The 256,223-nt window shown below is 46.9% G+C and overlaps 1 protein-coding gene across 1 annotated transcript; it reads right to left on the bottom strand.

Moving 5' to 3' along the window:
* Positions 1 to 86,841: 86,841 nt before the first annotated feature.
* LRIT3 (leucine rich repeat, Ig-like and transmembrane domains 3) lies at positions 86,842 to 222,962 on the bottom strand. The gene is made up of 4 exons (XM_063918822.1): positions 222,847 to 222,962; positions 220,849 to 221,321; positions 91,324 to 91,629; positions 86,842 to 88,014 (listed from the first exon to the last, which is right to left on the bottom strand). The coding sequence occupies exons 1-4, from the start codon at positions 222,960 to 222,962 to the stop codon at positions 86,924 to 86,926; spliced, it is 1,986 nt and encodes a 661-aa protein (XP_063774892.1). The 3' UTR covers positions 86,842 to 86,923.
* Positions 222,963 to 256,223: the final 33,261 nt, after the last annotated feature.

The following is a 256,223-nucleotide window of genomic DNA, read 5'->3' as shown; positions in this document are numbered from 1 at the left end:
AGTGACCCCAGTAAGGCAGAATCCTTACCCGCATGAGGCGGAGGTGGACGACTGGGAGGTGAAGAGACCACGCTGCGAAGAAAAGCGTGAAGACCCAGTGACTGAGACGTCCGGAATCTCCCCGCGATGGAACCGTCCACGACCAGGACGTGCGGAACAGGAGTGTCCTGGGTACCAAGAGATGCCAGCGGAAGCGCAGGAGTACGCTGAGGAAGTAACGATGCCAGCGGAAGCGAAGGAGTACGCTGAGGAAGTAGCGATGCCAGCGGAAACGAAGGAGTACGCTGAGGAAGCAGAGGTGCCAGCGGAAGCGAAGAAGTACGCTGAGGAGGAAAGTAATACCCCAGTCCAGATATCGGAGGAGGACTCTGACTACGGTGAGCTGTCCGCCGACGAATCCCTCCCAGAACAGATGGAGGACGACTCTGGCATCGGAAGCGCCGACGAGAGTGACTGGCAGGGTCGGGTGGAGTCATGCTCCCAGTTGAATGCCCTCCGTGAAGAGGAGGAGATAGTCCTGGAGCAAGAATACCTGCCAGGAGTGCCGAAAGGGACTGACGTACGGGGACAGGACTGCGATGCCGTGGGAGGACCCGTTCCAGAGGAAGAGATAGGACCTTTGGAGATGCCCCACGAGGAAATGCGACATGTGGTGGCTGTTGCCCGGGAGGAAACGGATGCCCCGGAGGATTCCGCTGTTGGGTGGTGGTCGATACCACACCCGGACGACAGGGACGAAGCCACAGACGGTATCGGAGGCCAAGAGTGGGTGACTGTTGTCCCCGTGGAGGAAGATTCCCCTTGGTGGCCAACGTCGAGTGGCCGTGAAGAGATGGCACTCCCCCAGAGGATCCGCCGATGGAGGTCAGGACGCAAGAGGAACCCGGAGCTGGAGGAGGAAGGATGTGGGGTCACAGCTGGTCCAGGCTGGGCCCCCGAATGCACCCTCGCCGGAAGGACCTTGGAATTCCCAGACCCGCGGACGATGGACGTCGTGAGGAACTTTGTAGGGCCTACAAAGGAAAAAGGGGGGGGAAATGTAAGGATGTGCCCTGTGGGCACATCCATGCTTGGTGCGTGGCGGCGGGTGTCCGGTGCAGGGATTACCTTTTTCCCTGCACCGGACCAGAGACTGCGGAGAGCGGCGCGGCGGCGCTTTGAACTTGGCGCCGCTCGGGCCGCCAATCAGAAGCGCCGCCCGCGGCATTTGAATCTTGGCGCCCTCCGGGAGCCAATCGCGGCTCCCGGAGCGGCAGCCAATCGTGGAGAGACGCGGCGAGCCAATCGGCGCTCGCCGCGTCATAGGCCCCGCCTCCGGCGTCTGACGTCAGACGCCGGGCGGGACGCAGAGCAGGAGGCCGCGCCGAAGAGCGGCGAGGAGAGAAGTCACGGCGGGAAGCAGCGGAGGAGGTCGTCGGCGCGCCGGAGCGCAGAAGAGGATCCGGCGCCGAGGAGAAGACGACGACCGCGGGGAGAGGAGGTCCTGAGGCCGCGGAAGAGGCCAGAAGACGTCGGCCTGCAGAAAGAAGATGTCCAGCGGCGGCTGGACGCAGGGAAAAGACGGAGGCGCCGCTGGCCAGGACGGGTCAGCGGCAGAAGACGGTGGAGGCCCCCGGGTTAGGTAAGGCCTCAGTGAGGCATCCTTCCCCCCCCTCCCCTTTTCCTCCCTCGACCACCAGGGACGGGCATTAGGCCCGAGGACACAATTCAGGCGCTAGGCCTGGGCACAGTTAGGAGTTTGGGCCCCCAATATTGATGAGGTGGTTTGGGCATTAGGCCCAAGCCACCCCACCCATGCGGCACCAGTTAGGCGGGCACTAGGCCCGGGGGAACAATCTAGGCACTAGGCCTGTGGCTAATAGAGGGCGTTAGGCCCTAGGGTATTTGTGGCCAAATCAGGGATACGATAAGGTGATCCTGGGCACAAGGCCCAGGTCACCCAACGGGCGGCAAGTAGGCGGGCGCTAGGCCCGTGGGCAAAGTCAGGCCTCCGGCCTGTGGGCAGTTAGGGGGCGCTAGGCCCAGCGAAGCAGTGTTTCCCTGAGGTGAGTAAAGGTGGTACTGGGCGCTAGGCTCAGGCCACCCTGAGAGTACGGTAGGTGGGTGAGCTGTGCGGTCCCCACTACTGGGTGTTCCGGGTCGGGTAGATAAAGGGACAGCACCGTTTTATGTTGTAACTCCGATAGTGTGTTATATGTTGTTACCGTGCAGGGCAAAGTGTATGTGTTGTGTAAGTTGTGCATAGTTGTGTTGCACCACACCCACAGAGCTAGTTTGAGGGCTCCGCTGTTGTAGATAGTATAGGGTGTGACACTAGGTCAGAGTTAGGCCCTGCACGGCTGTTTCTCTTTGCCTCCTTACAGGGACCTGTAAGTGGAGAAGATCGGAGTGCAAGACTCGTGACGGTGAGTAGCATCCGTGTACGTCTGTCCCTTGTTTGTCCCCGAGCGCCGGAGTTAGGATTGCTCACGGACGTGAGAATCCCTTTCATCACACTACGTGCGAAAGCGCGAGTGTGTGAAAGCTGGGTAGCTGAGGCTTTGTGCCGGTGATGACCATTCACCTAGCCGGTGAAGGTCGCAGCCACCCCTGGGGTATCCCCTGTTCCACCGGAAGCAGGGTCGATACCCCCTTTAATGTAAACCCTTCTCTCCTCAGCTAGGTCGTCGGTCAGCTCCGAGGGGGAATCGCTGTGTCCGGATCCGACTGAAGAATTCCAGGTCCGTTGAAGGTTCCGGTACCTGAAGGTGAGAGAGAGCGGCGCCTGGTGAGTACAGAGTCTACACCTGCACGACAGCAGGCACCACCACACGCACCGCACCTCTCACAATTATACTCCTGCCAGACAGACAGTCAACCGAGATAGAAGAACAGATATGGAGAGAAGAGTAAATTAGTTCCAAAAGAGTACACAGGGCCTTGCAGGTACTCCAAGCAGCAGCGTGATTGCCATGCTGCGACCGTTTGGGGGCGGCAACATGTACTGTTCTACAAAATTATAATTAGATGCTGCAGAGTAATTTTACTCTGTAATTGGGCGCTGCAGATCCCATGTGGTGCCATATAAATAAAGGATAATAATAACAGAATGGAGGTGTGTCGTCCCCATTTTATAGGCAAGTCTTGGTCAGGGTCTGCATCTTCCGATGTAGATTTCCTGACCCTGGCCAAGTGAAAACACCAGCCAGTCTGCATAACCTGAGGGTTACTCAAAAGGCCAATGTTTTTGTGGGTGATACGATGCTGCATCCTTGAACGCAGCAGCGGATCACAGAAGCTTACATGAGGCGTCTATTTTCGCAGCATCAACATATTTACATAGAACAGCTGTGTTCATAGACGTAGCTTCTGTGTGTACTGTGTCCAGAGGCGTAACTAAGGGGGGTCAAGCATGGCATGGGCCCTGGGCGCCTTGGCAGGCCCAGCAGAGGGGGGCACCGCTGGCAGCCAGGGCATCATGCCCACCCGCCCCGCTATTGCTCTGCCCCCATCCCGCTGCAATGTGAGGGGAGGAGAGAGCATCATCTCTCCTGCTCCTCAATGTGCTCACTGCTCAGTGTGAGTGTCTGTCTGGTCTCTGGCAGCGTTAGCCAATCATAGCTTGCGGACCGGCTCCTGATTGGCTGCCAGTCCGCGAGCTCTGATTGGCTAACGAACCGGCGCCACATTTAAGATAGCCGCCGCCGGAGACCGGACTTCATGGAGCATTGAGGGACAGGAGAGGTGCTGCGCTGCGCTGCACTGCACTGCACTCTCCTCTCCTCCCCTCATATAGCAGAGGCCAGCGGCAGCAGGGACAGTAAGCGGGGATCCAGGTTGATGTAAGCAGCAGCAGCCAGCGGGGGGGGGGGGGGTGTATCTGGTACTTTGAGTCAATGTGTATCTGGCACTGTGGGGCACTGTGTATCTGGCACTGTGGGGCACTGTGCATCTGCCACTGTGGGGCAATATGTATCCGGCATTGTGTATCTGGCACTATGGGGCAATATGTATCTGGCCCTGTGGGGCACTGTGTATCTGGCACTGTGGGGCAATATGTATCTGGCCCTGTGGGGCACTGTGTATCTGGCACTGTGGGGCACTGTGTATCTGGCACTGTGGGGCACTGTGTATCTGGCACTGTGGGGAAATATGATTCTGGCACTATGGGGCACTGTGTATCTGGCACTGTGGGGCAATATGTATCTGGCACTGTGGGGCAATATGTATCTGGCACAGTGGGGCAATATGTATCTGGCACTGTGGGGCACTGTGTATCTGGCCCTGTGGGGCAATTGTGTATCTGGCACTGTGTACTGTGCAAAAAGGGGACTCTGCATGTGTACTGTGTAAAAAGGGGACTCTGCGTGCGTACTGTGCAAAAATTGAATGAAGGTATGCTGAGAGACAACACAAGGGGCAGGTGATAGTGTGCTGAGAGGCGACACAGGGGGTAGGTGATAGACATGTTGGCACGCCCCATTTTCAGTCGCCATGCCCCTTCTGGTATGTGGCCACACCCTTTCTGGTGCGTGGCTACGCCCATCTTGGCGCGCGCACACATGCTTTATTTTCTGGTTTGTTTTTTTAGGGGGGGCAGCGCCACTCTTCATCTTGTCCTGTGCTCAGAAAACCCTAGTTAGGCCTCTGACTGTGTCCATCTCTGAATCAGGTACACAGTCAGAAAAGCAAGGGACTGAGAACAGAGCCTTGTGGGACCTCAAAAAAATGAAGTCTTGATTTAGCTTTAGTAGCGTGTACTTTGTAGTGAGTGCTAAGAGAGGGAAAAAAGTATTCTTTATACATATCCTGTCTCTACATACACCACTAACCCGCTAACAATGCTAGTTACCATGGCCCAATAAACTGATTGTGGAGTGACTTGCTGCAGAGTGAGGCTAGTGACAGTAGCATCAGCAGAGAGAGAAAACTTGGGCTGGGGGCCAGAAGGTGAGAAACTCAGCCCTGACATGTACAGAGTGATGCTGTCCGACATGATCTCTGTGCACTATGAGGGTCATTCCGACCCGTTTGCATGCTGCTGTTTGTTGCAGCGGTGCGAACGGGTCGGTTCTGAGCATTGCGCAGACGCGTCGTTGCCCAGGGACGCCCGTCGCCGGACATCGGTGCCACTAATGACAAAAGCGGTCGCAGCGGCGACCGCAAGAAGATTGACAGGAAGAAGGCGTTGCGAGGCGTCAACTGACCATTTTCCGGGAGTGGTTCGCCAAACGCAGGCTTGTCCAGGCGTTTGGAGGGCAGATGTCTGATGTCAATTCCAGGACCTGCATCGCTGGAACGATCGCACAGGGTAATTAACTCATACCCTGGTCTTCTTTTACAGGAAACTTTTTCTGCATAGCAGGGCTGCACAAGCGTTCGCAGCCCTGCTATGCAGATATACAGTACACTCCCCCATAGGCGACGTCTAGTTGATCGCACGGGCAGCAAAAGTTGCTACGTGCGATCAACTCGGAATGACCACCTAAATGACTGCCAGTTGGCTGATTTCACTATGTAATTGTAGCTGGCAATGGTGGTGCCTCTGTGACATATTCCGAGCTGTATTCTGTCACTTATGCAGTTGCATCAGTGACTATTTCAACTGCAAGCAGAAAATCTTCCCATCATCTCTGCAGACGATATCAGTGGTCTTTCTGCACTTGGACATTGGTTTATTAATGGGCGATATAGCTTTTTTGTTTTGTCCCATGGTAATATACTATGCAGGCTATTGCATTTCAGGATTACGGGTTTGAGAGAACGCTATGCTGATGTTTGCACAGTTAAGCATTATTTTTTCAACTGCGCGTGTGTCTGAGTCACACAGCGCATGTTTCGCGATTAATTACAGACAGCGGTCGCAGTGAGGATTTGGTCGCAGAGTGTTTGACAGTGAGCAATCGATGTTGCCTTTGTATACAGGCGGTGGATTATAGATGTAGACGGTGAGCATCTCTGTACCAGTGGTGTATCTATAATAAGAGCAGGGTGTGCGGTGCACACGGGTCCATGGGGCCCACACAGCACACCAGGGCCGGATTAAGCCATGGGGGGGCCGGGGCACTAAAGACAAGAGGGCCCCGGTGGAACACTGGGAAGCGTATTTTAGATTGTGCATACCCTCAACATGACCCATTCCAGGAGGGACAAAATGCTTTCTATCTGGACTTCCCTCTCCCTCTTAATATATGATTGGTGTCACCTGTGTTGAACTATTTAATAGATAAGAAAGGAATTTCAACACAGGTGATTGCAGTCATAACTTAAGACAGCATGTTATCCCTCCAGGACTGGATCATGTTAGGATATATGGATTGTGTATAATAAATGTAACCCAATGGGGTATATTAAATTTAAACTAATAGTTTAATAATGCCTGGATACTGTTTATAGTTCCACCTAATTGAATGACAACTATTTTATAAACTTTTCTTGTAGTGAAACAAAGATAACTTAAACAACCATAGAATACACATCGAAAACAAATCTATAATTTATCCTGTCACATGCAAGAATAGCAGCAGCCTCTGTACTACTTACACACTGGTACAGGACTCAGGAGGACTCTGTATGTATGTGTCTCTCTCTAGACCCTCATTAGATAACAGTTTACACAGGACTCAGACACCCAGTCAGGGAAGAGGAGAAGCTGGGATCCCTGTGTCACTTACAGCTCTCTCCACCCTCCTATCTATCCTCTGGTCGGTAAACTCAATTGGTAGCTCATAAAACCTGATACTCTGCCTGCAATGCATGCTGCCCAGCTCGCATTCTGGCTGTCTGGTTCTGCTACAGCATAAGAAGGAAAGCTAGTGATGCTGCTGGGGGGCCCCCTAACAAAGGGGGGCCCGGGGTACAGTATGCCCTGCGAACCCCCCTTAATCTGGCTATGCAGCACACCCTGCATAAATTTCTTCAATACTTACCCCTCCGGTGTCCCGCGTCAGCAGTGCTGCACAAATCACCAGTAAAATGGTGTGGCAGCCATTTTCCTAGAATTTTGCTCATATGCAGTAGGAAAATCACAGGGAAAATAGACGCTGTGCAATCTACACAGAAACCTGTGCATGCACACTAGACTCGGATGCAGCGCTAGGGTCTACTAGTAACTCTAGTGCTAACAGTCAGCTGCCCTCCTGGTTAGAGAGGAAAGGGCCCGGATGGAGACCGCATACAGGCCCCCTCATCTATTAATATTATTATTATCATTACCAGATATTTATATAGCGCACACATATTCCGCAGCGCTTTACAGAGAATATTTGTCCATTCACATCAGTCCCTGCCCCAGTGGAGCTTACAATCTATATTCCCTATCACATGTACACAGACACATTCATGTAGGGTTAATTTTGTTGGGATCCAATTAACCTACCAGTATATTTTTGGATTGTGGGAGGAAACCGGAGTACCTGGAGGAAACCCACGCAAGTACAGGGAGAATATACAAACTCCACACAGTTAGGGCCATGGTGGGAATCGAACCAATGACCTCAGTGCTGTGAGGCAATAATGCTAACCATTACACCATCCGTTCTGCCCGATAATATGCCCATGCTCTGTACACATTCCAGCAGATGCGGCCCTAGCATATATTTGTGTCATCCTCGTATTCAGACCCTAGGATGTTAATATATTCATTTAAAAAATGTGAATTTTTTTGTTTTTTTGTTTTTTACATTTTTCCCTTCACATAATTGGAACCGAAATTCCAAATCTGCCAAGACTGGCCCGCTGAAATTAAACCTTACCACTTTGGACCAATTTTCCAACACTCCCTGATTGTCAGGTAGACTTGCTGAAATAGCAGCAATTTCCCTGACTCCCAGAATAGTCTACACATCTCCCTGATTGTGCCACACCCATCAGGGCTTAAAGTGGCCCTGGAAAGGTAGTGGAACTTATTTACCCTATCACATACTCCCCCCTCCCTGTTCCGCCATTAGGGCCTGCTCCTCTTCGTGGCTCTTCTTCAGATGACTAATACGCTGCGCCAAAAAAGGAACCTGGGACCTGAGGAGTTCATAAACACCAGTCAACAGACACAACATGTGTGAATACCTGGAGAGGTGGGCCACAGACAGAGGACCATGGAGTCTCCATTACCTGGGGAAGGAGGAGGCAGATGCAGCTTATCAGTGACACTAGCGCCGCCCACATCATCTATTGAGTTGAGTGGCAGGGCAGGCTTCTCTGTTGGAATTACTGTGCAGGGCAATTGTGGAGGTGGTACCATTGCAGGTGACGGAACACTGTTCCGCCTTATTCCGGCCCACATTAACTCCTGACACCCACTTTAAGACAGGAGCCTTACCATGAGGTGGAAGAATGTGTGCTTATAAAGTGCAGTGCTGGTTCTGTTATGTTTGTATATTTATTCTGGTATGTTTAACCTTTTCCTGACCATCTATAGTGTTAAATATTAATACTGTCTTCCATACAGTATCCAGTGTATAAGAAGACCAATGTTTGCATTAATGTCCAGGGTCTGTACTATGATCTTCTGCCGCTCCCCCAGACTCCCACACTTGCTTAAACGTTCCACAGAGTGCAAGATTGTGGAGTTAGGGGTCTATTCATTAACATTATTTTTACTAAAATAATGTGAAAAGGGGTGACGTTATTTTAGTATCACCTGAATGTATTAAAGGGCTTTTGGAGCAGTTTTCATGAAAAACTGCTCCAAACCCTTTAATTCACTTTTTCTTTAGTAAGTCACATCGCATTCCCCATACAGTACTTATAATGGGAAATGCGATCTGACCAGATTTACTAAAAAAAAAATGTGAAAAAATACACAGATGAACATACAAGCTGATCAAAGTGTTAAAAAAATAAAAAAAATAACATACTTACCTCCAGCGAGCGCTGCCAGGCACCGGGTCCCCCATATGCTGCAATGTGACCCCGGCACAGTAAAGTGATGCTGCAAAGCGGCAGCGCACTTTATAGCACCGGGGGTACCGCAGCACACAGGATTCGGCAGCCCAGCAGAAGCAGTGCAGACCGGCTCCCTTGATATTATATATTAGTATATTATCCTGCTGCTGGGGGAGAAGGGGTCAGCGGCGCGCCGGGGTAGTCATGACGGGTGGGTCCACCGGTCGGCATCGGTAATGTCGGCAGGGGGCAGTGCATGCGCAGCAGGTCATCGGGTACTTTTTACAAAAAATACCCCGATGATGCTGTGGAGTGTCATCACAGGGACAGAGCTTGACCGCGAGCTCTGTCCCTGCATGCGATAATTGATACATCCCTGTGATGTAATCAATTATCGCAGTGCGAGTTTGGGCAATTTTATCACATGACATCCGCATCCAAAATGTGGATGGTGATAAATAGGCACCTTAATATGGAACCCCCCCCCCCCCCCCCACAAACATACTGTCTCGAAATTCTGCTCTTGCCACTGATGAGAATTTTTAGTTTTCAATTCTCATTGTATTCTCTAACAATTTTATCATGATTCATCATACCCCCATGAGAAAATTATCTCTTTAGAAAAACTGGTCTTTTTGAGACAGTTTTCCAAAAAAGTGATAATTTTCACCTCTGGTTGCATCTTATTGTCACCATGCAGCCGTGGCACCCAACCTCCAACTACTCTTAATTGCCGGGCAGGATCTCCCGACAGAACCCCCCCACCCACCCACCCACCGCAGCATGCCCCCACGCCCCCCTCTCGCTCTGCTACACACGCTAAGGGCATGCTGCTGCAACCTCCCCCCACCCGCACCTGTGTCTCCTGCCCTCGGCAGACCCCTTGCCGGGACCTTATTGCTGCACCCCAACACCGGCAGGAGAGCACAGCTGCAGCAGCGGCCCCCTCCCGGGACTTTCAAGTCTGTGTCTGCCCAGCTGTGCTGCGAGGTGAACGAACAGTTTCACGTTAACACTCTGGAAAAAATGCTAAGTTTGATGAATGTCACAATTTCTACATCCCCTGCGGAGTGCAGAAATTGTGACATTTAAAGGATAATGAATATGCTCCATAATCCCTGATGAAACCTCACAAGAAGAATTAACACGGGTGAGATCTGGGGAACATGGTGGCCAATGCAGCAGTTCTTGATCTGCCACAGCTGCACGGCCAACTCATCATTGTGGCAACCCGTCACTGATGAAAGATGAAGTCAGAACTGTCTTCTTTCATGTGCGGGTGGAGCCATAGTTTCAACATGTCAGGGTCGGTAGCTCCTGTCACTGTAGCATCAGCTTAAACAAAGGGCCAATAAATCTTTCAAACAGAAACACAGAAGACATTGATTTTGGGGCAATCTGTGGGGATTTTTATGAACCCATATTCTCACAATACGTTTTTTCACCTTCCCTGAAAAGTGGAATGCTGCTTCATCGCTAAAAAAAAGGACTTTTCAGGTAACCACCTTCTTCCATTAGCGTGAGCAGATTGTCACAGAAAGACGCTCACAGACTTAAGTCACTGTTCTTCACAGCTTGCAACATCTACACACGTAGGGTCCTGAAAATGGCGTTGAATGCTTACTACAAACTTGTACTGTATGTAATATGTATGACAATCAGCAGGGAATTTGAACTTTGAGAGATTCCCTCTGGGCTGGCACATAAGGGTGAACTTTGGACTGATACATAAGGAGGAGCTCTGGGCTAGAACATAAGGGGGAGCTCTGGATTGACACATAAGGGGGAGCTCTGGATTGACACATAAGGGGGAGCTCTGGATTGACACATAAGGGGGAGCTCTGGATTGACACATAAGGGGGAGCTTTGGGCTAGAACATAAGGGTGAGCTCTGGGCACATACTCACATGGGGTATTATGCATGCACATACCTAATTAAGGAGGTAATTCAGACTTGATCGCTAGGGTGCGTTTTTTTTGCGTCCCTGTGATCAGGTAGTCGCCGCCTACAAGGGGAGGGGGTAATCGCTGTGCAGTAATGCAATCGCATGTGCATGAGAGCTGCACAGACAGCAGTTTGTGCAGTCTCTGCACAGCCCATGATTTACTCAGTTGCTGCGATGATCGAGGCCAGATTTGACGTCCCAAATCCTCCCACAAAACTCCGGGTCCCTCCTGCGTTTTTCCGGACACTCCTTAGAAACGATCAGTTGTCACCCACAAACGCCCTCTTCCTGTCAATCTTCTTGCGATCGCCGGTGCGATCGGATTTGTCGCACCATCCCGTCGTTGCCCAGCACTGCGGACCATCGTGCCTGCGCATTGAGGTGTATAGGCATGCGCAGTTCAGACCTGATCACCTGCTGTGCAAAAACGCACTGCAGCAATCAGGTCTGAATTAGCGGAAAATATATATATCAAGTATATATACAGGCGCTGTGATAAGTGGCTTGTCCTAGCAGCTGTATGAATAAGTGGTAGTCAAACCCTTTTGAAACCAAGGAAAAAAGAGAAGATTATACAGCGCTGATTGACACAGAGTAATGTTCACAATAAATACAGTATATTTAATGTTTGTGTAAACAAAACTTATACATATAAAAACATGTAAATAATTGGAATAAAAAATGTGGGCATGAAAACTATGTCTCACAATTATATCCTTGGTGGACTTTGAGACCCTTTAGGTACTGGCACCAATTACCATAGGCATGCAAGGCATATGAACAGTCATTAATAAGGACCAAATGAAGAATGATTCATCCAAATGGATGTGATTACCAAGTCTGTGTTCCGATCCACTGTCGGCATTGCCATTGCCCACCAATCTCTCTTGGAGATCCATTACATCGGAACACGGAACATTTACCTACTGTGAACCAGGACTCCATCATTTGTTGCCGTTGCCACACGAACTTGCACCGATGGGAGCCTCTTAAATCGGAACACAGACTTGGTAATCACATCCATTTGGATGAATCATTCTTCATTTGGTCCTTATTAATGACTGTTCATATGCCTTGCATGCCTATGCTAATTGGTGCCAGTACCTAAAGGGTCTCAAAGTCCACCAAGGATATAATTGTGAGACATAGTTTTCATGCCCACATTTTCTCTAACGTCCTCGTGGATGCTGGGGACTCCGTAAGCAGGGGCGGATCCAGAAGAAAATGATAGGGGGGGCACGATGGAAGGGGCAAGTACATTTGGGTGCGGCTTCGGTGCATGTGAGGTGGCGCTTCTTATACAATGCCAACAGTTGTAGCGCTCATTATGCAATGTCCACTGTACTGGTAGTGCCCCTTATATAGACCCCATAGTAGTGGTGCCCCTTATGCAATGCCCGTATTGCCCCCAGTAGTAATGTTGCCTGTAGTAATGCCCCCAGTCATTATGCCCCCAGTGGTAATGCCCCTGCAGTTATGACCCCAGTAGTTTACCCCCCCTTTAGTTTAGCCTCCCAGTGGTAATGCCCCCTCTAGTTTAGCCACCAGTAGTAATGCCCCCCTGTAGTTTGCCCCATTGTAGTTTAGCCCCTGTAGTTATGCCCCCTTATAGTTTAGCCTCCAGTAGTAATGCCCCCAGTAGTTTGGCCCCTGTAGTTATCCCCAAGTAGTTTGGCCCCTGTAGTTATGCCCCCAGTAGTTTGGCCCCCCTGTAGTTTATCCCCCAAGTAGTAATGCCCCTGTAGTTAAGCCGCCAGTAGTAATGCCCTCCTGTAGTATGCCCCCAGTAGTTAGCACCTTTGTAGTTGGCCCCCAGTAATGATGTCCTCCAGTAGTTTGCCCCCAGTAGTAATGCCCCCTAGGACTTTGCCCCAATAGATGACCCCCCAGTAGTAATGCCCCCAGTAGCTGCCCCCCAGTAATAATGCCCCCAGTAGCTGCCCCCAATAGATGACCCCCCAGTAGATGCCCTCCAGTAATAATGCCCCCAGTAAAAATGTCCCCCAGTAGCTGCCCCCAATAGATGACCCCCCAGTAGTAATGCCCCCAGTAGATGCCCCCCAGTAATAATGCCCCCAGTAAAAATGTCCCTCATTAGGTGCCCCCAATAATAATGCCCCCAGTAGGTGCCTCCCAGTAATAATGCCCCCAGTAGATGGCTCCCAGTAAAAATGTCCCCCAGTAGCTGCCCCCAATAGATGACCCCCCCAGTAGTGATGCCCCCAGATATAATGTCCCCAGTAGATGTCCCCCAGTAATAATGCCCCCAGTAGATGGCCCCCAGTAAAAATGTACCTCATTAGGTGCCCCCAATAGATGACCCCCCAGTAGTAATGCCCCCAGTAGGTGCCCCCCAGTAATAATGCCCCCAGTAGATGGCCCCCAGTAAAAATGTCCCCAGTAGCTGCCCCCAATAGATGACCCCCCCAGTACTGATGCCCCCAGTAGATGCCCCCAGATATAATGCCCCCAGTAGTAATGCCCCCCCCAGTAGTAATGCCCCTTGTTGATGCCCCCCAGTAGTAAAGTCCCCCCGTAGTTTGCCCCCAGTAGATGCCCCCGCTGCATTAAGGAAGAAAAAAACATACTTACCGAGCCCCGTTCCCGCGCCGCTGCAGTCCTCCTCCTCCCTGGGCGTCCGCTCCTCAGTAAGCACTATGAGAGAGACGTCATGACTGACGTCTCTCCCATAGCGCACAGTGACAGTGCCGGAAGCCGGAGCTCAGTACTGAGCTCCTGCCTCCGGCTGCCGCTGTGCAGGGAGACGGGCGCCCGCTGGTAACACAATCTCAGCGGGCGCCCGTCATCTCCCTGTGCGGCGCCGGGGGAGAACGGGGGGGTCGCAGGGGGAGAACGGGGGACGGAGGCCGCAAATGACAGGGGGGGCACGGGCCCGAGTGCCCCCCCCCTGGATCCGCCACTGTCCGTAAGGACCATGGGGAATAGACGGGCTCCGCAGGAGACAGGGCACTTTAAGAAAGAATTAGGAATACTGGTGTGCACTGGCTCCTCCCTCTATGTCCCTCCTCCAGACCTCAGTTAGAATCTGTGCCCGGACAGAGCTGGGTGCACTTTAGTGAGCTCTCCTGAGCTTGCTAATAAGAAAGTATTTTGTTAGGATTTTTTATTTTCAGAGAGATCTGCTGGCAACAGACTCTCTGCTACGTGGGACTGAGGGGAGAGAAGCAGACCTACTAACTGCGGATAGGTCATGCTTCTTAGGCTACTGGACACCATTAGCTCCAGAGGGATCGAACACAGGAACGCACCCTTGGTCGTCCGATCCCAGAGCCGCGCCACCGTCCCCCTCGCAGAGCCAGAAGCCAGAAGCTGGCGTGAGACGCAAGAAGACGTCAAAAGCGGCGGCAGAAGACTCCAGTCTTCATATGAGGTAGCGCACAGCACTGCAGCTGTGCGCCATTGCTCCCACATTAAACCCACACACTCCGGTCACTGTAGGGTGCAGGGTGCAGGGGGGGGCGCCCTGGGCAGCAATTAGGTACCTCTTGGCAAAAGCAGCATATATACAGTTGGGCACTGTATATATGCATGAGCCCCCGCCATTATTTTACACAAAATCGCGGGACAGAAGCCCGTCGCTGAGGGGGCGGGGCTTCTTCCTCAGCACTCACCAGCGCCATTTTCTCTCCACAGCTCCGCTGAGAGGAAGCTCCCCAGGCTCTACCCTGCAGAAGCACGATAGAAGAGGGTGAAAAGAGAGGTGGGGGGGCACATAAATTTGGCGTAAAAACAATATATACAGCAGCTACTGGTTAACACTACGTTACTGTGTGATTTCTGGGTCATGTAGCGCTGGGGTGTGTGCTGGCATACTCTCTCTCTGTCTCTCCAAGGGGCCTTGTGGGGGAACTGTCTTCAAATAGAGCATCCCCTGTGTGTGTGGTGTGTCGGTACGTGTGTGTCGACATGTCTGAGGTAAAAGGCTCCCGTAAGGAGGAGATAGAGCAAATATGTGTGTGTGAGGGTGTCTCCGTCGACAACGCCGACACCTGTTGGATATGTGTAATTAAGTGTTAAGGTGAATTTATTGCACAAAAGATTAGAGAACAGACAGGAAATCTACCCATGTCTGTCCCTCTGTCGCAGAGACCTTCAGTGTCTCTCAATGCTCACTATCCAAAATAATAAACACTGATGTCGACACGGAGATTGACTCCAGTGTCGACTACGATAATGCAAAGTTACAGCCAAAATGGCAGAAAAGTATTCAATATATGATTATTGTAATAAAAGATGATTTGCATATCACTGATGACTCATCTGTCCCTGACACAAGGGTACACATGTTTAAGGGGAAGAAAGCTGAGGTAAATTTCCCTCCTCTCATGAGGAAAAAGAGCGGGAATCTCCAGACAAGAGACTGCAGTTTCCCACAAAGAATTCTCAGGCAGTATCCTTTCCCCACTAGGGCCAGGATACGATGGGAATCTTCCCCTAGGGTGTCATGTTTGCCCAAAAGGTAACCTGTCGTAACAGCTGTTCTCAGGGATCCTGCACAGACCGGCGATTGTGTCGGCATGGGTCTATAGCGCTGGGGCAGCGTGGACAGGTACCTTATCAGCAGAGATTGAGACCCTAGTATGTAGATATATATAGAGATATATGTATATATAGAGATATATATATATTAAAGATGCTGTCTTAAGAGATATATATATATATATATATATATATATATATAAAACATGCCCAAAGAGACATGAGTATACTGGGTCCTAGAGACAAAGCTATGTCGATTTCTGCTTGACGTGTCCTGTAGAATATGCAATGGACAGATGATGCTCACTTAAGAGGCATATGGAAGGCTGAGGATTGTGTGGAGAAGGGTTCTCGGACCTGGTCTCCACAGCTATAGCTGGTAATTCTGATATTTTGCCTTATATTCCTGCACAGCCTAGGAAAGCACGACATTATCAAGTGCAGCCTTTGGAACAAAGAAACAAGAAAGTCCGAGGTGCGTCCTTTCTTGCCAGAGGCGGGGGCAGAGGAAAGAAGCTGCACAACACAGCTAGGTCCCAGGAACAGAAGTCCTCCCCGGCCTCTACAAAAATCCACCGCATGTCGCTGGGGCTCCACAGGCGGAGCTAGGCCCGGTGGGGGCACGCCTGCGCAAGTTCAGCAACAAGTGGGTTCACTCCCTGTTAGATCCCTGGGCAATAGATATTGTGTCTCAGGGATGCAAGCTAGACTTTGAGAAGATGCCCCCTCACCGACGGCCCTGCCGGCTTCCCCCCACGAGAGGGAAACAGTGTTAACTGCAATTCACAAATTGTATCTTCAGCAGGTGGTGGTCAAGGTTCCCCTCCTTCAACAAGGAAAGGGTTATTATTCGACCATGTTTGTAGTACCAAAACCGGACGGTTCGGTCAGACCCATATTGAATTTAAAATCCCTGAACATATACCTGAAAAGGTTCAAGTTCAAGATGGAATCGCTCAGAGCGGTCATCGCAAGCCTGGAAGTGGGGGATTTTATGGTGTCTCTGGACATAAAGGATGCATACCTTCATGTCCCCATTTATCCACCTCATCAGGCGCACCTCAGATTTGTGGTACAGGATTGTCATTACCCATTCCAGACGTTGCCGTTTGGTCTGTCCACGGCACCGAGAATATTTACCAAGGTAATGGCAGAAATGATGGTGCTTCTGCGAAAGCAAGGAGTCACAATTATCCCATACTTGGACGATCTCCTCATAAAGGCGAGGTCCAGAGAGCAGTTGCTGATCAGCGTAGCACACTCTCGGGAAGTGTTGCAACAGCACGGCTGGATTCTGAATATTCCAAAGTCGCAGCTGATTCCTATGACGCGTCTGCCCTTCCTGGGCATGATTCTGGACACAGACCAGAAGAAGGTTTTTCTCCCGGCGGAGAAGGCTCAGGAGCTCGTGACTCTGGTCAGAGGCCTCTTAAAACCAAAACAGGTGTCGGTGCATCAATGCACGCGAGTCCTGGGAAAGATGGTGGCGTCATACGAAGCCATTCCCTTCGGCAGGTTCCATGCGAGGACCTTTCAGTGGGATCTGTTGGACAGGTGGTCCGGATCGCATCTTCAGATGCAGCGGCTGATCACCCTATCCCCCAGGGCCAGGGTGTCTCTTCTGTGGTGGCTGCAGAGTGCTCACCTTATCGAGGGTCGCAGGTTCGGCATTCAGGACTGGGTCCTGGTGACCACGGATGCAAGCCTCCGAGGGTGGGGGGCAGTCACACAGGGAAGAAATTTCCAGGGTATGTGGTCAAGTCAGGAGACTTGTCTGCACATCAATATCCTGGAACTAAGGGCCATATACAACGCCCTAAGTCAAGCGGAGCCTCTGCTTCGCAACCAACCGGTGCTGATTCAGGCAGACAACATCACCGCAGTGGCTCATGTAAACCGCCAAGGCGGCACAAGGAGCAGGGTGGCGATGGCGGAAGCCACCAGAATTCTTCGCGGGGCGGAGAATCACGTAAAAGCACTGTCAGCAGTGTTCATTCCGGGAGTGGACAACTGGGAAGCAGACTTCCTCAGCAGGCACAACCTCCACCCGGGAGAGTGGGGACTACATCAAGAAGTCTTCACACAGATTACAAGTCGTTGGGAACTGCCACAGGTGGACATGATGGCATCCCGCCTCAAAAAAAAGCTACAAATGTATTGCGCCAGGTCAAGAGACCCTCAGGCGATAGCTGTGGACGCACTTGTGACACCGTGGGTGTTCCAGTCAGTTTATGTGTTTCCTCCTCTTCCTCTCATACCCAAGGTGCTGAGAATCGTAAGAAAAAGAGGAGTGAGAACAATATTCATTGTTCCGGATTGGCCAAGAAGGACTTGGTATCCGGAACTGCAAGAAATGCTCACATGGCCTCTGCCTCTCAGACAGGATCTGTTGCAACAGGGGCCCTGTCTGTTCCAAGACTTACAGCGGCTGCGTTTGACGGCATGGCGGTTGAACGCCGGATCCTAGCAGAAAAAGGCATTCCGGATGAGGTTATTCCTACGCTAATAAAGGCTAGGAAGGACGTGACGGCTAAGCATTATCACCGTATATGGCGAAAATATGTTGCTTGGTGTGAGGCCAGGAATGCCCCTACAGAGGAATTCCAGCTGGGCCGTTTCCTTCACTTCCTACAGTCGGGAGTGACTTTGGGCTTAAAATTGGGGTCCATTAAGGTCCAGATTTCAGCCCTATCCATTTTCTTTCAAAAGGAACTGGCTTCTCTTCCTGAAGTTCAGACGTTTGTAAAGGGAGTGCTGCATATTAAGCCCCTTTTGTGCCACCAGTGGCACCTTGGGATCTTAACGTGGTGTTGAGTTTCCTGAAATCACACTGGTTTGAGCCACTTAAAACCGTGGAGTTAAAATATCTCACGTGGAAGGTGGTCATTCTGTTGGCCTTAGCTTTGGCTAGGCATGTGTCAGAATTGGCGGCTTTGTCACATAAAAGCCCCTATCTGGTTTTCCATATGGACAGGGCAGAATTACGGATTCGTCCGCAATTTCTGCCAAAAGTGGTGTCATCTTTTCATTTGAACCAACCTATTGTGGTGCCTGCGGCTACTCGTGACTTGGAGGATGCCAAGTTACTAGAGGTAGTCAGGGCTTTGAAGGTTTATGTAGCCAGAACGGCTGGAGTCAGGAAAACTGAGTCGCTGTTTATCCTGTATGCATCCAACAAGCTGGGTGCTCCTGCTTCAAAGCAAACTATTGCTCGCTGGATCTGTAACACGATTCAGCAGGCTCATTCTGCGGCTGGATTGCCGCCTCCAAAATCAGTAAAAGCCCATTCCACAAGGAAGGTGGGCTCTTCTTGGGCGGCTGCCCGAGGGGTCTCGGCATTACAGCTTTGCCGAGCAGCTACTTGGTCGGGTTCAAACACTTTTGCAAAATTCTACAAGTTTGATACCCTGGCTGAGGAGGACCTTGTGTTTGCTCATTCGGTGCTGCAGAGTCATCCGCACTCTCCCGCCCGTTTGGGAGCTTTGGTATAATCCCCATGGTCCTTACGGAGTCCCCAGCATCCACTAGGACGTTAGAGAAAATAAGATTTTACTTTCCGGTAAATCTATTTCTCGTAGTCCGTAGTGGATGCTGGGCGCCCGTCCCAAGTGCGGACTTCTTCTGCAATACTTGTATATAGTTATTGCTTACATAAGGGTTATGATATGGTTGCATCAGGTTGGTCTGATGCTCTGTTGTTGTTCATACTGTTAACTGGGTAAGTTTATCACGAGTTATACTGTGTGATTGGTGAGTCTTACCCTGGATTCCAAAATCCTTTCCTTGTACTGTCAGCTCTTCCGGGCACAGTTTCCTTAACTGAGGTCTGGAGGAGGGACATAGAGGGAGGAGCCAGTGCACACCAGTATTCCTAATTCTTTCTTAAAGTGCCCTGTCTCCTACGGAGCCCGTCTATTCCCCATGGTCCTTACGGAGTCCCCAGCATCCACTACGGACTACGAGAAATAGATTTACCGGTAAGTAAAATCTTATTTTTTATTCCAATTATTGACATGTTTTTATATGTATAAGTTTTGTTTACACAAACATTAAATATATTTATTGTGAACATTACTCTGTGTCAATCAGCGCTGTATAATCTTCTCTTTTTTCCTAGGTCTGAATTAGCGACTAAGTGAGGGCTCTGGGCTGGCATAGAAAGACATAAGTGGGGCAGGATATTTGTATTAGTTTTAGTGTTTCTCCGACAAGATTTTATCAGCAAAGAACCCTTATCTAATTGTTGTGAGGCACACTATGAGAATACATTTTGTGGCCCTCCATCCAAAGTCATTTTATTAATACAGCACTACAAGAAAAAAGTTTGGACATCCCTGCTTTAGAGTAATACAACATGAAAACCTGCTACCAAGGAGGTCTCTAAATAACTAATACAGGTTGAGTCTCCCATATCCAAAAATTCTGAAATACGTAATATTCCGTATTTGTTTGAGCGCGACTGAGCACACAATTATTAAAAATCTATAATACAAGTAACTTCAGGCTGTGTGTATATGGCGTAGATGAAACATAAATGCATTCTGTGTTTAGACTTGGTTCCCATCCCCAAGTTATATCATTATGGTATACATATATTCCAAAATGCAGCCACATGTAACTGCTTATGGCTATTCGGGAATACTGATTAAGAGAACTGAAGACAGTTCATTGGGCTCTCTGTCACTACCCAGGATATTATTGCCATATCTGGGTACATCATCCCAGAAGATTTGTATATTTTGGCAATCCCAAAAGCAATTAAATAGATCAGCATCATTGACAATGCACTATGGGCATATGCCAATTATGTGTCTTCTCTTTGGGGAAATGTATAGGCATACATTATAATTTTATAAGACCTGTTGATAGCTTCTAGCTGGCGTGATTTTCAGAGTCATTTGGAGTATGGTGACTATCTTCTGGGTGGGGATTAGTGTTTCCCATTTCTGGATTCTGAATCTGGGTCAATTTAAGATTCTATTCTTACAAATATGATTGAAAGGGAAAATGAGCCCAGCAGTACCAGGGAATCTAGATGATTAGTTGGTCAAGTTGGGTTGAAAGTGACGTTTAACAGTATGTGTCCTGAAGAAATGCAAACCTGTGTTGAGAAAGGTAAGTGCAGTTTTCCATTGCCGATATACATGTAGGGATCTGTGGAATGGCCCTAGTGAAACTCTTAAGGGCCCCATACACTAGAACGATAATGCCCGGTTTCATCCAATTTCGGGCATTCGGGACAATATATCGGGTGAAATCGGGCATTTTGGATGTGTTTCCGATCCGATGCATGTTCCCGTGAGGGTCGGGTCAGCTCCCCTACATCGTTAGTGCTGCACTCATGATATGTCGGTTCCCGCAGGTATGGCTGGGCTCGCATACGATATATCGCATGCAAAATGTACCAAATCGTATGGAACCACTCCTGGGCAGCTCCCGGGAGAGTTCAAGGGAAATCACCTCCGACTTCAGCCTCAGACATATCGCTGTAGTGTATGGGATCCTTTAGTTTGTTCAGTCTTTTCTCCACCCAACCAGTAAATGGATGTTTAGTTTTTCCATTGTGGAAATCATGGCTTCCCAGAAATGGGAGAAATAATAAACTTGTATGAGGTAGTTTCTTCATTTTCCTTGTGATCTCTCAGGCTCTGCATGTATTAGTTTAAAGGACATTTCCAATTTCCTATGTTTCTATAGGGGGGTTACCCATGCACATAGCATCACTGGGATTCCGAGTGAGAAGTGATGTGATCGCAGTAACATTAGCAATGACTTCTCACACTGCAGGCACGGGCTACAATTGAAGCCACTGTCGCTGCATGTGTCATTTAATACATTCTCACAATCTTACACTTCTCATTGCCACGAGAAGTGGTGATAAGAAATTATAGGTATCAGGTCTAGAATCCAATAATTAATAAGTATGCCCTATTAAAATATTTATATTCCATACTTGTCTACTGTTGAAATCTCCCTTCTGGAGTGTATCAAGTTCCAAGAGGCTTTGGGGGGAAGGGGGGGGGGAAGGGATGGGTGTTGACATGCTATGCATCTTCATGCTCCCATGACCAGCTGTTCAGTGCCACAATTTATCATCAAAGCCCCACCCATTTCACCAGGAGATTGGGAGTGATTTGAGAGGATGGCTTTATCTCCTGCTGCACCCATAGTTGCTGCTTAATGCCAAATTGTCCGCACAGGCCTGCGTTCCGCTGCTACTCGGAAGCCACACAGCTTTCCTCCAGCACAGTCACATACTGTGATTGTAGGAGACCGCTAGTCCTTTATTGGCTACAGGAGGAATGTTTCAAGCCTATATGGACCAGCAGATATCTCCAAGCAATGTCTGCTAACTAGCAGTGCAGCCCAAACTGTCCCACAAGGACACCTGCCTAAGGCTAGTCTGACCCTGTACAGGTGTCAGCCAAATGTTGTCATCGCTGTAATAAGTCCTTATTTTATTAAACAACAGTAGATTATCATTTAGAGGTATGCATGACCAAGTATTGATTTATATGTTTACAGCTCTGTTGTACCAATAATATATGATATCATTGCAAGGTTATAAACATTATTCGTTATATTGACATACGTCCAACTATTAGTAAAAACTTTAGAGAATATATCATTTTTTTAGACAAAGAGAAATGTTCCCACTGATTATTATGTGTTTGCCACTGTTAGGTAGAACAGATGGGATAGCAGTTTGGGTAATTCTTACCAAGGATATTTGATTAGCAAATATTAGAGTGCTATCTCCAGATATACAGAGCCAACCGCAAACGAAGACGGAAGAAAGAGAATCGCTACTGCACGGCTGATGACATCGTGACCTCGTACCCTGATCACGTGATCGGAACAACCCGGAAGGTAGAGGAGAACGCCGCTGGAGAGGAACGGAGAAGGCCGCCGGCAAGAGGGAACAAGACGGGGCTACGTGAACGAGGTAAGGGACTCTGTAGGAGAGGAAAGGACACGGCAGATAGCCCAGCAGGGCTAGAAGCAGTCGTCCTTCTCCCTCTCCAAGACGGTGACCGCTTCCCCTTCTGACACAGCCAGTCACAGTGTTCTCAAAGGAGCGACACTGTGCACTGACGGAGTCTAGGGGCGGACGGTATGTCCGGAGCCCTCATTACCTAATCCTAGCATACACCAGAACCGCTTGCCGCACCGACCCTCCGGGGGGACCCCCATCTTTTATCTTTTTTCCACAAATCCTTTTTCTGCAAAGAACTTTTTTCATTTTTTCCCTGACTCAACCAAAGTTACCATATACAGGCTCTGGACAGCATCATAAGACTTTAGGCACTACTGAAGGTGGGACGCCACTGACCAGAGTGCCTTCATACACTAGACTAATCCACCAACCTTGTCCCATTACGGATTTTTGAGACATTACTTTAACCCATCGAGACATTCACTCCCCCCCCCCCCCCCTTTTTTTCATCTATACCCATATCATCCCCTCCCCATATCCCCCCTTTTTCTCTGATTTAATAAAAGAATCTTTTTGTGATATTTACAAGTCTTTTGACCATCATTTCACACATCATCCCCTTTTCAAATACATACCAACTTGTCCCCTTGGCGCACCTAACCCCTTACTGTATTTAAATATTAGAGTGCACATATATCCTCCTGGAGAAAGAAACAAGACATGGGCATTTTGCTTACGAAGCATGCCATTGAACAGGGTGTGCAGCTGTAATTGTAGACTTATTAAAGTTCCGTATTGAATTACTACCAACATTCAACAGAGAGATAATGTTTAGCTTACCTATGCGGTATGAAGCCATAAAGCGGTAGTGCTGCATGAAAGGCGGCCAGCTGGGAAAGGGATCACACTTGAGGGCGTGTTTGCAGTTCTAAGCTAACTGACATGCTTACATTATGACACTAGTAAGGGAATGTGTTGCAATCTGCAACAATGTTCCTCCAATGTATACATTCTAGCGCATGCTACAGTATGTAGAATTCTAGTTTAATATGCACTGATCTACTTGGAAAAGGTGTTAAGCGTGACTCTTTCAAGACTGATCACATTGTCTAACTGTAAGCAGTGCAGCACACAAATCACCAGCTGCCTGTAGAGTAAGCCAAATGACTGGCCAGTGACCCAAATGTCACTGTGGGAAGTAACAGACATCCAAGAGCTTGGCATTCGGGCTTAGCTACCAAACACACCCTTGTGAGTGGGCACAGCTGCAGATTCTGCTGCTTAAAAAAGGAAGGAAGGACAAGGAAAGGTTATGTACAATGTGAACTTCTCTTCTCTGCCCTACAACTGTGCTCTACGAGGAACTGTGAAGTATCAAGAATGCATTTGATCATATGAACACAGTGACACAGATTCTTGAAAGCACATAAAAGGGAACTATGATGCTCCTTACTTTCTGAGACATTGTACAGAAGGACAATGCCAGCGTGTATGTGCTTCACAGGCTGTGTGTTTGAAATTACATGCAATAAAATATATATATATATATATATATATATATATATACAGGTTGAGTATCCCATATCCAAATATTCCGAAATACGGAATATTCCGAAATACGGACTTTTTTGAGTGAGATAGTGAAACCTTTGTTTTTTGATGGTTCAATGTACACAAACTTTGTTTAATACACGAAGTTATTAAAAATATTGTATTAAATGACCTTCAGGCTGCGTGTATAAGGTGTATATGAAACATAAATGAATTGTGTGACTGTAGACACACTTTGTTTATTGCACAAAGTTATAAAAAATATTGGCTAAAATGACCTTCAGGCTGTGTGTATAAGGTGTATATGTAACATAAATGCATTCTGTGCTTAGACTTAGGTCCCATCACCATGATATCTCATTATAGTATGCAATTATTCCAAAATACGGAAAAATCCAATATCCAAAATACCTCTGGTCCCAAGCATTTTGGATAAGGGATACTCAACCTGTATATATATTTTATGATTGAAAGAAATGCATAGTATGACGAAGATGACAAGTGAAATAATGACAAACAATTTGCAATACACAGCAGGACATTTCAATAAAGGGGGAAAAAAAATCATAATTTGCCATTAACTGACATGCTTACATTATGACAAAAAAAAATCATAATTTGCCATGGACTCACAATGTAAGAAGCCCAACACAGGGGTGGATCCAGAAAAAAGTGTCAGGGCACCATGTGCAGAAGACAGTAAAGACATTGGCACAGTGCCCAACAAGGTCTCTGTCTGTTTCCAGTTAAATGGGGCAACTCAACTACTAAAAGAAAAAAGAAGAATGTTATATATATATTTATAATATGTATAGATAGATAGATAGATAGATAGATAGATAGATAGATAGATAGATAGATAGATAGATAGTACAACAAAAAACGACCTTTATCAAGCACTTTTTTTGGAAGCAGCACCTCACGGTAGAACCCCCGTTAGCGGTAACAATGGAATTGTAGACAAAGAATGGACCCAGAGGGCGCTAGAGATAAACACACAATTGTCCAGAGTAAAAGTCCATAAACAACTCGTATGATGCGTTCTTATCGGACTTGATTCAAACCCCAACCTGGGGTAAAGATGTAGTTCTAATTTGGGTTCAGCCAAAAGAGATCCTCCTGTAACGATACCCTCTCACCAAGGATCTAGACACCCAAACAATTGGCCAAAGGCCTTAGATGAATAAAATTTTTTATTGATGTTAAAACATCTGACATTTAAAAATACATTGCCAGATTGATTTCACATTATCACTCAGGTGTTTCAAGGAACCAAATATACATCAGGGCAGATGTAATAAGTGCCACCAACCACCCTAGGATGTGACCTCAGTGGTAGGGGCTCTCAAATTTAATCAAGGTATCCTAGTCACCATCAATCCTACGCGTTTCGTCCCTCAATCGGACTTCCTCAGGGGTAAAATCTTTCTAAAAATATATATAAATAAATAAATGGGTGTCATAAAACATATTCTTAGTCTGTTATTGTATAATGGAGGGATTATAAATTACTAGAATACATACCACAATATATATTGGAGTGGATGTATATAATTCCCTCCCCAATAAGTTCAAATGAGGCAAAGTAAATGTTTACCTATACAGGGTAAAAAAAACATATATATGGCCTTTATTAAGTGAAGTATTCACATATCCTCTTAAAGGAAGAAGGGATTGAGGGACGAAACGCGTATTCACAGTACTTAACTTTTTCCACATTTTGTTATGTTACAGCCTTATTCCAAAATGGAATAAATTCATGTTTTACGAAATCACATGTACATAAGTATTCACAGCCTTTGCCATGAAGCTCAAAATTGAGCTCAGGTGCATCCTGTTTCCACTGATCATCCTTGAGATGTTCCTACAGCTTAATTGGAATCCACCTGTGGTAAATTCAGTTGATTGGACATAATTTGGAAAGGCACACACCTGTCTATATAAGGTCCCACACTTGACAGGGCATGTCTGAGCACAAACCAAGCATGAAATCAAAGGAATTGTCTGTAAACCTCAGAGACAGGATTGTCTCAAGACACAAATCTGGGGAAGGGTACAGAAAAATATCTGCTGCTTTGAAGGTCCCAATGAGCACAGTGGCCTCCATCATCCGTAAATGGAAGAAGTTCGGAACCACCAAGACTCTTCCTAGAGCTGGCCGGCCATTTAAACTGAGCAATCGTGAGAGGAGGACCCTAGTCAGAGATGTGAGCAAGAACCCTAAGGTCACTCTGTCAGAGCTACAGCATTCCTCTGTGGAGAGAGGAGAACCTTCCAGAAGGACAACCATCTCTGCAGCAATCCACCAATCAGGTCTGTATGGTCGAGTGGCCAGACGGAAGCCACTCCTCATTAAAAGCACATGGCAGCCCACCTGGAGTTGCCAAAATGCACCTGAAGGACTCTCAGACCATGAGAAACAAAATTCTCTGGTCTGATGAGACATAGGGCCTAATTCAGACCTGATCGCTGGGCAGCGATTTTTGCAGCCCTGCGATCAGATAGTCACCGCCTACTGGGGGAGGATATTTTAGCTGTGTAAGTGTGCGAACGCATGTGTAGCAGGGCTGCACAAACTGATTTTGTGCAGTCTCTGCGCAGCCCAAGACTTAGGCGCTGCGATCACTTAAGCCTGTCCGGGACCGGAATTGACGTCAGACACCCTCCCTTCCAATGCTTGGACATGCCTGCGTTTTTCCAGACACTATCTGAAAATGGTCAGTTGCCACCTACAAACGCCCTCTTCCTGTCAGTCACCTTGCGATCACCCGTGCGATCGTTTTTTTTGCACCATCCCGTCGCTGTGCACGATCCCTGTTGCTGCGGTCCATCGCACATGCGAATTGCGGTGCATACGCATGCGCAGTTTGGACCTGATCGCAGGCCGTGAGAAAACACAGCCTAGCGATCATGTCTGAATTACCCCCAGAGATTGAGCTCTTTGGCGTGAGTGCCAGGCGTCATGTTTGGAGGAAACCAGGCACTACTCATCACCAGGCCAATACCATATTTACAGTGAAGCATGGTGGTGGCAGCATCATGCTGTGGGGATGTTTTTCAGCGGCAGGAACTGGGAGACTAGTCAGGATAGGGGGAAAGATGAATGCAACAATGTACAGAGACATCCTGGATGAAAACCTGCCCCAGAGCGCTCTTGACCTCAGACTGGGGCGATGGTTCATCTTTCTGCAGGACAACGACCCTAAGCACACAACCAAGATATGAAAGTAGTGTCTTCAGGACAACTCTGTCAATGTCCTTGAGTGGCCCAGCCAGAGCCCAGACTTGAATCCAATTGAACATCTCTGGAGAGATCTGAAAATGGCTGTGCACTGACGCTTCCCATCCAACCTGATGGAGCTTGAGAGGTGCTGCAAAGAGGAATGGGAAAAACTGCCCAAAGATAGGTGTGCCAAGCTTGTGGCATCATATTCAAAAATACTTTTGACTGTAATTGCTGCCAAAGGTGCATCAACAAAGTATTGAGCAAAGGCTGTGAACTTTTTTCTCATGTTGCCATTGTATTGTGTGTAAAATTTTGAGGGGAAAAAAATAATTTATTCCATTTTGGAGTAAGGCTGTAACATAACAAAATGTGGGGAAAAAGTGAAGCACTGTGAATACTTTTCGGATGCACTGTATATATGTGTTGCAGATTCTAAAGCCGATCAAAGTTGGCCAATGATTAATAAATAAAAGACTCTGGGACAGTGCCCCAAACGGTCTCTGTCTGTTTCCTTCGTCAGGACCACAGACAATAACAATTGAATCTAACACAAACACACATTTAAGTACCATTATTGTTACTCACCTGTCCACGTCCGTTCATCAGGACTCCCAGCGCCGGCTTGCTGCAGTGACGCGCTTCCTGTGAAGATAGGAACCGTTTCCATGGTGCCCGCTGGCTTGCGTTCAGCATGACCGGACTTCCTGCTTCAACCTCCAGCGCGTCCTGCGCATGCTCTGTCACCCGGAGCCTGAGAGGGAAAGAGCAGGGGGAAACACTACGTATACAAAATCGGGAGGTGATAATGGAAACCAAGGTCGCAGAAATGCGTATAAGAGACGCCGTTGGCAAAAACGTAATCCTGGTTCTCGGAAAGAATACCAGACATCAAATAGTGATAGCGACTTCATTGTTTCTGAGTCTGATGATACCTCCCGTACAGCAAGTATCCCTTTAGGCAGAGGTTTCAGGAACGGCATGGATCCGCAAGCCATCCTCGCATCCACAGGGGGGGCCAAAACCAGAGGGGGAAGAAAAAATCAAGAGACCAAGAAGACCTAATTTTTAGTTTGTCTCAAAGATCGTTGAAACCCCTGGAAATTCAAGTGTTAAATAAAGGTTTGAGTTTTGTGCCTACCAACAAATACAATGAATTCAACTGGAAGAGAGATGCCCATAAGTTCTCAAGGAATCTACGGCTTAAAGAACATTATCAACATCAACAAGAAACATCGGTGACCACCATTCTGGACCCTTTCCTGAAATTAACCTCTAGCTCTAAATATGATCCAGTCTCCAATAATGCGTCATTAAAGACTTTTGGACGATTACTTGATGGTGCCGTTTCCAGATATACAACAGCACCAGGCGCAATTCGGCACAATTTATGTAGAGATGAGACTCAGGCATTACAAGATCTTGCTAAATATGATGATATTGTAATCAGGCCCGCCGATAAGGGCGGGGCAATCGTCATTCAAGATATTGGTGACTATAGAGCAGAAATTTTGTCACAATTATCAGACAAACAGGTTTATTCAAAATTACCAAAAGATCCCACCGAGCAATATCAATTAGAATTAAAAAGCATCCTTAAAAAAGCATGTGATGACCAGTTGATTTCTTCTAAGGTTTATAATAAATTGGTGGTACAACATCCGAAGATCCCCATTCTGTATACCCTCCCTAAGGTGCATAAGGATAGGGCAAGACCACCTGGTCGTCCTATCCTTTCAGCACGTGAGTCTCTGTATCAACCGGTTGCTCAACTGTTAGATTGTATTTTACAACCTTTATTGTCCAAAAAACAGTCGTTTCTTAAAGATATGACATTGTTTCTGTTAGAGCTCTCTAAATTTGATGGGGTTGCTCCAGAAACTCTTATGGTATGCATGGACGTCTCAAGTCTGTATACCTCTATACCCCATGATGGGGGATTGTGTGCAATGCGCCAGTTCCTTAATTCTTTTCTTGATGCTAAAGAGTTTGATCATGATCTATTTTTGACCCTATTGGAATTGACATTACGACGAAACTATTTTTTGTTTGACGGTAATTATTATCTTCAATTACGTGGGTGTGCCATGGGGTCCCCTCGTATGCTAATGTTTTTATGCTTAGTTTTGAAGATGTCACATTCCTTGAGGATCACAACATTTGTCACAATGTATTATGGTATACCAGATACATTGATGACATGTTTATGTTGTGGAAAGGGGGTGTAGATAATTTAGAAAAAATGTTGTCTGTGATTAATGGTGCACAATCTCCAATTAGGTTGACATATACTTACAGCTTCACTGAAGCTGTTTTTTTAGATGTTAAAGTTTTGTTAAATAACTGTAAATTTGAGACAGAGGTGCACCATAAAGCCACAGACAGAAATACCTTTTTGCAAGCTTCCAGCCATCACCCTGAACCTTTAAAACAGGGCCTCCCATTATCTCAGATGATGAGGATTGCAAGAATAACAAGTGATTCTGACAAAACAGTAGGACATATTGACAACCTCAAAGTTAAATTTATCGAAAGAGGCTATGATGAGAAAATCCTTCTAGAACAGAAATCCAAAGTATTGGGTATGTCACGTATTGATTTATTACACCCACGGAAGAAAGATAAGCAGGATGTACTTCCAATGGTATCTGACTACACAGTGGCCAGTCCCATTATAAGAAGAGCCACTCAAGCACTATGGCCTATGGTGAGATCTGACCCTGATCTACCTATCTTTAGGAAAGTTAGACCTATGGCTGCATTCAGGAGGGGTAGTAACTAGAGATGAGCGGGTTCGGTTCCTCGGAATCCGAACCCGCCCGAACTTCAGTTTTTTTTACACGGGGCCGAGCGACTCGGATCTTCCCGCCTTGCTCGGTTAACCCGAGCGCGCCCGAACGTCATCATCCCGCTGTCGGATTCTCGCGAGGCTCGTATTCTATCGCGAGACTCGGATTCTATATAAGGAGCCGTGCGTCGCCGCCATTTTCACACGTGCATTGAGATTGATAGGGAGAGGACGTGGCTGGCGTCCTCTCCGTTTAGACTAGAGTACTAGAGAGAGACACTAATTTTGGGGAGCATATTATTAGGAGGAGTACTACTTGCTGCTGATAGTGTGACCAGTGACCACCACCAGTTTAATTAATCCGTTCTCTGCCTGAAAAAAAACGATACACAGTGTGACACAGTCACATACCATATCTGTGCTCAGCCCAGTGTGCTGCATCATATGTAATACTGTATATCATTATCTGACTGTGCTGAGTGCTCACTGCTCACACAGCTTAATTGTGGGGGAGACTGGGGAGCAGTTATAGCAGGAGTACATATAAGTACAGTGCACACTTTTGCTGCCAGAGTGCCACTGCCAGTGTGACTGACCAGTGACCACCAGTATTGTGATTGTCTGCTGACCACCAGTATATTGTGATTGTCTGCCTGAAAAAGTTAAACACTCGTCGTGTGGTGTTTTTTTTTATAAACGCATTCTGCAGACAGTGTCCAGCAGGTCCGTCATTACATAATATATACCTGTCTGGCTGCAGTACTAGTGTGATATATATATATATATTTTAATTTTATCTCATTATCATCCAGTCTATATTAGCAGCAGACACAGTACGGTAGTCCACGGCTGTAGCTACCTCTGTGTCGGCAGTCGCTCGTCCATCCATAATTGTATACCACCTACCCGTGGTTTTTTTTTTTCTATCTTCTTGATACTAGTAGCTTACTTTAGGAGTCTGCAGTGCTGAGTCTGACAGACAGTGTCCAGCAGGTCCGTCATTACATAATATATACCTGTCCGGCTGCAGTACTAGTGTGATATATATATATATATATTTTAATTTTATCTCATTATCATCCAGTCTATATTAGCAGCAGACACAGTACGGTAGTCCACGGCTGTAGCTACCTCTGTGTCGGCAGTTGCTCGTCCATCCATAATTGTATACCACCTACCCGTGGTTTTTTTTTTTTTTCTATCTTCTTGATACTAGTAGCTTACTTTAGGAGTCTGCAGTGCTGAGTCTGACAGACAGTGTCCAGCAGGTCCGTCATTACATAATATATACCTGTCCGGCTGCAGTACTAGTGTGATATATATATATATTTTAATTTTATCTCATTATCATCCAGTCTATATTAGCAGCAGACACAGTATGGTAGTCCACGGCTGTAGCTACCTCTGTGTCGGCAGTCGCTCGTCCATCCATAATTGTATACCACCTACCCGTGGTTTTTTTTTCTTTCTATCTTCTTGATACTAGTAGCTTACTTTAGGAGTCTGCAGTGCTGACAGACAGTGTCCAGCAGGTCCGTCATTACATAATATATACCTGTCCGGCTGCAGTACTAGTCTGATATATATATATATTTTAATTTTATCTCATTATCATCCAGTCTATATTAGCAGCAGACACAGTACGGTAGTCCACGGCTGTAGCTACCTCTGTGTCGGCAGTCGCTCGTCCATCCATAATTGTATACCACCTACCCGTGGTTTTTTTTTTTTATCTATCTTCTTGATACTAGTAGCTTACTTTAGGAGTCTGCAGTGCTGAGTCTGACAGACAGTGTCCAGCAGGACCGTCATTACATAATATATACCTGTCCGGCTGCAGTACTAGTGTGATATATATATATATATATTAATTTTATCTCATTATCATCCAGTCTATATTAGCAGCAGACACAGTACGGTAGTCCACGGCTGTAGCTACCTCTGTGTCGGCAGTCGCTCGTCATCCATAAGTATACTAGTATCCATCCATCTCCATTGTTTACCTGAGGTGCCTTTTAGTTGTGCCTATTAAAATATGGAGAACAAAAATGTTGAGGTTCCAAAAATAGGGAAAGATCAAGATCGACTTCCACCTCGTGCTGAAGCTGCTGCCACTAGTCATGGCCGAGACGATGAAATGCCAGCAACGTCGTCTGCCAAGGCCGATGCCGAATGTCATAGTACAGAGCATGTAAAATCCAAAACACCAAATATCAGTAAAAAAAGGACTCAAAAATCTAAAATAAAATTGTCGGAGGAGAAGTGTAAACTTGCCAATATGCCATTTACCACATGGAGTGGCAAGGAACGGCTGAGGCCCTGGCCTATGTTCATGGCTAGTGGTTCAGCTTCACATGAGGATGGAAGCACTCAGCCTCTCGCTAGAAAAATGAAAAGACTCAAGCTGGCAAAAGCACAGCAAAGAACTGTGCGTTCTTCGAAATCCCAAATCCACAAGGAGAGTCCAATTGTGTCGGTTGCGATGCCTGACCTTCCCAACACTGGACGTGAAGAGCATGCGCCTTCCACCATTTGCACGCCCCCTGCAAGTGCTGGAAGGAGCACCCGCAGTCCAGTTCCTGATAGTCAGATTGAAGATGTCAGTGTTGAAGTACACCAGGATGAGGAGGATATGGGTGTTGCTGGCGCTGGGGAGGAAATTGACAAGGAGGATTCTGATGGTGAGGTGGTTTGTTTAAGTCAGGCACCCGGGGAGACACCTGTTGTCCGTGGGAGGAATATGGCCATTGACATGCCTGGTGAAAATACCAAAAAAATCAGCTCTTCGGTGTGGAAGTATTTCACCAGAAATGCGGACAACATTTGTCAAGCCGTGTGTTGCCTTTGTCAAGCTGTAATAAGTAGGGGTAAGGACGTTAACCACCTCGGAACATCCTCCCTTATACGTCACCTGCAGCGCATTCATAATAAGTCAGTGACAAGTTCAAAAACTTTGGGCGACAGCGGAAGCAGTCCACTGACCAGTAAATCCCTTCCTCTTGTAACCAAGCTCACGCAAACCACCCCACCAACTCCCTCAGTGTCAACTTCCTCCTTCCCCAGGAATGCCAATAGTCCTGCAGGCCATGTCACTGGCAATTCTGACGAGTCCTCTCCTGCCTGGGATTCCTCCGATGCATCCTTGCGTGTAACGCCTACTGCTGCTGGCGCTGCTGTTGTTGCTGCTGGGAGTCGATGGTCATCCCAGAGGGGAAGTCGTAAGCCCACTTTTACTACTTCCACCAAGCAATTGACTGTCCAACAGTCCTTTGCGAGGAAGATGAAATATCACAGCAGTCATCCTGTTGCAAAGCGGATAACTGAGGCCTTGACAACTATGTTGGTGTTAGACGTGCGTCCGGTATCCGCCGTTAGTTCACAGGGAACTAGACAATTTCTTGAGGTACTGTGCCCCCGTTACCAAATACCATCTAGGTTCCACTTCTCTAGGCAGGCGATACCGAGAATGTACACGGACGTCAGAAAAAGACTCACCAGTGTCCTAAAAAATGCAGTTGTACCCAATGTCCACTTAACCACGGACATGTGGACAAGTGGAGCAGGGCAGGGTCAGGACTATATGACTGTGACAGCCCACTGGGTAGATGTATGGACTCCCGCCGCAAGCAGCGGCGGCACCAGTAGCAGCATCTCGCAAACGCCAACTCTTTCCTAGGCAGGCTACGCTTTGTATCACCGGTTTCCAGAATACGCACACAGCTGAAAACCTCTTACGGCAACTGAGGAAGATCATCGCGGAATGGCTTACCCCAATTGGACTCTCCTGTGGATTTGTGGCATCGGACAACGCCAGCAATATTGTGTGTGCATTAAATATGGGCAAATTCCAGCACGTCCCATGTTTTGCACATACCTTGAATTTGGTGGTGCAGAATTTTTTAAAAAACGAGAGGGGCGTGCAAGAGATGCTGTCGGTGGCCAGAAGAATTGCGGGACACTTTCGGCGTACAGGCACCACGTACAGAAGACTGGAGCACCACCAAAAACGCCTGAACCTGCCCTGCCATCATCTGAAGCAAGAAGTGGTAACGAGGTGGAATTCAACCCTATATATGCTTCAGAGGTTGGAGGAGCAGCAAAAGGCCATTCAAGCCTATACAATTGAGCACGATATAGGAGGTGGAATGCACCTGTCTCAAGCGCAGTGGAGAATGATTTCAACGTTGTGCAAGGTTCTGCAACCTTTTGAACTTGCCACACGTGAAGTCAGTTCAGACACTGCCAGCCTGAGTCAGGTCATTCCCCTCATCAGGCTTTTGCAGAAGAAGCTGGAGACATTGAAGGAGGAGCTAACACAGAGCGATTCCGCTAGGCATGTGGGACTTGTGGATGGAGCCCTTAATTCGCTTAACAAGGATTCACGGGTGGTCAATCTGTTGAAATCAGAGCACTACATTTTGGCCACCGTGCTCGACCCTAGATTTAAAACCTACCATGGATCTCTCTTTCCGGCACACAGAAGTCTGCTGGGGTTCAAAGACCTTCTGGTGACAAAATTGTCAAGTCAAGCGGAACGCGACCTGTCAACATCTCCTCCTTCACATTCTCCCGCAACTGGGGGTGCGAGGAAAAGGCTCAGAATTCCGAGCCCACCCGCTGGCGGTGATGCAGGGCAGTCTGGAGCGACTGCTGATGCTGACATCTGGTCCGGACTGAAGGACCTGACAACGATTTCGGACATGTCGTCTACTGTCACTCCATATGATTCTCTCCCCATTGAAAGAATGGTGGAGGATTATATGAGTGACCGCATCCAAGTAGGCACGTCAGACAGTCCGTACTTATACTGGCAGGAAAAAGAGGCAATTTGGAGGCCCTTGCACAAACTGGCTTTATTCTACCTAAGTTGCCCTCCCACAAGTGTGTACTCCGAAAGAGTGTTTAGTGCCGCCGCTCACCTTGTCAGCAATCGGTGTACGAGGTTACTTCCAGAAAATGTGGAGAAGATGATGTTCATTAAAATGAATTATAATCAATTCCTCCGTGGAGACATTGACCAGCAGCAATTGCCTCCACAAAGTACACAGGGAGCTGATATGGTAGATTCCAGTGGGGACGAATTGATAATCTGTGAGGAGGGGGATGTACACGGTGATATATCGGAGGATGATGATGAGGTGGACATCTTGCCTCTGTAGAGCCAGTTTGTGCAAGGAGAGATTAATTGCTTCTTTTTTGGTGGGGGTCCAAACCAACCCGTCATTTCAGTCACAGTCGTGTGGCAGACCCTGTCACTGAAATGATAGGTTGGTTAAAGTGTGCATGTCCTGTTTATACAACATAAGGGTGGGTGGGAGGGCCCAAGGACAATTCCATCTTGCACCTCTTTTTTCTTTCATTTTTCTTTGCGTCATGTGCTGTTTGGGGAGTGTTTTTTGGAAGGGCCATCCTGCGTGACACTGCAGTGCCACTCCTAGATGGGCCAGGTGTTTGTGTCGGCCACTAGGGTCGCTTATCTTACTCACACAGCTACCTCATTGCGCCTCTTTTTTTCTTTGCGTCATGTGCTGTTTGGGGAGTGTTTTTTGGAAGGGCCATCCTGCGTGACACTGCAGTGCCACTCCTAGATGGGCCAGGTGTTTGTGTCGGCCACTAGGGTCGCTTAGCTTACTCACACAGCTACCTCATTGCGCCTCTTTTTTTCTTTGCGTCATGTGCTGTTTGGGGAGTGTTTTTTGGAAGGGCCATCCTGCGTGACACTGCAGTGCCACTCCTAGATGGGCCAGGTGTTTGTGTCGGCCACTAGGGTCGCTTATCTTACTCACACAGCTACCTCATTGCGCCTCTTTTTTTCTTTGCGTCATGTGCTGTTTGGGGAGTGTTTTTTGGAAGGGCCATCCTGCGTGACACTGCAGTGCCACTCCTAGATGGGCCAGGTGTTTGTGTCGGCCACTAGGGTCGCTTATCTTACTCACACAGCTACCTCATTGCGCCTCTTTTTTTCTTTGCGTCATGTGCTGTTTGGGGAGTGTTTTTTGGAAGGGCCATCCTGCGTGACACTGCAGTGCCACTCCTAGATGGGCCAGGAGTTTGTGTCGGCCACTAGGGTCGCTTAGCTTACTCACACAGCTACCTCATTGCGCCTCTTTTTTTCTTTGCGTCATGTGCTGTTTGGGGATTGTTTTTGGAAGGGCCATCCTGCGTGACACTGCAGTGCCACTCCTAGATGGGCCAGGTGTTTGTGTCGGCCACTAGGGTCGCTTAGCTTAGTCATCCAGCGACCTCGGTGCAAATTTTAGGACTAAAAATAATATTGTGAGGTGTGAGGTGCTCAGAATAGACTGAAAATGAGTGGAAATTATGGTTTTTGAGGTTAATAATACTTTGGGATCAAAATGACCCCCAAATTCTATGATTTAAGCTGTTTTTTAGTGTTTTTTGAAAAAAACACCCGAATCCAAAACACAACCGAATCCGACAAAAAAAATTCGGTGAGGTTTTGCCAAAACGCGGTCGAACCCAAAACACGGCCGCGGAACCGAACCCAAAACCAAAACACAAAACCCGAAAAATTTCAAGTGCACATCTCTAGTAGTAACCTCCGGGATCGCCTTGTACATACAGACATCACAGGTTTGGGGGTACCCAGGCCCCCAATGTGTACAGTAAGGCGCCAGGGTGCTACAAGTGTGCTAACTGTGCAACGTGTAGTCATTTAATTGCATGTAAATCTTTTAAACATCCTCATAACAATAAAACATACGAGATTCGACATGTCCTCACTTGCAGTACCTCATTCGTCGTTTACATGATAGTCTGCCCGTGTGGGTTGTACTACATTGGCCAGACTATCCGTAAATTTAGTGAACAAATGTCGGCACATCGTTCCGCCATTCGTCTCACTCTTGAAGGTAGGTTTATTGATCAACCTGTGGCAAAGCATTTCAGGGAGAAGGGCCACTCTCTTTCTTCTTTAAAATATTTCATTATAGACCATGTTCCAGCTTCTTTACGGGGTGGGAATAGATCTAAAAATCTTTTAATTAAAGAATCCCAGTGGATTATGCGACTAGGCACCATTTACCCCGTGGGTCTTAATGAGAAAATGAATTGGAATACTCTATGATTTATGAGAATTGATATAGGCGCTTTATTCCATCTGCATTAATGTTTGCATTTTGGGTAACTATTTACACTATTGTATTTATGTTTTGTTATGTTTTTCACATTTTTCTGTATGTGATAGTATGTTTTGTTAAAAGTGTTTTCCCCTGCTCTTTCCCTCTCAGGCTCCGGGTGACAGAGCATGCGCAGGACGCGCTGGAGGTTGAAGCAGGAAGTCCGGTCATGCTGAACGCAAGCCAGCGGGCACCATGGAAACGGTTCCTGTCTTCACAGGAAGCGCGTCACTGCAGCAAGCCGGCGCTGGGAGTCCTGATGAACGGACGTGGACAGGTGAGTAACAATAATGGTACTTAAATGTGTGTTTGTGTTAGATTCAATTGTCTGTGGTCCTGACGAAGGGGCTGAGTCCCCGAAAATGTTTACGTTTGATCTGACTTTAATACAACTTTTTGCTATGATGACAGTCCCTGAGTGCCGTTCTTTTTGGACAAGTATATATATATATATATATATAATTAATATCAAAAGCAGAAAGTCCACTTATACCAGCTGTCATGCTCGGCGTAAGTTGGGGTTCCGACAACCGAGTTTTGGCTGAAGGGACAGCTACCTGTGAGGAGAGTAAACAAGGTGGCTGAATGTAATTCCTCCTCATGGGGTGGAAGCCTAACTAAGTGTTAACGTTGGCCGGAGGGCGTAAAGAAAAGGAGGACTTCGTAGGAAGGACACTGTAGTTTTAATGAATAATCAGGCTGTACACGAATATTGGAGCAATTGAAGGAACTGGAAGAATTAGAGTCTATGGTTAAATGACTTGAAGAGTGAAGCTGAAGAACTCCGGTAAAGAAGAACTGAAGGCTGTGTTTTATGATTAAAAGATGAGGCTGAAGAACTTGGACTTTGAAGAAATGAAGACTGTGGTTTGTAATTGAAAGACGAGGCTGAAAAACTTAGACTTTGAAGAAATGAGGACTGTGGTTTGTGATTGAAAGACGAGACTGAAGAACTTGGACTTTGAAGAAATGAGGACTGTGGTTTGTGATTGAAAGACGAGGCTGAAGAACTTGGGACTTTGAAGAAATTAAGACGTCTGCGGGAACCGCCGTTAGCACCTGGAGCTCCTCTATGACCTGGGACCCCGTGAGCGCTTCCACGAGTGGCAACGGAATTAGACAGCAGGACTGCAGCAGCATTTAGGTAACCGATGGATGAGAGCAACCAGGACCATGGAACCAGAAGTAACCTGGGAGCACAGAGCTTGAGAACCTTTCACAATGAGGTAATATGAAGCACTGGCACTCCCCCTCTGAGCCAGCCCCCTTTTGTAAGGGGAGAACACGCAGGATTGGCTGGACACAGACTGGGAACTTCATTGGTAATAATCTGGTCTCCAACATGGCTGCCCCCAGCACAGGAGACATACTTAGCTGTTAGCACACATCTTTAGCCAGCTTCTGTCTCTGACACACTATACTGTAGCACCACTAGAGGACCTTACCGCAGCGATCCCCGCCGCAGCGCCTGGTTCTCCAGACCCTCGGCCCTTGGCAGCCGCACATCCGTCCAGAAGGACCCGCCGCCAGCAGCTCCCTGCCGCCGCACCCGCCAGAGGTAAGGCTCTGGAGCCTGACACCAACACACCTAAAGTAGCAAAAAAAAATATTTTTATTACTCCATCATTTTCTTGAAATAAAGTGCATAGTGCAAAAATGTGCAGTTCAATGGATAGCAATCAATATGCAGGTTACTTATGGTTTCAATGCATGTTACCAGTAGGCAGCTCCACCAACAGCTGTTTCGGTGCCACAGCACCTTCATCAGGGACAAGGAGCAAGAAGCCATCCATGCATACTCACAGAGCAATCCACTACATCTTATATACCAATACACACACATAAACATTACCAACACCTGTGTTAACTGCTCCAATCTGCGCCTCATTAACCTACCATCCAATCAGGTCATGGCATCATCTAAGTATCCATGGTAACAAGTCCTCCCCACATGTGTCTCTGCCCGGCGCATGCGGCGGGTCTCCTCTTACTTTCCGGGTGCCACGACCATCATGCCCCACGGCTGCTGTGCTGTGACGCGATCCCGGCCGCATCACAGGAAGTGACGCATAACCGGACATGCTTTGTATGTATATATATATATATATATGTGTGTGTGTGTGTGTGTTTAGATATATTTATGCAGATGTTAAAGTCGATCAAAGTTGGTCAATGATTAATAAACAGGATAGGAAGAATTCAGGCTTAATGGTAAATAGTGATGAGCGGGTTCGGTTTCTCGGAAACCGAACCCCCCCCGAACTTCACGCTTTTTACACGGGTCCGAGGCAGACTCGGATCTTCCCGCCTTGCTCGGTTAACCCGAGCGCGCCCGAACGTCATCATCCCGCTGTCAGATTCTCGCGAGGCTCGGATTCTATCGCGAGACTCGGATTCTATATAAGGAGCCGCGCGTCGCCGCCATTTTCACACGTGCATTGAGATTGATAGGGAGAGGACGTGGCTGGCGTCCTCTCCGTTTAGAATAGAAATAGATAGTGAGAGTGAGACACTTGATTTACTGGAGCTTAGGAGTACTCAGAGAGTGCAGAGTTTACTAGTGACTGACCAGTGACCACCAGTGCAGTTTTATTATTATTTAATATAATCCGTTCTCTGCCTGAAAAAAAACGATACACAGTGACACAGTATACCATATCTGTGCTCAGCCTCAGTGTGCTGCATCATCTATGTATATCTGACTGTGCTGAGTGCTCACTGCTCACACAGCTTAATTGTGGGGGAGACTGGGGAGCAGTTATAGCAGGAGTACATATATTTAACAGTGCACACTTTTGCTACCAGAGTGCCACTGCCAGTGTGACTGACCAGTGACCAGTGACCACCAGTATATTGTGATTGTCTGCCTGAAAAAGTTAAACACTCGTCGTGTGGTGTTTTTATTCTATAAACGCATTCTGCTGACAGTGTCCAGCAGGTCCGTCATTATATAATATATACCTGTCCTGCAGTAGTGATATATATATATTTTTTATATCATTATCATCCAGTCTATACTAGCAGCAGACGCAGTACGGTAGTCCACGGCTGTAGCTACCTCTGTGTCGGCAGTCGCTCGTCCATAATTGTATACCTACCTGTGGTGGTTTTTTTTTCTTTCTATCTTCTTCATACTAGTAGTTAACTTTAGGAGTCTGCAGTGCTGACAGTGTCCAGCAGGTCCGTCATTATATAATATATACCTGTCCGGCTGCAGTAGTGATATATATATATTTTTTATATCATTATCATCCAGTCTATATTAGCAGCAGACGCAGTACGGTAGTCCACGGCTGTAGCTACCTCTGTGTCGGCAGTCGCTCGTCCATCCATAATTGTATACCACCTACCTGTTGTGTTTTTTTTCTTTCTATCTTCTTGATACTAGTAGCTTACTTTAGGAGTCTGCAGTGCTGACAGTGTCCAGCAGGTCCGTCATTATATAATATATACCTGTCCGGCTGCAGTAGTGATATATATATATTTTTTATATCATTATCATACAGTCTATATTAGCAGCAGACACAGTACGGTAGTCCACGGCTGTAGCTACCTCTGTGTCGGCAGTCGCTCGTCCATCCATAATTGTATACCACCTACCTGTGGTGTTTTTTTTTTCTATCTTCTTGATACTAGTAGCTTACTTTAGGAGTCTGCAGTGCTGACAGTGTCCAGCAGGTCCGTCATTATATAATATATACCTGTCCGGCTGCAGTAGTGATATATATATATTTTTTATATCATTATCATCCAGTCTATATTAGCAGCAGACGCAGTACGGTAGTCCACGGCTGTAGCTACCTCTGTGTCGGCAGTCGCTCGTCCATCCATAATTGTATACCACCTACCTGTTGTGTTTTTTTTTTCTATCTTCTTGATACTAGTAGCTTACTTTAGGAGTCTGCAGTGCTGACAGTGTCCAGCAGGTCCGTCATTATATAATATATACCTGTCCGGCTGCAGTAGTGATATATATATATATTTTATATCATTATCATCCAGTCTATATTAGCAGCAGACGCAGTGCGGTAGTCCACGGCTGTAGCTACCTCTGTGTCGGCAGTCGCTCGTCCATCCATAATTGTATACCACCTACCTGTGGTGTTTTTTTTTTCTATCTTCTTGATACTAGTAGCTTACTTTAGGAGTCTGCAGTGCTGACAGTGTCCAGCAGGTCCGTCATTATATAATATATACCTGTCCGGCTGCAGTAGTGATATATATATATTTTTTATATCATTATCATCCAGTCTATATTAGCAGCAGACGCAGTACGGTAGTCCACGGCTGTAGCTACCTCTGTGTCGGCAGTCGCTCGTCCATCCATAATTGTATACCACCTACCTGTTGTGTTTTTTTTTTCTATCTTCTTGATACTAGTAGCTTACTTTAGGAGTCTGCAGTGCTGACAGTGTCCAGCAGGTCCGTCATTATATAATATATACCTGTCCGGCTGCAGTAGTGATATATATATATATTTTATATCATTATCATCCAGTCTATATTAGCAGCAGACGCAGTGCGGTAGTCCACGGCTGTAGCTACCTCTGTGTCGGCAGTCGCTCGTCCATCCATAATTGTATACCACCTACCTATTGTGGTTTTTTTTTTTCTATCTTCTTGATACTAGTAGCTTGCTTTAGGAGTCTGCAGTGCTGACAGTGTCCAGCAGGTCCGTCATTATATAATATATACCTGTCCGGCTGCAGTAGTGATATATATATATTTTTTATATCATTATCATCCAGTCTATATTAGCAGCAGACGCAGTACGGTAGTCCACGGCTGTAGCTACCTCTGTGTCGGCAGTCGCTCGTCCATCCATAAGTATACTAGTATCCATCCATCTCCATTGTTTACCTGAGGTGCCTTTTAGTTGTGCCTATTAAAATATGGAGAACAAAAATGTTGAGGTTCCAAAAATAGGGAAAGATCAAGATCGACTTCCACCTCGTGCTGAAGCTGCTGCCACTAGTCATGGCCGAGACGATGAAATGCCAGCAACGTCGTCTGCCAAGGCTGATGCCCAATGTCATAGTACAGAGCATGTAAAATCCAAAACACCAAATATCAGTAAAAAAAGGACTCAAAAATCTAAAATAAAATTGTCGGAGGAGAAGTGTAAACTTGCCAATATGCCATTTACCACACGGAGTGGCAAGGAACGGCTGAGGCCCTGGCCTATGTTCATGGCTAGTGGTTCAGCTTCACATGAGGATGGAAGCACTCAGCCTCTCGCTAGAAAAATGAAAAGACTCAAGCTGGCAAAAGCACCGCAAAGAACTGTGCGTTCTTCGAAATCCCAAATCCACAAGGAGAGTCCAATTGTGTCGGTTGCGATGCCTGACCTTCCCAACACTGGACGTGAAGAGCATGCGCCTTCCACCATTTGCACGCCCCCTGCAAGTGCTGGAAGGAGCACCCGCAGTCCAGTTCCTGATAGTCAGATTGAAGATGTCAGTGTTGAAGAACACCAGGATGAGGAGGATATGGGTGTTGCTGGCGCTGGGGAGGAAATTGACAAGGAGGATTCTGATGGTGAGGTGGTTTGTTTAAGTCAGGCACCCGGGGAGACACCTGTTGTCCGTGGGAGGAATAGGGCCGTTGACATGCCTGGTGAAAATACCAAAAAAATCAGCTCTTCGGTGTGGAAGTATTTCACCAGAAATGCGGACAACATTTGTCAAGCCGTGTGTTGCCTTTGTCAAGCTGTAATAAGTAGAGGTAAGGACGTTAACCACCTCGGAACATCCTCCCTTATACGTCACCTGCAGCGCATTCATAATAAGTCAGTGACAAGTTCAAAAACTTTGGGCGACAGCGGAAGCAGTCCACTGACCAGTAAATCCCTTCCTCTTGTAACCAAGCTCACGCAAACCACCCCACCAACTCCCTCAGTGTCAATTTCCTCCTTCCCCAGGAATGCCAATAGTCCTGCAGGCCATGTCACTGGCAATTCTGACGAGTCCTCTCCTGCCTGGGATTCCTCCGATGCATCCTTGCGTGTAACACCTACTGCTGCTGGCGCTGCTGTTGTTGCTGCTGGGAGTCGATGGTCATCCCAGAGGGGAAGTCGTACTCGTAAGACCACTTTTACTACTTCCACCAAGCAATTGACTGTCCAACAGTCCTTTGCGAGGAAGATTAAATATCACAGCAGTCATCCTGCTGCAAAGCGGATAACTGAGGCCTTGGCATCCTGGGCGGTGAGAAACGTGGTTCCGGTATCCATCATTACTGCAGAGCCAACTAGAGACTTGTTGGAGGTACTGTGTCCCCGGTACCAAATACCATCTAGGTTCCATTTCTCTAGGCAGGCGATACCGAAAATGTACACAGACCTCAGAAAAAGACTCACCAGTGTCCTAAAAAATGCAGTTGTACCCAATGTCCACTTAACCACGGACATGTGGACAAGTGGAGCAGGGCAGGCTCAGGACTATATGACTGTGACAGCCCACTGGGTAGATGTATGGACTCCCGCCGCAAGAACAGCAGCGGCGGCACCAGTAGCAGCATCTCGCAAACGCCAACTCTTTCCTAGGCAGGCTACGCTTTGTATCACCGCTTTCCAGAATACGCACACAGCTAAAAACCTCTTACGGCAACTGAGGAAGATCATCGCAGAATGGCTTACCCCAATTGGACTCTCCTGTGGATTTGTGGCATCGGACAACGCCAGCAATATTGTGTGTGCATTAAATCTGGGCAAATTCCAGCACGTCCCATGTTTTGCACATACCTTGAATTTGGTGGTGCAGAAATATTTAAAAAACGAGAGGGGCGTGCAAGAGATGCTGTCGGTGGCCAGAAGAATTGCGGGACACTTTCGGCGTACAGGCACCACGTACAGAAGACTGGAGCACCACCAAAAACGCCTGAACCTGCCCTGCCATCATCTGAAGCAAGAAGTGGTAACGAGGTGGAATTCAACCCTCTATATGCTTCAGAAGTTGGAGGAGCAGCAAAAGGCCATTCAAGCCTATACAACTGAGCACGATATAGGAGGTGGAATGCACCTGTCTCAAGCGCAGTGGAGAATGATTTCAACGTTGTGCAAGGTTCTGCAACCTTTTGAACTTGCCACACGTGAAGTCAGTTCAGACACTGCCAGCCTGAGTCAGGTCATTCCCCTCATCAGGCTTTTGCAGAAGAAGCTGGAGGCATTGAAGGAGGAGCTAAAAGGGAGCGATTCCGCTAGGCATGTGGGACTTGTGGATGGAGCCCTTAATTCGCTTAACAAGGATTCACGGGTGGTCAATCTGTTGAAATCAGAGCACTACATTTTGGCCACCGTGCTCAATCCTAGATTTAAAACCTACCTTGGATCTCTCTTTCCGGCAGACACAAGTCTGCTGGGGTTCAAAGAACTGCTGGTGACAAAATTGTCAAGTCAAGCGGAACGCGACCTGTCAACATCTCCTCCTTCACATTCTCCCGCAACTGGGGGTGCGAGGAAAAGGCTCAGAATTCCGAGCCCACCCGCTGGCGGTGATGCAGGGCAGTATGGAGCGACTGCTGATGCTGACATCTGGTCCGGACTGAAGGACCTGACAACAATTACGGACATGTCGTCTACTGTCACTGCATATGATTCTCTCCCCATTGAAAGAATGGTGGAGGATTATATGAGTGACCGCATCCAAGTAGGCACGTCAGACAGTCCGTACTTATACTGGCAGGAAAAAGAGGCAATTTGGAGGCCCTTGCACAAACTGGCTTTATTCTACCTAAGTTGCCCTCCCACAAGTGTGTACTCCGAAAGAGTGTTTAGTGCCGCCGCTCACCTTGTCAGCAATCGGCGTACGAGGTTACTTCCAGAAAATGTGGAGAAGATGATGTTCATTAAAATGAATTATAATCAATTCCTCCGTGGAGACATTGACCAGCAGCAATTGCCTCCACAAAGTACACAGGGAGCTGAGATGGTGGATTCCAGTGGGGACGAATTGATAATCTGTGAGGAGGGGGATGTACACGGTGATATATCGGAGGATGATGATGAGGTGGACATCTTGCCTCTGTAGAGTCAGTTTGTGCAAGGAGAGATTAATTGCTTCTTTTTTGGTGGGGGTCCAAACCAACCCGTCATTTCAGTCACAGTCGTGTGGCAGACCCTGTCACTGAAATGATGGGTTGGTTAAAGTGTGCATGTCCTGTTTATACAACATAAGGGTGGGTGGGAGGGCCCAAGGACAATTCCATCTTGCACCTCTTTTTTCTTTCATTTTTCTTTGCGTCATGTGCTGTTTGGGGAGTAGTTTTTGGAAGGGCCATCCTGCGTGACACTGCAGTGCCACTCCTAGATGGGCCAGGTGTTTGTGTCGGCCACTTGGGTCGCTTATCTTAGTCACACAGCTACCTCATTGCGCCTCTTTTTTTCTTTGCGTCATGTGCTGTTTGGGGGGTGTTTTTTGGAAGGGCCATCCTGCGTGACACTGCAGTGCCACTCCTAGACGGGCCAGGTGTTTGTGTCGGCCACTTGGGTCGCTGAGCTTAGTCATCCAGCGACCTCGGTGCAAATTTTAGGACTAAAAATAATATTGTGAGGTGTGAGGTGTTCAGAATAGACTGAAAATGAGTGGAAATTATGCTTATTGAGGTTAATAATACTTTGGGATCAAAATGACCCCCAAATTCTATGATTTAAGCTGTTTTTTAGGGTTTTTTTGAAAAAAACACCCAAATCCAAAACACACCCGAATCCGACAAAAAAAATTTGGTGAGGTGTTGCCAAAACGCGTTCGAACCCAAAACACGGCCGCGGAACCGAACCCAAAACCAAAACACAAAACCCGAAAAATTTCCGGTGCTCATCACTAAGTCGGTAAATTGACTAAGCATCAGGCTTGCTGGGGTATTGTACTTTGCAGGGAAACTGAAGCACCAAATACTGTATTTATTAAGTGGTTTTGATGAGGTTTTGAAAACCACTATCAATGCTTATTTAATTTTATTAGAGAGCAATATTATTTATTACATTAGAGGAGCAATTTTAATTAATTGTCCATTGTTTAAAAAAAATATATGACATGGCATGCATTTATTAAAGAGGTGAGTGAATGAAGGTATGTTACGTTTAGAAGAAACTGAAATATTTAAGTTGGGAACACACTTAACGATAAAGTAAACAATGATGCTCATTTTGACCATTTTTGAGGGACGTTGTTTACTTTATCACTAAGTGTGTATGCCGCAGCCGAGCGATGCGCGAGCCCTCTGTGTCAGGCGTGCATGCAGCTCAATTTTGACTTATCTTCCAAAACTGCATGCTCCGGCCAGCCGTAGCATGACTTCACTGTGCGATATCATTAGTGATATCGCACAGTGTGTATGCACACTGTCGGGTAGCCTTGCCCGGGAGGGGAAACACTAGGCGACGCCGCTCATCGAGTACATCGCCTAGTGTGTACCCACCTTTAGAGTTATAGATAAAATAATATTTGTTTAAAAACTCAAACTGGTAGGGTGTACTGAATCCAAACCAAAGGTCACAGGTGTGGTGGAACTACGGCAGAGGCAACTGACCACTGTGACTGCAGCCACTGCCAAGAAGAATACAGCAGTCATGCGGCTTCCAGAAAGAAACAGTCAGAGGAGGCGGGCAGAATCAGAGAGGTCCAATTGCAATTTTGTGAGTCACTAAAGGGGTGTGGCCTTTTGGCAAGTGACCTGTCCTTGCATTGCTCTCACATTTACAGCACTCTGGGGACTGCCCAGAGTTCCCCAGCTGTTAGGCTGTCCTCAGTATCACCACACTCGGCCTAGATGCCTTGCACACTGCAGTCAACAGAAGGGACAGCGGGACTATCCTAACAAAAGCAGAATGGTTGGTGGGTAAGTTTTGGTGATGTGGGAAAAATTTCTTAGATTTCTGGACTTGGCCCATCCAGGATTTCTATCACTGTAGATTTGGGATTGACTACCTGATTTCCATACTATCCAGAGTAATCCCAAATAGGGATTTATAAGTGTTGGGGATGGAATCCCGGTGGCCCGGAATCCCGAAGGTCAGTATACCGACCAGGGCCGGTTCCGGGGCTTCTTGCGCCCCGGGCGGCATTAGGAGGCATGGCTTCATACAGGGGGCGTGGTCAGTTACGCCCCCTGTCCTGGAGAGGACCTTAACTGTAATGATGTGCGGTGCACGATGACGTCATCGTGCACTGCACAGCAAAGGTCCTCTCCACGAAGGGAACTAGACGCTTAGCGTCTAGTTTCCCTTCCTGGAGAGGACCTTAACTGTAATGATGTGCGGTGCACGATGACGTCATCGCGCACCGCACAGCAAAGGTCCTCTCCACGAAGGAAAACTAGACGCTAAGCATCTAGTCCCCTTCGTGGAGAGGACCTTTGCTGTGCGGTGCGCGATGACGTCATCGTGCACCGCACATCATTACAGTTAAGGTCCTCTCCAGGAAGGGAAACTAGACTCGTAGCGTCCAGTTTCCCTTCACAGCAGACAGCGGGCAGCGGCAGCGGGGGGCACCACAGCAGCAGCGGATCTTGCCATGGTGCGGCGCCCTCCGGATGGCGCCGGCTCCCTCCGGAAGGCGGCGCCCCGGGCAAAAGTCCTGCTTGCCCATGGCAAGATCCGCTACTGATACCGACACCGGAATCCTGGCTGTCAGAATGCCAGCAGCTGAGCGATCGCTAGAAAGCCCCTTGTGGGTTTGGTGGCTCACCACAGGTTCTATTCCCACTCTATGGGTGTCGTGGAGTGGGAATAGCTGGCGCAGCCTGACCGCCATTTTCGGCGGTCAGGATCCCGGCGTCAGTATTCTGACCGCCGGGATCCCGACTGCTGGGATATTAGCTACATCCCATTTATAATACCCTTGCACCATATATCTTTATATATACTATCACTTCCTATGTATGTTTATAAATATTACCCCACAATGTGAATTAAAAAACTCATGTCGACCTTTTTGCATGTTGACCTTGTTCATGTCGGCCTAATGGCCGTGTCAACCTATTACTAGTGTCGACCTATCCACTGTCGACCAATGGGTGTCGACCTATTGGTTGTCAACCTAATTGGTGTCAACCAAGAGTCCGGATACCTTACGGAGTACCATTATGAAATATGGTGGTGGTACGCTGGGGCATAATTTATAAGGGGCATTTTTGTTTGTGAGACATAAAATGGTGTCAGTGGCTTAACTGTGTGTGGCATAATATGTAATAGGCATTACGGTGTGTGGTATAATATGTAACGCATTATGGTGTGTGGCATAATGTGTAATGGGTGTTACGTGTCTGGCGTAATGTGTAATAAGCATTATGGGGTGTAGCATAATGTGTAATGGGCATTACAGTGTTTGGCATAATGTGTAAGGGGCATTACGGTGTGTGGCACAATGTGGCCATGCCCCTAATGTCATATAGCCACTCTAGTTTCATGTGACCACCCCCCTCATGACACGTGAACACGCCCATTTCTACTATCAGTACCACTATGAAAATTTTTTGACTTGCACCACTGAACACCAGGGAAAGCGTTAACTGTGCCCTGAGTATTGCTCCTGGCACTAGGACATTGGCCAATCAACAAGAGGCATATGGATCCCAAGGAGAGAGCCGGCTTGTGCTGTGGCAGTTACAGCAGCATCTCTGTCCCAGCCAGGGAGGCAGGAAAGAGACGCGGGTCTCTCGAGTAGGGTAGAGCCAGAGACCCTGGGAGACAGCTCCATAGTGACAGAGTCCACCATACTTCCAGCAGCAGTGTGAGTGACAGCACCAAGAGGCCCTCTGAGAGAAGAAGCTGGCTGGAGGAAGGAGCAGCCTATTTGACAGTGTCTACAGTGTAAGTGTCTAGAGAGGTATTATTGCCATATACTAGAGATGTGCACTTGAAATTTTTCGGGTTTTGTGTTTTGGTTTTGGGTTCGGTTCCGCGGCCGTGTTTTGGGTTCGACCGTGTTTTGGCAAAACCTCACCGAATTTTTTTTGTCGGATTCGGGTGTGTTTTGGATTCGGGTGTTTTTTTCAAAAAACACTAAAAAACAGCTTAAATCATAGAATTTGGGGGTCATTTTGATCCCAAAGTATTATTAACCTCAAAAACCATAATTTCCACTCATTTTCAGTCTATTCTGAATACCTCACACCTCACAATATTATTTTTAGTCCTAAAATTTGCACCGAGGTCGCTGGATGACTAAGCTAAGCGACCCTAGTGGCCGACACAAACACTTGGCCCATCTAGGAGTGGCACTGCAGTGTCACGCAGGATGGCCCTTCCAAAAAACACTCCCCAAACAGCACATGACGCAAAGAAAAAAAGAGGCGCAATGAGGTAGCTGTGTGAGTAAGATAAGCGACCCTAGTGGCCGACACAAACACCTGGCCCATCTAGGAGTGGCACTGCAGTGTCACGCAGGATGGCCCTTCCAAAAAACACTCCCCAAACAGCACATGACGCAAAGAAAAAAAGAGGCGCAATGAGGTAGCTGTGTGAGTAAGATAAGCGACCCTAGTGGCCGACACAAACACCTGGCCCATCTAAGAGTGGCACTGCAGTGTCACGCAGGATGGCCCTTCCAAAAAACACTCCCCAAACAGCACATGACGCAAAGAAAAAAAGAGGCGCAATGAGGTAGCTGTGTGAGTAAGATAAGCGACCCTAGTGGCCGACACAAACACCTGGCCCATCTAGGAGTGGCACTGCAGTGTCACGCAGGATGGCCCATCCAAAAAACACTCCCCAAACAGCACATGACGCAAAGAAAAAAAGAGGCGCAATGAGGTAGCTGTGTGAGTAAGATAAGCGACCCTAGTGGCCGACACAAACACCTGGCCCATCTAGGAGTGGCACTGCAGTGTCACGCAGGATGGCCCTTCCAAAAAACACTCCCCAAACAGCACATGACGCAAAGAAAAAAAGAGACGCAATGAGGTAGCTGTGTGAGTAAGATAAGCGACCCTAGTGGCCGACACAAACACCTGGCCCATCTAGGAGTGGCACTGCAGTGTCACGCAGGATGGCCCTTCCAAAAAACACTCCCCAAACAGCACATGACGCAAAGAAAAAAAGAGGCGCAATGAGGTAGCTGTGTGAGTAAGATAAGCGACCCTAGTGGCCGACACAAACACCTGGCCCATCTAGGAGTGGCACTGCAGTGTCACGCAGGATGGCCCTTCCAAAAAACACTCCCCAAACAGCACATGACGCAAAGAAAAAAAGAGGCGCAATGAGGTAGCTGTGTGAGTAAGATAAGCGACCCTAGTGGCCGACACAAACACCTGGCCCATCTAGGAGTGGCACTGCAGTGTCACGCAGGATGGCCCTTCCAAAAAACACTCCCCAAACAGCACATGACGCAAAGAAAAAAAGAGGCGCAATGAGGTAGCTGTGTGAGTAAGATAAGCGACCCTAGTGGCCGACACAAACACCTGGCCCATCTAGGAGTGGCACTGCAGTGTCACGCAGGATGGCCCTTCCAAAAAACACTCCCCAAACAGCACATGACGCAAAGAAAAAAAGAGGCGCAATGAGGTAGCTGTGTGAGTAAGATAAGCGACCCTAGTGGCCGACACAAACACCTGGCCCATCTAGGAGTGGCACTGCAGTGTCACGCAGGATGGCCCTTCCAAAAAACACTCCCCAAACAGCACATGACGCAAAGAAAAAAAGAGGCGCAATGAGGTAGCTGTGTGAGTAAGATAAGCGACCCTAGTGGCCGACACAAACACCTGGCCCATCTAGGAGTGGCACTGCAGTGTCACGCAGGATGGCCCTTCCAAAAACACTCCCCAAACAGCACATGACGCAAAGAAAAAAAGAGGCGCAATGAGGTAGCTGTGTGAGTAAGCTAAGCGACCCTAGTGGCCGACACAAACACCTGGCCCATCTAGGAGTGGCACTGCAGTGTCACGCAGGATGGCCCTTCCAAAAAACACTCCCCAAACAGCACATGACGCAAAGAAAAAAAGAGGCGCAATGAGGTAGCTGTGTGAGTAAGCTAAGCGACCCTAGTGGCCGACACAAACACCTGGCCCATCTAGGAGTGGCACTGCAGTGTCACGCAGGATGGCCCTTCCAAAAAACACTCCCCAAACAGCACATGACGCAAATAAAAATGAAAGAAAAAAGAGGTGCAAGATGGAATTGTCCTTGGGCCCTCCCACCCACCCTTATGTTGTATAAACAGGACATGCACACTTTAACCAACCCATCATTTCAGTGACAGGGTCTGCCACACGACTGTGACTGAAATGACGGCTTGGTTTGGACCCCCACCGAAAAAGAAGCAATTAATCTCTCCTTGCACAAACTGGCTCTACAGAGGCAAGATGTCCACCTCATCATCATCCTCCGATATATCACCGTGTACATCCCGCTCCTCACAGATTATCAATTCGTCCCCACTGGAATCCACCATCTCAGCTCCCTGTGTACTTTGTGGAGGCAATTGCTGCTGGTCAATGTCTCCACTGAGGAATTGATTATAATTCATTTTAATGAACATCATCTTCTCCACATTTTCTGGAAGTAACCTCGTACGCCGATTGCTGACAAGGTGAGCGGCGGCACTAAACACTCTTTCGGAGTACACACTTGTGGGAGGGCAACTTAGGTAGAATAAAGCCAGTTTGTGCAAGGGCCTCCAAATTGCCTCTTTTTCCTGCCAGTATAAGTACGGACTGTCTGACGTGCCTACTTGGATGCGGTCACTAATATAATCCTCCACCATTCTTTCAATGGGGAGAGAATCATATGCAGTGACAGTAGACGACATGTCCGTAATCGTTGTCAGGTCCTTCAGTCCGGACCAGATGTCAGCATCAGCAGTCGCTCCAGACTGCCCTGCATCACCGCCAGCGGGTGGGCTCGGAATTCTGAGCCTTTTCCTCGCACCCCCAGTTGCGGGAGAATGTGAAGGAGGAGATGTTGACAGGTCGCGTTCCGCTTGACTTGACAATTTTGTCACCAGCAGGTCTTTGAACCCCAGCAGACTTGTGTCTGCCGGAAAGAGATCCAAGGTAGGTTTTAAATCTAGGATCGAGCACGGTGGCCAAAATGTAGTGCTCTGATTTCAACAGATTGACCACCCGTGAATCCTTGTTAAGCGAATTAAGGGCTCCATCCACAATTCCCACATGCCTAGCGGAATCGCTCCCTTTTAGCTCCTCCTTCAATGCCTCCAGCTTCTTCTGCAAAAGCCTGATGAGGGGAATGACCTGACTCAGGCTGGCAGTGTCTGAACTGACTTCACGTGTGGCAAGTTCAAAAGGTTGCAGAACCTTGCACAACGTTGAAATCATTCTCCACTGCGCTTGAGACAGGTACATTTCCACCTCCTATATCGTGCTCAATTGTATAGGCTTGAATGGCCTTTTGCTGCTCCTCCAACCTCTGAAGCATATATAGGGTTGAATTCCACCTCGTTACCACTTCTTGCTTCAGATGATGGCAGGGCAGGTTCAGGCGTTTTTGGTGGTGCTCCAGTCTTCTGTACGTGGTGCCTGTACGCCGAAAGTGTCCCGCAATTCTTCTGGCCACCGACAGCATCTCTTGCACGCCCCTGTCGTTTTTAAAAAAATTCTGCACCACCAAATTCAAGGTATGTGCAAAACATGGGACGTGCTGGAATTTGCCCATATTTAATGCACACACAATATTGCTGGCGTTGTCCGATGCCACAAATCCACAGGAGAGTCCAATTGGGGTAAGCCATTCCGCGATGATCTTCCTCAGTTGCCGTAAGAGGTTTTCAGCTGTGTGCGTATTCTGGAAACCGGTTATACAAAGCGTAGCCTGCCTAGGAAAGAGTTGGCGTTTGTGAGATGCTGCTACTGGTGCCGCCGCTGCTGTTCTTGCGGCGGGAGTCCATTCATCTACCCAGTGGGCTGTCACAGTCATATAGTCCTGACCCTGCCCTGCTCCACTTGTCCACATGTCCGTGGTTAAGTGGACATTGGGTACAACTGCATTTTTTAGGACACTGGTGAGTCTTTTTCTGACGTCCGTGTACATTCTCGGTATCGCCTGCCTAGAGAAGTGGAACCTAGATGGTATTTGGTAACGGGGGCACACTACCTCAAGAAATTGTCTAGTTCCCTGTGAACTAACGGCGGATACCGGACGCACGTCTAACACCAACATAGTTGTCAAGGCCTCAGTTATCCGCTTTGCAACAGGATGACTGCTGTGATATTTCTTCTTCCTCGCAAAGGACTGTTGGACAGTCAATTGCTTGGTGGAAGTAGTAAAAGTGGGCTTACGACTTCCCCTCTGGGATGACCATCGACTCCCAGCAGCAACAACAGCAGCGCCAGCAGCAGTAGGCGTTACACGCAAGGATGCATCGGAGGAATCCCAGGCAGGAGAGGACTCGTCAGAATTGCCAGTGACATGGCCTGCAGGACTATTGGCATTCCTGGGGAAGGAGGAAATTGACACTGAGGGAGTTGGTGGGGTGGTTTGCGTGAGCTTGGTTACAAGAGGAAGGGATTTACTGGTCAGTGGACTGCTTCCGCTGTCGCCCAAAGTTTTTGAACTTGTCACTGACTTATTATGAATGCGCTGCAGGTGACGTATAAGGGAGGATGTTCCGAGGTGGTTAACGTCCTTACCCCTACTTATTACAGCTTGACAAAGGCAACACACGGCTTGAAAAATGTTGTCCGCATTTCTGGTGAAATACTTCCACACCGAAGAGCTGATTTTTTTGGTATTTTCACCAGGCATGTCAACGGCCCTATTCCTCCCACGGACAACAGGTGTCTCCCCGGGTGCCTGACTTAAACAAACCACCTCACCATCAGAATCCTCCTTGTCAATTTCCTCCCCAGCGCCAGCAACACCCATATCCTCCTCATCCTGGTGTACTTCAACACTGACACCTTCAATCTGACTATCAGGAACTGGACTGCGGGTGCTCCTTCCAGCACTTGCAGGGGGCGTGCAAATGGTGGAAGGCGCATGCTCTTCACGTCCAGTGTTGGGAAGGTCAGGCATCGCAACCGACACAATTGGACTCTCCTTGTGGATTTGGGATTTCGAAGAACGCAGTTCTTTGCTGTGCTTTTGCCAGCTTGAGTCTTTTCATTTTTCTAGCGAGAGGCTGAGTGCTTCCATCCTCATGTGAAGCTGAACGACTAGCCATGAACATAGGCCAGGGCCTCAGCCGTTCCTTGCCACTCCGTGTGGTAAATGGCATATTGGCAAGTTTACGCTTCTCCTCCGACGATTTTATTTTAGATTTTTGAGTCCTTTTTTTACTGATATTTGGTGTTTTGGATTTTACATGCTCTGTACTATGACATTGGGCATCGGCCTTGGCAGACGACGTTGCTGGCATTTCATCATCTCGGCCATGACTAGTGGCAGCAGCTTCAGCACGAGGTGGAAGTAGATCTTGATCTTTCCCTAATTTTGGAACCTCAACATTTTTGTTCTCCATATTTTAATAGGCACAACTAAAAGGCACCTCAGGTAAACAATGGAGATGGATGGATACTAGTATACTTATGGATGGACCAGCGACTGCCGACACAGAGGTAGCTACAGCCGTGGACTACCGTACTGTGTCTGCTGCTAATATAGACTGGATGATAATGAGATGAAATTAATATATATATATATAATATCACTAGTACTGCAGCCGGACAGGTATATATATTTATTATGTAATGACTGATGACGGACCTGCTGGACACTGTCAGCTCAGCAGCACCGCAGACTGCTACAGTAAGCTACTATAGTAGTATGTATCAAGAAGAAAGAAAAAAAAAACCACAGGTAGGTGGTATACAATTATGGATGGACCAGCGACTGCCGACACAGAGGTAGCTACAGCCGTGGACTACCGTACTGTGTCTGCTGCTAATATAGACTGGATGATAATGAGATGAAATTAATATATATATATATATATAATATCACTAGTACTGCAGCCGGACAGGTATATATATTTATTATGTAATTACTGATGACGGACCTGGTGGACACTGTCAGCTCAGCAGCACCGCAGACTGCTACAGTAAGCTACTATAGTAGTATGTATCAAGAAGAAAAAGAAAAAAAAAACCACGGGTAGGTGGTATACAATTATGGATGGACCAGCGACTGCCGACACAGAGGTAGCTACAGCCGTGGACTACCGTACTGTGTCTGCTGCTAATATAGACTGGATGATAATGAGATGAAATTAATATATATATATATAATATCACTAGTACTGCAGCCGGACAGGTATATATATTTATTATGTAATGACTGATGACGGACCTGCTGGACACTGTCAGCTCAGCAGCACCGCAGACTGCTACAGTAAGCTACTATAGTAGTATGTATCAAGAAGAAAGGAAAAAAAAAACCACGGGTAGGTGGTATACAATTATGGATGGACCAGCGACTGCCGACACAGAGGTAGCTACAGCCGTGGACTACCGTACTGTGTCTGCTGCTAATATAGACTGGATGATAATGAGATGAAATTAATATATATATATATAATATCACTAGTACTGCAGCCGGACAGGTATATATATTTATTATGTAATGACTGATGACGGACCTGCTGGACACTGTCAGCTCAGCAGCACCGCAGACTGCTACAGTAAGCTACTATAGTAGTATGTATCAAGAAGACAGAAAAAAAAAACCACGGGTAGGTGGTATACAATTATGGATGGACCAGCGACTGCCGACACAGAGGTAGCTACAGCCGTGGACTACCGTACTGTGTCTGCTGCTAATATAGACTGGATGATAATGAGATGAAATTAATATATATATATATAATATCACTAGTACTGCAGCCGGACAGGTATATATATTTATTATGTAATGACTGATGACGGACCTGCTGGACACTGTCAGCTCAGCAGCACCGCAGACTGCTACAGTAAGCTACTATAGTAGTATGTATCAAGAAGAAAGAAAAAAAGAACCACGGGTAGGTGGTATACAATTATGGATGGACCAGCGACTGCCGACACAGAGGTAGCTACAGCCGTGGACTACCATACTGTGTCTGCTGCTAATATAGACTGGATGATAATGAGATGAAATTAATATATATATATATATAATATCACTAGTACTGCAGCCGGACAGGTATATATATTTATTATGTAATGACTGATGACGGACCTGCTGGACACTGTCAGCTCAGCAGCACCGCAGACTGCTACAGTAAGCTACTATAGTAGTATGTTCAAGAAGAAAGAAAAAAAAAACCACGGGTAGGTGGTATACAATTATGGATGGACCAGCGACTGCCGACACAGAGGTAGCTACAGCCGTGGACTACCGTACTGTGTCTGCTGCTAATATAGACTGGATGATAATGAGATGAAATTAATATATATATATATATATAATATCACTAGTACTGCAGCCGGACAGGTTTATATATTTATTATGTAATGACTGATGACGGACCTGCTGGACACTGTCAGCTCAGCAGAACCGCAGACTGCTACAGTAAGCTACTATAGTAGTATGTATCAAGAAGAAAGAAAAAAAAAAACACGGGTAGGTGGTATACAATTACAGATGGACCAGCGACTGCCGAAAAAAAACACGGGTAGGTGGTATACAATTACAGATGGACCAGCGACTGCCGACACAGAGGTAGCTACAGCCGTGGACTACCGTACTGTGTCTGCTGCTAATATAGACTGGATGATAATGAGATGAAATTAATATATATATATATAATATCACTAGTACTGCAGCCGGACAGGTATATATATTTATTATGTAATGACTGATGACGGACCTGCTGGACACTGTCAGCTCAGCAGCACCGCAGACTGCTACAGTAAGCTACTATAGTAGTATGTATCAAGAAGAAAGAAAAAAAAAACACGGGTAGGTGGTATACAATTATATATATATTATATACAATTATATATATATATATATATATATATATATTAAACTGGTGGTGATTAATTAAACTGGTGGTCAGGTCACTGGTCACACTATCAGCAACTTGCAAGTAGTACTCCTAAGCAGACAATCACAATATATACTGGTGGTCAGTGTGGTCACAATGGCAGTGTGGCACTCTGGCAGCAAAAGTGTGCACTGTACGTTAAAATATGTACTCCTGCTCTCAGACTCTAACTGCTCCCCACTGTCTCCCCCACAAGTCAGATATACAGTCACACTATCACTTCAGCAAGTAGTAGTACTCCTCCTAATGCTCCCCAAAATTACTAAAGTAAATACTGTGTCTCTCTCTACTCTAGTCTCACTCTCTTCTCTATAAACGGAGAGGACGCCAGCCACGTCCTCTCCCTATCAATCTCAATGCACGTGTGAAAAATGGCGGCGACGCGCGGCTCCTTATATAGAATCCGAGTCTCGCGATAGAATCCGAGCCTCGCGAGAATCCGACAGCGGGATGATGACGTTCGGGCGCGCTCGGGTTAACCGAGCAAGGCGGGAAGATCCGAGTCGCTTGGACCCGTGTAAAAAAACCTGAAGTTCGGGCGGGTTCGGATTCCGAGGAACCGAACCCGCTCATCTCTACCATATACCTGATCACTTCACACCAGTGGAACTCAACATTGTTTATAGAGAGAGAAGAAAACTTGTACTATAGAGTGCAGACTAGATACAAAAGCACATTCAGTCTGTCATACATTCAGCAGCAATAAGTTACTTCAGCCCTAACAAAGACAGCTCCCCAAAGTTACTTTGAACACTAAGCCTCGTTAAATGTACATACATATGTGCAGGGACGGATTTGGATACAAAACCAGCCCGGGAAATTTCTGGAAGCAGCCCTAAATAGGGGGTGGGGTCAGGGCAGCGTAGAGCGGATATGGATCAAAGTACTGGTGGGGAGTGGCCAAATATGGAGAGACATTTGACCCCCTCTGCAACTAGCATGGGCCACCACTGTATGTGCAGGGGGACGTACTGTATGCTGATATATATCCATGTGGGGTGTAGTTAATATTACAGCGGTCGGGATCCCGATGCTGAAATCCCGACCGAGAATGCTGACAGCGCTCGCCACGGCTATTCCCACTTGTGGGTTTCCACGACACCATAGAGAGGGAATAAAACCTGTATCGAGCGCAGCGAGCCACCGCGACTGCAGCGTTGCGAGCACAACGAGCCCGTAAGGGGACTCTTTACGATCGCCCCACTGCTGGTACTCTGGTGGCCAGGATGCCACTGTTGGTATATTGACAGTTGGCATCCCGTCCGCCGAGATATCATTACTATCCCATCCATGGGGTAAATTTACTAAGGTGTGAGATTTTTAGAACTGGTGATGTTGCCCATGGCAACCAATCAGATTCTACTTACCATTTATCTAGCGGCTTCTAGGAGATAATAGATAAAATCTGATTGGTTGCTATGGGCAACATCACAAGTTCTAAAAATCTCCCACCTTAGTAAATTTACCCCCATGTGTGTAAGACCCTCTCATCCCTTCCTGTAAATATATTTAGAAATGAGTTACGTGAGTGAAGGAGAGCTGTTTGGGGGGATCTGATAGCAGGGGTGAGGCAGAGCAGTGTGCGTGGGGGGGTCTGTGAGAGAAGGGGAGACCTGCATAAGAGGGAGAGAGGTGTGTTGGGGGGATCTGAGTGTGAAGACGCAGAGCTGTGGGAGGGGGGATAGCTGTGAGTGGGGATCTGAGTGAGGGGGGGTCTGTGTTAGGAGGGGAGAGCTGTGTGTAGCCTCTAAGTGGGGGAGGGGTTCTGTGTGAGGAGGGTAGGGCTGTGTGTGGTGATCTAACTGGAGGAGAGCTGTGGGGAGGGCTGTGTGAGGAGGGTAGGGCTGTGTGTTGGGGTCTGAATGAGGGGGAGGGGTAGAGCTGTGAGGAGGGGAGAGCTGTGTATTTACCTTTAGTTGAATGGCTGTGGCTTGGGGCGGTTCCTCCATGGTGGCTGGTTTCTTTTGAAAGTGGCTGCAGGAGACGGAGATGGCAATTCGGCGGCAGTGGTGGGTGGGCCGAGGCATGCACCAGCCGCGCTTCTCTTCCTGGGGCTGTCCTCTACTTTTCTACATGCAGCGCAAGCAGACACTGAGCCTGCGCTGCAGTGAGGTTGTCTTTCCGTGGATGCTGCAGCCCGGTCACAAGACACAGGGAGAGCTGTGACAGTGGGGACCTCCTGGCCCGTGAATGCAGAGGGACGGGAGGTAGTGAGGCAGATCTGAGCCTGCTTAAGCTTCTGCGCATACGCAGAAGCTGTCTACCAATGCTACCGATCAAGGCAGCCGGCCCAACACAGAGGTGAGTAAAGGCCACTGAGGGGACGTCGGGACCGGCTAAGCGGAAACTGATCCGGCGTCCCAGCGTCACAATCCGCCCCTGCATATGTGCATAGACTAAAAACTGATTACTAGTCAAATGTGTGTGACATAGACCAGTGGTTCCCAAACTGTGTGCCGTGGCACCCTGGTGTGCCTCAGAACACTTGCAGGGGTGCCTTGGATTGGTGGTCCAGGACAAATTATAATTATTTATGGTCTATGTAATAGGCAAAACCAGTGCTGGTGGCTGCTAATCATAACATATGTGGACAAACAGAAGCAAATCTTGTCCCTCACCACACAATTTAACTTATGGATGACACATAAACACAATTTACGTTATTTAATATTTCTTTCTAAATGTCTCATTAAGAAGCTTTTGTCCTGGAGGTGCCGTGAAAAAAATTCTGATGCTCTAGGGCTCCGTGATTCCAAAAAGACATAGGCCCTCATTCCGAGTTGATCGCTTGCTAGCTGCTTTTAGCAGCCGCGCAAACGCTAAGCCGCCACCCTCTGGGAGTGTATCTTAGCTTAGCAGAATTGCGAACGAAAGGTTAGCAGAACAGTGCTGAAGTTTTTTCAAGCAGTTTCTGAGTAGCTGCAGACCTACTCCTTCCTTGCGATCACTTCAGACTATTTAGTTCCTGTTTTGACGTCACAAACACACCCTGCGTCCGGCCAGCCACTTCCCCGTTTCCCCAGGCACGCCTGCATTTTTATCAGACACGCCTGAGTTTTTATCACCCTCCCGGAAAACGGTCAGTTACCTCCCAGAAACGCCCCATTCATGTCAATCACTCACCGATCAACAGAGCGACTGAAAAGAGTCGCTCTGCCTTGTGTGAAACTGCATAGTTTTTTGTGAAAGTACGTTGCGCGTGCGCACTGCTCCCCATACGCATGCGCAGAAATGCCGATTTTTTAGCCTGAACGCTGCGCTGCGAACAACGGCAGCTAGCGATCAACTCGGAATGACCCCCATAGACAGATCTCTAGAAAAATTGGTCAGGGACAATAAATAGGAGCAAAGAATAGCAAAATTCTCCTTACTCTTCTGACGAACTGAGTATTTGAGGTTGCATTACAATTCATTACATTGATCCTACTCAGGACAGGACGAATAATAAACTGAGCAGGAATAAAGCCCCACAGTACTTGCGGAAATTACTAACTAGTTACGCTGCAGGATCTAAGGAGACACAAATTGTTAGTAACTCAGATTATTCTACAAAGTAACAACTGATGTACTTCAGGGAGCTGCATTGATTTCATTAGAAAGGAGTTTAAAGAATTCTGTGACACAACCTTGGAAGTCAGCAACTGCTCATTATTATAGAGATGAGCGCCGGAAATTTTTCGGGTTTTGTGTTTTGGTTTTGGGTTCGGTTCCGCGGCCGTGTTTTGGGTTCGACCGCGTTTTGGCAAAACCTCACCGAATTTTTTTTGTCGGATTCGGGTGTGTTTTGGATTCGGGTGTTTTTTTAAAAAAACCCTAAAAAACAGCTTAAATCATAGAATTTGGGGGTAATTTTGATCCCAAAGTATTATTAACCTCAAAAAACATAATTTACACTCATTTTCAGCCTATTCTGAACACATCACACCTCACAATATTATTTTTAGTCCTAAAATTTGCACCGAGGTCGCTGTGTGAGTAAGATAAGCGACCCTAGTGGCCGACACAAACACCGGGCCCATCTAGGAGTGGCACTGCAGTGTCACGCAGGATGGCCCTTCCAAAAAACCCTCCCCAAACAGCACATGACGCAAAGAAAAAAAGAGGCGCAATGAGGTAGCTGACTGTGTGAGTAAGATTAGCGACCCTAGTGGCCGACACAAACACCGGGCACATCTAGGAGTGGCACTGCAGTGTCACGCAGGATGTCCCTTCCAAAAAACCCTCCCCAAACAGCACATGATGCAAAGAAAAAAAGAGGCGCAATGAGGTAGCTGTGTGAGTAAGATTAGCGACCCTAGTGGCCGACACAAACACCGGGCCCATCTAGGAGTGGCACTGCAGTGTCACGCAGGATGTCCCTTCCAAAAAACCCTCCCCAATCAGCACATGATGCAAAGAAAAAGAAAAGAAAAAAGAGGTGCAAGATGGAATTATCCTTGGGCCCTCCCACCCACCCTTATGTTGTATAAACAAAACAGGACATGCACACTTTAACCAACCCATCATTTCAGTGACAGGGTCTGCCACACGACTGTGACTGATATGACGGGTTGGTTTGGACCCCCCCCAAAAAAGAAGCAATTAATCTCTCCTTGCACAAACTGGCTCTACAGAGGCAAGATGTCCACCTCATCTTCACCCTCCGATATATCACCGTGTACATCCCCCTCCTCACAGATTATCAATTCGTCCCCACTGGAATCCACCATCTCAGCTCCCTGTGTACTTTGTGGAGGCAATTGCTGCTGGTCAATGTCTCCGCGGAGGAATTGATTATAATTCATTTTAATGAACATCATCTTCTCCACATTTTCTGGATGTAACCTCGTACGCCGATTGCTGACAAGGTGAGCGGCGGCACTAAACACTCTTTCGGAGTACACACTTGTGGGAGGGCAACTTAGGTAGAATAAAGCCAGTTTGTGCAAGGGCCTCCAAATTGCCTCTTTTTCCTGCCAGTATAAGTACGGACTGTGTGACGTGCCTACTTGGATGCGGTCACTCATATAATCCTCCACCATTCTATCAATGTTGAGAGAATCATATGCAGTGACAGTAGACGACATGTCCGTAATCGTTGTCAGGTCCTTCAGTCCGGACCAGATGTCAGCATCAGCAGTCGCTCCAGACTGCCCTGCATCACCGCCAGCGGGTGGGCTCGGAATTCTGAGCCTTTTCCTCGCACCCCCAGTTGCGGGAGAATGTGAAGGAGGAGATGTTGACAGGTCGCGTTCCGCTTGACTTGACAATTTTGTCACCAGCAGGTCTTTCAACCCCAGCAGACCTGTGTCTGCCGGAAAGAGAGATCCAAGGTAGGCTTTAAATCTAGGATCGAGCACGGTGGCCAAAATGTAGTGCTCTGATTTCAACAGATTGACCACCCGTGAATCCTTGTTAAGCGAATTAAGGGCTGCATCCACAAGTCCCACATGCCTAGCGGAATCGCTCCGTGTTAGCTCCTTCTTCAATGCCTCCAGCTTCTTCTGCAAAAGCCTGATGAGGGGAATGACCTGACTCAGGCTGGCAGTGTCTGAACTGACTTCACGTGTGGCAAGTTCAAAGGGCATCAGAACCTTGCACAACGTTGAAATCATTCTCCACTGCACTTGAGACAGGTGCATTCCATCTCCTATATCGTGCTCAATTGTATAGGCTTGAATGGCCTTTTGCTGCTCCTCCAACCTCTGAAGCATATAGAGGGTTGAATTCCACCTCGTTACCACTTCTTGCTTCAGATGATGGCAGGGCAGGTTCAGTAGTTTTTGGTGGTGCTCCAGTCTTCTGTACGTGGTGCCTGTACGCCGAAAGTGTCCCGCAATTTTTCTGGCCACCGACAGCATCTCTTGCACGCCCCTGTCGTTTTTTAAAAAATTCTGCACCACCAAATTCAAGGTATGTGCAAAACATGGGACGTGCTGGAATTTGCCCATATTTAATGCACACACAATATTGCTGGCGTTGTCCGATGCCACAAATCCACAGGAGAGTCCAATTGGGGTAAGCCATTCCGCGATGATCTTCCTCAGTTGCCGTAAGAGGTTTTCAGCTGTGTGCGTATTCTGGAAAGCGGTGATACAAAGCGTAGCCTGCCTAGGAAAGAGTTGGCGTTTGCGAGATGCTGCTACTGGTGCCGCCGCTGCTGTTCTTGCGGCGGGAGTCCATACATCTACCCAGTGGGCTGTCACAGTCATATAGTCCTGACCCTGCCCTGCTCCACTTGTCCACATGTCCGTGGTTAAGTGGACATTGGGTACAACTGCATTTTTTAGGACACTGGTGAGTCTTTTTCTGACGTCCGTGTACATTCTCGGTATCGCCTGCCTAGAGAAGTGGAACCTAGATGGTATTTGGTAACGGGGGCACACTGCCTCAATAAATTGTCTAGTTCCCTGTGAACTAACGGCGGATACCGGACGCACGTCTAACACCAACATAGTTGTCAAGGACTCAGTTATCCGCTTTGCAGTAGGATGACTGCTGTGATATTTCATCTTCCTCGCAAAGGACTGTTGAACAGTCAATTGCTTACTGGAAGTAGTACAAGTGGGCTTACGACTTCCCCTCTGGGATGACCATCGACTCCCAGCGGCAACAACAGCAGCGCCAGCAGCAGTAGGCGTTACACGCAAGGATGCATCGGAGGAATCCCAGGCAGGAGAGGACTCGTCAGACTTGCCAGTGACATGGCCTGCAGGACTATTGGCATTCCTGGGGAAGGAGGAAATTGACACTGAGGGAGTTGGTGGGGTGGTTTGCGTGAGCTTGGTTACAAGAGGAAGGGATTTACTGGTCAGTGGACTGCTTCCGCTGTCACCCAAAGTTTTTGAACTTGTCACTGACTTATTATGAATGCGCTGCAGGTGACGTATAAGGGAGGATGTTCCGAGGTGGTTAACGTCCTTACCCCTACTTATTACAGCTTGACAAAGGGAACACACGGCTTGACACCTGTTGTCCGCATTTCTGGTGAAATACCTCCACACCGAAGAGCTGATTTTTTTGGTATTTTCACCTGGCATGTCAACGGCCATATTCCTCCCACGGACAACAGGTGTCTCCCCGGGTGCCTGACTTAAACAAACCACCTCACCATCAGAATCCTCCTGGTCAATTTCCTCCCCAGCGCCAGCAACACCCATATCCTCCTCATCCTGGTGTACTTCAACACTGACATCTTCAATCTGACTATCAGGAACTGGACTGCGGGTGCTCCTTCCAGCACTTGCAGGGGGCATGCAAATAGTGGAAGGCGCATGCTCTTCACGTCCAGTGTTGGGAAGGTCAGGCATCGCAAACGACACAATTGGACTCTCCTTGTGGATTTGGGATTTCAAAGAACGCACAGTTCTTTGCGGTGCTTTTGCCAGCTTGAGTCTTTTCAGTTTTCTAGCGAGAGGCTGAGTGCTTCCATCCTCATGTGAAGCTGAACCACTAGCCATGAACATAGGCCAGGGCCTCAGCCGTTCCTTGCCACTCCGTGTGGTAAATGGCATATTGGCAAGTTTACGCTTCTCCTCCGACAATTTTATTTTAGGTTTTGGAGTCCTTTTTTTTCTGATATTTGGTGTTTTGGATTTGACATGCTCTGTACTATGACATTGGGCATCGGCCTTGGCAGACGACGTTGCTGGCATTTCATCGTCTCGGCCATGACTAGTGGCAGCAGCTTCAGCACGAGGTGGAAGTGGATCTTGATCTTTCCCTAATTTTGGAACCTCAACTTTTTTGTTCTCCATATTTTATAGGCAGAACTAAAAGGCACCTCAGGTAAACAATGGAGATGGATGGATTGGATACTAGTATACAATTATGGACGGACTGCCACGGTTAGGTGGTATAAAAAAACCACGGTTAGGTGGTATATATTATAATAATAATACAATTATGGATGGACGGACTGCCTGCCGACTGCCGACACAGAGGTAGCCACAGCCGTGAACTACCGCACTGTACACTGGTTGATAAAGAGATAGTAGTATACTCGTAACAACTAGTATGACACTATGACGACGGTATAAAGAATGAAAAAAAAACCACGGTTAGGTGGTATATATTATAATAATAATACAATTATGGATGGACGGACTGCCTGCCGACTGCCGACACAGAGGTAGCCACAGCCGTGAACTACCGCACTGTACACTGGTTGATAAAGAGATAGTAGTATACTCGTAACAACTAGTATGACACTATGACGACGGTATAAAGAATGAAAAAAAAAACACGGTTAGGTGGTATATATTATAATAATAATACAATTATGGATGGACGGACTGCCTGCCGACTGCCGACACAGAGGTAGCCACAGCCGTGAACTACCGCACTGTACACTGGTTGATAAAGAGATAGTAGTATACTCGTAACAACTAGTATGACACTATGACGACGGTATAAAGAATGAAAAAAAAACCACGGTTAGGTGGTATATATTATAATAATAATACAATTATGGATGGACGGACTGCCTGCCGACTGCCGACACAGAGGTAGCCACAGCCGTGAACTACCGCACTGTACACTGGTTGATAAAGAGATAGTAGTATACTCGTAACAACTAGTATGACACTATGACGACGGTATAAAGAATGCAAAAAAAACCACAGTTAGGTGGTATATATTATAATAATAATACAATTATGGATGGACGGACTGCCTGCCGACTGCCGACACAGAGGTAGCCACAGCCGTGAACTACCGCACTGTACACTGGTTGATAAAGAGATAGTAGTATACTCGTAACAACTAGTATGACACTATGACGGTATAAAGAATGAAAAAAAAACCACGGTTAGGTGGTATATATTATAATAATAATACAATTATGGATGGACGGACTGCCTGCCGACTGCCGACACAGAGGTAGCCACAGCCGTGAACTACCGCACTGTACACTGGTTGATAAAGAGATAGTAGTATACTCGTAACAATTAGGATGACACTATGACGGTATAAAGAATGAAAAAAAAACCACGGTTAGGTGGTAGGTATATAATAATAAATAATACAATTCTGGTCGGACGGACTGCCTGCCGTGTGCCGACACAGAGGTAGCCACAGCCGTGAACTACCGCACTGTACACTGGTTGATAAAGAGATAGTAGTATACTCGTAACAATTAGGATGACACTATGACGGTATAAAGAATGAAAAAAAAACCACGGTTAGGTGGTAGGTATATAATAATAAATAATACAATTCTGGTCGGACGGACTGCCTGCCGTGTGCCGACACAGAGGTAGCCACAGCCGTGAACTACCGCACTGTACACTGGTTGATAAAGAGATAGTAGTATACTCGTAACAATTAGGATGACACTATGACGGTATAAAGAATGAAAAAAAACCCACGGTTAGGTGGTAGGTATATAATAATAAATAATACAATTCTGGTCGGACGGACTGCCTGCCGTGTGCCGACACAGAGGTAGCCACAGCCGTGAACTACCGCACTGTACACTGGTTGATAAAGAGATAGTAGTATACTCGTAACAATTAGGATGACACTATGACGGTATAAAGAATGAAAAAAAAACCACGGTTAGGTGGTAGGTATATAATAATAAATAATACAATTCTGGTCGGACGGACTGCCTGCCGTGTGCCGACACAGAGGTAGCCACAGCCGTGAACTACCGCACTGTACACTGGTTGATAAAGAGATAGTAGTATACTCGTAACAATTAGGATGACACTATGACGGTATAAAGAATGAAAAAAAAACCACGGTTAGGTGGTAGGTATATAATAATAAATAATACAATTCTGGTCGGACGGACTGCCTGCCGTGTGCCGACACAGAGGTAGCCACAGCCGTGAACTACCGCACTGTACTGTGTCTGCTGCTAATATAGACTGGTTGATATTTAAAGAGATATTAGTAGTATACAACAATACTATACTGGTGGTCAGGCACTGGTCACCACTCCTGCAGCAAAAGTGTGCACTGTTAATTAATATAATTGTACTCCTGGCTCCTGCTAACAACCTGCAGTGCTCCCCAGTCTCCCCCACAATTAATTATAAGCTTTTAATTTATACATTGATGACTGTGCAGCACACTGGGCTGAGCTGAGTGCACACAGACTGAGTCACACTGTGTGACTGACTGTGCTGTGTATCGTTTTTTTTTTCAGGCAGAGAACGGATATAGCAGAGAGAAGTGAACGGATATATTATATTAAATAAAAGTTAACTAGCAACTGCACTGGTCACTGACTGTGGTAAACTAACTCTGTCTGCGACTCTGCACAATCTCTCTCTATCTAATCTATCTATCTCTATTCTAATGGAGAGGACGCCAGACACGTCCTCTCCCTATCAATCTCAATGCACGAGTGAAAATGGCGGCGACGCGCGGCTCCTTATATAGAATCCGAGTCTCGCGATAGAATCCGAGCCTCGCGAGAATCCGACAGCGTCATGATGACGTTCGGGCGCGCTCGGGTTAACCGAGCAAGGCGGGAAGATCCGAGTCGCTCGGACCCGTGGAAAAAAAAGTGAAGTTCGTGCGGGTTCGGATTCAAAGAAACCGAACCCGCTCATCTCTACATTATTAGTCACCTGAGAAATTCATAATGAACAAAGGTGTGACTCCCCAAATAAGGGCCCATCTTACAGACATACTTACCGACTTTTTGGCTGCTCTCTCCGGGAGAGAGCAGCCAGGTCGGTGCTGCAGGGGGTCGGGCTGCGATGTAAGTGCAGAGGGGGGCGGGCTGGAGGCGTAGCGTAGGCGGGGTGGGGGCATGTCGGAGATGGACCGGGGGCGTGGCTACGGAATCGTCCCGTGTAAGCCCCCCCCCGCTGTGTAATGCCGCTATTGCAGGCATTATACAGCAGGGGGCGTGGCTATGATGACGCGATTCAACAAGAATCGCGTCATCGCCTGCCCGGACCGCCCACTTTGCTCGCTAAGTGGGCGGCCGGGCAGGGGGGGGACCCCTGTAACCGAGAGACTTACCTGCTCTTCCGGGGGACCGGGAGGGTCACCCGATTTTCGGGAGCCTCCCGGCCATTCCGGGAGAGTAGGCAAGTCTGCTTACAGATATCTATTACTTTAATGCCTGCGAGCATTTTTGAAAGCATTTTATGTTTCATTACTTGTAATACCAGTACAGGTTGAGTATCCCTTATCCAAATATTCCGAAATACAGAATTTTTTGAGTGTGAGTGAAATAGTGAAATCTTTGTTTTCTGATGGCTCAATGTACACAAACTTTGTCTAATACAAAGTTATTAAATATATTGTATTAAATGACCTTCAGGCTGTGTGTATAAGGTGTATATGAAACATAAATGAATTGTGTGAATGTACACACTCTTTGTTTAATGCACAAAGTTATTAAAAATATTGGCTAAAATTATCTTCAGGCTGTGTGTATAAGGTGTATATGAATCATGAATGCATTCTGTGCTTAGACCTGGGTCCCATTGCCATGATATCTCATTATGGTATGTAATTATTCCAAAATACGGAAATATCCCATATCCAAAATACTTCTGGTCCCAAGCATTTTGGATAAGGGATACTCAACCTGTATTTGCATGTATTGATAGAAACAAGTGTTGCAGTTGGTCTAAATAAGTTTTAATTAATACTGAATACAGGGGGTAATTCAGACCTGATTGCTAGGGTGCGTTTTTTTGCATGGTGTGCGATCGCATGTGTTGCAGAACTACACAAACTTAAGTTTGTGCAGTTTCTGCTCAGCCCAGGACTTACTGAGCCGATGTGATGATCGGGGCCAGAGCTGACGTCAGAATCCCTCCCTCCAAACGCCTGGTCCCTCCTGCATTTTTCCGGATACTCCTTCAAAATGGTCAGTTGTCACCCACAAACGCCCTCTTCCTGTCAATCTCCTTGTAATCGCCAGTGCATTCAGATTTTTCGCACCATCCCGTCGCTGACCGGCGCTCCCCGTTGCTGCAGTCCGTCCGTGGCGCCTGCGCCCTGTGGTGTATACGCATTCACAGTTCAGACCTGATCGCAGCCTGTTAGAAAACACACAGCAGCAATCAGGTCTGAATTACCCACACAGTTTGATTTGCAGAAATAGTAAGATTGGCCCTCATTCCGAGTTGTTCGCTCGGAGATTTTCATCGCATCGCAGTGAGAATTCTCTTAGTGCGCATGCGCAATGTTCGCACTGCGACTGCGCCAAGTAACTTTACTATGATGAAAGTAAGTTTACTCACGGCATTTTCATCGCTCCGACGTTCGCATTGTGATTGACAGGAAATGGGTGTTACTGGGCGGATGCACGGCGTTTTAGGGGCGTGTGGCTGGAAACGCTACCGTTTCCGGAAAAAACGCAGGAGTGGCCGGAGAAACGGTGGGAGTGCCTGGGCGAACGCTGGGTGTGTTTATGACGTCAGCCAGGAACGAAAAGCACTGAACTGATCGCACAGGCAGAGTAAGTCTGAAGCTACTCAGAAACTGCTAACTCGTTTGTAATCGCAATATTGCGCGTACGTCGGTCGCAATTTTAAGAAGCTAAGATTCACTCCCAGTAGGCGGCGGCTTAGCGTGTGTAACTCTGCTACATTCGCCTTGCGAGCGAACAACTCGGAATGAGGGCCATTGTATCTTGAACTGCTTGCATGTCTATCAGTCATCAGTATCACTGATCCAGGTAATCTTCAGTCGTTCCTGTTAAGAAATACTACCAGACACAGAGTTCCAGTGAAATAAAACTGTTTTTTTTGTTTGTTTCCTGTGCAATTTATTGTAAAAGTATTGACTTATCCTCCTTACCTTTCTTAAGAAGACATAAGGAAGGTGCCCTCTATACTGATGTATAAACTAAGAACGGTGTAGAACTTGGTGCTGCCAAGTGTGAACCATAAGACGTGCACTAAAACGAGTAACCAATGTAGATATACTTTGGGGGAAATATAATAGGGTCCGAGTTTGCTGAGGTCCGGGATTTCGTCCGAGATTGGCTGTATTTTTATAGCGCCAATTATTTACAAGGCATAATTGGATTTTAATACCTACCGGTAAATCCTTTTCTCCTAGTCCGTAGAGGATGCTGGGGATGCTTTAAGAACCATGAGGTTTAGACGGGATCCGCAGGAGACATGGGCACTTTAAGACTTTGAATGGGTGTGAACTGGCTCCTCCCTCTATGCCCCTCCTCCAGACTCCAGTTATAGGAACTGTGCCCAGGGAGACGAACATTTAGAGGAAAAGGATTTATTGTTAAACTAAGGGTGAGATACGTACCAGCTCACACCACCAAACATGCCGTACAACCTGGCATTAAACAGAATTCCAGTCAACAGCATGAACAAAATCAGCAACAGGCTGACCATAACCAAAACACAACCTTTGTGTAACACAAGTAATAACTATTAACAAGCACTGCAGATAGAGTCCGCACTGGGACAGGCGCCCAGCATCCTCTACGGACTAGAAGAAAAGGATTTACCGGTAGGTATTAAAATCCTATTTTCTCTAACGTCCTAGTGGATGCTGGGGACTCCGTCAGGACCATGGGGATTAGCGGCTCCGCAGGAGACAGGGCACAAAAATAAAGCTTTAGGATCAGGTGGTGTGCACTGGCTCCTCCCCCTATGACCCTCCTCCAAGCCTCAGTTAGGTTTTTGTGCCCGTCCGAGCAGGGTGCAATCTAGGTGGCTCTCCTAAAGAGCTGCTTAGAAAAAGTTTTTAGGTTTTTTATTTTCAGTGAGTCCTGCTGGCAACAGGCTCACTGCATCGAGGGACTTAGGGGAGAGAAGTGAACTCACCTGCGTGCAGGATGGATTGGCTTCTTAGGCTACTGGACACCAATAGCTCCAGAGGGATCGAACACAGGCCCAGCCATGGAGTCCGGTCCCGGAGCCGCGCCGCCGACCCCCCTTGCAGATGCCGAAGATTGAAGAGGTCCAGAAACAGGCGGCAGAAGACTTTTCAGTCTTCATGAGGTAGCGCACAGCACTGCAGCTGTGCGCCATTGTTGTCAGCACACTTCACACAGCGGTCACTGAGGGTGCAGGGCGCTGGGGGGGGGGGGGGGGGGGCGCCCTGGGCAGCAATGTATAATACCTTTTTTATGGCTAAAAATACATCACATATAGCCCTTGAGGCTATATGGATGTATTTAACCCCTGCCAGATCTCACAAACTCCGGGAGAAAAGCCCGCCGAAATAGGGGGCGGGGCTTATTCTCCTCAGCACACAGAGCCATTTTCCTGCTCAGCTCCGCTGTGAGGAAGGCTCCCAGGACTCTCCCCTGCACTGCACTACAGAAACAGGGTAAAACAGAGAGGGGGGGCACTTTTTTGGCGATATTACTATATTTAAGCTGCTATAAGGATACAACACTTATATAGGGTTGTTCCCATATATATTATAGCGCTTGGGTGTGTGCTGGCAAACTCTCCCTCTGTCTCCCCAAAGGGCTAGTGGGGTCCTGTCTTCAATAGAGCATTCCCTGTGTGTCTGCTGTGTGTCAGTACGCGTGTGTCGACATGTATGAGGACGATGTTGGTGTGGAGGCAGAGCAATTGCCGATAATGGTGATGTCACCCCCCAGGGAGTCGACACCGGAATGGATGGCTTTGTTTATGGAATTACGTGATAATGTCAGCACATTACAAAAATCAGTTGACGACATGAGACGGCCGGCAAACCAGTTAGTACCTGCCCAGGCGTCTCAGACACCGTCAGGGGCTGTAAAACGCCCTTTACCTCAGTCGGTCGACACAGACCCAGACACGGACACTGAATCTAGTGTCGACGGTGAAGAAACAAACGTATTTTCCAGTAGGGCCACACGTTATATGATCACGGCAATGAAGGAGACTTTACATATCTCTGATACTGCAAGTACCACAAAAAGGGGTATTATGTGGGGTGTGAAAAAACTACCTGTAGTTTTTCCTGAATCAGAGGAATTAAATGATGTATGTGATGAAGCGTGGGTTAACCCAGATAGAAAAGTGCTAATTTCAAAAAAGTTATTGGCATTATACCCTTTCCCGCCAGAGGTTAGGGCGCGCTGGGAAACACCCCCTAGGGTGGATAAGGCGCTCACACGCTTATCAAAACAAGTGGCGTTACCGTCTCCTGATACGGCCGCCCTCAAGGATCCAGCTGATAGGAGGCTGGAAACTACCTTAAAAAGTATATACACACATACTGGTGTTATACTGCGACCAGCCATCGCCTCAGCCTGGATGTGCAGTGCTGGGGTGGTCTGGTCGGATTCCCTGACTGAAAATATTGATACCCTGGATAGGGACAGTATTTTATTGACTTTAGAGCAATTAAAGGATGCTTTTCTTTATATGCGAGATGCTCAGAGGGATATTTGCACTCTGGCATCGAGAGTAAGTGCGATGCCCATATCTGCCAGAAGAAGTTTATGGACGCGACAGTGGTCAGGTGATGCGGATTCCAAACGGCATATGGAAGTATTGCCGTATAAAGGGGAGGAATTATTTGGCGTCGGTCTATCGGATCTGGTGGCCACGGCAACTGCCGGAAAATCCACCTTTTTACCTCAGACCCCCTCCCAACAGAAAAAGACACCGTCTTTTCAGCCGCAGTCCTTTCGGTCCTATAAGAACAAGCGGGCAAAAGGACAGTCATATCTGCCCCGAGGCAGAGGAAAGGGTAAGAGAGGGCAGCAAGCAGCTCCTTCCCAGGAACAGAAGCCCGCCCCGGGTTCTGCAAAGCCCTCACCATGACGCTGGGGCTTTACAAGCGGACTCAGGAGCGGTGGGGGGTCGACTCAAGAATTTCAGCGCGCAGTGGGCTTGCTCACAGGTGGACCCCTGGATCCTACAGGTAGTATCTCAGGGTTACAGGTTGGAATTCGAGAAGTCTCCCCCTCGCCGGTTCCTAAAGTCTGCTTTGCCAACGTCTCCCTCAGACAGGGCGACGGTATTGGAAGCCATTCACAAGCTGTTTTCTCAGCAGGTGATAGTCATGATACCCCTCCTACAACAGGAAAAGGGGTATTACTCCACACTATATTGTGGTACCGAAGCCGGACGGCTCGGTAAGACCTATTCTAAATCTGAAATCTTTGAACCTGTACATACAAAAATTCAAGTTCAAGATGGAGTCACTCAGAGCAGTGATAGCGAATCTGGAAGAAGGGGACTTTATGGTGTCCCTGGACATAAAAGATGCTTATCTGCATGTCCCAATTTGCCCTTCACATCAAGGGTACCTCAGGTTCGTGGTGCAAAACTGTCATTATCAGTTTCAGACGCTGCCGTTTGGATTGTCCACGGGACCTCGGGTCTTTACCAAAGTAATGGCCGAAATGATGATTCTTCTGCGAAGAAGAGGCGTATTAATTATCCCTTACTTGGACGATCTCCTGATAAGGGCAAGGTCCAGAGAACAGCTGGAGGATGGAGTAGCACTAACCCAAGTAGTGCTGCAACAACACGGGTGGATTCTGAATTTTCCAAAATCTCAGTTGACCCCGACAACACGTCTGCTGTTCCTGGGAATGATTCTGGACACGGTTCAGAAAAAGGTGTTTCTTCCGGAGGAGAAAGCCAAGGAGTTATCTGAACTTGTCAGGAACCTCCTAAAACCAGGAAAAGTGTCTGTGCATCAATGCACAAGAGTCCTGGGAAAGATGGTGGCTTCTTACGAAGCGATTCCATTCGGCAGATTCCACGCACGAACTTTTCAGTGGGATCTGCTGGACAAATGGTCCGGATCGCATCTGCAGATGCATCAGCGGATAACCTTATCGCCACGGACAAGGGTGTCTCTTCTGTGGTGGTTGCAGAGTGCTCATCTGTTAGAGGGCCGCAGATTCGGCATACAGGACTGGGTCCTGGTGACCACGGATGCCAGTCTGAGAGGCTGGGGAGCGGTCACACAGGGAAGAAACTTCCAGGGAGTATGGTCAAACCTGGAGATATCTCTTCACATAAATATACTTGAGCTAAAAGCGATTTACAATGCTCTAAGCCTGGCAAAACCCCTGCTTCAGGGTCAGCCGGTGTTGATCCAGTCGGACAACATCACGGCAGTCGCCCACGTAAACAGACAGGGCGGCACAAGAAGCAGGAGAGCAATGGCAGAAGCTGCAAGGATTCTTCGCTGGGCGGAAGATCATGTGATAGCACTGTCAGCAGTGTTCATTCCGGGAGTGGACAACTGGGAAGCAGACTTCCTCAGCAGACACGATCTACACCCGGGAGAGTGGGGACTTCATCCAGAAGTCTTCCACATGATTGTGAACCGTTGGGAAAAACCAAAGGTGGACATGATGGCGTCTCGCCTCAACAAAAAACTGGACAGGTATTGCGCCAGGTCAAGAGACCCTCAGGCAATAGCTGTGGACGCTCTGGTAACGCCGTGGGTGTTCCAGTCAGTGTATGTGTTTCCTCCTCTGCCTCTCATACCAAAAGTACTGAGAATCATACGGCAAAGGGGAGTAAGAACGATACTCGTGGCTCCGGATTGGCCAAGAAGAACTTGGTACCCGGAACTTCAGGAGATGCTCACGGAAGATCCGTGGCCTCTACCTCTAAGACGGGACCTGCTTCAGCAGGGACCGTGTCTATTCCAAGACTTACCGCTGCTGCGTTTGACGGCATGGCGGTTGAACGCCAAATTCTAAGGGAAAAAGGCATTCCGGAAGAGGTCATTCCTACACTGGTAAAAGCCAGGAAGGAGGTGACTGCACAACATTATCACCGCATTTGGAGAAAATATGTTGCGTGGTGTGAGGCCAGGAAGGCCCCCACGGAGGAATTTCAATTGGGTCGATTCCTACATTTCCTGCAAACAGGATTGTCTATGGGCCTCAAGTTGGGGTCCATTAAGGTTCAAATTTCGGCCCTGTCGATTTTCTTCCAAAAAGAATTGGCTTCAGTTCCTGAAGTCCAGACTTTTGTAAAAGGAGTACTACATATACAGCCCCCGGTTGTGCCCCCAGTGGCTCCGTGGGACCTTAATGTAGTTTTGGAATTTCTCAAATCCCATTGGTTTGAGCCACTCAAATCGGCGGATTTGAAATATCTTACATGGAAGGTAACCATGCTACTGGCCCTGGCTTCAGCCAGGAGAGTGTCAGAATTGGCGGCTTTATCGTATAAAAGCCCATATCTGATTTTCCATTCAGACAGGGCAGAATTGCGGACGCGTCCTCATTTTCTGCCTAAGGTGGTGTCAGCGTTTCACCTGAACCAGCCTATTGTAGTGCCTGCGGCTACTAGCGATTTGGAGGATTCCAAGTTGCTGGACGTTGTCAGGGCATTGAAAATATATATTTCAAGGACGGCTGGAGTCAGAAAATCTGACTCGCTGTTTATACTGTATGCACCCAACAAGCTGGGTGCTCCTGCTTCTAAGCAGACGATTGCTCGTTGGATTTGTAGCACAATTCAACTTGCACATTCTGTGGCAGGCCTGCCACAGCCTAAATCTGTCAAGGCCCATTCCACAAGGAAGGTGGGCTCATCCTGGGCGGCTGCCCGAGGGGTCTCGGCATTACAACTCTGCCGAGCAGCTACGTGGTCGGGGGAGAACACGTTTGTAAAATTCTACAAATTTGATACCCTGGCTAAAGAGGACCTGGAGTTCTCTCATTCGGTGCTGCAGAGTCATCCGCACTCTCCCGCCCGTTTGGGAGCTTTGGTATAATCCCCATGGTCCTGACGGAGTCCCCAGCATCCACTAGGACGTTAGAGAAAATAAGATTTTACTTACCGATAAATCTATTTCTCGTAGTCCGTAGTGGATGCTGGGCGCCCATCCCAAGTGCGGATTGTCTGCAATACTTGTACATAGTTATTGTTACAAAAAAATCGGGTTGTTCTTGTTGTGAGCCGTCTGTTCAGAGGCTCCTACGTTGTCATACTGTTAACTGGGTTCAGATCACAAGTTGTATGGTGTGATTGGTGTGGCTGGTATGAGTCTTACCCGGGATTCAATATCCTTCCTTATTGTGTACGCTCGTCCGGGCACAGTATCCTAACTGAGGCTTGGAGGAGGGTCATAGGGGGAGGAGCCAGTGCACACCACCTGATCCTAAAGCTTTATTTTTGTGCCCTGTCTCCTGCGGAGCCGCTAATCCCCATGGTCCTGACGGAGTCCCCAGCATCCACTACGGACTACGAGAAATAGATTTATCGGTAAGTAAAATCTTATTTTCTCATACGTCCTAGAGGATGCCGGGGATGCTTCAAGAACCATGGGGTTTATACCAAAGCTCCAGAACGGGCGGGAGAGTGCGGATGACTCTGCAGCACCGATTGACCAAACATGAGGTCCTCCTAGGCCAGGGCATCAAACTTGTAGAACTTAGCAAAAGTGTTTGAACCCGAGCAAGTAGCCGCTCGGCAAAGCTGTAACGCCGAGACCCCTCGGGCAGCCGCCCAAGATGAGCCCACCTTTCTCGTAGAATGGGCCTTCACCGATTTCGGTAACGGCAATCCCGCCGTAGAATGAGCATGCTGAATCGTATTACAGATCCAGCGTGCAATAGTCTGCTTGGAAGCAGGAGCCCCAATCTTGTTGGGAGCATACAAGACAAACAGAGCCTCCGTTTTCCTAATCTGAGCCGTTCTGTCGACATAGATTTTCAAAGCTCTGACCGCATCGAGAGACTTCGATTCCGCCAAGGCTTCAGTAGCCACTGGCACCACAATAGGTTGGTTCATGTGAAATGATGAAACCACCTTCGGTAGAAATTGCTGACGAGTTCTCAACTCCGCTCTATCTACATGGAAGATCAAGCAGGGGCTCTTGTGAGACAAAGCCGCTAATTCAGACACCCGCCTTGCGGACGTCAAGGCCAACAGCATGACCACTTTCCAAGTGAGGAATTTGAGCTCAACCTTATGCAAAGGTTCAAACCAATGAGATTGCAGGAACTGCAACACCACGTTAAGATCCCACGGTGCCACTGGGGGCACAAAGGGAGGTTGAATGTGCAGCACTCCTTTCACGACGGTCTGAACTTCTGGAAGGGAGGCCAATTCTTTCTGAAAGAAAATTGATAAGGCCGAAATTTGTACTTTAATGGAGCCTAACTTTAGGCCCGCATTCACACCTGCTTGCAAAAAATGGAGAAAACGCCCCAGCTGAAATTCTTCCGTAGGAGCCTTCTTGGATTCACACGAAGACACATATTTTCTCCAAATACGGTGGTAATGTCTCGCCGTTACTTCTTTTCTAGCCTGAAGTAGTGTGGGAATGACTTCACTGGAAATACCCTTTCGGGCTAGGATTTGGCGTTCAACCGCCATGCCGTCAAACGCAGCCGTGGTAAGTCTTGATACACACATGGTCCTTGCTGTAATAGGTCCTCTCGTAGAGGAAGAGGCCAGGGATCTCCTATGAGTAACTCCTGAAGATCTGGATACCAGGCCCTTCTTGGCCAGTCTGGAACAATGAGAATCGCCTGAACACTTGTTCTTCTTATGATCTTTATCACCTTTGGAATGAGTGGAAGTGGATGGAACACATAGACCGACTGAAACACCCATGGTGTCAGTAGGGCGTCCACCGCTATTGCTTGAGGGTCCCTCGACCTGGAACAATATCTCTGAAGTTTCTTGTTGAGGCGAGACGCCATCATGTCTATTTGAGGAATTCCCCAATGACTTGTCACTTCTGCAAAGACCTCTTGATGAAGACCCCACTCTCCTGGATGGAGATTGGGTCTGCTGAGGAAGTCTGCTTTCCAGTTGTCCACGTCTAGAATGAAGACTGCTGACAGAGCGCTTGCATGTCTTTCCGCCCAGCGAAGAACTTTTGTGGCCTCCGCCACTGCTGCTCTGCTCTTTGTTCCGCCCTGGCGGTTTATGTACGCCACTGCTGTTCTGTTGTCCGACTGAATCAAGATGGGCAGACCTCGAAGAAGATGTTCCGCATGCAGAAGGCCGCTGTAAATGGCCCTTAATTCCAGAATGTTTATGTGCAGACAAGCTTCTTGGCTTGACCATTTTCCCTGGAAATTTTTCCCCAGTGTGACTGCTCTCCAGCCTCGGAGACTTGCATCCGCGGTCACCAGGATCCAATCCTGGATTCCAAACCTGCGTCCCTCTAGGAGGTGAGAACTGTGCAGCCACCACAGGCGAGAGATTCTGGTCCTGGAAGATAGGATTATTTTCCGGTGCATGTGCAGGTGAGATCCTGACCACTTGTCCAACAGGTCCCACTGAAACACCCTGGCATGGAATCTCCCAAACTGAATGGCCTACCCAGCAACCGAGTGCATTGATGAATCGACACTCTTGCCGGTTTTAGAATCTGTTTGACAATGTTCTGGAGTTCCAGAGCCTTTTCCACTGGAAGAAACACTCTCTGTAATTGTGTCCAGAATCATACCCAAGAATGACAGCCGTGTTGTCGGAACCAACTGTGATTTTGGCAAGTTTAGGAGCCAACCATGTTGTTGCAGGATCGCCAGGGAGAGCGTAACGTTCTTCAGTAATTGCTCTTTGGATCTCGCCTTTATCAGGAGATCGTCCAAGTACGGGATAATTGTGATTCCTTGCTTGCGCAGGAGAACCATCATTTCCGCCATTACTTTGGTGAAAATCCTCGGAGCCGTGGACAGACCAAACGGCAACGTCTGAAATTGATAATGACAATCCTGAACAACAAACCTCAGGTAAGCCTGATGCGGAGGATATAAGGGGACGTGTAAGTAAGCATTATTTATTATTTATTTATTAACAGTTTCTTATATAGCGCAGCATATTCCGTTGCGCTTTACAATTAGAACAACAGTAATAGAACAAAACTGGGTAAAAACAAACAGACAGAGGTAGGAAGGCCCTGCTCGCAAGCTTACAATCTATAGGATCCTTTATGTCGACCGACACCATAAAATCTCCCTCCTCCAGACTGGAGATCACTGCTCGGAGAGATTCCATCTTGAATTTTAATTTTTTTAGATAGAAATTGAGGGATTTTAGGTTCAGAATTGGTCTGACCGAGCCGTCTGGCATCGGAACCACGAACAGGCTTGAATAAAAGCCTTCTCCCTGCTGTGACGGGTGTACCGTGACAATGACTTGATTTTGACACAGCTTTTGTATTGCAACACATACTACCTCCCTTTCCGGAAGAGAAGCTGGCAAGGCCGATTTGAAAAATCGGTGAGGGGGCACGTCTTGAAACTCCAATTTGTACCCTTGGGCTACTATTTCTAATACCCAAGGATCCAGGGCCCGAGCGAACCCAGACCTGACTGAAGAGTTGGAGACGTGCCCCCACCGGTGAGGACTCCCGCAGAAGAGCCCCAGCGTCATGAGGTAGATTTGGCAGAAGCCGGGGAGGATTTCTGTTCTTGGGAACCTGCCACAGCCGGTGACTTTTTTCCCCTTCCTCTTCCTCTAGTAGCAAGGAAGGAAGATCCTCGTCCTTTTTTGAATTTATTGGGCCGAAAGGACTGCATCTAATAGTGGGGCGTTTTCTTTTGTGGTGCAGGGACATAAGGTAGAAATTATGACTTACCCGCGGTAGCCGTAGATACCAGGTCAGCGAGGCCTTCACCAAACAATACACCACCTTTATACGGCAGAGAGTCCATAGCCTTCTTAGAGTCAGCATCAGCATTCCATTGATGAATCCACAATGCCCTCCTAGCCGAGACTGCCATGGCATTGGCTCTTGATCCCAAAAGTCCAAAATCCCTCGCAGCTTCCTTTAGGTAGGCTGCAGCGTCCCTGATATAACCTAGTGTCAAAATAATGCTATCCCTATCCAGGGAATCCATATCAGATGACAAGTTATCTGCCCACTTTTCAATAGTGCTACTCACCCAAGCCGATGCAACGGCAGGTCTGAGTAGCGTACCCGTAGTGACATAAATGGATTTCAATGTATTTTCCTGCTTACGATCCGCAGGATCCTTCAGGGCTGCCGTGTCAGGAGACGGAAGCGCCACCTTTTTGGACAGATGCGATAGAGCTTTGTCCACAGTGGGGGTTGACTCCCACCTTTCCCTGTCCCCAGAGGGGAACGGATATGCCACTGCAATTCTCTTGGGAATCTGTAACTTTTTGTCAGGATTTTCCCAAGCCTTTTCAAAAAGAGTGTTCAGTTCATGAGAGGGAGGGAACATTACCTCAGGTTTCTTTCCTTTAACATACAGACCCTTGTGTCAGGAACAGCAGGGTCTTCCTTGATATGTAAAACGTCCTTTATCGCCACAATCATGTGCTGAATGCTCTTAGCCAGTTTAGGATTCAATCTGGCATCACTATAATCGACAATGGAGTCAGAGTCCGTGTCGGTATCTGTATCCGCTATCTGGGTAAATGAACGCTTCTGTGACCCCGAGGGGGTCTGTACTTGTGATAATGCATCCTCCATGGATTTTTTCCATGCCTGGTTCTGAGACTCTGATTTATCTAGTCTCTTATTCAATCGAGCCACATATGCATTCAAACCACTCAACACATTTACCCAATCAGCAGTCGGCGGTGCCGACAGGGTCACTCCCACAGTCTTTTCTGTCCCCATGCCAGCCTCATCCTGGGAAGAGCACTCAGCCTCAGACATGTCGACACACGTGTACCGACACCCACAACCACACTGGGGCTATAGGGGACAGACCCACAGCAAAGCCTGTTAGAGAAACACAGAGGGAGTTTTGCCAGCTCACAACCCAGCGCCTATCCCAGTACTGAAACGTTTAGAATAATGCCTCAGACCTGTTAGCGCTGTTAATATTAAGAAAACAGCACCAAATTACTGTGCCCCCTCCCATTTTTGCACCCTGTTACTTGTACAGCAGTGTAGGAGGCCAGGACTAGCGTCTCTGCAGCTCTGTGAAGAGAAAATGGCGCTGATTAGAGCTGTGAGGGCTAAGCCACGCCCCCTTAATGGCGCGCTTCAGCCCCGCTATTTTTACACATACTGTATTTATACTGGCGGGGGTCTGGTTTTAGTGACCAGGCACTGTATACCTCTTTTGCCAGTCTATTTAGTGAGGTTTTATACTGCCCAGGGCGCCCCCCCCCTGCGCCCTGCGCCCTGTAGTGCCGCTGTGTGTGTGTGGGAGCATGGCGCGCAGCACGGCCGCTACGCGGTACCTCAAAGCTGTCACAGAAGTCTTCTGATCTTCTTCTACTCACCCGTCTTCTGACTTCTGGCTCTGCAAGGGAGTTGACGGCGCGGCTCCGGGAACGAGCATCTAGGCGTACCTAGTGATCAGACCCTCTGGAGCTAATGGTGTCCAGTAGCCTAAGAAGCAGAGCCTTGAAACTCACAGAAGTAGGTCTGCTTCTCTCCCCTCAGTCCCACGAAGCAGGGAGCCTGTTTCCAGCAGGTCTCCCTGAAAATAAAAAACCGAACATAAAGTCTTTTTCTGAGAAACTCTGGAGAGCTCCTCAGTGTGCATCCAGTCTCACTGGGCACATAATCTAACTGGAGTCTGGAGGAGGGGCATAGAGGGAGATGGGGTTCAAACTAGTGATGAGCGGGTTCGGTCCCTCGAGATCCGAACCCCCCCGAACTTCACCCATTTTACACGGTTCCGAGGCAGACTCGGATCTTCCCGCCTTGCTCGGTTAACCCGAGTGCGCCCGAACGTCATCATCCCGCTGTTGGATTCTCGTGAGATTCGTATTCTATATAAGGAGCCGCGCGTCGCCGCCATTTTCACTTGTGCATTGGAGATGATAGCGAGAGGACGTGCAGCGTTCTCTCAGTTTCTGTGTTCAGTGTGCTGCAAATATCTGTGCTCAGTGTGCTGCAAATATCTGTGCTCAGTGTGCTTGCAAATATCTGTGCTCAGTGTGCTGAAAATATCTACGTTCTCTGCCTGAAAAATGCTCCATATCTGTGCTGCATTGTAGTATATAGTAGGAGGACAGTGCAGAATTTTGCTGACCACCAGTATAATATAGCAGTATGGTACAGTAGTCCACTGCTCTACCTACCTCTGTGTCGTCAAGTATACTATCCATCCATACCTGTGCTGCATTTTAGTTGTGCACAGTATATATAGTAGGAGGACAGTGCAGAATTTTGCTGACCACCAGTATATATATAGCAGTACGGTACAGTAGTCCACTGCTCTACCTACCTCTGTGTCGTCAAGTATACTATCCATCCATACCTGTGCTGCATTTTAGTTGTGCGCAGTATATATAGTAGGAGGACAGTGCAGAATTTTGCTGACCACCAGTATATATATAGCAGTACGGTACAGTAGTCCACTGCTCTACCTACCTCTGTGTCGTCAAGTATACTATCCATCCATACCTGTGCTGCATTTTAGTTGTGCGCAGTATATATAGTAGGAGGACAGTGCAGAATTTTGCTGACCACCAGTATATATATAGCAGTACGGTACAGTAGTCCACTGCTCTACCTCTGTGTCGTCAAGTATACTATCCATCCATACCTGTGCTGCATTTTAGTTGTGCGCAGTATATATAGAAGGAGGACAGTGCCGAATTTTGCTGACCACCAGTATATATATAGCAGTACAGTACAGTAGTCCACTGCTCTACCTACCTCTGTGTCGTCAAGTATACTATCCATCCATACCTGTGCTGCATTTTTGTTGAGCGCAGTATATATAGTAGGAGGACAGTGCAGAATTTTGCTGACCACCAGTATATATATAGCAGTACGGTACAGTAGTCCACTTCTCTACCTACCTCTGTGTCATCAAGTATACTATCCATCCATACCTGTGCTGCATTTTAGTTGTGCGCAGTATATATAGTAGGAGGACAGTGCAGAATTTTGCTGACCACCAGTGTATATATAGCAGTACGGTACAGTAGTCCACTGCTCTACCTACCTCTGTGTCGTCAAGTATACTATCCATCCATACCTGTGCTGCATTTTAGTTGTGCGCAGTATATATAGTAGGAGGACAGTGCAGAATTTTGCTGACCACCAGTATATATATAGCAGTACGGTACAGTAGGCCATTACTATTGATATATTACTGGCATATAATTCCACACATTAAAAAATGGAGAACAAAAATGTGGAGGGTAAAATAGGGAAAGATCAAGATCCACTTCCACCTCATGCTGAAGCTGCTGCCACTAGTCATGGCCGAGACGATGAAATGCCATCAACGTCGTCTGCCAAGGCTGATGCCCAATGTCATAGTAGAGAGCATGTAAAATCCAAAAAACAAAAGTTCAGTAAAATGACCCAAAAATCAAAATTAAAAGCGTCTGATGAGAAGCGTAAACTTGCCAATGTGCCATTTACGACACAGAGTGGCAAGGAACGGCTGAGGCCCTGGCCTATGTTCATGGCTAGTGGATCAGATTCACATGAGGATGGAAGCACTCATCCTCTCGCTAGAAAAATGTAAATACTTAAGCTGGCAAAAGCACAGCAAAGAACTGTGCGTTCTTCTAAATCACAAATCCCCAAGGAGAGTCCAATTGTGTCGGTTGCGATGCCTGACCTTCCCAACACTGGACGGGAAGAGGTGACGCCTTCCACCACTTGCACGCCCCCTGCAAGTGCTGGAAGGAGCACCCGCAGTCCAGTTCCTGATAGTCAAATTGAAGATGTCACTGTTGAAGAACGCCAGGATGAGGATATGGGTGTTGCTAGCGCTGAGGAGGAAATTGACAAGGAGGATTCTGATGGTGAGGTGGTTTGTTTAAATCAGGCACCCGGGGAGACACCTGTTGTCCATGGGACGAATATGGCCATCAGAGCCGGCCCTAACCAAGATGATGCCCTAGGCAAGATTTTGGCTGGTGCCCCCTAGCACCACCGCTGGGTCCGCCTCTGACCTTGCACCTCTTTCCCAGCACCATCACCCCTCACCCATAGCAGTCCCTATTTTGGTGTTTGTACCCCCTATATTTTAAATAGGAACAGTTCGCACATTTGGCGCACAGCCCAAAAAGGGGTGTGTTTTTGCTGGCAAGGGGCATGGCCACACAATAGTAACCCCAATTCCAATTACGCCACACAGTACTGCAACTTTATTCACATTTGATCATGCGATAGTGTCCATAATTCATATTACATCCCACAGTAGTATCACTTTACCTTATAAACGTTACTCCTCACAGTAGAGCCCCTTATTCACATTACATCACACTGAATTGCTCCTTATTCACATTACACCACACCCTATTGCTCTTTATTCACATTAGATGACATAGTAGTGCCCTTTCTATACGCAACGCCACATAGTAGAGCACCTTATACACATAATGTCACACATTAGTAATGCATTTATACACAATTCCACACAGTAATGCCCCTTACACATATGAGACACATTAATGTCCTTATAAACATAATGCGCCTTACACATTATGACAACCTTTATTAATGCCCTTTTAGACATATGCCGCACATTATTAATGCCCTTATACACATAATGACACACATAGTGCCCCCTACACATTTGCTGCACATTATTAGTGCCCCTATACACATAATGACACACATACAGTAGTACCCTGTTACACATATGCTGCACATTATTAATGCCCTTATACACATAATGACACACATAGTGCCCCTTTACAGATATGTTGCACATTATTAATGCATTTTGACATGACACACATAATGCTCCTTACACATATTCCGAACACTACTGCACAACCAACCCACTCACATGCACACAGCACTCACACTGCCACTAACACTGTGACCTCTGCCTCTGCTTGGATACAGATGTGTCCTCATAAATCTTGCCTCAATGCTAATGTCGGTCACCTTTTTTTATGAAAATGCATCTTATTTGCATTGCTATGTAGCTAGGATGCACAAGCAGCTTCTGCTGATTAAAATGATATGCAGCATGCCTATATACTGTGTGAGACTGTGGCTGTATCTGCATATGAAATGTTACATACAGAATATAGGCATGCCGCATATCATTTTAATTAGCAGAAGCTGCTGATGCCCCTAGGCATATCAAATGCCCTAGGCAATTGCCTAGTTTGCCTATGCCTATGGACGGCTCTGATGGCCATTGACATGCCTGGTCAAATTACAAAAAAAATCACCTCGTCGGTGTGGAATTATTTTAACAGAAATGCGGATAACATTTGTCAAGCCGCGTGTTGCCATTGTCAAGCTGTAATAAGTAGGGGTAAGGACGTTAACCACCTAGGAACATCCTCCCTTATACGTCACCTGGAGCGCATTCATCAGAAGTCATTGACAAGTTCAAAAACTTTGGGTGACAGTGGAAGCAGTCCACTGCCAACTAAATCCCTTCCTCTTGTAACCAAGCTCCTGCAAACCACACCACCAACTCCCTCAGTGTCAATTTCCTCCTTAGACAGGAAAGCCAATAGTCCTGCAGGCCATGTCACTGTCAAGTCTGACGAGTCCTCTCCTGCCTGGGATTCCTCCGATGCATCCTTGCGTGTAACGCCTACTGCTGCTGGCGCTGCTGTTGTTGCTGCTGGGAGTCGATCGTCATCCCAGAGGGGAAATCGGAAGACCACTTGTACTACTTCCAGTAAGCAATTGACTGTCCAACAGTCCTTTGCGAGGAAGATGAAATATCACAGCAGTCATCCTGCTGCAAAGCAGATAACTCAGGCCTTGGCAGCCTGGGTGGTGTGAAACGTGTGTCCGGTATCCACCGTTAATTCACAGGGAATTAGAGAATTTATTGAGTTAGTGTGTCCCCGGTACCAAATACCATCTAGGTTCCACTTCTCTAGGCAGGCGATACCGAGAATGTACATAAACCTCAGAAAAAGAGTCACCAGTGTCCTAAAAAATTGGACTCTCCTGGGGATTTGTGACATCGGACAATCGGACAACGCCACCAATATTGTGCGTGAATTACATGTGGGCAAATTCCAGCACGTCCTATGTTTTGCACATACATTGAATTTGGTGGTGCAGAATTATTTTAAAAACGACAGGGGCGTGCAAGAGATGCTGTCGGTGGCCCGAAGAATTGCGGGCCAATTTCGGCATTCAGCCACCGCGTGCCGAAGACTGGAGCACCAGCAAACACTCCTGAACCTGCCCGGCCATCATCTGAAGCAAGAGGTGGTAACGAGGTGGAATTCAACCCTCTATATGCTTCAGAGGATGGAGGAGCAGAAAAAGGCCATTCAAGCCTATACAGCTACCTACGATATAGTCAAAGGAGGGGGAATGCACCTGACTCAAGCGCAGTGGAGAATGATTTCAACGTTGTGCAAGATTCTGCAACCCTTTGAACTTGCCACACGTGAAGTCAGTTCAGACTATTGAACCTGGCATAATATCAGTCATCACGTCTATGGACTATAGACTGTTTTAATAAGGTCATTTATTGATGCATGCAGTTTACATCCATTAATTGGTCTATGAGCAATTATTATTATTTGATTTTATATGTAATTTTAGATTACCAGTTTATTTAAATTAATAAATTTGCATATTCAGTATCGGTTGTGTTAGCGCTGTAATCTTATCCTTTTGTACACTTTTTACGGAGACCGACCATCTCCAACTCACAGCAGCTAGGAGGAACCACCCATTTCTGCGCCTGTCTATTATATACTTGTTATATATTTCTCCCCTCACACGATATCTTAAACACATCTGGCTACAACTTTGATTAAGATGTGAAGGCAGTCTGACTTATAGATATAAAAAATAAAGGTTTATTCTAGCACAATGTAAACATAGAGTTAAAATAAAATTCCATAAATTCATAAAAGTTCATGTAAAACAAGTCCATTTAAACAATATGCTGTGTATAAGGTGCCAGTTGCATACAAGGTGCCACAATTTATAAATATACAGCTCATATAAATGGATTTAGAATATATGACAGCGGCATGGTGTGGATGAAAGTGTAGCAAATGACTGCAATGCCAGTGGATCATGCCGACTGAATATGTAGGAGCCGCAGGTAGTATGTAGCAGAGTATAGCTCCCAGGCAGTTTCAGAAACAGGTAAGTGGATTCCACTGGTAAATTACAGCATGCACAGGATCAGGTTCAAGAGAAGCCAATGATCATACGTTTACTGTCAGTCAACAGAGAATTAGTGCAATGCCTTCTTCAATAAATCTAAACATATTTAAAATGTAATTTATTGAAAACCAGAATAAAAATAAATAAAACAATATAGAACAAAGCTATATAGAATGCAATACAAATATTAGCAGTAGTATTCGGGCCTGGATCCTTCACTTTTACAAGTTCCCTGTGAGTCCATACTTGACCTTGAGCACAAAAGAAGTCTTTCTGATTCTGTTGTGTCTCTGCGTGTCCATAGTTCACCTCCGGCATTTATGGGTCGTGCTCTAAGGGACAGCGTCTCAAATTTTATGTAAGTCTCTTTTAAAAGGTCTTCTTCACCAGGAGACTGGGGCTTACGTTGCAGCTTCATAACTTTATAAATCAAGAAAAAGATGATGGGCAAAATGACCACACAAGCAACACTGCTGGCGACTACTAAGAGAGTCACCTGGGAGCTGCTCTGCTCATTTTTTAGCAGAGCGTCTGTGGAAAACACAATACATTGATCTTTCTTTGGCCGAGCTGACTTGGGGCAAACGCAAGCCATGTATTTTGTGCTGGGCTGTAAGCCATCAATTGTAACTTTATTTTTACTTGGATCTGTGCTCAACCTCAGCATCTCTTCCTCGCCATATTTTGAATAAAGTACAGTCAAAGATGAGCTATTTGTGATATTTAATGTTTTCCATGTTAGCGTGACCCGATCCTCTGTTTCACTGATGACTTTTAGATTACGTACGACAGAGTTTGTTTCTGTATCAGCTGCCACATTTTTAAGTGCATCTCCTTCCTTATTGTTACCTACTGAAGAAAGCTGTGTTTTCTTGCCTGCTGCCTGTGATTGCACCTTGGTGGTTTTCTGTGGTTTCTTCTCTTGGACCCTCACTGTGGTAGATGTAGCACTAGTTGGAACTATGGTGGGTTCTGCTGTTGTTTCTGTGGATGGTGATGTTACTGTTGGAAGTGGATATGAGACTGTGCTTGATTGGATCACTTCTTCCTTTGTTTCTATTTGCATATTGGTTATCTGGTCTGTTCCTGGTCTCCTCCCAAAACGTTGCGTGGATCCTGTTGTAGTGACAACACCAACTACTATGACAGTTATTGATGCTTCTGATATGCCTGCCAAATTTTTGGCCTTGCATCGGTATTCTCCTGCATCTTTGTAGGAAATACCATTCATACTTAGAATTGACCATCTCACGCCATCTGTTGGAGACTCCTGAATAACTGTGAAATAAAGAAATGCAATCAAGTCACATCAAGAAGTAAAATTATTTAACTAACATATTGGTTTCTTAATCTGTACTGTACCTTGGGCGGCCACACTGTGGATCACAAGCATGAAAGTTGCATATGAGGATGTCTGGCGGCATGTGGGGGATGTCTAATGGACATGTAAGGGGCATGTGTGAGTGTCTGATGAACATGTGAAGAGGTATGGGAAGCATGCCCTTTGCAGCATCTACAGATATTTTTTATTTCTTGGTCTCCTGGTACTGTCCTCCTCCTATGGACATGTGGCTTTTTGGTATATGCAGTGCTATTTTTCAACAGGATCCAGCAGGAACTCAGTTCCTGAACCTCTCATTAAATATTACATAATCAGGTACCTGAACTGTCCTGGGCCAAAATGCATTTTCCATAAGATAAGTTTTACTTGGTAAAGTATGACATTGTTGTTATTTTCCCTTTCCAGGAGCTATAAAGACCAGCAAGGGAAGTGGGTAGGTTTCGGGGTGTAGATTTCTAGCCTGTTGAGGGGACAGAGAGGCATCTGTGGAGGGGGCTATGTGGACTGAATGTTTACATATTTATAAATACATAACTTCAGAGGTACGATTTGAGAACCCCTGGCATACGCAATTGTCCCAGCCAATTAAATATTGGACACCACTGATTTTTTTACAAATACTCTTAATGGTGGCAAGTCATCCAAATTATTTGGTCTTTGAAAGATTGCCATTCCTAAAATGTTTTAGGTGTGTACGTGCACACACAAAGCGCATGTCAAATAGTTTTTTTCCAACAGCTGTCCAGTTGTTAAACGAATATAAGAATTAGTGCTAATTTCTTTTCAATTAAATATGTTTATTGTTTGTCCCACTGCACAGATTGTTCATATCGAAATTTCATTGACATCTCATTGCTGTTTTGTTAATGACAAATAAAGTATATTATTATTATTATTATTATTATTATTATTAAAATGCTAAAACCCTATATACTAATGTTTATCCCTGTGTTTTTTATTTTATTTCTTCTTTATGTTTATATACTGTAAATATTAATAAAAACATAGCAGGATATTGAAATCTAAACTCTTGGCAAATGTATTTTATTAAGTGGGCTGAGGCTGTCGTATTAATTGGGCAAGAGAGAAAATGTATGAGCAATAAAGTCTCATGCAACAGTGGTGCTCGATGCCAAAATGGTAGAATATTTGCTTCCCTTATTAAGTAGTAGGTATATCTGAGATGTGATTGTCTCCTCAAGAAGACCTCAATAAATCAAATTACAATGAAGCTTCCATTATATATATGTATACTAGGGTTTATGAACCCAGATAGCATGTAACGTAGACCACAGTGGTTGGTTTGATGTTTCAGGACTCTTTTAGAGGCCCATTTATTAACATTATTTCTACTAAAATAATGTGAAAAAGGGTGGTTTTCACACCTTTTTCACATTATTTTACTATCACTTGAATGTATTAAAGGGCACTTGGAGCAGTTTTCATGAAAAACTGCTCCAGTCCCTTTAATTGTCATTTTTTTTTTTTATAAGTGACATCGCATTCCCCATACTTATAATGGGAAATGTGATGTGGCCAAATTTAGTTTTAAAAAAAAGTGAAAAAATATAGCAGTGTGCCCTGTGATAATCTTGCCAGCTCAGGCTGGTGAGATCACAGGACAGCACTGCGATCTGCACCCTTTGCCCAGCTTTCTCTGCCCCTGGTAGAGAAAGCTGAGCGGGACCCGGCTCCAGTGATCAGCTGATCAAAGTATTTTGGGGGAAAAAAGTAAAAAAAAAAAAAAAACCATACTCACCTGTCCAGGGAGCCGGTGTACGCTGCTCCTGTGAACGCTGCCGGGCGCCAGGTCCCCCATGTGCTGCGCTGTGACCCCGGTGCAGTAAAGTGACGCTGCAAAGCGGCAGCACACTTTACAACACCGGGGGTCACCGCAGCACACGGGATGCGGCAGCCCAGCAGGAGCAGCGCGGACCGGCTTCATGGACTGGTAAGTATATTGACCTGCTGGGTGGGGGGTTCCGACCGGGCGGCAACGGTAGCGACGGGGGCGGCGCATGCGCAGCAGGACATCGGGTAATTTTTACGAAAAATACCCTGATGATGTTGTGGCGTGTCATCGCAGGGACAGAGCTTGCTCGGTGCATGCGCAGCAGGACATTGGGTAATTTTTACGAAAAATACCCTGAAGATGTTGTGGCGTGTCATCGCTGGGACAGAGCTTGCTCGGTGCATGCGCAGCAGGACATTGGGTAATTTTTACGAAAAATACCCTGAAGATGTTGTGGCGTGTCATCGCAGGGACAGAGCTTGCTCGCAAAATAATTGATACATCACTGCTCGCAGCGTGAGTTTGGGTGATTTTATCACATGACATCTGCATCCAAGGATGCGGATGGTGATAAATAGGCCCCTCAGTCCTTTCATTGTATCCCTGAGGAAAGGACTATAAAAAGTCTTTAAACGTTGGATCAACCATTGGGGTCTGCGTGTATTTATTCAGTGCTCTGAGTGATGCCTGTTTACCAGATATAGGGCCTGATTCTGATTTGTGCAGTACTGCACAGCCGCAGTCCTGCAGCTGTGCAATACCATACAAATAAAATGCAAATGCATCAGGAGGCGCCTGTAGGAAATAGGCAATCTGAGTGCTGCATCCAAAGACGCACCATCGGATCACCATTGCGATGGTCAAAGCACTCGACCAGTCTTCGCAATTTGAAGCTTACTCGGATTGACAGCCAGAACCGGTCAGCCTGGGCCAGGAAGTCTATGTCCGATGCTAATATCCTGGGCTCATCATGCCTAGAAAATGTGGGTGACATATTCCCGTGCTGTAAAACAGACCCGGTTGCAGCTCCACCCCAAACTCCACAGCATATTAATGGGACTGTGAGCAATCATGCAGGATCGATTCTGCGCAGAATAGTTTCTGCAAACATGTAGACCCCTAAACAACTGATTTGTACGTAAGATTTCGGGTTTATGTACAAATCCAAATTTAGGCCCATAGATAGAAACTGATTAATCTCCTAGTGTCTTTGAATTGATGGAGGAAACCAGAAGACACAGATAATACCCTTGTTTGAACTGAATCCATGGCCAGTGCTATCCAGTGTGCCACCATGCTAGGAAGAGTTGTTATAATAGAATTGTGTACAGTTAGTCAACATCATCCTGGATAAACCAGGATCCTCTTTATGCTTTATTTGACTTTATATATTAAGCAAGTTTATTTTGTTTCCTTAGTGACTATGTAAAATACTGTATATATAGAATTTTACCTGTATAATTAGCAGCTGTGTTGTTAATCCTGCTCCATAATAACTGTGGAGTGGGATAGCCGGTAGCATCACATCGCAGTAGGACATTGCTACCCAATGGCGATGTAATTTTGGTGGCTGATGTCATCACAGAGGGTTTGAGACATTGCTCTAGTTCAGCTTTTAGGAATAAAATGCCAGCCAGATACTCTGGGCCACTGCAATCCACCAGAGAATCCAGGAATATCACATGAGGATCCACTATCTTTGAAAGTTCAATCAACTTTGATATGCGGCAATCACAAAACCAAGGGTTATCTTGAAGACCTTGCATGAGAAAAAATGTTGTAAACATACAAATTATTAGATTTAGTTTCGAATTAGAAATCCATCACATCCAAATGTTTAAATTGCATATCTATTTTATTACATTTAGTATGATAGTAAACTGCTATTACTTTATTTAATATAGTAAAGATGTGTCTCCATACACTGTTGTGCAAGTAACGCCAAACATCCCCTCTTGAGGTCCTGGGCAACTTGGCTGCACAAAGCAGCATTTCGCTCAAAAAGTGCTTCCTATAGCTAAACGCAGAAATAAAACTACTAGAAGCAGTAAACGGCATTGCTACCTTACAATGATCAATTCATACCTCCAAACTTTGCTGACGCTTCAAGTGGGACTCCTGCGCGGTGATGCCATGCCCACTGGGTAAGGGGGTGTGGCCTTAGAGAAAGGGCGTGGCTTTTGAGAAAAGGGGTGTGGTTTCACGATAATGCTGCAATCCATTTTCCGTAACTATGTGGGCATGGCAAGTGCTCAGATAGCTGCTGGCATGCCCCCAGTCCCTCTGTCTCCGTGAATAGATGCTGTGTATGCATGCGCACAGCAGTCCTGGATTAACAATGGGGTGGATGGAGCTGCAGCTCCAAGCCCCCCATTGAAAATAGACCCACAGAGATCCCTACAGTGCAGGCAGCCAGTGATGACAGGAAAAAAAGATATTTCCTGTCATTATACACAGCAGCTCACTCACCTCCGGCTGCCCATTCACTCCCACCCCAAACTGGTTAGCATGTGTCCTGACCACCCCACCATGGAATTAAATTGCCTTTCCTGTATCGGAGGCTCCGCCCCATGCAGCCTGAGGGCCCGTCCCCATGTAGCCCGAGGCCCCTCCCTCTTGCCCATCCAAAATAAATGCTTATGCCTACCATTTCCGCTGCAGCTTCCCAACAATCAAATGCCTCATGAAAGAAGGGAAGGGTCTGGGCAGGATGCTGTCTTTTAGGAGAGCTAAGTCCACTGATGTCAGAGCTGAGGGAGCATGCAAAACCATGTGAGTTGCAGTAACTACTGTCTGTTAGTAAGTGGTGTCTGTGTCAGCAAGTGTTGTGTGTGTGTCAGTAAGTAGTGTATGTATCAGTAAGTTTTGTGTTGTGTGTCAGCAAGTAGTGTCTGTGTCAGTGTATTTTGCGTGGTGCCTGTGTCAGTATGTTTTGCGTTGTGTGTGTGTCAGTAAGTAATGTCTGTCAGTAAGTGGTATCTGTCAGTAAGTTTTGCATTGTGTGTGTGTGTCTGTCAGTAAGTGATTTTTGTATCAGTACGTTTTGTGTTGTGTGTGTGGCAGTAAGAAGTGTCTGTCAGTAAGTGGTGTCTGTGTCAGTATATTTTGCGTAGTATCTGTGTCAGTAAATTTTGTTTTGTGTTGTGTGTCAGTAATTAGTGTCTGTCACTAAGTGGTGTCTGTGTCAGTAAGTTTTGTTTTGTGCATGTGTGTGTCAGTAAGTAGAGTCTGTCACTAAATGGTGTCTTTGTCAGTATGTTTTGCGTTGTGTGTGTATGTGTCAGTAAATATACTAGTGTCTGACAGTAAGTGGTGTCTTTGTTGTATGTGTGTGTGTCAATAAGTGGTGTCTGTGTCAGTAAGTGATGTCTATTAGTAAGTGGTGACTGTCAGTAAGTTTGTCTGTGTTGTGTGTGTCGGTAGTGTCTGTCAGTAAGTGGTGTATGAGGCAGTGTTCGTAAGCGGTATCAGTCATTAAGTATCTATGGGGGACATTTACTAAGCAGTGATAAGAGTGGAGAAGTGAGCCAGTGGAGCAGTTGCCCCATCAACCAATCAGCAGTCCTGTATCATTTCATAGTATGCAAATTATAGATGTTACTCCAGTGCTGATTGGTTGCCATGGGCAATTTCTCCACTATCCCACTTCTCTGCTCCTAAATTTCAACTCCAGGCCCATGTGGACCTTATTCTGGCACTGGCGCACAACGTCTATTAACCGCTGCTCTACAGCAGAGCATTGAGTGACAGCAGCCTCCCAATCCCCCCCCTCCCCAACTCAGTCCAGCTGTCCCACTGCGGCCTGCAGGTCCCCAAAAAATGGGTCTGTCCCGCAAAAATCGGGACAGTTGGGAGGTATGATCAATTTGATGTGCCATACTTGTACATCTGCGTGAAAGTGTGTCTGCATCTGTGCAAACAGCTCACTGATGCAAATAGCCAAATTCTGTTGTGCTTAATTTGTGACTCTGGTGGATATTCAGAGTTGCTAGCAAACCAAAAAAGTTAACAATTGGGCAAAACCATGTTGCACTGCAGGTGGGGCAGATGTAACATGTGCAGAGAGTGTTAGATTTGGGTGGGTTATATTGTTTATGTGCAGGGTAAATACTGGTTGCTTTATGTTTACACTGCAATTAAGATTTCAGTTTGAACACTCCCCATCCAAATCTAACTCTCTCTGCACATGTTACATCTGCCCCACCTGCAGTGCAACATGGTTTTGCTACCAACTCTGAATAACCCCCTCTGTCTGTGTGTAAAACCAATTCCTGTTAAGGACGCAGCCTGATGTCTCTGGTATACTTTGCATGGCTTTTCGCTGTTATGCATATATATTAATATGCAAAATTTTAAGAAATATACGATACACTACTCCTTTTTGAGCATCTCAGTCGGCACGCTATATGGCACATAGACACTAGGAGGTAAATTTACTAAAGTGTGGGTTTACTAAAGGGGAGCTGTCGCCCATAGCAACCAGATTCATAGAAACATACATAGAAACATCAAATTTGATGGCACCACAATTAAGATGCTCTCAGCCGGCGGTATTATATAATGCTGTGTTGCAGGACCAGCCCTTAGAAATGTATTTGTGACCTGCGATCACCGGCGGCATTGTCCTTGGCGCCTGTGGAGTGGATCATTCACTACAGTCACACAGTGAGATTTAGGGAGAAATGGTGCTCCTCCCCTTTCCTCCACCCACTCCTTTCCCAGTGCCCTGTGCGGTTCTCCCTCATGTGACAGACGGCCGCAGCAATATAGGCTGCGGTATAATTGATGCAGGCAACGCTGACATCCCAGTCCAGGGATCTCACCTTGTGGGTCCTATGCAGTCTGGGATATTGGGGTTAATTCTGAGTTGATCGCAGCAGGAATTTTGTTAGCAGTTGGGCAAAACCATGGCCCTCATTCCGAGTTGTTCGCTCGCAAGCTGCTTTTTGCAGCTTTGCACACGCTAAGCCGCCGCCTACTGGGAGTGAATCTTAACTTATCAAAATTGCGAACGAAAGATTTGCAATATTGCGAAAAGACTTCTCTGTGCAGTTTCTGAGTAGCTCGAGACTTACTCTGCCAGTGCGATCAGTTCAGTGCTTGTCGTTCCTGGTTTGACGTCACAAACACACCCAGCGTTCGCCCAGACACTCCTCCGTTTCTCCAGCCACTCCCGAGTTTTTCCCAGAAACGGTAGCGTTTTTTCACACACTCCCATAAAACGGCCAGTTTCCGCCCAGAAACACCCACTTCCTGTCAATCGCATTACGATCACCAGAACGAAGAAAAAACCTTGTAATGCCGTGAGTAAAATTCCTAACTGCATAGCAAATTCACTTGGCGCAGTCGCAGTGCGAACATTGCGCATGCGCAATAAGCGGAAAATCGCTGCGATGCGAAGAAATTTACCGAGCGAACAACTCGGAATGACCACCCATGTGCACTGCAGTGGAGGCAGATATAACATGTGCAGAAAGAGTTAGATTTGGGTGGGTTATTTTATTTCTGTGCAGGGTAAATACTGGCTGCTTTATTTTTACACTGCAAATTAGATTGCAGATTGAACACACCCCACCCAAATCTAACTCTCTCTGCACATGTTAAATCTGCCTCCCCTGCAGTGCACATGGTTTTGCCCAACTGCTAACAAAATTCCTGCTGCGATCAACTTGGAATTACCCCCATGGTGCTATGGACCAGTAGCTCTGCAAGGAGAGGCAAGCATTCAGGGGGACCTAAGGGAAAATAGAATTCTGACTGTCCCTGTCCAGATGTGGTGGGACAACAAGTCCCCGTACATCTTGTCAACTGGATGTGCTGGGACTTGTAATGCCATCACAGCTGGAGAGGCCTGCAAGCAGAAGGCCTACATTTGCATTGCAAAGGATTGCAAGCAGCTTTGCAATTGCAATCCTTACTGAAGTAGTAATTCCCCTCACATGCTTAGCTAAACAGTAGTAGTGCCCCTTACACCTTAGCCACACAATAGTAGTAGTGCCCTTCACAAATTTAGCCACTTAGTAGTAGCAGTGTCCCTCACACGTTTAACCACACAATAGTAGCATCGTCCCTCACACATTTAGCCACACAATAGTAGCAGTGTCCTTCACTTGTTTAGCCACACAGTAGTAGTAGTAGTGCCCCTCACACGTTTAACCACACAGTAGTTGTAGTGTCCCTCACACATTTAGCCACAGAGTTGTAGTAATTAGAGATGAGCGCCTGAAATTTTTCGGGTTTTGTGTTTTGGTTTTGGGTTCGGTTCCGCGGCCGTGTTTTGGGTTCGAACGCGTTTTGGCAAAACCTCACCGAATTTTTTTTGTCGGATTCGGGTGTGTTTTGGATTCGGGTGTTTTTTTCAAAAAACACTAAAAAACAGCTTAAATCATAGAATTTGGGGGTCATTTTGATCCCAAAGTATTATTAACCTCAAAAACCATAATTTACACTCATTTTCAGTCTATTCTGAATACCTCACACCTCACAATATTATTTTTAGTCCTAAAATTTGCACCGAGGTCGCTGTGTGAGTAAGATAAGCGACCCTAGTGGCCGACACAAACACCGGGCCCATCTAGGAGTGGCACTGCAGTGTCACGCAGGATGTCCCTTCCAAAAAACCCTCCCCAAACAGCACATCACGCAAAGAAAAAAAGAGGCGCAATGAGGTAGCTGTGTGAGTAAGATTAGCGACCCTAGTGGCCGACACAAACACCGGGCCCATCTAGGAGTGGCACTGCAGTGTCACGCAGGATGGCCCTTCCAAAAAACCCTCCCCAAACAGCACATGACGCAAAGAAAAAAAGAGGCGCAATGAGGTAGCTGTGTGAGTAAGATTAGCGACCCTAGTGGCCGACACAAACACCGGGCCCATCTAGGAGTGGCACTGCAGTGTCACGCAGGATGTCCCTTCCAAAAAACCCTCCCCAAACAGCACATGACGCAAAGAAAAAAAGAGGCGCAATGAGGTAGCTGACTGTGTGAGTAAGATTAGCGACCCTAGTGGCCGACACAAACACCGGGCCCATCTAGGAGTGGCACTGCAGTGTCACGCAGGATGTCCCTTCCAAAAAACCCTCCCCAATCAGCACATGATGCAAAGAAAAAGAAAAGAAAAAAGAGGTGCAAGATGGAATTGTCCTTGGGCCCTCCCACCCACCCTTATGTTGTATAAACAAAACAGGACATGCACACTTTAACCAACCCATCATTTCAGTGACAGGGTCTGCCACACGACTGTGACTGATATGACGGGTTGGTTTGGACCCCCCCCCAAAAAAAAGCAATTAATCTCTCCTTGCACAAACTGGCTCTACAGAGGCAAGATGTCCACCTCATCTTCACCCTCCGATATATCACCGTGTACATCCCCCTCCTCACAGATTATCAATTCGTCCCCACTGGAATCCACCATCTCAGCTCCCTGTGTACTTTGTGGAGGCAATTGCTGCTGGTCAATGTCTCCGCGGAGGAATTGATTATAATTCATTTTAATGAACATCATCTTCTCCACATTTTCTGGATGTAACCTCGTACGCCGATTGCTGACAAGGTGAGCGGCGGCACTAAACACTCTTTCGGAGTACACACTTGTGGGAGGGCAACTTAGGTAGAATAAAGCCAGTTTGTGCAAGGGCCTCCAAATTGCCTCTTTTTCCTGCCAGTATAAGTACGGACTGTGTGACGTGCCTACTTGGATGCGGTCACTCATATAATCCTCCACCATTCTATCAATGTTGAGAGAATCATATGCAGTGACAGTAGACGACATGTCCGTAATCGTTGTCAGGTCCTTCAGTCCGGACCAGATGTCAGCATCAGCAGTCGCTCCAGACTGCCCTGCATCACCGCCAGCGGGTGGGCTCGGAATTCTGAGCCTTTTCCTCGCACCCCCAGTTGCGGGAGAATGTGAAGGAGGAGATGTTGACAGGTCGCGTTCCGCTTGACTTGACAATTTTGTCACCAGCAGGTCTTTCAACCCCAGCAGACTTGTGTCTGCCGGAAAGAGAGATCCAAGGTAGGCTTTAAATCTAGGATCGAGCACGGTGGCCAAAATGTAGTGCTCTGATTTCAACAGATTGACCACCCGTGAATCCTTGTTAAGCGAATTAAGGGCTGCATCCACAAGTCCCACATGCCTAGCGGAATCGCTCCGTGTTAGCTCCTCCTTCAATGTCTCCAGCTTCTTCTGCAAAAGCCTGATGAGGGGAATGACCTGACTCAGGCTGGCAGTGTCTGAACTGACTTCACGTGTGGCAAGTTCAAAGGGCATCAGAACCTTGCACAACGTTGAAATCATTCTCCACTGCACTTGAGACAGGTGCATTCCACCTCCTATATCGTGCTCAATTGTATAGGCTTGAATGGCCTTTTGCTGCTCCTCCAACCTCTGAAGCATATAGAGGGTTGAATTCCACCTCGTTACCACTTCTTGCTTCAGATGATGGCAGGGCAGGTTCAGTAGTTTTTGGTGGTGCTCCAGTCTTCTGTACGTGGTGCCTGTACGCCGAAAGTGTCCCGCAATTTTTCTGGCCACCGACAGCATCTCTTGCACGCCCCTGTCGTTTTTTAAAAAATTCTGCACCACCAAATTCAAGGTATGTGCAAAACATGGGACGTGCTGGAATTTGCCCATATTTAATGCACACACAATATTGCTGGCGTTGTCCGATGCCACAAATCCACAGGAGAGTCCAATTGGGGTAAGCCATTCCGCGATGATCTTCCTCAGTTGCCGTAAGAGGTTTTCAGCTGTGTGCGTATTCTGGAAACCGGTGATACAAAGCGTAGCCTGCCTAGGAAAGAGTTGGCGTTTGCGAGATGCTGCTACTGGTGCCGCCGCTGCTGTTCTTGCGGCGGGAGTCCATACATCTACCCAGTGGGCTGTCACAGTCATATAGTCCTGACCCTGCCCTGCTCCACTTGTCCACATGTCCGTGGTTAAGTGGACATTGGGTACAGCTGCATTTTTTAGGACACTGGTGAGTCTTTTTCTGAGGTCTGTGTACATTTTCGGTATCGCCTGCCTAGAGAAATGGAACCTAGATGGTATTTGGTACCGGGGACACAGTACCTCCAACAAGTCTCTAGTTGGCTCTGCAGTAATGATGGATACCGGAACCACGTTTCTCACCACCCAGGATGCCAAGGCCTCAGTTATCCGCTTTGCAGTAGGATGACTGCTGTGATATTTCATCTTCCTCGCAAAGGACTGTTGAACAGTCAATTGCTTACTGGAAGTAGTACAAGTGGGCTTACGACTTCCCCTCTGGGATGACCATCGACTCCCAGCGGCAACAACAGCAGCGCCAGCAGCAGTAGGCGTTACACGCAAGGATGCATCGGAGGAATCCCAGGCAGGAGAGGACTCGTCAGAATTGCCAGTGACATGGCCTGCAGGACTATTGGCATTCCTGGGGAAGGAGGAAATTGACACTGAGGGAGTTGGTGGGGTGGTTTGCGTGAGCTTGGTTACAAGAGGAAGGGATTTACTGGTCAGTGGACTGCTTCCGCTGTCACCCAAAGTTTTTGAACTTGTCACTGACTTATTATGAATGCGCTGCAGGTGACGTATAAGGGAGGATGTTCCGAGGTGGTTAACGTCCTTACCCCTACTTATTACAGCTTGACAAAGGGAACACACGGCTTGACACCTGTTGTCCGCATTTCTGGTGAAATACCTCCACACCGAAGAGCTGATTTTTTTGGTATTTTCACCTGGCATGTCAACGGCCATATTCCTCCCACGGACAACAGGTGTCTCCCCGGGTGCCTGACTTAAACAAACCACCTCACCATCAGAATCCTCCTGGTCAATTTCCTCCCCAGCGCCAGCAACACCCATATCCTCCTCATCCTGGTGTACTTCAACACTGACATCTTCAATCTGACTATCAGGAACTGGACTGCGGGTGCTCCTTCCAGCACTTGCAGGGGGCGTGCAAATGGTGGAAGGCGCATGCTCTTCACGTCCAGTGTTGGGAAGGTCAGGCATCGCAACCGACACAATTGGACTCTCCTTGTGGATTTGGGATTTCGAAGAATGCACAGTTCTTTGCTGTGCTGCTTTTGCCAGCTTGAGTCTTTTCATTTTTCTAGCGAGAGGCTGAGTGCTTCCATCCTCATGTGAAGCTGAACCACTAGCCATGAACATAGGCCAGGGCCTCAGCCGTTCCTTGCCACTCCGTGTGGTAAATGGCATATTGGCAAGTTTACGCTTCTCCTCCGACAATTTTATTTTAGGTTTTGGAGTCCTTTTTTTTCTGATATTTGGTGTTTTGGATTTGACATGCTCTGTACTATGACATTGGGCATCGGCCTTGGCAGACGACGTTGCTGGCATTTCATCGTCTCGGCCATGACTAGTGGCAGCAGCTTCAGCACGAGGTGGAAGTGGATCTTGATCTTTCCCTAATTTTGGAACCTCAACATTTTTGTTCTCCATATTTTAATAGGCACAACTAAAAGGCACCTCAGGTAAACAATGGAGATGGATACTAGTATACAATTATGGACTGCCTGCCGACTGCAGACACAGAGGTAGCCACAGCCGTGAACTACCGTACTGTACTGTGTCTGCAGCTAATATAGACTGGTTGATAAAGAGAAGATGTCTATGTAACTATGTATGTATAAAGAAGACTGAAAAAAATCCACGGTTAGGTGGTATACAATTATGGACGGACTGCCTGCCGAGTGCAGACACAGAGGTAGCCACAGCCGTGAACTACCGTACTGTACTGTGTCTGCAGCTAATATAGACTGGTTGATAAAGAGAAGATGTCTATGTAACTATGTATGTATAAAGAAGAATGAAAAAAAACCACGGTTAGGTGGTATACAATTATGGACGGACTGCCTGCCGAGTGCAGACACAGAGGTAGCCACAGCCGTGAACTACCGTACTGTACTGTGTCTGCAGCTAATATAGACTGGTTGATAAAGAGAAGATGTCTATGTAACTATGTATGTATAAAGAAGAATGAAAAAAATCCACGGTTAGGTGGTATTACAATTATGGACGGACTGCCTGCCGAGTGCAGAGACACAGAGGTAGCCACAGCCGTGAACTACCGTACTGTGTCTGCTGCGACTGGATGATAAATGATATAAAAAATATATATATATCACTACTGCAGCCGGACAGGTATATATTATATATTATATAATGACGGACCTGCTGGACACTGTCTGTCAGCAGAATGAGTTTTATTTTTATAGAATAAAAAAAAAAAAAAACACACAAGTGAAGTCACACGACGAGTGTTTAACTTTTTCAGGCAATCACAATATAAGTATACTACTAACTATACTGGTGGTCAGTGTGGTCAGGTCACTGGTCAGTCACACTGGCAGTGGCACTCCTGCAGCAAAAGTGTGCACTGTTTAATTTTAATATAATATGTACTCCTGGCTCCTGCTATAACCTATAACTGGCACTGCAGTAGTGCTCCCCAGTCTCCCCCACAATTATAAGCTGTGTGAGCTGAGCAGTCAGACAGATATATATAATATTATATATAGATAATAGATGATGCAGCACACTGGCCTGAGCCTGAGCAGTGCACACAGATATGGTATGTGACTGACTGAGTCACTGTGTGTATCGCTTTTTTCAGGCAGAGAACGGATATATTAAATAAACTGCACTGTGTGTCTGGTGGTCACTCACTATATAATATATTATGTACTCCTGGCTCCTGCTATAACCTATAACTGGCACTGCAGTAGTGCTCCCCAGTCTCCCCCACAATTATAAGCTGTGTGAGCTGAGCAGTCAGACAGATATATATAATATTATATATAGATAATAGATGATGCAGCACACTGGCCTGAGCCTGAGCAGTGCACACAGATATGGTATGTGACTGACTGAGTCACTGTGTGTATCGCTTTTTTCAGGCAGAGAACGGATATATTAAATAAACTGCACTGTGTGTCTGGTGGTCACTCACTATATAATATATTATGTACTCCTGGCTCCTGCTATAACCTATAACTGGCACTGCAGTAGTGCTCCCCAGTCTCCCCCACAATTATAAGCTGTGTGAGCTGAGCAGTCAGACAGATATATATAATATTATATATAGATAATAGATGATGCAGCACACTGGCCTGAGCCTGAGCAGTGCACACAGATATGGTATGTGACTGACTGAGTCACTGTGTGTATCGCTTTTTTCAGGCAGAGAACGGATATATTAAATAAACTGCACTGTGTGTCTGGTGGTCACTCACTATATAATATATTATGTACTCCTGGCTCCTGCTATAACCTATAACTGGCACTGCAGTAGTGCTCCCCAGTCTCCCCCACAATTATAAGCTGTGTGAGCTGAGCAGTCAGACAGATATATATAATATTATATATAGATAATAGATGATGCAGCACACTGGCCTGAGCCTGAGCAGTGCACACAGATATGGTATGTGACTGAGTCACTGTGTGCTGTGTATCGCTTTTTTCAGGCAGAGAACGGATTATAAAGTAAACTGCACTGTCCTCACTAGTAAACTCTCTCCACTCAGTCTCTACACTTCTACAGTAACAGTACTCCTCCTAGTCAGCTCCAGTAAATCTCTCTCAGTCTCTTATAATCTAAATGGAGAGGACGCCAGCCACGTCCTCTCCCTATCAATCTCAATGCACGTGTGAACTGAAAATGGCGGCGACGCGCGGCTCCTTATATAGAATCCGAGTCTCGCGATAGAATCCGAGCCTCGCGAGAATCCGACAGCGTCATGATGACGTTCGGGCGCGCTCGGGTTAACCGAGCAAGGCGGGAAGATCCGAGTCGCTCGGACCCGTGAAAAAAAACATGAAGTTCTGGCGGGTTCGGATTCAGAGAAACCGAACCCGCTCATCTCTAGTAGTAATGCCCCTCACATGTTTAGCCACACAGTAGTAGTAGTGCCCCTCACACCTTTAGCCACACAGTATTGGCAGTGTCCCTCACACGTTTAGCCACACAGTAGTAGTAGTTCCCCTCACATGTTTAGCTACACAGTAGTGGTGTCCATCACATGTTTAGCCACACAGTAGTAGTTCCCCTCACATGTTTAGCTACACAGTAGTAGTGTCCATCACATGTTTAGCCACACAGTAGTAGTAGTTCCCCTCACATGTTTAGCTACACAGTAGTAGTGTCCATCACATGTTTAGCCACACAGTAGTAACAGTGTCCCTCACTTGTTTAGACACATAGTAGTAGTAGTGCCCCTCACACGTTTAACCACACAGTAGTTGTAGTGTCCCTCACACATTTAGCCACACAGTTGTAGTAATGCCCCTCACATCTTTAGCCACACAGTAGTAGTAGTGCCCCTCACACCTTTAGCCACACAGTATTGGTAGTGTCCCTCACACGTTTAGCCACACAGTTGTAGTAGTTCCCCTCACATGTTTAGCTACACAGTAGTAGTGTCCATCACATGTTTAGCCACACAGTAGTAGAAGTTCCCCTCACATGTTTAGCTACACAGTAGTAGTGTCCATCACATGTTTAGCCACACAGTAGTAGTAGTTCCCCTCACATGTTTAGCTACACAGTAGTAGTGTCCATCACATGTTTAGCCACACAGTAGTAACAGTGTCCCTCACTTGTTTAGACACATAGTAGTAGTAGTAGCCCCTTACACATTTAGCCACACAGTAGTAGAAGTGTCCCTCACACATTTAGCCACACAGTAGTAGTGCCCTTCAAACGTTAAGCCACACAGTAGTAGCAGTGTTCCTCACATGTTTAGCGACACAGCAGTAGCATTGTCCCTCATATGTTAAGCCACATATTAGTAGTAATGCCCCTCACACATTTAGCCACACAGTAGTAGTAGTAGCAGTAGTAGTAGTGACCCTCCCTCTTACTATATGCAGCACTCACGTAAAACAGATAAGGGGAAGGCAGGCATAGCCCACCATAGCTGCATTCTCTAACTTCCGCAGCGTGACGGGAGTGGTGGGGTCTGCAGCCGGAGGCGGTTCTTCACTGTAAACACAGGAAGTGCTGCGAGAGACAGCTGTGCTTACTGTGCTGCCTCTGAACTGAAGAACTGCTTCCAGGCCTGTCTTCCCGGGCACTCCTTTCTTAGCTCCTTTACACTGCGGAACTTGGGACTGCATTGCAAGTGTATACCCAAGCTGCTTGTCAGATGTGGTCAATTATGCCTGGGACCTCTCTGTGCTTGCTGTTAGCCATGTACATGCAATGCATGCCTGCGGGCCGCGGCCCTCATAGCAACAAAATTGTACTTTCCAGGGGTGCAGATGGCACCCGGCCTGGCCCGCCACTGGCTGTGCTGGAAGAGAATGGGATGGTCCACTCATCTGTCAGTCAAGCAGCCCCACCTAGCCCACTCTCTCTGTACTTGTCCCATACATACATTGCCGCAGCGTGTCTCCTCATCTCATAGCGTCAAAGTGTCTCTGGCTCAGCTCAGATGTGTAATAATGATGCGTGTATACTGAGTAGTAAGTACTATTAGCAGCAAGCCTCACAGCTCAGCAGCTACTGCTGTGTAGAAGTGTGTTGGGGGGTGGTACAGGGAGTTGCAGCGCCAGTGAGTCTAGGCAGGGAGCAGTTGTATGAGACTCTGGGCTAGATGCATCATCACTTGGAAAGTGAGAAAATGGAGAGTGAAAAAGTGCCAGCCAATCAGCTCCTAACTGCCATGTCACAGGCTGTGTTTGAAAAATGGCAGTTAGGAGCTGATTGGCTGGTACTTTTTCACTCTCCATTTTATCACTTTCCAAACAATGATGCATCTGGCACTCTGGCTGCTGCAGCCCGAGTTAAGTAACATGAAAATATATACGTTATGGTAAGAACTTACCGTTGATAACGGTATTTCTCTTATGTCCTAGAGGATGCTGGGATCCACATTAGTACCATGAAGTATAGACTGGTCCACTAGGAGCCACTGGCACTTTAAGAGTTTGAGAGTGTGGGCTGGCTCCTCCCTCTATGCCCCTCCTACCAGACACAGTTAAGAAAATGTGCCCGGAAGAGCCGGTCACAGCTAGGGGCGCTCCTAGAGCTTCTTTAATTTTATTATTTTTCTAAGAGTTAAGTTAGGCACAGGGAGGCTGCTGGCAACAGCCTCCCTACTTCGTGGGACTTGGGGGGGAGTAGTGTCCGCCCTGAGGGGTTTTGATCCACTATCTCCGCTGACAGGACATTAGCTCCTGAGGGTGATGATCGTTAGCCGCCCCCAGGCGACCGCTCACTCTCGCAGCATGCCGCCACCCCCTAACAGAGCCAGAAGATTCCTGTGCCCAGTGAGTCACCGCCCCCCTCAGCAAGCGGGGAGCTGGTGTGAAGATGGCGGCAACAGGGTGGGAGCACAGTATTAACTGCGCTCCGGAGGCTCAGCGGTACATAGTGCGGCACTGTGAGGGGCGCCCTGAGCCAGCACCTATACCCTACATTGGTCAGCAAGCCTGTCAGGGACCTCGGTTACACTGCCAGCAGAAATCCTCAGGCCAGTATAAAGAATTAAACAGCACGAAGAAGCGCCATGTTCAGGTGGCGGAGCTTTTCCTCAGAGTGGACCCAGCAGCATTCAGCAACATTTTTCCTGCCTGCAGATCCTATACAGAGATGCCGACAGGGAGAGCTGTCCCTCCAAGCAACTCCAGCTATCCTGTGCGGTACCTGTGATGTTAGTGTATTAGAATGCTTAATATTTGTAGACACTCCCTTACTAATATGTGTAAGCCTGAATCTTCAGTGATGGTACCTGGGACCAGGGGGATGCTGGCAAGTGGGTGGTCCAGTGTGCAGTGTGTCTGGAGTTGGTGATGGAATAAAAACAGCACAGCAGTGAACTCACATGTCTCTGTGTCCTTATAACTGGATTTACAAACATATGAACAAAACATGGTGTCAGAAGAAGTTTAACTTGGACTGCTAGTGCTCTCAGAGTGTGAAAGAATCCTGCAGAATTCTGTAAGGCTGTGATACTCAGTGTCTGCAAGCCTGCCGTGTGCTCCTCTCTTCAAACAGTGAGTAACCATGGATAAACTGGCTCCTCCAACCGGCATGCTGATGTCTGGTAACTTGTCTGAAAACTGGAAAAGATTTAAGCAAAGGTTTAATATATATCTTGCTGCATGTGGAGATGATACAGAGGCTGATAAAACTAAGGCATCCATTTTCTTCCATGTGATAGGAGAGGATGTGCTGGACATTTATAATAGTTTTCAGTTTGCTGAGGGCCAGTTACACAAGGAAGTTGATGCTGCTGTCCATGTAGTGCAGAAAACAGAGCCAAGCAAACCTCCATTCTCAAGAATGAAGCAGTCTAAGCCACAGTCTAATAAGGAATTGTGTAGTAGATGTGGAAATGCTCACAATCCTAAAATGTGCCCGGCTTATGGTAAAACCTGCATGAAATGTAGTAGACTTAATCACTTTGCCAAATGCTGTAAAATTAAAAGTGAAACAACCAATGTGCATGCTGTTGAACAAACAGAGGAATTCTTTGTGGATTGCATTGAACTTTGCAGTGCAGATAAGAAAGAATGGATTGTCCCTTTAACTGTGAACGAGATTGTCATTCCCTTTAAGCTTGATACTGGCGTGCAGGTGAATTTAATATCGTTTCAAGACTATAAGACTTTTAGAGTAAAACCTAAAATTCATCCAGCCAAAGTGAAAGTTACAGGGTATACTGGGGAGGAAATTCCTGTGAAAGGTACATGCTTAGTGACACTGAAATATAAGGGACAACAGTTTAAAACATCTCTACTGATTGTGGATAAAAATGTGCAACCGATTCTAGGATTAAGTTCCTGTGAGAAACTAAGCTTGCTAAAGAAAGTTTTTATGGTGACATCACAAGTAGAAGATGACTGCAAATAGATGTTTACAGAATACAGAGACTTGTTTGAAGGTCTAGGTTGTTTGCCTGGAGAGCATAAAATAAATATAGACACGCAAGTTTCTTCAGTGATACACCCCTGTAGAAAAGTGCCGTTTGCGCTGAGAGAAAAACTGAAACAAGAGTTAAATCGCATGGAAGCCTTGGGTGTGATACAGAAAGTTGATGAGTCTACTGAATGGGTAAGCTTCTTAGTAATTGTTGAAAAGAAAAATGGACAACTCAGAATATGTCTAGACCCCAGAGATTTAAACAAAGCTATTAAACGAGAACATTTCAAACTACCAACCAGAGACGAAATCATGTTGCAATTTGCGGGAGCAAAATGGTTCAGTAAATTGGACGCATCTTCAGGATTCTGGCAAACGAAGCTAGATGAGGCCAGCTCAAAGCTTTGTAGATTTAATGCACCAGAAGGTAGATACAGATTTCTTCGACTACCATATGTGATATTGTCTGCTCCAGAAGTATATCACAAAAAGATACACATGATTTTTGAACATATTCCAGGTGTTGAAACAATGATGGATGACATTATTGTCTGGGGATCTACAAAGGAAGAACATGATTCTAGATTGCGACAAGTAATGGAACTTGTCAAGAAAGTGAATCTAAAGCTAAACAAGGACAAATGTGAATTTGGCATGAATACACTTACCTTTATGGGCGACGTGGTCTCGGATCAAGGTGTAAAACCAGACCCAAGGAAAATATCAGCCATAGTGAACATGGAACGTCCTAACAACAAAGACGACTTCAGAAGATTCCTAGGAATGATTACTTACTTAGGAAAGTTTATTTCTCAACTCTCTGAACGAACAGCCTCTCTTAGATGGTTGTTGGACAAAGATAACGAGTGGATGTGGTCACATGAACAAGAAGAAAGTTGGCAAAACTTGAAACAGATCATTACAGTACAACAAGTGCTAAAATTCTTTGATCCTGCGAAAATAATAAGAATTTCAGCAGATGCTTCGCAATTTGGCCAAGGCTCAGTGCTGTTACAAGAACATGAGGATACATGGCAACCAGTAATCTATGCATCAAGAGCACTGACAAGTGCTGAAACAAGGTATGCTCAGATAGAAAAAGAACTTTTAGCGATCACATATGCATGTGAGCGATTTCATCAGTTTGTGTATGGTCAAACATTTACAGTGGAAACTGACCACAAGCCATTGGTAGCTATCATGACTAAATCATTACATGACTGTCCCATGAGAATTCATGAATGCTTGTCAGACTACAGAAATATGATGTACACTTGATGTATTGTCCCGGCAAATACATTGCTGATACACTTTCTCGTGCTGTGGACAAAAGTGAAGGTTCCAAAAGTCTGATGGATGAAGAGATAGAAGCCTATGTTAATTTGATCGTAGCTGCTCTACCAGTGTCTCTTGCAAGACAAGAACAGATTAGGAAAGAAACTGAGACAGATGACACAATGAAAGTGTTAAAAGATATAATTCTGAAAGGTTGGCCAGCAGAAAAACATGCGTGCCCGCTGTCTATCCATAATTATTGGATGTACCGCAGTGACCTCACAGTTGTCGATGGTATTATTTACAAAGGCAATAGGTTTGTAATACCTGCACGACTAAGAAAAACTATGCTGTGCAAGATTCATAAAGGCCACTTAGGAGAAGAAAAATGTAAGCGGAGAGCGCGTGAAGTTATGTATTGGCCAAGAATGAACCAAGACATAGCACAGACTACAGCTACATGTGAATTATGTCTTACGTATAGACCGAAACAACAAGTCGAGCCACTGAGTCCTCACGCAGTGCCAGAGAGACCGTACCAGAAAGTTGGCGCAGATTTGTTTGATTGTAATGGGAAAACCTACATTTTCGTGACTGATTATTACTCTAACTACCCTGAGGTGAAGACACTACATACAACTACTAGTAAAGCCGTAATCAATTGCATGAAGTCAATCTTTTCAAGGCATGGTGTTCCTATGGAAGTGTTCACTGACAATGGTCCTCAGTTTTCCAGTGCTGAATTTAGACAATTTGCTGAGTGGGAATTTGTCCATACTACGTCAAGTCCCCACTATCCACGCTCAAATGGGTTGGTGGAAAGTTCAGTAAAAACTGTAGAGAGTCTCATGAAAAAAGCTCAAGAAGGTAAAGAAGATTTCTACAAAAGTCTTTTAATCTACCGCAGTACACCTTTACAGAATGGACTTTCTCCTGCACAAATGCTGATGGGAAGGAGGATTAGAGCAAATCTCCCGATACATGATGAACTGCTTAATACACATAACTCAGCGTTGGTCAGACTGAGTAAGGAACGTCAATAGGCGAAACAGAAACTGTTCCATGACAGGCGAGCAAAAAGCTTATCTGATCTAAAATCGGGTGACCAAGTCAGTCTCAGAGATCACGAGAAAGGTATTTGGGGGCAGAAAGGTATTGTGCAAGCACAAGTAGCACCAAGATCTTATACTATACATACAGAGCGTGGAACGGAAGTAAGAAGAAATCGGGTGGATTTAAGATCTCAACCTAACCATAATGAAGACAACATTACTGAAGAATACCCTTCATCTGACATGTATGATGATCCTGATAATGGTGCACACACGACGATTCTAGAAAGGTCCAACATGGTCGATGAAACACAGACTGTGTATGAAAGACCCAAAAGGGAAATACGCAGACCTGAGAGACTCATTGAAACGTGTTAGATGATGTTCTTAATATGACGTTGTTAATTGTTGCATTGAAGCGTACAGGGCTTATCTTTAAAGAAAAGAGGATGTGATGTTAGTGTATTAGAATGCTTAATATTTGTAGACACTCCCTTACTAATATGTGTAAGCCTGAATCTTCAGTGATGGTCCCTGGGACCAGGGGGATGCTGGGAAGTGGGTGGTCCAGTGTGCAGTGTGTCTGGAGTTGGTGATGGAATATAAACAGCACAGCAGCGAACTCATATGTCTCTGTGTCCTTATGACTGGATTTACAAACATATGAATAAAACAGTACCAGGGGGTTGTAGAAGGGGGGTGAGGCTGTGTAAATACTGTGTAGTCTATTAAGGTACACAGTAAGCGGCGCGCTAGGTAGTTGTATTATATCTACCTCAGTAAGCGCTGTGTGTGGGTTGGCTCCAATCTCTGTGTCTCTCTGTGGCATACTTGGGGGGAAACTGTGTCTGACATTTCCGTGTGTGTGTGTGTGTGTGTGTGTGTGTGTGTGTGTTTGTTATCTCACATAGCCATGTCTAGGGACTCTGGGGGTCATTCCGAGTTGTTAGCTCGTTGCCGATTTTCGCAACGGAGCGATTAAGGCTAAAATGCGCATGCGCATGGTACGCAGCGCGCATACGCTAAGTATTTTAGCACAAAACTTAGTAGATTTACTCACGTCCGAACGAAGAATTTTCATTGTTGAAGTGATCGGAGTGTGATTGACAGGAAGTGGGTGTTTCTGGGCGGAAACTGACCGTTTTCTGGGAGTGTGCGGAAAAACGCAGGCGTTCCAGGATAAAACGCGGGAGTGTCTGGAGAAACGGGGGAGTGGCTGGCCGAACGCAGGGCGTGTTTGTGACATCAAACCAGGAACGAAACGGGCTGAGCTGATCGCAGTGTAGGAGTAAGTCTCGAACTACTCAGAAACTGCTAAGAATTATTTAATCGCAATTCTGCTACTCTTTCGTTCGCTATTCTACTAAGCTAAGATACACTCCCAGAGGGCGGCGGCCTAGCGTGTGCAATGCTGCTAAAAGCAGCTAGCGAGCGAACAACTCGGAATGAGGGCCTCTGTGTCATATGCTGCAGAGAATGTTTCCTCTCAGGAGGAATCCATTCCATATACGCAGGAATGTAATGTCTTGTCTCAGATCCCAATTAATGAGCCTGAGTGGTTGTCCTCTATTAAGGGGATGATCTCTCAGATCTCTACCAGGGTAGCTCATACTGAGACTGAAACTCAGGTGTTAAAGAACTCTATGGCAGTTTGGTCAGGTTCTGTTCCTATTCCTGCACGGATACTGACTCTGATACAGCAGACGGTGATGGGGACGTGCTGAGGGGGCGGCATCCCTTGCAAAGGGGGTGCAGCTCATGATTGAGGCCATTAGAGATGTGTTAAACATTAATGACAGGCCACCTGAGCAGGTTGAGGAGGCTTACTTCACTGACAATAAGAAAGCCTTGTTAACCTTCCCTGCGTCAAAAGAATTAAACGCTATATTTGAAAAATCCTTGGAAAACCTGGAGAAAAAATTCCAGATCTCAAAAAGGGTTCTGGTTGCTTTTCCCTTCCCTGAGGAGGATAGGAAAAAATGGGAAAACCCACCCATAGTTGACGCATCTGTCTCCATACTGTCTTAAAAGGTGGTTTTACCTGTCCCTGGATCTACTGCGTTAAAAAACCCGGCTGATCGTAAGATTGACACTACGCTCAAATCCATATACACTGCTTCAGGAGTGGTGTTAAGGCCCACTATTGCCTGTGCATGGATTTCTAAAGCCATAGTAAAGTGGTCAGGCACATTACTAGAGGATTTGGATACAATGGATAGAAGTGACATTGAATTGTTTCTATGTAACATACAGGATTCTGCGGGGTTCATGGTGGAATCCATGGAGAACCTGGGCACTCTGAACGCAAGGATATCTTCCATGGCTGTCTCAGCATGCAGGGGACTCTGGTTACGCCAATGGTCTGCAGACGCGGAATCCAGGAGAAGTGTGGAGAACCTACCCTACATAGGTCAGGCTGTTTTTGGGGAAGCGTTGGATGCATGGATTTCCACGGCAACCACGGGTAGGTCACCTTTCCTGCCCTCTGCTACACCTTCTACGAAGAAACCATTTTCTTCAGCTGTGTCGCAGTCCTTTCGGACCGCTAAGTCAAAAAAGTCCAAGCTTCCTACCACTTTCTTTAAAGGTGGTCGTGCAAAATCGAAAAAGCCTGCACCCGCAGGCTCCCTGGACCAGCAGCCTGCTACTGGTACCTCAAAATCCTCGGCATGATGGTGGACCACACAGCGTGGAGGACGGGCTGGTGGGTGCGAGACTCAGACGTTTCAGACACGTCTGGGTGTCATCCGGCCTGGATCCCTGGGTACAGGATATTGTGTCCCAGGGGTACAGACTGGAGTTTCAAAAACTCCCGCCTCACCGATTCTTCAAATCAGGCTTGCCAGTTTTGTTGACAGACAGGGCTATCCTACGGGAAGCCATCCTAAAATTGGAAAAGTCACAAGTCATTGTCCCAGTTCCACCTCATATGCAAAACAAGGGTTATTATTCAAACCTTTTCGTGGTACCGAAACCGGATGGTTCAGTCAGACCAATTTTGAACTTGAAATCGTTGAACCCTTACCTGAGGGTGTTTAAATTCAAAATGGCGTCTCTCAGAGCAGTGATTTCAGGTCTAGAGGAGGGAGAGTTCCTGGTATCCCTGGATATCAAGGATGCGTACCTCCACATTCCGATTTGGCCGCCACACCAGGCTTATCTCAGATTTGCACTGTTAGACAGTAACTATCAATTTCAGGCACTGCCGTTCGGCCTCTCCACAGCACCGAGGGTGTTCACCAAAGTGATGGCCGAGATGATGGTTCTCTGCAGACAGGGGGTGAACATAATCCCATATCTGGACGGTTCATCAGTGCATTCGCATTCTGGGGAAGATGGTTGCCTCCTACGAGGCTCTACAGTACGGAAGGTTTCAGGTTCGGTCCTTCCAACTGGATCTCCTAGACATATGGTCGGAATCTCACCTACACATGCACCAGAGGATACGTCTGTCGCTGAAAGCTAGGATTTCACTCCTCTGATGGCTGCAAATGCCTCACCTTCTGGGGGGCCGCAGGTTCGGGATTCGGGACTGGGTCCTTCTTACCACGGATGCAAGTCTCCGGGGCTGGGGCGCAGTCACTCAGGGGGAAACCTTCCAAGGAAGGTGGTCAAGCCTGGAATCCAGTCTTCAAATAAACATTCTGGAACTGAGAGCCATCTACAACGGTCATCTCCAAGCGGCTCATCTTCTGTGAGATCGAGCCATTCAAGTGCAGTCGTACAATGTAACGACGGTGGCCTACATAAACCGACAGGGCGGAACGAAGAGCAGAGCTGCAATGTCAGAGGTAACAAGAATCATCCTCTGGGCAGAAAAGCACGTGGTGGCGCTGTTAGCAATCTTCATTCCGGGAGTAGACAACTGGGAAGCGGACTTCCTCAGCAGACACGATCTCCATCCAGGAGAGTGGGGACTCCATCCGGAGGTGTTCACGGAGGTAACAGATCTTTGGGGTGTACCTCAAATAGACATTATGGCCTCCCGTCTTAACAAGAACCTTCGGAGGTATTGTTCCAGGTCAAGGGACCCGCAGGCTGTGGCGATGGACGCCCTAGTGACTCCGTGGGTGTTCCAGTCGGTGTACGTGTTCCCTCCACTTCCACTCATTCCAAGAGTTCTAAAACTCATAAGGAGAACAAGAGTTCAGGCAATCCTCATTGCTCCGTACTGGCCAAGAAGGGCTTGGAAAGCTGATCTTCTGGGTCTTTTGCTGGAAGATCTGAGGCCTCTTCCTCTTCGGGAGAACCTACTGCAACAGGGGCCATTCGCTTATCAAGACTTACCGTGGCTACGTTTGACGGCATGGAAGTTGAACGCCCGATATTAGATATTAGCTCAGAAGGGCATTCCGAGCAAGGTTATTCCTGATACAGGCTAGGAAAGGAGTATCGTCTAAACATTACCATCGCATTTGGAAAAAAGTATGTCTCTTGGTGTGAATCCAAGAAGTTTCCTACGGTGGAGTTTCAACTTGGACGGTTTTTCCTCTTCCTGCAAGCAGTTGTGTATATGAGCCTGAGGTTGGGATCCGTGAAGGTCCAGATTTCGGCCTTATCCATTTTCTTCCAGAAACAGCTGGCTTCCCTCCCTGAGGTTCAGACTTTCTTGAAAGGGGTTCTGCATATCCAGCCTCTCTTTGTACCGCCTACGGCACCCTGGTATCTTAACGTGGTGTTACAGTTCCTCCAATCGGATTGGTTCGAGCCTCTACATGAGGTTGAGGTCAAGTTTCTCATGTGGAAGGCTGTCACTTTGTTGGCCTTAGCTTCTGCTAGACGTGTGTCGGAGTTGCGGGCTTTGTCTTGTAAAAGCCCCTACTTAGTCTTCCATGAAGATAGAGCTGAGCTCCGGACACGTCAGCAGTTCCTTCCAAAGGTTGTGTCGGCATTTCATATCAATCAACCTATTGTGGAGCCAATGGCTACTGACTCCTCAATTTCATCAAAGTCCTTGGATGTTGTAAGGGCTCTGAAAATCTATGTGAAAAGGACTGCTCGTCACAGAAAATCGGACTCTCTGTTTGTCCAGTATGATCCCAAGAAACTTGGGTGTCCTGCTTCCAAGCAGACAATATCTCGCTGGATCAGGTTCACTATCCAATATGCGTATTCTACGGCAGGATTGCCAAGTCCTACGTCTGCTAAGGCCCACTCTACTCGTAAGGTGGTTTCTTCCTGGTCGGCTGCCCGGGGTGTCTCGGCTTTACAGCTTTACCGAGTGGCTACTTGGTCTGGGTCGAACACTTTTGCTAAGTTTTACAGGTTCGATACTTTGGCCTCTGAGGACCTGAAGTTTCGTCAATCAGTTCTGCAGGAGCCTCCGCCCTCTCCCTCCCGTTCTGGGAGCTTTGGTAAATCCCTATGGTACTAATGTGGACCCCAGCATCCTCTAGGACGTAAGAGAACATAGGATTTTAATTTCCTACCGGTAAATCCTTTTCTCGTAGTCCATAGAGGATGCTGGGCGCCCACCCAGCGCTTCGTGATCCTGCAGTGGTTGTTTAACTCAGTACTGCTTCGTTCTTGGTTAAGTACTGTTTTGTTACTTGGTTAAGTAATATTGTCCAACTGTTGCTGATTTTTCAAGCTGATTAGCTTGGTTTGCCTAGTGTGTGAACTGGTGTGAATCTCGCCACTATCTGTCTAATATCCTTCTCTCAAAGTTGTCCGTCTCCTCAGGCACAGTTTCTAGACTGAGTCTGGTAGGAGGAGCATAGAGGGAGGAGCCAGCTCACACTCTCAAACTCTTAAAGTGCCAGTGGCTCCTAGTGGACCCGTCTATACCCCATGGTACTAATGTGGACCCCAGCATCCTCTACGGACTACGAGAAAAGGATTCACTTGTAGATAATTAAAATCCTATTTTCTCCTAAGTCCACAGGTTCCACGGGATAACATTGGGATATGATGAAGCGACAGCGGATTTGCACCAATCGGTCAAAGCTTTTTAGGCCTCCCAGCATGCAATGGGCCAGTCCAGAGCCGGCCATAGGCATAGGAAAACTTGGCAATTGCCTAGGGCATTTGATATGCCTAGGGGCATCATCAGCTTCTGCTGATTAAAATGATATGCGGCATGCCTATATTCTGTATGTAGCATTTCATATGCAGACACAGCCACAGTCTCACACAGTATATTGACATGCTGCATATCAGTTTAATCAACAGAAGCTGCTTGTGCATCCTAGCCACATAGCAATGCAAATAAGATGCATTTTCATTAAAAAAAAGTGCCCGACGTTAGCATCGATGCAAGATTTGTGAGGACACATCTGTATCCAAGCAGAGGCAGAGGTCACAGTGTTAGTGGAAGTGTGAGTGCTGTGTGCATGTGAGTGGGTTGGTTGTGCAGTAGTGTTTAGAATATGTGTAAGGAGCAATATGTGCGTCATGTAAAAATGCATTAATAATGTGCAACATATGTGTAAAGGGCCACTATGTGTGTCATTATGTGTATAAAGGCATTAATAATGTGCGGCATATGTCTAACAGGGTACTACTGTATATGTGTCATTATATGTATAGGGGCACTAATAATGTGCAGCAAATGTGTAGGGGGCACTATGTGTGTCATTATGTGTATAAGGGCATTAATAATGTGCGGCATATGTGTAAGGGACATTATGTGTAAAAGGGCATTAATAAAGGTTGTCATAATGTGTAAGGTGCATTATATTTATAAGGACATTAATGTGTCTCATATGTGTAAGGGGCATTACTGTGTGGAATTGTGTATAAATGCATTACTAATGTGTGGCATTATGTGTATAAGGTGCTCTACTATGTGGCGTTGCATATAGAAAGGGCACTACTGTGTCGTCTAATGTGAATAAAGAGCAATAAGGTGTGGTGTAATGTGAATAAGGAGCAATTCAGTGTGATGCAATGTGAATAAGGGGCTCTACTGTGAGGAGTAACGTTTATAAGGTAAAGTGATACTACTGTGGGATGTAATATGAATTATGGACACTATCGCAAGATAAAATGTGAATAAAGTTGCAGTACTGTGTGGCGTAATTGGAATTGGGGTTACTATTGTGTGGCCATGCTCCTTCCCAGCAAGAAGATGCCCCTTTTTGGGCTGTGCGTCAAATGTGCAAACTGTTCCTATTTAAAATATAGGGGGTACAAGGACTGCTATGGGTGAGGGGTGATGGTGCTGGGAAAGAGGTGCAAGGGCAGAGGCAGAACCAGCGGTGGTGCTAGGGGGCACCAGCCAAAATCTTGCCTAGGGCATCATATTGGTTAGGGCCGGCTCTGGGCCCGTCCATATATCCCCGCCTCCTGGGTCAGGCAAATCAGTTGTATTCCAAAGCTCAAGGCAGAAGCATCACAGATAGCCCTAATCAGGCGAGAAGAACACACATACACACCCTTCTATTCAAGAAGGAAGAGGTTAGTAAGTAAAAGGATCCTCAAATCAGGTGTGTCAGGATGGGATCCCTGTGGAACGTGTGGACTTAGGAGAAATACCGTTATCAATGGTAAGTTCTTACCATAACGTATATTTCTCTTACGTCCTAGAGGATACTGGTGTCCACATTAGTACCATGGGGTATAGACGGGTCCACTAGGAGCCATGGGCACTTTAAGAAATTGATAGTGTGGGCTGGCTCCTCCCTCTATGCCCCTCCTATCAGACTCAGTTTAGAAAATGTACCCGGAGGACCGGTCACGCTTAGGGAAACTCCTGAAGAGTTTTCTACATTTATTTTGCTGTTTGTTATTTTCAGACATCGCTGTTTGGCAATAGCCATGCTGCTTTGTGGTACTTAGGGGGGGGGGAGGACCCAACCTCATCCAGGGTTAATGGTCCCGTTCCACGCTGACAGGACACTGAGCTCCTGAGGGTCCTATTCGCAAGCCACACCACGGCGAGCGTAGAGACCCGCAGCACGCCGCCACCCCTAACAGAGCCAGAAGACAGAAGAGTGGTGAGTAGACGGCTGGTGTCCCGGTTAGTGGGTCACCGCCTTCAATGGCGGCATAAGGGTATGGAGCGCAGCACTGACAGGCAGGCTGCGCTCCAGGGCTCAGGATGACATGCGGTGCGTGTGTCCCGCTGTGAGGGGCGCGCTGAGCCACTAATGTAATACCCACACTGGCAAACTAGCTTACAGGGGTTCTAACCCACTGTTAAGCAACAATCATACCTCAGCCAGTATAATAAACCGGGAAGACCGCGCACCATTAGGGGGGCGGTGCTTCACTATGAGCGGGTCCAGCAGCTCACCAGCGCCATTCTCCCTCTGCAGCTCTACACAGACAGACTAGCAGGGAAGCACAGCCCCTCCACAAGGTCTCCAGCTCGCCTCAGCGGTACCAGGTGGTCATAGCAAAGGGGGGGGGGGGGGAGCAGTATTAGAATACTGAGCCTTTATTACAAATGCTTAGTTTGCGACCTAGCTATAATATAATTAGCTATAAGGGTGCTGTGTGGCTGGCTCTCTCATATTCTGTGTCTCCCTAGGGGGCTCTCTGTGGGTTCACTGTGTTTTTAGCCTATTCATAACTGAGTGTGTGTGTGTGTGTGTGTGTGTGTGTGTGTGTGTGTGTGTGTGTGTGTGTGTTCTTTTACATTTACTATGTCAAAAGAGTGTGTTTCACGCACAGCAGAATGTTTCTCTCAATCTGGAGGATCACTGCAGTGTACTCAGGATAGTACGCATTCTCAGGCTAGTGGATCTGAACCAGCATGGTTAGATTCATTAAAAGGGATGATTTCAAATATTTCAAATAAATTATCCCAAAATGAGAAAGAGACGCAATATTTAAGGCAATCTCTTGATGACCTGATGAATAGAGATTCAGTGGTCATTCCAGCGTCTAAGACCCCTGCCATTTGTACACAGAAGCGTACCCTGGCCCAAATCATGCAGGCTGATACTGATGATGATGATGATGATGATGATGTATCAGACACAGAGGAGGGTGAGGTGGACTTAGGTGGGGGGCATGCAGCCCTGTCACAAGGAATACAGGCCCTGATAGAAGCTATTAGGGAGGTCCTGCACATCAAAGATGATACAGTGACAGGAGAGGATGAGGAATCTTGTTTTAATGTAAAAAATAAATTGTCTGCTACTTCCCGGCATCAAAGGAATTAAATTCCCTATTTGAAGAAACTTGGGTTAATCCTGACAAGACGTTTCAGATTCCTAAGAGGTTAGTTACATCCTTCCCTTTTCCTCAGGATGATAGGAAAAAATGGGAATACCCACCGATAGTTGACGCATCAGTTTCTAGGCAGTCTCGTAAGATAGTTTTACCTGTTCCTGGGGCAGCTTCCTTGAAGGATGCTGCAGACCGCAAGATTGAGACCACTCTCAAATCTCTGTACACAGCTGCGGGGGTGGCCCAGAGGCCCACTATAACTTGTGCATGGATCTCTAGGGCCATTGCTAAATGGTCAGGTAATCTAATTGACGGATTACATTCCTTGTCCAGGGGGGAGATAATTTTACTCCTACAACATATACAGGATTCTGCTAACTTTATGGTGGAGGCCATAAAGGAAATTGGTTTACTCAATTCATGGCAGTGTCAGCACGCAGGGGCTTGTGGCTACGCCAGTGGACTACGGACGCGGATTCCAGGAAGGATGTGGAAAGCCCACCTTTCACAGGTGAAGCCCTTTTTGGAGATGAACTGGATATGTGGCTATCCAAGGCGACTGCGGGTAAGTCTAAATACCTTCCTTCCGCAGCTCCCCCGGCTAGAAAATCCTACACTGCTCCGACTCTGCAGTCCTTTCAGACAGCGAAGTTTAAAAACAAAACCAAAGGTTCTTCTATGGCCTTCAAGGGCAATAGAGGTAAACCCAGAAAAGCAGCAACTGCAGGTTCACAGGAACAGAACCCCGGTTCTGCTTCCTCTAAGCCTTCAGCAAGACGGTGGACCGCACTGCCTGGAAGACAGGCAGGTGGGAGCCCGTTTGAGACTCTTCAGTCACATATGGGCAACATCATGCCAGGATCCCTGGGCCAAAGATCTTATAGACCATGGTTACAGACTGGAGTTTCAGGAACTCCCACCTCACAGATTCTTCAAATCAGGCTTACCAGCTTCTCAAGAAGCAAGTATGACTTTACAGGAAGCAATTCAAAAACTGGTACAGACTCAGGTCATTGTTCCAGTTTCACTTCAGCTACAAGGTCAGGGTTATTATTCCAACCTGTTTGTAGTTCCAAAACTGGACAGTTCGGTAAGACCCATTTTAAATCTCAAGTCGTTGAACCCGTACTTACGGATTTTCAAGTTCAAGATGGAGTCTCTGAGAGCGGTGATCTCAGGTCTGGAGGAGGGGGGATTCTTAGTGTCTCTGGATATCACGGATGCGTACCTTCATATTCCGATTTGGCCGCCTCATCACACTGCCGCTCCATGTACCTGTAGTGAACACAGATACTCAGTGAACACAGACGCACCCGTCACACAGCCGCCCATGCTGCGACTGGTCCCCTTCATGTACAGCGTCTGATACGGAAGCGGGAAACAGTTCATGGCAGGAGACTCGGAGGAAACTGGTCATGAACCAGTGGGAGGGGCGACTAGGAGAGCGTCTGACTCCCCACTGCTGACATCAACCCTAGGGATCGCGGCCTCATACTATTCCTGGAGCCTCTGATCCCTACAGCCTAGTGCTGGTGCACCTGAGGCGGCAGCGACTGTTTGGTAGTCTCCTCCCAAAACAGTGCGGCTGTGTCCGTATTCCCCTTCTAAGCGGAACCAATGCCTTACCTTCTTCCCGTGCTCCGGCCAAAGCCTGGTAACGTCTGCTGGACCTGCTAGTATATCCAACACAGACGCCCGCCGAAACAGCACTGTACTCATGTGAAAGCGTTGTCACGCCCCTGCGGAGGGTTGTTGGAGCAACTCTTTCTAAGGTACGTATGAGATGCTGTTTAGAAAGATCACTCAAGAAAATATTGTAAGACTATAAAAATAAAATAAGAAAGCTTAGGGCTGCTAAAAACCAGCAGCCCTCTGACCATGGTCCGGCTCCTGCCGCACCAAACAAAAAACTGATTTGCCTGAGCCAAGAGACGGGGATATATGGACGGGCCGATTGGTACAAATCCGCTGTCACTTCATCATATCCCAATGTTATCCTGTGGATAACCTGTGGACCCTGCTGGAGAAAAAGTAATTTAACTAACACTACACATACAGCATCAGCATGCCTGCTGCTGCAGCCCAGCCCAGCCCTGGGCCCCTCACAGTTTCACCCTGCTCCAATGAGTGGCACACTGACTGCAGATGCAGTGAGTCAGTCCTCCGAGTCCTGACTCCAGCAGACCAGCCTCAGCAGGACCAGCGCTGGAGCCACGCTTCTCTTCTGCGCAGGTGTAAAACTGCGATGGTATAAACCATAGATGGCATAGAATAATGGCATACCATCGATGGCTCTTGGTAGATTTTCCCATCGATGGAAACCAATGATGAGGAACATACCGATGGCCATTCCTAGGCCCTGTTTTAGGGCTGGGGCCCCAAACCATATTATTGCACCAGGGCCCACCAGTCCCTAGTTCTACTACTGGTTAGGTGTTACAGTTGGATTATGGATTTGGTTTAGGAACTAACAATTATCTTCTAGAAGGGATCCAGCCAAGATCCCGACGTTCGGGATCTCAGCAGTCAGAATACCGCCGCCGGGATTCCAACATGAATCCTGAAGATAAGTATACGGGGCTGCTTAGGGTCAGGCCACGGGTGTGTGTGTGTGTGGGGGGGGGTGTTAGGTTTAGGCTGTGGGGGGAAGGTTAGGGTTAGGCTGCGGAGCGGGGAGGGTTAGGGTTATGCTGCGATAAGTGGGGCTAAGGGTTAGGCACTACCAGGGAGAGTTAGGGCCGTCTTAACAGCAGTGCAGGCCCCTGGGCATAGCAATGCACTGGGGCCCCTACCCATCCTCCAGCAGTAGGGGTGGGAGGTGCTATCAGCGGCAGCTTTGATGTCCCGCGGGCAGTAGTGGGTGTTCTATCTTCCACTCAGCATGTATGACCTGGAGCAGTAATTTCTGCCAGGGCCGGATTAACAATGGGGCGGATGGAGCTGCAGCTCCAGGCCCTCCATTGAAAATAGGCCCACAGCCTGCCACAGTGAAGGGGCCGATAAACGCTGGCATTACAATGAGTCACACTGACTCATTGTATACCGTCACCAGCACTACAACCACGGCGACACAGTGCCCCTGCCCCAGGCCAGTCCGTGCATTCAAGTCCCGGCTGCCGGAGGAGGAGGGTCCGCTCTCCACTCTTCTCTCAGGCACCTCCTCCCCCCGGACTACTAGTGGTGTGATGTGCTGAGTGACATGCGGGGGGAGGAGCAATTATCCCCTCTACTCTCAGCTCCTCCCCCCCCAGTGCTAATGATGAGGACTTCCCGGCTGGAGGAGGAGGTAGCAGGCAGCACAGTGCACTGCGTGGCTTCGGCGGGGGTTGGTGGAGGGCAGGCTAACCAGCTGTATCTGGTATCCCACACGACAGTACAGCATAGCAACAAAGCGGACTTCTGACCAATAGGAAGCCCAATCAGACTTGCCTGGAGGCTCCCGTATTTTGCCAGAGTCCCCCGCTACCCAGCAAACTGAAGTGTTTCTCCCGGATTCCCACTGCACATGCCCTCCAGCCCCCCCTCCTTCCTTACCAGAATTACAGCATGCTTTTAGACAGCCCTCCGGCACCTGTCAGATTCCTGCACTGCAGTTTGGAGGAGTTTCTGTGCGATCTTCTCCAGTCACCAGTCCCCTGCATCCACTCAGCTGCTAGCCCAGGACCACAGTCATTGACAAGAACCAGAACCACTGCGGTCCAATCATCCAACCAGTTGTAAGACCCGCGAATCGCGGCATTTTGGGGGCGGAGCCTAATAGAATGGTGCCTTGTCCTGGACACAGCTGATCAACCGTGCTTGGTGAGTGGGGAGGTGGGTGTTTTATATGTATGTGTGCATGTATGAACAATATATAATATATATATATATATGGACCCCCCCCCCCCCCCCTTCCTCAAATAAAAATACTGTATTTGCCACTGGGGTACCCATGAGAGAATCTGTAGTACTGCCCCTATTACAAGCTGCTCCCATGTCAGTGAGTAGCTTTTTTCCTTAAGCCTACTCTTTGTCCCCTCACAGCTCCAACCCCCCCATCTGCAGCACCCCCAGTATCCCACACAGATTCCCCTCTCCAGCTCACACTCTCCCCTCACAGCTCCAACCCACCCCCACCCCCCCCTCTTCACCATCCACTTCAAAACAATGTGAGAGCATTAAACTTTCTCTATCGTCCTAAGTGGATGCTGGGGTTCCTGAAAGGACCATGGGGAATAGCGGCTCCGCAGGAGACAGGGCACAAAAGTAAAGCTTTTACAGGTCAGGTGGTGTGTACTGGCTCCTCCCCCTATGACCCTCCTCCAGACTCCAGTTAGATTTTTGTGCCCGGCCGAGAAGGGTGCAATTCTAGGTGGCTCTCATAAAGAGCTGCTTAGAGAGTTTAGCTTAGGTTTTTTATTTTACAGTGATTCCTGCTGGCAACAGGATCACTGCAACGAGGGACAGAGGGGAGAAGAAGTGAACTCACCTGCGTGCAGGATGGATTGGCTTCTTGGCTACTGGACATGAAGCTCCAGAGGGACGATCACAGGTACAGCCTGGATGGTCACCGGAGCCACGCCGCCGGCCCCCTCACAGATGCTGAAGCAAGAAGAGGTCCAGAATCGGCGGCTGAAGACTCCTGCAGTCTTCTTAAGGTAGCGCACAGCACTGCAGCTGTGCGCCATTTTCCTCTCAGCACACTTCACACGGCAGTCACTGAGGGTGCAGGGCGCTGGGGGGGGGGGCGCCCTGGGAGGCAAATGAAAACCTTTAAAAAGGCTAAAAATACCTCACATATAGCCCCAGAGGCTATATGGAGATATTTACCCCTGCCTAAATGTACTAAATAGCGGGAGACGAGCCCGCCGGAAAAGGGGCGGGGCCTATCTCCTCAGCACACGGCGCCATTTTCTGTCACAGCTCCGCTGGTCAGGAAGGCTCCAAGGTCTCTCCCCTGCACTGCACTACAGAAACAGGGTATAACAGAGAGGGGGGGCAAAATAAATGGCAATATATTAATATAAAAGCAGCTATAAGGGAGCACTTAATCATAAGGCTATCCCTGTCATATATAGCGCTTTTTGGTGTGTGCTGGCAGACTCTCCCTCTGTCTCCCCAAAGGGCTAGTGGGTCCTGTCTTCGTATAGAGCATTCCCTGTGTGTCTGCTGTGTGTCGGTACGTGTGTGTCGACATGTATGAGGACGTTATTGGTGTGGAGGCGGAGCAATTGCCAAATATGAGGATGTCACCTTCTAGGGGGTCGACACCAGAATGGATGCCTTTATTTGTGGAATTACGGGATAGCGTCAACTCGCTTAAGCAGTCGTTTGCCGACATGAGGCGGCCGGACACTCAATTAGTGCCTGTCCAGGCGCCTCAAACACCGTCAGGGGCTGTAAAACGCCCCTTGCCTCAGTCGGTCGACACAGACCCAGACACAGGCACTGATTCCGGTGGTGAAGGTGACGAATCAACCGTATTTTCCAGTAGGGCCACACGTTATATGATTTTGGCAATAAAGGAGATGTTACATTTAGCTGATACTACAGGTACCACTAAACAGGGTATTATGTGGGGTGTGAAAAAACTACCAGTAGTTTTTACCGAATCAGAAGAATTAAATGACGTGTGTGATGAAGCGTGGGGTGCCCCGAAAAAAAAAAAAAAAAAATAAAAAAAATGCTAATTTCAAAGAAGTTATTGGCTTTATACCCTTTCCCGCCAGAGGTTAGGGAGCGCTGGGAAACACCTCCTAGGGTGGACAAAGCGCTAACACGCTCATCAAAACAAGTGGCGTTACCCTCTCCTGAGACGGCCGCACTTAAAGATCCATCAGATAGGAGGATGGAAAATATCCAAAAAGGTATATACACACATGCAGGTGTTATACTACGACCAGCTATTGCGACTGCCTGGATGTGCAGTGCTGGGGTAGTTTGGTCAGAGTCCCTGATCGAAAATATTGATACCCTGGACAGGGACAATATTTTACTGTCGTTAGAACAAATAAAGGATGCATTTCTTTATATGCGTGATGCACAGAGAGATATCTGCACACTGGCATCACGGGTAAGTGCTATGTCCATTTCGGCCAGAAGAGCTTTATGGACACGACAGTGGACAGGCGATGCGTAGAGGAGTTATTTGGGGTCGGTCTATCGGATTTGGTGGCCACGGCTACGGCCGGGAAATCCACCTTTCTACCTCAAGTCACTCCCCAACTGAAAAAGGCACCGACCTTTCAACGCAGCCCTTTCGTTCCTTTAAAAATAAGAGAGCAAAGGGCTATTCATATCTGCCACGAGGCAGAGGACGAGGGAAGAGACAGCAACAGGCAGCTCCTTCCCAGGAACAGAAGCCCTCCCCGGCTTCTACAAAAGCCTCAGCATGACGCTGGGGCTTCGCAAGCGGACTCGGGGGCGGTAGGCGGTCGTCTCAAGAATTACAGCGCGCAGTGGGCTCACTCGCAGGTAAATCCCTGGATCCTGCAGATAATATCTCAGGGGTGCAGGTTGAAATTAGAGACAGAGCCACCTCGCCGTTTCCTGAAGTCTGCTTTACCAACGTCCCCCTCAGAAAGGGAGACGGTTTTGGAAGCCATTCACAAGCTGTATTCTCAGCAGGTGATAGTCAAGGTACCTCTTCTACAACAAGGGAAGGGGTATTATTCCACTCTTTTTGTGGTACCGAAGCCGGATGGCTCGGTAAGGCCTATTCTAAATCTGAAGTCCTTGAACCTGTACATAAAGAAGTCCAAGTTCAAGATGGAGTCACTCAGAGCAGTGATAGCGAACCTGGAAGAAGGGGACTTTATGGTATCCTTGGACATCAAGGATGCGTATCTCCACGTTCCAATTACCCCTCACACCAGGGGTACCTCAGGTTCATTGTACAAAACTGTCACTATCAGTTTCAGACGCTGCCGTTTGGTTTGTCCACGGCACCTCGGGTCTTTACAAAGGTAATGGCCGAGATAATATTTCTTATTCGAAGAAAAGGCGTATTAATTATCCCATACTTGGACGATCTCCTAATAAGGGCAAGGTCCAGAGAACAGCTAGAGATGGGTTTAGCACTATCTCAAGAGGTGCTAAAGCAGCACGGATGGATTCTGAATATTCCAAAATCCCAATTAATGCCGACAACTCGTCTGCTGTTCCTGGGGATGATTCTGGACACAGTTCAGAAAAAGGTTTTTCTTCCCGAAGAAAAAGCCAAGGAGTTATCTGACCTGGTCAGGAACCTCCTAAAACCAGGAAAGGTGTCTGTACATCAATGCACAAGAGTCCTGGGAAAAAATGGTAGCTTCTTACGAAGCAATCCCTTTCGGCAGATTCCATGCAAAGGGATCTGTTGGACAAATGGTCAGGGTCGCATCTTCAGATGCACCTGCGGATAACCCTGTCGCCGAGGACAAGGGTATCCCTTCTGTGGTGGTTGCAGGAGGCTCATCTATTGGAGGGCCGCAGATTCGGCATGCAGGATTGGATCCTGGTGACCACGGAGGCCAGCCTGAGAGGCTGGGGAGCAGTCACACAGGGAAGAAATTTCCAGGGAGTGTGGTCGAGCCTGAAAAAGTCTCTTCACATAAGCATTCTGGAACTAAGAGCAATCTACAATGCTCTAAGCCAGGCGGAACCTCTGCTTCAAGGAAGACCGGTGTTGATCCAGTCGGACAACATCACGGCAGTCACCCATGTAAACAGACAGGGCGGCACAAGAAGCAGGAGGGCAATGGCAGAAGCTGCCAGGATCCTTCGCTGGGCGGAGAATCACGTGATAGCACTGTCAGCAGTATTCATCCCGGGCGTGGACGACTGGGAAGCAGACTTCCTCAGCAGACACGACCTTCACCCGGGAGAGTGGGGACTTCATCCAGAAGTTTTCCACATGCTATTAAACCCTTGGGTAAAACCAATGGTGGACATGATGGCGTCTCGCCTCAACAAAACACTGGACAGGTATTGCGCCAGGTCAAGAGATCCGCAAGCAATAGCTGTGGACGCGCTGGTAACACCTTGGGTGTACCAGTCGGTATATGTGTTTCCTCCTCTGCCTCTCATACCAAAGGTATTGAGGATTATACGGCAAAGAGGAGTAAGACTAGTGGCTCCGGATTGGCCAAGAAGGACTTGGTACCCGGAACTTCAAGAGATGGTCACGGACGATCCGTGGCCTCTACTTCTGAGAAGGGACCTGCTTCAGCAGGGTACTTGTCTTTTTCAAGAATTACCGCGGCTGCGTTTGACGGCATGGCGTTTGAATGCCAGATCCTAAAAGGAAAAGGCATTCCAGAAGAAGTCATTCCTACCTTGATAAAGGCAAGGAAGGAAGTCACCGCGAAGCATTATCGCCGTATTTGGCGAAAATATGTTGCGTGGTGCGAGCAGCGGAGTGCTCCGATGGAGGAATTTCAACTGGGTCGTTTTCCTACATTTCCTGCAATCAGGATTGTCTATGGGTCTCAAATTGGGATCTATTAAGGTTCAAATTTCGGCCCTATCAATATTCTTCCAAAAAGAATTGGCCTCAGTCCCTGAGGTCCAGATTTTTATCAAAGGAGTACTGCATATACAGCCTCCTGTGGTGCCTAAGGTGGCACCGTGGGATCTAAATGTAGTTTTAGATTTCCTCAAATCCAATTGGTTTGAACCACTAAAGAATGTGGATTTGAAATATCTCACATGGAAAGTGACTATGTTACTGGCCCTGGCTTCGGCCGGGAGAGTATCTGAACTGGCGGCTTTGTTTTATAAAAGCCCTTATTTAATTTTCCATTCGACATAGGGCAGAGCTGCGGACGCGTCCGCATTTTCTCCCTAAGGTGGTATCAGCGTTTCACCTGAACCAGCCTATTGTAGTGCCTGCGGCTACAGACGACTTGAAGGACTCCAAGTTGTTGGACGTTGTCAGAGCCTTAAAAATATACATTTAAAGGACGGCTGGAGTCAGAAAATCTGACTCGCTGTTTATACTGTATGCACCCAACAAGTTGGGTGCACCTGCTTCTAAGCAGTCGATTGCTCGTTGGATTTGTAACAAAATTCAACTTGTACATTCTGTGGCAGGCCTGCCACAGCCTAAATCTGTTAAGGCCCATTCCGCAAGGAAGGTGGGCTCATCTTGGGCGGCTGCCCGAGGGGTCTCGGCATTACAACTCTGCCGAGCAGCTACGTGGTCAGGGGAGAACACGTTTGTAAATTTTTACAAATTTGATACCCTGGCAAAGGAGGACCTGGAGTTCTCTCATTCGGTGCTGCAGAGTCATCCGCACTCTCCCGCCCGTTTGGGAGCTTTGGTATAATCCCCATGGTCCTTTCAGGAACCCCAGCATCCACTTAGGACGATAGAGAAAATAAGAATTTACTTACCGATAATTCTATTTCTCGGAGTCCGTAGTGGATGCTGGGCGCCCATCCCAAGTGCGGATTATCTGCAATACTTGTACATAGTTATTGTTAACTAATTCGGGTTATTGTTTAGGAAGCCATCTTTCAGAGGCTCCTCTGTTATCATACTGTTAACTGGGTTTAGATCACAAGTTGTACGGTGTGATTGGTGTGGCTGGTATGAGTCTTACCCGGGATTCAAAATCCTCCCTTATTGTGTACGCTCGTCCGGGCACAGTACCTAACTGGAGTCTGGAGGAGGGTCATAGGGGGAGGAGCCAGTACACACCACCTGACCTGTAAAAGCTTTACTTTTGTGCCCTGTCTCCTGCGGAGCCGCTATTCCCCATGGTCCTTTCAGGAACCCCAGCATCCACTACGGACTCCGAGAAATAGAATTATCGGTAAGTAAATTCTTATTTTAAAGTAGTAGTTACCACCAAAGCTGGATTAATGTTTGTCACACGTGTATGTATGCAACATATACTGTATGTGTATAAATATGTAGGTGTGAAGTCGGCGTGTAGCCCTGCTGTGTAACGTAGGTGTGATGTCGGCGTGGTGCCCTGCTGTGTAACGTAGGTGTGATGTCGCCGTGGTGCCCTGCTGTGTAACGTAGGTGTGATGTCGCCGTGGTGCCCTGCTGTGTAACGTAGGTGTGATGTCAGTGTAGTGCCCTGCTGTGTAACGTAGATGTGATGTCAGTGTAGTGCCCTGCTGTGTAACGTAGGTGTGATGTCGGTGTGGTGCCCTGCTGTGTAACGTAGGTGTGATGTCAGTGTAGTGCCCTGCTGTGTAACGTAGGTGTGATGTCGGTGTGGTGCCCTGCTGTGTAACGTAGGTGTGATGTCAGCGTGGTGCCCTGCTGTGTAACGTAGGTGTGATGTCGGTGTGGTGCCCTGCTGTGTAACGTAGGTGTGATGTCAGTGTAGTGCCCTGCTGTGTAACGTAGGTGTGATGTCGGTGTGGTGCCCTGCTGTGTAACGTAGGTGTGATGTCAGTGTGGTGCCCTGCTGTGTAACGTAGGTGTGATGTCGGTGTGGTGCCCTGCTGTGTATCGTAGGTGTGATGTCAATGTGGTGCCCTGCTGTGTAACGTAGGTGTGATGTCGGTGTGGTGCCCTGCTGTGTAACGTAGGTGTGATGTCGCCGTGATGCTCTGCTGTGTAACGTAGGTGTGATGTCAGTGTGGTGCCCTGCTGTGTAACGTAGGTGTGATGTCGGTGTGGTGCCCTGCTGTGTAACGTAGGTGTGATGTCAGTGTGGTGCCCTGCTGTGTAACGTAGGTGTGATGTCGGTGTGGTGCCCTGCTGTGTAACGTAGGTGTGATGTCGGTGTGGTGCCCTGCTGTGTAACGTAGGTGTGATGTCGCCGTGATGCTCTGCTGTGTAACGTAGGTGTGATGTCAGTGTGGTGCCCTGCTGTGTAACGTAGGTGTGATGTTGGTGTGGTGCCCTGCTGTGTAACGTAGGTGTGATGTCAGTGTGGTGCCCTGCTGTGTAACGTAGGTGTGATGTCGCCGTGGTGCCCTGCTGTGTAACGTAGTTGTGATATCGGTGTGGTGCCCTGATGTGTAATGTAGGTGTGATGTTGGTGTGGTGCCCTGCTGTGTAACGTAGGTGTGATGTCAGTGTGGTGCCCTGCTGTGTAACGTAGGTGTGATGTCGGTGTGGTGCCCTGCTGTGTAACGTAGGTGTGATGTCGGTGTGGTGCCCTGCTGTGTAACGTAGGTGTGATGTCGCCGTGATGCTCTGCTGTGTAACGTAGGTGTGATGTCAGTGTGGTGCCCTGCTGTGTAACGTAGGTGTGATGTTGGTGTGGTGCCCTGCTGTGTAACGTAGGTGTGATGTCAGTGTGGTGCCCTGCTGTGTAACGTAGGTGTGATGTCGCCGTGGTGCCCTGCTGTGTAACGTAGTTGTGATATCGGTGTGTAGCCCTGATGTGTAATGTACATGTGTTGTCAGTATATATATAGGCATGCTGTGTAACGTAGGTGTGATGTCGGAGTGTAGCCAGTACTGCGCTTTGTACTTTTAGTTTTCACCTGCCACTGCAGGACACACCCCTGTGTGACAATAGACACGCCCATAGGTGGATATAAACATGTCCCTTGGGTGGAATATGACACACCCTCAGCGGTGTTCCACACAGCGCATTAGAGTGCAATATATAATCTCCTTGAAACTACTTTTCAAAAGTAGGCAAGTATGCCATAAGTGCGGGGTGAGTGACTTCTGCACTGTCTGTACAGACAGCACAGTGGCAGTGTAGATATGGGCTTCTCTTTTTCAATATAAGAGATAAGTGAAGTCCCTTCCGTTCCCGTCCCCCCCCCACCCCACCTTCCCTAGCAGGACACATAAAACACTCTGTGACAAGGTATGTTAAACATGCAACTAAATGACTGTATCTTTCTGCATGAACAATTCAGCCTCATTTGGAGCCATCAACAAATTAACTCATTGTTATACATTGGTAGTAAAAGATTATTTTTAGTAATATCCTCAGGGGCCGGCAACAGAAATCTTTGGGCCCAGTACACGTGTTTGTGGGGCCGCCATCCCTCCCCAGTAGTTAGAGGTCGGTCGGCTATTGGCTCACTGCGTCACTGTCATCCTTCACTCACCTATATCACTTCAGCCTCATCCTTTCCTGTGTCACTCAGCACCAATTCTGTGTCCCCAGCCTCAAGATGCAATATGGGCGTGTTATTGCAGTAACATGGTTGTGTTGGTGAAAGTGACTGCATACAGAGACACCAAATTGCTCACATTGGAGCCATAGGTGTGCGCAGGGGGGATGCCTGGTGCGCACAGGCACCCTCTGATGTCTGGCACCCCGATCTCACATGCCTGATGCAGCGATCGCCGAGCAGGCTAATTACTGTCCCCTCTGCGCTGCACCCTGTCAGGACCTCATTACCGACCGGACGCCTGGGTTAATCAAGGGTGCCACTTACACCAGCTTTCAAATTCCCAGCTCCACCTCCATGTACAAAAACAGTGTGACGTAACGTTATTACGTCATGCTGCTCACATACCCACCACATACACGCATCTCTCTGTCTATGCTGTGCCAACGCCAGCCAATGATGAGGAGCAGCATGCAGCCAGCGTTCCTCTTAGGAAGACAAATTCCATACTGGCAGGCAGTCGGCAGCAACATTGACATGACACTCGTTTTTCCAGCAGCGGCAATACTAGTCTGCGACTGTCATTGTCAGTGAGTGACTGACTTGTAAGAGGGGCAACTGACACACATACAGGCTAAGAGGGGAGAGGGGCAACTGACACACATACAGGCTAAGAGGGGAGAGGGGCACACTGACACACATAGAGGCTAAGAGGGGAGAGGGGCATACTGACACACATACAGACTAAGAGGGGAGAGGGGCACACTGACACACATACAGACTAAGAGGGGAGAGGGGCACACTGACACACATACAGACTAAGAGGGGAGAGGGGCACACTGACACACATACAGACTAAGAGGGGCACATTAATACACATAGAGACTAGGAGAGGGGCACACTGACACACATACAGACTAAGAGGGGAGAGGGGCACACTGACACACATACAGGCTAAGAGGGGAGAGGGGCACACTGACACACATACAGACTAAGAGGGGAGAGGGGCACACTGACACACATACAGGCTAAGAGGGGAGAGGGGCACACTGACACACATACAGGCTAAGAGGGGAGAGGGGCACACTGACACACATACAGACTAAGAGGGGAGAGGGGCACACTGACACACATACAGACTAAGAGGGGAGAGGGGCACACTGACACACATACAGACTAAGAGGGGCACACTAATACACATAGAGACTAGGAGAGGGGCACACTGACACACATACAGACTAAGAGGGGAGAGGGGCACACTGACACACATACAGGCTAAGAGGGGAGAGGGGCACACTGACACACATACAGACTAAGAGGGGAGAGGGGCACACTGACACACATACAGGCTAAGAGGGGAGAGGGGCACACTGACACACATACAGGCTAAGAGGGGAGAGGGGCACACTGACACACATACAGACTAAGAGAGGAGAGGGGCACACTGACACACATACAGACTAAGAGGGGAGAGGGGCACACTGACACACATACAGACTAAGAGGGGCACACTAATACACATAGAGACTAGGAGAGGGGCACACTGACACACATACAGGCTAAGAGGGGAGAGGGGCACACTGACACACATACAGGCTAAGAGGGGAGAGGGGCACACTGACACACATACACGCTAAGAGGGGCACACTGACACACATACACGCTAAGAGGGGAGAGGGGCACACTGACACACATACAGACTAAGAGGGGCACACTAATACACATAGAGACTAGGAGAGGGGCACACTGACACACATACAGGCTAAGAGGGGAGAGGGGCACACTGACACACATACAGGCTAAGAGGGGAGAGGGGCACACTGACACACATACATGCTAAGAGGGGAGAGGGGCATACTGAAATACATAGAGGCTAAGAGGGGCACACTGACACACATACAGGCTATGAGGGGAGAGAGGCACACTGACATACATACAGGCTAAGAGGGGAGAGGGGCACACTGACACACATACAGGCTAAGAGGGGAGAGGGGCACACTGACACACATACAGGCTAAGAGGCGAGAGGGGCACACTGACACACATACAGACTAAGAGGGAAGAGGGGCACACTGACACACATACAGACTAAGAGGGGAGAGGGGTACACTGACACACATACAGACTAAGAGGGGCACACTAATACACATAGAGACTAGAAGAGGGGCACACTGACACACATACAGGCTAAGAGGGGAGAGGGGCACACTGACACACATACAGGCTAAGAGGGGGGAGGGGCACACTGACACACATACACGCTAAGAGGGGAGAGGGGCACACTGACACACATACAGGCTAAGAGGGGAGAGGGGCAACTGCAACACATACAGGCTAAGAGGGGAGAGGGGCAACTGACACACATACAGGCTAAGAGGGGAGAGGGGCACACTGACACACATAGAGGCTAAGAGGGGAGAGGGGCATACTGACACACATACAGGCTAAGAGGGGAGAGGGGCACACTGACACACATACAGGCTAAGAGGGGAGAGGGGCACACTGACACACATACAGACTAAGAGGGGAGAGGGGCACACTGACACACATACAGACTAAGAGGGGCACACTAATACACATAGAGACTAGGAGAGGGGCACACTGACACACATACAGACTAAGAGGGGAGAGGGGCACACTGACACACATACAGGCTAAGAGGGGAGAGGGGCACACTGACACACATACAGACTAAGAGGGGAGAGGGGCACACTGACACACATACAGGCTAAGAGGGGAGAGGGGCACACTGACACACATATAGGCTAAGAGGGGAGAGGGGCACACTGACACACATACAGACTAAGAGGGGAGAGGGGCACACTGACACACATACAGACTAAGAGGGGAGAGGGGCACACTGACACACATACAGGCTAAGAGGGGCACACTAATACACATAGAGACTAGGAGAGGGGCACACTGACACACATACAGGCTAAGAGGGGAGAGGGGCACACTGACACACATACAGGCTAAGAGGGGAGAGGGGCACACTGACACACATACAGGCTAAGAGGGGAGAGGGGCACACTGACACACATACAGACTAAGAGGGGAGAGGGGCACACTGACACACATACAGACTAAGAGGGGAGAGGGGCACACTGACACACATACAGACTAAGAGGGGCACACTAATACACATAGAGACTAGGAGAGGGGCACACTGACACACATACAGACTAAGAGGGGAGAGGGGCACACTGACACACACATACAGGCTAAGAGGGGAGAGGGGCACACTGACACACATACAGACTAAGAGGGGAGAGGGGCACACTGACACACATACAGGCTAAGAGGGGAGAGGGGCACACTGACACACATACAGACTAAGAGGGGCACACTAATACACATAGAGACTAGGAGAGGGGCACACTGACACACATAGAGGCTAAGAGGGGAGAGGGGCACACTGACACACATACAGGCTAAGAGGGGAGAGGGGCACACTGACACACATACAGGCTAAGAGGGGAGAGGGGCACACTGACACACATACAGACTAAGAGGGGAGAGGGGCACACTGACACACATACAGACTAAGAGGGGCACACTAATACACATAGAGACTAGGAGAGGGGCACACTGACACACATACAGGCTAAGAGGGGAGAGGGGCACACTGACACACATACAGGCTAAGAGGGGAGATTGGCACACTGACACACATACACGCTAAGAGGGGAGAGGGGCACACTGACACACATTCACGCTAAGAGGGGAGAGGGGCACACTGACACACATACAGACTAAGAGGGGCACACTAATACACATAGAGACTAGGAGAGGGGCACACTGACACACATACAGGCTAAGAGGGGAGAGGGGCACACTGACACACATACAGGCTAAGAGGGGAGAGGGGCACACTGACACACATACACGCTAAGAGGGGAGAGGGGCATACTGACACACATAGAGGCTAAGAGGGAAGAGGGGCACACTGACACACATACAGGCTAAGAGGGGAGAGGGGCACACTGACACACATACAGGCTAAGAGGGGAGAGGGGCACACTGACACACATACAGGCTAAGAGGGGAGAGGGGCACACTGACACACATACAGGCTAAGAGGGGAGAGGGGCACACTGACACACATACAGACTAAGAGGGGAGAGGGGCACACTGACACACATACAGACTAAGAGGGGAGAGGGGCAAACTGACACACATACAGACTAAGAGGGGCACACTAATACACATAGAGACTAGAAGAGGGGCACACTGACACACATACAGGCTAAGAGGGGAGAGGGGCACACTGAAACACATACAGGTTAAGAGGGGAGAGGGGCACACTGACACACATACACGCTAAGAGGGGCACACTGACACACATACAGGCTAAGAGGGGAGAGGGGCAACTGACACACATACAGGCTAAGAGGGGAGAGGGGCAACTGACACACATACAGGCTAAGAGGGGAGAGGGGCACACTGACACACATAGAGGCTAAGAGGGAAGAGGGGCATACTGACACACATACAGGCTAAGAGGGGAGAGGGGCACACTGACACACATACAGACTAAGAGGGGAGAGGGGCACACTGACACACATACAGACTAAGAGGGGAGAGGGGCACACTGACACACATACAGACTAAGAGGGGCACACTAATACACATAGAGACTAGGAGAGGGGCACACTGACACACATACAGGCTAAGAGGGGAGAGGGGCACACTGACACACATACAGGCTAAGAGGGGAGAGGGGCACACTGACACACATACACGCTAAGAGGGGAGAGGGGCACACTGACACACATACACGCTAAGAGGGGAGAGGGGCACACTGACACACATACAGACTAAGAGGGGCACACTAATACACATAGAGACTAGGAGAGGGGCACACTGACACACATACAGGCTAAGAGGGGAGAGGGGCACACTGACACACATACAGGCTAAGAGGGGAGAGGGGCACACTGACACACATACATGCTAAGAGGGGAGAGGGGCATACTGACACACATAGAGGCTAAGAGGGGAGAGGGGCACACTGACACACATACAGGCTAAGAGGGGAGAGGGGCACACTGACACACATACAGGCTAAGAGGGGAGAGGGGCACACTGACACACATACAGGCTAAGAGGGGAGAGGGGCACACTGACACACATACAGACTAAGAGGGGAGAGGGGCACACTGACACACATACAGACTAAGAGGGGAGAGGGGCACACTGACACACATACAGACTAAGAGGGGCACACTAATACACATAGAGACTAGGAGAGGGGCACACTGACACACATACAGGCTAAGAGGGGAGAGGGGCACACTGACACACATACAGACTAAGAGGGGCACACTAATACACATAGAGAATAGGAGAGGGGCACACTGACACACATACAGACTAAGAGGGGAGAGGGGCACACTGACACACATACAGACTAAGAGGGGAGAGGGGCACACTGACACACATACAGACTAAGAGGGGCACACTAATACACATAGAGACTAGGAGAGGGGCACACTGACACACATAGAGGCTAAGAGGGGAGAGGGGCAACTGACACACATACAGGCTAAGAGGGGAGAGGGGCACACTGACACACATAGAGGCTAAGAGGGGAGAGGGACATACTGACACACATACAGGCTAAGAAGGGAGAGGGGCACACTGACACACATACAGACTAAGAGGGGAGAGGGGCACACTGACACACATACAGACTAAGAGGGGAGAGGGGCACACTGACACACATACAGACTAAGAGGGGCACACTAATACACATAGAGACTAGGAGAGGGGCACACTGACACACATACAGATTAAGAGGAGAGAGGGGCACACTGACACACATACAGGCTAAGAGGGGAGAGGGGCACACTGACATACATACAGACTAAGAGGGGAGAGGGGCACACTGACACACATACAGGCTAAGAGGGGAGAGGGGCACACTGACACACATACAGGCTAAGAGGGGAGAGGGGCACACTGACACACATACAGACTAAGAGGGGAGAGGGGCACACTGACACACATACAGACTAAGAGGGGAGAGGGGCACACTGACACACATACAGACTAAGAGGGGCACACTAATACACATAGAGACTAGGAGAGGGGCACACTGACACACATACAGACTAAGAGGGGAGAGGGGCACACTGACACACATACAGGCTAAGAGGGGAGAGGGGCACACTGACACACATACAGACTAAGAGGGGAGAGGGGCACACTGACACACATACAGGCTAAGAGGGGAGAGGGGCACACTGACACACATACAGGCTAAGAGGGGAGAGGGGCACACTGACACACATACAGACTAAGAGGGGAGAGGGGCACACTGACACACATACAGACTAAGAGGGGAGAGGGGCACACTGACACACATACAGACTAAGAGGGGAGAGGGGCACACTGACACACATACAGACTAAGAGGGGCACACTAATACACATAGAGACTAGGAGAGGGGCACACTGACACACATACAGACTAAGAGGGGAGAGGGGCACACTGACACACATACAGGCTAAGAGGGGAGAGGGGCACACTGACACACATACAGACTAAGAGGGGAGAGGGGCACACTGACACACATACAGGCTAAGAGGGGAGAGGGGCAAACTGACACACATACAGGCTAAGAGGGGCACACTGACACACATACACGCTAAGAGGGGAGAGGGGCACACTGACACACATACACACTAAGAGGGGAGAGGGGCACACTGACACACATACAGACTAAGAGAGGCACACTAATACACATAGAGACTAGGAGAGGGGCACACTGACACACATACAGGCTAAGAGGGGAGAGGGGCACACTGACACACATACAGACTAAGAGGGGCACACTAATACACATAGAGACTAGGAGAGGGGCACACTGACACACATACAGGCTAAGAGGGGAGAGGGGCACACTGACACACATACAGGCTAAGAGGGGAGAGGGGCACACTGACACACATACATGCTAAGAGGGGAGAGGGGCATACTGACACACATAGAGGCTAAGAGGGGAGAGGGGCACACTGACACACATACAGGCTAAGAGGGGAGAGGGGCACACTGACACACATAGAGGCTAAGAGGGGAGAGGGACATACTGACACACATACAGGCTAAGAAGGGAGAGGGGCACACTGACACACATACAGACTAAGAGGGGAGAGGGGCACACTGACACACATACAGACTAAGAGGGGAGAGGGGCACACTGACACACATACAGACTAAGAGGGGCACACTAATACACATAGAGACTAGGAGAGGGGCACACTGACACACATACAGATTAAGAGGAGAGAGGGGCACACTGACACACATACAGGCTAAGAGGGGAGAGGGGCACACTGACACACATACAGACTAAGAGGGGAGAGGGGCACACTGACACACATACAGGCTAAGAGGGGAGAGGGGCACACTGACACACATACAGGCTAAGAGGGGAGAGGGGCACACTGACACACATACAGACTAAGAGGGGAGAGGGGCACACTGACACACATACAGACTAAGAGGGGAGAGGGGCACACTGACACACATACAGACTAAGAGGGGCACACTAATACACATAGAGACAAGGAGAGGGGCACACTGACACACATACAGGCTAAGAGGGGAGAGGGGCACACTGACACACATACAGGCTAAGAGGGGAGAGGGGCACACTGACACACATACACGCTAAGAGGGGAGAGGGGCACACTGACACACATACACACTAAGAGGGGAGAGGGGCACACTGACACACATACAGACTAAGAGAGGCACACTAATACACATAGAGACTAGGAGAGGGGCACACTGACACACATACAGGCTAAGAGGGGAGAGGGGCACACTGACACACATACAGACTAAGAGGGGCACACTAATACACATAGAGACTAGGAGAGGGGCACACTGACACACATACAGGCTAAGAGGGGAGAGGGGCACACTGACACACATACAGGCTAAGAGGGGAGAGGGGCACACTGACACACATACATGCTAAGAGGGGAGAGGGGCATACTGACACACATAGAGGCTAAGAGGGGAGAGGGGCACACTGACACACATACAGGCTAAGAGGGGAGAGGGGCACACTGACACACATACAGGCTAAGAGGGGAGAGGGGCACACTGACACACATACAGGCTAAGAGGGGCACACTGACACACATACAGGCTAAGAGGGGAGAGGGGCACACTGACACACATACAGACTAAGAGGGGAGAGGGGCACACTGACACACATACAGACTAAGAGGGGAGAGGGGCACACTGACACACATACAGACTAAGAGGGGCACACTAATACACATAGAGACTAGGAGAGGGGCACACTGACACACATACAGGCTAAGAGGGGCACACTGACACACATACAGGCTAAGAGGGGAGAGGGGCACACTGACACACATACACGTTAAGAGGGGAGAGGGGCACACTGACACACATACAGGCTAAGAGGGGAGAGGGGCAACTGACACACATACAGGCTAAGAGGGGAGAGGGGCAACTGACACACATACAGGCTAAGAGGGGAGAGGGGCACACTGACACACATAGAGGCTAAGAGGGGAGAGGGGCATACTGACACACATACAGGCTAAGAGGGGAGAGGGGCACACTGACACACATACAGACTAAGAGGGGAGAGGGGCACACTGACACACATACAGACTAAGAGGGGAGAGGGGCACACTGACACACATACAGACTAAGAGGGGAGAGGGGCACACTGACACACATACAGGCTAAGAGGGGAGAGGGGCACACTGACACACATACAGGCTAAGAGGGGAGAGGGGCACACTGACACTAGAGATGAGCGGGTTCTGTTTCTCTGAATCCGAACCCGCACGAACTTCATGTTTTTTTCACGGGTCCGAGCAGACTCGGATCCTCCCGCCTTGCTCGGTTAACCCGAGCGCGCCCGAACGTCATCATGACGCTGTCGGATTCTCGCGAGACTCGGATTCTATATAAGGAGCCGCGCGTCGCCGCCATTTTCACACGTGCATTGAGATTGATAGGGAGAGGACGTGGCTGGCGTCCTCTCCATTTAGATTAGGGTTGAGAGAGAGAGATTGACCTGAGGCTGTGATACTGTAGAAGAGAGTGCAGAGTTTAGTGACTGACGACCACAGTGACCACCAGACAGTGCAGTTGTTTGTTTTATTTAATATATCCGTTCTCTGCCTGAAAAAAACGATACACACAGTGACTCAGTCACATACCATATCTGTGTGCACTGCTCAGCCCAGTGTGCTGCATCAATGTATATATATATCTGACTGTGCTCAGCTCACACAGCTTATAATTGTGGGGGAGACTGGGGAGCACTGCAGTGCCAGTTATAGGTTATAGCAGGAGCCAGGAGTACATAATATTATATTAAAATTAAACAGTGCACACTTTTGCTGCAGGAGTGCCACTGCCAGTGTGACTAGTGACCAGTGACCTGACCACCAGTATATATAATATTAGTAGTATACTATCTCTTTATCAACCAGTCTATATTAGCAGCAGACACAGTACAGTGCGGTAGTTCACGGCTGTGGCTACCTCTGTGTCGGCACTCGGCAGCCCGTCCATAATTGTATATACCACCTAACCGTGGTTTTTTTTTCTTTCTTTATAGTCATACTAGTTACGAGTATACTATCTCTTTATCAACCAGTCTATATTAGCAGCAGACACAGTACAGTGCGGTAGTTCACGGCTGTGGCTACCTCTGTGTCGGCACTCGGCAGCCCGTCCATAATTGTATATACCACCTAACCGTGGTTTTTTTTTCTTTCTTTATACATACATACTAGTTACGAGTATACTATCTCTTTATCAACCAGTCTATATTAGCAGCAGACACAGTACAGTGCGGTAGTTCACGGCTGTGGCTACCTCTGTGTCGGCACTCGGCAGCCCGTCCATAATTGTATATACCACCTAACCGTGGTTTTTTTTTCTTTCTTTATACATACATACTAGTTACGAGTATACTATCTCTTTATCAACCAGTCTATATATTAGCAGCAGACACAGTACAGTGCGGTAGTTCACGGCTGTGGCTACCTCTGTGTCGGCACTCGGCAGCCCGTCCATAATTGTATATACCACCTAACCGTGGTTTTTTTTTCTTTCTTTATACATACATACTAGTTACGAGTATACTATCTCTTTATCAACCAGTCTATATATTAGCAGCAGACACAGTACAGTGCGGTAGTTCACGGCTGTGGCTACCTCTGTGTCGGCACTCGGCAGCCCGTCCATAATTGTATATACCACCTAACCGTGGTTTTTTTTTCTTTCTTTATACATACATACTAGTTACGAGTATACTATCTCTTTATCAACCAGTCTATATTAGCAGCAGACACAGTACAGTGCGGTAGTTCACGGCTGTGGCTACCTCTGTGTCGGCACTCGGCAGCCCGTCCATAATTGTATATACCACCTAACCGTGGTTTTTTTTTCTTTCTTTATACATACATACTAGTTACGAGTATACTATCTCTTTATCAACCAGTCTATATATTAGCAGCAGACACAGTACAGTGCGGTAGTTCACGGCTGTGGCTACCTCTGTGTCGGCACTCGGCAGCCCGTCCATAATTGTATATACCACCTAACCGTGTTTTTTTTTTCTTTCTTTATACATACATACTAGTTACGAGTATACTATCTCTTTATCAACCAGTCTATATTAGCAGCAGACACAGTACAGTGCGGTAGTTCACGGCTGTGGCTACCTCTGTGTCGGCACTCGGCAGCCCGTCCATAATTGTATATACCACCTAACCGTGGTTTTTTTTTCTTTCTTTATACATACATACTAGTTACGAGTATACTATCTCTTTATCAACCAGTCTATATATTAGCAGCAGACACAGTACAGTGCGGTAGTTCACGGCTGTGGCTACCTCTGTGTCGGCACTCGGCAGCCCGTCCATAATTGTATATACCACCTAACCGTGGGTTTTTTTTCTTTCTTTATAGTCATACTTAGTTACGAGTATACTATCTCTTTATCAACCAGTCTATATTAGCAGCAGACACAGTACAGTGCGGTAGTTCACGGCTGTGGCTACCTCTGTGTCGGCACTCGGCAGCCCGTCCATAATTGTATATACCACCTAACCGTGGTTTTTTTTTCTTTCTTTATACATACATACTAGTTACGAGTATACTATCTCTTTATCAACCAGTCTATATTAGCAGCAGACACAGTACAGTGCGGTAGTTCACGGCTGTGGCTACCTCTGTGTCGGCACTCGGCAGCCCGTCCATAATTGTATATACCACCTAACCGTGGTTTTTTTTTCTTTCTTTATACATACATACTAGTTACGAGTATACTATCTCTTTATCAACCAGTCTATATATTAGCAGCAGACACAGTACAGTGCGGTAGTTCACGGCTGTGGCTACCTCTGTGTCGGCACTCGGCAGCCCGTCCATAATTGTATATACCACCTAACCGTGGTTTTTTTTTCTTCTTTATACATACATACTACTACGACATCTCTTTATCAACCAGTCTATATTAGCAGCAGACACAGTACAGTACGGTAGTTCACGGCTGTGGCTACCTCTGTGTCTGCACTCGGCAGGCAGTCCGTCCATAATTGTATACCACCTAACCGTGTTTTTTTTTTCTTTCTTCTTTATACATACATAGTTACATAGACATCTCTTTATCAACCAGTCTATATTAGCAGCAGACACAGTACAGTACGGTAGTTCACGGCTGTGGCTACCTCTGTGTCTGCACTCGGCAGGCAGTCCGTCCATAATTGTATACCACCTAACCGTGGTTTTTTTTTCTTTCTTCTTTATACATACATAGTTACATAGACATCTCTTTATCAACCAGTCTATATTAGCAGCAGATACAGTACAGTACGGTAGTTCACGGCTGTGGCTACCTCTGTGTCTGCACTCGGCAGGCAGTCCATAATTGTATACTAGTATCCATCTCCATTGTTTACCTGAGGTGCCTTTTAGTTGTGCCTATTAAAATATGGAGAACAAAAATGTTGAGGTTCCAAAATTAGGGAAAGATCAAGATCCACTTCCACCTCGTGCTGAAGCTGCTGCCACTAGTCATGGCCGAGACGATGAAATGCCAGCAACGTCGTCTGCCAAGGCCGATGCCCAATGTCATAGTACAGAGCATGTCAAATCCAAAACACCAAATATCAGAAAAAAAAGGACTCCAAAACCTAAAATAAAATTGTCGGAGGAGAAGCGTAAACTTGCCAATATGCCATTTACGACACGGAGTGGCAAGGAACGGCTGAGGCCCTGGCCTATGTTCATGGCTAGTGGTTCAGCTTCACATGAGGATGGAAGCACTCAGCCTCTCGCTAGAAAAATGAAAAGACTCAAGCTGGCAAAAGCAGCACAGCAAAGAACTGTGCATTCTTCGAAATCCCAAATCCACAAGGAGAGTCCAATTGTGTCGGTTGCGATGCCTGACCTTCCCAACACTGGACGTGAAGAGCATGTGCCTTCCACCATTTGCACGCCCCCTGCAAGTGCTGGAAGGAGCACCCGCAGTCCAGTTCCTGATAGTCAGATTGAAGATGTCAGTGTTGAAGTACACCAGGATGAGGAGGATATGGGTGTTGCTGGCGCTGGGGAGGAAATTGACCAGGAGGATTCTGATGGTGAGGTGGTTTGTTTAAGTCAGGCACCCGGGGAGACACCTGTTGTCCGTGGGAGGAATATGGCCGTTGACATGCCAGGTGAAAATACCAAAAAAATCAGCTCTTCGGTGTGGAGGTATTTCACCAGAAATGCGGACAACAGGTGTCAAGCCGTGTGTTCCCTTTGTCAAGCTGTAATAAGTAGGGGTAAGGACGTTAACCACCTCGGAACATCCTCCCTTATACGTCACCTGCAGCGCATTCATAATAAGTCAGTGACAAGTTCAAAAACTTTGGGTGACAGCGGAAGCAGTCCACTGACCAGTAAATCCCTTCCTCTTGTAACCAAGCTCACGCAAACCACCCCACCAACTCCCTCAGTGTCAATTTCCTCCTTCCCCAGGAATGCCAATAGTCCTGCAGGCCATGTCACTGGCAATTCTGACGATTCCTCTCCTGCCTGGGATTCCTCCGATGCATCCTTGCGTGTAACGCCTACTGCTGCTGGCGCTGCTGTTGTTGCTGCTGGGAGTCGATGGTCATCCCAGAGGGGAAGTCGTAAGCCCACTTGTACTACTTCCAGTAAGCAATTGACTGTTCAACAGTCCTTTGCGAGGAAGATGAAATATCACAGCAGTCATCCTGCTGCAAAGCGGATAACTGAGGCCTTGACAACTATGTTGGTGTTAGACGTGCGTCCGGTATCCGCCGTTAGTTCACAGGGAACTAGACAATTTATTGAGGCAGTGTGCCCCCGTTACCAAATACCATCTAGGTTCCACTTCTCTGGGCAGGCGATACCGAGAATGTACACGGACGTCAGAAAAAGACTCACCAGTGTCCTAAAAAATGCAGTTGTACCCAATGTCCACTTAACCACGGACATGTGGACAAGTGGAGCAGGGCAGGGTCAGGACTATATGACTGTGACAGCCCACTGGGTAGATGTATGGACTCCCGCCGCAAGAACAGCAGCGGCGGCACCAGTAGCAGCATCTCGCAAACGCCAACTCTTTCCTAGGCAGGCTACGCTTTGTATCACCGCTTTCCAGAATACGCACACAGCTGAAAACCTCTTACGGCAACTGAGGAAGATCATCGCGGAATGGCTTACCCCAATTGGACTCTCCTGTGGATTTGTGGCATCGGACAACGCCAGCAATATTGTGTGTGCATTAAATATGGGCAAATTCCAGCACGTCCCATGTTTTGCACATACCTTGAATTTGGTGGTGCAGAATTTTTTAAAAAACGACAGGGGCGTGCAAGAGATGCTGTCGGTGGCCAGAAGAATTGCGGGACACTTTCGGCGTACAGGCACCACGTACAGAAGACTTGAGCACCACCAAAAACTACTGAACCTGCCCTGCCATCATCTGAAGCAAGAAGTGGTAACGAGGTGGAATTCAACCCTCTATATGCTTCAGAGGTTGGAGGAGCAGCAAAAGGCCATTCAAGCCTATACAATTGAGCACGATATAGTAGGTGGAATGCACCTGTCTCAGGCGCAGTGGAGAATGATTTCAACGTTGTGCAAGGTTCTGATGCCCTTTGAACTTGCCACACGTGAAGTCAGTTCAGACACTGCCAGCCTGAGTCAGGTCATTCCCCTCATCAGGCTTTTGCAGAAGAAGCTGGAGACATTGAAGGAGGAGCTAACACGGAGCGATTCCGCTAGGCATGTGGGACTTGTGGATGGAGCCCTTAATTCGCTTAACAAGGATTCACGGGTGGTCAATCTGTTGAAATCAGAGCACTACATTTTGGCCACCGTGCTCGATCCTAGATTTAAAGCCTACCTTGGATCTCTCTTTCCGGCAGACACAAGTCTGCTGGGGTTGAAAGACCTGCTGGTGACAAAATTGTCAAGTCAAGCGGAACGCGACCTGTCAACATCTCCTCCTTCACATTCTCCCGCAACTGGGGGTGCGAGGAAAAGGCTCAGAATTCCGAGCCCACCCGCTGGCGGTGATGCAGGGCAGTCTGGAGCGACTGCTGATGCTGACATCTGGTCCGGACTGAAGGACCTGACAACGATTACGGACATGTCGTCTACTGTCACTGCATATGATTCTCTCAACATTGATAGAATGGTGGAGGATTATATGAGTGACCGCATCCAAGTAGACACGTCACACAGTCAGTACTTATACTGGCAGGAAAAAGAGGCAATTTGGAGGCCCTTGCACAAACTGGCTTTATTCTACCTAAGTTGCCCTCCCACAAGTGTGTACTCCGAAAGAGTGTTTAGTGCCGCCGCTCACCTTGTCAGCAATCGGCGTACGAGGTTACATCCAGAAAATGTGGAGAAGATGATGTTCATTAAAATGAATTATAATCAATTCCTCCGCGGAGACATTGACCAGCAGCAATTGCCTCCACAAAGTACACAGGGAGCTGAGATGGTGGATTCCAGTGGGGACGAATTGATAATCTGTGAGGAGGGGGATGTACACGGTGATATATCGGAGGGTGATGATGAGGTGGACATCTTGCCTCTGTAGAGCCAGTTTGTGCAAGGAGAGATTAATTGCTTCTTTTTTGGGGGGGGTCCAAACCAACCCGTCATATCAGTCACAGTCGTGTGGCAGACCCTGTCACTGAAATGATGGGTTGGTTAAAGTGTGCATGTCCTGTTTTGTTTATACAACATAAGGGTGGGTGGGAGGGCCCAAGGACAATTCCATCTTGCACCTCTTTTTTCTTTTCTTTTTCTTTGCATCATGTGCTGATTGGGGAGGGTTTTTTGGAAGGACATCCTGCGTGACACTGCAGTGCCACTCCTAAATGGGCCCGGTGTTTGTGTCGGCCACTAGGGTCGCTAATCTTACTCACACAGTCAGCTACCTCATTGCGCCTCTTTTTTTCTTTGCGTCATGTGCTGTTTGGGGAGGGTTTTTTGGAAGGGACATCCTGCGTGACACTGCAGTGCCACTCCTAGATGGGCCCGGTGTTTGTGTCGGCCACTAGGGTCGCTAATCTTACTCACACAGCTACCTCATTGCGCCTCTTTTTTTCTTTGCGTCATGTGCTGTTTGGGGAGGGTTTTTTGGAAGGGACATCCTGCGTGACACTGCAGTGCCACTCCTAGATGGGCCCGGTGTTTGTGTCGGCCACTAGGGTCGCTAATCTTACTCACACAGCTACCTCATTGTGCCTCTTTTTTTCTTTGCGTCATGTGCTGTTTGGGGAGGGTTTTTTGGAAGGGCCATCCTGCGTGACACTGCAGTGCCACTCCTAGATGGGCCCGGTGTTTGTGTCGGCCACTAGGGTCGCTAATCTTACTCACACAGCTACCTCATTGCGCCTCTTTTTTTCTTTGCGTCATGTGCTGTTTGGGGAGGGTTTTTTGGAAGGGACATCCTGCGTGACACTGCAGTGCCACTCCTAGATGGGCCCGGTGTTTGTGTCGGCCACTAGGGTCGCTTATCTTACTCACACAGCGACCTCGGTGCAAATTTTAGGACTAAAAATAATATTGTGAGGTGTGAGGTATTCAGAATAGACTGAAAATGAGTGTAAATTATGGTTTTTGAGGTTAATAATACTTTGGGATCAAAATGACCCCCAAATTCTATGATTTAAGCTGTTTTTTAGTGTTTTTTGAAAAAAACACCCGAATCCAAAACACACCCGAATCCGACAAAAAAAATTCGGTGAGGTTTTGCCAAAACGCGTTCGAACCCAAAACACGGCCGCGGAACCGAACCCAAAACCAAAACACAAAACCCGAAAAATTTCAGGCGCTCATCTCTAACTGACACACATACAGACTAAGAGGGGAGAGGGGCACACTGACACACATACAGACTAAGAGGGGAGAGGGGCACACTGACACACATACAGACTAAGAGGGGCACACTAATACACATAGAGACTAGGAGAGGGGCACACTGACACACATACAGATTAAGAGGGGAGAGGGGCACACTGACACACATACAGGCTAAGAGGGGAGAGGGGCACACTGACACACATACAGACTAAGAGGGGAGAGGGGCACACTGACACACATACAGGCTAAGAGGGGAGAGGGGCACACTGACACACATACAGGCTAAGAGGGGAGAGGGGCACACTGACACACATACAGACTAAGAGGGGAGAGGGGCACACTGACACACATACAGACTAAGAGGGGAGAGGGGCACACTGACACACATACAGACTAAGAGGGGCACACTAATACACATAGAGACTAGGAGAGGGGCACACTGACACACATACAGACTAAGAGGGGAGAGGGGCACACTGACACACATACAGGCTAAGAGGGGAGAGGGGCACACTGACACACATACAGACAAAGAGGGGAGAGGGGCACACTGACACACATACAGGCTAAGAGGGGAGAGGGGCACACTGACACACATACAGGCTAAGAGGGGAGAGGGGCACACTGACACACATACAGACTAAGAGGGGAGAGGGGCACACTGACACACATACAGACTAAGAGGGGAGAGGGGCACACTGACACACATACAGACTAAGAGGGGCACACTAATACACATAGAGACAAGGAGAGGGGCACACTGACACACATACAGGCTAAGAGGGGAGAGGGGCACACTGACACACATACAGGCTAAGAGGGGAGAGGGGCACACTGACACACATACAGGCTAAGAGGGGAGAGGGGCATACTGACACACATACACACTAAGAGGGGAGAGGGGCACACTGACACACATACAGACTAAGAGGGGCACACTAATACACATAGAGACTAGGAGAGGGGCACACTGACACACATACAGGCTAAGAGGGGAGAGGGGCACACTGACACACATACAGACTAAGAGGGGCACACTAATACACATAGAGACTAGGAGAGGGGCACACTGACACACATACAGACTAAGAGGGGAGAGGGGCACACTGACACACATACAGACTAAGAGGGGAGAGGGGCACACTGACACACATACAGACTAAGAGGGGCACACTAATACACATAGAGACTAGGAGAGGGGCACACTGACACACATAGAGGCTAAGAGGGGAGAGGGGCAACTGACACACATACAGGCTAAGAGGGGAGAGGGGCACACTGACACACATAGAGGCTAAGAGGGGAGAGGGGCATACTGACACACATACAGGCTAAGAGGGGAGAGGGGCACACTGACACACATACAGACTAAGAGGGGAGAGGGGCACACTGACACACATACAGACTAAGAGGGGCACACTAATACACATAGAGACTAGGAGAGGGGCACACTGACACACATACAGACTAAGAGGGGAGAGGGGCACACTGACACACATACAGGCTAAGAGGGGAGAGGGGCACACTGACACACATACAGGCTAAGAGGGGAGAGGGGCACACTGACACACATACAGACTAAGAGGGGAGAGGGGCACACTGACACACATACAGGCTAAGAGGGGAGAGGGGCACACTGACACACATACAGGCTAAGAGGGGAGAGGGGCACACTGACACACATACAGACTAAGAGGGGAGAGGGGCACACTGACACACATACAGACTAAGAGGGGAGAGGGGCACACTGACACACATAGAGGCTAAGAGGGGAGAGGGGCAACTGACACACATACAGGCTAAGAGGGGAGAGGGGCACACTGACACACATAGAGGCTAAGAGGGGAGAGGGGCATACTGACACACATACAGGCTAAGAGGGGAGAGGGGCACACTGACACACATACAGACTAAGAGGGGAGAGGGGCACACTGACACACATACAGACTAAGAGGGGAGAGGGGCACACTGACACACATACAGACTAAGAGGGGCACACTAATACACATAGAGACTAGGAGAGGGGCACACTGACACACATACAGACTAAGAGGGGAGAGGGGCACACTGACACACATACAGGCTAAGAGGGGAGAGGGGCACACTGACACACATACAGACTAAGAGGGGAGAGGGGCACACTGACACACATACAGGCTAAGAGGGGAGAGGGGCACACTGACACACATACAGGCTAAGAGGGGAGAGGGGCACACTGACACACATACAGACTAAGAGGGGAGAGGGGCACACTGACACACATACAGACTAAGAGGGGAGAGGGGCACACTGACACACATACAGACTAAGAGGGGCACACTAATACACATAGAGACTAGGAGAGGGGCACATTGACACACATACAGGCTAAGAGGGGAGAGGGGCACACTGACACACATACAGGCTAAGAGGGGAGATGGGCACACTGACACACATACACGCTAAGAGGGGAGAGGGGCACACTGACACACATACACGCTAAGAGGGGAGAGGGGCACACTGACACACATACAGACTAAGAGGGGCACACTAATACACATAGAGACTAGGAGAGGGGCACACTGACACACATACAGGCTAAGAGGGGAGAGGGGCACACTGACACACATACAGGCTAAGAGGGGAGAGGGGCACACTGACACACATACACGCTAAGAGGGGAGAGGGGCATACTGACACACATAGAGGCTAAGAGGGGAGAGGGGCACACTGACACACATACAGGCTAAGAGGGGAGAGGGGCACACTGACACACATACAGGCTAAGAGGGGAGAGGGGCACACTGACACACATACAGGCTAAGAGGGGAGAGGGGCACACTGACACACATACAGGCTAAGAGGGGAGAGGGGCACACTGACACACATACACGCTAAGAGGGGAGAGGGGCACACTGACACACATACAGGCTAAGAGGGGAGAGGGGCAACTGACACACATACAGGCTAAGAGGGGAGAGGGGCAACTGACACACATACAGGCTAAGAGGGGAGAGGGGCACACTGACACACATAGAGGCTAAGAGGGGAGAGGGGCATACTGACACACATACAGGCTAAGAGGGGAGAGGGGCACACTGACACACATACAGACTAAGAGGGGAGAGGGGCACACTGACACACATACAGACTAAGAGGGGAGAGGGGCACACTGACACACATACAGACTAAGAGGGGAGAGGGGCACACTGACACACATACAGGCTAAGAGGGGAGAGGGGCACACTGACACACATACAGGCTAAGAGGGGAGAGGGGCACACTGACACACATACAGACTAAGAGGGGAGAGGGGCACACTGACACACATACAGACTAAGAGGGGAGAGGGGCACACTGACACACATACAGACTAAGAGGGGCAAACTAATACACATAGAGACTAGGAGAGGGGCACACTGACACACATACAGGCTAAGAGGGGAGAGGGGCACAGTGACACACATACAGGCTAAGAGGGGAGAGGGGCACACTGACACACATACAGACTAAGAGGGGAGAGGGGCACACTGACACACATACAGGCTAAGAGGGGAGAGGGGCACACTGACACGCATACAGGCTAAGAGGGGAGAGGGGCACACTGACACACATACACGCTAAGAGGGGAGAGGGGCATACTGACACACTTAGAGGCTAAGAGGGGAGAGGGGCACACTGACACACATACAGGCTAAGAGGGGAGAGGGGCACACTGACACACATACAGGCTAAGAGGGGAGAGGGGCACACTGACACACATACAGGCTAAGAGGGGAGAGGGGCACACTGACACACATACAGGCTAAGAGGGGAGAGGGGCACACTGACACACATACAGACTAAGAGGGGAGAGGGGCACACTGACACACATACAGACTAAGAGGGGAGAGGGGCACACTGACACACATACAGACTAAGAGGGGCACACTAATACACATAGAGACTAGCAGAGGGGCACACTGACACACATACAGGCTAAGAGGGGAGAGGGGCACACTGACACACATACAGGCTAAGAGGGGAGAGGGGCACACTGACACACATACACGCTAAGAGGGGAGAGGGGCACACTGACACACATACAGGCTAAGAGGGGAGAGGGGCAACTGACACACATACAGGCTAAGAGGGGAGAGGGGCAACTGACACACATACAGGCTAAGAGGGGAGAGGGGCACACTGACACACATAGAGGCTAAGAGGGGAGAGGGGCATACTGACACACATACAGGCTAAGAGGGGAGAGGGGCACACTGACACACATACAGACTAAGAGGGGAGAGGGGCACACTGACACACATACAGACTAAGAGGGGAGAGGGGCACACTGAAACACATACAGACTAAGAGGGGAGAGGGGCACACTGACACACATACAGGCTAAGAGGGGAGAGGGGCACACTGACACACATACAGGCTAAGAGGGGAGAGGGGCACACTGACACACATACAGACTAAGAGGGGAGAGGGGCACACTGACACACATACAGACTAAGAGGGGAGAGGGGCACACTGACACACATACAGACTAAGAGGGGCACACTAATACACATAGAGACTAGGAGAGGGGCACACTGACACACATACAGGCTAAGAGGGGAGAGGGGCACAGTGACACACATACAGGCTAAGAGGGGAGAGGGGCACACTGACACACATACAGACTAAGAGGGGAGAGGGGCACACTGACACACATACAAGCTAAGAGGGGAGAGGGGCACACTGACACACATACAGGCTAAGAGGGGAGAGGGGCACACTGACACACATACAGACTAAGAGTGGAGAGGGGCACACTGACACACATACAGACTAAGAGGGGCACACTTATACACATAGAGACTAGGAGAGGGGCACACTGACACACATACAGGCTAAGAGGGGAGAGGGGCACACTGACACACATACAGGCTAAGAGGGGAGAGGGGCACACTGACACACATACACGCTAAGAGGGGAGAGGGGCACACTGACACACATACACGCTAAGAGGGGAGAGGGGCACACTGACACACATACAGACTAAGAGGGGCACACTCATACACATAGAGACTAGGAGAGGGGCACACTGACACACATACAGGCTAAGAGGGGAGAGGGGCACACTGACACACATACAGGCTAAGAGGGGAGAGGGGCACACTGACACACATACACGCTAAGAGGGGAGAGGGGCATACTGACACACATACAGGCTAAGAGGGGAGAGGGGCACACTGACGCACATACAGGCTAAGAGGGGAGAGGGGCACACTGACACACATACAGGCTAAGAGGGGAGAGGGGCACACTGACACACATACAGGCTAAGAGGGGAGAGGGGCACACTGACACACATACAGGCTAAGAGGGGAGAGGGGCACACTGACACACATACAGACTAAGAGGGGAGAGGGGCACACTGACACACATACAGACTAAGAGGGGAGAGGGGCACACTGACACACATACAGACTAAGAGGGGCACACTAATACACATAGAGACTAGGAGAGGGGCACACTGACACACATACAGGCTAAGAGGGGATAGGGGCACACTGACACACATACAGGCTAAGAGGGGAGAGGGGCACACTGACACACATACACGCTAAGAGGGGAGAGGGGCACACTGACACACATACAGGCTAAGAGGGGAGAGGGGCACACTGACACACATACAGGCTAAGAGGGGAGAGGGGCACACTGACACACATACACGCTAAGAGGGGAGAGGGGCACACTGACACACATACAGGCTAAGAGGGGAGAGGGGCACACTAATACACATAGAGACTAGGAGGGGAGAGGGGCACACTGACAAACATACAGACTAGGAGGGGAGGGAGGCACACTGACACACATAGAGACTAGGAGGGGAGAGGGGCACACTGACACACATACAGACTAAGAGGGGCACACTAATACACATAGAGACTAGGAGAGGGGCACACTGACACACATACAGGCTAAGAGGGGAGAGGGGCACACTGACACACATACAGGCTAAGAGGGGAGAGGGGCACACTGACACACATACACGCTAAGAGGGGAGAGGGGCACACTGACACACATACACACTAAGAGGGGAGAGGGGCACACTAATACACATAGAGACTAGGAGGGGAGAGGGGCACACTGACAAACATACAGACTAGGAAGGGAGGGAGGCACACTGACACACATACAGACTAGGAGGGGACCTAATGGGTAGCGCCTAGATCCCCTTTGCCGAGAGGACCTTTCCTATAATGCACTGGGTCAATGTCACCATCTATTGGGAATAGTAACCTGTGGCGAGCAAAGTGAGACTTCAGGCCTGTTGTATGGCAAGCAAAGCAAGGCCGCGAGGGTACAATTAAGCCAAACAAGAACAGGAAATAACTTATAACAAATCTAGATTGGAGAAAAAATAAAAATGCTTTAATGGCATAATACAACTTCTGCCCTCACCTGATGTCACATCCGGGTCCTTAAGGCGATGGGGATGTTGACTCTACCCACACTAGTGTATATACAGGCAAGGAGAGGAGAGGACACAATGATGCTCATACAGACCAGGAGGGGGCATACTAATGCATATACCTTTAAGGACACACTCCTTTTCAGTGGCCATGCCCCCTTTTTTGGCGCATGCAACAGTACTCGTGTTTAATTTCCCATACACGCACTTCACACTTTAATGACCACTGTATGTATGTGTGTATGTATGTGTGTGTATGGGTCGGTTGCTCTGTCCCTATATTAAGTGGTTGAAGGTAGGCACTAGTTATGACCTCCATGGAGATAGCCACACCCATGGCACGGGCCACACCCCCTATTTAGACCACCCCCACCACAGCGCTTGTCACACCTTCTGCCAAGGCACAAAATAGGCCCTTCATAAATTTCAGCTCCAGGCCCATGTGGACCTTAATCTGGCACTGATTTCTGCTAATTACTCCTTTACTGCACAGATGGTGGGAGATGGGGCCGGAGGGAGTGCAGTGGGCTGAATGAAGGGGCCCCGGTAGGGCGGTAGGTGGTGTTTAATACCAGGGGAGGGGTAGATAGTGGAGTGGGCTTAATATTCATAATTTTCTGGTGAGAGGGGCAGCTTGCTTGACTGCAGATACTGTATCTCAAGTTTCTGGAAATAGATTTCTTAGCTTTCAATGGGATATAAAACTAGAGAGTCCCTCAGTTATCAGAGTTCAGGAGCCAGAGCAATCCACCAATGGAATTATAAAACTGCATACCAGGCCTGTGGAGCTGGGGCAGGGACAAGCTTCTGGAAGGCTGATATCTCTAGTTCTAGGCATAGCAGAAAAAAATCTGCCAATGTCCAGTGAAAGGGGAGAGTCCCAGATTGTGGAGTATACCATCAGAAAAACTCTACGTCAGACAGAGCCCGAGAGATCTGGCTGGGAAGAGCAATTAACAGGCTCGGATGGGGACCACTGCTTTGAAGTCGGAAATCTCCGGTTTCCCAGGGCCAATTTTCTAAAATCTGGTACCCCTGGAAAGAGGGGACCTCAGCTATCAGCCTAGGGCCCTAATACTCCTGGGGCCCTTGGGCAAGGGCCCTTTCAGCCCATATAAAAAGATGGCCCTGTCTGCGTGGGTGATAGGGTTAGGTTTAGGCTGAGGGGAAGGGGGGTAGCTTTAGGCACCACCGGGGAGGGTTAGTCTGCAGGGGGTGTAGAGGGTTAGGGTTAGGCTGTGGGTAGGGAAGTTTAAGGTTAGGGGGGTTGTGGATTAGGGTGCTTACTTAGTAGATATCAGGATCCGCCGCTGGCATCCCTTCTAAAAATTATAAATGATAAGTAGAATCTGGTTGCTATGGGCAACAACTCCACATTTGTAGATCTGCACTTTAGTAAATATATCCCTAGGTGTATGAGAACACACCTGTAGCACAGTTTTGTGGAGTTTACATGGTCATTTATAGATTACATTGCAATGGAGTTTACCACTAGATGTCACTGGTTTTCTGTTACTATCACAAAGTTTCATTCTATAATTACATTTATGTAGCATTTCATGTTTGTTAAACTCTGGCAAATATGATTAAAAATTAGATGCAATCCTAACACAATACTAACACAATAACAGTGCTGACATTCATAATGTCAACACCATAATATCAACAGTGTTAAACTTGTAGAAATAAAAACCTGTTCATCTTTTAAAAGGATCTCTGCACTATTTTAGGGGGTCATTCAGAGTTGTTCGCTCGTTGCCGATTTTCGCAATGGAGCGATTAAGGCAAAAATGTGCATGCGCATGGTACGCAGTGCGCATGCGGTAAGTATTTTAGCACAAAACTTAGTAGATTTACTCACGTCCGAACGAAGAATTTTCATCGTTGAAGTGATCGGAGTGTGATTGACAGGAAGTGGGTGTTTCTGGGCGGAAACTGGCCGTTTTCTGGGAGTGTGCGGAAAAACGCAGGCGTGCCAGGAAAAAACGCGGGAGTGTCTGGAGAAACGGGGGAGTGGCTAGCCAAACGCAGGGCGTGTTTGTGACGTCAAACCAGGAACGAAACGGCCTGAGCTGATCGCAATCTGTGAGTAGGTCTGGAGCTACTCAAACTGCTAAGAATTTTCTATTCGCAATTCTGCTAATCTTTCATTCGCTATTCTGCTAAGCTTAGCTACACTCCCAGAGGGCGGCGGCCTAGCGTGTGCAATGCTGCTAAAATCTGCTAGCGAGCGCACAACTCGGAATCACCCCCTTAGTCTCTTCTTTTTTGTGTGTAAAACCTGTGTTGTCTCTGTAAGGCTGACATAGGCACAGAGGTTGTGAACTGCGGGGAGGAAGATAAATCCTTTTGGCTGCTTGGAGGTTATTACCTAGAAAGAAAACGTGATGTGCTCATAATCTTTCATTGCTGTGTGAGTATGAACTTGTTACATGCAAGCCAAATAATATCATAAGGATCTCTGCACTATTTGTCTGTTTTCTCTTTATATGTGTTAACCCACACTTTGTCTATAAGACAAGCATGGACACACTTTTTTTAGGCTGTGAAATTCAAAAAGGAGAAATAATAGGAATTTAATTACCTACCGGTAAATCCTTTTCTCGTAGTCCGTAAAGGATGCTGGGGTCCACATTAGTACGGGGTATAGATGGGTCCACTAGGAGCCATGGGCACTTTAAGAGATTAATAGTGTGGACTGGCTCCTCCCTCTATGCCCCTCCTACCAGACTTAGTCTAGAAACTGTGCCCGAGGAGACGGACATACTTCGAGAGAAGGAAATACACAGATAGTTTTGAGACTCACACCAGCTCACACGTAGCCAAGCTAACCAACCTGAAACGATTCAGGAACGGCTGAATTAACAAACTGAACCAAGTAACAATGCAGCAATATGAAGCACTAGGCAGGCACCCAGCATCCTCTACGGACTACGAGAAAAGGATTTACCGGTAGGTAATTAAAATCCTATTTTCTCTTACGTCCTAGAGGGTGCTGGGGTCCACATTAGTACCATGGGGATGTACCAAAGCTCCCAGTACGAGAGGGAGAGTGCTAAGGTTCCTGCCGAACTGACTGACCAAACTTTAGGTCTTCAGAGGCCAAGGTATCAAACTTGTAGAACTTAGCAAACGTGTTCGACCCTGACCAAGTAGCCACTCTGCAAAGCTGTAAAGCCAAGACACCCCAGGTAGCCGCCCAGGAAGAACCCACTTTACGAGTAGAGTGGGCCTTAACAGATTTTGGACACGGCAAGCCTGCCGTAGAATAAGCATGCTGGATAGAGAACCTAATCCAGCGAGAAATTGTCTGCTTAGAAGCAGGACACCCAACCTTGTTGGGATCATAAAGAACAAACAGAGCGTCTGACTTCCTGTGACGAGAAGTTCTCATCACATAGCTTTTCAAAGCCCTCACAACATCCAAGGACTTTGAGGTAATTGAGTAGTCAGTAGCCACTGGCACCACAATAGGTTGGTTGATATGAAAAGCCGACACAACCTTTGGAAGAAATTGCTGACGCGTTCTGAGCTCAGCTCTATCCTCATGGAAAATCAAGTAGGGACTCTTGCATGACAATGCCCCCAATTCCGACACGTCGAGCAGACGCCAATGCCAACAGAGTGACCGCCTTCCAAGTAAGAAACCTGACGTCCACATCCTGTAAAGGCTCGAACCAATCTGAATGCAGGAACTGCAGCACCACATTAAGATCCCATGGTGCTGTAGGAGGCACAAAGGGTGGTTGAATATGCAGGACCCCTTTCAAGAATGTCTGAACCTCAGGAAAAGCCGCCAATTGTTTCTGAAAGAAAATGGACAAGGCCGAAATCTGGACCTTGATGGAGCCAAAGCGTAGGCCTACATCCACACCTGTTTGCAGAAAGAGGAGAAACTGTCCAAGTTGAAACTCCACCGTAGGAAACTTCTTAGATTCACACCAAGACACATACTTTTTCCAAATCCGATGGTAATGTATTGACGTTACTCCCTTCCTAGCCTGTATCAGGGTAGGAATGACCTTTTTTTGTTATGCCCCTCCAAGCTAAGATCTGGCGTTCAACCTCCATGCCATCAAACGTAGCCGCGGTAAGTCTTGGGGAAGAGGCCTCGGATTCTCCAGCAGTAATTCCAGAAGATCCGCGTACCAAGCCCTTCTTGGCCAGTCTGGAGCAATGAGGACCTCCTGAACTCTTGTTCTTTTTATTAGTTTGAGAATCCTTGGGATGAGTGGAAGTGGAGGGAACACATACACTGACTGGAACACCCACGGAGTTACCAGGGCATCCGCCGCCACTGCTTGACCTGGAACAGTACCTCCAAAGCTTCTTGTTGAGGCGAGAGGCCATCATGTCTATCTGAGGTACATCCCATCGGCTTGTTACCTCTGCGAAAACCTCCGGATGGAGGCCCCATTCTCCTGGATGCAGATCGTGTCTGCTGAGGAGGTCCGCTTCCCAGTTGTCTACTCCCGGAATGAAGATTGCTGACAGCACCACCACATGCCTTTCTGCCCAGAGGAGGATTCTTGTTACCTCTGACATTGCTGCTCTGCTCTTCGTTCCGCCCTGTTGGTTTATGTAGGACACTGCCGTTACATTGTCCGACTGAACCTGAATGGCCTGATCTTGCAGAAGATGAGCCGCTTTAGAAGGCCTTTGTATATGGCCCGTACTTACAGAATGTTTATCGGAAGGATGGATTACAGACTTGAACACTTTCCTTGGAAGCTTTCCCCTTGGGTGACCGCTCCCCAACCTCTGAGACTTGCATCCGTGGTTAGAAGGATCCAATTCTGAATCCCAAACCTGCGGCCCTCGATTAGGTGAGAAGTTTGCAACCACCAGAGGAGTGAAATTCTGACTTTTGGCAACAGGCGTATCTGCTGGTGCATGTGAAGATGTGATCCCAACCATTTTTCTAGGAGATCCAGTTGGAAGGACCTCGCATGGAATCTTCTGCACTGAAGAGCCTCGTAGGAGGCCACCATCTTCCCCAGTAGGCGAAAGCACTGATGAACCGATACACGGGCTGGCTTCAGGACATCCCGTATCATTGATTGGATCTCCAACGCTTTCTCTACCGGCAGAAACAACCTCTGCACTTCCATGTTGAGTATCATCCTTAGGAAGGACAGAATCATTGTCAGCTCCAAAAGTGACTTTGGAAGGTTCAGGATCCACCCATGATCCTGGAGTAGTCGAGTTGAGAGAGCAGTACTCTGCAACAACCTCTCCCTGGAAGATGCCTTTATCAACAGATCGTCCAGATATGGAATTATGTTCACTCCTTGCCTGCGGAGGATTAGCATCATCTCTGCCATGATCTTGGTGAACACTCACGGTGCTGTGGAGAGTCCAAAAGGCAGTGCCTGGAACTGATAGTGACAATCCAGCAGCGCAAATCTGAGATAAGCCTGGTGATGCGGCCAGATTGGAATGTGAAGGTATGCATCCTTGATATCCAGGGATACCAGGAATTCCACCTCCTCCAGACCTGAGATCACCGCTCTCAGAGACTCCATCTTGAATTTGAATTCCCTCAAGTAGGGGTTCAATGACTTTTAGGTTTAATATCGGCCTTACCGAACCGTACGGTTTCGGTACCACAAACAGGTTTGAGTAACAACCCTTGTGTAGTACTGTAGGTGGAGTGGAACAGGAACAATGACATTTGTCTGAACCAATTTTGGAATGGCTTCCTGTAGCATAGCGCTGTGTGTCAGCGAAACTGGTAAACCTGGTTTGAAGAATCTGTGAGGTGGGAGTTCTTGAAACTCCAGTCTGTATCCCTGGGCCACAATAACCTTTAACCAGGGGTCTAGGCATGATGACGCCCAAACGTGACTGAAAGCTTTTAGTCTCGCTCCCACCTGCCCGATCTCAAGGCTGGGAGGTCCACCGTCATGCTGAAGATTTCGAGGAAGCAGAACCTGGTTTCTGTTCCTGGGAACCTGATGGTGCATTTTTTTGGGACTTTCCCCGACCTCCTCTAAAGAAGGTGGGAGAGGGTTTGGATTTCTTAAATTTTGCAGTCCGAAAGGACTGCAGTGTAGGCAAAGGATAAGATTTCCTAGCGGTTGGTGCTGCTGAGGGAAGAAAGGTTGACTTACCCGCAGTTTCCGTGGAGATCCATGCATCCAAAGCATCCCCAAACAGAGCCTGACCTGTGAAGGGTAGGGCCTCCACACTTTTCTTGGATTCCGCATCCGCAGTCCATTGGCGTAGACAGAGTCCTCTCCATGCCAAGACCACCAGAGAAGTATCCCGTGCATTTAACATGCCCAGGTCTTTCATGGCCTCCACTATGAACCCTGCAGAATCCTGTATGTGACATAAGAACAAATCAATGTCACTTCTATCCATTGTATCTAAGTCCTCTAGCAATGTGCCCGACCACTTTACTATGGCTTTAGAAATCCATGCTCAAGCAATAGTGGGCCGTAAAGTGACGCGATTAGCTGTGTATAGTGATTTGAGTGTAGTCTCTATATTACGGTCAGCCATTTCTTTTAAAGCGGTTGAACCAGGAAGAGGTAAAACCACCTTTTTTGACAACCTAGATACAGATGCGTCAACTATAGGTGGGTTTTCCCACTTTTTACTATCCTCTTCAGGAAAAGGAAAAGCAATGAGAACCCTTTTTGGGATCTGGAATTTTTTCTCTGGGTTTTCCCAGGATTTTTCAAACAAAGAGTTTAACTCCTTGGAAGCCAGAAAGGTAAGCGAGGATTTCTTACTTTCTGTAAAATAAGATTCCTCCACCTGTTCAGGTACGTTCTGTGTAAAATATCCCTAATAGCTTCAATCATTAGTTGCACCCTTTTAGCCAGGGATGCATCCCCCCCTGTATCAGAGTCTCTATCAGTGTCAGCTTGCATTATCTGGGCAAGTGTACGCTTTTGTGGGTATGTCGGTGGGGTTTTTGATGAAGTGGTGGCCAAATACTGTAACCCCTCCACAGATTTCCTCAAAAACTGCATCTCTATCTCAGTATGTGACATCCTAGTAGAAATCTGGGATATCATTCCCCTTAAAGAATCCACCCATGGGGGTTCGGATTCAGATGGTTGAGACAGTATATTGCAGCCCTGAGTACATGGAATAGACTCCTCAGGAGAAGATTAACTTTCTGCAGCACAGGACACAGAATCCTTAGATATGGTAATGTGGGACACACACACACACAGGAAAATGTCAGATACAGTTTACCCCAGAGTACCTTCAGAGAGTCACAGAGTCGAAGGAGCCAGCCACACAGCGCCCCTGTGAGCAGTTATTATGATAAAAGCCCGGTGCTGAGTGACCAACCTTAATAGGTTGATTATTACTAACAATGCACTCCCCCCCTGTCTATAACACCCTGGTACCGCAATAACTGGAGTTATCTGGAGGGTCAGCGCTCCCTGTCAGTGTCTTCTTGCAGGGAGGAAAATGGCGCTGGTGAATGCTGGATCTGCTCTAAATAGAAGCCCCGCCCCCCGTAATAGCGTGCACAAATTTGATTATACTGGCCGGAGGTCTCTATGCTAACAGCAGGATTAGCCCCTGTTAGTGTCTGTGACCAGTTTAGGGTGACCGCGCTGGCCCAGGACGCCCCTCCAAGTGCCTACACTAAGTGTTGCTGAGCCTTCCTGGAGCGCAGCCTGTCAGAGCTGCGCTCCCATCCTTGTGCCGCCATACCCGCCGGCGACCCGCTAACCGGGACGCCAGCACTGTACTCACCACCTTCTATCTTCTGGCTCTGTTAGTGGGTGGCGGCCATGCTGCGGGAGTGAGCGGTTACCTCGGGGGCTTGCGATCATCATCCTCAGGAGCTCAGTGTCCTGTCAGCAGAGATAGAGAACCATTAACTTCTAGAGTTGGTTCCTACTCCCCCCCTAAGTCCCACAAAGCAGGGAGGCTATTGCCAGCAGCCTTCCTGTACCTAATGTTCTAATAAAATAAAAAAAACTAAGAAAACTCATAGGAGATCCCCTAGCTGTGACCGGCTCCTCCGGGCACATTTTCTAAACTGAGTCTGGTAGGAGGGGCATAGAGGGAGGAGCCAGCCCACACTATTAATCTCATAAAGTGCCCATGGCTCCTAGTGAACCCGTCTATACCCCATAGTACTAATGTGGACCCCAGCATCCTCTAGGACGTAAGAGAAAACAGGGGTGTAAGGAAATATTACATCCGATTGACGTGTAAATCTTGGAAAGCACCTGAGTGAAATACATCTAATTTGTACTATGTGAAATGTCGACATTGTCAGAGTGTCGATTTTATGGTTAGGCTACAGGTGGGAGTATTAGGGTTAGGTTGTGGAGGTGGTGGTTAGGATGCCGAGAAATACTTACCTGAACGACGGAGGATCAGAGGTGTAACCTAGAAGTGACGGTCATATGACAGCCAGGACCTGGAAGACGTCCCTGCAGCCGCCAGGAGAAAGTAAGTCACTGCTGGGCCGTCATCATTATAACATGTTGACTTTTCATCACTGTTAATACCATGACTGTTGATATCATACCCAAACCCTTTAAATTACTGTCATTGATTTGTAAGGTGCAAGCGGTGTTCCACAGGGTGGCAATCAATTTGCCGGCTGTCGGGATCCTGGCGGTCAGGATACCGACGTCAGAATCCCGACTGCCGACAATGCCTGCAGCCGGAGTACTGGCTCACTGGGGCTATTCCCACTAGTGTCCCCAACACCCATAGAGTGGGAATAGATTCTGTGGCAAGCGCAGCCAGTAGCGGATCTTGCCACGGGCAAGCAGAACTTTTGCCCGGGGCGCCGCCTTCCGGAGGGCGCAGGGCGCCATCCGGAGGGCGCCGCACCAGGGCAAGATCCGCTGCTGCTGTGTGCCCCCCGCTGCCGCTGTGAAGGGAAACTAGACGCGTACGCGTCTAGTTTCCCTTCGTGGAGAGGTCCTTTACTGTGCGGTGTGCGATGACGTCATCGCGCACCGCACATCATTTCAGTCTGTACAGGGGGCGTAAATGACCATGCCCCCTGTGCGAAGCCACACCCCTTATTGCCGCCCGGGGCGCACAGAGCGACAGAACCAGCCCTGAGCGCAGCAAGCCACCAAGCCCGTAGCATGGCAAGTGCAGCGAGCCTGCAAGGGGACTCATAGAGCTTGCCCCGCTGCCGGCATTCTGGCGGGCGGGATGCCACTGTCGGGATACTGACAGCTGGCATTGCGCCCTCCGGGATTACATATGTATTCCATTCCACATGCTGCAGCCAAATAGTGCCAGTATCGTGATGGTAGATATGTGTTAGTATAAATATGGATTTGTTTTGCCTTCAAGTGTTTGTCTTAATGTTATAAATGTATAATTGCAATCTAACAGAATTATAATTATAATGTTATACATATGTGGATTTTCTATTCTGTATATTGTATAATATTAGGGGGTCAATCCAATTAGGTGAGAGTTTGAGAAAGCAAGTTTGTCTTATGCAGGAATGTGCGCACAAATGAGAGCCCCAACAAGAAATGCCAATTTGCAATAGTTACTGCGAGTTTGGGTGACTTTTCTACCAAAAGCGACCTGAGAGAAGTGCATGAAAAAGTGGGGAACCATCCTGGACCCCCAAAAAGTGATAACTGAGATAGCAGGACCATATAGAAAGCTGTTAGTGGCTATAAGGAAAGGTTTTCAAAAGGTGTCAAACGGATGATTTTTGCATTTCTTATTAATGGTTAAGGTTATAAAGCGATAGCAAGCAAGTTCTTTCAGCAAATTAAAGTCTTTCCAGCATTTAAGAGTACAGAAAAAAATTTATGTATAGTGATTTTTCAGTGTTTTTATACAAGTTTATAAAAAGTTGGACTAAACACTTTTGCCTCTCATCTGCAAGTTCAAAGCCCCCTCTACCATCAATACAACACCTCCATGTACCTGTCCTCATCCATTACTGAGCTTTTCAGCAAAATCCATCTGAATACAACATTCCTTTATTGGATAAATAATGCTATCTAACCCCCTGCAAGTGCATGATTTTTCATTAAGAGGGGCTCACCAAAAGTTGTGCACTGTGGCCCTCATTCCGAGTTGTTCGCTCGGTATTTTTCATCGCATCGCAGTGAAAATCCGCTTAGTACGCATGCGCAATGTTCGCACTGCGACTGCGCCAAGTAACTTTACTATGAAGAAAGTAATTTTACTCACGGCTTTTTCATCGCTCCGGCGATCGTAATGTGATTGACAGGAAATGGGTGTTACTGGGCGGAAACACGGCGTTTCAGGGGCGTGTGGCTGAAAACGCTACCGTTTCCGGAAAAAACGCAGGAGTGGCCGGGGAAACGGTGGGAGTGCCTGGGCGAACGCTGGGTGTGTTTGTGACGTCAACCAGGAACGACAAGCACTGAAATGATCGCACAGGCAGAGTAAGTCTGAAGCTACTCTGAAACTGCTAAGTAGTTAGTAATCGCAATATTGCGAATACATCGGTCGCAATTTTAAGAAGCTAAGATTCACTCCCAGTAGGCGGCGGCTTAGCGTGTGTAACTCTGCTAAATTCGCCTTGCGACCGATCAACTCGGAATGAGGGCCAGTATTCAAACATTGTTATCTTAAAATAAAGATTTTCCCTACCTTTTCACCTGCTTAGGGGATGAGCATAAAAAAATGTGAACTTCATCTAGAAAAGCAATGCGAGTTTCGAATTTAATTTTTTATTGAGAAAAATTATCCAATAACACATATCTGTGAGTGGCAAAAGTATGTGAACCTTTAGGCTTAGCAGATATTTTGAAGGTGAGTCAGGTGGGGAGTTTGACTGGGGCGGTACACCTGTCAAACTGTAACGCTCAGGGAGGACAGAAACCTCACGTGGAGCAGAAGCGCTTTGAGTCAGGGATTTTCTATCTATGGGATGACAATAAGGTGTGAGTGAACAACCTGTCTTTTTAAAAGAAGAGGAATCTATCAAAGTCTGATGTTTACAACACGTTTGTGGAAGTGTATCATGCCACAAACAAATTAGATTTCTGAGGACCTCAGAAGAATGAAGTTGTTGATGCTCATCAGGATGGAAAAGGTTACAAAACCATCTCTAAAGAGTTTGGACTCCACCAATCAACAGTCAGACAGATTGTGTACAAATGGAGGAAACTCCGGACCATTATTAACCTCCCCAGGAGTGGTCGACCAACAAAGATCACACCAAGAGCAAGGTGTCTAATAGTTTGAAACATCACAAAGAAACCCGGCATACCGACATCAGGGCGAGCGCAAATGAGCCCCTTGCGGACACGGTGGGACGCTAAGCGCGCCACCCTATTTATTCTCCCACCAGGGGGGTCGTGGACCCCCAAGAGGGAGAATAGGTGTCTGTATGCCAGGTGTCGGGATTCCGGCGCCGATATACTGTGCGTCGGGATTCCAACAGCCGGCCTACTGAATATAACCTGGACTGTATACGAGTGTTAAACTAATCTCATTCCCAACCATCCACCATAATGATGCTGTTTTCATGGTAAGGTAAAGGCAAATAAAGAACATGACATATTTCTCTTACGTCCTAGAGGATGCTGGGGTCCACACTAGTACCATGGGGTATAGACGGGTCCACTAGGAGCCATTGGCACTTTAAAAGTTTGAGAGTGTGGGCTGGCTCCTCCCTCTATGCCCCTCCTACCAGACCCGGTTTAGAAAATGTGCCCGGAGGAGCCGGTCACAGCTAGGGGAGCTCTCCAGAGTTTCTCTAGTAAAGTTATTTTTTAGAGTTTATTATTTTACAGGGAGGCTGCTGGCAACAGCCTCCCTGCTTCGAGGGACTAAGGTGGGGAGTAGTGTCCACCCTGCGAGGTCTGAGCCACTATCTCCGCTGACAGGACACTAAGCTCCTGAAGGGATCGAACGTTCCCCGCCACAGGGGATCGCTCACCCCGGCAGCATGCCGCCGCCCCCTTACAGAGCCAGAAGATCAGAAGATAGCGAGATATGGCAGCACAAGGGTAGGAGCGCAGCGCTGAGCGGCTGCACTCCGGCAAGGCTCAGTGGCACACAGTGTTGGCACTATGAGGGGCGTCCTGAGCCAGCGTCTTAATACCCTACACTGGTCACCCTAACTGGAGAATGAATCCCCAGGCTAGCGTCAGAATCCGCAGTACACAGACGCTAACCGGAGTCCGAATCCCCCAGCTAGCGACGGAATCCTCAGGCCAGTATAAAGAATTTGGTCAGGAAAATGCGCCGATTTTCAGGAGGCGGAGCTTCTGTGGTACCCTCAGGTTAGCCCCTTATGGCAATGTGCTTACCAGAACTCAGCTTCACGATGATACTCCTATTCTCTTCGCGGAGAGTAACACACTTTTGAATATGTAAAACAACGTTCATTAATAATGCAGGTGTATTTATTTCAAGAACCAGTGCATGCGATATAGTCTGTACACTAGCACAGTAGTAACTCAGTATAATACATGGGATCACAACAATGACAACTTTAAGCACAAACTTTGCATATGATTACTTGTTGCCTGATACTGTCTTTCTTTCACCGTAATGACGACTTGTATATAACTTACTAACCGTTATCTGCATAAATCAGTAATAGGCACAACCACTCTAGGGTTATTACTTGAGTGACTCAGATTATTGGACCTTTAGGCAGGGCCCAACTCTGTGACCCTTTATAAAGCCTGTTACGTGATTTTAACTAGAGATGTGCACTTGAAATTTTTCGGGTTTTGTGTTTTGGTTTTGGGTTCGGTTCCGCGGCCGTGTTTTGGGTTCGACCGCGTTTTGGCAAAACCTCACCAAATTTTTTTTGTCGGATTCGGGTGTGTTTTGGATTCGGGTGTTTTTTTCAAAAAACACTAAAAAACAGCTTAAATCATAGAATTTGGGGGTCATTTTGATCCCAAAGTATTATTAACCTCAAAAACCATAATTTCCACTCATTTTCAGTCTATTCTGAACACCTCACACCTCACAATATTATTTTTAGTCCTAAAATTTGCACCAAGGTCGCTGGATGACTAAGCTAAGCGACCCTAGTGGCCGACACAAACACCTGGCCCATCTAGGAGTGGCACTGCAGTGTCACGCAGGATGGCCCTTCCAAAAAACACTCCCCAAACAGCACATGACGCAAAGAAAAAAAGAGGCGCAATGAGGTAGCTGTGTGAGTAAGATAAGCGACCCTAGTGGCCGACACAAACACCTGGCCCATCTAGGAGTGGCACTGCAGTGTCACGCAGGATGGCCCTTCCAAAAAACACTCCCCAAACAGCACATGACGCAAAGAAAAAAAGAGGCGCAATGAGGTAGCTGTGTGAGTAAGATAAGCGACCCTAGTGGCCGACACAAACACCTGGCCCATCTAGGAGTGGCACTGCAGTGTCACGCAGGATGGCCCTTCCAAAAAACACTCCCCAAACAGCACATGACGCAAAGAAAAAAAGAGGCGCAATGAGGTAGCTGTGTGAGTAAGATAAGCGACCCTAGTGGCCGACACAAACACCTGGCCCATCTAGGAGTGGCACTGCAGTGTCACGCAGGATGGCCCTTCAAAAAAACACTCCCCAAACAGCACATGACGCAAAGAAAAAAAGAGGCGCAATGAGGTAGCTGTGTAAGATAAGCGACCCTAGTGGCCGACACAAACACCTGGCCCATCTAGGAGTGGCACTGCAGTGTCACGCAGGATGGCCCTTCAAAAAAATACTCCCCAAACAGCACATGACGCAAAGAAAAATGAAAGAAAAAAGAGGTGCAAGATGGAATTGTCCTTGGGCCCTCCCACCCACCCTTATGTTGTATAAACAGGACATGCACACTTTAACCAACCCATCATTTCAGTGACAGGGTCTGCCTCAGCCGTTCCTTGCCACTCCGTGTGGTAAATGGCATATTGGCAAGTTTACGCTTCTCCTCCGACAATTTTATTTTAGATTTTTGAGTCCTTTTTTTACTGATATTTGGTGTTTTGGATTTTACATGCTCTGTACTATGACATTGGGCATCGGCCTTGGCAGACGACGTTGCTGGCATTTCATAGTCTCGGCCATGACTAGTGGCAGCAGCTTCAGCACGAGGTGGAAGTCGATCTTGATCTTTCCCTATTTTTGGAACCTCAACATTTTTGTTCTCCATATTTTAATAGGCACAACTAAAAGGCACCTCAGGTAAACAATGGAGATGGATGGATACTAGTATACTTATGGATGACGAGCGACTGCCGACACAGAGGTAGCTACAGCCGTGGACTACCGTACTGTGTCTGCTGCAAATATAGACTGGATGATAATGAGATAAAATTAAAATATATATATATATCACACTAGTACTGCAGCCGGACAGATATATATTATGTAATGACGGACCTGCTGGACACTGTCTGTCAGACTCAGCACTGCAGACTCCTAAAGTAAGCTACTAGTATCAAGAAAATAGAAAAAAAAAAAACCACGGGTAGGTGGTATACAATTATGAATGGACGAGCGACTGCCGACACAGAGGTAGCTACAGCCGTGGACTACCGTACTGTGTCTGCTGCTAATATAGACTGGATGATAATTAGATAAAATTAAAATATATATATATATATCACACTAGTACTGCAGCCGGACAGGTATATATTATGTAATGACGGACCTGCTGGACACTGTCTGTCAGCACTGCAGACTCCTAAAGTAAGCTACTAGTATCAAGAGGATAGAAAAAAAAAACCACGGGTAGGTGGTATACAATTATGGATGGACGAGCGACTGCCGACACAGAGGTAGCTACAGCCGTGGACTACCGTACTGTGTCTGCTGCTAATATAGACTGGATGATAATGAGATAAAATTAAAATATATATATATATCACACTAGTACTGCAGCCGGACAGGTATATATTATGTAATGACGGACCTGCTGGACACTGTCTGTCAGACTCAGCACTGCAGACTCCTAAAGTAAGCTACTAGTACCAAGAAGATAGAAAAAAAAAACACGGGTAGGTGGTATACAATTATGGATGGACGAGCGACTGCCGACACAGAGGTAGCTACAGCCGTGGACTACCGTACTGTGTCTGCTGCTAATATAGACTGGATGATAATGAGATAAAATTAAAATATATATATATATATCACACTAGTACTGCAGCCGGACAGGTATATATTATGTAATGACTGACCTGCTGGACACTGTCTGTCAGACTCAGCACTGCAGACTTCTAAAGTAAGCTACTAGTATCAAGAAGATAGAAAAAAAAAAAAACACGGGTAGGTGGTATACAATTATGGATGGACGAGCGACTGCCGACACAGAGGTAGCTACAGCCGTGGACTACCGTACTGTGTCTGCTGCTAATATAGACTGGATGATAATGAGATAAAATTAAAATATATATATATCACACTAGTACTGCAGCCGGACAGGTATATATTATGTAATGACGGACCTGCTGGACACTGTCTGCAGAATGCGTTTATAAAAACACCACACGACGAGTGTTTAACTTTTTCAGGCAGACAATCACAATATACTGGTGGTCAGCAGACAATCACAATACTGGTGGTCAGTGGTCACTGGTCAGTCACACTGGCAGTGGCACTCTTGCAGCAAAAGTGTGCACTGTACTTAAAATATGTACTCCTGCTATAACTGCTCCCCAGTCTCCCCCACAATTAAGCTGTGTGAGCAGTGAGCACTCAGCACAGTCAGATAATGATATACAGTATTACATATGATGCAGCACACTGGGCTGAGCACAGATATGGTATGTGACTGTGTCACACTGTGTATCGTTTTTTTTCAGGCAGAGAACGGATTAATTAAACTGGTGGTCACTGGTCACACTATCAGCAGCAAGTAGTACTCCTCCTAATAATATGCTCCCCAAAATTTGTGTCTCTCTCTAGTACTCTAGTCTAAACGGAGAGGACGCCAGCCACGTCCTCTCCCTATCAATCTCAATGCACGTGTGAAAATGGCGGCGACGCGCGGCTCCTTATATAGAATCCGAGTCTCGCGATAGAATACGAGCCTCGCGAGAATCCGACAGCGGGATGATGACGTTCGGGCGCGCTCGGGTTAACCGAGCAAGGCGGGAAGAACCGAGTCGCTCGGCCCCGTGTAAAAAAACCTGAAGTTCGGGCGGGTTCGGATTCCGAGGAACCGAACCCGCTCATCTCTAATTTTAACACCTTTCAAAAATAGACTTCAAACAAGACACCAATCAATTATCACAACTATGCTTAATTACTGTATAAACATTAGCATTGGGTACCCAAACACACATAACATGAATAGTGTCCAAATGTTGATTTTATACCTGTGCACAGGATTTTAGGATTGCAATCCTTTGATAAAGCTTGATTTCCATGTAATATGTAGGGACTGGCAAGTACAGTAGAAATGTCACCAATTGCTGTATCTAGGAGGAGCCCCAACAGATCACTATTTAAATTGGAGATCCCAAACTGGAAGTCTGCTGAATTTCCTCTCTGTATGAGGGATAAAGTCTTGTTAATTTCTATTTGTTCCCAGGTGGTGCCCGCAGTGTGGAGGATTACTTCTAAATGCTCAATGGCCCTCATTCCGAGTTGTTCGCAGCGGATCATCACATCGCAAACGGCAGGAAACCCACACACTGCGCATGCGCAAAAGCGAAAATACGCATGCGCAAGCATAGCGATACGACACTTGTGCAGAATTGCTACAAAGAAAACTGCTCGTACTACACAAACGAAAACGGGGGGTGACGGAGGCGTGGCAGAGGCACAGCTTCGCAATCCTACGACATGGGTGTGAAAGTGGGCGGCTAGTGTGGGAGTATGCATCCAGCAGTAGGCGTGTTTTTGGCAAAAATGCGTATCCTATGTTAAAAGTACATAACAAATTTTCGCTATCTTCACGCAGCAGAAGAGTGAGTCTGCAGCTACTCAGCACTTGCGAAGTACTGTTACAAGTGTGTGTGTGCTCTAATTAGCAATTAATTAGCAACTGAATTCACCTGTTGAGCATTTACTTGCAAAACACTGCTCTTACAAAATAATACAAGCAGCAATTATATGGCCACTTCATATTTGTATTGTTATCACAAACAAATCTGACACACTCACAAATAATGCACTGTATTTTTTGTACCAATAAAAATTAACTGATGTTAAATGCATGTTTAAATTATTTGTTTTATAATCTTAAATGTGACTAAACTAACTAATAAACTACATCAGCTAAATCTTCTCAACATAGACATATTCCTTTGTACATACCAAATAACATGAGCACCATAATGCAGCCTACATTTAATGTGACTTATTTTAAAAAATAATAATAATAATAATTTAAAAATATGTGTCCATATCTAATACTATGGCATGTTGCCCCTAGTAACCCAAGGTTTTTTTTGGTTAATTTTTTTGTATATGTTAATTTAAGTGTTGTGCAAGGCATACAGATTTAAAATTACACTATGCAATGTTTGTCTTAATATTCTGATTGTTCCCTTGTTCCGCAAATGTCAATATGCCATGTTCAAGTTTACAGGGCACAGTTTTCATGAGTGCATAACCTTTAATAAAACACACAAACAATTGTAAAGTATTTTTTTTTTTTACTTCAAATAAAGTTCAAAATCAACACAACATGGCTACAAATGAGCATCACATACAGAGATGGACATAGCAGCAAGCAGATGGCATTGGGCAAATGCACATAGCAGAACCCCATGGTAACCCCTTATTCTGCCAGAATTTGTTTTTTTTTCAATTAAGTAAGTGAACCCCCAGCCAGACTAAACTTTTAGGGGAACTGAGGTAGATTACATACACAGCACGCTAGGAAGAGGAAGATGGCTCAGGTGTAGGCACAAATAACTCACAGGCTACAATTTAAAGAAAACATGTCACTTTGAGGGAGTTCTACATTCTGGCCACACAAGCCAAAATAAAAAAATACATCGAGGCAACATGTAAAACATGGGTGCTGCCCATCTGGAGAGACATCACTTTCTCTTTTTTTTCCCCGCCTGATGATGTTCTTCTTGGCTTGGACTGCGGAGCGACCTTCGAGGGCCCTGCCCAGTGGGATGTTCTTCCTGGGCAGGGGGAGGGGAGGGAGCCGATGTGGCTGGCTCTCTGCCACTGTGGGCAAGGGGGACAGCGATGTCCTGGAGCCCTTGCCGAATGGAATTGGCAAGTTCATGGAAGGAGGAGGCGAGTTGATCTTGTCCCTGCCTGATCTCTGCCAGACCTTGGCAGAGTTGAGCTACACCTTGCACCACACTGGTTCTGTGCTCAGTGAGCCGGACAGGTATCTGGCTTACCTCCCGGAGCATCCTGTCCTGAAAAGCATTCAGGCTCTCACCATACCTGGCTATTTCAGTCAGGATTTCCGGGATAGCAGAGGGTTGGGTGGGGGGGGCCAGTTGGAATCTGGATGGGTGGGATTTGTGGTCCCACACTGCCAGACACACTAGGTCCCTCCACCTCAGCCTCAGCGACATAACCCTCCTGTGACTCTACCTGCTCACCCCCCTGTGCTGTGTTATGTGCAAAGCAAATAGAAGAATGAGTGGAAAAAGAGTAGATAAAAACAATGAGATTTTTGTTTAAATTTAAAAAAAAAGTGTGTAAACTTACCTGGCAAGTCATGTGCATGGAGTATTTCAGGCAGGTCCGTGTCCATATAAGACACCCCAACCCCCTCCTCGTAGCTCACACAGTCCATCGCTATCTCCTCCAGATCTGTGTATTCCACAGTGGCAGCTGGTCCTCCCCCTGTTGCCCTCGAGGCATTCCACTCCGCACACCTCTTGCCCTTCAGGCGGGATTTGAAGTCGGCCCAACTACATATGTGGTGAAAAAGAGGGGCAAGGTAGTGTTAAATTTTGGAAACCTGCTTTAATATATAGTACACATGCTATGCATTTGGTTGCTATAGGCAACATCACATCTAAGTTACTTTTTAATAATACTTGGCACAGAAAATGGACTGGCAATATACACTTACCGTCTTAGAACTTCCTGCGAGGTGCGGACTATTGAGCCGACTTCATTAATAGAATTAGTGATGTCCCTCCAAATTCTGTATTTGGTTGCAGCACCCATGTTTTTGGGTCCTCGATGTATTTTTTGCATGGCCTGTGTGACCAAAATCCGTAACTCCCTCTTAGTGAATGCGGGCTGTCTTTTTTTTTTTCTGGAAGTAGCCTGTGAGCTATCATCCTGACCTTCATCACCATCTTCCTCTTCACTAGCTGCTTGTGTAGTTTGTGTTTGAGCTGCTAGTCCAGAATTACCCTCAGTTTCCCCACTAGCTATGTCTGGCAGGGGATTCACTCCTAACTCCTGGGTAGCAGAAGGAGTTTGTATAGTACTGGGTCCTGGTATTTCTGAGTCTGCATTTGCAAAATCAAGCATCTGCCTCCGCAGTGCTAATCTTCTCTGTGTTAGTGCTGCCATCTGCTTCTGCACCTCGCCATCTCTGCTGCCGTCTGCTCACGAGTAGCCATGTTGCTGGTAGCATGTGTGTATGCACGAGTGTTCAGGTATTTATAGCTGCTTGCGTTTTCCAGTGCGGAATTCTGCGCAGGTGTATATTATGCTAATTGGTGCAGTAATTGCTGCACTGGCTATATGAACGCCTTGCATGCAGCCTGTGTGTGGGTGTATGCGGAAAATTACTAAAGCATGGTGGACATTTCTGAGTGAGCACATTTGAGTGAGTTTTGCGAGTATTTTATTTTGTTTCAGCACATTTTTTAATGGCAATATTCTCCTTTTCATGTATGTTGTGTTAGATTGTTGTATCCAATAGTTTTTAATAGTTTATAAAGTATTTATTTTATATATGTGTGAAGACTAATATGTTTATGATGTGAAGTCATATTTTAATAATATGTGTGTGTGTGTGTGTGTGTGTGTGTCCGTGTGTCCGCATGTGCGAATCTCCGCCCATGAGAACTATACAAACTGTCCTGCACATCAATGTACACATATCAATAAAGTTGATTACAGATGACACCATACATTTCCAACCAATCACATGCAACCACAAACTATAAATATAAGCTGATATATGGAAAACGCCATTGCCATGATGCGCGCAGCAGCATTCACACGCCGCGAGCTGCGCGTACTAGTGGCAGTGATGGACCGCCGCGTAGGCCGCGCAGGGCCCTTTGTCCCAAATAGGGTGAAGCGCGAGGCCTACGCGGAGGTCCGGCGCTTATTGCGGACCCGCGTCCGCAGCCGGAGGACCGTGATACAATTAGAAAGGCAATGGAGCGACCTCCGCAGGCGTACGCCAGACCTGTTGGCGGAGCTCCGCCAACAAATCCGTGACATACGTAGGCGCAGTAAGTAAAATATTACAGTAAATAACACTGTGAATTTTAGCATAAACTTTGCCTATTTTCACTAAGTGAGAGTGTGAAAATTTGCACACTTACAATAAACTATTGTCGAATAAACATTACAGTGTGTGTGGGTAGGGCAATCAGTACTGTGTAGCAAGGTGCTTCTGCAAAAGTGAATGTTGTTGTGCAGAGTTGCTACACAGCCTGTCAACTGAACCCAATAACTTGCTCAGTGGGTTTAATTTTATAATGGTGGATGATTTTTGAACTGGTGATGTTGCCTATATCAAACAATCAGATTCTATATATTATCTGATAGAAGCAGCTTAATAAATGTTATGTATAATCTGATTTGTTGCTATGGGCAACATCACCAGTTTAAACATTAAAAAAACTAATTAATGTTACCCCTGTCTATTTAACATGGGACAGAACAGAGTAATAGGAATATGCTGATGTTATAAATGTATATGCTACAACCTAAATATTACATATTCTAGGGCGAGCACAACGGCAAGCTGCTGCTGGGAGCCCACACCAGGCCCCCTCCCCTTCTGTCTCCCCCTCCCCCTCTCCAGCCCACTCCCCCTCTCTGGACCACTCCCCCTCTCCAGCCACCTCCACCTCTCCGGCCCACTCCTTCTCTCCAGCCACCTCCCCCTCTCCGGCCCACACCCCCTCTCCGGCCCACTCCCCCTCTCTGGACCACTCCCCCTCTCCAGCCACCTCCACCTCTCCGGCCCACTACTCCTCTCTGGACCACTCCCCCTCTCCAGCCACCTCCACCTCTACGGCCCACTCCCCCTCTCTGGACCACTCCCCCTCTCCAGCCCAAAACCACTCTCTTTCCCAATCCCCCTCTCCCGATCAATCACCCTCTCCAGCCCAATCCCACTCTCTTTCACAATTCCCCTCTCTGCCCCCTCCCCCTTTGTGTCCCAAAAATCCTCTCCACCACCCTCACCCTATCATTCTCAAACCCACTCTGTAAGGCCCTATCCCTTCCATCCTCTTACAGAAATAGACCCTCCTTCCCCCATCCTGCCTCCTTCCCCCATCCAGCACCCATCCCCCATCCAGCCAACCTCACCCATCCAGCCTCCATCCCCCAGCCAGCCACCTTCGCCGCCATCCGAATGGGCAGCAGAGGCCCCGGAGCCACTTGAGGGAGGTGGGCAAGTGGCAGAGGAGAGTAAGTTCACACACATTCTTTTTTTTTTTTTTTAAACTACACATTCAAATAAATGCAGTGTTGTACTGTGGGCAATCTTTTGTCAAGGTTAAATGCTTGTCTTCTTCATCATGGTATGGATGATGCATTTACATTTGTGTGAGGAACATTATATGTACAGTGTCTACATCTGCAATGTTGAGGATGCCCACTCTGGCTCGCCAATCACTATGTCGACAGGTTTGGCTGCACAACAGGGTTTGTATGTGATACATTATATGCAAAACATTTAGACCTGAGTGGTACTTTTTGTGTGTTTTTACTTTTAAAATTGTGCCTGGGTATTCAATTATTTTCACATTAAAGTCGCAGGAGTCACTTTGTTAGGCAGGCTAATGTCAAAGTCAGAAAAATATCTCTATGCACGTTGCCATATTTGCACCGCACACTGGTCTGCGCTGCGCATGCGTACGCTCTCCCGTGAAGGCGCATACCCGCAATAGCGTGCACCCGCGGGCGCACGGTATGCGTATTTACGGTAGAGTTTATGTAATCGTAGCGTGCGACTCATTCGTTACATATTTTCACAATTAATGTAGTTTGTAGATCATGGTCCCTTTGATAGATTCTGAAAGTTTGGTTAATATAGAATGTCCCTGAGCTGAGGAATCCCTCTTTGTATCGTAGGAAGAGTCTAACAGGAGTCATGCAGTAGTGTTTGGTACCCATCGGGAGAGTATTTAAATAGCAATATTCCGGTGTTGGTTTGGAGCGTATTAATCGCTCGTGCGAATAGTTATGGACATAAGAAGTTTATGTCCATTTCTACTATTTACTCATACTCAGGTATGCGGCGGGAAACCTAGTTCCCCACCCACCTGAGCTGTTTGAAATCGTCACAGCCCACCTGTATGAATCAACCTATGACCTTTTGTTATGATGCAGGGCCGAATTCCGACGTCCAATGGACAATGGGATTGTAGGGACCATTAGATTGCATTGTGTGTGGGGCATAAATAGGCAGGCCGACCACATCCAGCTCTCACTCTTCAACGGTTCTCATTGCTGAAAATCGGGTGCTGGATGTCCAGGCGCATGCGATCGTTTACCCTTGTGCGTAAGTTTCTCTCCGTAATCATTGTCTTTCTGTGAGCCATTTCTCTCATATATATATCTCTCTCTCTCTCTCTCTTCTCCTTCTCTCGTATCTCCCATTGACTAGTATTGTATTGTATTAGATCAGCATAGTATTGTATTGTATTTCTTGTATAGTTATTTGGTTAGGAAGTCTCTGTTATATTGTAGTGTATCATTTGTACTGTGATTCTTTTTGCAAGTATAATAGTTATAATACAGATAATAGGCTTTGGACCCTAAACCAGTATCTGTGTATTTTCTCATAAGTTTTAAGTGTTCACTTGAGCGTCGGTGACGCTCAAGCAGCTTTGTAGTTAGTCAGGTTACACAAGGTTGCACTTACACCCTGTATTCACATTAAGGTATTCTGTGTATTTCATTAATAATAGGTTTAGACATAAAGGTATAGCGTTGTGAGCGTCTGCGCCGCTGGTGATCTCCTCGTGGTCTCGAGCGTCCGCTACGCCGTAGCGAATCATTACTCTAATCATAGCCAATAACGTGCTGTCCTGTGATCTCTGGGCCGTGAGCGAACGTGACGCTTGAGCGTCTCGCCTACGGCTGAGCGATCGTTACGCGACTTGCGTACCCTTACGGTACTTCTTAAGTAAACAGCGTACAGTGTTCTTAGACCTCATAAAGGGTTGTATATACGATAAATATTTAGTTTTATCAATTGGAGGCTCGTCCTGTCCTTCACATATCTGCACTAGGTAGATCAGCAGACATTATCCCTCAGCAAAGGGCGGGAGGTTGTCTCGTAGTGCTGACGGGATAAGCGTCTGCTTCGCTTAGATAACGAGTGCTGAAGGAATCCGGGAACCGGAGGTAAGAACAAAACGCTTGTGTTTTTTTTAAAACTGTTTATTTTTCTTCTGTCTTGCGTATATACGCACGCATACATATATATATCTGCACTTCTTCTCCATCTGTGTATTTCATTTGTCGTATATCACCATCCTGTCTGCCAGTTTTTATAGTTGATAGAAAAGTGCTAAAAGAGACTTGCTGTTATTTCATAGTTTAAGAATAGAGGTAATAGTTAAAAGTGTAGACAAACACACAGGTTTGCCTGGGAGATAAGGCAAAGCCAGTGGGGTACGCGGTAGATGATCAGGGATCGTTTGCATTGATAAAAGTATATTGTGTTACGGTGGATCTTTGTTTTGCGTACACGTGTCTCTAACAAAGACTAGCGTACGCAATCCAAAGGCCGACGCACGCAGCGTTCATTACGCAACGTAGCGTCCGGTTACGCCCACGTAGCTCAAGTCACGATAAGTTGATTTTTAACGCAACGTGATAAGTAACGCACAGCGGTAAATAGCGCAACAGGCGGTAAATAACGCAAGTCTATTTTTGGAAATCCAAAAATTTAAATTAACAGATCCTGCTCCTAATTGGTAACACAGCTGGGCTGAAGAAAATTTTCTGCGCAGAAATAGAAATAGAAACAAAAGTGTACATATGATGAGTGAGTGTTTTTACAATTTTAAAGGTTGAACCACAAGAAAAGTCGAGTACTCGTGAGGTACATGCGTGTAAGTGACGTGCACGGTGGCTAGGGAGGCATCTCTGGTTAAATACAATTTTGAGCATTAGAGTATAGCAGACCAGGAGGTCATACTGTAACAAGACCAGGAGGTCATACTGTAACAAGACCAGGAGGTCATAACAGACCAGGAGGTCCAGGTACAGCCGACAAGGAAGTCCGCTATACAGTTCACAGGCACAACACCGAAAAGGGTTGGTGCAACACCCATATAGGCCATATAAGCTCTGGCTGAAGGAATTCGCAGTCGTAAGTTTCGATTCCATTGGTCTTTCCGTACATAAGCTTAGTTGTTTGTGTACTGAACGACTGGACCGCACGTAAGTGTGTGCAGTAGTTAGTAATCTGACCTAATACCATTAGAGTAAAGGGGTCACAAACGCTATCTGTACACTCTAACGTGATTTGTGTAATTTTTTTTTATTTTAAGGGAAGTTCGCTGCTCACTCAGGAACTATCCAGCAACCAATAGTTACTGGAAAGAGTAAGTGTTCTTCGGATAACCCTCACAGGTTCCAGTAAATAGAGGTTCAGGTCGCAGGGGCCCTAGGTCGAGTACGCCAGCACCATATCGGTGTGATCAGGTCGTATAGGTCGGCGTGGGCGAGTGAGTGGGGTACTCGGTAAACCGCCACCGTCAGCCTATTGTTGGCATTTGGTTTTTCGTAAAGGGTTGGCTAAATAAAGCAACACTTTCGAACAATGGGGGCCACTTGTTCAGGTAGGGGGCGATCAACCTCGGTTCGGGTTGATTCAGTGGTCCGGCCAATTGGGTCGGCCAGGTATATCATGTGTGAGAAATATGGAAGTCACACAGAAACTTTATGTGATGAATGGGAGAGAATGACTGTGCATGACGGGGAGAAATTCCCAAGAATAGGGAGCTTCAGCTCAGAAGTGTTACAAAATTTAAGGAGGAGGATATGTCTCATAAAATCAACAAAGAGACGAATTCAGCATTATGATTATTTACAGTTGTGGCAACAGGAAGGTGAGATACAGAGAGGTTTGGCTCAGGCGGCGGGATCTGGCACTAACAGAAAATTAATTGCCACGGCCCCGCCGCCACCATATATATCAGGAGAGAAGTTGATTACGGAGAAAGACGCACTAAGGTGTAACACAAAATCACTTAGTAACTGTGTAAATGTTAATGATAATGTTAACTCATTAACCCATGCAAGTATTAACCCGTGCAAGTTGTACCCTGTTTTGAACTTTCCTCAGGAGTGTGATCAAGAGGACGAATCGGCAACGATTTCAGCGCTCTCTCTAGCAGCCACCATAGCAGAGACCACAGTAGGCACAGCTCCACCCACGAGATTAGTAAAGGTCCCTAGCGGAGGGATAGGTGAGGTCGTATCAACTGGTAAGTACGGCACCATGCATTATGCTGAAACTATTTCACCACAGCCTGTAGAATCTACACAGAATGAGGTTGTTAGAATCACACCTGTTAGAGTAATAGCAGTACCAAATGGGAAAACAGACGCATCAGGAGCCACTCCCATTAGGAACATCGCCATGTACACTCCATTTTCCCGAATGGAATTAAGGACCATAGTGTCTGAATTTCCTGACCCTAGAAAAGACTTAGTTGCCAGTCAAAAATACATCAGAGACTTAGGTAACACTGTAGAGCCCAACAACAAAGACTGGCAGATATTGCTGAGAGCGTGTTTACCCTCAAATGTCGACGCAACTCAATTTTTAGCTGATTGCGGACTAGATCATGATGTACCTCTTACAGATGTGTACAACCAAGATAATGTGAAAAGAATAAACTTGCAGCTAAAAGAGTATTTCCCAGCAGTAGCTAAATGGAATAAGATATTCTCCATTAAACAGAAGGAGTCAGAGACAGCTGCAGAGTATTTTCACAGAGCATTATTAGAAATGGCAAAATACACAGGTATAGAGGACATTAAAACAGACACAAACCATCGGGAAGTAGCAGTATCGGTACTGATGGATGGTTTAAAAGAGTCATTGAAGACTAGGGTACAGACCACGCAACCTTGTTGGCGAGGTCTGTCTGTGGCTACTTTGAGAGAGGCTGCTATTGATCACGACAGAAACATCACTAGACACAGGGAACAACAAGGTGACAAATTAATGTCAGTAAGTATACAGGCTCTGACCACAAGGCAGCCTTTGTTTGTATCACCAAATCCTGTGGGTAAGTCAAGTATGGTTACTTGTTATTCTTGTCACAAACAGGGACACATGGCACGAGATTGTAGAGTAAAAAATCCACGAAACTCATACCAAACCCCTAGACAACGACACGACACACGACATTGGGAGCAAGGTCCGCAGAAACGGAGTTATGAGCCACATACAGGGGAAACAAAAAGATATCCCCCAAACAGAGACTGGCATGCCTCTGGTAGTTCCCAACTATCTCCCTCACAAGTAGTTGCTGCCAGCGGGATTCAGGGAGGTCACCATACCCAATAGGGGTGTGGCCATACCTGTAATCTGCAGCCAGTAAAATTAATTGCCAACCTTGAAAGTGAACCCGAGGTCGCAATCAATGTAGCTGGTAAAACTTTAAACTTTCTTGTAGACACAGGGGCGGCCAAGTCAGTGATAAATTCGACAGTGGGCATGAGAACCACTGGTAGGACAATTCCAGCCATGGGAGTAACAGGAGTAGTCCAGCACTACCCTGTTAGCAAACCAGCCGAGATTACAATAGGGCCTTTGCATACCAAGCATTCCTTTTTGCTGGCTGCATCGGCACCAACCAATCTCCTGGGAAGAGACTTACTGTGTAAAATGGGGTGCGTCATTTATTGTACTCCTGAAGGTGTATTCTTGGACATACCTGAGAAACACGCTCAGGAAGTGCGAGACATGTTAGACTCCCCATCAAAATTAACGTCACATACCATTATGACAAATAGGAATCCATCCCAAATAGAAGAGATGACATCTCAGATACCAGAGTCACTTTGGACAAAAGACGGACAGGACACTGGATTAATGGCAAACGTAGCTCCAGTAGTGGTACAAGTAAAAAATGGTAGGATAGCTCCAAAAATCCCACAATATCCTCTGAAGCCAGAGGTGGAGTTAGGAGTTTACCCAGTAATAGAGCGCTTGCTACAACAGGGCATTCTAGTAAGAACGTCCAGCACTGCCAATAGTCCCATCTTCCCTGTTAAGAAGAGTGGGGGGAGGGGTTACAGGCTAGTGCAGGATCTAAGGGGGATTAACAAAATAGTTGAGAGTCAGTTCCCCGTAGTGCCAAATCCAGCTGTCATCCTAATGCAAATCCCTCCCACTGCCAAATTTTTCACTGTTATTGACCTCTGCTCCGCTTTCTTTTCGGTACCTCTGCACCCTGACAGCCAATATTTGTTTGCATTCACATACAGAGGAGTCCAATACACATGGACTCGGTTGCCCCAAGGTTTCATAGATAGTCCAAGTATATTTTCTCAGGCTTTGCATGATTGTTTACAGTCTTTCCAACCAGACAGTGGATCAGTATTGATACAGTATGTGGACGATTTATTACTGTGTTCAGATTCACTGGAAGCATCTCTGAAGGATACGAAACAGCTCCTGTTTCATCTTTCAGACACCGGACACAAGGTGTCCAAAGACAAGTTGCAATTATGCCAAACTAAGGTAAAATATTTGGGACACTGTCTAACACAAGGACTGAGACACCTGACCGCTGATAGAATCCAAGCAATTAGAGACATGACACTGCCACAAACCCAGCAACAGATCAGGACGTTTTTAGGAATGTGTGGGTATTGCCGTAATTGGATCCCAGGGTTTTCCATATTGGCGTTACCTTTGCAGGAAATGGTCTCCTCAAACAAACCTGATAGGATCTCGCATACAGACGAATCCGAAACAGCATTTGAGAGACTCAAACAGTGCCTAACGCAGGCGCCAGCACTAGGTATGCCAGACTATGGGAAACCCTTTGAACTATACGGAACAGAAAGTGCTGGTTGCGCAGCAGGTGTACTAACCCAAAAACACGGTGATGCCAGCAGGCCAGTTGCATACTACAGCGCCCAGCTAGACACGGTAGCGCGATCCCTCCCCACATGCTTGCGAAGCGTTGCTGCGATAGCATTGCTAGTGACAAAAAGCGAAGACGTCGTGCTAGGCCACAACCTCACAATCCATACGCCACATGCAGTATCAGCCTTATTGAATTCTGCCCAAACTAGACACGTCTCATCAGCGAGGTTTACAAGATGGGAATTGGCACTAATGGCCCCCGTAAACATCACCATAAGGAGATGCAGTGCATTAAATCCTGCAACATATCTCCCAGGTGTGCCTGGTCAGGCACAAAGGGTGGAAGGTGAGAGTGCTGGGGAAGGAGGATTCAATACAAAGGAAGATACACATGATTGTATGGAATATTTGACCCAAAATTTTACCGCAAGGCCTGACATCAGTGACAACCCACTGGAAGATGCAGAACTCACGTTCTACACGGACGGTAGTTGTCACAGACAGTCAGACTCGGGAGACTTGTGTACTGGATACGCAGTCGTAGATGACCAAGACACCATAGAAGCGGAACCGCTAGGCCCACCTCACTCAGCCCAGGTTGCTGAACTGGTCGCCCTAACCAGAGCATGTGAATTGGCTAAGGGTAAGTCAGCCAATATCTACACCGATTCTAGATACGCATTCGGGGTAGTCCATGATTTCGGAGCCCTATGGCGTCTCAGAAACTTCATGACGGCCGCTGGTACACCGGTAGCGCATGCAACTCACATAAAAAGGCTTCTAACAGCGATACAGGAACCCGACAGAGTGGCTGTTATCAAATGTAAAGCACATACATATAGCCAAGACCCGGTATCACTTGGTAACAGCCGAGCAGACGAAGCTGCTAAGTTAGCAGCTGCTACCCCCATACAGACAGACACCACACAACTGATGGTATTTAATACCATCAACACACAGAAGTTGTGTGAGATGCAGAATTTGTGTTCCACACAGGAAAAGGCAGTCTGGAAGGCAAAGGGATATGGCCAGGAGTCCTCAGGGCTCTGGACGGATGGACATGGTAAACCAGTGGCCCCCAGGACATACCTTCCATGTCTGGCTGAAGCAGCTCACGGGCTGACTCATCTAGGCAAGGAGGGGATGTGCAAATTGGTAAGAGCATACTGGTGCGCCCCAGGATTCTCCTCTCATGCGGGTAAAAGAGCAATGTCATGCCTTACCTGTCTGAGAAAGAATATTGGAAAAGCAATACCTACAGAACCATCCCATATCCCACCTGCCGGCGGCCCTTTCCAGGTAATACAAATTGACTTCATTCAATTACCCCCATGTCGAAATTTGAAATATGTACTTGTTTGTATAGATGTTTTCTCGAATTGGGTCGAAGCATTTCCAGCAGCTACAAATACCGCTATGTTTACAGCTAAGAAAATTGTGCAGGAATTTGTATGTAGATATGGTATCCCTAGAATCATTGAAAGTGATAGGGGTACCCATTTTACCGGTGATGTCTTTCAAGGAATGTGTAAATTAATGGGTATTGATAGCAAGCTGCACACTCCGTACCGTCCACAGGCGAGTGCGAAGGTCGAAAGAGTGAACAGCACTATTAAAAATAAATTGAGTAAAGTGATGGCAGAGACAGGATTGACATGGCCAGAAGCTTTACCCATTGTATTGTACAGTATCAGAACCACTCCCAGGTCCCCTCTTAATCTGTCCCCTTTTGAAATCTTGTTTGGTCGACAACCGCATGTCATGATTAACCCTCAGGATGATTTGAAATGTAACAATGAAGTAACTGTAAAGTACTTGATTAACATGAGTAAACAGTTGAGGAATCAAAATGATAATCTGAAGTTGGTGATTCCTGATTTACCAGATAGTAATTGTCATGACATTGAACCTGGGGATTATGTAATGATACGAAATTTTCTACGCTCAGGTTGTCTTATTGATAGATGGGAAGGACCATACCAGGTCTTATTGACTAGCACCACAGCATTGAAGGTTGCTGAGAGAGAGACTTGGGTCCATTCATCCCACTGCAAAAAGGTTGCTGATCCAGAGAAGTCCCGTGATAAGGAACAGACGGTAGAGGTTGTATCACTGGAGTGTCTGTTCCAGGAGGACTGAGGCGGCACCTGAGCCTTGAAGACCGAAAGCAGTTGTTGACCCCCTTCTCCCTTTTATTGTTTTCTCCACTTCCCATCCCCCTCTCCCTTAAAAATTTCTTTTTCCCCCTTCTCATTCTTCTCTATTTCCTCCTCAAAGATGGACTTGCCCCAAGAGACTGTGATCCGGATTTTGATGTTAACCATGATGTTGACCAGAGCAGTCTGTTCCGGCGAGAGTACCATAGAGGTCGAGAGAGGTTCTGGAATGGGTTCCGATTATGATGATGGAGGCGCAGTTTTCCAAGATCAACCAAGCCAACAAGCAAAGGCGAGTATCAGAAAACGATCCGATAGAAGAAATTGTGATGGTTTGTTAGCTGAAGAAAACTGTATCTGTAGGCTCTGTGACAATCTGATTGAGGATGGGTGCATAAAGAAATGCCAATCCAGTTTTAATATCCATATGGACCGGCATCCATTGAGTGACTATCACTCCTTAGTGGGTAACGTATTAAACCAAACAGATTGTTGGGTATGCTCTCAAGTACCTCAGGGTCATAGCAAATCAGGGCTAGTGCCATTTCCTTTAACGTTTGGGGAGGTACTTGAGCTAAGTGGTGGGAGACCGGTGGACCGGAGGTTTAACATCTCCAGCCCTCCTAGTTTGAAGCTCCACCAATACCATGTGGATAGGTCCCTCTTATGTTTTAATATCTCCAATCCCCGTAAGCCGGGAAATTGGGAAGTGTCATGGAGCAACCTTACCATGACCTTTTCACACAGAGCAGATAGAATGCCTACAGATACAGAGCTTGTACGCCACATAGCCAGTAGAGGAAAATCTTTCCGGTATCGATATACCTTAGGAAATAGGATTACTAGAGTTGGAGAAGTATCACCAGGATACTGTGCACATATCGTACAAACCGATACGTGCATTAAGCAGATGGAAGAATTAGGGTCAGGAGAATTCACCTGGAAGGTGTGTAATATGGTAATGTCCTTCTCTGTCCCATATGTTCTCCCCGATGATGCATATTTCATATGCGGGAGAAAGGCGTACAAGTGGCTCGCCCCAAACTCTGAAGGATTGTGTTATATTGGAAAAGTATTGCCTGAAGTGATGACTGTTACACATGACAAAATGAAGGACATACACCGTGGTGCCCAAGCTCCTTATACTCACACTCATTACGAGCACCGAGTTAAAAGACAACTGTCAGAAAGGTTAGAGCACCCGGCCTCTGATCTTATCCATGAATCCACCGGGATTCAGGTTCTGGTAGCGTTAGATTTCACTCGCACCGCTCGAGGAGTGATGAATTATAGATACATTTCCGCACTCGCCAATTTGTTAGATAATATCACTGAAATGTATGATGACACATTCAGATACACTGGAAGAGAACTTCAAGCTTATAAAACAGAACTAGTTCAGCATAGGATGGTTCTTAATTATCTTACAGCAGTAACAGGCGGATATTGTGTTACATTGGCAACACAGTACGGCATAAAGTGTTGCACGTATATCACCAATAGCACAGAGGATCCGGTAGAGGTCATAGACCAAAAGATGGACGATATTCTCCAATTGAAGTGGGAATTTCGTCGAAAACACAATCTCACCCTTGCTGCTGTAGGTAATGAGCTGACTGGTTGGGTGTCATGGTTGAACCCGCGAAATTGGTTCTCCGGTTTAGGAGACTGGGCTCAAGGAGTCATAATGGATGTTGGAAAGTTCCTCCTATGTATCTTAGGTGTTGTTATATCTATTGGATTGATATTTAGATGCGGGCAGGCTTTAATGAGGTGCAAACAAAGTACAAAAGTGATGAGCTTGAGGAGTGAGGAAACTGTAATTAACCTGGATTTGATTTATGACCCAATGATAGAAACCAGAATGTGATGAAAATGCGATTATACGGTCCGTTTCTTTCACCTGTTTTTCTGCTTTTCTCCAAGATACAAAGACCCCCTTGGACGAGGAAGTTGACGAGACACTATACAGACAACAGACAAGCACCAAAGATGAAGTTTTGACAACCTATGATATGGACACTTGATGAACTTTGCCATGGATCCCCAGTTTCCCTAGTATTTTTAAACTCACGCTAGCCCAACATTTTTGTAAATCTGATGGCACTGACAAAGCTATTTGCTCATGCCCAAGGAGCAATACAGCGCAAAGAAGACGACTCTCAACAGATACCGAACAAAACTTCAACAACAGATGTACATTTCCCTGACATAGAATACCACCGCATCTACCGTAATTATGTCTTTTCTTCATTTCTACAACCCTCAGGTAATGACACACATAGTCGATAGGGAATACAGGCACAGATATCAGCAACCACATACTTCCCCCATTCATGTATCATCAACTAAAATGTGCATCCCCATTTTGTTACAACTGAAAGCCGAAATGAGCTCGGTAAAGTTTGACAGCCCATCCACAGACCTGTACCACGGGATAAGAAGGAATTCAAATGTATACTTCGCAATACCTCGAAGCTTGATTTACCACACGTACGGCACGATGATACATGACCCTCCAAACATGGACTCATACACACATGCTTCTGCTTTCTCACTAGGTCATACCCTCTTCACACCTACTCCTCTCTTCTTCCTCACCCAACCATGGAAATGAATTAACCCCTGACATATATTTTTCTCCTTTTGAAATGTTTTCAGGAGGTGGCAGTTATTATTGACTGCCAAAGGGTGGACTGTCAAAGTCAGAAAAATATCTCTATGCACGTTGCCATATTTGCACCGCACACTGGTCTGCGCTGCGCATGCGTACGCTCTCCCGTGAAGGCGCATACCCGCAATAGCGTGCACCCGCGGGCGCACGGTATGCGTATTTACGGTAGAGTTTATGTAATCGTAGCGTGCGACTCATTCGTTACATATTTTCACAATTAATGTAGTTTGTAGATCATGGTCCCTTTGATAGATTCTGAAAGTTTGGTTAATATAGAATGTCCCTGAGCTGAGGAATCCCTCTTTGTATCGCAGGAAGAGTCTAACAGGAGTCATGCAGTAGTGTTTGGTACCCATCGGAAGAGTATTTAAATAGCAATATTCCGGTGTTGGTTTGGAGCGTATTAATCGCTCGTGCGAATAGTTATGGACATAAGAAGTTTATGTCCATTTCTACTATTTACTCATACTCAGGTATGCGGCGGGAAACCTAGTTCCCCACCCACCTGAGCTGTTTGAAATCGTCACAGCCCACCTGTATGAATCAACCTATGACCTTTTGTTATGATGCAGGGCCGAATTCCGACGTCCAATGGACAATGGGATTGTAGGGACCATTAGATTGCATTGTGTGTGGGGCATAAATAGGCAGGCCGACCACATCCAGCTCTCACTCTTCAACGGTTCTCATTGCTGAAAATCGGGTGCTGGATGTCCAGGCGCATGCGATCGTTTACCCTTGTGCGTAAGTTTCTCTCCGTAATCATTGTCTTTCTGTGAGCCATTTCTCTCATATATATATCTCTCTCTCTCTCTCTCTCTTCTCCTTCTCTCGTATCTCCCATTGACTAGTATTGTATTGTATTAGATCAGCATAGTATTGTATTGTATTTCTTGTATAGTTATTTGGTTAGGAAGTCTCTGTTATATTGTAGTGTATCATTTGTACTGTGATTCTTTTTGCAAGTATAATAGTTATAATACAGATAATAGGCTTTGGACCCTAAACCAGTATCTGTGTATTTTCTCATAAGTTTTAAGTGTTCACTTGAGCGTCGGTGACGCTCAAGCAGCTTTGTAGTTAGTCAGGTTACACAAGGTTGCACTTACACCCTGTATTCACATTAAGGTATTCTGTGTATTTCATTAATAATAGGTTTAGACATAAAGGTATAGCGTTGTGAGCGTCTGCGCCGCTGGTGATCTCCTCGTGGTCTCGAGCGTCCGCTACGCCGTAGCGAATCATTACTCTAATCATAGCCAATAACGTGCTGTCCTGTGATCTCTGGGCCGTGAGCGAACGTGACGCTTGAGCGTCTCGCCTACGGCTGAGCGATCGTCACGCGACTTGCGTACCCTTACGGTACTTCTTAAGTAAACAGCGTACAGTGTTCTTAGACCTCATAAAGGGTTGTATATACGATAAATATTTAGTTTTATCACTAAGGACACAGTGATTTGTGTTGTGAAAGTTACACTCCTACTATTTCGGATTTATCCATTTAGAAAGCTGTTTGACCTTATGTTGTAAGGCAGTCTTTCATGGAGTGTGGGCATGCTACGATATGTGGTCCTTCAGAAGATGTGGATATGCCGTGTGATGATGCAGGGCCAAAAAAAAAATTAAAAAAAATGCTTCACTCCAGATGTGAATGAATCCCTGCATGAGGCTACATTTACTAAGATGGTATTACTATTTAAGTTGGAATTTTGTCCATAGCAACCAAGCAGATCATACTTTTCAATAATTTATCACCTTCAACATGATAATATGTTGATTTTGATTGGTTGCTATGGGTAACATTCCATCTACAATATAACTCCCATATTACTGTATGGACCCCATGGTGTCGTACACTTTGTTTAAGTAAAAAATAAAAAACCTTGCTGAGCAGGCTTGTGTGTTGTTCTGCTAATGTTTTATCATTAAAACATCCATGATGTAGTTACTTGGCTATTAAAGCAGGCCTGTCCAATCTGCGGCCCTCCAGCTGTTGAAAAATTACACATCCCAGCATGGCCAGACACAGCTTTTGCATTCTCTGACAGCAAAACTGGGTCAAGGCATGCTGGGATATGTATTTTTGAAACAGCTGGAGGTCCGCAGTTTGGACATGCCTGCATTAAAGTGTGCTTTGTGCCTTGTTTGTATAATAGGTAATGTGATGAAGTTATTAATGTTTATTTTGCATCTTAATTTCAGATGTTGCGGTTGGAGATCCCACAAGTTTGGGCGAAATTCTGGCCAGCATGCACCAGCAACTACAAAATTTACTGGCAACAGTGGATGTGATGGAAAAAATTGTTTAAAAAAAAAAATATTTATTAAAAAAAAAAAAAAAACATTTTTGTTTCAAGATAATCGGGTGTTGTGTTTATTTATGCAATAAACGAACTGCAGATTGCCTAGCAGAAATTGGTTCACTTAAACATTTCTGACATGTAACTTAAGAATGTGAATTTTAAATTTATACCGAAAATAAACAATAAAAATAGTTAGGAGCTTATTGATTTTAAAAACATGTTAACACATTTATTCACACACTACACGTCTACAAAAAAAAAAAAAAACATTTACCACATCTATATTGAAAATAACTTATTTAGAATGTTAATGGACAATTATGCCTACAAAGTGTTCGACAGGTATTATTTGGAGACTTAATTGGTCATGACCATTAACAATCATTACACTAATTGGATTCGTAATTGAGGAAGGCTTGTGGAGCCTTATTTAACTTAAAAGTGAAAAAAAACCATTGCTGTGCGTTTTTTAACCAAAAGCGTGTGCAATTTTAAGAAAAATGTGTAAATCTACTAAAAGTTAGTATTTTTACGATGAGGTTTGTGTTAATGCGATGGTTTCGCATTACTGCGATGTCATTTGGCATACGCCCACTTTATGTAATACTGCGGACGAATTAGCAAAAGTACGTTGGAGGCGGATATTCGTAATTTTGCAACATGTTCGCAATTTTGCGCATACCTTGTGCGAACTAAACAAATAGCGTCGGAATGACCACCAATGTCTAATCAATGTCAGTTTCACTGAGATAGCAGTGATTTAGCTTGTAAGGCAGTGTTCAGTCATTCGTGACCAGAGTCTCTCTCTTATAGGCTGCCAGCCTTGTAGTCTACGGAGGGGCAGAGGGGGCCTTTATATTACTTCACTCTTCTTCAGAGGCTAATTATGGGTCTTTACACCCGAACGCAGCTGTTTAGTATAATGTATGAGACTGTCCCAGTCGTTAGGCTACTCCAGAACTCAGTGGCTAACTTAGCCAAACTCACGTGTCCTATGACTGTAGTGATGATCTGCTTACTCAGGGGGCCACCCCACACAAACTCCGTTGCCTCACCGTGCAGCGCTGCGCTGTCAGTGTAGCCGCTCCTCAGATCACTGTCACCCGGTTACTGAGTGGAACGATCACTCCGCTCTGCTTCTCCTCTGTGCACAAGAGCTATTGCTGTCTCTGTCTGAGCTGCAGTAAATCACAGCATGTGGAATGTTCACTTCAAACCACGCTGATCACTGCTTGAACCTCACAGGCACTCTGTAAAAACTCTGTCAGATGCAGGCTTTCTCAGCACACATTCCACTGGCGTCTGACGTCACATCCCCCTCTCCAGCCTATAAATCTTCTCTCTTCTTTCCCGCTCTCCTCTCAGGCACAGTCAGATTCTCCTGGGTCTTAACACCCTCTAGATTGCTTCCGTTTTGCACAGCCTCGGTTGCCTAGCACCCAGGCTGCAACTGCAGAATCCCAGACTGTCACAGTTCATTAAGTTCACAAGTGACACAGCCGAGCCACAGCTTGTAACCCTTTCCTATGTTTCCATAAAAGGGGTATCCCTCAGGACTGGGATGCCACACTTCTCCTCAGAGCGGACCCAGCAGCGTTCAGTGCCATTTCCCTGCCTGCAGTTCCTGTACACTGGGAGCTGTCCCTCCAAGAAACTCCAGCTAACCTGAGCGGTACCAGGGGAATGTAGATGGACGGGAGAGGCTGTGTAAAATCTGTGTAGTCTATTAAGGTACACAGATGGCGATGGTAGTTTATTTGGTCTACCTCAGTAAGCGCTGTGTGTGGGTTGGCTCCAATCTTTGTGTCTCTTTCTGCCATACTTGGGGGGGGGGGAGCTGTGACTGACATTCCGTGTGTGTGTGTGTGTGTGTGTGTGTGTGTGTATGTGGGTGTTTCATACCTTTCATAGCCATGTCTAGGGACTCAGTGTCATATGCTGCTGAAGTGGTTTCTTCTCAGGAGGAATCCATTTCATGTACACAGAACTGTAATCACGGTGCTGAGCCAGCGTCTAAATACCCTAACTGGTCACAGCTGCTAACCGAAGACTGAATCCCCAGGCTAGCAATAGAATCCTCAGTACACAGACGCTAACCGGAGACTGAATCCCCAGGCTAGCGACAGAATCCTCAGTACACAGACGCTAACCAGGGACTGAATTCCCTGGCTAGCGAAGGATTCCTCAGGCCAGTATATAGAAGGTGCGCGGGAAGATGCGCCATCTTCGGAGGGCAGGGCTTCTTCTCAGCGCGGTCCCAGCAGAGTTCAGCGCCATTTTCCTATCTGCACCACAGACAGCAGACAGTGATGGGGACATGCTGGGGGGGCGGCAACCCTTGCAGGGGGTGCAGCTCAGGTTTGAGGCCATTAGAGATATGTTGAATATTGCTGACATGTCGCCTGAGCAGGTTGATAAGAAAGCCTCGCTAACCTTCCCTGCGTCTAAAGTATTAAACGCTATATGAAAAATCCTGAGTGTAAGGATTCCAGATCCCCAAAAGGGTTTCTAATTACTTTAACCTTCCCTGAGGAGGATAGAAAGAATTGGGACAAACCCACCCGTAGTTGATGCATCTGTGTCAAAACTGTCAAAGTGAGGGTGGTTTTACCTGTCCCGGGATCTGCCGCGTTGAAAGAACCAGCTGATCGTAAGATCGACACTACGCTCAGATCCATATACACGGCTTTGGGGGCGATACTATGGCCTACCATTGCCTGGCCATGGATCTCTAATGGTCTGGCACATTACTTGAAAAATTGGTTACAATGGAAAAAAGTAACGTTGAATTGCTCTTACGTAACATACAGGATTCTGCGGGATTTATGGTGGAATCCATGAAAGACATGGGTTCAATGGCTGCAGGAATATCCTCCATGTCTTTCTCAACTCATAGAGGACTCTAGCTGCACCAGTGGTCTGCCGACACGGAATCCAGGAGAGGTGTGGAGAACCTACCCTACACAAGTCAGGCTCTCTTTGGGGAAGCGTTGGATGCATGGATTTCCACGGCTACAGCGGGTAAGTCTCCATTTCTTCCGTCAGCTGCACCTGCCACAAAGAAACCCTTTTCTTCAGCTGCATCACAGTAATTTCGGACTGCCAAGCTAAGTAAGGCCAAACCGTCCATCACCTTCTTTAGGGGAAGTCGGGCAAAATCCAAGAAACCTGCTGCTGCGGTTTCCCAGGAACAGAAACTTGCTTCAGATACGCCAAAATCCTCAGCATGACGGTGGTCCGCGCGGCCTGGAAGTGGGGCCAGTGGGGGTGAGACTCAGGCATTTCAGTCACGTCTGGGTGTCGTCCGGCCTGGATCCCTGGGTGCTAGATATGGTGTCCCAGGGACACAGGCTGTAATTTCAAGATCTCCCTCCTCACCGATTCTTCAACTCTGGCTTGTCAGCTTTGCTGGCAGACAGGGCTATCCTACGGGAAGCCGTCCAGAAGTTGGTGGTGGCACAGGTTATTGTACCAGTCCCACCCCATATGCAAGACAAAGGTTACTATTCGAACCTTTTCGTGGTACCGAAACCGGATGGTTCGGTCAGACTCATTCTGAACTTAATATCGCTAAATCCTTTCTTGAGGGAGTTCAAGTTAAAAATGGAGTCTCTAAGGGCGGTGATATCTGGTCTGGAGGAGGGGGAAATTCCTGGTATCCCTGAATACCAAGGATGCGTACCTCCACATTCCAATTTGGCTGCCGCATCAAGCTTATCTCCGAGGCCCTGCAATTTGGCCTCTCCACAGCACCGAGGGTATTCACCAAGGTGATGGTGGAGATGATGGTTCTCCTCCGCAGACAGTGGGTGAACATACTTTCATATCTGGATGAAATGCTGATAAAGGAATCGTCCAAGGAGAAGCTGTTACAGGCCATTGTTCTCAAATCTACTCAGAGAACACGGTTGGATCCTGAATATTCCAAAATCACGTTTGGAACCAACCAGGAGGTTGTCTTTTCTGGGAATGATCCTCGACACGGAAGTGCAGAGGGTGTTTTATCCGGAGGAAAAAGCGTTGGTGATACAAACAATGGTCCAGGATGTCCTGAAGCCAGCCCAGGTGTCAGTTCATCAGAGCATTTGCCTTCTGGGAAAGATGGTGGCCTCCTACGAGGCTCTGCAGTACGGGAGGTTTCATGCTCGGTCCTTCCAACTGGATCTCCTGGACAAGTGGTCGGGATCCCATCTCCATATGCACCAGAGAATACGTCTGTCGCCAAAGGCCAGGATTTCACTCCTCTGGTGGCTGCAATTACCTCACCTTCTGGAGGGCTGCAGGTTCGGTATTCAGGACTGGATCCTTCTAACACGGATGCAATTCTCCGAGGCTGGGGAGCAGTCACTCAAGGGAAAACCTTCCAAGGAAGGTGGTCAAGTCTGGAAGCCGGCCTGCCGATAAACATTCTGGAACTAAGAGCCGTCTACAATGGTGTTCTCCAAGCGGCCCATCTTCTGAGAAATCGGGCCATTCCAGTACAGTCAGACAATGTAACGACAGTGGCTTACATAAACCGACAGGGCGGAACGAAGAGCAGAACTGCAATGTCAGAGGTAACAATTATCATCCTCTGGGCAGAAAAACACGCGTTGGCGCTGTCAGCAATCTTCATTCCGGGAGTAGACAACTGGGAAGCAGACTTCCTCAGCAGACACGATCTCCATCCAGGGGAGTGGGGTCTCCATCCGGAGGTGTTCAAGGAGGTAACAGATCTTTGGGGCGTACCCCAGATCGACATGTTGGCCTCTCGTCTCAACAAGAAGCTTTGGTGGTATTGTTCCAGGTCGAGGGAACCGCAAGCAGTGACAGTGAGGGAACGCCCTAGTGACTCCATGGGTGTTCCAGTCAGTGTACGTGTTTCCTCCACTCCCACTCATTCCACAAGTTCTCAAACTCATAAGGAGAACAAGAGTTCAGGCAATCCTCATCGCTCCGTACTGGCTGAGAAGGGCTTGGTACGCGGATCCTCTGGATCTACTGCTAGAAGAGCCTCTGCCTCTTCGGGAGGAGCTGCTGCAGCAGGGGCCGTTTACCTATCAAGACTTACTGCGGCTACGTTTGACGGCATGGAGGTTGAACTCCAGATACTAGCTTGGAAGGGCATTCCGAACAAGGTTATTCCTACCCTAATACAGGCTAGGAAAGGAGTAACGTCAATACATTACCATCGTATTTGGAAAAAATATGTATCTTGGTGTGAGTCCAAGAAGTTTCCTGCGGTGGAGTTTCAACTGGGACGTTTTATCCTCTTCCTGCAAGCAGGTGTGGATATGGGCCTGAGGTTGGGATCCATAAAGGTCCAGTTTTGGCCCTATCCATTTTCTTCCAGAAACAGTTGGCTGCCCTCCCTGAGGTTGAGACTTTTCTGAAGGGAGTTTAGCACATCCAACCTCCCTTTGTACCGCCTACAGCACCCTGGGATCTTAACATGGGGTTGCAGTTCCTCCAGTCGGACTGGTTTGAACCTCTACAGGAGGTTGAGGTCAAGTTTCTCACGTGGAAGGCTGTCACTTTGTTGGCCGTAGCTTCTGCTAGAACGTGTGTCGGAGTTGGAGGTTTTCTCATGTAAAAGCCCATACTTGATCTTCCATGAAGACAGAGCTGAGCTTTGGACATGTCAGCAGTTTCTTCCGAAGGTTGTGTCGACATTTCATATCAACCAACCTATTGTGGTGCCAGGTGCGACTGACTCCTCAATTTCATCAAAGTCCTTAGATGTTGTAAGAGCTCTAAAAATCTACGTGAAGAGGACTGCTCGTCACAGAAAACGGACTCTCTGTTTGTCCTGTATGTTCCCAAAGAAACTTGGGTGTCCTGCTTCTAAGCAGACGATCTCTCGCTGGATCAGGTTCACTATCCAGCATGCGTATTCTACGGCAGGCTTGCCGTGTCCTATGTTTGTTAAGGCCCACTCTACTCGTAAGGTGGGTTCCTCCTGGGCGGCTGCCCAGGGTGTCTCGGCTTTACAACTCTGCCGAGCAGCTTCTTGGTCGGGGTCGAACACGTTTGCAAAGTTCTACAAGTTCGATTCTTTGGCCTCTGAGGACCTTACGTTTGGTCAATTGGTTCTGCAGGAGCCTCTGCGCTCTCCCTCCCATTCTGGGAGCTTTGGTACATCCCTATGGTACTAATGTGGACCCCAGCATCCTCTAGGACGTAAGAGAAAATAGGATTTTAATTACCTACCAGTAAATCCTTTTCTCGTAGTCCGTAGAGGATGCTGGGCGCCCGCCCAGCGCTTCGTGAGCCTGCAGTAGTTATTTAGTACTGCTGCTTTGTTTTTGGTAAGTACTGTGTTGTTACTTGGTAAGTAATCCTGTTCAGCCGTTGCTGATGTTTCAAGCTAGTTAGCTTGGATTTCCTTGTGTGTGAGCTGGTGTGAATCTCGCCACTATCTGTGTTATCCTTCTCTCGAAGATGTTCGTCTCCTCGGGCACAGTTTCTAAACTGGGTCTAATAGGAGGGGCATAGAGGGAGGAGCCAGCCCACACTCTCAAACTCTTAAAGTGCCAATGGCTCCTAGTGGACCCATCTATACCCCATGGTACTAATGTGGACCCCAGCATCCTCTACGGGCTACGAGAAAAGGATTTACCGATAGGTAGTTAAAATCCTATTTTTATAGGAACTGTCAGCTTCAAATTTTTACAGACCAGCTAAATAATATATATGTCAATAAATTGACCAAAAAACTATTGTTTTCCGTTACTATTTGTCACCCAAAACGGGTTTAAGCCTTCATTTGATTAGACATGAACGCATAGATTGTCAATATCCACTGACATGGTTAGTATATTTCAAATGTTAGTGTGTTGTAGAGATTTGTACAGTGCATTTCCCATTTCCAGTATAATTTATTTTCTGTTCTTATTACATAAGGCTTTGGCTGCATAAATCTTGATCACAATTAGTTGTTCAATTTTATTATCTATATGCTAGGGATTCTTACTGTACAATTAGCAAAGGAGATGTATATCTATTCCATACTTTTGTTATGATCAATAGTGACATGGCGGCAGATTTATTAAGCTCGGTGAAGTGATAAAGTGGAAGGTGATAAAGGACCAGCCAATCAGATCCTAACTACCATGTCACAGGCTGGGTTTGAAAAATTACAGTTAGGAGCTGACTGGCTGGTGCTTTATCACCTTCCACTTTATCACTTCACCAAGCTTAATAAATCTGCCCCTTTGTTGCAAGATGAACACGTTAATTACCTTAATAAGGTTATTAAAAGTTAAGCTTTATATAGTCTCTCCATTTATTCTTTGTGTGTGCCAAATTTACAGTACTTTCTTCCTCATTGAAACCAAAAAGTAGAGCTTTTTGGTTTAAATGAGAAGCGCTATGTTTGGAGAAAGGAGAACACTGTATTCCAGCATAAAAACCTCATACCATCTGTGAAACACATTGGTAGTGGTGGTGCTATCATGGTTTGCTGCATCTGGCACTGGACAACTTGCCATCATTTTATGGGGCAATTAATTCTGAATTATACCAGAATATTGGAAAATGTCAGGCCATCTGTCCATGAGCTGCATCTCAAGAGAACTTGGGTCATACAGCAAGACAACAACACAAAGCACACAATTTATTTGACCAAAGAAAAGTTAAAGAGAATAACTTTAAACTTTTAGAATGGATAAGTCAAAAGTCCTGACCTTAATCCAATCGAAGTGTTGTGGACGGACCTGAAGTCAGCAGTTCATGGGAGGAAACCCACCAACATAACGAGTTGAAGCTGTTTTGTACGGAGGAATGGGGTAAAATGCCTCCAAGCCGATGTTGAGGACTAATCAACAATTACCAGAAACATTTACATGCAGTTATTGCTGCACAAGGGGGTCATACCAGATACTGAAAGCAAAGGTTCACATACTTTTGCAACTCACAGATATGTAATATTGGATCATTGTCCACAATACAAAAATAAGCACGTCTAATTTTTTTGTCTCATTTGTTTGGTTTGGTTCTCTTTATCTACTTTTAGGACTTGTGTGAAAATCTGAGGTAAATTTAGGCCAAATTTCAGCAGAAATATAGAAAATTCTGAAGGGTTCACAAAGTTTCAAGCACCACTGTACATAGAGGTGATCAACCAGTGTGGCTCAAAGAAGCATATTGTGAGGTAAGACAATGAGATAAATGTAGAGTTGTTTTGTGTTATAGTGTGTTATTTGTTTAGATTGTTGCAAACACACACACACACACACACACACACACACACACACACACACACACACACACATATGTACACATATACACACATATTTTTTAGGAAAAAGATAAAGAAAACAAACTTATCCCACTTATAAAAAGGAACATATAAAGTAAACTGTACATTTTGTTTAATTTTGATGTTATATCAGTAATATTATGGCGTGGTCAGAGCCGGCCCTAGCCAATTTGATGCCCTAGGCAAAATTTTGTCTGGTGCCCCCTAGCTCCGCCGCTAGTTCTGCATCTGTACCTGCAACGCTCAGGTAGTGGGGCCCACCGGGGGGTTACCCTGTGGGCCAGTTCAACTCTGCACAATGCCACACAGTAATGACCATAATACATATAATTCCACACAGTAAAGGAACCTTACACATATGCCCCACATTAGTAATGCCCATAATACACATAATGCCACACAGTAATGCACCTTACACATATGCCCCACATTAGTAATGCCCATAATACACATATACTGCCACAGATACTGCCACACTTGCTGGTTATACAAAAAGATCAGTATCAAACATGTAGAAACTGTCCATTCTCTTCACTATTCAGTGTGTTTGCTGGTGTCTGTTACTGCATGCCCTTTACTTTATACTGTGGGAGCTAAATGCTCTGCCCTCCAGTCTGATGTGTCCAAAAGTCACGCTGCACTGATGTTTCATATAGAAATAGCACAATGCAACTTACTGACCACGTTACAGTGCTAGATGGCAGGGGAATTTTACGGTATGGACTGACTAGGAAATAAAGTGTGGGGAGAGCACTGCCCATGTTATGTCCCTGCAGACACCTGGGGTTTGCACAGGGATAAGGGACACACACAGGATGGCAGGGTCCCTCTCCCCCATGTGCACAAGCAGTATAGGTGATGTCAGGTTTCTGTGAAGCAGTCTTCCAAAATACACATGTGTTATCATAAGAAGCCATCCAGTAATAACCTTATATAGTCAGTAAAAATGTCACAGGTCCAGGAATTGCATTTACTGGGCTTCTGCTGTCTGTCTGAGGTCTCACAAGTCAGGGGCATTCAAGCATGTCAGAGGAAGTTTAAGGCACAGTGTGCATTTTTTTGGACAAATGTAAACAGCAGTGTATACAAGTACTGATTGAATAAATTTGGAAAGTAACAGTTAGTTTGCGGACTGTCCCTCTCAGCATGAGATGCTGCAGGGACATGCTTGGATGCCCCTAGACATGCTTGAATGCCCTAGGTAAATGCCTAGCCTGCCTATAGCTAAGGCCGGCTCTGGGCGTGGTGCATTTTAACTGCCATGACTATGGTCATCATAATGAGTATTGGGGGTCATTCCGAGTTGATCGCTAGCTGCCGTTGTTCGCAGCGCAGCGATCAGGCAAAAAAACGGCACTTCTGCGCATGCGTACGGGCCGCAGTACACACGTGCGAAGTACTTTCACACAAAACTATTCAGTTTTACACAAGGTCAAGCGACGCTTTTCAGTCGCTCTGCTGATCGGTGAGTGACAGGAAGTGGGTGTTTCTGGGTGGTAACTGGCCGTTTTCAGGGAGTGTGCTAAAAAACGCAGGCGTGACAGGTAAAAACGCAGGCGTGCCTGGGGAAATGGGAAAGTGGCTGGCCGAACGCAGGGCGTGTATGTGATGTCAAAGCAGGAACTAAACTGAATAAAGTGATCGCAAGGTAGGAGTAGGTCTGGAGCTGCTCAGAAACTGCATGAAAAATTTCACGAGCAGTTCTGCTAACCTTTCGTTCGCACTTCTGCTAAGCTAAGATACACTCTCAGAGGGCGGCGGCCTAGCGTTTGCACTGCTGCTAAAAGCAGCTAGCGAACGAACAACTCGGAATGAGGGCCATTGGCCTCAACTCTGTGCATCTTATTTCGAGCCTTACAATACAGTCAACTGAAACTTGACCTGGAACATCTGTATAATAATTCTGTAAATTCTGTCCTGTCTCCAGCATGCATGCAAATGCTCCTGCTGGTAGGAAGATGGGACAGACTATCACCACTGAGGATAGAGGGCCCACCAGCTATGGGGTAAGTATGGGGATGGGACAGAGCAGGTGGAACGGGAAGGACAGAGCAGCAGAGAGGGAGAGGGAGTGGGACAAAGCATCAGAAAGGGGGCAGGATGGATAGAGTGGTAGGGAGAAGAGGTGAGGCAACATGGGGGGAACGGGGGGTGTAAGAGCAGTGGATGGGGGGGCATACATGACTCAGCATGAGCTGGATCCCTTTACTAGTGTTCAATAAACACAAAACAAGCCCATCGTATCAACTGATTTCTATAATTTTATAACATGCAGCAAGCGTCACTCAATCTATTATATTAAGTTGTTAATCATGTCTAACAGCTGTGCAGTAGAGAGCTCCCAACCCCTCCCTCCCCACACAGCTCTCATTGGCATTTGTCTGGGTACCACAGCTTCTCCTGTCTCCCTGCTAGCCGGCATTCACCCCCACTGCCACCCACCTATAAATATATATATATACAGGTTGAGTATCCCTTATCCAAAATGCTTGGGACCAGAAGCATTTTGGATAAGGATATCGGATATCGGATTTTTCCGTATTTTGGAATAACTGCATACCATAATGAGATATCATGGGGATAGAACCCAAGTATAAGCACAGAATGCATTTATGTTTCATATACACCTTATACACACAGCCTGGAGGTCATTTAATGCCATATTTTAATAACTTTGGGGTAATTCCGAGTTGTTCGCTCGCTAGCAGATTTTAGCAGCATTGCACACGCTAGGCCACCGCCCTCTGGGAGTGTATTTTAGCTTAGCAGAAGAGTGAACGAAAGATTAGCAGAATTGCGAATAGAAAATTCTTAGCAGTTTCTGAGTAGCTCCAGACCTACTCACAGATTGCGATCAGCTCAGGCCGTTTCGTTCCTGGTTTGACGTCACAAACACGCCCTGCGTTCGGCCAGCCACTCCCCCGTTTCTCCAGACACTCCCGCGTTTTTTCCTGACACGCCTGCGTTTTTCCGCACACTCCCAGAAAACGGACAGTTTGCGCCCAGAAACACCCACTTCCTGTCAATCACACTCCGATCACTTCAACTATGAAAATTCTTCGTTTGGACGTGAGTAAATCTACTAAGTTTTGTGCTAAAATACTTACCGCATGCGCACTGCGTACCATGCGCATGCGCATTTTTGCCTTAATTGCTCCGTTGCGAAAATCGGCAACGAGCGAACAACTCGGAATGACCCCCTTTGTGTATTAAACAAAGTGTGTGTACATTGAGCCATCAGAAAACAAAGGTTTCACTATCTCACTCTCACTCAAAAAAATCAGTATTTTGGAATATTTGGAAATGGGATGCTCAACCTGTGTATATATATATATATATATATATAGAAAATAGAGAATAGCGCCTGGGCCAATCCTAATTAAAACACCCAAGTGAGTAAAATAATCAGATAAGTATATTTACAGTAATTCAACACCCCCCATCTGTCAGTGGGTGGCAGCTCCTGCCCAGTAATTGGGTAAGTATGTCAAAAATGAAGTGCAAAAAGCGCCTACTGGTGTTATGTACAAGAAGTAATTGATATATGGCAAATCACCATGTGAGACGTGAAACAAAATAAAAATGTTTAAGAGAACGACTTATCTCCATAAACGTCTTCGGTTCTGATGACACTTTGAAACATATAAATAAATAAAAAAAGAGAAAGGAACATAGTGTGTACTGTAATAACCAAACGCTCTTAATTAGGAACCCTGCTGGTCTCAAAAAACATATAAGAGCATACTTAGATAAAATTAAACATATTTAAAATACAGTCCTGAAGCAAATGCAGGTAGCAAACGTACAGGATAAAAACATAAAACAGCTTATCTGTCCACTATGAAAGTTCAGGGTGAGCAGCGAGTTCCCGTTCCAACGCGTTTCGTCCTGTGGCAAAGGACTTCATCAATACATATACACCTTATACACACAGCCTGAAGGTCATTTAATACATTATTTTTTATAACTTTGTGTATTAAACAAAGTTTGTGTACATTGAGCCATCAGAAAACAAAGGTTTTACTATCTCACTCTCACTCAAAAAAATCAGTATTTTGAAATATTTGGATATGGGATACTCAACCTGTGTATATGTGTATGTATATATATATATATATACGCGTATGACCGGCACTCCAACAGCACAGCATAAATACCTGGGTGCCCTCCCGTGGCACTACAGAGCCCAGCAGACAGTACAGATTGGTGGGCGGCACTCCAAGGATTTGCAAGAGAAATTACACAGCTTCACAAGCTTTTCCAATCAATGTTTCAGACGCCTTTATTTGCGCCTTTCGTCAGGATACTGACGAAAGGCGCAAATAAAGGCGATGAAACGTTGATTGAAAAAGCTTGTGAAGCTGTGTAATTTCTCTTGCAAATCCTTGGAGTGCCGCCCACCAATCTGTACTATATATATATATATATATATATATATGGGTGGTCTTCAGTATGCCAACTGACGGGATCCCGGCGCACAGTATACCGGCGCCGGGATCCCGACAGCCGGCATACCGACACTTATTCTCCCTCGTGGGGGTCCACGACCCCCCTGGAGGGAAAATAAAATAGCGTGGCGCGCCACCGTGCCCGTAGCGTGGCGAGCGCAGCGAGCCCGCAAGGGGCTCATTTGCGCTCGCCACACTGTTGGTAAGCCGGCGGTCGGGCTCCCGGCGCCGGTATGCTGGTCGCCGGGAGCCCGACCGCCGGCATATCGTAGTGAACCCTATATATATATATATATATATATATATCGCTATCAGCAATCTGCAGACAAGACAATATATCAACCAGCGCCTCTGTAATGGTGGAACTGATGTATCAGATATCCATGAATGGTGAGGTGGGGGAAAAAGAAAGAATGTGGGGTTGGGTAAGAAAGATAAAGGGAGAAGACAGAGAGAACTTGTAGGTGGGGACAGACAGAGAGAATGGATGAACGGGGGATTCCTGAAAACCTACAGTAGCTAGCGACCTGACGAATTCCAGATCTGAAATACTAGTAAGCAATAATAGCTTCTGCCCATCATAATTTATTTTGATATATAGACAAACCCGTCAGGCCAAGCTCCACTTTCAGTTTGTCCGGGTCATATATGCCACTCTGGAATTCCTTGCAGCCCCCGGTTACTGCACCAAAAGACCAATTATTATTTGCTATCTGTTATGGCTAAAATCATGGGTCATAGGGATTAGCCTGCAGGTGGCATTAGCTGCCACATTCAGGTAGCAGTACCAAGCAATCCCCTCATTAAATCCGAATGCCACACAACAATGAATGGATCTGGGAAGAGCACAATATGACATGCCAAGCTCTATTTCTTTTATTATTATTATTATTAATATTATTATTATTATTATTATTCCATAGTATGCAGAGTGGTTATAGAGAATGTGACCATTAGTTGGGTCTTATTATTTGTTAGCACGTCTCTGATATAACTGTTTAGCTAATGATTGTCAACTAGAGATCCTCACTGCACTTCTCTTTTGCATATTTTGTGAGTATTAAAAAATTTATTAAAACCATTGCCCCTAAAGAAACAACAACAGCCATTAACTATCCCAAACTGAAAAGTGTCATTTCCGAACAGTAGAGAAAATAGGGCATACAGTAACTGACATTAGTCAGCTGTGCTGACTACATATTAAACAGGTATTCAAATAGGGACCATTGATATTTATTGTTTAAGGTACTGTATGCTTCAAGTACACACTCTTGAGACATCTGTTCACAGGGATAAAAGTGAACATTATACAGGTGGGATTTTAAATTTTGGATAAGGCATACTCAACCTGTATTTTTCATTTTAACTACTATACCCACTATAATATTGGCTTTGCACGCAAACAGACACATATGAGAAGGATGCAAGGTATGTACCTCTTTCGGGTACACCATGAAGGATTTGGCTGATTTGGGATAAGTCATTAATTAAAAGATTTAAAAAAAAAGGTGAAATAAGGATGGAACATTAAAATCCACGGTGAAGTAATGACTGTCTGCCTTAAACACATGACTGAGATTAAATGATTTCTGGAGTACAAGGCTACTAATTAGTAAATCCCTGCAAATCCTGCCTCTCATAACACAGTTAACTCTGCAACACTGGAGTACGGAATGCTTATTCATAAGGCACCTGTCACATGGCTGAACAACAATAACATTTTCTTTTATGAGTTGATGGAATCATTTATAAAGTTCTACTGTACAAAATAATCCAAAAACAGTTTAACAATTTACATCCTTTAAATGATCATGTCATTTGAAAGTGCTACAGACAATTCTAATGTTTATGGTGCTAAATGTCATTTATATAGTTAATAATGTAATTATTTGCCTTTCTTTTCTATTACAAACAATTCATAATCAATGTAAGGTGTTTCTTTTGTATAAATTCTGGTACAATATCTTGGAATCGTGAATTCCTGAGATAGTGACTGTGTTGATTTGCACATTAATCCTATGGGAAACCCCATGTCGCCTTCAGTAATCCCTTACAACATGTGTCTCATACTGTAATTTAATACCACAGCCAGAATGAAGATATTGTGATGAGATATAAAGTAGATCCAATCTGATAATATGCGTTGTGTCATAGATTACCATTAAAATAGCAGGAAATTCAACATTGTATACATACTGCATGTTATGATGCTTTTGTGCCTTTCTGTAGCTACTGAAGTGGTGACCGTCTTTCTCTGTTTCTTATTTTTTAGTGAAGATTCTTATTTTCCTAACTGCTGTTGATGGCAGTAGGATTCCGCATGGAACATTTCATATCTAAACCGCCCCTTTGACCATTACATTATGGGCACTATATATGTGGAAATAATTAGTAATTCCTTGCACAATTACTTCAAATATTATATACACTTCCCGTAGACTTCAAATCAGTTCATATTCTAGCTTGCAGAACCTTGCATACACAAAATAGTACCTCTGAGATTTGTCAGTGGCTGTTACCGATGTGAGTCCCAATATTTCACCACAATATTGACATTTCTGGGAAGTATTTAGCAAGCAACAATCCAAGGTTCTCCAGCAGCATTGGACGTGGAATTATGGGCAAACCAGCCCATGTGGCCCCTCCATATACTTTTTCCTGGCACATAGTTTCCATGTGGACCCTGCTACTGTTCTGGTGCCATTATATTTTTTACTTGTATTACATTATGTCTTATTGTTTTATCCCAATGATTGTTTACCTTCCCCCTTGTTTTTCCCTCCTTTTTTTTTTCAACATCTTTGGTTCTTATGAGCATCTTTGGTTCTTATGAGCTAAATTCCCAGCTTCTCATATTAGTTTTGTCTCTTTTGTTTTTATCCCTTCCCTTCTCAACTGTCCTACCTTTTCTTTCTATTGTCTTCAACTTGTCACCGAACACTGGAATCTCCCACCCTACTAGGATGTTCTTTTTCTCTCTTTTTCTTTCCACATAATTGCTATACAACATCAAATTGCTATAAAGGTGCAAGGATTAAACATTCATTACTTATTCATTCATACATTCATTTATGTCACCTACTTTACAAAGCCTGAATACATAGGTATCATACGGTGTCTCCTATTACTTTCTACCCCAGCCCTCACCTATTTTCCACTCTACTGGCTAGGTTCTTATCTTACACCTCTTATTCTTTGTGGACCCCTCCCACCCCCCTTACACACACACACACACACACACACACACACACACACACACACACACACACACACACACACACACCCTCAACCCCTGCCCTTTTCCTTGTTCTCCCCTCAATTAACATATGTTTTTTCATGCTTATTTAGATATTTAGTTTCTACTTCATGCTGATTTCAGATGTCTTTGAGTTGAGCTTAATCATTTACCCCTAAACATATGAGATTTCTCTCTTTTAGTAGGCAATCCCACAGCAGGTTTGGATTGATTTGCTGGCAGTCAGGATGCCAGCGGTCAGAATACCGACCGCGGCATCCCGATATTCAGAGTGGCAGTTGCTGAGCACTCCATTATTCAGATAGGGGAGCCCAGTGTTGGACTGGGGCATGAAGGGCCCACCGGGGGAATGCTGTAGTAGGGGTCCTTGCACATGGGTGTGGCCAGCATCCTGTGGGAGTGTGGCTAGCTACCACAGAGTTTATATACTGCATTTTCTACAGTATATTGCAGTTGTTAACCATTAGAGAGTATATGGTCTGTGCCCCAGAGCCGGACCTAGGCGTAGGCAATATTCTGTGTGTGACTGCGGCTGTATCTGCATATGAAATGCTACATTACAGAGTATTCCTGGGAATCACTGTAACGTGGCATTTTGGATGCAGATACAGCCACAGTTGCACTCAGAATATAGGCACGCTGCATATCATTTTAATCATCAGAAGCTGGTTGTGTATCCTAGCCACATAGTAATGCAAATAAGGCGCATTTTCATAAAAAAAAGTGCCTGACATTAGCAGAGCTGCCAGCTGACTCATGCCAGGCATCTCCTGCTGCATGGCATATTGAGGCAAGATATATGAGGACACATCTGTATCCAAGCAGAGGCAGAGGTCACAGTATTAGTGGCTATGTGAATGCTGTGTTTTGGTGAGTTGGTTGTGCAGTAGTGTTTGGCATATGTGTAAGGGGCATAATGTGTATAAGGACATTAAAAAAGGCTGGCATAATGTGTAAGGTGCATTATGTTTATAAGGACGTGTGTCATATGTGTAAGGCGCATTACTGTGTGGTATTATGTGTATAAATGCATTACTAATGTGTGGCATTAATTTGTGGCGTAACACATAGAAAGGGCACTACTGTGTGGTATAATGTGAATAAAGAGCAATATGGTGTGGTGTAATGTGAATAAGGAGCACTACTGTGAGGAATAACGTATATAAGGTAAAGTGGTACTACTGTGTGATATAACATGAATAAGGGACACTACCGCGTGACAAAATGTGAATAAAGTTGCACTACAGTGTGGCGTAATTTGAGTTGGGGGTACTATTGTGTGGCCATGCCCCTTCCCAGCAAGAACACACCCCTTTTTGAGCTGTGTGCCGTATGTGCGCACTGTTCCTATTTAAAATATAGGAGGTAGGAGCACCAAAATGAGGACTGCTATGGGTGAGGGGTGATGGTGCTGGGGAAGGGGTACAGGGTCAGAGGCGGAACTAGCGGCCGCACTAGGGGGCATCAGCCAAAATCTTGCCTAGGGCATCATATTGGTTAGGGCCAGCTCTGCTGGGCCCCTTTATAAATATATATAGTAAATACTGCTAGTGCATTTACGATAATGTACCAGATTAATAACAGCAATGCACTATAGAGAATATAGTACACCAAAGTCCTGTGCAGTATAATGTAACAAAAATTTAATGTATATTTCTAGTGCACAGTCTGGAATCTGATCCCTAGAGGAGGAGGTGGGCCACAGGCAGTGGGGCCCACCAGGGGTTTCCCCTGGAAAACTGTGGGCCGGTCTGACCACGGGGGAACCACATCAATTGCCACCCCTGAACACTGTCAAACATCACTGGGTGTGGCTCCCCTATTTGAATAATGGACTGCTCTAAAACTGCCACTGGCAAGGTAATGCAGCCTTATGGTTCAGGAGATTTAGTGATGAGTCACTGGTATTTGCCTTTTATATATATAGATTTCAGATATAAGTACTTAACCAACCTATTTCTAGTCAGGAGAGGATAGTGTCTTAATTATGAGAGGTTAACCTGTCACTGGAACTAAACATTGCAGAACCTTTCACAGAGCAATAGGAGGAAAGGAGAGGAGACTCCTAAATGCATTAAAGGAAAGCTTGAGAGGCAGCAACTGCTTATCAGCTGTTAGGTGGCCGGCGGGGGGGGGGGGGAGGGGCAGCGCAGCAAATCCCCTTTTGGGTTCACTGCACCTGCCACGCAGCGGGTTTGGTTGCTCGCTGCGCTCGCCACAGGGTCTATTCCCACTCAATGGGTGTCGTGGAATAGTCCCTGTTGGTTGGCATGCCGACCGGCGGGATATTCAGGGTTCGGAATCCCCGCGTCGGTATTGTGACCGGCGGTAAACGCATCCCTATTTGCTGTGTAAAGGATACCAACAGCTCTCCCAGTGACCTTAAGTGTTGTGCGAAAATATCTACTTTTTACTAGTGATGAGCACCGGAAATTTTTCGGGTTTTGTGTTTTGGTTTTGGGTTCGGTTCCGCGGCCGTGTTTTGGGTTCGAACGCGTTTTGGCAAAACCTCACCAAAATTTTTTTGGCGGATTCGGGTGTGTTTTGGATTCGGGTGTTTTTTTCAAAAAACCCTAAAAAACAGCTTAAATCATAGAATTTGGGGTTCATTTTGATCCCAAAGTATTATTAACCTCAATAACCATAATTTCCACTCATTTTCAGTCTATTCTGAACACCTCACACCTCACAATATTATTTTTAGTCCTAAAATTTGCACCGAGGTCGCTGGATGGCTAAGCTAAGCGACCCAAGTGGCCGACACAAACACCTGGCCCATCTAGGAGTGGCACTGCAGTGTCACGCAGGATGGCCCTTCCAAAAAACACTCCCCAAACAGCACATGACGCAAAGAAAAAAAGAGGCGCAATGAGGTAGCTGTGTGAGTAAGCTAAGCGACCCTAGTGGCCGACACAAACACCTGGCCCATCTAGGAGTGGCACTGCAGTGTCACGCAGGATGGCCCGTCCAAAAAACACTCCCCAAACAGCAGCACATGACGCAAAGAAGAAAAAAAAGAGGCGCAATGAGGTAGCTGTGTGAGTAAGCTAAGCGACCCTAGTGGCCGACACAAACACCTGGCCCATCTAGGAGTGGCACTGCAGTGTCACGCAGGATGGCCCTTCCAAAAAACACTCCCCAAACAGCACATGACGCAAAGAAAAAAAAGAGGCGCAATGAGGTAGCTGTGTGAGTAAGCTAAGCGACCCTAGTGGCCGACACAAACACCTGGCCCATCTAGGAGTGGCACTGCAGTGTCACGCAGGATGGCCCTTCCAAAAAACACCCCCCAAACAGCACATGACGCAAAGAAAAATGAAAGAAAAAAGCGGTGCAAGATGGAATTGTCCTTGGGCCCTCCCACCCACCCTTATGTTGTATAAACAGGACATGCACACTTTAACCAACCCATCATTTCAGTGACAGGGTCTGCCACACGACCGTGACTGAAATGACGGGTTGGTTTGGACCCCCACCAAAAAAGAAGCAATTAATCTCTCCTTGCACAAACTGGCTCTACAGAGGCAAGATGTCCACCTCATCATCATCCTCCGATATATCACCGTGTACATCCCCCTCCTCACAGATTATCAATTCGTCCCCACTGGAATCCACCATCTCAGCTCCCTGTGTACTTTGTGGAGGCAATTGCTGCTGGTCAATGTCTCCACGGAGGAATTGATTATAATTCATTTTAATGAACATCATCTTCTCCACATTTTCTGGATGTAACCTCGTACGCCGATTGCTGACAAGGTGAGCGGCGGCACTAAACACTCTTTCGGAGTACACACTTGTGGGAGGGCAACTTAGGTAGAATAAAGCCAGTTTGTGCAAGGGCCTCCAAATTGCCTCTTTTTCCTGCCAGTATAAGTATGGACTGTCTGACGTGCCTACTTGGATGCGGTCACTCATATAATCCTCCACCATTCTTTCAATGGGGAGAGAATCATATGCAGTGACAGTAGACGACATGTCCGTAATCGTTGTCAGGTCCTTCAGTCCGGACCAGATGTCAGCATCAGCAGTCGTTCCAGACTGCCCTGCATCACCGCCAGCGGGTGGGCTCGGAATTCTGAGCCTTTTCCTCGCACCCACAGTTGCGGGAGAATGTGAAGGAGGAGATGTTGACAGGTCGCGTTTCGCTTGACTTGACAATTTTGTCACCAGCAGTTCTTTGAACCCCAGCAGACTTGTGTCTGCCGGAAAGAGAGATCCAAGGTAGGTTTTAAATCTAGGATCGAGCACGGTGGCCAAAATGTAGTGCTCTGATTTCAACAGATTGACCACCTGTGAATCCTTGTTAAGCGAATTAAGGGCTCCATCCACAAGTCCCACATGCCTAGCGGAATCGCTCTGTGTTAGCTCCTCCTTCAATGTCTCCAGCTTCTTCTGCAAAAGCCTGATGAGGGGAATGACCTGACTCAGGCTGGCAGTGTCTGAACTGACTTCACGTGTGGCAAGTTCAAAAGGTTGCAGAACCTTGCACAACGTTGAAATCATTCTCCACTGCGCTTGAGACAGGTGCATTCCACCTCCTATATCGTGCTCAGTTGTATAGGCTTGAATGGCCTTTTGCTGCTCCTCCAACCTCTGAAGCATATAGAGGGTTGAATTCCACCTCGTTACCACTTCTTGCTTCAGATGATGGCAGGGCAGGTTCAGGCGTTTTTGGTGGTGCTCCAGTCTTCTGTACGTGGTGCCTGAACGCCGAAAGTGTCCCGCAATTCTTCTGGCCACCGACAGCATCTCTTGCACGCCCCTCTCGTTTTTTAAATAATTCTGCACCACCAAATTCAAGGTATGTGCAAAACATGGGACGTGCTGGAATTTGCCCATATTTAATGCACACACAATATTGCTGGCGTTGTCCGATGCCACAAATCCACAGGAGAGTCCAATTGGGGTAAGCCATTCTGCGATGATCTTCCTCAGTTGCCGTAAAAGGTTTTTAGCTGTGTGCGTATTCTGGAAAGCGGTGATACAAAGCGTAGCCTGCCTAGGAAAGAGTTGGCGTTTGTGAGATGCTGCTACTGGTGCCGCTGCTGCTGTTCTTGCGGCGGGAGTCCATACATCTACCCAGTGGGCTGTCACAGTCATATAGTCCTGAGCCTGCCCTGCTCCACTTGTCCACATGTCCGTGGTTAAGTGGACATTGGGTACAACTGCATTTTTTAGGACACTGGTGAGTCTTTTTCTGAGGTCTGTGTACATTTTCGGTATCGCCTGCCTAGAGAAATGGAACCTAGGTGGTATTTGGTACCGGGGACACAGTACCTCCAACAAGTCTCTAGTTGCCTCTGCAGTAATGATGGATACTGGAACCACGTTTCTCACCGCCCAGGATGCCAAGGCCTCAGTTATCCGCTTTGCAGCAGGATGATTGCTGTGATATTTCATCTTCCTTGCAAAGGACTGTTGGACAGTCAATTGCTTGGTGGAAGTAGTAAAAGTGGTCTTACGAGTACGACTTCCCCTCTGGGATGACCATCGACTCCCAGCAGCAACAACAGCAGCGCCAGCAGCAGTAGGCGTTACACGCAAGGATGCATCGGAGGAATCCCAGGCAGGAGAGGACTCGTCAGAATTGCCAGTGACATGGCCTGCAGGACTATTGGCATTCCTGGGGAAGGAGGAAATTGACACTGAGGGAGTTGGTGGGGTGGTTTGCGTGAGCTTGGTTACAAGAGGAATGGATTTACTGGTCAGTGGACTGCTTCCGCTGTCGCCCAAAGTTTTTGAACTTGTCACTGACTTATGATGAATGCGCTGCAGGTGACGTATAAGGGAGGATGTTCCGAGGTGGTTAACGTCCTTACCCCTACTTATTACAGCTTGACAAAGGCAACACACGGCTTGACAAATGTTGTCCGCATTTCTGTTGAAATACTTCCACACCGATGAGCTGATTTTTTTGGTATTTTCACCAGGCATGTCAATGGCCCTATTCCTCCCACGGACAACAGGTGTCTCCCCGGGTGACTGACTTAAACAAACCACCTCACCATCAGAATCCTCCTGGTCAATTTTCTCCCCAGCGCCAGCAACACCCATATCCTCCTCATCCTGGTGTACTTCAACACTGACATCTTCAATCTGACTATCAGGAACTGGACTGCGGGTGCTCCTTCCAGCACTTGCAGGGGGCGTGCAAATGGTGGAAGGCGCATGCTCTTCACGTCCAGTGTTGGGAAGGTCAGGCATCGCAAACGACACAATTGGACTCTCCTTGTGGATTTGTGATTTCGAAGAACGCACAGTTCTTTGCTGTGCTTTTGCCAGCTTGAGTCTTTTCATTTTTCTAGCGAGAGGCTGAGTGCTTCCATCCTCATGTGAAGCTGAACCACTAGCCATGAACATAGGCCAGGGCCTCAGCCGTTCCTTGCCACTCCGTGTGGTAAATGGCATATTGGCAAGTTTACGCTTCTCCTCTAACAATTTTATTTTAGATTTTTGAGTCCTTTTTTTACTGATATTTGGTGTTTTGGATTTTACATGCTCTGTACTATGACATTGGGCATCGGCCTTGGCAGACGACGTTGCTGGCAATTCATCGTCTCGGCCATGACTAGTGGCAGCAGCTTCAGCACGAGGTGGAAGTCGATCTTGATCTTTCCCTATTTTTGGAACCTCAACATTTTTGTTCTCCATATTTTAATAGGCACAACTAAAAGGCACCTCAGGTAAACAATGGAGATGGATGGATACTAGTATACTTATGGATGGACGAGCGACTGCCGACACAGAGGTAGCTACAGCCGTGGACTACCGTACTGCGTCTGCTGCTAATATAGACTGGATGATAATGATATAAAATATATATATATATCACTACTGCAGCCGGACAGGTATATATTATATAATGACGGACCTGCTGGACACTGTCAGCAGCACTGCAGACTCCTAAAGTAAGCTACTAGTAGTATCAAGAAGATAGAAAAAAAAAAACACCACAGGTAGGTGGTATACAATTATGGATGGACGAGCGACTGCCGACACAGAGGTAGCTACAGCCGTGGACTACCGTACTGCGTCTGCTGCTAATATAGACTGGATGATAATGATATAAAAAATATATATATATATCACTACTGCAGCCAGACAGGTATATATTATATAATGACGGACCTGCTGGACACTGTCAGCAGCACTGCAGACTCCTAAAGTAAGCTACTAGTAGTATCAAGAAGATAGAAAAAAAAACAAAACACCACAGGTAGGTGGTATACAATTATGGATGGACGAGCGACTGCCGACACAGAGGTAGCTACAGCCGTGGACTACCGTACTGCGTCTGCTGCTAATATAGACTGGATGATAATGATATAAAAAATATATATATATTTCACTACTGCAGCCGGACAGGTATATATTATATAATGACGGACCTGCTGGACACTGTCAGCAGCACTGCAGACTCCTAAAGTAAGCTACTAGTAGTATCAAGAAGATAGAAAGAAAAAAAAAACACCACAGGTAGGTGGTATACAATTATGGATGGACGAGCGACTCCCGACACAGAGGTAGCTACAGCCGTGGACTACCGTACTGCGTCTGCTGCTAATATAGACTGGATGATAATGATATAAAAAATATATATATATATCACTACTGCAGCCGGACAGGTATATATTATATAATGACGGACCTGCTGGACACTGTCAGCAGCACTACAGACTCCTAAAGTAAGCTACTAGTAGTATCAAGAAGATAGAAAAAAACAAAAGCACCACAGGTAGGTGGTATACAATTATGGATGGACGAGAGACTGCCGACACAGAGGTAGCTACAGCCGTGGACTACCGTACTGCGTCTGCTGCTAATATAGACTGGATGATAATGATATAAAAAATATATATATATATCACTACTGCAGCCGGACAGGTATATATTATATAATGACGGACCTGCTGGACACTGTCAGCAGCACTGCAGACTCCTAAAGTAAGCTACTAGTAGTATCAAGAAGATAGAAAAAAAAAAAACACCACAGGTAGGTGGCATACAATTATGGATGGACGAGCGACTGCCGACACAGAGGTAGCTACAGCCGTGGACTACCGTACTGCGTCTGCTGCTAATATAGACTGGATGATAATGATATAAAAAATATATATATATCACTACTGCAGCCGGACAGGTATATATTATATAATTAATGACGGACCTGCTGGACACTGTCAGCAGAATGCGTTTATAGAATAAAAACACCACACGACGAGTGTTTAACTTTTTCAGGCAGACAATCACAATATACTGGTGGTCAGACAGTGGTCACTGGTCAGTCACACTGGCAGTGGCACTCTGGCAGCAAAAGTGTGCACTGTTAAATAATATGTACTCCTGCTACTGCTCCCCAGTCTCCCCCACAATTAAGCTGTGTGAGCACTGAGCACTCAGCACAGTCAGATATACATAGATGATGCAGCACACTGAGGCTGAGCACAGATATGGTATACTGTTACTGTGTCACTGTGTATCGTTTTTTTTCAGGCAGAGAACGGATTATATTAAATAATAATATAATAAAAAAACTGCACTGGTGGTCACTGGTCAATCACTAGTAAACTCTGCACTCTCTGAGTACTCCTAAGCTCCAGTAAATCAAGTGTCTCACTCTCACTCTCTCTCTTCTAATCTAAATGGAGAGGACGCCAGCCACGTCCTCTCCCTATGAATCTCAATGCACGTGTGAAAATGGCGGCGACGCGCGGCTCCTTATATAGAATCCGAGTCTCGCGATAGAATACGAGCCTCGCGAGAATCCGACAGCGGGATGATGACGTTCGGGCGCGCTCGGGTTAGCCGAGCAAGGCGGGAAGATCCGAGTCTGCCTCGGACCCGTGTAAAAAGCGTGAAGTTCGGGGGGGTTCGGTTTCCGAGAAACCGAACCCGCTCATCACTACTTTTTACTTCAAAGGAGGAGCCCTAAGGACAGCGAGAAGCTAAACAAGGAGACCTAGGGCCCTTTGGAATAAAGTCAGCCTATACCTGCAAGCCTTACATATTTAACATACAGCGGGTGGAGCTTGGCCTGTCGTCCCAGCATTTACAGCACTGAACTGGATGCATCAGAGGCGGGACGGGGCAGAGAAGAATGCAGATTATTCTCCTCAGTGCCAGCTTTTTGACAGCATCAATCCGGGAAAGGCCTGCCTGGAGATGCGGCCTGACAAAGATTGGCAATGGTGGGAGGAGCATATCCTGTTGTAAGTCCAATTGCTGATCTTCTGTGATAAACTAACCAGTTAACTTTGGGTATATCCCATTGTCCAGAAAATAAGGCACAGAGACTACAGATACCCGTACAATAATATTAGTTTATTGCTTTGGTGTGTTCTCAGGCAGTTTCATGGAGGGGCACTTTGATGCTATCAGTTCTCAACAACACCCTACCACAAGTTAGTCTATTTTAAAAGCAGTATTACATTTGCTTAAATACTAGCGCTTTTCATGTCTTTGTGATTATACTTGAAATTCTGTAGGGAAGCCCGGGTATTCAGCTAGTCATTTATAAAGGGCTTTTTACTGCTGCATGAATATACGCGGAATAGACTCAGAAGTCTCAGAGGTAAAATGAACACACACATACTCCAGCAACATATTAATATTCAGAAATGAATGAGATTCTAATTACTCAACTGTAAGACTCCCTATATAAGGGGTTTCTGTAATGCTGGATATCCCTCTCCTGACAGAGGTGCTCATTAGCATAGAAACATGTTGACCAGCACTGTGACATGGTCCAGAGATCTCGCTGTATCAGACACAGCTAGGACTGAACGGCTATTGCCGCTGCCGCAAAGCTCTCTACTATAAGATTCGAAATCTTATGGACAGTTAAGAAGATATATCAAGCCTTGGAGAAAGTGGAGAGAGATAAAGTACCAACCAATGAACTTCTGTCATTTTACAGGCTGTGCTAGAAAAATGACAGGAGCAGATTGGTTGGCACTTTATCTCTCTCCGAGAGGGTGCAAATACAGGAGACAATTGAAGGTGGTCGCCTCAGCACGCCAGCGGTGAATGGGGCACCCTGACCGTCCCCAGTGTACTGTACTTTGAACAGAGATCCCTTAAATACCTGCTGCAGGACACGGGTGTCCTAATATGAATTTATGGTCAATTAATTACTTTATCTGAAGTAAAATATAGGAATACACCCCCATAGGCAGCCTATGGTACAAACACGTGGGTAACCTTAAACCCAAAGGGAGATGCTGATAAAGGAAATAGTGGGTAATAACCAATGACTCCAAAGTGTAGAAAAGTTAAATAAAAACAAAGTACTTCTTTTTCTGTGGCTCTTAGTCTCAATATTTTTTTTTCTTGCATGGGGTGGTAGGGTTTTTATGTCGTGTTTATGTCTATTGCTGAATTGAGCTTATTTACAATATTTTATGTATAAAAAAAATCTCAATCTTTTGTGGCAATATTCTGTTTTACCTTTCTACCCATATGCACAAAAAACCTATTTATTGAGATCAAGTGCCGCAAGAGAGAAGTACTTTGTTTTTATTTCATTTATCTATGGTTTGGCGCTATAGGTAATTACTTTATCTGCTGTGAACTTATGACATCCTCAAACTCACTAATTGATAGATGGTACTACAATCTATCAATTATCCGATGAACTGTGGACATTACTATTTGATATTTACTGCTACTCATGAATACCGGACATTTTAGATATGTTATACATATTTTGTTATAGTGATATATTGCATGCATGATGAATGAGAATGTCTTTCGTTTATTAATATCCATCAATTGTTTGTGTATGTTAACAAAGTGTAGATGAATTTTACCTCTGGGCTATATTCTATTTATAATGTAATGATAACGTCTATATTATAAAATGAGCAGCACTAATAACAAGGAATGTACATTATAACATTGTCAAGAACGAGAGATTCTGTATGACTTAAGCTAGTGAAATACTGAATGTTTTCATTGTATTGACGTTGATACCCAGTTGGATACATAGTAAACACTAAAGATACATTGTTGTGTGCCAATGAAGAATAATACTAATTCTTTGGTGGTGCGTTGTGTTAATACATTTTGTTAAATTAAAGAAAAATGCATTTTAAAAAAAATAGAGTTTATTTTTATATATATATATATATATATATATATATATATATACATACATATATATATATACATATATTTATTGATGTTGTGAGGACTAGTGAGCTTGCTATGGTGAGTGCTGAATTCTCTATTTTGTATATATACATATATATATATATATATATATAGTGGCTCACTCTGAACTCCTGACAGGAAGCAGGCTAAATGCTGACACTCTGCAAGGAATAAGGGGGTTATTCAGATTTGTTAGTAAACAAAAAAAGTAATCAAATGGGTAACATTATGTTGCACTGCAGGGGGGGGGGGGGGCAGATGTAACATGTGCAGTGAGATTCAGATTTAGGGCCTAATTCAGACCTGATAGCTGTGCTGCAAATTTGCAGAGGTCTGCGATCAGATAGTCGCCGCCCAGGGAGAGTGAAAACCCACCCCATGCAAGTGTGCGAATGCAAAACTTCGCCAGACAGCGGACAGCTGCAAATCCACCTGCCCCACTTCAATCGCAACTCACTCACCATCTCATGATCTTTCCAGTCTGTGCAGTCTGTACGTTTTCAAGCTCAGGAAAGCAAAACTTTCTGGAGCTTGTACCCAGTGGCGTAACTACTGCCCCCGCAGACCTCGCGGTTGCTTGGGGGCGAGGGGCTGCGGGGGCGCCACTGACTTTGCACAGATTGACATGCGGACGAGCATCCGCATGTCAACCTGCGGTCTCCCTCCCTGCTGTAAGGACTTGGAGGGACACGGAGCGCACAGCGCGTCTCTCCTGTGTCTCTCCTGGCTCTCCCCCGGCCGGTCTAATAAAGGAAGTGCCGTTCGTGAGCTCTGATTGGCTCACGAACCGGCACTTCCTTTATTAGACCGGCCGGGGGAGAGCCAGGAGAGACGCGCTATGCGCTCCGTGTCCCTCCAACACAAAGGTGCGGGGGGGGGGGGGGGGGAGCAGGCACCTGGCACTGGGGGGCATATACCTGGCACTGTGGGGGAAGATCTGGCACTGGGGGCATATACCTGGCACTGTGGGGGTAGATCTGGCACTGGGGGCATATACCTGGCACTGGGGGGCATATACCTGGCACTGTGGGGGAAGATCTGGCACTGGGGGCATATACCTGGCACTGGGGGCATATACCTGGCACTGTGGGGGTAGATCTGGCACTGGGGGCATATACCTGGCACTGGGGGCATATACCTGGCACTGTGGGCATATACCTGGCACTGGGGGCATATACCTGGCACTGTGGGGGAAGATCTGGCACTGGGGGCATATACCTGGCACTGGGGGCATATACCTGGCACTGTGGGGGAAGATCTGGCACTGGGGGCATATACCTGGCACTGTGGGGGAATATCTGGCACTGGGGGCATATACTTGGCACTGTGGGGGAATATCTGGCACTGGGGGCATATACCTGGCACTGTGGGGGAATATTTGGCACTGGGGGGGAGCAGGCACTGAGGGGGCATATGTGGCACTGTGGGGGAAGATCTGGCACTGGGGGCATATACCTGGCACTGGGGGCATATACCTGGCACTGGGGGAAGATCTGGCACTGGGGGCATAAACCTGGCACTGGGGGCATATACCTGGCACTGTGGGGGAAGATCTGGCACTGGGGGCATATACCTGGCACTGGGGGCATATACCTGGCACTGTGGGGGAAGATCTGGCACTGGGGGCATATACCTGGCACTGTGGGGGAATATCTGGCACAGGGGGCATATACCTGGCACTGTGGGGGAGCAGGCACTGAGGGGGCATATGTGGCACTGTGGAGGAATATTTGGCACTGGGGGTAGCAGGCACTGAGGGGGCATATGTGGCACTGGGGGAGGGGTATATTTGGCACTGGGGGCATGTACCTGGCACTGGGGGCATATACCTGGCACTGTGGGGGAATATCTGGCACTGGGGGCATATGTGGCACTGGGAGCACGGCACTAGCAACAAGCACTACCCCCTAGCAACGAGCATGACACCCAGTGCATGAAACCCCTGGCAACGAGCATGACACCCTGAGCATGAAAACCCCTGGCACCATGCATGGAACCAAGAGCATGAAACCCCTGGCAACGAGCAGGTAATTTAAAAGTAATTAGAAGCCTTACTGTAGGACTTAATGTGTAATGGGCATTACGGTGTGTAGCAAAATGTATCACGGACATTGCGGTGTGTGTCATAATGTGTCGGGCATTACGGTGTGTTGTATACTATATCACGGGCATTGTGGTATGTGGTATAATGTCTCAGGATCATTGTGGTGTGTGTCATACTGTGTCACAGACATTGTATGTGCTATAATATATCAGGGGCATTGCAGTGTGTAGCATAATGTATAACGGGCATTGCGATTCCTGTCATAATGTGTCACAGGCATTACGGTGTGTGGCATAATGTGTCGGGGGCATTACAGTGTGTGCATATTGTGTCATGTGCATTGTTGTGTGTGGCATAATGGCTAAGGGCCATTGCAGTATGTGGAATAATGTATACTGGGCATTATTATAAGGAGGAAAAATGACAAATAATGTAAGGGGCATGAATCAGGATTATTTTTCTTTCCTGTGGTGGCTAACGTCTGGGCGTGCAGGTTGCAAAACTGGGGTATAAGGTAGTCTTTTCCTGCAATACCACGCCCCTTTACGTGAAGCCACGCCCATTTTAACGAAGCCACACCCCTTTTGGCGGCGCGCGCCTACGGCGCGCACATATTTGTCCCTTTGCTAATGCCAATTATGGGGGGTATGGGGGGGGGGGGGGGGCGCCGAAGGATTTTTTGGCTTGGGGGAGGAAAATTTCTAGTTACGCCACTGCTTGTACCCAGTAGGTAATGTCATCTATAGAGGGTGGTCTTCAGTATGCCGGCGGTCGGGCTCCCGGCGACCAGCATACCGGTGCCGGGAGCCCGACAGCCGGCATACCGACACTTATTCTCCCTCGTGGGGGTCCACGACCCCCCTGGAGGGAGAATAAAATAGTGTGGCGCGCGTAGCGCGCCACCGTGCCCGTAGCGTGGCGAGCGCAGCGAGCCCGCAAGGGGCTCATTTGCGCTCGCCTCACTGTCGGTAAGCCAGCGGCCGGCCTCCCGGCGCCGGTATGCTGGTCGCCGGGAGGCCGGCCGCCGGCAGATCGTAGTGAACCCATCTATAGATGGTGTTGGCTAATAGAGGCCTAATAGAAGCCTATGGGCTTCTTACCACAGACTTCCCTCCAGTAGGCTCCTTCCCAGTGTCTCCTGCAGCTCGTGCATGCGCTGGTCAATGGCCATGCATGTACAGAAGTACTCTTCCAATAACAGCTGTCCTTTGCAATTTTAATCTATTTGTACATGCATATGGCATTGTTAAACGCCTCTATGCGTGTGATTAGTGGCAGGATGTATTGCATTCAATATGTGTGCTGCATCCCGCCCAGAGAGAGATCTCCAGGCAGCACTGGGGACAACAGCTAGTTAACAATATAGATGGCCTACAGGTATATTTCCAAAGCTCAGTCCTAATAGGCTTCATTTTTGGAAACAGAGTTACACTAGATCAGAAGTATTCATTACTGGCTGACACATTTTAAAGATCCACAGGTGGGGCTAAATTTTTTCAATTGTGATTTGGAAAAACATGCAACGTTAGGGTTCCATGAAGACGGGCGTTATCCTATTAGCTGCAGTAAATTACTGCAGCTAATTACCACATCCGTGGCTATGCAGTTAGCCCCGATGCCAACACTTATCCGTGATTTATTTCACCTGGGGAGATAAAATTAAATCCTGATAAAGGGATGCAGTTAACATCCTGGCTGTCGGGATCCCGGCTGCCGAAATACTGACACCGAAATCCTGACACCTGGGGGCAATTCAGATCTGATCGCTGGCCTGCTAATTTTGCTGTCCTGCGATCAGATAGTCGCCGCCTCCAGGGGGAGTGTAAATTTGCTGTGCAAGTGTGTGATCCTATGTGTATGCAGAGCTGCTAAAATCCAGTATGTGCAGTGTGTGCGCAGTCCAGGACTTACTCCTCCAGTGCAATGAGAACAGGCTGATCGGGGGCTGACGTCAGACACCCTCCCTGAAAATGCTTGGTAATGCCTGCGTTTTACCGGACACTCCCTGTAAACGCTTAGTTGCTACCCACAAACAGCCTCTTCCTGTCAATCTCCTTGCGAACACCCGTGTGAATGGATTTTTTGCACCATCCCATCGCTGACCGGCGATGCCCGTTGTTGTTGTCCGACATGCATGCGGTGCATACACATGCGCAGTTAATATCTGATCACCCTCTGTGTGAAAACGATCAGATCTGAATTACCCACAAAATCCTGACAATGGAAATTCTTCAGCATCAAAATACCAACGTTGAAACTCTGACAGCCAGGATCCCAACCATTGTAAGTATAGCCACAGACTGCTCGCTACTGCCAGAGGGGGGGGTGGGGTAGATTTAGCCCACACCGGGGGGTTAGGGTTAGGCTGCAGGGGGTGAGGGTTAGTTTTAGGCTGCGGACAGGGTGGGGTTAGGGTTAGGCACCACCAGTGGAAGGTTAGGTTTAGGCACCAAGGGGGGACGGCTAAGGTTAGGCAGTGGGACGAGGGGGGGTAGGTTTAGGCCCCACCGGGGGGAGGTTAGGGTTAGGCACTAAGAGGGGAGGTTAGGGTTAGGCTGCAGGAAGGGAGGGCTAGGGGGTAGGGGACAGGGGTTACATTAGTTAAATCACCCCTGTCGGAATTTGATTCCTCTGGATGCCGGCTTCTGTGTTTTGACTGCCGTCATCCTGTCTGGCGGTCATTCATACCGAACCCCTGATAAGTATGCATTCCGTCCCTTATACTACATGTTGTGGCCACAAGTCTAGTACAATGGTATTATATACTACTGCTATTGTGCTCATGATTGAATCCACTGCCAGGGAGGGGGGTTATGGGTAACTGGAATCCTACCAGCATTTTCCCATGACTTCATATAGTAACTTTCTGCACGCATGTATTCGTTTTTTTACAAAGAAGCTGTAGCTTTATAAGATTACTATTTTAGTACCTGAAATATCATGCATTAGGTAATTCTAAAATATTCAATAAAGATAAGTGTACAGATATGTGTTCTGTAGAAAATAAGTGTTAATTACTTGTCTTAATTTGTAGTTGTTCTGCAGCTAGCCATAAATGACCCTGCCGCTCAGCATAACATCAAAGTGACAAGATCATTTTCCTATTTGGGCCAACTGAAAAAATCCAACAATTTGGAGACTGGACGGAACTTGGCCGAATCACGGGAAAATGATAACACTGCATGCATAGGTTGCAACAGTCATCTCCCAAGCACATTTTCCAACACGCCTAATAATTATAGTATTCATTTTGATACTTATATTATAGCCATATTGGATATTACACATGTATTGGAAGCTATATGTATTTGGGCAAAAGAAAATATTAAACCTTGACATTACTTGAAATGAACCCTCTAAATAAACTTTCAATTAGAAAATCTTTATGCAACCTGTGGGGGATATTTCCCAAACTTACCCAGTATAACTCGCTGTGGAAGTAAATCTGTGCTCCTGTGTGCTGGTTCTGAGAATAGCGGCCAGATGTCTAACAGGTCTGAAGGCAGAGAGGTGAGCTTATTGCTGGACACATCTAGGTATGTAATATTTTTTAGGTAACGTGCAGCCTCAGCTGGGATACTTGCAATCTTGTTGTTATGAAGGTCCAAGGTACGCAATCGAGGCATCTCTAATAAGGATTCCCATGGAAAAACAGATATCATGTTTCCATCCAGGCGTAATTCATGCAACTGTTTGAGATTGTAAAAGCTGCTAGAGTCAATGCTAGTAATACTGTTGTAGGTAATCCAAAGATATTTCAGATCAACTAGGTAATAAAAGGCTTCGGTGGGAATTCTCCGGATAACTGTCTTTTCTACTCGAAGCTTCGCAGTATCAACAGGAACATTGACAGGTATGTCAAACATGTCAGGATCATTGCAAAGAACAGTTCTGGGGTAATAAATAAATATCTTTATTAGGTTTCAAAATCTACAAAAAAATGGAAATAGTTAGATTACACCTACAGTATTGCCTAAAGTCAGCAGAGGCAGCCATTTTGTGAGCAGAACCAGTAATCCTGAGAAAGCAGCCAATCATTTTATTAGGAAACTAGTAATCATTTGAAATTACTAGGGGCAATATTTATGTCTTTTATTTGCTATATTATTTCATATAAGTGAACTTCACAGTATTTTGTACTACATTCTTATTTTCATGTAAATTGTTGAATCATTGCTCATAATTTTTCCAAAGCGCATTGATTGAAATAAAGGGCTAGATGTAATTCCGCCCCAGTTCGGCGGCTGTTCAGCCAGTATCCTGCACAGCTGCTGAACTTAGGTGGCATTACATCCCACCCACAATGTCTAAATTTGACTGAGGAAAGGGCAAATGATGGCTAAATTTATGCCTGTAAATGTCCCCTTTTTATGTATACTAAATGCAGTTCTCACTATATATTCTTATTCTCTGGGAGTAGTACTTTTGTATTTATTGCAGAATACTATTTAACAATTTTTATTTCGTTGTTCAAATATGACATTTTAAAGCAGAAATTAGAATTTTTCCAGCAAGGAATTTCCAAATTGATTTCATGGCCACAAATTTTTTGCTCTATTCTAAAGACTTTTTAAGATGACCTCATTAGCCAAGAGACCCTGGAGAGTATTTTAAAACTCTGGAAACAGAGATAAGTGAAATTGTGGAAGATTTTTGTAGGAGTTACACTTTGCTACAGATAGCTCATTTCTTTGAAATGTGACACCATATTTAAGTTTTGCTCTTATTTCATCTTTGCATGTAATGGCATCCTGCACTATACTTGTAAGTTCTGAATCCTACGTGTATATTTGGGTATAATAAAGAAAAATGTGGAACAAAAACGATGACTGGAACAAAAATCATGGGTGGAACAAAACTGCTATAATTTTATGTGCCAAATTCTGCCAGAGAAAAATGGAATAAGGTGAATATCCTGGCAAACATACTTTCAAATATTGCTCATCAATATCAATCAATAATTTGTCTACTTTGTAGTTTGTATTATTTTGATCATGTTTTGCTTATGTGTTAGTTTGATAGAGATGTTCTGGATTCTTCAGCTCCACCAACAACCACCTTATTTCTATAATCCAGCTCTGTGCATTTATATACTGCAAGCTGCAATAACTCTTATTTATAACGCTGTATAAGTTGCCAGAGTGCTGTATGCAGGTTACAGAAGGCCAAGGTAATACTATTTATAGTTAGAATTTCTTACAGTACACGTATTAGCATGACTTAGGTGATACACAAAAAATGTAGACGCTATAACAAAAAATAACTATCCTGGGAACTTTTAATTTTACTTACATGAGCAGAACAAGTATGTCTTATATTCTAAATAAATGCCCTAGGACATACCCTGTGCAAACCTTTAGGTGCAGTACACTGCATGTCTGCGTTATCCGAGTTTAAGTATCAAGAAAGCACCTACCTTGTTCCAGTGCCGTCACTTCTCCCGTGGAAAATACAAGTGCATTGTGATGGACAAAAGGCTTCAAGTTTACCAAAAATCTGTACTACAAGATAACAGCAAATGAATAGAAACATGTTTTTATGCTATTAGGAAGAAGTCAAGCAATTTTGACACTTCATTGTTTAAGCCACGCGAATATCATTCTGAGACAGGGAGCTAGAGTGGTATACCCTCATTTAGTAATAGAAGATTACATGAGATTAACGGAGATCTACAGTTACTTAACCTTCAAGTGTGTTCTTTAAGGGATTGCAGGGTCACAGTCTGCTGGTATTCCACACATACAGCCATACACGTAAGACACAGGGATATCTGGCAGGTGTTACTTTATCAAAATAGAGCTGTTCCAACTACTGTACAATAAAGTCCTGTAAATAAAGTTATTCAATATTTGTAATCACTGCCTAATATTGATAGTACCAAATTATTGTCATTGGTACTGAATATAGTATGTGCCGCGATTTCTGCCATAGCCGGATTAAGGGAGGGGTGACAGGGGCAGCCGTCCCTGGGGTTCCACAAATCAGGGTTCCCCACACACTGCCAGCTCACTGCAGTCCCTGTAGACCAGCTGGCAGCACTCTATATAATTCTGTAAATTGTGTTATATATACATATATATATATATATATATATCCGATAGGTCCACACTCTCTGCTACAAATTCACCATGGGCGGTGCTCCATAAAGGGCTTTAACAGTCCATAGATATCCAAAGAAAAGTACAGGCACTCACCACCTTCCAATTTTATGCAAATTTATTGTACCTCACAGGTGCATCTCCAACTGAGATTAAGCAGCAATACGCGACAGCATGTCAGCAGTATGTCGACGTTTCGGCTCCATATGAGCCTTTGTCAAGACAGACAAAACAACAACTGGTCTTCACCCAGCAGCCCATAATGCACAATAACCCATGGACCACATTTATAGCAGAGACCTGAAACAAGCCACTCCCCTCCAATTACAAATAGGAAGTTAGACAAAACTCATAAAGGAACACAACATAGCAACATACTATGCCCATCATATAGATGTATAGTGGTCCTGGTGCATGTGGAAAAAATACTACAACTATCAAGCACTTAGAAGACGTAGAAAACATATTAAAACCTGACTGCTGCGTTTGCAGCGAAAACAGAAGTGACATGCGCTCCACTGCCGGTGGAACGCACCCACGTGACCGGAAGTGCGTCAGGCGGCTATCGAGAAACAGAGCGGCGGTAGTCAGCCGTTGCTAAGAAACCAAACGCTGCCATCTTTGATGTTCTGGAGTGCAGTACCTTTGGGCGGCCAGGGGTGCTGCTGTTATGTCTCTCACCTGCAGTACCTCTGAGCAGCCAGGGCTGCTGCTGTTATGTCTCTCACTTGCTGTACCTCTGAGCAGCAAGGGCTGCTGCTATTGGAGGAGCAGTCCCAGCTGGGGTAATCAGGTGGAACATGCTCTCTCCTGATTACCTTCTCCAGCTGCAGCACATTGTGTGTATTTGTGTGTGCTCTAGTGATTGGCCCTGACCTATGTTAAGTATGAGCAAGTTCTGAGAGTCAGGGCCAGCTATAGTTTTGTTACAGCTTGTGTTAACTTATGTTGTTCCTAGTCTGTTCCTAGCCAGTTTATTTGTCACAGTTTTGGAGTCCTTGTTTGCTTGATCCTGTGCCGGAATCCCTGCCGTAGCTGAAGTCTTGAACCTTGCCTGCACCTAATTTCAGTGTTGCCATCCATGTGTTCAGGTGAAGTTAACCTGATTCCATACTTGCCGACTTCTGGGCTGCTCTCTCCGGGAGAGAGCAGCCGGTCGGCTCATCAGGGCAGGCGGGAAGTGAGGTGACGTCCAGAGGGGGGCGGGCCAGAGGCGGAACGGGCCGGGCCAGAGGCGGAACAGGGGCGTGGCTGATTGATCGCGTCATGAAAGCCACGCCCCCCGCTGTGTAATGCTGCTATTCTCGGCATTATATAGTAGGGGGCGTGGCTATGATGACGCGATTCAACAAGAATCGCGTCATCGCCTTCTCGGACCGCCCACTTTACTCGCTAAGTGGGCAGCCGGGCAGGGGGTGACCGCTGAAATTGGAAGACTTGTCTGCCCTTCCGGGGGGACGGGAGGGTCACCCGATTTTCGGGAGCCTCCCGCCCATTCCGGGAGGGTAGGCAAGTATGCCTGATTCTGTATGCCTATGTCCTAAGTCCCCAGGAGGGGTCTTGAGAGTCGTAGCTCCAGGGGTGGAAGTTCTGCTTGCCCTTGCCTCACGGCATGAGGTTCCCTTTGCCCTTGCCTCCAGGTATAGGGAGGTCGCCGCAGTGTCGGCAACAATTTTGTGTGTTTTTCTTCCAGGATGGTCCAGTCACCCGGTGTGCCTAGAGATCCAGCCGAGGTCTGCCGAGCCTGAGGGGATCAGCGAGGTATGCCGAGCCCGAGGGGTTCACCGAGGTCTGCCGAGCCCAAGGGGTTCACCGAGGTCTCCCGAGCCTGAGGGGTTCACCGAGGTCCGCTGTGCCTGGGAGATCAAAGATTTCTGTTCTGACTGAGGTTTTAATTTTTCTTTCTGCTGCGGGGTACACTGGGCTCCACAAGTCTGGACAATGGGGTGTAGAGTAGGATCTTGATCCGAGGCACCAACAGGCTTAAAGCTTTGACTGTTCCCAGAATGCACAACGCCGCCTCCTCTATAACCCCGCCTCCCAGCACAGGAGCTCAGTTTGTCAGTTGGTGCTGCAGTAAGCAGGCACTTAACAGAGGGGCTGCTCCAAGCAGCCCTAAGAAAAGCTTTTTATAAGGTAAAAAGTGAAGACTTCAAGGGCAGCAGCAGGGGTAAATGTCTTCAAACATTCTCTGCTGCAGCTCCAGCTCTCCCCAGCGGCGCTGTACACTCCCGAGCCCTGGTTGCCGAGTACCTACAGCGGAGGCTCCGGTTTACTTCACGTTAGGCACACACGGCTGGGTCTCCCCAGGATCGCGTGGCCGCGCTTCGGGAGGTGGTAAGTGGTCCCGCTAGCGGGACCCGGTCTTTATCGCGATCCGGCGCAGTCAGTGGGAGGCGGGCCGCGCATGCTGGCGGTGGACACTGTGGATACAGGTGATCCCACTAGATCACCAGGGCATGGGCGCAGGTCAGGTTTTCTCTTAAAACCGATTTTAATATCGCCCACAGTACTTGCCAGCAAGGGGGATAAGGCTTAGACCTGAAGCCCCTCCCCCAGCCCCAGGGCGCCATTTCCAGCAAGTGTTCCCGCCCTGGAGCTGCATCTATGTCTTTCCTCACTCCCTGTCAGTGTCTGCGGCGCCATTACTCCTCAGCTCACTGTTACTGGGACTGCTTGGGCAAATCCTCCTATGTAAAGCCGCCTGGTTGTCAGTGCTGTGACTTTACATGACACTGAAGTATTCTACCTGCCTTTTTAGTCAGTGTTAGTTAAGAAAGAGTGCATTTAGTCAGGGGTTTATAGTACAATTACCCTGTGATATACATCCAGTTTCTTACTGTGTAGTGTTATATCTATTGACTATGGCCCTCATTCCGAGTTGTTCGCTCTGTAATTTTCTTCGCATCGCAGCGATTTTCCGCTAATTGCGCATGCGCAATGTTCGCACTGCGACTGCGCCAAGTAAATTTGCTAAGAAGTTTGGTATTTTACTCATGGCATTACGAGGTTTCTTCTTCGTTCTGGTGATCGTAATATGATTGACAGGAAGTGGGTGTTTCTGGGCGGAAACTGCCCGTTTTATGGGAGTGTGTGAAAAAACGCTGCCGTTTCTGGGAAAAACGCGGGAGTGTCTTAAGAAACGGGGGAGTGTCTGGGCGAACGCTGGGTGTGTTTGTGACATCAAACCAGGAACGAAACTGACTGAACTGGTCGCAGTGGCAGACTGAGTCCCGAGCTACTCAGAAACTGCTAAGAAATTTCTATTCGCAATTTAGAGAATATTTCGTTCGCAATTTTGCTAAGCTAAGATTCACTCCCAGTAGGCGGCGGCTTAGCGTGTGCAATGCTGCTAAAAGCAGCTTGCGAGCGAACAACTCGGAATGAGGGCCTATATAGCTATGTAATCTAGTCCAGTGCAGTATTATTGTCTGTAATAACCTCTGCATTGTACAAACTGTGACTATTTGTGTGTGCATTGATAGCTGAGTGGTGTCCATCTCGTGTTTTTCACTCAACTTGCTATCCCTATATTCTATAACCTGAGGGGGCTTGGTGTGCCAGGTGTTATTTAATATAGGATTTTCACAAAGATATACTGTATATATTACGTATTTTTCTCTGTGATTTAGTCACCATATCTCTCCTTTATCTCTGCTGGTGCTGACTACACTGCGCAAGGGTTTGGGTTTAGGGATATAGTGCTGCTAATAATTGTACTGTGTTACCTCATACTGCAAGTTATATCATGTCTGCTTCTGAGGGTAACGGTTCTGGGGCGGAACACACTGCTGGTGTTGCTGAAGCCACAGGCACATATGGGGAGAATATAGCAGCTGCGGGCTCTGGTTCTCTGCCCAGTGGGACTGTGGCAATGGAGGCACATACTGACCCTCCGTGGGCCGCTTTTTCCATGCTTCTGCATACGCTAGTTCATAAACTAACACCCCCTATGGGACCCCCAATGCCGGTACAACCGTATGTGGTCCCTGCAGCTAACCCGCCGTGGGCGGACGATTTATCTGCTCAATTAAAGAAGTTGAACCAGTCCCTGACTACTATAAAGTCTGACCAATGCTCGCCTAAGTCCAAGAGGTCCTATAAGCGAGCGCTCGTCTCCTCACAATCCACTGCTAACACTGACACCTCGTCTGATGAAGACAGCACATACACTGACCCCACAGGTTCTGACTCAGATACGGCTGATGGGGAGGGTAGTTCACATGTGGATGTTCCTGATCTTTTGGAGGCTATTAAGTTAATTCTGCAGATTACGGATGATCCCGAGCCATCCGTTCCTCCTAAGAAACCAGATAGGTTCATGCATCAGAAGGTGATTAAACAAGTTTTACCTCACTCTGACCACCTAGTCGATATACGTCAGGAACCCTGGCAAAGCCCGGGTATGAAGTTTGTGCCTCAAAAGAAGATGCTGGCTCGCTATCCCCTCGCGTCAGAGCTGTCTAAGAATTGGGAAACGCCTCCTCCAGTAGACTCACATGTGGCTAGGATGGTGGTTTCCTCAGCTCTACCTGTCACTACCGTCACGTCTCTAAAAGAGCCTACGGATAAACGTGTCGAGGGTTGTCTAAAAGCTATTTACACCCTCACAGGTGCTGCACAAAGGCCCACTATTGCAGCTACATGAGCGGCAGAGGCTATTGAAGCATGGGCCTGGGAGTTAGAGGCTGAAATCTCCTCTGACCATGCTAGACAATGCTTGTCATATATTGTCACAGCTTCTCGCTATATTAAAGAGTCGGCTTCTGATGCTGGTATCCTAGCAGCCAAGGCCTCTACTACGTCAGTCCTGGCTCGCAGGATATTGTGGCTGAGATCCTGGTCTGTGGATCTGGACTCTAGAAAAACCCTGGAGGTAATCCCTTTCAAGGGGGATATTCTGTTTGAGGAGGACTTAAATAAGATAGTGGCTGACTTGGCTACTGCCAAAACTGCCTGTCTGCCTAATACAGCTCCTTCTGTGTCGAAGGCCAAAGGCACTTCCATTCGCCCCTTTCGTCCTTCAGGTAAAGCAAAAGGTCAGGCGTACCATAAGCAGACAGCGCTAATAGATTTCTTAAATAAAATACTTTTATTCATTAATTTTACCTAGATTTTTCTTTAGCTAAAATAGCCCTTTTTTCCCCCCTACCTATAAATCTAATTCCACATATCACTTATATATTTTATTAAAATTCAAGCCAATAAAACAATAATACATCAATAATATAATATAATATAGTACAATAGCTCTGCTCTGTATACATGATTTTTCAATACACCACTAAAACAATTGGATACAAAAGCAACAAACCGTTTCCTTCCAGTGCTGTAGAGGTCTCCAGCCTCTAAGTTGATATTAGATTGCTCATTCAGCTTGAGGTAGAAGCTTTTTTTTATATAGATTGTTGCTATATTTAAAAATAGCTGTTACAATTCCTTATTTATTGGTCAGGGTGTATAATTAAGTTCCCAGATCCACACTCTACTGACCACAACACTTATAACTTCCAGATGAATTAGTATATGATTTTAATAGCTGCTCCTTTTCATTTAGAAAGTGTTGCTGATTTAATACACATCAGTGGTGGGTTAGTTGTTCATAGATTGATCTACAGGGAAATATACATGCTTTCCTCACGGCAATAGTAAAAGTTCATGCAGCTCAGCTGATATTCAGAACTGGTTCAGTATATGGCAGCAGCCAATTAATTGCTTATAGATTGACATGCAAGGATATATGCAATTGCTTTTGCTTATAGCGGTGAAAAAAGTTCATGCACCTCAGCTGATATTTTAGAACATGGCCATGTTATATATTACCACTTTTCCTCCTTGGTCGAAGTTCTTTGCTCACTCCCGGCTCTGGTGCTCAAATACCTTTTCGTGAGCCTTATCCGGAGATCCTTTAGAATTCTTCACAGCGTGTTGAGGTAGATTCGTGGTATACTGATCATAGGAGGGTAAAACCAATGAGACGCGTTTCTCCGCCTGTAAACGCTCGGCGGCTTCTTCAGTCGGATATTTTAAACTCTGCCACCTTGCTCCTTTTTATCTCCGGCATCTCTCTAGTGCGTCTGCGCACACTCATTGCGCTCCAAGCCTCGCCTTCCGTATAGCGGCTATTAGCAATCAATCAGAGCTATCACTATGTGCCTGATTGTGCTTCAAGCCTCATTTTCCGTGTATCGGCTGTTGATCATTTAGCAAGGCTGTCACTATGCAGTTAATTGCGCTCCAAGTTCTGTTGCTGTACAGACATTCATCAACTGTTGATAGAATTTATTCATCTATTTATACTTAATTCAACCCATAGCTCTTGAAATTGGGCTTTTGCTTATATCAGATTTGTGGTATTCGTAAAACTCACATCAAGTAGTGTGTATACACCATTAAAATGCCGGAATATGAGCCAGAGCAGAGTAATAAAATATACTCAAATAAATTATACTCAAATAAGTTCGCTATCTAAACACATATATCTAGACTTATAACAAGGTAAAATTATTCCTTATGGAAACGTACAGCTCAAACCATTCCAATACCATTTATCAACTCTTCAAAATATCTCAATATATATATTTTATCCATAATTATCGTAATCTTAAATGTATCTTCAGGGCACTCAATGCAACATAATTAACATCTATATTTACATATTATATTTTTCTCATATGCTACTATAGAACCTTATATCATAATGTATATATACATACATATACATATATACATGCATATATACATACACATCTTGTAAGCACATCCAGAATAGAACCTATTTTCTTTTATTTATCAGGGATAACCCTTATCCATACAGATCCCCACAACATATTATACTAGAACCACTATATTAGCTTGTGTATATGGAATAGCCACACACAAAAAAAAATGTGTGTGGTATACTTAATGTTCTTTCCTCTTTTCTCTTTCATCTATCCCCTCCTATTTCCAAGATAACCCCACCATGCAACTAATATTCTCCGACCCCCCATTAGTCAGAACCTATACATATACATGGTGTAATGATCATACCCCCATGGTCTAGCTGATATGGTTCAATTCCACTGTATCATTTAGGCCATCAGGGGCCAAGGTGGCCAATCTAAATATCCAATAGGCCTCTCTACGACACAAGGTATTAAACCTATCTCCCCCATGTGCAGTGCTTTTAATTTGCTCAATAGCCAATACCTTGATATTACCAGGTGTATAGAGATCACACTGTATCATTTAGGCCATCAGGGGCCAAGGTGGCCAATCTAAATATCCAATAGGCCTCTCTACGACACAAGGTATTAAACCTATCTCCCCCATGTGCAGTGCTTTTAATTTGCTCAATAGCCAATACCTTGATATTACCAGGTGTATAGAGATCACACTGTGCAATGTGGTTGGACAGAGGGTGTGCTCGCACATTTTTGTTTATATTTTTCCAATGCTCCATAAATCTAGTATGGAGCATCCTAGTTGTGCGCCCCACATATTGTCTGCCACAACCACACTGCACAGTGTAAATAACAAACTTAGACCTACAGTTCAAAAAACCATTTATTTGAAATTTCTCCCCACTATGATTAGAGATAAACTCAGTTGTTTTTCTGTCCGTATGTAGACTAGAGATGAGCGGGTTCGGTTTCTTTGAATCCGAACCCGCACGAACTTCACTTTTTTTTTCACGGGTCCGAGCGACTCGGATCTTCCCGCCTTGCTCGGTTAACCCGATCGCGCCCGAACGTCATCATGACGCTGTCGGATTCTCGCGAGACTCGGATTCTATATAAGGAGCCGCGCGTCGCCGCCATTTTCACACGTGCATTGAGATTGATAGGGAGAGGACGTGGCTGGCGTCCTCTCCATTAGAATAGATTAGAAGAGAGAGAGATTGTGCAGACAGAGTTTACCACAGTGACCAGTGCAGTTGTTGTTAAGTTAACTTTTATTTAATATATCCGTTCTCTGCTATATCCGTTCTCTGCCTGAAAAAAACGATACACAGCAGTCACACAGTGTGACTCAGTCTGTGTGCACTCAGCTCAGCCCAGTGTGCTGTACATCAATGTATAAAAGCTTATAATAATTGTGGGGGAGACTGGGGAGCACTGCAGGTTGTTATAGCAGGAGCCAGGAGTACATAATATTATATTAATTTAAAATTAAACAGTGCACACTTTTGCTGCAGGAGTGCCACTGCCAGTGTGACTAGTGGTGACCAGTGCCTGACCACCAGTATAGTAGTATATTGTTGTATACTATCTCTTTATCAACCAGTCTATATTAGCAGCAGACACAGTACAGTGCGGTAGTTCACGGCTGTGGCTACCTCTGTGTCGGCAGTCGGCACTCGGCAGGCAGTCCGTCCATCCATAATTGTATAATTATATACCACCTAACCGTGGTATTTTTTTTTCTTTCTTTATACCGTCGTCATAGTCATACTAGTTGTTACGAGTATACTACTATCTCTTTATCAACCAGTGTACAGTGCGGTAGTTCACGGCTGTGGCTACCTCTGTGTCGGCAGTCGGCAGGCAGTCCGTCCATCCATAATTGTATTATTATAATATATACCACCTAACCGTGGTTTTTTTTTCATTCTTTATACCGTCATAGTGTCATACTAGTTGTTACGAGTATACTACTATCTCTTTATCAACCAGTGTACAGTGCGGTAGTTCACGGCTGTGGCTACCTCTGTGTCGGCAGTCGGCAGGCAGTCCGTCCATCCATAATTGTATTATAATATATACCACCTAACCGTGGTTTTTTTTTCATTCTTTATACCGTCATAGTGTCATACTAGTTGTTACGAGTATACTACTATCTCTTTATCAACCAGTGTACAGTGCGGTAGTTCACGGCTGTGGCTACCTCTGTGTCGGCAGTCGGCAGGCAGTCCGTCCATCCATAATTGTATTATAATATATACCACCTAACCGTGGTTTTTTTTTCATTCTTTATACCGTCATAGTCAGTCATACTAGTTGTTACGAGTATACTACTATCTCTTTATCAACCAGTGTACAGTGCGGTAGTTCACGGCTGTGGCTACCTCTGTGTCGGCACTCGGCAGGCAGTCCGTCCATCCATAATTGTATTATAATATATACCACCTAACCGTGGTTTTTTTTTCATTCTTTATACCGTCATAGTGTCATACTAGTTGTTACGAGTATACTACTATCTCTTTATCAACCAGTGTACAGTGCGGTAGTTCACGGCTGTGGCTACCTCTGTGTCGGCAGTCGGCAGGCAGTCCGTCCATCCATAATTGTATTATAATATATACCACCTAACCGTGGTTTTTTTTTCATTCTTTATACCGTCATAGTGTCATACTAGTTGTTACGAGTATACTACTATCTCTTTATCAACCAGTGTACAGTGCGGTAGTTCACGGCTGTGGCTACCTCTGTGTCGGCAGTCGGCAGGCAGTCCGTCCATCCATAATTGTATTATAATATATACCACCTAACCGTGGTTTTTTTTTCATTCTTTATACCGTCATAGTCAGTCATACTAGTTGTTACGAGTATACTACTATCTCTTTATCAACCAGTGTACAGTGCGGTAGTTCACGGCTGTGGCTACCTCTGTGTCGGAACTCGGCAGGCAGTCCGTCCATCCATAATTGTATTACAATATATACCACCTAACCGTGGTTTTTTTTTCATTCTTTATACCGTCATAGTCAGTCATACTAGTTGTTACGAGTATACTACTATCTCTTTATCAACCAGTGTACAGTGCGGTAGTTCACGGCTGTGGCTACCTCTGTGTCGGAACTCGGCAGGCAGTCCGTCCATCCATAATTGTATTATTATAATATATACCACCTAACCGTGGTTTTTTTTTCATTCTTTATACCGTCATAGTGTCATACTAGTTGTTACGAGTATACTACTATCTCTTTATCAACCAGTGTACAGTGCGGTAGTTCACGGCTGTGGCTACCTCTGTGTCGGAACTCGGCAGGCAGTCCGTCCATCCATAATTGTATTATTATAATATATACCACCTAACCGTGGTTTTTTTTTCATTCTTTATACCGTCATAGTGTCATACTAGTTGTTACGAGTATACTACTATCTCTTTATCAACCAGTGTACAGTGCGGTAGTTCACGGCTGTGGCTACCTCTGTGTCGGCAGTCGGCAGGCAGTCCGTCCATCCATAATTGTATTATAATATATACCACCTAACCGTGGTTTTTTTTTCATTCTTTATACCGTCATAGTCAGTCATACTAGTTGTTACGAGTATACTACTATCTCTTTATCAACCAGTGTACAGTGCGGTAGTTCACGGCTGTGGCTACCTCTGTGTCGGAACTCGGCAGGCAGTCCGTCCATCCATAATTGTATTACAATATATACCACCTAACCGTGGTTTTTTTTTCATTCTTTATACCGTCATAGTCAGTCATACTAGTTGTTACGAGTATACTACTATCTCTTTATCAACCAGTGTACAGTGCGGTAGTTCACGGCTGTGGCTACCTCTGTGTCGGCACTCGGCAGGCAGTCCGTCCATCCATAATTGTATTACAATATATACCACCTAACCGTGGTTTTTTTATACCACCTAACCGTGGCAGTCCGTCCATAATTGTATACTACTATCCAATCCATCCATCTCCATTGTTTACCTGAGGTGCCTTTTAGTTCTGCCTATAAAATATGGAGAACAAAAAAGTTGAGGTTCCAAAATTAGGGAAAGATCAAGATCCACTTCCACCTCGTGCTGAAGCTGCTGCCACTAGTCATGGCCGAGACGATGAAATGCCAGCAACGTCGTCTGCCAAGGCCGATGCCCAATGTCATAGTACAGAGCATGTCAAATCCAAAACACCAAATATCAGAAAAAAAAGGACTCCAAAACCTAAAATAAAATTGTCGGAGGAGAAGCGTAAACTTGCCAATATGCCATTTACCACACGGAGTGGCAAGGAACGGCTGAGGCCCTGGCCTATGTTCATGGCTAGTGGTTCAGCTTCACATGAGGATGGAAGCACTAAGCCTCTCGCTAGAAAACTGAAAAGACTCAAGCTGGCAAAAGCACCGCAAAGAACTGTGCGTTCTTTGAAATCCCAAATCCACAAGGAGAGTCCAATTGTGTCGGTTGCGATGCCTGACCTTCCCAACACTGGACGTGAAGAGCATGCGCCTTCCACTATTTGCATGCCCCCTGCAAGTGCTGGAAGGAGCACCCGCAGTCCAGTTCCTGATAGTCAGATTGAAGATGTCAGTGTTGAAGTACACCAGGATGAGGAGGATATGGGTGTTGCTGGCGCTGGGGAGGAAATTGACCAGAAGGATTCTGATGGTGAGGTGGTTTGTTTAAGTCAGGCACCCGGGGAGACACCTGTTGTCCGTGGGAGGAATATGGCCGTTGACATGCCAGGTGAAAATACCAAAAAAATCAGCTCTTCGGTGTGGAGGTATTTCACCAGAAATGCGGACAACAGGTGTCAAGCCGTGTGTTCCCTTTGTCAAGCTGTAATAAGTAGGGGTAAGGACGTTAACCACCTCGGAACATCCTCCCTTATACGTCACCTGCAGCGCATTCATAATAAGTCAGTGACAAGTTCAAAAACTTTGGGTGACAGCGGAAGCAGTCCACTGACCAGTAAATCCCTTCCTCTTGTAACCAAGCTCACGCAAACCACCCCACCAACTCCCTCAGTGTCAATTTCCTCCTTCCCCAGGAATGCCAATAGTCCTGCAGGCCATGTCACTGGCAAGTCTGACGAGTCCTCTCCTGCCTGGGATTACTCCGATGCATCCTTGCGTGTAACGCCTACTGCTGCTGGCGCTGCTGTTGTTGCCGCTGGGAGTCGATGGTCATCCCAGAGGGGAAGTCGTAAGCCCACTTGTACTACTTCCAGTAAGCAATTGACTGTTCAACAGTCCTTTGCGAGGAAGATGAAATATCACAGCAGTCATCCTACTGCAAAGCGGATAACTGAGTCCTTGACAACTATGTTGGTGTTAGACGTGCGTCCGGTATCCGCCGTTAGTTCACAGGGAACTAGACAATTTATTGAGGCAGTGTGCCCCCGTTACCAAATACCATCTAGGTTCCACTTCTCTAGGCAGGCGATACCGAGAATGTACACGGACGTCAGAAAAAGACTCACCAGTGTCCTAAAAAATGCAGTTGTACCCAATGTCCACTTAACCACGGACATGTGGACAAGTGGAGCAGGGCAGGGTCAGGACTATATGACTGTGACAGCCCACTGGGTAGATGTATGGACTCCCGCCGCAAGAACAGCAGCGGCGGCACCAGTAGCAGCATCTCGCAAACGCCAACTCTTTCCTAGGCAGGCTACGCTTTGTATCACCGCTTTCCAGAATACGCACACAGCTGAAAACCTCTTACGGCAACTGAGGAAGATCATCGCGGAATGGCTTACCCCAATTGGACTCTCCTGTGGATTTGTGGCATCGGACAACGCCAGCAATATTGTGTGTGCATTAAATCTGGGCCAATTCCAGCACGTCCCATGTTTTGCACATACCTTGAATTTGGTGGTGCAGAATTTTTTAAAAAACGACAGGGGCGTGCAAGAGATGCTGTCGGTGGCCAGAAAAATTGCGGGACACTTTCGGCGTACAGGCACCACGTACAGAAGACTGGAGCACCACCAAAAACTACTGAACCTGCCCTGCCATCATCTGAAGCAAGAAGTGGTAACGAGGTGGAATTCAACCCTCTATATGCTTCAGAGGTTGGAGGAGCAGCAAAAGGCCATTCAAGCCTATACAATTGAGCACGATATAGGAGATGGAATGCACCTGTCTCAAGTGCAGTGGAGAATGATTTCAACGTTGTGCAAGGTTCTGATGCCCTTTGAACTTGCCACACGTGAAGTCAGTTCAGACACTGCCAGCCTGAGTCAGGTCATTCCCCTCATCAGGCTTTTGCAGAAGAAGCTGGAGGCATTGAAGAAGGAGCTAACACGGAGCGATTCCGCTAGGCATGTGGGACTTGTGGATGCAGCCCTTAATTCGCTTAACAAGGATTCACGGGTGGTCAATCTGTTGAAATCAGAGCACTACATTTTGGCCACCGTGCTCGATCCTAGATTTAAAGCCTACCTTGGATCTCTCTTTCCGGCAGACACAGGTCTGCTGGGGTTGAAAGACCTGCTGGTGACAAAATTGTCAAGTCAAGCGGAACGCGACCTGTCAACATCTCCTCCTTCACATTCTCCCGCAACTGGGGGTGCGAGGAAAAGGCTCAGAATTCCGAGCCCACCCGCTGGCGGTGATGCAGGGCAGTCTGGAGCGACTGCTGATGCTGACATCTGGTCCGGACTGAAGGACCTGACAACGATTACGGACATGTCGTCTACTGTCACTGCATATGATTCTCTCAACATTGATAGAATGGTGGAGGATTATATGAGTGACCGCATCCAAGTAGGCACGTCACACAGTCCGTACTTATACTGGCAGGAAAAAGAGGCAATTTGGAGGCCCTTGCACAAACTGGCTTTATTCTACCTAAGTTGCCCTCCCACAAGTGTGTACTCCGAAAGAGTGTTTAGTGCCGCCGCTCACCTTGTCAGCAATCGGCGTACGAGGTTACATCCAGAAAATGTGGAGAAGATGATGTTCATTAAAATGAATTATAATCAATTCCTCCGCGGAGACATTGACCAGCAGCAATTGCCTCCACAAAGTACACAGGGAGCTGAGATGGTGGATTCCAGTGGGGACGAATTGATAATCTGTGAGGAGGGGGATGTACACGGTGATATATCGGAGGGTGAAGATGAGGTGGACATCTTGCCTCTGTAGAGCCAGTTTGTGCAAGGAGAGATTAATTGCTTCTTTTTTGGGGGGGGTCCAAACCAACCCGTCATATCAGTCACAGTCGTGTGGCAGACCCTGTCACTGAAATGATGGGTTGGTTAAAGTGTGCATGTCCTGTTTTGTTTATACAACATAAGGGTGGGTGGGAGGGCCCAAGGATAATTCCATCTTGCACCTCTTTTTTCTTTTCTTTTTCTTTGCATCATGTGCTGATTGGGGAGGGTTTTTTGGAAGGGACATCCTGCGTGACACTGCAGTGCCACTCCTAGATGGGCCCGGTGTTTGTGTCGGCCACTAGGGTCGCTAATCTTACTCACACAGCTACCTCATTGCGCCTCTTTTTTTCTTTGCGTCATGTGCTGTTTGGGGAGGGTTTTTTGGAAGGGACATCCTGCGTGACACTGCAGTGCCACTCCTAGATGGGCCCGGTGTTTGTGTCGGCCACTAGGGTCGCTAATCTTACTCACACAGTCAGCTACCTCATTGCGCCTCTTTTTTTCTTTGCGTCATGTGCTGTTTGGGGAGGGTTTTTTGGAAGGGCCATCCTGCGTGACACTGCAGTGCCACTCCTAGATGGGCCCGGTGTTTGTGTCGGCCACTAGGGTCGCTAATCTTACTCACACAGCTACCTCATTGCGCCTCTTTTTTTCTTTGCGTCATGTGCTGTTTGGGGAGGGTTTTTTGGAAGGGCCATCCTGCGTGACACTGCAGTGCCACTCCTAGATGGGCCCGGTGTTTGTGTCGGCCACTAGGGTCGCTAATCTTACTCACACAGCTACCTCATTGCGCCTCTTTTTTTCTTTGCGTCATGTGCTGTTTGGGGAGGGTTTTTTGGAAGGGACATCCTGCGTGACACTGCAGTGCCACTCCTAGATGGGCCCGGTGTTTGTGTCGGCCACTAGGGTCGCTTATCTTACTCACACAGCGACCTCGGTGCAAATTTTAGGACTAAAAATAATATTGTGAGGTGTGAGGTATTCAGAATAGACTGAAAATGAGTGTAAATTATGGTTTTTGAGGTTAATAATACTTTGGGATCAAAATGACCCCCAAATTCTATGATTTAAGCTGTTTTTTAGTGTTTTTGGAAAAAAACACCCGAATCCAAAACACACCCGAATCCGACAAAAATAATTCGGTGAGGTTTTGCCAAAACGCGTTCGAACCCAAAACACGGCCGCGGAACCGAACCCAAAACCAAAACACAAAACCCGAAAAATTTCAGGCGCTCATCTCTAATGTAGACACGTATTGCATGTGGAACTCCCACACTTGTGAAAACCTGGTGGTCTCATGGGTATCCAGGTGTTCCCTACCTGTGTATGCTCAACCTTCTTTTGCTTAAAATGACTCGTAGTTAGTCTATGTTTCAGATTGTCCGACTTTCTAAAGATTACTCTCCCATCAAGATTAACTGTTTTTCTAAGTACTTAGAAAAACAGTTAATCTTGATGGGAGAGTAATCTTTAGAAAGTCGGACAATCTGAAACATAGACTAACTACGAGTCATTTTAAGCAAAAGAAGGTTGAGCATACACAGGTAGGGAACACCTGGATACCCATGAGACCACCAGGTTTTCACAAGTGTGGGAGTTCCACATGCAATATGTGTCTCCATACGGACAGAAAAACAACTGAGTTTATCTCTAATCATAGTGGGGAGAAATTTCAAATAAAAGGTTTTTTGAACTGTAAGTCTAAGTTTGTTATTTACACTGTGCAGTGTGGTTGTGGCAGACAATATGTGGGGCGCACAACTAGGATGCTCCATACTAGATTTATGGAGCATTGGAGAAATATAAACAAAAATGTGCTAGCACACCCTCTGTCCAACCACATTGCACAGTGTGATCTCTATACACCTGGTAATATCAAGGTATTGGCTATTGAGCAAATTAAAAGCACTGCACGTGGGGGAGATAGGTTTTAATACCTTGTGTCGTAGAGAGGCCTATTGGATATTTAGATTGGCCACCTTGGCCGCTGATGGCCTAAATGATACGGTGGAATTGAACCATATCAGCTAGACCATGGGGGTATGATCATTACACCATGTATATGTATAGGTTCTGACTAATGGGGGGTCGGAGAATATTAGTTGCATGGTGGGGTTATCTTGGAAATAGGAGGGGATAGATGAAAGAGAAAAGAGGAAAGAACATTAAGTATACCACACACATTTTTTTTTTGTGTGTGGCTATTCCATATACACAAGCTAATATAGTGGTTCTAGTATAATATGTTGTGGGGATCTGTATGGATAAGGGTTATCCCTGATAAATAAAAGAAAATAGGTTCTATTCTGGATGTGCTTACAAGATGTGTATGTATATATGTATATGTATGTATATATACATTATGATATAAGCAGGGCCGGTTCAAGGGCGCTCTGCGCCCCGGGCAGGAAACGGGGCGTTGCCTAATACAGGGGGCATGGTCAATTACGCCCCCTGTACATTAAAAGCGCCGCTTGAATGCTGAGCGGTGCGCGATGACGTCATCGCGCACCGCACAGCAAAAGGTCCTCTACACGAAGGGAAACTAGACGCTATGAGTCTAGTTCCCTTCGTAGAGAGGACCTTTGCTGTGCGGTGCGCGATGACGTCATCGCGCACCGCTCAGCAAAGTTACTCTCCAGGAAGGGAAACTAGACGCATAGCGTCTAGTTCCCTTCAGGAGGCGGATGGGGACGGGGACGGGGATCGGGACGGGGACGGCAGCGGAGGCGGACAGGGACACAGCGGGCAGCAGTGGCGGATCTTGCCACGGTGCGGCGCCCTCCGGATGGCGCCAGCGCCCTCCGGAAGGCGGCGCCCCGGGCAAAAGTCCTGCTTGCCCGTGGCAAGATCCGCCACTGGATATAAGGTTCTATAGTAGCGTATGAGAAAAATATAATACAGGTTGAGTATCCCATATCCAAATATTCCGAAATACGGAATATTCCGAAATACGGACTTTTTTTAGTGAGAGTGAGATAGTGAAACCTTTGTTTTTTGATGGCTTAATGTACACAAACTTTGTTTAATACACAAAGTTATTAATAATATTGTATTAAATGACCTTCAGGCTGTGTATATAAGGTGTATATGAAACATAAATGAATTGTGTGACTGTAGACACACTTTGTTTAATGCACAAAGTTATAAAAAATATTGGCTAAATTGACCTTCAGGCCGTGTGTATAAGATGTATATGTAACATAAATGCATTCTGTGCTTAGATTTAGGTCCCATCACCATGATATCTCATTATGGTATCTAATTATTCCAAAATACGGAAAAATCCCATATCCAAAATACCTCTGGTCCCAAGCATTTTGGATAAGGGATACTCAACCTGTATGTAAATATAGATGTTAATTATGTTGCATAGAGTGCCCTGAAGATACATTTAAGATTACGATAATTATGGATAAAATATATATATTGAGATATTTTGAAGAGTTGATAAATGGTATTGGAATGGTTTGAGCTGTACGTTTCCATAAGGAATAATTTTACCTTGTTATAAGTCTAGATATATGTGTTTAGATAGCGAACTTATTTGAGTATATTTTATTACTCTGCTCTGGCTCATATTCCGGCATTTTAATGGTGTATACACACTACTTGATGTGAGTTTTACGAATACCACAAATCTGATATAAGCAAAAGCCCAATTTCAAGAGCTATGGGTTGAATTAAGTATAAATAGATGAATAAATTCTATCAACAGTTGATGAATGTCTGTACAGCAACAGAACTTGGAGCGCAATTAACTGCATAGTGACAGCCTTGCTAAATGATCAACAGCCGATACACGGAAAATGAGGCTTGAAGCACAATCAGGTACATAGTGATAGCTCTGATTGATTGCTAATAGTCGCTATACGGAAGGCGAAGCTTGGAGCGCAATGAGTGTGCGCATACGCACTAGAGAGATGCCGGAGATAAAAAGGAGCAAGGTGGCAGAGTTTAAAATATCCGACTGAAGAAGCCGCCGAGCGTTTACAGGCGGAGAAACGCGTCTCATTGGTTTTACCCACCTATGATCAGTATACCACGAATCTACCTCAACACGCTGTGAAGAATTCTAAAGGATCTCCGGATAAGGCTCACGAAAAGGTATTTGAGCACCAGAGCCGGGAGTGAGCAAAGAACTTCGACCCAGGAGGAAAAGTGGTAATATATAACATGGCCATGTTCTAAAATATCAGCTGAGGTGCATGAACTTTTTTCACCGCTATAAGCAAAAGCAATTGCATATATCCTTGCATGTCAATCTATAAGCAATTAATTGGCTGCTGCCATATACTGAACCAGTTCTGAATATCAGCTGAGCTGCATGAACTTTTACTATTGCCGTGAGGAAAGCATGTATATTTCCCTGTAGATCAATCTATGAACAACTAACCCACCACTGATGTGTATTAAATCAGCGACACTTTCTAAATGAAAAGGAGCAGCTATTAAAATCATATACTAATTCATCTGGAAGTTATAAGTGTTGTGGTCAGTAGAGTGTGGATCTGGGAACTTAATTATACACCCTGACCAATAAATAAGGAATTGTAACAGCTATTTTTAAATATAGCAACAATCTATATAAAAAAAAGCTTCTACCTCAAGCTGAATGAGCATTCTAATATCAACTTAGAGGCTGGAGACCTCTACAGCACTGGAAGGAAACAGTTTGTTGCTTTTGTATCCAATTGTTTTAGTGGTGTATTGAAAAATCAAGTATACAGAGCAGAGCTATTGTACTATATTATATTATATTATTGATGTATTATTGTTTTATTGGCTTGAATTTTAATAAAATATATAAGTGATATGTGGAATTAGATTTATAGGTAGGGGGGAAAAAGGGCTATTTTAGCTAAAGAAAAATCTAGGTAAAATTAATGAATAAAAGTATTTTATTTAAGAAATCTATTAGCGCTGTCTGTTTTTTCTTTTTTTTGAGCATATTGCACTGAGGGGGTAGAGAAGTCCCCCTATTTACAGTGAGCTGCTTGTAGATTTCTTTGCTTGTTTGATTGATTCTTTGGAAACGGTATAGCATAAACATACGTATTAATTACTAATTGTCAACCAGCGCTAAGGGGACACTTTTTTGTGTCTTTTGTCTGTTGTACCATAAGCAGGCCCGCACTGCCAAACCTGGTAAGCCGAAGCCCAAAAGAGCCTGGGCTGCCCGTCAGCCAGCATCCAAGACCGATAAGCCTGCCACATGATGGGGCGGGCCTCCCCCTGGGGGATCCCAGGGTGGGGGGCCGGCTTCTAAGGTATACCCAGGAATGGTTGAAGACCACTTCAGATGCCTGGGTACGGGAAGTCATCACTCGAGGTTACGCCATAGCCTTCAAAAACCGACCCCCTCATCGATTTTGCCAGACAGACGTCCCGTATGACCAGACAAAGGCAAACACTCTGCATTCGGTGGTACAGATCCTCCTGAAGACAGGAGTCGTAGAACAGGTGCCTCTTGCTCAGAGGGGCCGGGGGTACTATTCTCCGCTGTTTCTAGTCCCGAAACCGAATGGGTCCTCCGGGCCCATTCTCAACCTCAAGGCACTGAACAAATTTGTGAAGGTTTTCAAGTTCCGTATGGACACCCTTCGCTCTATAGTTCTGGCCTTGGAACCTGGGGACTACATGGTCTCCCTGGACATACAGGATGCTTACCTGCATATTCCTATAGCAGTGTCACATCAACAATACCTGAGGTTCGCTATTTGCAACCTCCATTACCAGTTTCAGGGGTTTCCTTTTGGTTTAACAACGGCTCCGCGAGTCTTCACCAAAGTTATGTACTCCGCCGTCAAGGGGTCAGGATACTGCCGCATCTGGACGACTTGTTAATCCTGGCAAATTCCCCAGATCTTCTCCTGCGTCATCTGGATATGACGGTCCGGTTTCTACAAGCCCACGGGTGGCTCATCAACTGGAAGAAATCCTCCCTGGTCCCTGCTCAGAGCATGGTGCATCTGGGAGCGCTGTTGGACACTCACAACCAGAGGTTGTTCTTGTCTCAGGAGAAAGTCCTGAAACTTCAGGACAGGATTCGTTGCTTCCTTTCTCGTCCGCAAGGGTCGATACATTCGGCAATGCAGGTGCTGGGCCTCATGGTGTCTGCATTCGACATGGTGGAGTATGCTCAATTCCATTCTCGCCCCCTCCAGAAGCTGATTCTAGCCAAGTGGGACGGCCTGCCTCACCGGATCAGGTCTCTCATGATCTCTTTGACTCCGGAGGTCCATCTGTCGCTGCTCTGGTGGCTCCTGGACCGACAATTGTGCAGAGGCCGTCCCTTCTGGATATCCAACTGGGTCCTGTTGACGACAGATGCCAGTCTAAGAGGTTGGGGCGCGGTACTGGAGCAGCACTCCTTGCAGGGTCGGTGGACCAAGGAGGAATCTCTCCTCTCGATCAATAGTCTGGAATTGCGGCCGGTCTTCAATGCGTTGAACCTAGCCCAGCATTTGATTCAGAACCGTCCTGTTCAAGTACAGTTGGACAACACCACCACAGTGGCTTACATAAATCATCAAGGCGGCACTCAAAGCCGTTTGGCAATGAAGGAAGCCTCACGGATTCTACGTTGGGCGGAACGCCATCTACCGGCAATATCGGCAATATTCATTCCGGGAGTCCTGAATTGGGAAGCGGACTTTCTCAGTCGTCAGGACGTACAGCCCGCGAGTGGGGCCTCCATCCAAAAGTGTTTCAACTCCTCGTGGAAAGGTGGGGTCTTCCAGATGTGGATCTGATGGCGTCTCGACACAATCACAAGGTTCCGGTCTTCGGAGCAAGGACAAGGGATCCTCAAGCAGCATTCATGGATGCGCTGGCAGTGCCGTGGAGGTTTTGGCTGCCGTACGTGTTCCCTCCGGTGTCACTCCTGCCCAGGGTAATTCGGAAGTTCAAGCAAGAAAAAGGAAATCTGCTTCTCATAGCTCCGGCGTGGCCCAGATGGCACTGGTTCTCAGACCTGCAAGGCCTATCGTCAGAGCGTCCACTTCTACTTCCACAACGCCCAGACCTCCTCGTTCAGGGCCCCTGTGTCTACCAGGACCTAGCCCGGCTGTCTTTGACGGCGTGGCTCTTGAAGCTTCCGTCTTAAGAGCTAAGGGTTTTTCTGAAGAGGTCATTAAAACTATGTTGCGGGCCCGGAAACCGGCCTCTGCTCGGATTTACAGTCGGGTCTCGCATTCCTACTTTGGTGCGCATCTAACCATTATGACGCTTCCAAGTTTAGTAAAGCCAAACTTTTGGCTTTTCTACAGCAGGGCCTAGATTTAGGCCTGCGTCTGGCCTCCCTCAAGGTTCATATTTCTGCCTTGTCGGTGTGGTTTCAGAGAAAAATTTAAACTTTACCTGATGTTCATACTTTCACTCAGGGTGTGTTGCGTATCCAACCTCCCTATGTCCCGCCTGTGGCTCCTTGGTACTTGTCGGTGGTTTTGGAGGCATTGCAGGAGCCTCCATTTGAACCTCTTGGTTCAAGCTGACCTTAAGTGGCTTTCCCTTAAGGTGGTGTTCTTGCTAACTATTGCCTCTGCTAGAAGAGTGTCGGATTTGGGTGCCTTGTCTTGTACAGTAGTTCCCCATATCTGATTTTTCACCGGATATTTACCTTAGGTGGTTTCTTCATTCCACCTTAATCAGGAGATTGTGGTTTCAGCTTTTGTCTCTCCTGATTTGTCTCCCAAAGAGCGGTCTTTGGATGTGGTACGGGCTCTCCGTATCTATGTGAAGAGAACTGCTTCTATTCGAAAGTCTGATTCTCTCTTTGTTTTGTTTGGATTTCACAAACGTGGCTGGCCTGCTCACAAGCAGACCCTGGCCAGGTGGATTAGAATGGTGATTGCGCATGCTTATGTGAAGGCTGGTCTGTCAGCTCCTGTTCACATTACGGCCCATTCTACTCGGTCTGTTGGACCTTCTTGGGCGGCCCAACGTGGTGCGACCCTTGACCAATTGTGCAAGGTGGCTACGTGGTCCTCCGGGAACACGTTCATAAGGTTCTATGCCTTCGATACTGCTGCTTCCCAGGATGCTTCCTTTGGACGCCGGGTTCTTGTGCCCGCTACAGTGCGTCCCCTCCCATAAGGAACTGTTTTAAGACATCCCCATTGTCCAGACTTGTGGAGCCCAGTGTACCCCGCAGCAGAAAACGAGTTTTATGGTAAGAACTTACCCTTGTTAAAACTCTTTCTGCGAGGTACACTGGGCTCCACAAGGCGACCACCCTGACGCACTTAGCTTCTTTGGGTTGATATGGCATTAGCCGCTGACACTTCTCTTGTCGTGAGAGTGTGGTGTTTGTGGCTACTAACCGTTGTCGTCTCTTTTCCTGCTACTGCATTGGGCTGGTTAACTAAACTGAGCTCCTGTGCTGGGAGGCGTGGGTTATAGAGGAGGCGGCGCTGTGCATTCTGGGAACAGTCAAAGCTTTGAGCCTGTTGGTGCGTCGGATCAAAATCCTACTCTACACCCCATTGTCCAGACTTGTGAGCCCAGTGTACCTCGCAGAAAGAGTTTTAACAAGGGTAAGTTCTTACCATAAAACTCGTTTTCTCTGAATTGACTGTCGTACCAGCAGAGCCAAATGTGAACTGTTGCCTCGGAGGAGCGTCTGGAATCCGCTCCTTAAAGGCGGGGCTATGCTACGACGCTGCCATCTTTGATGTTCTGGAGTGCAGTACCTTTGGGCGGCCAGGGGTGCTGCTGTTATGTCTCTCACCTGCAGTACCTCTGAGCAGCCAGGGCTGCTGCTGTTATATCTCTCACTTGCAGTACCTCTGAGCAGCAAGGGCTGCTGCTGTTATGTCTCTCACCTGCAGTACCTCTGAGCAGCCAGGGGTGGTGCTGTTATGTCTCTCTCTTGCAGTACCTCTGAGCAGCAAGGGCTGCTGCTGTTATGTCTCTCTCTTGCAGTACCTCTGAGCAGCAAGGGCTGCTGCTGTTATGTCTCTCACCTGCAGTACCTCTGAGCAGCCAGGGGTGCTGCTGTTATGTCTCTCACTTGCTGTACCTCTGAGCAGCAAGGGCTGCTGCTATTGGAGGAGCAGTCCCAGCTGGGGTAATCAGGGGGAACATGCTCTCTCCTGATTACCTTTTCCAGCTGCAGCACATTGTGTGTATTTGTGTGTGCTCTAGTGATTGGCCCTGACCTATGTTAAGTATGAGCAAGTTCTGAGAGTCAGGGCCAGCTATAGTTTTGTTACAGCTTGTGTTAACTTATGTTGTTCCTAGTCTGTTCCTAGCCAGTTTATTTGTCACAGTTTTGGAGTCCTTGTTTGCTTGGTCCTGTGCCGGAATCCCTGCCGTAGCCGAAGTCTTGAACCTTGCCTGCACCTAATTTCAGTGACTGTTTTCCTTGCCATCCATGTGTTCAGGTGAAGTTAACCTGATTCTGTATGCCTGTCATGTTTCTTCAGTTACCCTGTATGCCTTATTTGGAATTATGCTTCAATACAGTTTTATTTTAAACCATCATCACCTGTCATCTGTGCAACTCCTGTATTTAACCGTGTAACCATCATCCTATCATCTGTAGTCTGCAACTCCAGCATTAACCCATTAAACACCGTAACAACGGTTAAGAAAACGTGAGGTAGATCTCACTTTGCATGGCCAGTTTCTTTCAGACTATTTTAGAAACAAGAGGATCCCGAGAGGTTTACGAGTGAACAATGGAGGTCATTCTGACCCGTTCGCTTGCTGCTTTTTGTCGCAGCCAAGCGAATGGTCCCTACTACGCATGCGCCGGTGCCGTAGTGCGCCGGCGCATGACAGATGGCCGAAGGCCGTTGCAGGGCTGCGATCGCCTCTGCCTGATTGACAAGCAGAGGCGATCACTGGACGGGAGGGGGTGGAACGGTGGTGCTTGGCCGCCGTTTCGTGAGTGCGGTCCTGACAACACAGGTGTGGCCGGACCGATCGGGGGGAGGGCCGCAGCGGCTGCATGATGTCACAGGCAGCCGCTGCAGGACGGGGAGCGACGAGTAGCTACTCTTGACGAGTTAGCTACTCTTGAAGTGCAAAGGCATCGCCGCTGTGTGATGCCTTTGCACTTCTGCGAGGGGGGGCGGCACTGACATACGGGGCAGACTAGCCCTCTGCTGGGCGTCCCCCCACATGTCAGTGTGAATGATTGTTGCTGTGCTAAATTTAGCACAGCTACGATCAACTCAGAATGACCCCCAATATCCCCACCATTGGTCGCAATAGTCTTACACTACACCACTTGGTGCAAAATGCATTAAATAAATGTTCACTCGTCCTCATCCTCCTGGTTATTGAGGAGGTCAGGGTTGAACTTAAACAGGTGCGAGAGGACTTGGCCACATTTAATTTCACATATCTGTCTACGTTGGTCACAGATACTACAGATAAGTGGATTGAACGGCTGACTGAACAAGTCAGTTCTTATCAGCAGGAACTTTTTACCTTCAAGTGTAAAAAATTGACAACCGTTAATGCTGATTATTCCAATAATCAAGTGTACAGGTGGCTGAGAGATGAATCTAAGGGCTACCCCGGTCGGAGACCTTGTACACAGACTAGAGGTAGATATTTGGGCCCCTTGGACAATTCATCATCACAATCTAACTCAGAGAGTGAGGGGTTTGAGAATAGACCACCGTCTGGTGCTTTTTTAGGACGGATCACCAGGACTACTACCGACTGCAATAGAAGCATAGGACGAGGTACCCCTCGAGGAGGGGCAGATACAAAGCAAAGAGGGCGCCCAAGGAAACATCAGTAGAAACAGTTTTCAATCTTTCTAGTTTTACACTCTCTTCTGCTGAACTTGATGTCTTAGCGCTGGGCCTCTCATTTGTCCCTACTGTCCCATATAATAGATTTGGGTGGGCGGTGGATCACTACAAATTCGGTAGAAAACTTAGACTTCGTGAATTTTTTTCTAATAAATCAAGTGAAGTGAGTCTTGTTTCAGGTATAACCAAACCTAGCATGTTCGATCCCTAATCAACAAACCCAGGTATTTGTACTTTCCTTAGGTTGACAGACAAAATGATGCGGACCCATCAGGCACCACCACGGTACGACAACCTTTCCTCAGCACAGAGGACAGCATTGAAAAATTTGGTTGGGAACGACCAGATAGTTATATGGCAAGCTGATAAAGGTGGTGCCGTGGTGATGCAGGATTGGTGTAAGTACAACGCTGAAATTCTTAGAGTACTCGCAGATTCTGCAGTCTATTTGAAATGTAAAGTCAATCCGAGGTTTCATATAAAAAACTGGTGGATGACACTATCAATCTGGCTTTAACGTGTGGATGGTTGGACCAAAAAAATAACTAGTTATCTGACCGCTGAGAATCCGGTGTGTCCAATCATCTACACGTTACCCAAGATACACAAATCAATGGTTGACCCCCCTGGTCGGCCAATTATATCAGCAATGGGTTCAGTGCTACAGCCACTAGCAATTTTCATTGATTCATTTCTACATCCTTTGGTCATTTCAATTCCCAGTTACATCAGAGATACTCCAGATTTCCTGGATAAGATTGGTTCCCTTGGTACAATACCTGATGAAGCTTGGTTGGCAACCATGGTCATTCAGTCCTTATATATGGTAAACCCGCATACAGAGGTACTATTAGCCATGCATGATGCATTAGTTGCAGCTCAACATACTGGTCCTCCCTCTGAGTTTTTGCTTGAGCTTGCTGGTTTGGTACTGAAACAGAATAATTTTTCATATGGTAAGGACTTTTATGTCCAGTGTAGTGGTACTGCGATGGGGTCCAATTTGGCTCCAGCATATGCCAATTTGTATATGCACAAATATGAATCTGACAATATAGTGCCAAACTTTGGGCAGAAGTGCTTATACTTTGGTATATATATTGATGATGTTTTTTGTTATTTGGTTAGGGACCGACATTGAATTTCATGGGATGGTTGCATACCTCAATAATATGAACAGCCCTATCCGTTTTACGTATCATTTTGACCGTGAAGAGGTCAATTTTTTAGACGTGACTATTTTTCGACAAAGTGGAAGACTTGCCTCAACTCTTTTTAGAAAAGAGACTGATCGGAACACGCTTCTTCATGCCTCCAGTCACCACCCTGCACATCTCAAAGAAAGCTTGCCGATTTTGCAGTTTATGTGTGTGTTACGTAATAACACCATTGGTGAAGCGACCGAAGTACAAATTAGTGAAATGGTTGAGAGGTTTCAAGACCGTGGGTATTCGCCCCAAACCATCAGAAGATGCCTTAAAAAAGCATGGTACAGGCACTCCCACATGGACAGTGGACGTAACCCCAACAAAGTGGCTAATCGTATGATTTTCACTTCCACATATGATGTGGCTTCACCCTACTCTGAAAAGATGTTACGTAAACACTGGCCTATCATTGCCACGGTTCCATCATTTAAGGGGTTGAACCAGCAGCCACCGTTGTGTGCATACAGACGTGGAAAAAACCTGCGACAAATGTTGATGCTTCCGACACTGCAACCAACAGTGACAATCGATACTTGGTTACAGAGTGCCAAGAATGGCTGTTACCGGTGCCCTAATTGCACAATGTGCAGGTCTTTGATGGTTGGACAGATTTTTGCTCATCCTCACAGTGGGCAACAAATTGTCGAAGTCGAAAATATTATAGTCACACGCATCACGTACAAACACCATACAGATGGCCTCCGTGCGGGTGCTTGTTCGACCGTAAGTGCGCATACTCGCATGTTACATATAATCACTCACACGGGCCTGCGTATTAACGTGTGGTATGAGTAAATACGGTAGCATACGCATTCGCATGGAAAAGCCACAAAGACATATCTCATATTTAATCCACATAGTACATAATTTACACATAGCCTGCATGCACCACACCAGCGAATTACATTTGCTTTAAAGGTATAACAACAGAGGGATTCAACTTTACAAGATACAAGGGGACAGAATTAGGTTAGAAGGTGGTGTTTGGTATCCAGTTGTACAGTATTTCAAGGGCAATACTCAGATGGTAGTTTGCAGAAAGTAGCACGCTCCTGCACATAGATATGCACAGGAACAGAATATTAATATTAACTGTATTTACTGTACTCTTGATATTCGGTGGGAACCCAGAGGAGAACATCTGCAAGTGCACCTGGACCAGGCATCGCCCACCTATTCAAACCGACCTATGACCCCGCCTGTACTGTACATGACCAGCCCTTTGACCTATGGATGAAGAGATTACAGTTTCCTTTGTTTCATGCTTTGGACCATTGTATAAAACCAAGCCTCCTGGCTGGCCTCAGTCTCATTCTCTGAAGGTCATCTATCCAGATTGACTGAGGACCAGGACCGGGTGGCGCAGGCGAACAAACGTATGTATCCATTGATTGTAACCTTTTCTCTTATGTGATTGTATTTCTTGTTGTATTCCATTTTGAGTAAATAACTGTTGCTGGGTTGGACCTGCAACATTGCATATACAATTGGTGTAGCATTCCTTTCCTGTTAGGGGTTTTAAAGTGTATTCCGCCTCATGTGTAGCTACTTTGTGCTTACAGCGTGCCGGCGTGCTTACACAATGTGTACGTATTCGATAGGGGTTTTACACACACACGCTTAGCGATCGCAGCGGCCTGAACAGTTGTACATTTAAAGTATTTATTTTCTTCCTGAAAGTTAATCAGATTTAACAACATCAAGATCCGACACAGATTGCATTGTGCCATGAATCATGTGATTTACATTATTGTGTGTCCGTGTGGCTACTACTATGTGGGGATGACCACAAGGAACTTCCGCGATAGGATGGCCAACCATTGCGCATCCATACGCGCAGCACTGGTCACAAAAGTGTCTGACAAACCGGTAGCTCAGCATTTTGCATTGAGGAGACACTCAATTTCTAGTATGAAATGTAAGTTGATTGATCACATACCGAAATTGTCACGGGGTGGTGACCGTGAGAGGCTTTTAAGGCAACGTGAAGTAAAATGGATATATGAGCTTGACACCTTGGCCCCACGTGGGTTAAATGAGGCCAATCCATTCAGCACTTTCTTAGGATAGGGCTGTATTGGGTTAATAATATTTTAATAGATAATCAATTGTTAGATTGATTTTAGGACATATTCATTGTATTTCGTTTTAGTTATGTGTTTTGTGTGTAAGCTTTATTGTTTTATGTCTTTAATGTTGGTGTTTCCATGGACCCCTGTTTAGTAGAGACCGTGCCATTATGACCTGACTCTAATCAATTTGGCTGCTATTTTATTGTGGGTATCGTTATTATACTTTATCTACCAAATACCCGGTTAGATATATTATTATTTAATACTATAATAACAAATGTTGGGTGCGTTTTACCTATCTAGTATGATCTGGCTGGTAGGTAACTTTGCACAGCGTGGACTAGTGTTCCACGTTTTGTTAAAGTCCCTGTTTGGTTTCTTAGCAACAGCTGACTACCGCCGCTCTGTTTCTCGATAGCCGCCTGATGCACTTCCGGTCACGTGGGTGCATTCCACCGGCGGTGGAACACGTCACTTCCGTTTTCGTGGCAAATGCCGTGGTCAGGTTTTAATATGTTTTCTACATCTTCAAAGTGCTTGATAGTTGTAGTATTTTTTTCACATGCACCAGGACCACTATACATCTGTATGATGGGCATAGTATGTTGCTATATTGTGTTCCTTTATGAGTTTTGTCTAACTTCCTATTTGTAATTAGAGGGGAGTGGCTTGTCGCAGGTCTCTGTGGCATGCTGTCGTATATTGCTGCTTAATCTCAGTTGGAGATGCACCTGTGAGGTACAATAAATTTGCATAAAATTGGAAGGTGGTGAGTGCCTGTACTTTTCTTTAGATATATATATTAGAGATGAGCGCCGGAAATTTTTCGGGTTTTGTGTTTTGGTTTTGGGTTCGGTTCCGCGGCCGTGTTTTGGGTTCGACCGCGTTTTGGCAAAACCTCACCGAATTTTTTTTGTCGGATTCGGGTGTGTTTTGGATTCGGGTGTTTTTTTCCAAAAAACCTAAAAAACAGCTTAAATCATAGAATTTGGCGGTCATTTTGATCCCAAAGTATTATTAACCTCAAAAACCATAATTTCCACTCATTTTCAGTCTATTCTGAATACCTCACACCTCACAATATTATTTTTAGTCCTAAAATTTGCACCGAGGTCGCTGTGTGAGTAAGATAAGCGACCCTAGTGGCCGACACAAACACCGGGCCCATCTAGGAGTGGCACTGCAGTGTCACGCAGGATGTCCCTTCCAAAAAACCCTCCCCAAACAGCACATGACGCAAAGAAAAAAAGAGGCGCAATGAGGTAGCTGTGTGAGTAAGATAAGCGACCCTAGTGGCCGACACAAACACCGGGCCCATCTAGGAGTGGCACTGCAGTGTCACGCAGGATGTCCCTTCCAAAAAACCCTCCCCAAACAGCACATGACGCAAAGAAAAAGAAAAGAAAAAAGAGGTGCAAGATGGAATTGTCCTTGGGCCCTCCCACCCACCCTTATGTTGTATAAACAGGACATGCACACTTTAACCAACCCATCATTTCAGTGACAGGGTCTGCCACACGACTGTGACTGATATGACGGGTTGGTTTGGACCCCCACCAAAAAAGAAGCAATTAATCTCTCCTTGCACAAACTGGCTCTACAGAGGCAAGATGTCCACCTCATCATCATCCTCCGATATATCACCGTGTACATCCCCCTCCTCACAGATTATCAATTCGTCCCCACTGGAATCCACCATCTCAGCTCCCTGTGTACTTTGTGGAGGCAATTGCTGCTGGTCAATGTCTCCACGGAGGAATTGATTATAATTCATTTTAATGAACATCATCTTCTCCACATTTTCTGGATGTAACCTCGTACGCCGATTGCTGACAAGGTGAGCGGCGGCACTAAACACTCTTTCGGAGTACACACTTGTGGGAGGGCAACTTAGGTAGAATAAAGCCAGTTTGTGCAAGGGCCTCCAAATTGCCTCTTTTTCCTGCCAGTATAAGTACGGACTGTGTGACGTGCCTACTTGGATGCGGTCACTCATATAATCCTCCACCATTCTTTCAATGGGGAGAGAATCATATGCAGTGACAGTAGACGACATGTCCGTAATCGTTGTCAGGTCCTTCAGTCCGGACCAGATGTCAGCATCAGCAGTCGCTCCAGACTGCCCTGCATCACCGCCAGCGGGTGGGCTCGGAATTCTGAGCCTTTTCCTCGCACCCCCAGTTGCGGGAGAATGTGAAGGAGGAGATGTTGTTGACAGGTCGCGTTCCGCTTGACTTGACAATTTACTCACCAGCAGGTGTTTGAACCCCAGCAGACTTGTGTCTGCCGGAAAGAGAGATCCAAGGTAGGCTTTAAATCTAGGATCGAGCACGGTGGCCAAAATGTAGTGCTCTGATTTCAACAGATTGACCACCCGTGAATCCTTGCTAAGCGAATTAAGGGCTCCATCCACAAGTCCCACATGCCTAGCGGAATCGCTCCGTGTTAGCTCCTCCTTCAATGTCTCCAGCTTCTTCTGCAAAAGCCTGATGAGGGGAATGACCTGACTCAGGCTGGCAGTGTCTGAACTGACTTCACGTGTGGCAAGTTCAAAGGGCATCAGAACCTTGCACAACGTTGAAATCATTCTCCACTGCGCTTGAGACAGGTGCATCCCACCTCCTATATCGTGCTCAATTGTATAGGCTTGAATGGCCTTTTGCTGCTCCTCCAACCTCTGAAGCATATAGAGGGTTGAATTCCACCTCGTTACCACTTCTTGCTTCAGATGATGGCAGGGCAGGTTCAGTAGTTTTTGGTGGTGCTCCAGTTTTCTGTACGTGGTGCCTGTTCGCCGAAAGTGTCCCGCAATTCTTCTGGCCACCGACAGCATCTCTTGCACGCCCCTGTCGTTTTTTAAAAAATTCTGCACCACCAAATTCAAGGTATGTGCAAAACATGGGACGTGCTGGAATTGGCCCAGATTTAATGCACACACAATATTGCTGGCGTTGTCCGATGCCACAAATCCACAGGAGAGTCCAATTGGGGTAAGCCATTCCGCGATGATCTTCCTCAGTTGCCGTAAGAGGTTTTCAGCTGTGTGCGTATTCTGGAAACCGGTGATACAAAGCGTAGCCTGCCTAGGAAAGAGTTGGCGTTTGTGAGATGCTGCTACTGGTGCCGCCGCTGCTGTTCTTGCGGCGGGAGTCCATACATCTACCCAGTGGGCTGTCACAGTCATATAGTCCTGACCCTGCCCTGCTCCACTTGTCCACATGTCCGTGGTTAAGTGGACATTGGGTACAGCTGCATTTTTTAGGACACTGGTGACTCTTTTTCTGAGGTCTGTGTACATTTTCGGTATCGCCTGCCTAGAGAAATGGAACCTAGATGGTATTTGGTACCGGGGACACAGTACCTCCAACAAGTCTCTAGTTGGCTCTGCAGTAATGATGGATACCGGAACCACGTTTCTCACCACCCAGGATGTCAAGGCCTCAGTTATCCGCTTTGCAGTAGGATGACTGCTGTGATATTTCATCTTCCTCGCAAAGGACTGTTGGACAGTCAATTGCTTGGTGGAAGTAGTAAAAGTGGTCTTACGACTTCCCCTCTGGGATGACCATCGACTCCCAGCGGCAACAACAGCAGCGCCAGCAGCAGTAGGCGTTACACGCAAGGATGCATCGGAGGAATCCCAGGCAGGAGAGGAATCGTCAGAATTGCCAGTGACATGGCCTGCAGGACTATTGGCATTCCTGGGGAAGGAGGAAATTGACACTGAGGGAGTTGGTGGGGTGGTTTGCGTGAGCTTGGTTACAAGAGGAAGGGATTTACTGGTCAGTGGACTGCTTCCGCTGTCGGCCCAAGTTTTTGAACTTGTCACTGACTTATTATGAATGCGCTGCAGGTGACGTATAAGGGAGGATGTTCCGAGGTGGTTAACGTCCTTACCCCTACTTATTACAGCTTGACAAAGGGAACACATGGCTTGACACCTGTTGTCCGCATTTCTGGTGAAATACCTCCACACCGAAGAGCTGATTTTTTTGGTATTTTCACCTGGCATGTCAACGGCCATTTTCCTCCCACGGACAACAGGTGTCTCCCCGGGTGCCTGACTTAAACAAACCACCTCACCATCAGAATCCTCCTGGTCAATTTCCTCCCCAGCGCCAGCAACACCCATATCCTCCTCATCCTGGTGTACTTCAACACTGACATCTTCAATCTGACTATCAGGAACTGGACTGCGGGTGCTCCTTCCATCACTTGCAGGGGGCGTGCAAATGGTGGAAGGCGCATGCTCTTCACGTCCAGTGTTGGGAAGGTCAGGCATCGCAACCGACACAATTGGAGTCGGACTCTCCTTGTGGATTTGGGATTTCGAAGAACGCACAGTTCTTTGCGGTGCTACTGCTTTTGCCAGCTTTAGTCTTTTCATTTTTCTAGCGAGAGGCTGAGTGCTTCCATCCTCATGTGAAGCTGAACCACTAGCCATGAACATAGGCCAGGGCCTCAGCCGTTCCTTGCCACTCCGTGTGGTAAATGGCATATTGGCAAGTTTACGCTTCTCCTCCGACAATTTTATTTTAGGTTTTGGAGTCCTTTTTTTACTGATATTTGGTGTTTTGGATTTGACATGCTCTGTACTATGACATTGGGCATCGGCCTTGGCAGACGACGTTGCTGGCATTTCATCGTCTCGGCCATGACTAGTGGCAGCAGCTTCAGCACGAGGTGGAAGTGGATCTTGATCTTTCCCTAATTTTGGAACCTCAACATTTTTGTTCTCCATATTTTAATAGGCACAACTAAAAGGCACCTCAGGTAAACAATGGAGATGGATGGATTGGATACTAGTATACAATTATGGACGGGCTGC

This window comes from Pseudophryne corroboree, chromosome 1 (genome assembly GCF_028390025.1).
Source record: "Pseudophryne corroboree isolate aPseCor3 chromosome 1, aPseCor3.hap2, whole genome shotgun sequence".
Classification (NCBI taxonomy): domain Eukaryota; kingdom Metazoa; phylum Chordata; class Amphibia; order Anura; family Myobatrachidae; genus Pseudophryne; species Pseudophryne corroboree.
The sequence above is the reverse complement of the archived record's forward strand: the minus strand, read 5'-3'. Positions and strand labels throughout refer to the sequence as shown.

Coding starts and splice junctions, on each gene's coding strand:
- LRIT3 (XM_063918822.1), bottom strand. CDS start 222,962: ATGTTTCTATTCATTTGCTGTTATCTTGTAGTACAGATTTTTGGTAAA. Junction 91,630..220,848: donor TCCACAGCGAGTTATACTGG/GTAAGTTTGGGA, acceptor TTCTCATGCAAG/GTCTTCAAGATAACCCTTGG. Junction 88,015..91,323: donor CACAGCTGCTAATTATACAG/GTAAAATTCTAT, acceptor TTTATTTCACAG/TTATTCAGGAGTCTCCAACA.